Here is a 288,358-nt window from a genome sequence, read left to right as displayed (position 1 = left end):
GACTGAGTGCTCGTTGTCTGGAACACACTGAGTGATTGGTACCAGGAACACACTGAGTGCTCGGTGCCTGGAACACGCTGAGTGCTCGGTGCCTGGAACACGCTGAGTGCTCGGTGCCTGGAACACGCTGAGTGCTCGGTGCCTGGAACACGCTGAGTGCTCGGTGTCTGGAACACGCTGAGTGCTCGGTGTCTGGAAGTGACTGAGTGCTCGGTGTCTGGAACACACTGAGTGCTCGGTGTCTGGAACACACTGAGTGCTAGGTTCCAGGAATACACTGAGTGCTCGGTCTCTGGAACACACTGAGTGGTCGGCGTATGGAACAGACTGAGTGCTCGGTGCATGGAACAGACTGTGTGCTTGGTGTCTGGAACACACTGAGTGGTCGGTACCAAGAAAACACTGATGCTCTGTGTCTGGAACTCACTGAGTGCTCTGTGTCTGGAACTCACTGAGTGCTCGGTGTCTGGAAGAGACTGAGTTCTCGGTGTCGGAAACACACTGAGTTCTCAGTTCCAGGAACACACTGAGTTCTCGGTGTCTGGACCACACTGCGTGGTCGGTGCGCGAAACACACTGAGTTCTCGGTTCCTGGAACACACTGATTGCTCGGTGCCTGAAACGCACTGAGTGCTCGGTGTCTGGAACACACTGAGTGCTCGGTGTCTGGAACACACTGACTGCTTGGTGTTTGGAAGAGACTGAGTTCTCGGTGTCTGAAACACACTGAGTTCTCAGTTCCAGGAACACACTGAGTTCTCGGTGTCTGGACGACACTGTGTGGTCGGTGCGCGAAACACACTGAGTTCTCGGTTCCCGGAACGCACTGATTGCTCAGTGCCTGAAACGGACTGAGTGTTTGGTCTCTGGAACACACTGAGCGGTCGGTGTATGGAACAGACTGAGTGCTCGGTGCATGGAACAGACTGAGTGCTCGGTGTCTGGAACACACTGAGTGGTTGGTACCAGGAACACACTGATGCTCGGTGTCTGGAACACACTGAGTGATCGGTGCCTGAAACACGCTGAGTGTTCGGTTTCCAGAACACGCTGAGTGCTCGGTGTCTTGAACAGACTGAGTGCTCGGCATCTGGAACGCGCTGTGTGTTCGGTGTCGGGAACACGCTCAGTGCTTGATGTCTGGAGCACGCTGAGTGTTCGGTGTCTGGAACACACTGAGTGCTCGGTACCGGGATCACACTGAGTGGTCGTTGCCTGGAGCACAATGTGTGCTCGGTGTCTGGAACACACTGAGTGGTTGGTGTATGGAACAGACTGAGTGCTCGGTATCTGGAACACGCTGAGTGCTCAGTGTCAGGAGCACGCTGAGTGCTCGGTGTCTGGAACACGCTGAGTGCTCTGTGTCTGGAACACGCTGAGTGCTCGGTGTCTGGAAGTGACTGAGTTCTCAGTGTCTGGAACACACTGAGTGTTCGGTGTCTGGAACACACTGAGTGCTAAGTTCCAGGAATACACTGAGTGCTCGGTGTCTGGAACTCACTGAGTGCTCGGTGTTTGGAAGAGACTGAGTTCTCGGTGTCTGGAACACGCTGAGTGCTCTGTGTCTGGAACACGCTGAGTGCTCGGTGTCTGGAAGTGACTGAGTTCTCGGTGTCTGGAACACACTGAGTGTTCGGTGTCTGGAACACACTGAGTGCTAGGTTCCAGGAATACACTGAGTGCTCGGTGTCTGGAACTCACTGAGTGCTCGGTGTTTGGAAGAGACTGAGTTCTCGGTGTCTGAAACACACGGAGTTCTCAGTTCCAGGAACACACTGAGTTCTCGGAGTCTGGACCACACTGCGTGGTCGGTGCGCGAAACACACTGAGTTCTCGGCTCCCAGAACACACTGATTGCTCGGTGCCTGAAACGCACTGAGTGTTCGGTTTCCAGAACACGCTGAGTGCTCGGTGTCTCGAACAGACTGAGTGCTCGGCGTATGGAATACGCTGAGTGCTCGGTGTCGGGAACACACTGAGTGGTCGGTACCGAGAACACACTGAGTGGTCGGTACTGAGAACAGTCTGAGTGGTCGGTACCGAGAACACACTGAGTGCTCGGTGTCTGGCACACACTGAGTGCTCAGTGTCTGGAACACACTGCGTGGTCGGTGCGCGAAACATACTGAGTTCTCGGTTTCGGGAACACACTGAGTGCTCGGTGCCTGGAACAGACTGTGTGCTCAGTGTCTGGAACAGACTGAGTGCTCGGTGTCTGGAACACACTGAGTGGTTGATGTATGGAACAGACTGAGTGCTTGGTGCATGGAACAGACTGAGTGCTCGGTGTCTGGAACACACTGAGTGGTCGCTACCAAGAACACACTGATGCTCGGTGTCTGGAACACACTGAGTGATCGGTGCCTGAAACACGCTGAGTGTTCGGTTTCCAGAACGCACTGATTGCTCGTTGTCTGGAATATGCTGAGTGCTTGATGTCTCGAACAGACTGAGTGCTCGGTGTCTGGAACGCGCTGAGTGCTCGGTGTCTGGAATACGCTGAGTGTTCGGTGTCTGGAACGCTCTGAGTGCTACGTGTCTGGAACCCGCTGAGTGCTCGGGGTTTGGAACGTGATGAGTGCTCGGTGTCTGAAACGCACTGAGTGCTCCGTGTTTGGAACGCGCTCAGTGCTCGGTATCTGGAACGCGCTCAGTGCTCGGTGTCTGGAACACACTGAGTGCTCGGTGTCTGGAACACACTGCGTGGTCGGTGCGCGAAACACACTGAGTTCTCGGTTCCCGGAACACACTGATTGCTCGATGCCTTAAACGCACTGAGTGCTCGGTGTCTGGAAAACACTGAGTGCTCGGTGTCTGGAACACACTGAGTGCTCGGTGTCTGGAAAACGCTTAGTGCTCGGTGTCTGGAAGTGACTGAGTTCTCGGTGTCTGGAACACACTGAGTGCTCGCTGTCTGGAACACACTGAGTGCTAGGTTCCAGGAATACACTGAGTGCTCGGTGTCTGGAACTCACTGAGTGCTCGGTGTCTGGAACTCACTGAGTGCTCGGTGTCTGGAACACACGGAGTGTTCGGTTTCCAGAACACACTGAGTGCTCGGCGTCTGGAATACGCTGAGTGCTCGGTGTCGGGAACACACTGAGTGGTCGGTACCGAGAACACACTGAGTGGTCGGTACTGAGAACAGTCTGAGTGGTCGGTACCGAGAACACACTGAGTGCTCGGTGTCTGGAACACACTGAGTGCTCAGTGTCTGGAACACACTGCGTGGTCGGTGCGCGAAACACACTGAGTTCTCGGTTTCGGGAACACACTGAGTGCTCGGTGCCTGGAACAGACTGTGTGCTCAGTGTCTGGAACAGACTGAGTGCTCGGTGTCTGGAACACACTGAGTGGTCAGTACCAGGAACACACTGATGCTCGGTGCCTGGAACACACTGAGTGATCGGTGCCTCAAACACGCTGAGTGTTCAGTTTGCAGAACATGCTGAGTGCTCGGTGTCCCGAACAGACTGAGTGCTCGGCGTCTGGAACGCGCTGAGTGCTCGGTGTTGGGAACACGCTCAGTGCTCGGTGTCTGGAACACACTGCGTGGTTGGTGTGCGAAACATACTGAGTTCTCAGTTCCGGGAATGCACTGATTGCTCGGTGTTTGGAACGCGCTGAGTGCTCGTTATCTGGGTCGCGCTGAGTGCTCGGTGTCTGTAAGGCGCTGAGTGTTCGGTGTCTAGAATGCGCTGAGTGCTCGGTGTCTGGAACTGACAGAGTGCTCGGTGTCTGAAATGTGGTGAGTGCTCGGTGTCTGGAATGCGCTGAGTGCGCAGTGTCTGGAAGCGCTGCGTGCTCGGGGTCTGGAATACGATGAGTGCTCGGTGTCTGGAACGCGCTCAGTGCTCGGTGTCTGGAACACGCTCAGCGCTTGGTGTCTGGAACACACTGAGTGGTCGGTACCGAGAACAGTCTGAGTGGTCGGTACCGAGAACACACTGAGTGCTCGGTGTCTGGAACACACTGGGTGTTCAGTGTCTGGAACACACTGCGTGGTCGGTGCGCGAAACACACTGAGTTCTCGGTTTCCAGAACACACTGAGTGCTTGGTGTCTGGAACAGACTGTGTGCTCGGTGTCTGGAACAGACTGTGTGCTCAGTGTCTGAAACACACTGAGTGCTCGGTGTCTGAAACACACTGAGTGCTCGGTGTCGGGAACACGCTCAGTGCTCGGTGTCGGGAACACGCTCAGTGCTCAGTGTCGGGAACGCGCTCAGTGCTCGGTGTCGGGATCACGCTGAGTGCTAGGTGTCTGGAGCACACTGAGTGCTAGGTGTCTGGAGCATGCTGAGTGGTCGGTACCAGGAACATACTGATGCTCAGTGTCTGGAACACACCAAGTGCTCTGTGTCTGGAACTCACCGAGTGCTCGGTGTCTGGAACACACTGTGTGCTCGGTGTCTGGAACACACTGTGTGCTCTGTGCCTGGAATGCACTGAGTGCTTGGTGTCTAGAACACACTGAGTGCTCGGTGTCTAGAACACACTGAGTGCTCGGTGTCTAGAACACACTGAGTGCTCGGTGCCAGTAACATGCTGAGTGGTCGTTGTCTGGAACACACTGAGTGCTCGGTGTCTGGAACTCACTGAGTTATTGGTGTCTGGAACTCGCTGAGTGCTCGGTGTCTGGAACTCGCTGAGTGCTCGGTGTCTGGAACACGCTGAGTGCTCGGTGTCTGGAAGAGACTGAGTGCTCGGTGTCTGGAACTCACTGAGTGCTCGGTGCCTGGAACAGAATGAGTGTCTGGTGTCTGGAACAGAATGAGTGCTCGATGTCTGGAACAGAATGAGTGTCTGGTGTCTGGAACAGAATGAGTGCTCGGTGTCTGGAACATACTGATTGGTCGGTGTCTGGAACACACTGAGTGATTGGTTTCTGGAGCACGCTGAGTGATTGGTGTCTGGAGCACACTGAGTGCTCAGTATCGGGAACAGAATAAGTGGTCGGTGTCTGGAACACACTGAGTGGTCGGTGTCTGGAACACACTGAGTGGTCGTTACCGGGAAGACACTGAGTGCTCGGTGTCTGAAACTCACTGAGTGCCTGGTGTCTGGAACAGACTGAGTGCTCGGTGTCCGGAACACACTGAGTTCTCGGTGCCAGTAACATGCTGAGTGGTCGTTGTCTGGAACACACTGAGTGCTCGGTGTCTGGAACTCACTGAGTTATCGGTGTCTGGAACTCGCTGAGTGCTCGGTGTCTGGAACTCGCTGAGTGCTCGGTGTCTGGAACTCGCTGAGTGCTCGGTGTCTGGAACTCGCTGAGTGCTCGGTGTCTGGAACACGCTGAGTGCTCGGTGTCTGGAACTCGCTGAGTGCTCGGTGTCTGGAACTCACTGAGTGCTCGGTGTCTGGAACTCACTGAGTGCTCGGTGTCTGGAACACACTGAGTGCTCGGTGTCTGGAAGAGACTGAGTTCTCAGTGTCTGAAACACACTGTCAAACGTTGGAAGAAACATTCAACAGGTACATGAGCAGGCAGGGAATTAAGGGAGATGATGTGCAGGAAAATGGGATTTGTTAACACAGACATCATGGGACAAAGGGCCTGTCCCAGTGTGTACTGCATTCTAAACAATACATATGGGGCAGTGTTAAAGGAGAACAGATAGATAGAGTGTGCCTTCATTTCATTTGATATGTGTAACATCAATAGTTAATTGTGTAAAATAAAATCTCAGAATCAGGTTTAGATTCATTGGCAAATGTATGTGGTGAAATTAGTTTTGTAGCAGCAGTACATTGCAATACATAAAAAAATCTATAAATTACAATAAGTATATTATATAAAAAATTGAATATGTAGTGCAAAACAGAGGGAAAAATAGTGAGGTTGTGTTCATTATCCATTCAGAAATCTGATGATGCAGCAGAAGAAGCTGGTCCTAAATTTGAATGTGTATCTTCGATCTCTTGTGCCACCTCCTTGATGAAATGTAAAGGGGGTATGTCGGAGGTGATGGGGGTCATTAATAGTGGATGCTGCCTTTTTGAGGCAGTGCCTGTTGAAGATTTGGGGTGGCTCGTGCCCATGATGGAGCTGGCTGAGTTTCCGATGCTATGCAGTGGCCCTTCCATAACAAACAGTTTGAATGCTCTTGTTTCACATCTATGGAAATTTGTGAGTGTCTTTGGTAACATACTAAACCTCCTCAAACTTCTATGAAATATAGTCACTGCCATACCTTCTTTGTAATTCATCAATATGTTGGGCCAAGATAGATCTTCAGAGGTGTTGACACTGGTCACCCGTTTCACTGCTGATCACTCAATGAGAACTGATGTGTGTTCCCCTGAATTCCCCTTTCTGAAATCCACAATCAATTCTGTGTTCTTACTGATATTGAGTGCAAGGTTGTTGCAACCAGCTGATCTATCTCACTCCTGGTCATTCTGAAATTCTGCCAACAATGGTTCAAAGTTCAAAGTTAATTTATTATCAAAGTATATGTGATCACAGAAAATACAAGAAACACAATAGAATCAATGAAAGGTCACGCTCAGCAGGGGGACAACAACCATTGTACAAAAAATTTTTTAAAAATTGCAAATATTAAAAGAAAGGGAGAAAAGGAAATAATATTAATGAATAAACAAGTAATAAATATTGAGAACATGAGATGAAGAGTCCTTTAAAGTGAATCCAATTCAGTGGGAACATTTCAGTGATGGGGCAAGTGATTATCTCTTGTTCAAGAGTTTGACGATTAAGTGGTAATAAATTGATTAAATTGAACCTATTGAACATAATAACTGTTCCTGGACCTGGTGTTGTGAGTCCTCAGGTTCCTCTACCTTCTTCCTGATGGCAGCAACGAGAAAGAGAACATGGTCCGGATGGGGGGGGGGGGGTGCGGGCCTTGATGATGGATGCTGCTTTCCTGTGACAGTGTTCTCTGTAGATGTGCTCAATGGCGGAGAGGGCTTTGTCCGTGATGCACTGGGCACTAGGCTGTATCTAAATTTTAGATGACATACTGAATCTTCGCAAACTTCTAAGAAAGTAGAGGCACTGTCATGCTTTCTTATGTACTGGACCCAGGACAGATTCTCTGAAATGATAACCTGAGGAATTTGAAGTTGCTGACATTCTTCACCTCTGATCCCACAATGAGACTGGTTCATGGATCTCCAGTTTCCTCCTCTTGAAGTCAATAATCGGTTCCTTGGTCTTGCGTGAGAAGTTGTTGTGGCACCACTCAGCCAGATTTTCAGTCTCTATCCTATATGATATTTCATCACCACCTTTGATTCAGCCAATGACAGTGGTGTTGTCGGAAAACTTGAATATGGCATTGGAGCTGTGCTTAGCCTCACAGTCATAAGCATAATGTGAGCAGAGCAGCAGGTGGGTCAGTGGAGCCGGGTGGGGTAAGCACATGGCCTTGTAGTGCTGTGGGAGATTGTGGAGGAGATGTTATTGCTAATCAGAACTGACTGGGGTCTGTAGTTGAGGAAATTGAGGATTCAGTTTCACAAGGAGCTATTATGGCCTCTGACTTGAAGCTTATTGATTTGTTTTGAGGGATGATAGCTTTGGTCAATGAAGAGCATCCTAATGTATGCACCTTTGCTACCCAGGTGATCCAGAATTGAATGACGAGCTATTGAAGTGGCATCTGCTGTGGATCTGATGTGCCGGTAAGCAAAATGGAGTAATTTCTCAGAGGTTCAGCACCAACCTCTCAAAGTGCTTCATCAAAATGGATGTAAGTGATACTGGATGATCGTCGTTGAGGCTGTTGTGCCATGGCAGATTTATAGACTGCCACCCTGTTGTGAGTGTCGAGCGAGTAGGGCAGTGGGATAAGCATACCTTCTTGACATACTCTGCTGCTGATTGTCAGTGAGCAGGAGACATTATTTGAGCCACTAAAGATAGCAGAATCAAAGGTTATGGGGATAAGCAGGAACTGGATACTGATAGTGGATGATCAGCCATGATCACAGTGAATGGCGGTGCTGGCTTGAAGGGCCGAATGGCCTACTCCTGCCCCTATTGTCTATTGTCTATTATTTCTGATCTGCACAAAATGTGGTCTCCCAGTGAGGAATTCAAGGATCCAGTTGCAGAGGGATCCAGTTGGAGCTTGTTGGTTAGAACTGAGGATAGGATAGTGTTGAATTCAATTCTGTAGTCAATAAACATCAGCCTGATGTAGGTATTGCTATTGTTGTGACGAAAGAGGGTTACAAAAGTACACATAGACTAAGATGTTAACTGTCCTGTGCTAGCACCAGTGGGATCAACAGTTGATCTGCCACCTGTCTTCAGGAGAGAGAGACAAGTAAGACAATGGAGCAACATTTGGAAATGTTAATGAAGAGACGAGAGAGTTTAACGGAAGGAGACACCGGTCTGAGTATTGTCAAGACTGGCTCCTTTTGAACCCTGAACTGTTTGAAGTGTGATGGACAGGCGATACCCCAGCAGGGGGATAAAAAGGGGCAGGTTCGCTAAGACAACACACACGACACCACGAGGTAACGAGACCCTGGAAGCGGTGCGCCCCCACAAGTCAGTGGGAGTTTTGGAGGTCTAGTCGCGGGACCAGCCATAGACGCACAGGGTGGAAAGATACAGTCGGCGGGAACCTGGTGTGTGTCCACCCTTGCCTGGGTGCCGGGTTCACCGCTGAAGAACGATCGTGTCTGGAACGGAGGAGTCACAGTCGGTGACCTCAGAAGACATTACAAAGGGCTCGCCCGAAAGCTAACTGCGAGGAATATCGAAGGTCTGTTTGGAATCCGATTTGCATATTCATTTGTTCTCTCTCTCTCTCCAACGGCACGACGGTGGTTACTGCGAACTGAACTAAACTGAACTCTGTCACTTGTGATTGATCATTTTACCCCTAGACTACGATAGAGCTTGATTGACCCTATTATCCTAGTTCTGTGTACATGTGTGTTTATTCATTGCTAACCTGTTGCATTTATATCCTTACTATTAGAGTACTGTGTTGCTTATTTCTTTAATAAAACTTTCTTAGTTCCAGTAATCCAGACTCCGACTGAGTGATCCATTTCTGCTGGTTTGGCAACCCAGTTACGGGGTACGTAACATTGTCCAGGTGATCCAAGGCGAGTGGAGAGCCAGTGAGATTGTATCTGCTGGAGACCTATTGTGGTGATGGGCAAATTGCACTGGGCCTAGGTCCTTGCTGAGGCAGGAGTGGATTGTAGCCATGACCAATTTCTCAAAGCACTTCATCACAGTGATAACATTTGGCATGGATAGAAGATGGTGTGTCTCCTAGAAAAAAGATTAAGACATTGATAAAGACACATTTAGATTAGTGTGTATAATTGAAAACTTCAAAGTATGTACACAGTATACAACTCCGAAATTAGTCTTCCCAACAGACACGAAACAGTTAAGAACTATGGAACCAACCTATTCAAAGAAAAAACATCAAATGTCAAACTCCCCATCAGAACACAAAAAAGCATATTTCAGTACAGTTTAGCTCAGTGTTCATTATCTGCAGGCTGCCCAATTCAAAAATCGCCCAATAGTTTTAACAAAAAAACAGCAACAGTAACTACGTTTGTAGAATTAGAAATAGAACACATCATAAAAACTGAATTAGAGTCCAAATCTACTATCTGCGTTGATTAACACTTGCTCCACCACCATCCACTGACATCATCATCGAGAGAGAGAGAGCACTCATACGTAAGCACCTTTCCTTGGGAGCAGTGAGCCAAAGACCACTACACGCAGACATCTTCTCCAGCGGCAGTGAGCAAGAGCTTAGTAGATGGCGCTGAATACTCACTCACCTTGATGATTTCAATCTTCCTCCGCACAATCAGCAAGAGCTGGAGTTGATCATGTCCCCAGGCTTCCTGGCCTCCTTGCCACAGGCTTTGGTCGCAGCCTCGTGGAAACCTCTCGGAGACAGCAAAGCGCCAGAACGCCCGAAATCACACCGTCAGAATAAAGATTGCAGGCTCTAACAGTAGTAGAGCCACATATGAAATAAAAAGAAACTGTAAAATGAGTGAAAGGAATTGCTCATGACCTGTCTTGAGGAAGTTGCTTTTGGTAGCTTTGTTCACTGGTGTCATCTTCCATTATTTCAGGAAGGATGTGACTGTGGTGGAAACAGTTAAGAGAATGTTTGATGTTCCAGTGTGACAGCTGCAATCATCGGTATTAGCTGGAATGGTGTGTATAGAGTCACATGACATGGGAAAAGGCCTTTCAGCCCTCCTGGTCTGTGCTAACCAAGTTACCTGTGCAAGCTAGTCCTATATGCTTCTGTTTGGCTCATATCCTTCTTAACTTTTCCTACCTCCATACTTGTCCAACTGGCTTTTAAACATTGTTCCTGCATTCGTCTCAACCACTTTGTCTGGAAGCTCATTCCATATACAAACCAGCCTCTGTGTAAAAAAAAGTTGCCACTTTTACATCTTTTCCCTCTCACCTTAAACCTATGTCCTCTTGTTCTAGATTCTCCAAACCTGGGAAAAGGACTGAGTACATTCAGCCTATCTACACCCTTCCTAACTTTATACACCTCTATAAGTTCACCTTTCAGTCTCCTACACTCCAGGGAAGAAACTCCTAAGTTAAAGTGAGGTTACTCTCACTTTAACTCAGTCTCTCAAGCCATGGCAAAACTTTTTTGAATCCTTCTGTCACTCTCTTTTCATACATTTAGGATTTTACCTATATCCCCACTTCCATACATGGATGATTCCTCTGGTCCCTGAGGGAAAATATGTTTTCCTTGCTTCCAATACTGTATACTTAAGATAGAACAGGACAGCAGAAGAACAGGCCTCTCAACCCACAATATTGGGTTGCCTTATAAAGAAAGGTTGTATGGGCTAGGCTTGTGCCTGCTAAATTTGAGCATGAGACCAAAAGATCATATGACATAGGAGCAAAATTAGGCCATTCAGACCATCGAATCTTCTCCACTCTTCTATCACGGCTGATTTATCATCCTTCTCAACCCCATTTTTTTGCCTTCTCGCTGTAACCTTTGATTCACTTACCAATCAAGAAACTATCAACCTCTGCTTTGATACACCCAATGACTTGCCAATGAATTCCAAAGATTCACAACCCCCTTGGCTAAAGAAATTTCTTCTCATCTCTGTTCTGAAGGGATATCCTTGTATCAGATGCTGTATCCTCTGTACCTAAATTCTCCCACTATATTCAACACTGTCACCATGTCCACTCTGTCTAGACCTTTCAATATTCAATAGGTTTCAGTGAGATTCCCCCTCAGTCTTCATCCACTTTGGAGAATTAACTGATGATTTGACTGAAACAAGGTCCTGAGGAGTTCTGAGGTGGATATGAAAGGGAAGTTTTCACTATGGAAGGATCTTGAAGGGGAGGAGTGGATCACTGTTTAAAATTAAAGGATGGCACTTTTAACACAGAGATTAGCCTTTTTTCAGAAGCTTGAGGAAATCTTCAAAAGTCAGGGAAGGAAAGATTTAAATATGTGTAAGGCAGAGATAGATGGATTCTTAGAACCATAGAACCATAGAAAGTACAGCACAGAAACAGGCCTTTTGGCCCTTCTTGGCTGTGCTGAACCATTTTCTGCCTAGTCCCACTGACCTGCACACAGACCATATCCCTCCATTCACCCCCCCATCCATGTATCTGTCCAATTTATTCTTAAATGTTAAAAAAGAACCCGCATTTACCACCTCGTCTGGCAGCTCATTCCACACTCCCACCACTCTCTGTGTGAAGAAGCCTCCCCCCCCCCCCAATGTTCCCTTTAAACTTTTCCCCCCTCACCCTTAACCCATGTCCTCTGGTTTTTTTCTCCACTTGCCTCAATGGAAAAAGCCTGCTTACATTCACTCTATCTATACCCATCATAATTTTATATACCTCTGTCACATCTCCCCTCATTCTTCTACGGTCCAGGGAATAAAGTCCTAACCTATTCAACCTTTCTCTGTAACTGAGTTTCTCAAGTCCCGGCAACAACCTTGTAAACCTTCTCTGCACTCTTTCAACCTTATTTATATCCTTCCTGTAATTTGGTGACCAAAACTGAACACAATACTCCAGATTCGGCCTCACCAATGCCTTATACAACCTCATCATAACATTCCAGCTCTTATACTCAATACTTTGATTAATAAAGGCCAATGTACCAAAAGCTCTCTTTACGACCCTATCTACTTGTGACGTCACTTTTAGGGAATCTTGTATCTGTATTCCCAGATCCCTCTGTTCCACTGCACTCCTCAGTGCCTTACCATTAACCCTGTATGTTCTACCTTGGTTTGTCCTTCCAACGTGCAATACCTCACACTTGTCTGCATTAAACTCCATCTGCCATTTTTCAGCCCATTTTTCCAGCTGGTCCAAGTCCCTCTGCAGGCTCTGAAAACCTTCCTCACTGTCTACTACACCTCCAATCTTTGTATCATCAGCAAATTTGCTGATCCAATTTACCACATTACCATCCAGATCATTGATATAGATGACACATAACAATGGACCCAGCACTGATCCCTGTGGCACACCACTAGTCACAGGCTTCCACTCGGAGAAGCAATTCTCTACTACCACTCTTTGGCTTCTTCCATTGAGCCAATGTCTGATCCAATTTACCACCTCTCCATGTATACCTAGCGACTGAATTTTCCTAACTGACCTCCCATGCGGGACCTTGTCAAAGGCCTTACTGAAGTCCATGTAGACAATATCCACTGCCTTCCCTTCATCCACTTTCCTGGTAACCTCCTCGAAAAACTCCAATAGATTGGTCAAACATGACCTGCCACGCACAAAGCCATGTTGACTCTCCCTAATAAGCCCCTGTCTATCCAAATGCTTGTAGATTCTGTCTCTTAGTACTCCCTCCAATAACTTACCTACTACCGATGTTAAACTTACTGGCCTATAATTTCCCGGATTACTTTTCAATCCTTTTTTAAACAACGGAACAACATGAGCCACTCTCCAATCCTCCGGCACCTCACCTGTAGACAGCGACGTTTTAAATATATCTGCCAGGGCCCCTGCAATTTCAACACCAGTCTCCTTCAAGGTCCGAGGGAACACCCTGATGAACTTGAGTGACAAGTTACACTGAACAACAAAGTATATTGCTTCCTGAATATGTTTTTGAGTATTTCTTATGGATCTGGGGCTGCTGATCATGAAAATCACCACGAAATTTCCACCAGTTTTTGAAATTGCCAATATTCATTATTTCAATTCATAATTCAAGTCAGAATAACTGATACCAAGATTAAGGAAGATATTTTTGTTGGTCATCAATGACAGGCAAATCAGTGGGACCAGAGAAAATTGCATGGTTTGAATTGAATTGACTTTATTACTTACATGCTTCACATATATGAGGAGTAAAAATCTTTACGTTACGTCTCCGTCTAAATGTGCAATGTGCAATTTATAGTCATTTGTATTAAATAGTATGTATAACAGGACAATCAACATAACATAGAAATACAATTGTATTATACAATCGCATGAAGTAATCATTCTGATGGCCTGGTGGAAGATGCTGTCCCAGAACCTGTTGGCCCTGGCTTTTATGCTGCCGGATGGTAGCAGCTGGAGTAGATTGTACTTGGGGTGACTCGGGTCCCCAATGATCCTTCGGGCCCTTTTTATATATCCTCCTCTATAAATGTCCTGAATCATGGGAAGTTCACAACTACAGATGCGCTGGGCTGTCCGCACCACTCTCTGCAGAGTCCTGTGATTGAGGGAAGTACAGTTCCCATACCAGGCAGTGATGCAGCCAGTCAGGATGCTCTCAATTGTGGCCCTGTAGAAAGTCCTTAGGATTTGGGGACTCATGCTAAACTCCTTCAACTATCTGAGGTGACAGAGGGCGCTGTTGTGCTTTTTTATGTACAGACCACACGAGGTCCTTGGTGATGTGGATGCCGAGGAACCTAAAGCTGTTCACCCTCTCAAACCCAGATCCACTGAGGTCAATAGGGGTTATCCTATCTCCATCCCTCCTGTAATCCACAACCAGCTCCTTTGTTTTTGCGACAGTGAGGGAGAGGTTGTTTTCTTGATACCACTGTGTCAGCGTGATGGCCTCTTCTCTGTAGGCTGCCTTGTTATTATTTGAGATAAGGCCAATCAATGTAGAATTGTCAGCAAATTTATTTAGCAGATTGGAGCTGTGGGTGGCAACACAATCATGAGTATACAGTGAGTAAAGGAGGGGACTTAGGACACAGCCTTGAGGGGCTCCTGTACTGAGAGTCAGAGGGATGGAGGTGAGGGAGCCCACTCTTACCACCTGCCGGCGATCTGACAGGAAGTCCAGGATCCAGCTGCACAAGGCAGGTTGATGGCCAAGGTCTCTGAGTTTCTTGTCAAGCCTGGAGGGAATTATGGTGTTGAATGCTGAACTGTAATCCAAGAACAGAATTCTCACATGAGCACCCTTCTTCTCTAGGTGTGTAAGGATGGTGTGTAGAGCTGTGGCTATTGTGTCATCTGTTGATCGGTTATGTCGGTAGGCGAATTGTAGGGGGTCCAGTGTGGGTGGTACAATGCTGCAGATGTAATCCTTGACCAGAGTCTCAAAGCATTTGCTTATTATTGAGGTGAGTGTGACAGGATACCAGTCGTTCAGGCATGTTACCTTGGTCCTTTTAGGTACAAGGACGATGGTGGATGTTTTGAAGCAGGCATTCAAGGATCTTGGCAACTACAGAGCATCAAACTATATTTCAAGCACACAAAACCATGAAGTGCAATATGTCACTAAAGATTCATTTTCTGCATTCCTATGTAGATTACTTCTCTGCAAATCTTGCCACTGTCAGTGACAAGCATGGTGAACGGTTTCACCAGGACATAGAGAAACGGTATTAGGGCAACTGGAATCCATCAGTGCTGGCTGATTATTGTTGGACACTTAAACGAGAAGCCTCAGCCACTGAGTATGAATGAAAATCATCAACACAACATTTTAGCTCAGTTGAACTATTGCACAACGTCATCACCGTTATGTGATTAAATCCATTATATTAAATAAAAGTTAATTTCTTATTTCTCCAAATTCTTACGTGATACAAATCATCTGAAATTATATTTGTGTTCAGCTTCAAGTGAATACCATCATAAACAAAAAAAAGTTCTGAGAAAGCAATACTTTTGAAAAAATACGTTGTCCATTGTTGTCAGAAGTAGGTATGCATCTGGAGTTTGAGGTAACTGTCAGAGAACTCACATTCATATTAAATGGTGGGGAAAGAATGAACAAGAGTGAAAGGTGAAAGGCAAAAAGGTAAACCTGTTCCTAATTTATAGATTTCTATGCCAGCACGTGTTGATGCCAAGAGATGGAAGAGTATCACAGAGGTAATAATTTATTAATTCATTTAGAGATACAGAGTAGAACAGGCCCTTCCAGCTCACCGAGCTGCACCACCCAGCAACCCACCTCCAGCTGAACTCTGTCTTTTTGTGTGTTTCCCCCAAGCTGTCAGTTTATGGTTTTGTATTGCCATGTGCTCCTGCTCTACTCTGGCCCCTGTGTCACTGAGTACTCTGTCTCTCATCTGCTTCTCATTATTACCAGTACTGCTGCCACCTGTGTCTCTTTGTGCTCCACCTATCATCTGCCTCTTTGTTTATTGCTCAGTGTATTTCAGTCCTGTGTTTTCATCTATTTTTGCCAGATTGCGCCAGTGAATTTTCCTGAACCTTTCTAGCATTTGTGTCTGAACTCTGTCTGTCTGAATATCAACTCTGCCTGTTTCCCGATTCTGGTTTTTGGATTTCTCTGGCTGTTTTGATCTCTGCCTGAACTTTGATGCTGACTTTGTTTGCACCTCGGGATTTGTTACTCAATTATATCACAGTGTGTACAGTACTAGGTCTGCGATTGGATCCTGACACCTATTTAACCTGAGCCGAATCACAGGACAATTTACGATGACCAATTAACCTACTAACCGTATGTCTTTGGATTGTTGGAGGAAATTGGAGCACCCGGAAGAAACCCATGTGCACACAGCAAGGAAACTTGCTTACAGAGGATGCTCAAATTCAAATCAAACCAAGTTTAATTGTCATTCAAACCATACATGGATACAGCCGAATGAGACACCATTCTTCTGGGACCAAGGTGCCAAACTAACGAGAAAGGAAAAAAAAAACATAGTCACGTAAGAAAACACATTTTTAGTCCAAGTCCCTGAGTTACAAGTCCCACAAATTGATGGTTCCCAGTAGTCCAGCCTGTAAATCCACCAAGCCAACATTGGAGGGCAGCACTGATGGGAGCGATCACCCCAAACCAAGCCCAGATGTACGCTGCAATACAAGCTAAGGATTGAGGCCTAGTTCTTGCCACAACCGAGGTGACATGGCTGCCTCACTGCTGTCTTCCCAACAAACAAAGGAAGCAGGCCTGCAGCAATCAATGTCCAACAGGGTCTTGCCATCATAAAAGAAACATCCAAGACAGTCACTCACAATTCCACTGCACACTGCCTTCGCGCCAACTCAAAGGCACCAACTCCAGTGCCCTCGAGTAGCAGGCAGCAGCATGGCCTGCACCCAGGTCAGCTCTACCTGTGACCTGATGCCCCAACATGAATCCCGATGGCCCGACATGAATCCCCAGGCCTGACAACACGACTGGAATCCTTGGGCCCAACGGCCCATCTTGACATCCCTAGCCTGACAGCCGGAGTCGACTCTCGACCCAATGGGCCGACTTGCCTTCTCTGAACCACTGGTTAGCTCTACACCACAGCCAGCTACTCCAAACAATGAGCAGTTCACTGATGTGGTAGACCTGATGTACACGTAGTTATTGGAGTCAAGAATAGTTTTACAAAGGAAGAAGCACCCTTTGGGTAGCCCCCAAGAGGCTGCTGTGTGTATACGTGCTGCCATCTTGCTGGAAGGATGAACTCCAAACTCCGACATCCGAGCTGTCACAGCGCCACACTAACCGCTGGCTGCCGTGGCGCCCCATTGTATTCTTTTGAAATATTGAAGTGAGTGTGGAAGAAAAGTATGTTTTTTGGGGAATATCACATTGGGATAAAAGGATCTGTGATTATTAACCTTGCATTTGTGAAATTTGCCTTAACCCTGGGGATTTCTCAGCCAAATGGGAGAATGTTTCAAGAAACACTGTCCTGTTAATGTTATGCAAAACTTAGTCGGAGGATGTGGACATGACAACGTATTTCAGAGATTTGAGATGCAAGAGAGACTGCAGATGCTGGAAATATATAGACACGCACACACACACACGTACACGGACAGACACACACACACACACACACACACACACACACACACACAATGCTGGTTTGAGGCCAAGTTTGCAGATGATACAAAGATAGAGTGACAAGGATACACATAGATTAAGATGTTAGCTGTCCTGTGTGATCAGCAGTTGGTCTGCCACCTGTCTTCAGGAGAGAGAGAGATAAGGAAAACAATGGAGCAGCATTTGGAGATGTGTAATGAAGGGATGGGAGAGAGAGTAACAGAAGGAGGGAGCTGTCAAGAGCGGCTTCCCCTTTGAACCCTGAACTGTTTGAAGTGATGGACAGGCGATACCCCAGCAGGGGGATAAAAAGGGACAGGTTCGCTAAGGCAGGACACACACGACACCCGAGGTAACGAGACCCTGGAAGCAGTGCGTCTCTCACAAGTCGGTGGGAAGCTTTTGCACGGCTGATCGCGGGATCAAGCCTTAGACACTCAGGGTGGAAAGGCACGATCAGCGGGAACCTGGTGTGTGTCCACCCTTGCCTGGGTGCCAGGTTCAGCACAGGGAAACGATCGTATCTGGGAACGAAGGGGTCACGGTCGGTGACCTCAGATGACATCACGAAGGACTCGCCCGACAGCTGACTGCGAATTTCTGTGTGTGGAAGCCGTTTGAATATTCATTCGTTTTTGCTCTCTCTCTCCTTCCCCCACACTGTCCATCTCCCACGGCAGCGATTACTGCGAACTGAACTGAACTTTGCGTCACCCTGAAACTGGTCATTTGCCCCTAGACAACGATAGAGCTTGATTGATCCTGTTATCTGAATTCTGTGTACATGTATGTTTATCATTGCTGAACTGTTGCATTCATTATCCTTTTGATTAGAGTACTGTGTTGCTTGTTTCTTTAATAAAACTTTCTTAGTTCTAGTAATCCAGACTCCAACTGAGTGATCCATTTCTGCTGGTTTGGCAACCCAGTTACGGGGTACGTAACAATAGTTAGAGGGGTAAGTATTGTAGTGGAAGTGGGTATGATATGAAAGGATGGGAGGTGATAGGTGGAAGAGGCAACAGGCTGGAGAAGACAGAATCTGCTGGGAGAGGACAGTAGATATTGGACTGTAGGGAAGGAGATGGGGAACCAGAGAGAGAGGAAGGTGTGGGTGATGCACAGGGTGGTTGGGATCTGTGGTTTGCGCTTGTCAGAAGGTGACCTCGTTATGTCGCCTTTCATTAAGTATTCATGATAAATTATTCATGCATATAACTGGCAAATTGTGTTTCAGTGTAGATCTGTAATACATGTTCTGTGCACTGACCAGAAGATGCCAGATGCAATACTTAGATTGCAATGTATTACTCTGAAACCCAGGGAACTCAGATATGAACCAAGAGAGTGCAAGAATTGATGTCTAAGGTAGCCAATGGCATAGATAGAGGGTGGTGATGTTGCCAAATTAAATTTTTAATTAAATCTTGAATATTTTAGTTTTAAACAATAAAAACTGGGAAAGATTCACCTGGAAAATCAGATTTTTTTAAACTTTGAACAATATATATCATAATGAATGCAAAATGTATTTCATTTGTGTTGTTTTGTGACTATCATGCTGTATTTTTTATTCATTTTTTGGGAGATACAGATATCACTGACAAACTATTGTCTGCTTTGAATTGCCCCGAAATGAAACCGAAGTTCTGGAATTCCTCAGCAGGTCAGGCAATGTGTGTGGTGAGTGAAAGACCAAGTTCTTCTAAAGCAAAATGCTGCTAAGAACAGATCATATTTAAGTTTGTGGCTAATGATCTATTCTGGCTATCTTTTGCAAACATCTTCAAGCAGGATTGTACAGGATAAACACACTTTAGTTCACTTGAGAGTGACATTGTTGGATAATAAATGTTCTGTTAATAGCTCAGTCACTTACTCTTGACAAACTGACGACAGAAGCTTTGTGACTGGTTAACAAATTTACCCATGCCATCCTTTGTGACTTTTAACAAATTTATCCATGCCATCCTTTGTGACTGTTAACAAATTTATCCATGCCATCCTTTGGCCTTATCAGTTACACACTTACAGATACTAATTGCTTCTAAGTCAATGCTCCTGAGATAGTACACACTGGGTGTACTAAACCTTTAGTTTTGCTAAAAGAGCACTGGTGAGAGAGAGGTACAAGAAGTTCCAGTTCCAGTTAAATACAACAAAACTGGAGGTGGAGGGACACACCCAGTGTGGAGAAGCTCAGGAGCATTGACAGAGAAGCAATCGGTATCTGTAAGTCTGTGACTGTTAAAGCCGAAGGATAGTCCGGATCACAGAAACCAGGCACTACCAACCCAAATCAATTTTGTACCCAGTTACTGTTATCCAGTATTTGTACCCAGTTAACCTTTAGACACTGCAAGCTCTTTTCAATTTTGTACCCGATTAACATTTCCAACACTAAGATTAAACTGAATAACTGAATAACCTAGGATGTATCCATCTACTCTAGGTGACGTGTTAACAATCAGTTGACAGCTTTCCTTGTACTACTTCATAAATTTTGGTTAATTTCAAACAGTTTCCGTCAGGATTTCCACCAAATGTTTATGCTACCAGATGCACACTCAACTTATTGTGGTGACATGGTTCCAATCAAACCTACCTTCAAGTTTATCAGGGTTTATGAGGAATGGAATGTCACTGGAGCCTCAGTTTATAATCATTACCTGAGCATGAGATGTGTAAGCAATCAGGGATATACAAGGTAAAAGCAGATACTAATCCAAAATTCTGGAAAGGCTTAACAGGTCACACAGCTCACAAACAAGAGACAATCCGCAGATGCTGGAAATCCGAGCAACACACACAAAATCCTGGAGGAACTCAGCAGGCCAGGCAGCATCTGTGGAAAAAAGTACAAACGACGTTTCGGGCCAAAAACCTTCGGCCAGGACTGTCATACGGCTCTGTTGAAAAGAGAAACATAGTTAAAGTTTGTGGTCAAGGACCACTTATCATTTCTCTGGTGGGACAGGATAAGAACCATCAAATGCTCATCATATGTTAACCATTTCATTCTCGGGATCATTCTCATGAATCTCCTCTGGGCCCTCTCCAATGGCAATACACCCTTTCTTAGATAAGGGTCCTAAAACTGCTCACACTACTCCAAGTGTAGTCTGATCACTGCCTTATAAACCCTCAGCATCCACACTTTTATATTCCAGTCCTCACAAAATGAATGCTAACATTGCATTTCCCTTTCTTACCACTGATTTAACCTGCAAGTTAACCTTCAGGGAATCCTGGAGTCCTGCCCAAGGAATCTCAAGTCTATTAGACCATAAGATATAGGAGCATAATTAGGCCATTTGGCCCATCGAGTCTGCTCCACCATTTCAATATGACTGATCCACTTTTCCTCTCAGTCCCAATCTCCTGCCTTCCCTGCAATGCCCCTGCACTGTATCCCTTCATGCCCTGACCAATCAATAATATTTCAACCCTTGCCTTAAATATACATTAAGACTTGGCCTCCATAGCGACCTGTTGCAATTAATTCCATTTTTTTTTGTAATTTATTTTTTATTGAATTTCATCATCAAACAAACATTTCCATAAGATGTATTTCAGATACTGTACATATATATCATATTTGTCACAAATCTCCACATAATATTTATCTGAGGTATATACTTATAGAAAGGAGAGGAAAGAAAGAACAATCGAAAGAAGAGATCTATGTACAGAGGAGGGAGTGATTTTTTTTTACAACATATTCATTGACTTGTGAGAATAAAATCAGGCCTATAAGATGTTATATAGTTAAACCATTTTTTCCACTATGAATAAAATTGTTCCAACTTATGATTAACAGGTGCTGTTATCTTCTCCATTTTGTAAATGTCCATTGTAATTTCCATCCATACACTTAAAGTTGGGCTCTCCTGTGATAACCATTTCCTGGTAAGGGTCTTTTTACCAGCCACCAGCAATATATTCATTAAATATTTATCTCTTTTCAACCATTCTTGAGATATATACCCAAAATATATGGTCTCACTTTCTAAGGGTATTTCACATTTAAAGGTGTCTTGTAGGGCATTGTGTATCCCACTCCAATAGTCTTTGATAATGGGGCAAACCCAGAAAATATGATAATGGTTTGCATTTTGATTTCCACAAATTCTCCAGCAAACAGGGAGGTTACTATCATAATGGGATTTCTGAGAGGGTGTAATAAAATATCTTATCAAATTTTTCCACCCGAACTCCCTCCATTTCTGTGAACTGGTACACTTCCATTGATATCTCATTATTGTCCAGCCTTCCTCAGATATTATTATCCCTCCTTCCTTCTCCCATTATGTTTTAATGTATGAAATTGAATGTGTTTTAGGATTTGACAAACCCTTATACAGGCTTGAAATGATTCTACTACCGTTGTCTGAATTATATCATAGGGACTGATTAGGACCAGTCAACATGGATTTGTGCGTGGAAGGTCATGTTTGACAAATCTTATTGAATTTTTTGATGAGGTTACTAGGAAAGTTGACGAGGGTAAAGCGGTGGATGTTGTCTATATGGACTTCAGTAAGGCCTTTGACAAGGTCCCACACGGATGGTTGGTTAAGAAGGTTCAATCATTAGGTATTAATATTGAAGTAGTAAAATGATTGAGTAATATGATTGAGTTCAGTTTCAAATTTGAAAAGGAGAAGCTGGTATCAGGTATATCGATATTTCAGTGAAACAGGGGAAATTACAGTGGTATGAGAGAGGAACTAGCCCAAGTCAGTTGGAAAAGTAAACTAGATGGAGGGACGGCAGAGCAGAATTGGATGAAATTCCTACAAGAAATAAGGAAAATGCAGGAAAAATATATTCCAAGAAAAAAGAAAATCATGAATGGAAAAATGGCACAAATGTGGCTAACCAGAGAGGTTAAGGCAAAAATGAAAGCAAAAGAAACGGCGTACAAGGAAGCAAAAATTAGTGGGAAAAATGAGGACTGGAAGACCTTTAAAAACTTACAGAAAGAAACTAAGAAAGTCATTAGGAAAGAAAAGATGAATTATGAAAGTAAGTTGGCGATTAACATAAAAATGGATACTAAGAGTTTTTTTAAATATATGAAGAGTAAAAGAGTGACAAGGGTAGATATGGGACCGATTGAAAATGATGCTGGAGTAATTATAATGGATAACAAAGAGATGGTGGAGGAACTGAATGAGTATTTTGCATCAGTCTTCACAGTGGAAGACATGAGCAATATACCTGATAGCCAGAGGTATCAGGGAATAAAATTAGGTACAGTCAAGATAACTAGAGAGAAAGTGCTTGGGAAGCTAAGTGGACTTAGAATAGATAAGACTCCCGGCCCAGATGAGGTGCACCCAAGCGTTCTGAAGGAGGTGGCTTTGGAGATTGTGGAAGCATTGGAAATGATCTTCCAGGAATCAATAGACTCTGGCATGGTTCCGGAGGACTGGAAGGTCGCAAATGTAGTTCCGCTATTTAAGAAAGGAAGGAGGCAGCAAAAAGAAAATTACAGACCTATTAGTCTGACATCGGTGGTTGGAAAGATATTGGAGTCAATCCTCAAGGACGAGGTTATGAAATACCTCGAGGTGCATGACAAGATAGGCCGAAGCCAGCATGATTTCATGAAGGGAAGATCCTGCCTTACCAATTTATTGGAATTTTTTGAGGTAATCTCGAATAAGATTGACAAGGGAGAGGCTGTGGATGTTGTGTATTTGGATTTTCAAAAGGCCTTTGATAAGGTGCTGCATTTGAGGCTGCTTAATAAGATGAGAGCCCATGGAATTATAGGAAAGATATTGAAATGGGTGGAGCATTGGCTGATAGGCAGAAAGCAAAGAGTGGGAATAAAGGGATCCTATTCTGATTGGTTGCCGGTTACTCGTGGTGTTCCGCAGGGGTTGGTGTTGGGGCCGCTTCTTTTTACGATGTATATCGATGATTTGGATTATGGAATAAATGGTTTTGTGGCCAAGTTTGCAGATGACACCAAGATAGGTGGAGGAGCAGGAAATGTTGAAGAAACGGAAAGGTTGCAGAGAGACTTAGTCAGTTTAGGAGAGTGGGCAAAGAAATGGCAAATGAGATACAACATTGACAAATGTACAGTTGTACATTTCGGAAGAAGAAATAATCCGGCAGATTATTATTTAGATGGGGAGAAAATTCAAAAATCGGAAGTGCAAAGGGACTTGGGGGTCCTCGTGCAGGATACCCTAAAGGTTAACCACCAAGTTGGATTGGCGGTAAGGAAGGCGAATGCTATGTTGGCATTCATTTCAAGAAGAATAGTGTATAAGAGTAAGGAGGTGTTGATGAGGCTCTATGGGGTACTGGTGAGACCTCATTTGGAATACTGTGTGCAGTTTTGGGCCCCCTATCTTAGAAAGGATATACTGATGTTGGAGAGAGTTCAGAGAAGATTTACGAGGATGATTCCTGGAATGCAGGGGCTAACATATGAGGAGCATCTGTCGGCTCTTGGATTGTATTCATTAGAGTATAGAAGAATGAGAGGGGATCTCATAGAAATGTTTCGAATGTTGAAAGGGTTGGACAGAGTAGATGTGGAAAGGTTGTTTCCCTTGGTGGGTGAGTCCAGGACAAGAGGCCATAGTCTTAGAATTAGAGGGTACCCAGTTAAAACAGAGACGAGGAGAAATTTTTTTAGCCAGAGGGTCATGGATTTGTGGAATTCGTTGCCACATATGGCTGTGGAGGCCCGATCATCGAAAGTGTTTAAGGAGGAGATTGACAGGTGTCTAATTAGTCAGGGTATCAAGGGATATGGGGAAAAAGCCGGAAATTGGAACTAGATGGGTGAATAGTTTAGCTCATGGGGGAGCTGCAGAGCAGACTCGATGGGCCGAATGGCCTACTTCTGCTCCTTTGACTTGTGAAAATGGATTCAGCAGTGGCTGGATGGGAGATGCCAGAGAGTGGTGCTGGATAACTGTTTGTCAGATTGGAGGCCGGTGACCAGTGGTGTGCCTCAGGGATCTGTACTGGGTCCAATGTTGTTTGTCATATACATTAATGACCTGGATGATGGGGAGGTAAATTGGATTAGTAAGTATGCAGATGATACTAAGAGAGGTGGCATTGTGGATAATGAAGTAGGTTTTCAAAGCTTGCAGAGAGATTTAGGCCAGTTAGAAGAGTGGGCTGAAAGATGGCAGATGGAGTTTAATGCTGATAAGTGTGAGGTGCTACATTTTGGTAGGACTAATCAAAATAGGACATACATGGTAAATGGTAGGGCACTGAAGAATTCAGTAGAACAGAGGGATCTAGGAATAATGGTGCATAGTTCCCTGAAGGTGGAATCTCATGTGGATAGGGTGGTGAAGAATGCTTTTGGTATGCTGGCCTTTATAAATCATACAATTGCGTATAGGAGTTGGAATGTAATGTTGAAATTGTACAAGGCATTGGTGAGGCCAAATATGGAGTATTGTATACAGTTTTGGTCACCGAATTATAGGAAAGATATCAACAAAATAGAGAGAGTACAGAGAAGATTTACTGGAATGTTATCTGGGTTTCATCACCTGAGTTACAGAGAAAGGTTGAACAAGTTGGGTCTTTATTCTCTGGAATGTAGAAGGTTGAGGGGGGACTTGATAGAGGTATTTAAAATTATGAGGGGGATAGATAGAGTTGACGTGGATAGGCTTTTTCCATTGAGAATGGGGGAGATTCAAACAGGAGGACATGAGTTGAGAGTTAAAGGGCAAAAGTTTAGGGGTAACATGAGAGGGAACTTCTTTACTCAGAGAGTGGTAGCTGTGTGGAACAAGCTTCCAGCAGAAGTGGTTGAGGCAGGTTCGACGTTGTCGTTTAAAGTTAAATTGGACAGCTATATGGACAGGAAAGCAATGGAGGGTTATGGGCTGAGTGCAGGTCGGTGGGACGAGGGCTGACATGGATGACGCGTGCGTAATAACCTCGCGTGCGTTCAAGCTCAACAGTGGCCGTGACAGGGAATGAGGAAAGGTGCAGCTGGCTCATATCGCCAAATCATATCGTTTCCTCATGGCCCGGTAGCACATGCTCTGCGGCCCGGTACCGGTCCGCGGCCCCGTGGTTGGGGACCGCTGTATTAACATACTGTCGCATCTGTAAATACCAGTATAAGTCTTGTTTTTCTAATAAGTGTTTCTCTTTCAGCATTTCAAAACTGAACAGTGTTCCTTCTTTCATTATATTGCAAATACCTGTTATTCCTTTAGCTGTCCAGTCCTTAAATATAGCTTCCAGTTTATTTGGCGTAAAATCCGAGTCACATGCACACCATTTAAGAATTGCAATGTCTCTCTCTAGTTTATATTCTTTTATAATAGTTTTCCATATTTTAAGAGTCCATTTCACCCACGGGTTATCAATGATATTTATATAACTTTACAGGTTGTTATCAGCCAAAATTGCCTGTATGGAGATGGAAAGTATCCTCTCCTCAATGTTTTTCCATTGAACGCCATATGATGGGTTGCACCAGCAAATCACAGCTCTCAACTGTGCTGCAAAATAATAATCCCCAGGGAAGGTAGGCCCCATCCCCCCTCCTTTTCCTTGGTTAATTGCAAAGTTTTGAGACAAACCCTAGGCTTTTTACCTTGCCATATATATCTTGATAGCATCTTGTTCCATTCATTGAATTGATTTTGGTTAATCTCTATTGCTAGGGTCTGAAAGAGATATAGTAGTCTGGGCAGTATATTCATTTTAATAGATTCAATCCTTGAACTGAGACAAAGAAAAGGAATTAGGTTCCATCTTGTTATACCTTCCTTAATTTTTTTAATATATAGGCTGACAATTGCATTCTGATAATTTTGCCAAATGTTTTGGCATAATGATGCCCAAATATTTGACGGACTCCGTTTGCAATGCCCGAGGATATTAGATTATGAGAACACTCAGTCCTCTTTTATTGTCATTTAGAAATGCATACATGCATTAAGAAATGATACAATGTTTCTCCGGAGTGATAGCACAGAAAACAGGACAAACCAAAGACTAACACTGACAGAACCACATAATTGTAACATATAGTTACAGCAGTGCAAAGCAAAACCATAATTTGATGAAGAACAGATCATGGGCACAGTAAAAAAAAAAGTCTCAAAGTCCCGAGTCGATCGACTCCCGAGTCCCCGATAGCAGGCAGCAAAAGGGTGAAACTCCCTGCCATAAATCTCCAGGCACCGTCAACTTGCCGATGCCTTGGAAGCAGCCGACCACAGCCAACACTGAGTCCATCCGTCCGAAAACTTCGAGCTTCCGACCAGCCTCTCCGATACAGCCTCCCAAGCGCTATCCTCTGCCGAGCGCCTTCGACCTAGCACCGGCCGCTAAAACACGCAAAGCGGAGGATTTCGGGGCCTTCTGCTCCGGAGATTCCGGTTACCACACAGTAGCAGCGGCAGCAAAGTGGGCATTTCAGAAGTTTTTCAGATGTTCCTCCGTATTCTCACGTCTGTCTCCATCAAATCAGAATTGTGCACGGTCCCCTACTTGACAGATAACAGACATCACCACCGAAGTGGCCGCACACGCTGCCGTCGCACCGCCATCTTCTTCTCCTCCTCCCTCCTCCCAGTTGATATCTGCTTTCAATTTCTCTTGGTGGGCTATAGTTATATAAAAGTAGTTGGGTTTTATCTGTGTTGATCTTGTATCCTGATAAATGGCCATATTGTTCAAAGGATTGCATCAATTTAGGTAAAGAGTATGTTGATTGCCCTAGATGGATCAAAATGTCACCCGCGTAACAGGCCGATTTATGCTCTGTCCCTTTAATAGTAATTCCCCTGATATCTTCATTTTGTCTGATGTATTGAGCTAATGGTTCCAGATATAATGCGAAGAGTAGTGGTGACTATGCACAGCCCTGTCTCGTGCCCCTTTCTAGGGTAAAACTATTAGATAAATATCCATTGATTTAAATCCTGGCAGTAGGATTGTCGTATAGTGCCTGTACAGTTTTAATAATTGTGTCATGTAGACCAAATCTGTGTAAAACTATGTAAAGAAAATTCCAATTAACCGAATCAAATGCCTTTTCAGTGTCCACACTTATCACTATTGCTTCAATTTCATTTTTAAAAATACGATCCATAATGTGAAGTGTCCTTCGTATATTGTCTTGTGTTTGGTGTTGTTGTATAAAACCTGTCTGATTATTATGTATCAGTGTGGGTAGAAACTCTTCTAATCGTTTGGCCATGATGGAGGTAAATATTCTATAATCCACATTAAGAACAGATATTGATCTAAATGACCCACATTCCATTTTATCCTTGCCTTCTTTCGGTATAGCTGAGATTATCACCTCCTTCCAGCTGGGTGGCATTTGTGCCTTTCTCATGGCCCAGTTCAGTGTGGGGAGTAAAACAGAGATTAACTCACTTCTAAACTCTTTATACCACTCTGCTGTATACCCATCTGATCCTGGTGACTTGCTTAATATAAGCCGACTAATTGCAGTTTTTAGTTCAGCTTCAGTTATGTCAGCAGTCATCGTTCTATTTTGTTCTTAAAGTGGGTAACTCTAAAGAATTCAGGAAGGTGTCAATTTGGGTTATGCTTCCCCCTGAAACTTTGGAATATAGAGTTTTGAAAAACATTTCAAAAGCTTCTCATATTTCACTTAGCTTATTTTTTTTATCACTTTTGTTCTTGGATTCCTAATTCTATGAATTGTATTTTCTGCTATCTCTTTTCTTTAGTTTCCATCCCAGTATTTAATAGACTTAGATCCACTTTCATCGTGTCTCTGTTTCAGAAACATTAAATTTTTTCTAATTTCTTGTGTAGCCAAACTATTAATTTCATTCTTAATTTTTTAAATTTCCTCTAGTGTATCCTGTGCCAAACTCAATTTTTTTCTAGTTCCTTCAGCTTATTTTGTAATCCCTCTAATGTTTTATTCCTTATTTTTTTCTTATATGAAGATATCGCTATAATTTTCCCTCTTAAGACAGCCTTCAGAGTATCCCATAGAATGGGAGGTGAAACCTCTCTATTATCATTGAATTCTAAGTAAAGACCAATTTCTTTTTTAATTTGTTCCTTAAAATAGGGATCATTGAGTAGACTTGAATTTAGTTTCCAAATAGTATTCTTTGGTTGTAGGTCAAAATCAACAGATAAATATATAGGTGCATGGTCACTTGCATCTATTGTCCCAATTCCACAGATGATTATTTTGTCTTTATCTTTTCCAAATGTTATGAAATAGTCTATTCTTGTATATACAGAATGGGGGGCAGAATAATGAGTGTAATCCCTTCTGTCGGGGAAAAGGTCCCTCCATATATCAATTAGACCAACATCCTCAAAAAAGTGTCCTGACGAAGGGTCTCAGCCTGAAACGTCGACTGCACCTCTTCCTAGAGATGCTGCCTGGCCTGCTGCGTTCACCAGCAACCTTTATGTGTGTTCCTCAAAAAGAGTGTTAACTTTCTTATGGAAGGACTTTGTTTCGTAAGTTTTTGAATTGGAAGGGTCTAACTTTGGTTGTAATTGTAAATTTAAGTCTCCCCCACATATCAAGAGACCTTCTGTTTCCATTACCATAATATTGGTAATTTTCTGGAAGAAACTAATATCACTTCCTGGGGGTGCATATAAATTCAATAAAGTAACTAGATTTCCATCTATATTCCCCCTTACTAGAATATATCTGCCCTCCTTATCTCCCATTTCAAATACTTTTTCAAAATTTAGCTTGCTTGAGATGAGAATAGCAACTCCTCTTTTATGTTCTGATTTATATGAGAAGAACAAATTAGCAAAGCCCATTCTCTTTAATTTTCCATGCTTATTATCATTTAAGTGAGTTTCCTGTAAATATACTATATAGGCTTGTTCTTTTTTCATTTTCGATAGAATTTTACTGCACTTGACTGGATTCAACAGCCCATTGATGTTAAAAGAAATGAATTTTACTTTATCCTTAGCCATGCGTATTTATCTGTAAGCATATCATTGAAATTTGCAGAATATAACTTAATCGATCTACTCCCTGAACAAATAAGAGCCAAAAAGCGCGAACAATTAAAAAAAAAAGGTAACGAAAGTGTGATTCCAAGGCTGGGGTCTCTAGATGACCCTGGATTGAGCTAGAAGAAAATTCTAGCCGTAGAGGATAGCCCCTCCTATCTGTGGGTTGAGGGCCCCCGCTGCAGTACCTATAAAAGTAAGTAAAAAAAAACTATGTCCATTACACAGAAATGATTTCCCTATGTATTTCTCCCATGTATATATTCTCATTTAGGTGGGGAAAAATGAATGAATGAATGAATTTTTAAAAATTGAGTAATATAAAATCCACATTATAATAGGTATTTCTCGAGTTAGGTATATCACCGCCTATTTTTGCTTCCGTTTAGCTTATCAACACTTTTAAAGTTAGCCAAACCTTATGGCTCTTCTGGAGGAGGTGAGGGCTGTCTTCAGAGAACTCACAGTCTCTTCCTAATATCCTTCTCTCGTCCTCCTCCTGTCCCCTGCTTTCACGGTTCTCTTACTATTTCCCAAGAAGATCGGGACAACTGCTCAACTAGAGTTTCCCTTGGTTTGACCATGTTAATAGGCAGTCCTCTGTTCTTCATGTCTGCAGTCGCCTCTTCTACCGTCTGATATAGTCGTATCCCTTCTTGGTAAAATACCCTCAGTTTAGCAGGGTACGGGGTTTGGAATTTAATCTTTTCTTGCTTTAATATTCGTTTTGCTTCAAAATATTCCTTCCGTTTCTGTAGGACCGCAGGGGGGTTAACTTACTGTTCTAAAACACCCTCTTCTTACACCAGGCCCTTTGTAGAATCTCCGCCTTGCTCTTGAATCGAAGGAATCTAAGTATTATTGAGCGCGGCTTACTTGCTCTGTCTCCGGGAGGCCACGGGACGAGCGAACGATGCGTCCTCTCAATTTCAATCTCCATAGTTGGGGGAATCTCCAGCGTGTCCCGCAGCAATTTTTTTACAAACTTCATCATCGACAACACCTCCGCTCCTTCGGGAACATTATAAATCCTGATATTTTTCCGTCGCGATCTTCCCTCCTGGTCAAGCAATTTACTTTCCTTGTCATTTAATATTTTTATCGTCTTACTTAGTATCTGTTCCACATTTTGCACGCAATCTTCCACTTCTCAATTCAAGTCTCTGCCACCGCTATTTTCTGACTGACGTTGGCGAGCTCTGGCTTTATATCATTGAGTTTTATATCCTTTTGGACTTCCCTCATCTCTTCCAAAATCCTTATCATATTTGTCGCTTCGCCTGCACGAAGCCCCGTGTCAGCTTCGCCACCACGCGCACATGTAGGGGAGCTGCTTGTTGTACCTCTCTCTTCCATAGGCTCTGCAGAGATGCTTTTTTAAATCTCCATTCTTGCCCCCCCTTATCAATTCAGATATTTTCAAAAGATCTTATATGGATTAACAGAGCAAAATACGTGTTTTTCCAGAGGAGCTATTGATTTAAGCTGCCATTCTGAATGATGACGTCACCGGAACCATGAATTCCATTCTGAAAGGACATCCCTCTGTTTTGAGGCTGTGTCCTCTAGTCTTAGACTTCCCCTACCATAGGAAACTTCCTCTCCACATCCACTCTGTCAAAGGTCCTCACCATTGAATAGGTTTCAATTGGGTCCCCCCTCATTCTTCTGAATTCCAGTGAATACAGGCCCAGAGCCATCAAACGCTCTTCATAGGACAAGCGGTTTCGTCCTGGAATCATTTTTGTGAACCTTCTTTGAATCTTCAGTTTCAGCACATCTTTTCTGAGATGAGAGGCCCAAAACTCCTCACAACACTCCAAGTGAGGCCTCACCCATGCTCTATAAAGTCTCAACATTACATCCTTGCTTTTATGTTCTAGTTGAAATTAATGCTAACATTGCATTTGCTTCCCTCACCACAGACTCAACCTGCAAGTTAACCTTGAGGGAATTCTGCACAAGGACTCCCAAATCCCTTTGCATGTCAGATTTTTGTATTTTCTCTCCATTTTGAAAATACTTTCATTTCTTCTTCCAAAGTGCATGACCATACATTTCCTGACACCGTATTCCATCTGCCACTTCTTTGCCCATTCTCCTAATCTGTCTAAGTCCTTCTGTAGCCTCTCTATTTCCTCAGAACTATCTGCCCCTCCATCTACCTTTGTATCATCTGCAAACTTTACAACAAAACCATCAATTCCATCATCCAAATCATTGACATATAAAGTAAAAAGAATTGGTCCCAACGCAGTGGAACAGCACTAGTCACCAGCAACCAATCAGAAAAAGCTCCCTTTATTCCCAGTCTTTGCCTCCTGCCCATCAGCCACTGCTTTGTCCATGCTAGAATCTTTCCTGTGATACCATGGGATCATAGCTTGTTAAACAGCCTCATGTGTGGCATTGTCAAAGGCCTTCTGAAAATCCAATCACACAACCTCAACTGATTCTCCTTTGTCCTTCCGGCTTGTTATTTAGAACATTGAACACAGGACACTGAAATCTGCAGCACATTACAGGCCCTTCGGCCCACAATGTTGTGCCAACCATGTAACCTACTCTAGAAACTGCCTAGAATTTCCCTACCGCATAGCCCTCTATTTTTCTAAGCTCCATGTACCTATCTAAGAGACTCTTAAAAGACCCTAATTGTATCCACTCTGTCAGGTCACCTCTCATCCTCTGTTGTTCCAAGGAGAAAGGGCCAAGTTCACTCAACCTATTCCCATAAGCCACACTCCCCAATCCAGGCAACATCCTTGCAAATCTCCTTTGAATTCCCTCTATGGCATCCACATCCCTCCTGTAGTGAGGTGACCATCACTGAACACAGTACTTCAAGCGGGTTCTAACTAAGGTCTTATTATTACTGTAATATTACTCCACAGCTCTTGAACTCAATCCCAAGGTTGATGAATGCCAATACACCATACACCTTCTTCTCAACACAGCCAACCTGTGCAGCAGCTTTGACACGGACCACAAGATCTTTTCGATTCTCCACACTGCCAAGAGTCTTACCACTAATATTATATTCTGTCTTCAAATTTGACCTAAGAAAATGAACCACTTCACTTATCTGGGTTGTACCCCATCTGCCACTTCTGAGCCCAGTTCTGCATCCTATCAATGTCCCATTATAACCTCTGACAACCCTTCAGACTATCCACAACAGCCCCAACTTTTATGTCATAAGCAAACTTAGTAACCCACCCTTCTATTTCCTCATCCAGGTCATTCATAAAAATCACAAAGTGGAGGGATCCCAGAACAGATCCCTGCGGAACATCACTGGTCACCGATCTCCTTGCAGAATACGAACAATCTACAACCACCCTTTCCCTTCTGTGGGCCAGTCAATTCTGGATCCACAGAACAAGATCTCCTTGGATCCCATGCCTCCTTATTTTCTGAATAAGCCTTGCATGGGGAACTTTATCAAATACCTTACTGAAATCTATATAGACTACATCCACTGCTCTACCGTCATCAATATGTTTTGTTACATCTTCAAAGAATTCAATCAGACTTCTAAGACATGATCTGCCCTTGACAAAGCCATGCTGACTATCCTTAATCAGATTATGTCTCTCCAAATGCTCATAAATCCTGCCTCTCAGAATCTTCTCCAACAACTTGCCCATCACTGAAGTCAGACTCACTGGTCTATAATTTCCTGGATTATCTCTACTCCCTTTCTTGAATAAGGGAACAACATCCGCAACCCTCCAACCCTCTGGTACTTCTCCCGTCCCTATTGATGATGCAAAGATCATCACAAGAGGCTCAGCAATCTCCTCCCTCACCTCCACAGTAGCCTGAGGTATATCTTGTCCAGACCCAGTGACTTATCTAACTTAATGCTTTTCAAAAGCTCCAATAGATCTTCTTCCTTAATATATATATGCTCAAGTGTTTCAGTCAGCTGTAAGTCATCCCCACAATTGCCGAGGTCCTTTTCACTGTTGAATACTGAAGCAAAATATTCATTAAGTAACTCTGCTACCTCCTTTGGCTCCATGCACATGGCCCTATTCTCACACGGCTCATTGTCTTGCTCTTCACATACATGTAGAATGCTTTGAGGTTTTCCTTAATCTACATGCCAAGGCCTTCTCATGGTCCCTTCTAGCTCTCCTAATTTCATTCTTAAACTCCTAGCTTTGGTAACCTTGTAATTTTCTAGAACTGTAACGGTACCTAGATTCTTCAACATTTTGTAAGCTTTTCTTTTCTTCTTAACGAGATTTTCCATATCCCTTGTACACCATGGTTCTTTTACCCTAACATCCTTTCCCTGCCTCAATGGAATATACCTATGCAGAACGCCATGCAAATGTTTCCTGAACATTTGTCACATTACTGCCATGCATTTCCCTGAGAACACCTACTCCCAATTTATGCTCCCAAGTTTCTGCCTGATAGCATCATATTTTCCCCTACCCCAATTAAATGTTTTCCCAAATTGTCTGCTCCTATCCCTCTCCTGCGCTATGATTAAGGAGATAGAGTTGTGATCACTACCTCCAAAATCCTCTCCCACTCAGAGATCTGACACCTGACCAAGTTCGTTTCCAAATACCAGATCAAGTACAGCCTCTCCTCTCATTGGCTTATTTACATATTGGGTTAGGAAACCTTCCGGAACACACCTAACAAACTCTACCCCATCTAAACCGCTTGCTCGAAGGTGATCCCAGTCAATTTTAGGGAAGTTAAAATCATCCTTCACAACAACCCTATCATTATTGCACCATTCCAGAATCTGCCTCCCTATGTGCTCCTCAATATCTCTGTTACTATTGGGGGGGGCGGGGTTCTATAAAAACACTCAGTAGCGTTATTGCCCCTTTCCTGTTTCTGACTTCCACCTACTCTGACTCAGCAGACAAACCCTCCATGACTTCCTCCTTTTCTGTAGCCGTGATTCTATCCCTTCTTCGCAATGCCATGCTCCCACCTTCATTTATGTTCCTCCCTGTTCTTCTTGAAACATCGAAAGCCTGGCACACTCAGCAGCCATTCCTGCCCCTGACACATCCAAGTCTCTGTAATGGCCAGAACCTCATAATTCCACGTATTGATCCATGCTCTAAGTACATCTGCCTTGTCTATGATACTCCTTGCATTGAAATAGGCACATCTCAAACCATCTGGCTGAGTGCATCTTTGCTCTATAGTTCCTCACTATAATCTTTGCTCTATAATTCCTCACAAACTCCCTACCAGCCTCCTCTACTTGTGCACCAACCGCTCCATCCTCTACCTCTTCACTTTGGTTCCTACCCCCCTGCAAATCTAGTTTAAACTCTTCCCATAGCATTAGCAAACCTCCCTCCCAGGATATAGGTTCCAGTTCAGGTAAAACCCGTCCCACTTGTACAGGTCACCCCCTCCCTAGAAAAGGTTCTCATGATCCAAGAACTTGAAACCCTGTCCCCTGTACCATCTCCTCAGCCACTTGTTCATCTGTGCTGTCTTCTTGTTTTGACCTTCTCTAGCTTGTTGCACCAAGAGTAATCCAGAGATTACCACCTTGGAGGTCCTGCTCTTCAACCTCCTTCCTAACTCCCCAAACTTACTGCGCAGGACTTCTACCCCTCTCCTGCCTATGTCATTAGTACCAATATGTACCATGACCTCTGGCTGCTCACCTTCCCCTTCAAGAATATTCTGCAATTACTCAGAGACATCTTGGATCCTAGTGCCCAGAAGGCAACACATTATCCTGGCATCTCTTTTGCTGCCGCAGAATCTCCTATCTGTTCCCCCTTACTATTGAGTCCCCAATGACTATTGCTCCACCTGACTTTACCCTACCCTTCTGAGGCTCAGAGCTGACCACAGTGCTATTGGTCTGGCTGCCTTGCCTAGATAGACCATCCCCTTCAGCAGTATCCAAAAGGGTATACCTGTTGCTGAGGGGAATGGCCACAGGGGACCCTGCATTGTCTTCCTTCTCACTTTACCTCTCTTGGCTTTCACCCACCTACTCCCCAAATTCTGCAATCTGGGTGTAACCACCTGCTCAAAAGTCATATCTATCAATTGCTCTGCCTCCCAGATGACCTTTAGTTCATCCAGCTCCAGCTCCAGCCCCATAATGAGGTCTTTCATGAGCTGGAGTTGGCTGCATTTCCTGCAGGTGTAGTCATCAGGGAGACTATCAGGCTCCATGAATTCCCACATCCTGCAGGAGGAGCATTCTACTGCCATTCCTTGTTAGTACATCTGCCATCCTGCCTGCACTTTATTATGGGCAACCAAGACCAAATCAGCAATAATGGAAGGAAGAGCTTACCTTTCTTACCTGTTTTTTTAGCCTCAGCCTCTTCTCATTGAAGCCCCTTGAGTCAAATCCTCTAAGTTCCCACTCTGAATATGGCTGCTCCACTTGACCCTATCTTTCTTTTATGGTTTAAAAAATAAGATAAAACCCATGCAAGGAGAAAAAACTCACCTCATCTGGTGGTGCTCCAAATACCTCAAAGAATTCTTCAAAGAAATCCAACAGATTTTTCAGGCAAGATTTTACCTTGTGGAAACCAGGTTGACTATGGCCTATTTTGTCAACAGCCCTGAGATCTCATCCTTAGTAATTGACTCCAACATTTTTCCCAGCCATTGAGGTCTAACTGGCCTATAGTTTCCTTCCTTCTGCCCCCTCCCTTCTTGAAGAGTGGAGTGACTTTTTCAATTTTCCAGTCTTTCGGAACCATTCCAAAATCTAGTGATTCTTGAAAGATCATTACTAATGCCTCCACAATCTCTTCTCTTATGGGGTGTACACCATCTTGTCCAGATGACTTATCTACTTCAGACCTTTCAGTTTCCCAAGAATCTTCTCTCTAGTTATGGTAACTTCACACACATCATGACCCCCTGACACCTGGAACTTCTCCATATTGCTAGTGTTACCCACAGTGAAGACTGACATAAAATACCGAATCAGTTTGTCCGCCATTTCCTTGTCCCCCATTACTACCTCTTCAGCATTGTTTTCAGCAGTCTGGTATCCACTCTCACCTCTCTTTTAGACCATGGGACCATGCGATATAGAAGCAGAATTAGACGATTTGGCCCGTCGAGTCTGCTCTGCCCTTTCATCATGGCTGATCCAATTTTTCTCTCAGCCCCAGCAACCATATAACAATTACAGCACAGAAACAGGCCATCTCGACCCTTCTAGTTCGTGCCAAACTCTTACTCTCACCTAGTCCCACCGACCTGCACTCAGCCCATAATCCTCCATTCCTTTCCTGTCCATGTATCTATCCAATTTAACTTTAAATGACAACATCGAACCTGCCTCAACCACTTCTGCTGGAAGCTCGTTCCACACAGCTACCACTCTCTGAGTAAAGAAGTTCCCCCTCGTGTTACCCCTAAACTTTTGCCCTTTAACTCTCAAATCATGTCCTCTAGTTTGAATCTCCCCCATTCTCAATGGAAAAAGCCTATCCGCGTCAACTCTATCTATCCCCCTCATAATTTTAAACACCTCTATCAAGTTCCCCCTCAACCTTCTATGCTCCAAAGAATAAAGACCTAACTTGTTCAACCTTTCTCTGTAACTTAGGAGATGAAACCCAGGCAACATTTTAGTAAGTCTCCTCTGTACTCTCTCAATTTTATTGACTTCTTTCCTATAATTCGGTGACCAGAACTGTATACAATACTCCAAATTTGGCCTTACCGATGCCTTATACAATTTCAACATTACATCCCAACTCCTATACTCAATGCTCTGATTTATAAAGGCCAGCACACCAAAAGCTTTCTTCACCATCCTATGCACATGAGATTCCATCTTCAGGGAACTATGCACCATTATTGCTAGATCCCTCTGTTCTACAGCATTCTTCAATGCCCTACCATTTACCATGTATGTCCTATTTTGATTAGTCCTACCAAAATGTTGCACCTCACATTTATCAGCATTAAACTCCATCTGCCATCTTTCAGCCCACTCTTCTAACTGGTCTAAGTCTCTCTGCCAGCTCTGAAAACCTACTTCAAAAGACAAAAACAGAAACACAACTCCACCTATATCAGTATCATCTGCATACTTACTAATCCAATTTGCGACCCCATCATCCAGATCATTAATATTTATGACAGACAACATTGGACACAGTACAGATCCCTGAGGCACGCCACTAGACACTATCCTCCAATCTGACACACAGTTATCCACCACTACTTTTTGGCGTCTCCCATCCAGCCACTGCTGAATCCAATCTCCTGCCTTCCCCATGTATCCGTTTATGCCCTGACCAATCAAGAATCTATCAACCTCTGCCCTAAATATACTTAAAGACTTGGCCTCCACAGCTGCCTGTGGCAAAGAATCCCACAGATTCACTACTCTCTGGCTAAAGATATTCCTCTTCATCTCTGTTCTAATAGGCCACCCCTCTACTCTGAGGTTGTGCCCTTTGGTTTTAGACTTTCCCACCATAGGAAACATCCCCTCCACATCCACTCTATCAAGGCCTTTCACCATTTGATAGGTTTCAATGAGGTCACCCCTCATTCTTCTGAATTCAAGTGAGTACAGGCCCAGGGCCATCAAATGCTCATTATATGACATGCCTTTCAATCCTGGAATCATTTTTACAAAATTTTACTCTTTGTGTACCTGAAGAAACCTTTGAATATCCTCTTTAACATTATTCCTTCTTTACCTTCTTAATGACTTATAGTTGCTTTCTGTTGGTTTTTAAAAGCTTCCCAATCCTCTAACTTCCCACTATTTTTTGCTCTATTATATGTCCTCTCTTTGGATTCCTGTTGACTTTGACTTCTCTTGTGAGCCACGGTTGTGTCATTTTGCCTATAGAATACTTCTTCTTCTTTAGGATTTATATAAACTGCACCTTCCGAATTGCTTCCAGATATTCCAGCCATTGCTGCTGTGCCATCAACCCTGCCAGTGTTCTTTTCCAATCAATTCTAGCCAGCTCCTCTCTCATGCCTCTGTAATTCCTTTTACTCCATTGTAATACCGATACATCTGACTTTAGCTTCTCCTTCTCAAGTTTCAGGGTGAATTTGATAATATTATGATACCTTCTCCAAAGGGTTCTTTACCCTTTAGCTCTCAAATCAATTCTGGTTCATTGAACGACACCCAATTCAGAATAGCTGATCCTCCTAGTGAGCCCAACCATGAGCTGCTCTAAACAGCCTTTCTAGAAACTCCTCCTCTTGGAATCCTGCATATTGAAATCCCCCATGACTATTGTAACATTGCCCTTTTTGCATGCATTTTCTATCACCCATTGTAACTTGTAGACCACATCCTTACTACTGTTTGAGGGTCTGTATGTAACTCCCATCAGGATCCTTTTACCCTTGCAGTTCCTCAGCTCTATACAACACCTTCTGACCCTCTGTCACCTCTTTCTAATGATTTAGTTTCATTTTTACCAACAGACCCACGCCTTTCTTCTGCCTTCCTGCTTGTACTTTTGATATAATGTCAGCTATAATCTTCTTCCAACCATGAATCAGTAATGCCTACAAATCTTACTTGCCAGTCTGCAACTGTGCTGCAAATTCATCAGCCTTATTCCATTTACTGTACACATTCAAATATAACACCTGTTATAAGTCCTGTTTTCACTCTTTTTGATTTTGTTTGCCTTTTACGTTGCAACTTATCCTGTTGGCTGCAATTTTGTTCTATCATCAGTCTCTCCTTGCTGGGAGTCTCACTGCACATTTTCTCTGTTTGTAACCAATTACCTCATCTTCGGTACTGTCGCTCTGGTTCCCATCCCCCTGCCAAACTAGTTTAAGCTCACCGGAACAACCTGCCTGCAAAGATATTGGATTCCTTCTGGTTCAGGTGTAACCTGTTCCTTTTGTACAGGTCGTACCTGCCCCAGAAGAGATCCCAATGATCCATAAATCTGTACCCTTGCCCCCACACCAGTTCCTCAACCATGCATTCACCTGCCAAATCATCCTATTCTTACCCTCACTGGCTCGTGGCACAGGCAGCGATCCAGAGGTTACTGGAGGTCCTGTTTTTCAGCTTTCTACCTAGCTCTCTAAAATCTCTCTTCAGGACCTCCTCACCTTGTCTATCTGTGTCATTGGTGCCAATATGTACCAAGACTTCTGGCTGCTCACCCTTACCCCTGAGAATGCCATGGATACAATCTGAGACATCCCTGACCCTGGCAGCAGGAAGGCAACATACCATGCAGGTGTCTCTATCGCACCTACAAAACCTTGTCTGTGTTCTTCTGACTAAGGAATCTCCTCTCGACACTGCAGTTCTCTTCACCTCTCTGCTCTTCTGGGCCATGGCACCTGTTGCATTTCTGATTTTTGAATTTTTTTCCTCATTTAAAAAAAATCTACATCTTTGTTTCTTCTACCAAATTGCATGACCATACAATTCCCTGCATTATACTCCATCTGCCACTTCTTTGCCCATTCTCCTAATTTGTTTCTGTCTTTCTGCAGACTCCCTGCTTCCTGAACATTGTCTGTCCCTCCCCCTATCTTTGTATGGTTATAAACTTGGCCACAAAGCCATTTTTTTCATCATTAAAGTCATTGATATATAACATTAGAAGAAGCGGTTCCAATACCAACCCTGTGGAACATCGTTAGTCACCAACAGCCAACCTGAAAAGGTCGACTTTATTCCCACTCTTTGCATCCTGCCAGTCAGCCAATCTTCTATCCATGCTAGTATCTTACCTGTAATACTGTGGGCTCTTACCTTGTTTAGCAGTCTCATATGTGATACCTTATCAAAAACCTTCTAAAAAGCCAAGTTATTCAGCCAACACCTCAAAGCCCCAGGCAGCCATAAACATTTGGATTCAGGAGGGTCAGAAGTGAAAGGGGAAATTGAGAAATACTTAATGCCTCAGTTACTTCCATTATACAGAAGGAACCTTTCTGTATTATTAAATATTCATAGAACTCTAGGCTATTTCAACATTTTTAGTCACAAGTTGTAATTTCGACCTTAATCAGTGCCTGCCACCTCGTATTGCAGAAACATGTTTTGGAATCATTCTAGGTTCTTAATCTGAGGAGAGGTTGATGTTGAATGCTTCAGGCAGTGTAAGTGTGTATCTGGGACTGACGGCAGATAGCTCGGACCAGCTTATTGCTATCCATTGGCTCTCTCAGCTTCACAATTCCTCAGAGAATTTCTGCCTGCGTCAATTTCATATCGAGGAATAGTTCTACAAAGACCACAATCGGCTGAGAGGATTGTCTTACCTCATCCTGTTGTTTTGGATTTATTGCAACTTTATGACAGCTACATTAGAAATATTGAAGAAATGAAGTATCAGAAATATCTGAGTGTGTTACAGCTCTCTCTGGGAGTGACTCCATCAAACAGGAGCTCAGTGCTGCCTCACAGAAGGGCCTTGTGGTAAGTGTCTCACTAATTACCATGTTGTACAGAAATCTCTGAATGCACAGTACAGTATAATGTCGGTATTCGATGCAGTAATAATCATTAAAATATTATTTTGATCTTGGGATTTGAGGTGTTCAGTATTCTGAGGTGAAGGACCAGTTTTAATATGGTAATATTTATCCATTATATTTCTGTTGTGATTGATTGCTTGTCTGTATTTAAAATGGTGAATTTTTTGAAATTTTTATTGTTTGGCCTTTTATTTTCTGTCAGTCCAAATCTTCACTTGGCCTGTAGTCTGAATGATCTCATCTAAATCACTTCCTGCTGGAATTCAAAGGGATTTTTTTTAGTACACATTCAACACCAGCTTCTCAGTAAATGCAACATTTTAATCTAACCTCTGTTTACTTGTGCAACATGCAAGCTGCACCAGCTGATTATAATTCTCGTACCTCTAATTCTCCCTATTTTAAAAGTAGAATATTCCTCTATAATCATGAGGTGTCAGTTATTAAGTGTTTATTAAAACTAATTTCCAATTTAAAAGTACAATTCAGCTCGCACCTTGAGAAAAGATACCCCGGAGTCAGTCAGGACCTTGAGGAACACACAGAATGCCGGAGGAACTCAGCAGGCGAGGCAGTATCTAGGGAAAAGAGTATAGTCGACGTTTCGGGCTCAGACCCTCATCAGGACGGGAAAAAACGATGAGAAGTCAAAGTAAGAAAGATGGAGATGAGGGTTGAAGTAAAGAACTGGGAGGTTAATTGGTGAAGGAGATACAGGGCTGAAGAAGGGGGAATCCGATAGGGGAAGACAGAAGGCTAGGGATGAAAGAAAAGGGGGAGCAGCAACAGAGGGAGGCGATAGGTAGATAAGGAGATTAGGTGAGAGAGGGAAATGGGAATGGTGAATGGTTGGGAGGGCATTACTGGAAGTTCAAGAAATCGATGTTTGTGCCATCAGGTTGGAGGCTACCCAGATGGAATATAAGGTGTTGCTCCTCCAACCTGAATGTAGCCTCATCGAGACAGTAGAGGAGGCAATGGATGGACATGTCAGAATGGGAATGAGAAGTGAAATCAAAATGGGTGTCCACTGGGAGATCCCGCTTTTTTTGGCAGACGGATCGTAGGTGCTTGGCAAAGTGGTCTTCCAATCTACTTCGGGTCTCACCAAGATACAGGAGGCCACACCAGAAGCACTGGCCACAGTAAATGACCCCAACAGACTCAGAGGTGAAGTGTTGCCTCACCTGGAAGGACTGTTTGGGGCCCTGAAAGGTAGTGAGGGAGGAGGTATAGGAGCAGGTGTAGCACTTGTTACGCTTGCAAAGATAAATGCCAGGAGGGAGATCAATTAGGAGGGATGAATGGATGAGGATGTCGCACAGAGAGTGATTGGAAAGCAGAAACATAGAAACATAGAAAATAGGTGCAGGAGTAGGCCATTCGGCCCTTCGAGCCTGCACCACCATTTATTATGATCATGGCTGATCATCCAACTCAGAACACCGCCCCAGCCTTCCCTCCATACCCCCTGACCCCCGTAGCCACAAGGGCCATATCTAACTCCCTCTTAAATATAGCCAATGAACTGGCCTCAACTGTTTCCTGTGGCAGAGAATTCCACAGATTCACCACTCTCTGTGTGAAGAAGTTTTTCCTAATCTCGGTCCTAAAAGGCTTCCCCTCTATCCTCAAACTGTGACCCCTCGTTCTGGACTTCCCCAACATCGGGAACAATCTTCCTGCATCTAGCCTGTCCAATCCCTTTAGGATCTTATACGTTTCAATCAGATCCCCCTTCAATCTTCTAAATTCCAACGAGTACAAGCCCAGTTCATCCAGTCTTTCTTCATATGAAAGTCCTGCCATCCCAGGAATCAATCTGGTGAACCTTCTCTGTACTCCCTCTATGACAAGGATGTCTTTCCTCAGATTAGGGGACCAAAACGGCACACAATACTCCAGGTGTGGTCTCACCAAGGCTTTGTACAACTGCAGTAGTACCTCCCTGCTCCTGTACTCAAATCCTCTCGCTATAAATGCCAGCATACCATTCGCCTTTTTCACCGCCTGCTGTACCTGCATGCCCACTTTCAGTGACTGGTGTATAATGACACCCAGGTCTCGTTGCACCTCCCCTTTTCCTAATCGGCCACCATTCAGATAATAATCTGTTTTCCTATTTTTGCCACCAAAGTGGATAACTTCACATTTATCCACATTAAATTGCATCTGCCATGAATTTGCCCACTCATCCAACCTATCCAAGTCACTCTGCATCCTCCTAGCATCCTCCTCACAGCTAACACTGCCACCCAGCTTCGTGTCATCCGCAAACTTGGAGATGCTGCATTTAATTCCCTCATCCAAGTCATTAATATATATTGTAAACAACTGGGGTCCCAGTACTGAGCCTTGCGGTACCCCACTAGTCACTGCCTGCCATTCTGAAAAGGTCCCGTTTATTCCCACTCTTTGTTTCCTGTCTGCTAACCAACTCTCCACCCACACCAATACCTTACCCCCAATACCGTGTGCTTTAAGTTTGCACACTAATCTCCTGTGTGGGACCTTGTCAAAAGCCTTTTGAAAATCCAAATATACCACATCCACTGGTTCTCTCCTATCCACTCTACTAGTTACATCCTCAAAAAATTCTATGAGATTCGTCAGACATGATTTTCCTTTCACAAATCCATGCTGACTTTGTCCGATCATTTCACCGCTTTCCAAATGTGCTGTTATCACATCCTTGATAACTGACTCCAGCAGTTTCCCCACCACCGACGTTAGGCTAACCAGTCTATAATTCCCCGGTTTCTCTCTCCCTCCTTTTTTAAAAAGTGGAGTTACATTAGCCACCCTCCAATCCTCAGGAACTAGTCCAGAATCTAACGAGTTTTGAAAAATTATCACTAATGCATCCACTATTTCTTGGGCTACTTCCTTAAGTACTCTGGGATGCAGACCATCTGGCCCTGGGGATTTATCTGCCTTCAATCCCTTCAATTTACCTAACACCACTTCCCTACTAACATGTATTTTGCTCAGTTCCTCCATCTCACTGGACCCTCTGTCCCCTACTATTTCTGGAAGATTATTTATGTCCTCCTTAGTGAAGACAGAACCAAAGTAATTATTCAATTGGTCTGCCATGTCCTTGCTCCCCATAATCAATTCACCTGTTTCTGTCTGCAGGGGACCTACATTTGTCTTTACCAGTCTTTTCCTTTCTACATATAAAAAGCTTTTACAGTCCGTTTTTATGTTGCCTGCCAGTTTTCTCTCATAATCTTTTTTCCCCTTCCTAATTAAGCCCTTTGTCCTCCTCTGCTGAACTCTGAATTTCTCCCAGTCCTCAGGTGAGCCACTTTCTCTGGCTAATTTGTATGCTTCTTCTTTGGAATTGATACTATCCCTAATTTCTCTTGTCAGCCACGGGTGCACTACCTTCCTTGATTTATTCTTTTGCTAAACTGGGATGAACATTTGTTGCAGTTCATCCATGCAACCTTTAAATGCTTGCCATTGCATATCCACCGTCAATCCTTTAAGTGTCATTTGTCAGTCTATCTTAGCTAATTCACGTCTCATACCTTCAAAGTTACCCCTCTTTAAGTTCAGAACCTTTGTTTCTGAATTAACTATGTCACTCTCCATCTTAATGAAGAATTCCACCATATTATGGTCACTCTTACCCAAGGGGCCTCTCACGACAAGATTGCTAATTAACCCTTCCTCATTGCTCAAAACCCAGTCCAGAATAGCCTGCTCTCTAGTCGGTTCCTCGACATGTTGGTTCAAAAAACCATCCCGCATACATTCCAAGAAATCCTCTTCCTCAGCACCTTTACCAATTTGGTTCACCCAATCTATATGTAGATTGAAGTCACCCATTATAACTGCTGTTCCTTTATTGCACACATTTCTAATTTCCTGTTTAATACCACCTCCGACCTCACTACTACTCTTAGGTGGTCTGTACACAACTCCCACCATGGAGGGAGCATAGAAAGCATGGAGCATAGGAGCTCGGTCTGGTGGACGGAGTATTGGTGCTCGGAACCTTAAGGAACTGAATCTAAGGGAGATGAGAGCCAATCATCATTTTTTACTGACTAATTAACACCCCACCTTTGTCACAACTCAGTTCTATAATGAGTTATTATGTATGGAGACAGCTCTCTCAGTTCCTGAATCTGATCCATTGCAATATTCTGAGCTTGGCTTTGTTTCTCTACAGGTTAGTTCCAGCCTATACTCCATCACTTGGCACAGTGGACACTCATAAACAAGGGAAACCCAAACTCTCATTGATATGTTTCAAGAGCCAAAGCCCTGGCTATGGGGAATTGCCATTCAGTGTGAGTGCATTTTTATTCTGATTAAGGTAGTTCAAAATAATGATTGTCTCAGAATACAAGTAGTTAGTCAATGAATTTTAATCTGGTTTATTCAGAGGTGTCCAAGGAAGCTAATGTCCACAAAAACTGGTTTTCAAAGACCAAGTTCAGGATGTCGCCTGTATTTCCTGGCTCCACACACAGATTGCCCGACAATCCCTATGGACCCTGCTCTTTCTTCTGTACTCAATAAACTTATGAAACATCTTTTGATTCACCTTAAGGCTTTCTGCCAGTGATATTTGTTATTCTTTCTTTGACTTCCTAATTTCATTTCCAAGTATCTCCCTACATTTCTTAAATTCTTGACAGGCCTTTCCTTTTTTCTTTTTAAACAACCCTTGATATCCATCAACATCCATGGTTTCCTGTATTTGTTTCCCTTGGCTTTTAAAAGAACATGATGGTCCTGAACTATTTCTTCTTTGAATGCTTTCCCCAGTGAGGATGTAAACTTCACACAAGTAGATGCTTCCATCTTTGCCAGGTTCTGTCTTCATGAAATTAACCTTACCCCAATTTAAGCCCTTTACTTCTCATCCATCCTTGTCTTCTTTCATAACCTATTTGAAATATTCAGTTATGGTTACTCTATCCGGAGTGATCATTTCATTCCCAAGACAAGATCCAGTCCTGTTCTTTCCCATGATGGTCTCCATTCAGTGGCCACTTTATTAGAGTACCTCCTGTACTGAATAGAGTGGTCACTGTATGTTTGTCGTCTTCTGCTGCCGTAGACCATCTACTTCAAAGGTCGACATGTGCATTCGGAGATGTTCTTCTGCACAATACTGTTGTAAGAAGAACATAAGAACATGAAGCAGAATTTGGCTGATCAGCTTCTCACAGCTGCTCCAACATTCAAGAAGACCATGGCTAAATTTTTTCTGCACTAACCCAATGTCCCTTGATTCTATTCATATCCAACAATCTGTCAAAGGTAGTGACTAACCCCCCACTGTCTTCTTCGGTAGAGAATGCAAAGTGTGGTATTCACAAATGGATTCAGTTCTCAGTGAAGACCTGTTGAGCTTCATACTGATGTTAAGTATCTTCCTTGCTTTTTCTCCATCGATAAAAGCATCTTGTCCTTTTGGTCCAACCTTCTAACTGTCCAGTTCTGTGCACACACACTTTAGGGTCTCTTAATTTCAGCTCCTCCTCTAAAATGGAGACCAGGTGCAGGGCAGCTGAATGAGCACATATGAATCCAGCCTGAAGAGCTCTACCTCCACTGCCTGCCACAGACTGTTGATCCTGCATAAATGGATGCAAATCACTCTTGACCAAGCAGTGGCCTGAGAAAGTGAAAAAGAGGACAGCAGAGGGCAGTGTAGCAGTGATGAATGAAATCATGTTGCTGACATGAAAGTTTGTTTAGTTCCTTGCTGGAAAAGTGTCATTATCACTCTCTTCGCTAAATCCTCCAAGGTCACTGGCAGGGTACTAATGCAAGCATTCTTCCCCGGGAAATCATCCACAGAACTGAGGCCCTCTCTACGTCCTATTGCCTTAAATGTTCATCTTACATGCCCAACACTTAACTACTGAAACAGAAACTTCTACTCTCATCACAGCTCAAGATTACCAAGCAATCAGAGGAAGTATGCAAGGATTCTCAAAGAAGTATTGTGTTCAATTCTGGTCACCAGGACTGACCAGAAAGGAAGGATTATAGGAAGGATATAGAAGCTTTAGAGAGGGTGCAGAGAAGATTTACCAGGACGTTTTCTGGATTAGGGAGAATGTATTATGAGGATATGTTGAGTGAAATAGGGGTTTTCTCTTTACAGTGAAGAAGGATGTATAAGATGATGAGATATCAGTAGAGTGATTAGACAGAGACTTTCCCCAGGGCAGAAATGGCTAATGTTAATGTTTTCTAAATTCAAAACATTAAACTAATTCAAAGGAAGACACGGGAATCTGAAATGTGGGTCTAATATCGTGCTTACTTGAAGCAATGTGTGCACCTATCACATGGTAGTGTGATAACATATGCGATTCACACATTTAAACATATAACCCATAATCAATTATTTAAGTGAACAAGAATGCTTAATCAAACTAGATATATACAGTTGCAGTCAGAAGTTTACATACACCTTAGCCAAATACATTTAAACTCAGTTTTTCACAATTCCTGACATTTAATGCTAGAAAACATCTCCTGTCTTAGGTCAGTTAGGATCACTTCTTTATTTTAAGAATGTGAAATGTCAGAATAATAAGACCATAAGACAAAGGAGCAGAAGTCAGCCATTCGGCCCATCGAGTCTGCTCCGACATTTTATCATGAGCTGATCCATTCTCCCATTTAGTCCCACTCCCTCGCCTTCTCACCATAACCTTTGATGGCCTGGCTACTCAGATACCTATCAATCTCTGCCTTAAATACACCCAATGACTTGGCCTCCACTGCTGCCCGTGGCAACAAACTCCATAGATTCACCACCCTCTGACTAAAAAAAATTTCTTCGCATTTCTGTTCTGAATGGGCGCCTTTCAATCCTTAAGTCATGCCCTCTTGTACTGGACTCCCCCATCAAGGGAAACAACTTTGCCACATCCACTCTGTCCATGCCTTTCAACATTCGAAATGTTTCTATGAGGTCTCCCCTCATTCTTCTAAACTCCAAGGATAGTAGGGAGAATGAATTATTTCAGCTTTTATTTCTTTCATCACTTTCCCAGTGGGTCAGAAGTTTGCATACACCTTGTTAGTATTTGGTAGCATTGCCTTTAAATTGTTTAACTTGGGTCAAACGTTTTGGGTGGCCTTCCACAAGCTTCTCATAATAAGTTGCTGGAACTGGTATAACTGAGTCAGGTCAGAAAATGATGTCAAGTCTGGTTCATCCTTGGGAGCAATTTCCAACCATGTTCATCTGTACAAACAATAGTACGCAAGTAGCAACACCGTGGGACCACGCAGCCGTCATACCGCTCAGGAAAGAGACGCATTTTGTCTCCTAGAGATGAATGTCCTTTGGCGCGAAAAGTGCAAATCAATCCCAGAACAACAGCAAAGGACCTTGTGAAGATGCTGGAGGAAACAGGTAGACAAGTATCTATATCCACAGTAAAACGAGTCCTATATCGACATAACCTGAAAGGCTGCTCAGCAGGGAAGAAGTCACTGCTCCAAAACCGCCATAAAAAAGCCAGACTACAGCTTGCAAATGCACATGGGGACAAAGATTTTACTTTTTGGAGAAATTTCCTCTGGTCTGATGAAACAAAAATTGAACTGTTTGGCCATAATGACCATCGTTATGTTTGGAGGAAAAAGAGTGAGGCTTGCAAACCGAAGAACACCATCCCCAACGTGAAGCATGGGGGTGGCAGCATCATGTTGTGGGGGTGCTTTGTTGCAGGAGGGACTGGTGCTCTTCACAAAATAGATGGCATCATGAGGAAGGAAAATTATGTGGATATATTGAAGACATCAGCCAGGAAGTTAAAGCTCGGTCGCAAATGGGTCTTCCAAATGGACAATGACCCCAAGCATACCTCCAAAGTTGTGGCAGCATTGCTTAAGGACAACAAAGTCAAGGTATTGGAGTGGCCATCACAAGGCCCTGACCTCAATCCAACATAGAATGAGTGGGCAGAACTGAAAAAGTGTGTGTGAGCAAGGAGGCCTACAAACCTGACTCAGTTCCACCAGTTCTGTCTGGAGAAATGGAACAAAATTCCAGCAACTTACTGTGAGAAGCTTGTCGAAGACTATCCAAAATGTTTGACCCAAGTTAAATAACTTAAAGGCAATGCTACCAAATACTAACAAAGTGTATGTAAACTTCTGACCCACTGGGAAAGTGATGAAAGAAATAAAAGCTGAAATAAATAATTCTCTCTACTATTATTCTGACATTTCACATTCTTAAAATAAAGTAGTGATCCTAACTGACCTAAGAAGGGGAATGTTTTCCAGGATTAAATGTCAGGAATTGTGAAAAACTGAGTTTAAATGTATTTGGCTAAGGTGTATTTAAACTTCTGACTTCAACTGTATATAAGCCTAAAGATTTAATCACAGTTTTCTTACCCTTGTGGAACAACATCTTCTCTGATGAGAGAGGTCACTCTGCTTGGCAGGTGAGACTTGCGGCTGTGAAACAATCTCATGTTCTGAGGCCTTCTCCGTGGTGGTTGACTCTGAGACAGCAGGAAGTGGTCTTGATAGCTCTGGACACCTTTCTCTCCTTCCTTTATCTTTTAATTTGTGCATCTTGATCATGGGAGGGTACATATTGTTCACTGGAGTATTTACTTGTTAAGCCTTCTATCGCTCCCTTTACAATCTGATCTCTCCTCTTGGTTTCTTCGTCCACAATATCCTCTGACAAATCCTCTGTTTTTGTATTTCCATTGACTCCTTTATTTTGGCCTTCTATTCATCCAGCTGGGCTCTGATCTTTGCATCTACTTTTCCAAGCAGCTTTGTGTCTCCCACTTGAAGTTCATGCAATAACGTTAATGCACACAGAGTAGATTCTGGTTCTTTATACTCACAAAAGCTGAATGCTTCCATCTTTCCTGGAGCTCCTTGAAACCTCTTCCAGCTTAAAACCAAGTCATATTTCACAAGTAACTCCCTGATTAGCAAATCAGAAGCTTTCTCAGATATGTTGCCTACAGAAACAGTTGCAGTCAGACTACTGCTTTCGCCACTTTCATGCTTCCTCTGAGCAGCATGGTCCTTCCTTGGGTTAATATGTTTTCCAAACAGAGGCACAGATGTTGGCACCAACATCTGTTTGTCCTCTGTTGGGTAATAGTTCATGATGTTCAGCATGGAGACAGCTGTGATATCATCCAGTTTTTTTTTAAATTTGCTTTCATTTTATTTTATTGTAGGGAATGGATGCAAATGGTGGATGGATCTCCAAACAAACTGCAGTTGTCTCAGCCAATCCCATCTCCACTAGTTTGGTCCTCCTGTTTTCACCACATACAAGTTTAATATTGGCTTGTTGGTTGTTATATTTCACTGTTATAAACGTCATTCCTACAAGAGTTATTTTTCTCCAGTATAAGATCCGTAGGCTTCAGTTTAGTGTCTTAGAAATGCCATTCAAACTCATTTTGTGGAATGGCTGAAACAGCTGAACCAGTATCCAATTCAATTTTAATTAATTTGCCATTCACTTCTAGTATAATCCATATTGCTTGTCTCTTCAGCGCACATAAAATGCTTGAGGAACTCAGCAGGCCAGGCAGCATCTATGGAAAAGAGTCCTGCCAAGGGGTCTTGGCCCGAAACGTTGTCTGTGCTCTCTTCCGTAGATGCTGCAAAATCCTCCAGCATTTTCCTTTGTTTTTGCTTGTCTATTGTTAGTTTTCACACTGTAAATCTCAAAACTACACAGTCCTGTGTTACTTTCATCACTATCAAGTTTTTCATCAACAGCAGATTTGTGCTTGTTTTAGAACCGCAGCTTGACTTTTGATTTTTTAACTTTTTCTCTTCCCTAAGCAGTCCATTTATTTTTGTCTGTCTGACATGCTCTTGGTATGTGTCCTACTTTGTTGCATTTTTTGCAAATTTCACCTTTAAACCTGCATTGATCTGGTTTATATGAGCCGCTGCCACAACAGTAACAATTTATTTGGCCAGGCCTGTCTTTGTTTAGACTTTACAATTTTGTTCACGCTCACTTTCATTCCTGACTGCAACTCAATTGTTTCTCTGTCTGTGGTTTCCATTAAAACAGCAAGTTTAACTGTTCTCTTAAATGTAAATTGTGCTTCAGATGGGAGCAATTTCTGAATGTTTATCATAAGATTCCACAAACTAAATGATCTCTCAGTGCATCATTAAGCTCATTACTGAACTGACAATGCTCAGACAGTCTCTTTAATTCAGTTTTTTTGATTCCACTTTTGAAACAGTGTTCTGCAATCAACAATAGTTTTAGTTCCAAATGTCCCCGCATTACTTTGACAATATTAGTAAAGTTCATTTCTGCTGATTTGATTGGAGCAGTCAAACTTTGAAACAACCTGTATGCTTTTAAACCCAATGCACCTCGGAAAATTGGTACTTGTTTCTCATTGGATATTTCATTTGTTTCAAAATACTGCTCAATTTGTCCTGTACATAAAATCCAGTTATCTGTTGTGTAATCAAACGTGTCCATCTTTCCAATGTAGCCAGCCATTTCTGCTCTTTTTTATGATTTTTATCACCTGGTACTCACTGTTTATGAACCCTGAATTCTTCTGTTTACTGCCTTTTTAACTCAACAGTCTGTGCATGTGTAGTGCTGTTTTATTTTTAGCCTGCCATTCCTCACTGCTTTTTTTTTAGTTCGAATGACTTGCTGTGGTTCAACAGGTCAATAGCCATCTTGGGTTTGTTTTAAAATACCCCTTCACCAATGCTATATTTTGTAACTTCAAAATAATTCAAAGGAAGACACAGGAGTCCAAAACGTGGGTCTAACATCATGTTTACTTTAAGCGAGATATGCACGATGACGTATGCAATTAATGTGTTTATACAAGCAACTAATAATTAATTATTTAAACAAACAAGAATACCTAATCAAACAATTGATATACAAGATTACTCAAATATTTCTGAAATATTAAACACACAACAGCTAATACAAAGGGGCATCATTTTAAGGTGATTTGAGGAAAGTATAGTGAGGATGTCTGTGGTAGGTTTTACACGCAGAGACTGGTAAATCCATGGAATGCACTGTCAGGAGTAGTGGGAGAGGCAGATTCATCAGGTACATTTAGATAGTATGGGCACATGGATGAAATGGAGGCCTATGTGGGAGGGAAGGGTTAGATTGATCCTGGAACAGGTTAAAAGGTCAGAACAACACTGAGGGCTGTAAGGTCTGTATTGTACTGTTCTCTGTTCTAATAGGTCCAACCAGCCCATGTTGCAGTTTATGCCCTATATGAGCAGTGTTCTAATCCCATTTCCCCACTTTGCCTCATGATCAATCCTCCTTTCATTCACCACCAATCTAGCCTCTTTATCGGTGCTCTTTTCAGTCTCATTCAATCCTCTGATTAAGTCAATCATTCTGGCTGTACATTCCACAATCTGAAGGTTCTGTCAAGATTGTTCCTCTCATTGTCTATCAATTCATGCTTTAACTTCTGAATTAATAGCTCTACTTTTAAATTTGTGTTTGCATGAACCTGTGTACTGAGTAATCTGAGGTTTCCTTCTCTCTGGATGTAGTGGTGATACAATTAGCAAGTTAATTTTATTGCAGGTAAGGTGGAGCATTACAAAAATAAGTAATTCAATTAATCTGGAATAAAAAGCCAATGATGTTACTGGATAAACTCATATGGTTCAATTCAAAGAAATCTGCCATCCTTACTCTTTTTGGATTCTTTTTGTTCAAAATATGACCCCAGACTCAATGTGTTTAGTTTTTAAAAGGGGACAGGTAGAATGCACAATACATTATAATCTTGCCAATAACGTGCACTTTCCGTGAACATATTTTATTGTGTAAACTGGTGCATTCTGCTAGAAGGAACATGGAGATCACATCGTCCTTTGAGAATTAAAGTCAAAGTTGAGTGGAGGAAGAAAGGGATCTCAAGGGACAAGTTCTCAGACTCACAAGCAGCAACACAGGTAGTGCCCTGGAAATAGTGAGCGGCCTATACTTGTCACTCTCTTACCCACAACGTCCATGCTCAGCTGGAGCAGATCTTCCAATGAGAACTTCATCCATGAAGCCAGCTCTGAGCTGCTTCAGTCCTGAAAAACCGGTTCTTCCAGTCATAAGTAGCATCAGGAGGCTGAGCATAAAGAAACTCTGCCACACTAAAGCTTTGACAGCTTGATTAAACCACAGCTGCAACACTTCAGACTTGTTAATGTTTCATTGGGAATACCGTTCAAAAAAGTATTATTTTTTTGGGTAAGACCCATTAAAAACTAATAAAAAGAAAAGTATTATCAAAACAGCAAAAGCCTGGAAGCTCTGAGATGAAAGAAATCTGGGTGGCTGCGTGACTCATTATGCATGTGCAACGAATCATGAGGACAGCAAATACGGAATATAAAAATGCAAACATGAGGAAATCTGCGGTTGCTGGAATTTCAAGCAACGCACATAAAAGTTGCTGGTGAACGCAGCAGGCCAGGCAGCATCTGTAGGAAGAGGTGCAGTCGACGTTTCAGGCTGAGACCCTTCGTCAGGACTAACTGAAGGAAGAGTGAGTAAGGGATTTGAAAGTTGGAGGGGGAGGGGGAGATCCAAAATGATAGGAAAAGACAGGAGGGGGAGGGATGAAGCCAAGAGCTGGACAGGTGATAGGCAAAGGGATATGAGAGGATCATGGGACAGGAGGCCCAGAGAGAAAGAAAAGGGGGAGGAGGCAAAGCCCAGAGGATAGGCAAGGGGTATAGTGAGAGGGACAGAGGGAGGAAAAGGAGAGAGGGAGAAAGAATGTGTGTATATAAATAAATAACGGATGGGGAATGAGGGGGAGGTGGGGCATTAGCAGAAGTTTGAGAAGTCAATGTTCATGCCATCAGGTTGGAGGCTATCCAGATGGAATATAAGGTGTTATTCCTCCAGCCTGAGTGTGGCTTCATCTTTACAGTAGAAGAGGCCGTGGATAGACATATCAGAATGGGGACGAGACATGGAATTCCGCTAATGCCCCACCTCCCCCTCATACCCCATCTGTTATTTATTTTTATACACAAATTCTTTCTCTCGCTCTCCTTTTTCTCCCTCTGTCCGTCTGAATATACCCCTTGCCCATCCTCTGGGTTCCCCCCACCCTGTCTTTCTTCCCAGACCTCCTGTCCCATGATCCTCTCGTATCCCTTTTGCCAATCACCTGTCCAGCTCTTGGCTCCATCCCTCCCCCTCCTGTCTTCTCCTATCATTTTGGATCTCCCCCTCCCCCTCCAACTTTCAAATCTCTTACTCACTCTTCCTTCAGTTAGTCCTGACGAAGGGTCTCGGCCTGAAACGTCGACTGCACCTCTTCCTAGAGATGCTGCCTGGCCCGCTGCATTCACCAGCAACTTTGATGTGTGTTGCTTGAATTTCCAGCATCTGCAGAATTCCTGTTGTTTGTGGAATTAAAATGTGTGGCCACTGGGAGATCCTGCTTTCTCTGGTGGACAGAGCGTAGATGTTCAGCGAAACGATCTCCCAGTCTGCGTCAGGTCTCGCCAATATATAGAAGGCCACGTCGGGAGCACCGGACTCAGTATATCAACCCAGCCGACTCACAGGTGAAGTGTTGCCTCACTTGGAAGGACTGTCTGGGGCCCTGAATGGTAGTGAGGGAGGAAGTGTAAGGGCATGTGTAGCACTTGTTCTGCTGACACATAATGCGGAATATTATTGTTTGATGTCATGGGATAGAATGCAAAAGTCGTTTAGCTCTGCTTCAGTTATATATGACATGGTGAGACTTATTGGTTACCCTACTTAATATACTGGGAAACAGCTCAGAGGAGGCTGACTGAATTATACTGTAGCCGGATGTGCTGATGTTATAAAAGTATGTGAATGAGCAAGTTGTGAAGAGAATATGGTGAGACTGCAAACGATTGAAGGTAGATTCTGTGAATGGGCAAGAAGTTGGCACATGCTGTATAATGTGGGAAAATGGAAGGTAGGAAGAGAATGATCAAACAAATTATTGCATAAAATGAGTGAGACTGCAAAATGTATACTACAGAGGAATGTGGAGCCCCTGGGACATAAATGCAAAATGTTAGCATGTAGGTACAGCAAGTAACTCTGGACAAGACTAAGTAGCTGATATATGCCATGAGAAACTGGAGTAGCTGGAGTTTACATCATCAAATTTATAAAGTGATGTATCCTGCTGTTTGTTGTTGCCATCTTATGATTTTCCTCCAGTTCTGTTAGGTCTTGATGCATCAGGCAATCTCTATTCAAATGACCATCCTTGTGAATCAGCTTTGACAGTGAATGTTAGAAACATGTACAGCTCTGACGAGGTCCCTTTGACCAGGGGGCAGTCGTTAAGAACTTCCGTCTTCAACTCTCTACATGTCCATTGACCTTGAGGTTACACCCACACATTCTCAATTTTAAGCATGTTTTACGTTGTTCTGCAAGTTCAGCATAGCACAATAACGTCTTTCATAACTTCTCCATCTTCTATCAAAATTTTCATTTCTTTCACTAAAATCATGACTATCCAGGATACTGAGGACTTTGTTCCATATCTTTATTTGCCCCTAATCTCCTTCATCCCTACCCTTCAAAACTCAGATAAACCACTTATTCCCTTGGCATTCCACTTTCCCCAATCTTTCTATAACTGTAAAACTTGCTGGCTTCCAATACCCAGGTCTGGCATCACAACCTGTTCTCTTATTTTATTCTTTTTCTTCACTTGAACTGATTCGTGTTCTACAATGAGCTAACAGTCGCTTTGTAGAGAAGTATAAAGTTCAGTTGAAGTTGACTTTGACCTTCAGTCTATACCATGATTGGAAATGAGTGACAGAACAATCTGCATCTGACCTTCTCCTTTGTTTTTACATCCTAAATCTCTGTTTCCTGATGATCAAAGATCCAGGGCACACTAAAGCACTCACCTTTGGATTCCCCAAGACTTCCTGATTGTTGAGATATTAATGAGATCGGGAAATGCGTTCTGGGCCTTTCGGTCAATAGACAATAGACAATAGGTGCAGGAGTAGGCCATTCGGCCCTTCGAGCCAGCACCGCCATTCATTGTGATCATGGCTGATCATCCACAATCAGTACCCCATTCCTGCCTTCTCCCCATATCCCTTGACTCCGCTATCATTAAGAGCTCTATCTAACTCTTTCTTGAAAGCATTCAGAGAATTAGCCTCCATTGCCTTTTGAAGCAGAGTCCCTGGTCTTTGAGCTGATTTATCTGTTGAGCAGAGACCAGTGTTTGGCTGATTAGGCAGCAATGTCACAGTAATTTCAGTAACATGTGAAACACTTATCCCAGCACCTGGGCTGTGAAACGTCATAAAACAGACACTCCAAAGTCATGTCTATTCTTCTCGACTACATATACATAGAAGCAAACATACATGCATGCACAGAGACACATACAGTGTCAAAGTGAAAACAGGTCTCTACAAAGTGTTTGAAATTAATTGCAAATATAAAACACAAAATAATTGATTGTCTCAGTATTCACCCCCTTCAAGTCAGTACTTAGTAGATGCACCTTTGGCAGCAATTACAGCCTTGAGTCTAAGTGGATAGGTCTCTATCAGCTTTGCACATCTGGAGACTGCAAATTTTCCCCATTTTTCTTTATAAAACTGCTCAAGCTCTGTCAGATTGCATGGGATCATGCGTGAACAGCCCTTTTCAAGTCCAGCCACAAATTCTCAATTGGATTGGGGTCTGGACTCTGACTTGGCCACTCCAGGACATTAACTTTGTTGTTTTTAAGCCATTCCTGTGTAGCTTTAGCTTAATGCTTGGGGTCATTCTCTTGCTGGAAAACAGATCTTCTCCCAAATCACAATTCTCTTGCAGATTACATCATGTTTTCCTCTAGGATTTCCCTGTATTTTGCTGCATTCATTTTACCCTCTACCTTCACAAGCCTTCCAGGGCCTGCTACAGTGAAGCAGCCCCACAGCGTGAAGCAACCTTCACCATGTTTCACAGTAGGGACAGTGTGTTTTTGACCATGTGTGATGTTGGGCTTATGCCAAACATAGCGTTTAGTCTGATGGCCAGAAAGCTCAATTTTGGTTTCATCAGACCATAGAATCTTCCAGCTGACTTCAGGCAGATTTACAGCTGTGTCATATTCTTTCCATTTCTTGATGATTAACTTAACTCTAAGGGATATTCATTGACTTGGAAATTTTCTTGTCCCATCTCCTGAATTGTGCTTTTCAATAAACTTTTAGTGGAATTAGTTTTTGCCGGGATACTGACTTACCAGCAGTTGGACAGGTGTACTTTTACAACAATCAATAGAAACACCTTGACTGTACATAGTGATCTCCATTTAACTAATCATGTGACTTCTAAAACCAATTGGCTGCACCAATGGTGGTCTGGTGTATCATAGTAAAGGGGGGTGAATACTTATGCAATCAATTATTTTGCAGTTCATGTTTGTAATTAATTGAGATCACTTTGGCAGAGATCTGTTTTCACTTTGACACGAAAGAGTCTTTTTCTGTTAATCAGTGTCAAAAAAGCCAAATTAAATCCTCTGTGCTTCAATGTTGTAAAACAATAAACAATGAAAACTTCCCAAGTGGGGGTGAATAGTGTTTATAGGCACTGTATTTACAAAGGTACACACATACAGACATGCTTAATCACCAGAAGAATGTACACACCTGAACAGTGACAGTTAGAACTGGGTACAGACTCACTGACTACTTGCATGCTCATGCATATACAAATATTACCACCCCATCACCTAAATTAACATAGAACATAGAAATCTACAGCACATTACAGGCCCTTTGACCCAAAATGTTGTGCCGACCCTGTAACTTACTTGAGAAGCTGCCGAGAATTTCCCTAGCGCAGAGCCCTCTGCTTTTTTTTACGCTCTGTGTACCAGATGTGTTTCTCTTTGGACCTCCACTTCTCCTTTAAACTCTTTACTCAGGATCATTTTCTGTCTTTTTATGGATTAAAATCATTTTCAGACAAAATCATCCATTTCTAGCAAATATGTGGCATAATAATAATTATTGAGTAATATATCCTAGTCTGAGATTCCTTGGCAACAGTGATTTGGGTTTATGATAAAGATTGTCGCAGTAACCTGCAAAGCTATAAATAGTTACTTGATGTCAGTGACTCCCCAGCCTCCTGGGAACCCCTGCAAACTCAACTATAACTGATCCACTGCAGGCTCTCTCTGTTGTTTCTCTCTGTCAGTATCTCAGGAAGGTCGTAACAATGGAACTCATTGATGCTTCCTGATAGAAGACAATTGGAGAGTTTCCTCGTCAATGAACAGCCACTGAACAAATGGAACCGTAATTCTGTCTTACTGGACAATATATCAGTAAAACTTAAAATATTAGGAGGACAAACAGGAAGCATTAAAATGTTCTTAGGTAAAACCTCAAAATGTTCTGTAAACCAGAAATGGGAAAGATAAGGAAGGTGAATGTGGGTCTTTTTAGAGACCATAAGAAGTAGGAGCTTGAGAAGGCCATTTGGCCCCTTTGTACCTGCCCCAAGATTCAGTCTGATCTTTTATCCAGTTTCACATCCCTGCACTAGCCCGAAATCCCTTGAACATTGTTTTATTGGCTGTACACATGACACAACAATAAACTGCATTTGATTCCCTTAACATCTTAAAATCTATCAGTCTCTGCCTTGACAATGCTCAACAACCATCTGGAATAGGGAATTCCACCATTCATTGCCCTCCAGGAAAGAAAATTCTTCTCATGCCTGTCCTGAATGGCTGAACTATTATTTTGAGAATGTGTCCACTAGTTCTAGACAAGACTGTTCGTTCAATTATGAAGAACTTTGGGTTGTTTAAATTAATACACGTTGTTCTCCAGACTCACATATTTGATGGTTGCATGGATAAAGTCAATTAGCCATGAGTGAATTCTTCCTAAACAGAAAAAAGAGGGATGATGGAATTAAATTTATATTATATTTTGAAATGAATTCTGACTTTAGTTTAATGGTAGACTTCTTATTGGGTGTTATTACTTGCTTATCTGTAAATGTTGAATTCTCTGTAGCTAGTTCCAAAAATCAATGCTCATTTAGAATCAGAATCAGGTTTACTATCACTGTCATGTGTTGTGAACCGCAGCAGCAGTTCAATACAATACACGATATAGAAGAAAAAAAGTATAAATAAATAAATCAATTACAATATATAGATATTGAACAATAAAAAATTGTGCAAAAACAGAAATAATATATATTAAAAAAGTGAAGTAGTGTTCATGGTTTCAAAGTCCATTTAGGAATCGGATGGCAGAGGGGAAGAAGCTGTTCCTGAATTGCTGAGTATGGGCCTTCAGGCTTCTGTACCTCCTACCTGATGGTAACAGTGAGAAAAGGGCATGCCCTGGGTACGTGAGGTCCTTAATAATGGATGCTGCCTTTCTGAGACACTGCTCCCTGAAGATGTCCTGGGTACTTTGTAGTTTTGTACCCAAGATGGAGCCTACTAAATTTATGACCCTCTGTAGCTTCTTTCAGTCCTGTGCAGTAACCCCTCCATACCAGATAGTGATGCAGCCTGTCAGAATGGTCTCCATGGTACACCTATAGAAGTTTTTCAGTGTATTTGTTGACATGCCAAATCTCTTCAAACTTCTTATGAAGTAGGAGTCTTGCCTTCTTTATAACTGCATCAAAGTGTTGAGACCAAGTTAGGTCCTCAAAGATCTTGACACCCAGTAACTTGAAACTGCTCGTTCTCTCCACTTCTGATCGCTCTGAGGATTGGTATGTGTTCCTTCATCTTACCCTTCCTGAAGACCACAATCAGCTCTTTCATCTTACTGACGTTGAGTGCCAGGTTGTTGCTGCGGCACCAATCCACTAGTTGGCATATCTCGCTCCTGTATGCCCTCTCGTCACCACCTGAGATTCCACCAACAATGGTTGTATCATTAGCAAATTTATAGATGGTATTTGAGCTATGCCTAGCCACACAGACATGTGTATATAGAGAGTAGAGCAGTGGGCTAAGCACACACCCCTGAGGTGCGCCAGTGTTGATCATCAGCGAGGAGGAGATATTAACACCAATCCGTACAGATTGTGGTCTTCCAGTTAGGAAGTCGAGGATCCAGTTGCAGAGGGAGGTACAGAGGCCCAGGTTCTGTAACTTATCAATCAGGATTGTTGGAATGATAGTATTAAATGCTGAGCTATAGACAATGAACAGCATCCTGACATAGGTGTTTGTATTGTCCAGGTGGTCTAAGACCATGTGAAGAGCCATTGAGGTTGCGTCTGCCATTGACCTATTGTGGCGATAGGTAAACAGCAATGGGTCCAGGTCCTTGCTGAGGCAGGAGTTCAGTCTAGTCATGACCGATCTTTCAAAGCATTTCATCGCTGTAGACTTGAGTGCTACCAAGTTATAGTCATTAAGGCAGTTCACATTATTCTTTTAGGCACTGGTATAATTGTTACCTTTTTGAAGCAAGTGGGATCTTCCATCCTCAGCAGTGAGAGGTTGAAAATGTCCTTGAATACTCCCACCAATTGGTTGGCACAGGTATTCAGAGCCTTACCAGGTACCCCATCGGGACCTTCCACCTTGTGAGGGTTCACTCTTTTTAAAGACAGCCTAACATCGGCCTCTGAGACAGAGATCACAAGGTCATCAGGTGCAGCAGGGATCTTCACAGCTGTAGTTGTGTTCTCCCTTTCAAAGCGGGCATAGAAGGTGTTGAGTTTATCTGGTAGTGAAGCTTCGCTGTCATTCATGCTATTGTGTTTCACTTTGTAGGAAGTAATGTCTTGCAGATCCTGCCAGAGTTGCTGTGCATCCGATGTCACCTCCAACCTCCTTCAAAATTGTCTCTTTGCCCTTGAAATAGCCCTCCACAAATCATACCTGGTTTTCTGGTACAGGCCTGGGTCGCCAGACTTGAATGCCACAGTTCTAGCCTTCAGCAGATGACTATCTCCTGGTTCATCCATGGCTTTTGGTTTGGGAATGTACAGTAAGTCTTTGTAGGCACACACTCATCCACACAGGTTTTAATGAAGTCGGTAACAACTCATCCAGGTTCGAAGATGAATCCCTGAATACAGTCCAGTCCACTGATTCAAAGCAGTCCTGTAGGCGCTTCTGTGCTTCCTTTGTCCATACCGTCTTGATCCTTACTACAGATGCTGCAGTCTTCAGTCTCTGCCTATACTCAGGGAGTAGAAGTACAGACTTTCTGAAGTGAGGGTGTGAATAGTACGATAGGCAATCTTGATGGTGGTTTAACAGTGGTCCAGTGTGTTGTTTCCTCTGGTATTGCAAGTGATCTGTTGATGGTAATTGTTTAGTGATTTACACATTTAACATCTTCAATGAGATGTTTTCAGTGTTTCAACAAAACATAAGTTGCTGATGATGGCTGGTTAATGGATCCCTCTGTGATAGGGAAAGCAGCAAACCGCAGTAAGTTGTATCTGAAACACTTGTGGTTTCAGAATTTCCTGCCACATTTCCTACACTAACTCAGATTGGGTGTATTAAGTGCAAGCCTCTTGGCCTTAGCTCATGCAGGTTTGTATTTTTATGTTTCACTGTCTTCATCCTGGATTTTAAGGATGGCAGCTGGATCACATCAGCTGGAACTGGTTGGCAGTGTGACAACACTGCAGATGAAGGGTACGGGAGTTTGGCAAACTGTAACAGTATGTGGGGATACAGTGCAGGGTTCGGTAAACTGCAACAGTATAGAAACATAGAAACACAGAACCATAGAAAACCTGCAGCACAATACAGGCCCGTCGGCCCACAAAGCTGTGCCGAACACGTCCTTTCCTTAGAACTACCTAGGCTTTACCCATAACCCTCTATTTTTCTAAGCTCCATGTAGCCATCCAGGAGTCTCTTAAAAGACCCTATTGTTTCCGCCTCCACCACTGCAGCCGGCAGCCCATTCCACGCACTCACCACTCTCTGTGTAAAAAAACTTACCCCTAACATCTCCTCTGTACCTACTACAAGCACCTTAAAACTATGCCCTCTCATACATATTACTCCTAGGTGAGGGACCATATTACTCCTATCCCGGCCTGCCTTCACTGGCTGCCAGTACGGTTCAGAATTGATTTTAAGATTCTCCTGTTTGTTTATAAAGCCCTAAATGGGCTGGCTCCCCCTTATATCACAGACCTTCTAACCCCTTCCAGGTCCCTCAGGTCGGCTGACTTGGAGCTCCTGTCTGTCCCGCGATCTAAACTTAAGCTCAAGGGTGACTGTGCTTTTGCGATTGTAGCTCCTAGACTGTGGAACAGCATTCCCCTCCCTATCAGATCTGCCCCATCCATCGACTCTTTTAAATCCAGGCTCAAATCTTAAAAGCCTCTGACTATCCACATGATCAATGCCTCTCATTATCCTGAACATCTCTATCAGGTCACCTCTCATCCTCCGTCGCTCCAAGGAGAAAAGGCCAAGTTCACTCAACCTATTCCCATAAGGCATGCTCCCCAATCCAGGCAACATCCTTGTAAATCTCCTCTGCACTCTTTCTATGGTTTCCACGTCCTTCCTGCAGTGAGGTGACCAGAATTGAGCACAGTACTCCAAGTGTGGTCTGACCAAGGTCCTATATAGCTGCAACATTACCTCTTGGCTCTTAAACTCAGTCCCACGATTGATGAAGGCCAATGCACCATATGCCTTCTTAACCACAGAGTCAACCTGCATAGCAGCTTTGAGTGTCCTATTGACTCGGACCTCAAGATCCCTCTGATCCTCCATGCTGCCAAGAGTCTAAACATTAATGCTATATTCTGCCATCATATTTGACCGACCAAAATGAACTACCTCACACTTATCTGGGTTAAACTCCATCTGCCACTTCTCAGCCCAGTTTTGCATCCTATCAATGTCCTGCTGTAACCTCTGACAGCCCTCCACACTATCCACAACACCCCCAACCATTGTGTCATCAGCAAATTTACTAACCCATCCCTCCACTTCCTCATCCAGGTCATTTATAAAAATCACAAAGAGTAGGGGTTCCAGAACAGATCCCTGAGGCACACCACTGGTTGCCAGCCTCCATGCAGAATATGGCCCATCTACAACGACTCTGCCTTCTGTAGGCAAGCCAGTTCTGCATCCACAAAGCAATGTCCCCTTGGATCCCATGCCTCCTTACTTTCTCAATAAGCCTTGCATGGGGTACCTTATCAAATGCCTTGCTAAAATCCATATACACTACACCTACGGCTCTACCCTCATCAATGTGTTCAGTCACATCCTCAAAAAATTCAATCAGGCTCATAAGGCACGACCTACCTTTGACAAAGCCATGCTGACTGTTCTTAATTATATTATGCCTCTCCAAATGTTCATAAATCCTGCCTCTCAGGATCTTCTCCATCAACTTACCAACCACTGAAATAAGACTCACTGGCCTATAATTTCTTGGGCTATCCCTACTCCCTTTCTTGAATAAGGGAACAACATCCACAACCCTCCAATCCTCTGGAACCTCTCCTGTCCTCATTGATGATGCAAAGATCAATGCCAGAGGCACAGCAATCTACTCCCTCGCTTCCCACAGTAGCCTGGGGTACATTCCGTCCGGTCCCAGTGATTCACCCAACTTGATGCTTTCCAAAAGCTCCAGCACATCCTCTTTCTTAATATCTACATGCTCAAGCTTTTCAGTCCACTGCAAGTCATCACTACAATCACCAAGATCCTTTTCTGTAGTGAATACTGAAGCAAAGTATTCATTAAGTACCTCTGTTATTTCCTCCTGTTCCATACACACTTTTCCACTGTCACACTTGATTAGTCCTATTCTCACATGTCTTATCCTCCTGCTCTTCACATACTTGTAGAATGCCTTCTCATGGCCCCTTCTGGCTCTCCTAATTTCATTCTTAAGCTCCTTCCTGCTAGCCTTATAATCTTCTAGATTCCTATCACTACCTAGGTTTTTGAACCTTTTGTAAGCTCTCCTTTCCTTCTTGACAAGATTTACAACAGCCTTTGTACACCACAGATCTTGTACCCTACCATCCTTTCCATGTCTCATTGGAATGTACCTACTCAGAACCCCACGCAAATATCTCCTGAACATTTGCCACATTTCTTCCGTACGTTTCCCCGAGAACATCTGTTTCCAATTTATGCCTCCAAGTTCTTGCCTGATAGCCTATTTCCCTTTACTCCAATTAAACATTTCCCTAACTTGTCTGTTCCTATCCCTCTCAATGCTATGGTAAAGGAGATAGAATCGTGATCACATGTGGGGATGTTGGGATACAGTGCGGGGTTCGGTAAAGTGTAACAGTATGTTGGGATACAGTGCAGGGTTCGGTAAACTGTAACAGTATGTGGGGATACAGTGTGGGGTTTGGTAAATTGTAACTTTGGGAGGCTTTGTAAACCATTATCTGATTCCTCTCTAAGGTACTTCCAGGTGGCAATGTTAGACAAGCCAGCCACATGGTCCATATGCCTGACACCAGATACCAAAGACAGACCCTCTATTCTGAGCTCTTTTGTCAGAGTTTATTAGGTGGACAGTAGAAAAGAACCAGGGAGTGCATCTTGAGAAAAATAATTCCTCCACACTGACTCCTGGAATATCCAGCCCGTGATAGCTCAAAGGGGAGGAGAATTCATTATCTGCAAAGGGAGGCCACCACAATGTGTATCATTGCCTCCCTCCAACTCTCTCTGCTTTTCACAGGGATCACCCTCTCCACGATTCACTTGTCCATTCACCTCTCCCCACTAATCTCCCTTCTGGTACTAATCCCTGCAAGCAGCTAAAGTGCTACACTTGCCTATTCATCTCCTTTCAGGGCCCCAACAGTCCTTCCAGGTGAGGTAACTCTTCACCTGTAAAGCTGCTGGGATCATTTATTGTACCTGGTGCTCTCAATGTGGTGAGATCCATCGTAAATTGGGGTCTGCTTTGTCAAGCACCTCTGCCCCACCTGCCAAAAGTGGACCTTCCCAGTGACTAAAAGTTTTAATTTTCATTCTCATTTGCATGTCAGTCCATGGCCTCCTCTTGTGCCCCGATAAAGCCACCTTTAGGGTGGAGGAACAACACCTTATATTCCATTTCGGTAGCCTCCAACCTGATGGCATGAACATTGATTTCTCAAGTTTCTAGTAATGCCTCTCCCACCCTTCACCATTTCCCATCCCCTTGTCCCTCTCTCATGTTATCTCCTTTCCTGCCCATCACCTCCCTCTGATGCTCCTCCCCATCCTTTTTTCTTTCTTCCAATACCTTCTGTCTCTTTCGCCAATCAACTTCCCAGCTCTTTGCTTCATCCCTCCCCCTCCGAGTTTCACCAATCGCCTGGTGTCTCTCTCCCTCCTCCCATGTTTCAAATCTACTCCTCAGCTTTTTTTTTTCCAGTCCTGCCGAACTGTTTTGGCCCAAAATGTTGACTGTACTTTTTTCCATGGATGCTGCCTGGACTGCTGAGTTCCTCCAGCATTTTGTGTGTTGCTCGGATTTCCAGCACCTGCAGATTTTCTCTTGCTTGTGATGGTGTTGGTGGCATCTGATCCACTGGTCTTTGTCGATCAGGACACGGAGCATAGGAACTGGGTGCTATGTTGCATTTGTACAAGTGGTTGGTGAGGCCACATGGTGTCGGGTTTTGAATTCCCTATTATAGAAAAAACATTATTAAGCTGGAGAGAGTGTGGGGAAGATTGATGAGGATGTGGTCAGGAATAAAGAGCCTGAGTTATAGGGAAAAGCTACTCTGCAACTGCCACAGTAGAATGATGTACACACAGTACGAGATGTTACGCTGCACTCATACCAGTAACTGCATGTGTTGTGTAGGGTGTAGGGTTTAGGCTGCCTCACTACAGGACTGATGTGGTAGTAACACAGTGTACAGATGAGATTCGCCAGGGTGGTGACAGGAGTGGAGAGCTTGCTTCTGAGGAGAGATTCCATAGGCTGAGTTTGTCCTCACTGTTATGTCAGAGGTGGAGGCGTGACCTGACAGAGCTTTATCAAATAAACAACAGAAAGGCAGAATCTTTACCTCCGGGTGGGGTGGGGGATCTAGAAGCAGACCTAGAACCGGGGGATCTAGAACCAGAGTGACCAGAGATTTAAGGTGAAAGGAGAGAAGTTTAAAGGTCTGAGAGGTACGTTTTTCAAATGGACGTCGCTGTTTATTTGGAACGTGCTTCCAGACCAGGAGGTAGAGGCAGGTACAGTATCACCGTAATGTTTACAGAACACAGAACAGTGTAATATCCTCAAGCCGCGATGGTCCTTCGGCCCACAATATTGTGCCAAACGCACTGAAGCGCTAGTTAAACACCGAATTAAACTAACCCTTTCTGCCTACACATTGTCCATAACCTTCTGCTCCTCGGCTTTTTCTTTATCCAGTTCTGTTGGTTGAAGGGTTTCGGTCCGAAATATCGATTGTGCTTTTTTCCTTGAATGCGGAGTTCCTCCAGCATTTTGTGTGTGGATAAAGGTATTAACATAACTTTGGTGAAGTGAACTGATCCACGTTGTGTACAGCACATAAAACTGAGATCTAGCTGACATATTTGTTGTCAATCCCAGGTTCAGCGAATCAAATCACAAAGATACCCTGATCGAACAGCGTCTGTGGACGCTGAAGAACGGTGCGCACCCTGCATCGGGACTGAGAGCATAGAGGGGGAGGGGCGAGGCAGAGGCTGGGAGGTGATAGGTGGAGCTAGATGATGGGCAGATGGAGCTAGTGTCGGATGCGAGTTGGATGTTGAAGCGAGGCTGTCAATCAGAAGGGGCGCGGCATGGTTGTGTCAGTCAGCCGTGGTTGCCAGGTGACGGATTTGTTCAGGGGCGTGCTGCTATTGGTTGCTGTTCGAAGGCCTAGGCCCTGTTGTTTTGTGCCGGTGAAGTGGGGCTGGAACTGACGGGAGGAGGTCGCAGTGAGTGGGAAAACGTGTGCCGGCTGTTCGTCGCGTGTCGGGATGTTCTCTTTTGGTCTCTGAGGAGTTGCAGGACCGGGTCAGCGTCTGTGCTTCAACTTCAGCAGAGCAAGAAAACAAGATGTCCGCCCGAGCGGCCGGAGCAGCGGGCAAGGTCCGGGCCCGAGTCGGGGAGTTGGGGCCAAAGTAGCGGGCAAGGTCCTGAGTCGGGCCGGGGAGTGAGGGCTGGTGCCCCCGGCGAGGTCCGAGGTCGGAGAAAAGCCGAGATAGCAGTCACGGCTCCATCCCTCCTTTCGGTCTGGCGGAGGAGTGAACCGGGGCTGTGGGGTGTGAGTTGGACTGGGGGTTGGGGTGGCTTGAAATTATCTCTAATTCCACCAGCTACGCGGTTGCTGTAGTGGAGATACCACTGTAGTTGCAAACTTTAACTCCTAAGCCTGCGTCACTTAGTTGGATCTCCCTGGTGTTTGCCAGCTTAGCTTGGTGATTAAACGAGTGGGCAGTGTAGAGAGGTGAGATACAGTTTTAGTGCGATGATGCAACTTTATGGTATGCCCTCGAAACCGAAGGAAGGGCGCGATGAATGATTCTGCTGCGTATGTGTCTCCTCACCATGAAAATAATCAGATTTGATAGTTGACTTCTCAACCGGCGGCAGAAAACTAAGGTGAAGTGAGTTACAGGTATCTGGCTCTGGGGTTGAGTATAATCGCCGGCTTGAATGTATTGAGTTGTTTGAATTTGTCGAATTAAGGTACAAATGTTATTAAACCTTCAGATTTTGCATGGAACGGCTATTTTAGAGACGGCAGTATTTCCAACCGAAAGTGTGGCAACAATTTAGTTCAAGTCCGAGGTGTAGACTGAGGGCTTGATTTTAAATTGGTGTCTCCCGGGGTGAGAGACGTTACTGGGTCAGTTGTATCCCTGCCGTGGCTTTCTGTTTCAAAGACCACGAGGGAGAACAACAGTCATTCTTGAGCAAGGAAGTCTAATATATTATACTTTGAACTCGAGACCTTTGAATACATACCAGTTTTCAGCAGCTGGCAACTTATTAAATCTTAATGTAACAAAATGAGGCGAAAATTTCTGACCCAGAAACCATGAAAAAAGGTATCGATTATTTAAAATCAGGTTACAAGTGTTCTTATGAGAAAGTTAGCTTCCTTTACCTATTTTTGAGCTGATACTGTGCAGAAATACGAGTGTAAAGTGAGGCAGAACCAGTAAGGAAGAAGACTGGCTTCAGTTTTTCGATCAACTTTGGGACACATTGTGCAATTGTCTTAACGTGAGGGTAGGAATTTCCAGGAACAAATTGAGACAGATCACTGGTGATTTCTTTGTGCTCCTGAATATGTTGCATGAATACTATTCTGCTGGTCTGCGAGTTCCTGTCGGTGGGGATTCAGGTGTAATTTTCAACAGAGCCTATCCCAACTTCGGGAATGATGATGGGAAGAACAACAATGTGTTTTGGTGTTTCAGCAGTTTGTAAGGCAAAAATGTCCCATTTGCTTCATTGTGCTGTTTCTCTCCCCCTACCCACTTATTTTTAGATTAGTTACTTAGTTTAAAGAAGCGAAGCCTTAAACAGCCAGAGTTTACTTAATCAAAGCATTAATGAGTCATTCTCTTCAATGATAAACTGTATGACTAACTGTTTCAGAATTAATGTTGACACTGCAATACAATAATACAACCGAGTAATTTTCTCTGCTTTGTTCCTGCTGATGGTGATCTGAGCCAGAGTCAACATAATCGTTTGCTTGTGTAACTGGGGAGGGAACATTTTGATTTTTAGGTTCCTCAATGTGGAGATGCAAACAGCAACTTCTGGCTTTTGTGTTAGATTGTCAGCATTTGTTGGACCTGATGCATTTTGGTGCGGCCTGACTGAGGTTGGACTGAGAACTTTCAATAAGTGTAGCTGTGCCCACGCTCTAAAACTGTGGGCTGAACATTCTTTTGTGTAAGCAGTGGATACTGTAGTACTGTGCTGTTACAAACTAGTTAGAATTGTTGTAACACTTGGAGTAATTTCCTGGAATTGTTGAGAATGCAGTGCACTTAAGTAGCAATTTATGTGCTGCCATTTAGGAAAATAATCCTGTATCCAGCCAAGGGTGGGTGTGTAAATGAGATAACAGTGCTGATTGGGGAATAGATGAGAGATGGTGTTCCACAGTGCAGGGCTTGCAGGGTGGGGTTCACCAAAGGTCAGCGAGAGAAGTAGATTACTTGGGAGGAGATTGGAGACAGAGAAAGAAAAACAGTGATGTAAATGTAGGAACAGCTTTAGGACTGTTGGTGTTAATCATGAACACTGAAAAAGATTGGTGCCTCAATGACTTGTAAATGTCTGCAAGTTAAGCTGCTGAGTTTGGTTTTGTTCTCATCTGTTCTGATCACACTCTTGAATGAAGTGCAATTTGCCTTTAAAAACAGGGGACCTTTAACTGGGAAACATGGCTGAGTCAGTTGTTTGATACAGTTGTAATCAACACTGAAGTTGTATTTGTGACTTATTAAATTTATTTGTTTGAGCCAATATTCTATATACAATAGTTGCTAAATTTTAGGAGTATCAAATATACATAATTGTCACTGGTACTGTGTCAGAAGTGTGCTGTATATGAAAGCATTTATGGAATTTTGATTATTCAAAGAAAATTTATTGTCAATGTACATATACAACCCTGAGATTTATTTTCTTGTGGCCATACACAAATACAGGAAACACAATAGGAGCAATGAAAGACTGCACCCAACAGGATGGCAAACAACCAATGTGCGAAAAAAAACCCACAAATACTAAGAGGAAAAAAGAAATAATGATAAATGACTAAGCAATTAATATCAAACATGAGATGAAGGGTCCTTAAAAGTGGGATGAGTGCAGTGATGGGCGTGTGAAGTTTCAGAGCCTGGTGGTTGAAGGGTAATAACTTTTCTTGAACCTTGTGGTCTGAGTCCTGAGTCTGCTGTACCTCCTTCCTGATGGCAGTAAGAAGAGCGTGTGGCATGGGTGGTGGGGAACTTGATGAAAGGTGCTGCTTTCCTGCTACAGTGCTCTGCATAGATGTGCTTAGTGTTGGGGAGGGCTTTACCAGTGATGGACTGGGCTGTATCCACTAACTTTTGTAGGCTTTTCTGTACAAAGGCATTAATGTTTCCATAGCAGGCTGTGATGAAATCTGTCAATATGCTGTCCACAACACATCTATAGTTTTGTCATAGATGTAGATGTTGTGCAGGATCTTTGGAATCTTCAAAGGAAGTAGAGGTGTTGCTGTTTGAGGCAAAACCAATACTCTGAAATGTTAAGACCTAGTAATTTAAAGTAGATGATCCCTTCCACCTCTGATTCCTCCAGTAAGGACTGGCTCATAGACCTCCAATTTCCTCATCCTGAAGTCAGTAATTAGCTCCTTAGTTTTGCTGCCTTTGGTTGTTGTGGCACCACTCAACCAGATTTTCAGTATCCTTCCTGTATGCTGATTCATCATCACTTTTGATTTGAGCTATGACAGTGGTGTTGTCCACACACTTGAGTATGGCTTTGGAGCTCTGCTTAACGACACCATCAGGAGTAGGGCAGGGGACTAAGCACACAGTAGGAAATCGTGGAGAAGCTGTTGTCTACCTAAACTGACTGGGGTCTGCAAGTAAGGAAATAGAGAGGCCAAATGCACAGAGGTGTTGAAGCCAAAGTCTTGAAGCTTATTGATTGGTTTTAAAGAGATGATATTGAATGCTGAGCAGTAGTGAATGAAGAGCATCCTTGCTGTCCAGATGTTCCATGGTTGAGTGAAGAGCCAATGAAATGGCATCTGCTGTTGACCTGTTGTGACAGTAGGCAAATTGGAGCAGACCCAAGTCACTTTGCAGGCAGGAGTTGATATGTTTCATCAACTTGTCAAAGCACTCCATCACAGTGGGTGCAAGTGCTACCAGACGATAGTCACTGAGACAGGTTACCATGTTCTTATTACGCACTGCTATAAATGAAGTTTGTTTGAAGCAGGTCGGTACCTCAGACTGAAGCTCTTGCCAGTTGATCTGCTCAGTTGCCCTCTCTGGGCCAGATGCTTTCTGTGGGTTCACCCTCCAGAAGGATCATCTCACATTGGTCTCAGACTGATAGCACAGGTTTGTCAGGGGCTGTGGGAGTTTGTGAAGGTGCCACCATGTTTTGATGGTGAGAGTGATCATAAAAGGCATTGAGCTCATCTTGGAGCAAAACCTTGTCACCATGTCACTTGATTTCACTTTGCAGGGGATGATGGCATTCAAGTCCTGCCACAGCTGTTGAGCGTCCTTCTATGTTTCAAGTTTGGCCCAGAATTAAGTTTGCTTTCCAGGGGTCATACCTAGACCTCTTGTACCTTACTGGTCGCCACTGATCTGGCCCTCAACAGATTGCAAGTCTGATGGTTCATCCAGGGCTTCTGGTTGAGGGATGATTTTTTTGGGGACACACTCATCTGTGACTGTTTTTGTAAAGTCCGTGACGACCATGGTGTATTTGTTCAGGTCAACTGAGTTCCTGACTTAAAGCAATCCCATAGCTGTTCCTCTGCCTCCCGCGACCACTTCTTTGATGTCCTTATTTCTGGAGCCTTGCTCTTTAGCCTCTGCCTGTATGCAGATAGGAGGACAGCTAAGTGATCAAAGTTCCCAAGGTGCAGTCTAGGCATACCTAATCGTAGTGTAACAGTGGTCGAGTGTGTTGGGACTCCTGATGCTGCAGATGATACGTTGATGATAATTATGCAGAGTTTTCAACCAAACTTGTTTGAAGTCCTGACAATGATTTGAAAAGTGTTGGATTCGGCTGTTTCTTGAATGCTACGATTAGCAAACAATGTTTTGAGTGTTTAACATCTACTTTTGGCGGTATATAAATGCAGGATCACGGAGGAGAACTCTGCTGGGGGTTGAATTTTAAGTTAGGAGTTGATTAGTGAAATATTGGATAAATTTCTTTGTAGAGTAACTTTTATGGTAAATTATAAACTAAAATATAATATAAATATAAATATAGAATGTAAAGTGCTGACATTCTGTTTTGCTTCAGTGTTTGGCTGTGAAAAGTACTAAGATTCAATTTAGATTTACTGTTGCCTTTTTTCATCTCAAGGTCAAGAAACATCTCGCAGTTTGTGGGCAGTGGGAAGTTACTAAATATCAGATATTATCTGTTGTGTATTTACATTCTAATTTGCTTCAGTTGAAAGACTTGTTCCATTTCAGAATTTAATTTCTATCTTGGTTCTTTTTGGAACGATAAACTTCAGGCTTAGAATAAATGTTGAAGGGGGGTTTACAAGCATTTTGCATTGACATTCGTACCTTTTCAACTATATAAAACATGAAATATTCATTTGGAAGGTAGAACATTTTTATTTGAGGGAAAAAATCAGGTACAAATTGCTTGGGCTTGTGGGTATCTTCTGTAGGAATATTTGAATAAATTTAAAATGCATTGCTTGGTTGAGTTGAGGATCTGGCTGAATCTTTAAAATATGAAGGTCAGTCTTGGCTTTTATTATGTATCCTGAAGTAGGCTTTATTAATATCAATACAACTGAGGCATATGAAAAATACATGCAATATCAAAAACTACTAAAAGTACTTTAACATTCACCATGCCTGCCATCAACCCTCAAACGGTGCTCTTCATTGTTTGAGAATGGATTTCCTGGAGGGATTGGACTCGCTGCTACTGTGAGTCAATGATAAGTGGTTGTGAAGAACTCCAAATCTGCAGTTAACTTCAAAAGTTCTGGAGATTATGATCAATCCTACAGAGTCCCAGGTATGTCAGTGCCGAACTAGAGATCTATCGGTTTTCATGGAATCTGTGAGGGAATCTGAGAGCCAGGGAGAAAAAAAAATCCAAGGAGCTTTTGAGATGTGCTATCATATTTGTTCAGTTGTGTCGTTCACCAAATTACATAAAACTGAAGAACACAATGTCTGTTGTCCTGTCAGATTGATCTGTAAAGATTATGAAGAGTTTGGGTCCATGATGAGTTAGCAGATCTTTGCTTAAAAAAAGTCAGCTATTTCCAAGACACGAACTAGTACAGGAGACAGCTCTGGTTTAAAACTCCAAATCATCCCCAAGTTTCTCAACTATCATTTGCTGATAGCTAAAAATGTATAGTTATATTTATCTAATAACCTCTGCTGAATGTGCATTGATTTGGAATCAATCACAAGATGCTATAAACTGGAGCCAAAACAAATTGCTGGAGGAGTTCAAATTCTGTCGTGTCTGTGGAGGAAAAGATAAACTGTTTTTTTGGTCCTGATGTAGAGTCTCAACTTGCATTGTTAACAATTTATTTAACTGAGTACCTGCAGCGATTTATTCTTTTCTAGAGTTTGATTTGACTGATTCAGAAATTGAATAGAAAGTTGTCTGTCTTCTAAATGGAAAGAATCTGTGGTAAATAGCCAAACCAAAGCCATGCCATTGAATAAACAGTAAAACATTAATGTAGAGAACAATATATAGTTGAGAAACTGGAGGATGATTTTGAGGTTTAAGCTGGAGCTGTTTCCTACATTAGTTCTCAGCCTGGAAATTGCTGGAATGGGTGTTTGGAAGCCTTACACATGCATTCTCCTTTTTCAAACCCAGGTTATTAACTCGAGTAATCTATTGGTAGGGTCTGTTTTGGCATATGGACAAAAATAATTGGGTCAGTTGTTCGTTTGTAGCATAGCTTGGATGCATTTTTATGTATGCATCGCATAGCATGATCTTGTATGTCATTCATCTAAATTCCAGTCCTAATGTTCCTGAAATGTTCTCTCTGCTTGGGTTTCATATTTTATTTACAGGTGAAGGGTGAAATAACTAGCTTTTTTTATAACGTTGTGAAATCTGTGGGGCTACTGAGGGCTGCAGTTGAATAACTACTTGGTCATTCAATGGCTGAATTTCTGACTCATTGATCGACAGATGAGGATTTCAGTGGAGGCAAGTGAAATGTACCTGTTTGCTCTGTTATTTGATTTGATGTACAATTATGTGACAAAAGGACTGAGGCTAAGAATTTGTCTTTGTAATTTTAAAATTTGCTTTATTTTTTTGTTCTACTGTGGATGTCTGCAAGAAAAAAAATCTCAAGGTAACATATACAGTACGTACTTTATGAATAAACTTCTTGGGCTTCTAGCAGGGTACAGTTATCGATTATAATCGACATTTGATGACAGACTCTGCCATTTTCTTCTGGGATGATGCCTGGGTATGACTTGCCGGTAGTATTTATACCCCTCATAGTCCGCCCCTCCTGATTGGTTAGTCCTTATCCAATCAAGTTTCAGTTCTCCCACCTTGTTTAAAACTGAATTCTAGTTCTTACTTGGAGTGAGACCTTAGTTCTTGTGAAAATTCTTTTCCTCTAGTTTTATTTCAATGACTTTCTTTACCAGGCAGTCCCAAAAGTCATAGGCTTGGCACAGTAGTTTTGTGCCATTGAAGTCAACGCTAAGGCCATTGCAAATGCAGTGTTCTGTTAACACCGATTTCTCTGGGTAACCCTCTGCTGTTTGATGTGGGTTTTACCATGCACCTTGTCTGGCCGATATATGCTGTTCCATGTTCACAGGGAGTCTTGTAAATGCCAGCCAACCTGAGCCCCAGGTCATCTTTGATCTGCATAAGTGTGTCTTAGCTTCCTTACAAGTTTGTGGATGATATTAATCCGGTATTTCTTCAGGATCCTGGCAATCCTGACAGACACCATGGAAATATAGGGAAGACGGGTGGTAGCAACGGGCTCCTCCAAGTTCAGTTTCATGGTTTTTCCATCGCTTTTTTTAAGGGCCTGATTTCCTTCACCCTGTAGCCATTCTGTAGGAACGTCATGGATAATCATCTTATTTCCTTCGGGAGACTCTCTGGGTCTGAAATAGTTTTTGCCTAGTAAATCAAAGTAGATTTTAACAAGGATGAAGGTCTCACTCTGAGGAAGAACTGGAATTCGATTGTAAACAAGGTAGGACTAACCAGTCAGGAGGTATGGCCTCTGGGGGTATGAACATCACCGGACTAGGTATACCCAGGCATCATTCCTGAAGAAGATGGTAGAATCTGTCATTGAAACTTCAGTTATAATTGATACCTGTACCTGGCTGGAAGCCTGATAAGAATTTATTCATCATGTATGCTGGGAAAGCACTAGAACCTTTTCATAAACATACTTTGATAATAAGTTTACTTTGAACTTGAAGATCTCCACTTACATCACAAATACTTGCATCTATGAACTTTGTATTCAGAAGAGCTAGAATTTTGGAGTGGTGGTAGTGTTTAGGATTACAGTGAAGCCTTGCCAAATGATGAGCTTCCTCACTCACTTTAGCTTCTGATTGAAGGTTTTATTTGAGCAGCAGGATTATATCTCACTTTGTGTAGGTGTGCATGTGATTTGAGATTAGTATCTTGCTGGCACCATTCCTAGTTGGCAGTGGCTTGAGTAGAATTTTATTTCAGCCCAAAATATAGTTTGAGGATTGTGGTTTGACAGATAACTTAAAATTAGTTCAAACTATTAATTTGAAACATGGGAAATTAATCTTGTTTAGCTCATGGTGCCTGATCTATCATTGAAAGTTCGAAGTAATTGTGTTATCAAAGAATGTATATGTTACCATATACTTCCTTGAAATTGTTTTTTTTGCAGGCATTTACAGGAAAAACAGAAACGCACAGTTTTTAAAAAAACTGACAAACGATCAATGTGCAAAAGAAGGCAAAAAGTACAATTTAAAAAAAAATTCGGAGCACGAGTTGTAAAGTATTGTTGAAATTGAGTTTGTACGTTGTAGAATCAGTTGAGTGGCGGTGATTGAAGTTATCCATGCTGCTTCAGGAGCCTGATGGTTGTAGGGAATAACTGTTCCTGAACCTCAGGCTTTTATACCTCACACCCAATAGTAGCAATGAGAAGAGATCATGGTGTGGATGTTGGGAGCTATGATGGTTGCTGCTTTCTTGTGGCAGAAATCCGTATAAGTGTGTTCAGTGATGGGGAGACTTTTACCTGTGGACTGGGTTGTGTCCACCACTTTCTGTAGTCTTTTTTGTTCTTGGGCATTGGTATTTACATGGCATGCTATGATGCAACCAATTAGGATGAGCTTCACTGTGTGTCTAAGGAAGTTTGCTGAAGTTTTTGGTGACATACCAAATCTCTGCAAGCATCTAAGCAAGTAAAGGATCTGTCGAGCTTCCTTTGTGATGATACTTGCATACTGGTCCCAGGATAGGTAATTGATTAAGTTCATGGTTCATTTCTACTTTGTCTTGTCTTTTTCCTGCACCTTCAGTTCTCTTATCCAGTAACTTATTGACCACCTAGGCATGGACAGAGTGGATGTGGCAAAGTTGTTTCCCATGATGGGGGAGTCTAGTACGAGAGGGCATGACTTCAGGATTGAAGGGCGCCCTTTCAGAACAGAAATGCGAAAAAATTTTTTTAGTCAGAGGGTGGTGAATCTATGGAATTTGTTGCCACGGGCCGCAGTGGAGGCCAAGTCATTGGGTGTATTTAAGGCAGAGATTGATAGGTATCTGAGTAGCCAGGGCATCAAAGGTTATGGTGAGAAGGCGGGGCAGTGGGACTAAATAGGATAAAATGGATAAAATGGATCAGCTCATGATAAAGTGGCGGAGCAGACTCGATGGGCCGAATGGCCTACTTCTCCTTTGTCTTATGGTCTTACGGTCTTATTTGTAAAGTCTGAGCTTTCACAGCCTCTGGGGTGGAGAGTTCTGAAGGATTATTATCCTTGAAAGAAATTTATCCTTATTTGGTTGTAAATGGTCTGCTCCTTAAATGGTGTTTGAACCCCACCCCCCACCCCAGCTATAGACACCTCAAGCCAGGGAAGCTTCTTTCCTGTAACCAGCCTGTCAAACTTTCAAAGGTATCTAATTCTTCTGAACTTCAGAAAGCATGGGTAGAATCTACTCAGTCTGCCCTCGTGCAGCAGATCCACTGTCTCTGGCATCAGTTCAGTGAATCTTGGCTGCACTCCCTCCATGGCAAATGTACGCTTTCAGGTAAAGATGTACGCAGTGTGGTTGTCTCTCAAGGCCCTATATGATTGCAGTATGACATCTTGAATCCTGCCATAATAAAAGCCAGCTAATTTGTAGATTCCCTTGTGCAGTCTGACCTCCTTAGCATACTGAACCGGAGTAGAGCAGCAAAAAGTGGGCCACTGTGTGTGTGCGCCAACCAGGATCCCAGTTCAAACTTATCCCTTCTACCTGCACATGTCCACCTCCCTCTACTTGCTGCCTGCTCATGTACACCTCCTAAAATGGTTACTGTTTAAGATGAACTAGTTATCTGCATTTGAATGTGAAGCTAAGTAGTCGGTGTTGAGCAGATTGTACACATTATGTATACATAACTTTGCAGAATGTCTGAATTGATGGTGATCAGACACTGACATTCTCGATTGTTAACTCTTTGCCTTGGCTAAATTAACACTTGGTTGTTTTTGAATGAATTTCCCTCGGGATTAATAAAGTATATCTATCTATCTATCTATCTATCTAAATAGTCGCAGCAGAAACTTAAATTGTTAAAATCACATTGACTGGATTATGCTTATATAATGTGAGTAGTCATAGAATTGTACAGTAGAGAAACAGGCCCTTTGGCCCATCCTGTCTATGCTAACCATCATATTTGTACTAATCCCACTTTCCTGTATTAATTCCATAAATATCTTAAAGATGTTTCAAAGATAGCTTTGAAAAGTTTCTGGCTATCTACCCATCATGCCTCTCTGAATTTTATCTACCTCTGTCATTTCATCCCTCAGCCTCCTTTGCTGCAGGGAAAACTAATATTTGATGTTAAAGTTGGTGGGTGATTTTCAGCTTCAGTTGATGACGTGATTCTTGGAGAATGCTGTTACTTTCCAATTTGTGTACTGTTTGATTATTTACTCTGGCACGCCGTCAACGTGAGGATCTTGTACAGATGTGTAAAGTCCACATTTTCACTTCAAACTAATTTGTCATAAAACTGTTTCAGACCTGCTGACAAAGGTGCTACTGCAGTTTGTATTTGCGTAGGATCAATAGGAAAATAAAATAATTTTTTTAAAACTTGAATTTACTAGAGCTGCTCATCTTTTTTATCACCATTAATTTATGAACTTTAACATAAATCATGGCCTGTACTCTCTTTCTGCTGTTTCTCATGATGCCCATGGAGTGCTTAAACAAATTGTGTATGAAAAATGTGTCTGGATTTCCTTTAGTAACTGCATTAATTTTGCATATGTATTGTTAGAAGGCAACGCAAGCTTCAATTGGCCCACCAAGGTTTGCACAGAACAGACAATCTATTTAAAACACAAAAATATATGCTTGTGAACCTTTCTAGTTTACGATTGCCTGAGGTGAGTACAGTATTATATTGCGACCGTTAATACTGTTTAAAACAATAGTAAAAAGTTTATTTGACTGCTGGTAAAAGAGTAGTGCTGCAAGACATTTTCTCCCTAATGTAACGGATTTGACAAGGAACTTGGTCATACAACTTTGCCAGTACTTTGAATGCCAATAGAATGCACCCGAGTCTGGCTGACTGGCATTGTGCTTGAGAACTGGAGATAGAGCAAATGGGCAGCTTCTTTTGTGTGATCATAACAATGGTATATTACCATATTGTTTAAAACTTTAAAATGGCGTGATTCGCAGTAGCGCCTAAAATGCTGTTAGTGTTGAAATGAAAAGCACCTTTAGAGCTAGTAAAAGTGTCACTGGGAGATGTATTCTGTAAAATTGCCCTGTTGGGAAGTGGTCATTAATTGTTGACGTGGGAAGGGAGAAGGCTGTGGTGTATGACATAGTCCTTCAGTGCACTGCCTCTGAAACTACATCAGCGATTATAGAAGCAAGTCAATCAAAGCAAGTTCTATTCATCAGATACATTCAGATAAATTAAAAGAAAATAGAGCCTGGATGTTATCTGTCTTGGAGTATTTAAGTCTTCGTAAACTGTTATAGGAAGTTTACTCCTGGCAGTGTTGGGGAACTTATTTGTGATTGACTTGTTAGTTATTTGTCTTATTTTGTACTTGCCGCCTGTTACGCCATTGGTGTTGAGGGCGACAATGAAGATCTTCCGTCTGTCTGTCCTTGGTCATCCACAGATATAGAAGGATTCTTCATTGCTGTTTCTGTAACAGTTTTGTTTAACCGTTCAGAGCTGCTAGCCCTGAGCTGGAACCCGGAACCGAAACCCCGAACCTGGATAACTTGGTCGGATCTCTACCCTTTGACCTGTTTGGCATGGGCGATCCTACCAAGAGCCGAAGCATAAAGTTCTGACTCTAGCCAATGTTGCTCTCTGAGTTATTGTGGTATGCAAGTCTCCAAACCGTGACAAGGTTATGGTCTTCTTGGAGGTATTATTTGTGACTTTGCTCATTATTGGCATAGGTAAATTGAATATTTGTATTCTGGACTTGTATCCTCCAAGAATGGTGAGATGCACAATAAGTTCCTTCTCCACTGCAGTATCTCCAAGATCAACACTGCAAGTAGTTTATACCCTCTGATTGCCAATTAAATGTAATTTGGTTGTGAATAAATTGTAGTTTAGTGGCATGACTGTTTGCTGGTGAGAGCTAGAGTTAGATTGCCCAATCTCACAAACCTCTGCAATAAACAAAGGAAACATTTTATTGTGTAGTGCTGGGAACGCAAAGTGGGCTTGTTGACATTCAAATAATGAAAGACTGGTTGTAATGTGTGCATGTTTAATCATGAATAAAAATGGCCAGAAGCTGTCTTACTGAACTAATTGCTACCTTATGATAACTAATGAAGTAGCGAGAGATTGTGTTATGGTTGTCTACAAATGATTATAGTTCATTGCTCAGAATTGGTGCCCTCCAATGGTATATATCCAACAAAATGCCTTTTACTCTTGGGTGAAACAGCTGACATCTCAAAGTTCTTTGACTTCCGAAATCGCACTGAAATTCAACTTTTGCAGGAGCATATTGTTGGGAAATGAATTAGTTAAGTTCAGTGACATTACTGATGTCAAATGAAAATGAATTGGCTTTAACTTGCAAAACCCTGTTTTGGCCTGAACCAGCATGTGAATAAGATGCTACGAAATTACCATTTAGATAATAGTTTCTTTGGACTGATAAAGCATTAGAATTTGGATTTGAAAACTTGAATTAATTCGTAACACAATCCTTGTTAACTTTTTAATGGTGCTTTAAAATGGAAGTGTTCATATTTACATCTGTAGCTCCTACACTTTATTAAATTGATCAAACATAGAATGAGCATCTCCTAATTCTACTTGTCACTTTTAGTGAGCAAATTGGATAACAAGTGTAGTTAGCTATTTAAAAATGAGAACTCATTAATGCTGAAATTGCTAACATTTCCTGTTTGGTAAATACTAGCCTGTCATGTAGGTTTTATTTGGGCTACAGGTAATGGGCGCTGTTTCCGTCAGCTTGTGCTCTATTGATTGAATCAGAATCAGATTTATTATCACTGGCATGTGACATGAAATTTGCTATCTTAGCAGCAGCAGCAGTTCAATGCAATATGTAATCTAGAAAAAATAAATAAAATAAAAATAACAAACAAGTAAATCAATTAGCGTACATGTATTAAATAGATTAAAAAACATGCAAAAAAACAGAAATACTGTATATTAAAATGAGGTAGTATCCAAGGGTTCAATGTCCAGTTAGAAACTGAATGATGGCAGAGGGGAAGAAGCTGTTCCTGAATCGCAGACTGTGTGCCTTCAGGCTTCTGTACCTCCTACCTGATGGTAACAGTGAGAAAAGGACATGCCCGGGGTGCTGGAGGTCCTTAATAATGGATGCTACCTTCCTGAGACACCACTCCCTGAAGGTGTCGTGGGTACTTTGTAGGCCAGTACCCAAGATGGAGCTGACGAGATTTACAACCCTCTGCAGCTTCTTTCGGTCCTGTGCAGTAGCCCCCCACCCCACCCCTCCATACCAGACAGTAATGCAGCCTGTCAGAATGCTCTCCACAGTACATCTGCAGAAGTTCTTGAGTGTATTTGTTTTCATGCCAAATCTCTTCAAACTCCAAATGAAGTATAGCCGCTGTCTTGCCTTCTTTATGACTACATCAATACGTTGGGGCCAGGTTAGATCCTCAGAGATCTTGATACCCAGGAACTTGAAACTGCTCACTCCCTCCACGAGGATTGGTATATTTTTCTTTGTCTTACCCTTCCTGAAGTCCACAATCAGCTCTTTTGTCTTACTGACGTTGAGTGCCAGGTTGTTGCTGTGGCACCACTCCACTAGTTGGCATATCTCACTCCTGTACGCCCTCTCGTCACCACCTGAGATTCTACCAACAATGATTGTATCGTCAGCAAATGGTATTTGGGCTATGCCTATCCACATAGTCATGTGTATACAGAGAGTTGAGCAGGGGGCTAAGTACACAACCCCTGAGGTGCGCTGGTGTTGATCGTCAGTGAGGAGGATATGTTATCACCAATCCGCACAGACTGTGGTCTTCCACTGAGGAAGTCAAAAGACCAATTGCAGAGGGAGATGCAGAGGCCAAGGTTCTGCAACTTCTCAGTCGGGATTGTGGGAATGATGGTATTAAATGCTGAGCTATAGTCGATGAACAGCATCCTGACTTGGGTGTTTGTGTTGTCCATGTGGTCTAAAGCTGTGTGGGGAGCCACCGAGATTTCGATTAAGTTAATTGCATGAATCTTGAGCTTCAGTAAGCACTGTATTTCATCCATGATGTACTTAGCTTATTTATTATTGAATATATGCTCCACCCACAACCAGGAACTCAAATGCCAAATAGAAGTAATTAAGCACCAAAAAAGTCACGGTTATATTTCTGGACTTGCTACAGAACTGGCATTTGTTCCTCACTCTCACCTGCATTTCAACATAACACTCAAGTTAATAACAATCTAAAAGTTGAAGAAATCTACATCTCTGAAGGCTAATACACAATAATTAGTACCAAGAAGTAAATAATATTTTGGTATACTTATGGAATTTGAATGGTCTTGTGAGCTGTGTAGTTCAATGGATTTATAAATGCTCTCTTAATCCTGAGGTGACATCCATGCTAAAATGTTTTCACACTAATTCTTAGATTAATTTACAATTACAAGTACTGTTGTGGCTTAACCATCCATTTTATATATCTGTTACTCTGTTTACTGAATACTTGTTTGTTTTATGGGACTTTGTCTCCTATGACTAATGCGTATGAGTCAGTTACAGGTGCTGGCTGATCTGCCGAGTTCCTCTCGCATTTTGTGTGCATCTTTAGGATATTTACAATGCTGTCCACCATGAATCCTGATGTAAGGTGTTGATTTTTGCCTTTCTGTTTCCTGTTATTAATTCCCCATTCTTGACATCTAGTGGCCATGAACTTGGCTATCTTCATCTTTTTTTATATAGCTGTATTTGCCCTTGCTGTTTGTTTTGATGTTACTTGTTAGTTTCCTCTACATCAAGTTTTTAATTTCTGATTGCCGTTTTGTGAAGGATTCCCAATCCTCTGATCTACTATTAGATCTTGCAGTTCTCTTTCATCTAGTTTAAGATTTATTATTTTCCCTGACAACCTTATTAGCCATGGATGGTCGATCTTTCTTATGGAATCCCCCTTTCTAACTGGGGCAAGTTTTAGATAAGTTTTGTGAACTGACTGAGTGTTTACCACTGTTAATTCACTGAACGAAACCTGGGTCTATTTACCTGTTCCACTTTGGACAACACCCCCCTGCATCTAGACTTTGACTATATCCATTGGGAATCGTAACCACAGAATCTTTTATTGCACATGACCATATCTAGGACTGCCTGCTTCCAGTTTGGCTCTATAACATTCACCACTGGGAAACAATCCCTAACACACTTCTATCTATCAACATTACTTTGATTAGTCAATATGCAGTTTAAAATCACCCAAACTGCTTAGTCCTTTTGTGTTCCTTTAATATTTATCCATTACAGCTTTGTCCTCAATGTATTTTGACTTCTGCTATAGTATTTTATTGGTAACATTTGTTAGCTGATTTCTCATGATACAGAAACGTTAGGAACACTTGGAAGTAACGTTTCCAAGTTATAGCCTTATGTTTCCTTTTTCCTTTAAGGGCAGATGCTGGTGTTTGTCTGACCTTTTTTTTTTATATAGACAATGTAATCCAAAAATAAAATTACCAGCATGAACTATGACAATAGTTTATATAAAAAAAGAATTATTTCAGATTCTGAGACTGGCTGATCATCGTGTTAACTTGTACAAAACAGCTTGTGCATCTGATGACTTTACGGGTGACTGGTGTTATGTTTCTTTATTGGAGTCTAGTGATCTTTTTTTTCTCATTTGCCCTATGCTTAAACTTTGAATCTGGGAAATTGTTCATTTCTGGCTAGAAGAGTACTCTGTACTCAGAAATCAATGGATTAGGCTGTGAAGCTCTTGGGATTTCAAACAGTGAATAGCTTTACAAGCTATTCAAAGAATATGACACCCCATTTCCATAATATTTTTATCACATAGAACCACATTGATCAGAAACCATTTGTTTGTTCCATGTTGGGAAGTGTGGGCAATGGTGCTTGAATATTACTTCATGTTAGGGCAATGTTCTACACTATCCTGAAGATCATGGTTGACAATTTCCCCTACCGTTGCCCCCTCCCCAAAACAGATGTTGCTCAGCTGCTGAGTTCCTTCTGTAGCTTGTTGGTTTGCTTCAGATTTCAGGATTGCTGAAGAATCTCAACCTGAAATAAATGTCAATTGATCATTTCCCACCATAGATTCTGCCTGACCTGAGTAACTGAAGCGTTTTGTGTGTTGCTGCATGACATAGATGGTTTTGCTGCTGGCTGAGAGGAGTTGGTGAAGGTGTATTATTGCAGCTGATTTATCAAAAATAAGTGCAGCTTGAATATGAAAAGACAGTAAAAATAACAGTGAAATTTTACTGATCTTATTTTGACTTTTGAGGAAGTGATGCAAATGCAGAGGGTCTTACTGTCTTTACTACAATGACACTGTCAGCCAAAATGCTTCTTGGTGCCTGTGTATTGTTTTAATACAACAGTTACAACAATTGCACAAGTGCAACCTATTCTTGGTGTTCAAAGAGTTAACCTCACCAAGGTTGAATAGCGCTAACTTTGGGCTCATGTGACGAGCTACTTTTGACAACAAAATAATTTGACACATTGATCCAGGAAAATATATTGAAACATGGTTCTGTAATTTTTCAGTTGTTTTTTGTTTATCCTGTAAAGGGATCTGTTCTTGTGAGTCAGATTTTCAGTTCTGTTGGATCCACACTGCTATTTTCTATAGTAATTAATTCACAAGAGTTGCTTTTGGAACCTTGTTGATGAGCCTTTCTTCATTGCTGAGATTGCAAATACCTGTTCAGTCTTCAGTCCTCTAATAAAATTGTTGCATGTTCATGTTCGACATTGTCTTAATTCATGTCAAAAAAAACCTTCAATTAATTCATTGTGCCATCTTCAGTGGGATCCAACCATCAAACACATCTTTACCTCACCCCTACTCTCCGCTTTCTGTAAGGGTCACTCCCTTCATAATTCCCTTGTCTGATTATTCCTTCCAGCGTTTATCCCTGCAAGCAACAGAAATGCTACATGTGTTCATTCACCTTCCCTCTTGCCCCCATTCAGGGCCCCAAAATAGACCTCCCAGGTGAGACAACACTTAACCTGCAAATCTTGTGGGGTCATCTATTGTCTCTGGTGATCTATTGTGACCTCTTATATGTTGGTGAGACCCGATGTAAATTGGGGTTCCTCTTTATCTCACACCTCTGCTCCATCTGTGAAAAGCAGAATTTCCCGGTGACCAACCATTTAAATTCCAATCCCCATTACTGTTCTGACATGGCCTCCTTTATTGTCACAGTGAGGCCACCCTCAGGATGGAGGAGCAACCTGATGGCACGAACATCGATTTCTCCTTCTGGTAATTTTTTTTATTTCCCTCCCCACTTCTCCCTTGTATTCCCCACTCTCGCCTCCTGCTTCTCTTCCTTACCTGCCTATCACCTCCCCTTCGTATGCCTCCTCCTTCCCTTTGTCCCATAGACCACTCTCCTCAGATCCCTTCTTTACCAGTCCTTTACTTTTCCCACCCACTTGGCTTCACCTAACACCTAATAATCTTCCTTCCCCTCCACCTATATTATTTTAGCATCTGCTTCCCCCCCCCCTTCCTTTCCAGTCACTATGAAGACTCACAGCCCAAAACATTCATTCTATAGATGTTGCCTGACCTGCTGAGATCCTCCAGCATTTTGTGTGTGTTGTTCTGGATTTCCAGTATTTGCAAAATCTCTAAGATTTATATTTGTTTCTTTTTCTGTGAAGGCTCTTATGCTACTCACGAAGAAAATTAGCTGCTGGAAACCTGCTTCATGATATAAGCAATCTTACAGGTGCGAATGGCACTTGTCTATTTCTAATGCATTGCCATGAATGTCCTTGAATGTCATGAATGTCCTTGTTTAATGCTCTTCTTCCAGGGCTAACTTCGCATCTACTATCTGACTTCATATTGCAGACAGTCGTGTCACCTGTGTCCTGGTATGGAGCTTTACCCTTATTTTGTTCCTTCACAAATCAAACTTTTTTGGAAAATTTTCCCTTATAGATTAACACTTTTCTTGATTTGCTAAGTTCTTCTGTTTAAAATTAGGAGATGTGCAGTAAGAGATGGTGCTGAGAGCAGCTTTGCAAGCTATTTCCCTTCATTGGTGTAGCTTTCCACTTTTAACAGCAGCACTGTGTGACTGTGCTGCAAAGGACCAGAATGTACTTGGTGTAAATTGCTGCAGACCCATTCTGAGGCTACATTTTGTCCTATATCTTTATTGATCATGGAGGCTTATTTTGGATTCAGTCATCAAGAGAAAGTTTGTAGGAGTTGCTGAATCAGAAAAATTATTGCTTTGAATTGTGGGTGACCTCACTTTGCATTCAACAAGCAAAGGTTTTGTACAGTGTACATTTTGGCAAAAAGACTTTTCGAAAATTGCACAGTCAGCGGATCCTGGATTATTTTGTTGGCTTAATCCTCTGTCTAACTATTTTACATTCCTGTTGCACTTGCTGGTTAGTGACCATCCTACATAATGAAATGCTTGTTTAAGTTACCAATTTCATCACTCTCTGATTAACGTTCTAATGATTGTTTTCTCTTCAAACATAAAAGAAGCAGTGAAAAGCACTTGATCCTGTTTCAGAGCATTAATTCCTGTTTTGTGGAATGTGCACACTGTTCTTGTGACGAATGAATATGATATGAACTTGAACAAGAATAATCTGTTATTGTTTGATACAACAGGTCAAGTGGACAAGGTGGATTTGGATTTGCGCAATTCTTTTGATAAAGTTTCATGTAGGATGTTGCTGAGAAAGTTTAGTGCACATGGAGTTGGCTACAATATGCAGTACCAGCATGGATTGATAATTCACTAATGTAGAAAATAAAGAACAGGAATTAATGGAAATGTCTCAGCTTAATTTTGATTCAGAGCAAGAAGGCTGCGACTGAATGGTTGATTTTCAGAGCCAAGGCAGTTTTTACCATTCGGGGTAAAAGAGAGGCAAGACTGCGCAGGCGCATGACATAAGCCAGTAGAGTGCGAAAGGTTTAAAAAGAAGACTGCCATATCCAGTGGGCAGCAGAATGAGAGGCAACAGAATGATAGGGCTTTGGCTCAACGGGATTAGGTGATAACGGGACGAGGCAAGGTAGGTTTACCAGTGTTATTTGTGAAAAGGAGGAAGTATGTGTGTGAGGCCAGTTTTCTGTGCTCGGTGTCAGATGTGGGAGGTCCTGGAGTATTCCAGCCTCCCGGACAGCCATATCTGCACCAGGTGTGTTGAGCTGCAGCTCCTAAGGGACCGATTTAGGGAACTGGAGATGCAGCTCGACGACCCTCACCTGATCAGGGAGAGCGAGGAGGTGATAGAAAAGAGTTATAGGCAGGTGGTCACACCGGGGCCGCAGGAGACAGACAAGTGGTTCACAGTCAGGAGGGGGAAGGGGAAGAGTCAGGTACCAGAGAGTACTGCTGTGGCTGTACCCCTTGACAATAAGTACTCCTGTTTGAGTACTGTTGGGGAGGGGGGGAACAGCCTACCTGGGGGAAGCAACAGTGGCCGTGCCTCTGGCACAGAGTCTGGCTCTGTGGCTCAGAAGGGTAGGGAAAGGAAGAGGAAGGCAGTAGTGATAGGGGACTTTATAGGTAGGGAGTCAGACAGGCGATTCTGTGGACGCAGGAAAGAAACTCGGATGGTAGTTTGCCTCCCAGGTGCCAGGGTCCGGGATGTTTCAGATCGCGTCCACAATATCCTGCAGTGGGAGGGAGAACAGCCAGAGGTCGTGGTACTTATCGGTTCCAATGACATAGGTAGGAAAAGGGAAGAGGTCCTGAAAACAGACTACAGGGAGTTAGGAAGGAAGTTGAGAAGCAGGACCACAAAGGTAGTAATCTCGGGATTACTGCCTGTGCCACACAACAGTGAGAACAGGAATAGAATGACGTGGAGGATAAATGCGTGGCTGAGGGATTGGAGCATAGAAACATAGAAAATAGGTGCAGGAGTAGGCCATTCGACCCTTCAAGCCTGCACCGCCATTCAGTATGATCATGGCTGATCATCCAACTCAGAACCCTGTACCAGCCTTCCCTCCATACCCCCGATCCCTTTAGCCACAAGGGCCATATCTAACTCCCTCTTAAATATAGCCAATGAACTGACCTCAACTGTTTCCTGTGGCAGAGAATTCCACAGATTCACCACACTCTGTGTGAAGAAGTTTGGGGCAGGGATTCAGATTTCTGGATCATTGGGACCTCTTTTGGGGCAGGTGTGTCCTGTACAAAAAGGACTGGTTGCATTTGAATCTGAGGGGGACCAATATCCTGGTGGGGATGTTTGCTAAGGCGACTGGGGAGAGTTTAAACTGGAATTGTTTGGGGGTGGGAACCAAACTGAAGAGACTAGGGAAGAAGAGGTTGGCTCACAAATAAAGAAAGCTTGCAGACAGTGCGAGGGGAAGGATAGGCAGGTGATAGAGAAGGGACGCACTCAGACCGAAGGTTTGAGATGCGTCTATTTTAACACAAGGAGTGTTGTGAACAAAGTGGATGAGCTTAGAGCGTGGATCAGTTCTTGCAGATATGATGTGGTGGCCATTACAGAGACTTGGATGACTCAGGGACAGGAATGGTTACTTCAAGTGCTGGGTTTTAGATGTTTCAGAAAGGACAGGGAGGGAGGCAAAAGAGGTGGCGTCGTGGCACTGTTGATCAGAGATAGTGTCATGGCTGCAGAAAAGGTGGATGCCATGGAGGAATTGTCTATGGAGTCTGTGGGTGGAGGTCAGGAACAGGAAGGGGTCAATAACTTGGTGTTTTTTATAGGCCGCCCAATAGTAACAGGGATTTCGAAGAGCAGATAGGGAAACAGATCCTGGAAAGGTGTAAATAATAAGAGTTGTCGTGATGGGAGATTTTAATTTCCCGAATAGATTGGCATCTCCCTAGAGCAAGGGGTTTAGATGGGGTGGAGTTTGTTCGGTGTGTTCAGGAAGGTTTCTTGACACAATATGTAGATAAACCTACAAGAGGAGAGGCTGTACTTGATTTGGTATTGGGAAATGAACCTGGTCAGGTGTCAGATCTCTCAGTGGGAGAGCATTTTGGAGATACTGATCATAATTCTATCTCCTTTACAATAGCATTAGAGAGAGATAGGAACAGACAAGTTAGAAAAGTGTTTAATTGGAGTAAGGGGAATTATGAGGCTATCAGGCAAGAAATTGGAAGCTTAAATTGGGAACACATGTTCTCCGGGAAGTTATGGTAGGGTACAGGAACCGTGGTGTACAATGGCTGTAATAAATCTAGTCAAGAAGAAAAGCTTACAAAAGGTTCAGAGAACTAGGTAATGTTAGAGATCTAGAAGATTATAAGGCTAATAGGAAGGAGCTTAAGAAGGAAATTAGGAGAGCCAGAAGGGGCCATGAGTAGGCCTTGGTGGGCAGGATTAAGGAAAATCCCAAGGCATTCTACAAGTATGTGAAGAGCAAGAGGATAAGACGTGAAAGAATAGTGAGAAAGTATGTATGGAACAGGAGGAAATAGCAGAGGTACTTAATGAATACTAATATTCACTATGGAAAAGGATCTTGGTGATTATAGTGATGACTTGCAGCAGACTGAAAAGTTTGAGCATGTAGATATTAAGAAAGAGGATGTGCTGGAGCTCTTGGAAAGCATTAAGTCGCCGGGACCCGATGAGATGTACCCCAAGCTATTGTGGGAGGCGAGGGAAGAGATTGCTGAGCCACTGACGATGATCTTTGCACCATCAATGGGGACGGGGGAGGTTCCGGAGGATTGGAGGGTTGCGGATGTTGTTCCTTAATTCAAGAAAGGGTGTAGAGATAGCCCAGGAAATTATAGACCAGTGAATCTTTCCTCAGTGGTTGGTAAGTTAATGGAGAAGATCTTGAGAGGCAGGATTTATGAACATTTGGAGAGGTATAATATGATTCAGAATAGTCAGCATGGCTTTGTCAAGGGCAGGTCATGCCTTACGAGCCTGATTGAATTTTTTGAGGATGTGACTAAACACATTGATGAAGGAAGAGCAGTAAATGTACTGTAGATGGATTTCAGCAAGGCATTTGATAAGGTACTTTCTCAATAAGCCTTGCATGGGGTAAGAAGGTATGGGATCCAAGGGGAGAATGCTTTGTGGATCCAGAACTGGCTTGCCCACGGAAGGCAAAGAGTGGTTGTAGATGGGTCATATTCTGCGTGGAGGTCGGTCACCAGTGGAGTGCCTCAGGGATCTGTTCTGGGACCCTTACTCTTAATGATTTTTATAAATGACCTGGATGGGGAAGTGGAGGGATTTAAGTTTGCTGATGACACAAAGATTGGAGGTGTTGTGGATAGTGTGGAGGGCTGTCAGAGGTTACAGCGGGACATTGATAGGATGCAAAACTGGGCTGAGAAGTGGCAGATGGAGTTCAACCCAGATAAGTGTGAAGTTGTTCATGTTGGTAGGTCAAATATGGCAGAATCTAGTATTAATCTCCCAAGATCCTTGTCTCTGTGATCCTTGACTCTTTGGTTAAGAAGGCGTACAGTGTAGTGGCCTTCATCAATCGTGGAATTGAATTTAGGAGCCGAGAGATAATGTTGCAGCTGTATAGGACCCTGGTCAGACCCCCTTGGAGTACTGTGCTCAGTACTGGTTACCTCACTACAGGAAGGACGTGGAAGCTGTAGAAAGGGTGCAGAGGAGATTTACAAGGATGTTGCCTGGATTGGGGAGCATGCCTTATGAGAATAGGTTGAGTGAACTTGGCCTTTTCTCCTTGGAGTGACGGAGGATGAGAGGTGACCTGATAGAGGTGTATAAGATGATGAGAGGCCTTGATCGTGTGGATAGTCAGAGGCTTTTTCCCAGGGCTGAAATGGTTGCCACAAGAGGACACAGGGTTAAGGTGCTGGGGAGTAGGTACAGAGGAGATGTCAGGGGTATGCTTTTTACTCAGAGTGGTGAGTGCATGGAATGGGCTGCTGACAACGGTGGTGGAGGCAGATACGATAGGGTCTTTTAAGAGACTTTTGGAGAGATACATGGAGCTTAGTAAAATGGAGAGCTGTAGGTAAGCCTAGTAATTACTAAGGTAGGGACATGTTCAGCACAACTTTGTGGGCTGAAAGGCCTGTATTGTGCTGTAGGTTTTCTCTGTTTCTATGTTAATTACTGTATAGTGGGCTTATCAGAGAACTTGGTACTAAGGCTCTAACTCTTACAAATGTGAGTTTTTTGAGAAGATAACAAAGTTGATGGAGGGCAGGACGGTGGATGTTGGATACATGGACTTCAGTAAAGCTTTTCACTGCGTCCATTGTGGTAGGCTGATCTAGAGGTTGGATTCAAAGTTGGTTTGGCTACAGAGGATGAGAAGGTAGTGGTAAAGGGGTGTTATTCTTGCTGGAGATCTGTGATCGATGCTGGGACCTGTGTTTGTGATTTAGATGGAAATGTATTCGGGCTGATGAAAAACTTTGCAGATGATACAAAAATTGGGTTGTGGAAAGTGAAGACATCTGTCAAAGGTGTCAGTGGAATACAGACCAGTTAGAAATGTGGACAGAGAAGTAGCAAAAGGACTCTAATCTGGACAAGTGAGGTGTTGCAGTTCTGGAGGTCAAATGCAGAGGAAAGAATGCAGGGAATGGGAGTTTTGATCTTAAGGTGCAAGTTTATAGCTCCCTGGAAGTCGTAGCACAAGTAAAGAATGTGTGCTGCATACCTGCCTTCATCGCTCAGGAGTTGAGTGTAAAAATCAAAGTCTCATTTGTATAAAACCTTCCGTTTGGTGACATTTGTAATGAGGGATACAGTTCCGGTAACACACACAAAAGTTGCTGGTGAACGCAGCAGGCCGGGCAGCATCTCTAGGGAGAGGTACAGTCGACGTTTTGGGCCGAGACCCTTCATCAGGACTAACTGAAAGAAGAGCTAACAAGAGAGTGATAGTTCCGGTCACTGTTTTATTGCGAGGACATGGAGGCTTAGCAGAGGGTGCTGGAGAGGTTCACCACGAGGTTGCTGGGTTGGACAGGATTAGCATTTGGAGAAAGTTGGGTTGATTTATCTGGAGTGCTTCGAGGTTGATCGAAGTATGTAAAATCAAGAGAGAATCTTTCTACCCAGTGTTGAAATGTCAAATAGAAGAGGGCATAGCTTTAAGGTGAGGAGAGAAAAGTTAAAGTTTTTAAGGCTTTTTATTACAGGGCATTAGATGCCTGAAGTGAGATTGTGGAAGCAGATATATGGCCTTTTTCTTGTTGTTTATACTATATTTATTCTTTCTACCCATGAATATCGGAAATTGCTCACTACCAGAAGATGTAGTTATGTTTTCAGAGAATGAATTATCTGCTATTTAGTGTCCCGTTCTCCCCCCCCCGTTTCCCTCTTCTCCCCCCCCCCCCCCCCGTTCTCCAACGAAATCCGATGACGATGTCCACTCCTTGAACGGTGAGATCTTTGACTATACAGTCCTATCCTGGACCCACAAACTCTATTGCAGGTGGGACATGTATATGTGGTCGTGATGGCAACCATGGCTGCATTTCTCCTGGCTCTTTTCTGTCTTCTGGTTGTTCTTTCCATCTCCAGAATGCGAACCCCATCCCTACACAGCTGCTGCCAAGTGGTACAATCAGCAGCAACCTCCTCCAGGTCCTCGGGTCTGATCTTGCACTTCCTTCAAGCATTCTTCATCTGATCCTTATAGCGCTTCTTCAGCCTTCCAGCTGAGCGTCGACTATGATGTAGCTGGCCACTTAACACTCTGTGGGGTAGCCGACATGGGGACATCCTTATCCCGTGCCCCAGCCACTGCAGCTGATGCTGGGTGATCATGGCCTCAATATTCCTGCGGTTGGTCTTTACAGGTATTTCAGTGTGAGGCACCTGCTCATGCCAGGTAATTCCCAGGATGCACTGGAGGCAGCTTATGTGGAAGGGCTCCAAGGATTTGATGTGACGGCTGTAGGTTATCCAAGCTTCACAGCTCTGAAGGAGGGTGGTGACACAGACTGCTTGGTATACGGCAGCCTTTGTGGAGGGACGAAGGCTCCTGTTCTGAAAGACTGTACACCGAAGTCTCCCAAAGGCAGCTGATCCCTGTTTAATGCGACCCTGGATGTCATTGTCAATGCCGCTATCCTCAGAGAGAATGCTCCCCAGAAATTTGAAAGATGGCACTACTGACAGCTTTTCATCACCAACAGTGAAGGCAGGTAGAGTGGGTGGGACACTGGTACTCCATTGGCAAACCACTTCTGTCTTGGTGGTATTGACAGTCAGCCCCACATCCTGCTGTGCACCCCCACTGCCACAGCAAGGACAGTCTGAAGATCCTCCAGAGTATGGGCCACAAGAGCATGGCTGACTGCATACTGCAGCTTCAGGACTCGCTCTCTACAGAGTTTGGTGGTTGCGTGGAGCCTCCTGATGTCAAAGAAGTTGCCATCTAATCTGACATCCACTGCCACACTGCTGCTGTCTTCAGTCTCATTGTGGAGAAGCTTGGTAACACGCACGAGGAAGATGTTAAAGAGCACTGGCACTAGTACACACCCCTGCCTCACCCCTGTGCGTGCAAGGAAGGGCTTGGACTCTTGTCCTCCTATGGTCACCCGAGCAGTCATCCCATCGTGGAACTGGCGGAGGATGTTAACAAGTTTATTGGTACAGCCAAACCTGAAGATGACATCCCGTAAGAGCTCTCTTTGCACAGTGTCAAATGCTTTGGAGACGTCGACAAAGGCCATAAGCAGGTCCTGATGTTGCTCCTGGCACTTTTCCAGAAGCTGCCGGCTGTGAAGATCATGTCGATCGTACTCCTGTTCTTCCTAAATCCACACTGCGATTCAGGCGGCATTGACTCGGTGATGTTGCTGATGAGTCTGTCCTGTTTTCCCCCTTCCCCCTCCTCCCCCCCTTCCCCCCCCAAGGGGGGGGGAAGAGTGGGGATGCACTCTTCCCAAGAGACAGAATCTTGGGCAAGGTTTGATCGGGTGTAGTTTATGGATTTGTTTTTAAGAGGACTGCAGTTCATGTTATGTGTTCCTGGTTTCTGGTTATTTTTTTATATCGTTATTTTGTGCAATTTTGATCGAGACTGACTGGCTGTATGGTCTGCAGTCAACGAACAACATGATAAATAGAACTAAACTGAACTAAACCGAACATTCCTAGACTGTTTTGAGTACTCTGCAGTTTGATGAACAAATAACAAATGGTTTTGAAGTTTGAGCGTTGGGTGGGTGATGTTTTCTTTGACTGGGTTCCACAGGTTAAATGACAGTTTTTCAATACCAACAGGTATAGAATAAAACCAAGAAAGTGCTGAATGTCTAAAATCTGTCTAACTCTTCATGGTGTTTCCCTGCAGAAATTTACAGGTGCCATGTTGTCTATTTTGTTTGGCATTGTTCATGGAATTCACCATTTGAATGCATATTTATTTGAACTTGCTCAATAGTCCTTGGCTTACAAGCTGGGTAATACAGAGGAAATTTAAAATTGTACAGTACATTTGGTGATCTTTTCATAATATTGGAAAAGAATATTTTGAACACCAGTATTGCTGACAGAAATCTGAAGCTGCTAAAGTCATGCTAGTGGAAACTGACAAGAAATGAAGAGTCAAATTGAGTGAAACTCTGGAGAGTAGTTTGTCTGGTTGTTCATAAATCATTCTTGATAGAGGAATGCAATTATGGCCAGAGAGAAATTCTGCTATCTGCCTGTTACTGATAGCATGCTGGAGGTACAGTGGAAACATTGTTTGATCACTTCTGTTTAAATACAACTGTAATGAATGTTCTGTACAGATCTGATTTTTCTTTCACTGCTTATGAATAATATATACTGTAATGAAATGTAACTAAGGTCAGAGAGAGAGAGAAAATCTGATGCAGATCCACAAATGGATGAAGAACTGCTGAAGGGCAGGATTTTTTTGTCATTTAGCTGACCTTTGACCAAACTCTGGTTCCAGCATTTGTTTGGCATCTCTCAGTACCTTTAGCTTACAGAAATCAACCACACTCAGACTTAAAATTATTAATTGATGAAACATCAGTTAATATTTCCAGCAGCAAGTTCCAAGCTCTATCAATACTTGTGTGTATTTATTTACTGGTGAAAAGCCTGAGTTTAACATTTTGACATTGAATCAACCAGGGTTTGATCACTTAGACCATATCTTTGTTCCATCAACTGAGTTTGTTATTGCATCGGAGAAATTCCCTTGTTTTACTACATTTTGCTAAAACCAAGTCTCTTCTTTTATCTCCCTTGACTCGGATGAAAGTCCATCTAAAATGTTAACTATTCCTCTTTCCACAGATGCTGCCTGACCAGCATTTTCAAATTGCTTTTTCTTTTAACTCAATGTGGCTCAGATGCCCTTATCCTCCTCGTTAAGCTTAACCTGCTGGGCCGTCCCAGTGCCCTATCAGTAGCAGTTTATTATATAGATTTAGAAGCTTAATTTACAGCTGTTCAAGCATTTCACATAATCCTATCACAGGTAATCACTTTGTTCTACATATCCCCCCGCGCCACCTCTCCTGCTGAAAACTCACCTGCATCTCTTCTCTACTTCTGAAGAGAAACAATAACTGTTTCACTTTCCATAGATGCAGCAAAACTCAGGTTTTCTAGCATTTTTTGTTTTTGTTTCTGATTTCTAGCATTGCAGTTTTAAATTTTTATGTGTTTTCTGCTTGCTATTCCTGTTTGCGAGTCAGTAAGTTCCCAATTTGCTGCCCACTTGTTCCAGTCAACATCCTGCATCCAAGTAGCAGCTTGGCAGTGAAACTAGAAGCAAGAACCTTGCTGGAGGAACTTGATGAGTCAGGCATTATCTGACAACAGGATTGCTGTTGACATTTCAGATTGAGACTCGATCAGGACAGGGCAGGAACCAGGAGCCATGCTCACTCATCAGATCCTGCTTCCCCCAACCTTGGAATGTGTTGGTGGTGAAGCTGACAAAGGCTTTTTGAACTGTGTTCAATGTTTTGATAGTCAGATAATAAACACAATATTGTATTAAATTTAAATTTAAAGTATTTTCATTAAAATGCTTTACTAAAATAATTTAAAATAAGTTGCTATTTTTCATGCAGTCAGTGACCCCATATATAGATTTCTGGTTCTTGTGCCAGGCAGTGTTTGGTGTTTGACATGTCTGTCCAGCATGTGAGCACTGTCAGTGCCTGACCTTTGACTCTGAGTAGACTTGAATGTTTGACAATTTCTGGCTGGAAGAGTGGGGAAATGCAGGGTAACAGATTGCAGAGAGTTGGTGGAATTGCTGGTCAGAAACAGACTCAGTGTATCTCAGTCAACTCAATCCTGAAGTTTTAAGAATTGAACCCTGGTTCTGAAAGGTCTTTATCCTCTGCTCTGTCAGGAGCAAGTTCTCTGAGGAGAAAGTTCCTATTGTCAAGTGATTCGTTTGCTTTAAGTTACCTGCCTGAAATTCACTAAAGCCAGTGTCACTTCAGTCTTTTTCTCTCTGCTGTACCAGTTGTTTCAATAGATCCTACTGGTAAGCACTTGTTGTTTAGCAGGCAGCATCGACAAAACTGACTCTGCTAATTGAATGGTTGGGTTGACATAGTGTCAAATGACCAGCAGCTGCTGATTGCCTGAGAGGTTATCGGCTATGAACTTAGTGTCTGTTCGTCAATGATATAGTTTTGTATGTAAGCTCATAATGGTTTCAGAAACCAAGAAACCTTCAAATTTGTTGCAGTGTACTCAAAAACTCTGTCATAGCACTTTTCTGCATTGACACTTTCCTGGACCACTTTTCTGCATTGACATGAACTGCTAAATTTAAGCTCCTCCTCCCCCTCCCCAGGGATGAAATTTATTTGTCCTGATTGCTGACCCCTGTTTTCAAACTGACAAGCAAGCTGGGGGAAATATCCCGGTATCTCCTCTGACTAGACCTTAAAGAAATTAGTACATTTCAAGTAATAGCGTAATGTTGAATGTTTCTTGGCTGTTGATGTCCTATGTAAAGCAGCTTCCTGTAGAAAAGGAAATGCTTTCAGGAAGTGATAAGCAAATCTGTTATTGTTGCAGTGATACTTTATTACACTAAACATCTTCAAAGTTTAAAAACTAAACTTGGAGTGGCTGGTTAGTTCTTTCCATGTTCCTAATGTAAATATTTTAAATTTGCCTAGCTGGGGTGATCCGCAATCTCTTCCCTTTCCAACCACAAACACTGAGTACTTTGTTATCAGGACATTCCTTCAGGCCTGCAGATAACTTTGCTAATTGGTTGTTTGGTATGACTTACTATGATGGCTTTAGAAAGGAATTTAAATGCTGTAGACAAATAGTTCTCCCTGCCAGAAACCTGCTGCAAATTGATTTCTTCATTTATCAATTATCATTTACTACAAATAATGAAAGTTGTCACTCTGAAGCTAGTGCTAGAAAAGAATGATTAAAGTTGATTAATCAAGGTGATTTCTTCATCAAGATACACAATGGATGTGGAGAAGATGTTTCCTCTTGGTTGGGAGAATCTAGAACTGGGGGAGGGGGTTACTGGTTTAAAAGTGGGGCTGGGTGTTTGAGAGGAGGGTCATTTCTGAGAACCTTGCAACATTTAAGTATGTGAATCAGAGGCATAGAAGGTTGCAGACTAAAAGGAGTTCTATGGCAGACATGAATGAAGTAATCTGAAGAGCCTGCTTCTGTACTGTGTGATTGTGAGCTGTTGGAACTCTCACTCAAGGGCAGTGGAAGCAGAGTCTGAATGTTTTATTAAAGATTTCTGATAAGCCAGGAGGTGAAAGGCTGGAATGCAGAGCTGAGCCTCCAGGCAGATATTTGAGTGGTGAATCCTGCTGATGGGAGCGAGGGACCGAATGGTCCTCCAAATGTCTTTGTTCATCTTGATGCTAATGGGAACGCAAGAGTCTGCAATCACCCTGCTTCTCAGGAATCAAATTTGGCTATAATGATCTTCCAAATAACTCTAGAAATATTGATTGAATGTTTAATAGGTAAATCAGTTTTTATGTGTCTTTCATAATGTAGGATTGTGCCAAACTGGATTTGCATTTTTGAAATACTGAATAGTTAAGAAGCTTTGCCACAGTTTCACTAGATGAAATAGATAGAATATGTCAGGCACTTTGTCCATAGTGAATTGTTATAAACAGTTTCAGATTGTCAGATGATTAATATTGCCTGAAAAAGTAAGGTAACTCCCTGTTGTTATTAGAGCTTTCAGCCCCTGTGTGAGCAGGCAGCTGAAGGATGGATGGCACAGAGGCAGCCGAGCTGTCTTGAAGGCCTGCACTGGAGTACCAGTCTTGATTTCCATTGTTTCAGAGTGACAACTTTGATTATTTGTAGTAAATGATAAATGAAGAAATCGATTTGCAGCTGGTTTCTGGCAGGGAGAACTATTTGTCCATGGCATTCAAATTCCTTTCTAAAGCCACCATAGTAACTCGTTCCAAACAACCAATTAGCAAACACTACATCTGGGATACACAATTAAGAGTTTTGCCTCTGTAGCTATGCTGGCTTCTCCATCTCCTCTAATTACCAAAAGGAAGTTAGCACAGCATCCTGTTGGGAGTGACAGAATGGTTGTGTCCACATTCTCACTTAGTGCATGGAGCATAAAGACAGTGATTTTAACTGTCATCACTTTATTCTGCAACTACTGTTTCTGTACCAGATGTCACATTAAATGCATGCTGTTATTTCTGCTTTTTATATTAACACTAAAAGTGTGGTGCAAAATAGTGTTGACAGAGTGTTGAAAAGACGGCGGAGCTTAGGAGGGTTAATGGTACCTAAAGGCTGCTCCTTTGCTAGCATCTTCGGAAACAGCTCTGTCTCCCTTCTGCTTGTTATGTCTCCCCTCACTGTGAAACGGAGACATCTCTTTCTCCCTGATTAGGGAGAGAAAGAGCCTGTGGTTTGTCAAATGCCGGATGGACAGTGTAGTTTGAGGAGTACTGCAAGTCTGTGCCTTTGCTGTTGCTTGAGTGCCCAGTTGTGGGTGCCGATGCTTTTTTTTTGCCAGTGGGGGAGGGGGATTGTTGCTTGCTGCCGCTTAAGCGCGGGAGGGAGGGGAGTTGGGGGGACTTGAGGGTTCTAACATTTAACTGTTGTTCATTCTTTGGGGATAGTTCCCTATCTGAGACTTTCAACATCTCAAATGGCGTGAAGCAAGGGTGTGTTCCAGCACCAGTGCTCTTAAACCCCCTTCACCCAAGTGCTGAAGCATGCTGTTAAGGACCTAGACCTGGGTATTTACGTAAGATACTACCTAGACGGATTGATGTTTGACCTGAGACGTCTTGCTGCAAAGACCAAAACGTTGAGGAGGCTCAGCACTGAAGCCCTGTTTGCTGATGACTGTGCCCTCATGGCCCTCCAGGAGAACCACCTGCAGACGATTGTCGACAAGTTCTCCGCAGCCTCAAAACTGTCGGCCTGACAATCAGCCTCGGTAAGACAGAAATTCTCCTACAACCTGCACCAAACAGTCACCCTCCTCAGCCATGCATCATCATCGACGGCACTGTCCTGAAGAATGTGGAGAGCTTCAGGTATCTCGGAAGCACCATCTCCAGTGACCGATCCCTTGACAAAGAGATCATAGCAAGGATCCGGAAAGCCAGCCAGGCACTCGGGAAACTCCGTGTCAAAGTTCTGGAGCACAAGGGCATTCAGCTTTCAAACAGGCTCAAGGTGTACAAGGCTGTGGTCCTCACCTCTCTCCTGTACATCTGCGAAACCTGGACCCTGTACTGCAGGCACATCAAACAGCTGGAGCAGTTTCACATGCGCTGTCTGCGGTCGATCATGAGGATTCGATGGCAGGACCGAATCACCAACCAGGAAGTCCTTAACAGAGCCAACAACACAAGCATTGAGGCAAGGATCCTCCAGGTCCAGCTACGCTGGACTGGCCATGTAATTGGCATGAGTGAAACAAGAATCCCCAGGCAGCTGCTCTATGGTGAGCTTGAGCATGGCAGTCACAATCAGGGCCGCCCCAGAAAAAGATTCAAAGACATCTGAAATCGTACATCAAATAGGCAGACCTCCAGCCTTGACAACTTGAGGAGTCCGCAGCTGACAGGGCTTCGTGACGCGCCCTGACCAGAAAAGCTGCGTCTGACTTTGAGGATGACTGAAATCAGCACCTTGCAGCATCACGAGACCAACACCACAAAGCTGTGTGTGCACCTGTTCTAACAACTGCCATTCCGTGTCCAACCTGCAACCGCGTGTGTGCTTCGGCCTTCGGCCTCCGAAGCCACGTGTATCCACAGCTGACTGCACAATGTTTAATCTTCCTCGGACTCTTGGGAGACAACCACCAATTCTTTGGGGGCGCTCCTCTGGGTGCTTGTGAAGAAAAAGCTCTTCAGGATGTATATTGTATACATTTCTGATATTAAATGTACCTTTGAAACCTTTGAAGTAGTGAAGAGCTGTTGAGTTTCATGTTCGGTATTTTAACTATTATTCGCCTCTGGAGCTTGTTGCTTCATATATAAAATATATTGAAGTTTGTGCATTTGGCTGAAAATGATGAGGGAGGAGCATTCTCAGTCCCTGACTGCTCTGACCTCGTGCTTCTACATCAATTGGATTGTCACTTTTCCCTCCACACTGGAGGACCTTGGAGTAATTTGTCATTGTTGCTCTGCAGTAACATTTGTGTATTAGGTTTACAGAAAAGCTGGGAAGTATTTAAATTTGAATACTTAAGGCAATTTTGTAAATGTTGCACTATGGTTGGGGTGTTAGTGAACCTTGTGGAATATGCTGGTTGAGGTAGTTCTGCGCGAGTAGTTTCTGTGAATTGATCAATTAAAGCAACACTCAAGTTCACTCATCAGTACTTAGCTGAAATTGTCCTCAAAAGTAGCTTTGAGCTGCTTGAGTCACTTTGAGTGGCATTAGTCCCTACAATTTCCATGCTTACTGTAGTACCTTTATTCTCTCATCTGATTGAGCGACATTTGGTTAACAATTTTCTATGCCTTGGCAAATCGTGCATCTCTCTGGATGCCCCTTAAATGTCAGGTACCTTACTGCTCCTCAGGCTGTGCAGCCAGCTCCAAACACTTTCTGCTTGGAGTCTAAGGATCCCCTCCAAATTTCCATCTTATGCTCTCCCGTTTTAGACAGGCTTGCTTTTAATCCCCAAGCCTTCATTCCTGCCTCATCCTCCACTAATGCCATAATTTGTTTACATTTATCATTTTGGCGAAGCTCATTTGAAACTCCTGTGACAAGGAGCAAGTATGTGACAGCACAAAGACAAGTGACAGGATGCTTATGGTTTTCGAGGTCTGTGCATGTGTGGACTGGTTCATTACCTCAGGATTAAACAATAGCATTAAAGATGCTGATTGCCACTTGGGTATTCAATGTGAATTTCAAATTAACTTACAGCATGATTTATGAAAAAGACATCGCAATGCCTTATCTCGTTATGCATTGAGAGTCAGAGTTGTACAGCATAGAAATGGGTCTTCAGCGCACTGTACAAGTGCAGACCATCACACAGTATTAACAATAGGCCAAGGACTGTTAAGATGGGGAACAGCTTCTCTCCCTCTTCCCCTGCAACCCCCAGGCTCCGAGACTACTGAACTGCCTGCCACCGTTCAGGTCTCATCATGTTGGAATCATTATACTGTTTACTTTTTGATTTTTAGTACGAATGCACCTTATTTATTTGTAGTAATTTTTTTTTTTACTTTGTGTTATATATGTGAGTTATATGTACTGCATTGTGCACCTTGATCCAGATAAACATTGTTTCATTTGGCGGTATACATGCGCAGGTTGAGTACCCCTAATCCATTATTCCAAAATCTGAAAAGCTCTGAATTCAGAATTTTTTTTCACAAACGGAAAATTGCACAAGGTACTGGGAAGGTTTCTGACCATCACGGTTAGTTCTGAGAAGTGATCTTATATATATAATGAATAAATAGAAAAACATTGCACAAGGCAAAAAATGAAGATCTGATCATTCTCACGGTGTTGGAGTGAATATATGCTTCACAGTGTACTGGTCATGAAACAAGCAAAGATATATGACAACAAACTGAACATTGAAGGTAACTGTAAATATCCAGCAGACAGTTTGCAGAAATTTAAAAGGCACATCACTAAATTTTTAAAGAGCCTGCTGATCACAAAAATCACAAGTTTACGATGCTGGTTGTTTTTATACCTTACATAATGGCATTAAATTTTTAAAGCATTGCTGATGAAAATCTAACACCAGAACAAGTCTTTAATACTGATTGTTTTTATACTTCATACATAACCCAAAACTAGGTGAAATGTGATTGCAGTATGCTGTAACCTTTGAATCAAAGCACAGATCGGGTGGAGACTGAAAGCCTGCCTTTTTGTTGTTCAACAGCTGATTGCAAGTGTCCAAATAAATTTATTATCAAAGTACATATAATATCACTATATACTACTGAGATTTACTTTCTTTCAGGCATCCACAGTGGAACAATAATAGAATCAATGAAAAACTATACACGAAGATTGACAAACAACCAATGTGCAAAAGACAAACCATGCAAATACAAAAAACACAATAATAATAAATACTGAGAACTTGTTCTAGAGCCCTTGAAAATGAGTCCATATATTGTGGAATCAGCTCAGTGTTGAGGTGTGTGAAGTTGTCCATTGTGGTTCAAGGGTAATAACAGATAGTTGAAAGATAATAATTGTTTCTGAACCTGGTGCTGTGGGACCCAAGGCTCCTGTACGTACTTCCCGATGGCAGCAGTGAGGAGAAAGCCTGGATGATGGGGGTCCGATGATGGATGCTAGTTTGCTGTAGCAGCGCTCCTTGTAGATGTTCTCATGGTTATGGGAGGGCTTTGCCTGTGATGGTCTGGGCTGTGTCCACTACCTTTCTGTATCTGTAATGGGGTTGTGCTGAGAAAAGAAAGGAGAAGTATTGTTTTAGGTCGTCTGCCATAGCGTGGCTTAGTGTCACATTCTTTGATTCATGTTTCTGTGAAGTCTTGGTGTGAATGAACTAAATAAATCTTGAATCTCATTGTTTAGGTTACAGACTTTCATATTTCAGGCCTACATATTTATGATAAAGATTGATCAGTATTTGGTGACCCAATATAGGGGTGTAATTTGAAGCACTCTGCTGCTATCCAGCCTTAATATTCAGATCAAAACAGAACAATGTCAAACCATTTGGTGACTTGACTGTAACTCCAACATAGTTTTTTTAAAAACTTGTTTTCAGTTACAATACTGCAGCAAGTACACACATTTCCAGTGCACCTTGGCAATCATACATGGGTTTGATTCCATCCATGTAATCTGCTGGTTGCCTGAATGTAACTCTTCTCATTCAATTAAAAGCTTATTCATATAGAAGTTTTTCCATTTGTGCCAGATCTGCTATAGTTAAAAATTAAAGATAACTTTTAAAGTTAAATGGTGTACCTCACTGCTGAGCATAAAAAAATTGGTTAGACCACACAGTATTGTGCAGTTCCAATTGCCACATTACCGGAAGGATGTGGTTGCAATAGAAATTCACCAGTACTTTGTCTGAAGTGGTGGGTTAGAGTGATCATGGTAGGTTTCATTTATTCTCAACAGAATATTGGAGGCCAAAGGGTAACCTTTTAGATGTGCAGCAGGAATAATCAGTTTTTCCCAGGGCAGGGGAAGGCTTGTGAAAGAAGGTATAGGTTTGAGCTGAGAAGGGAGAGATTGAGAGGAGATGTGTGGGGAAAGTTAACCACCACCTTCTGAGTAAAATCTGCAATAAGCTGCCTGAGGAAGTGGCAGATACATTTAAAAAGGTTAAAAAAACAAACTGCTGGACAAACTCAGTGGATCAAGCAGCATCTGCAGAAGCTGAAGGTGGTCAGTGCTTCAAGTCAAGACTGAACATCTGCAGAGAGGTGAAGGGAGAGGTTAGGTTGGAAGGTTCAGCAGGTTGGAAGGGAGTTGGTAGAGATAGAGACAGAGTTCGAAAGCTCAGAATCAGGTTTATTATCACGGGCACGTGACGTGAAATTTGTTAACTTAGTAGCAGCAGTTCAATGCAATCCATAATCTAGCGGAGAGGAAAAAAATAGTAAGTAAAATAAAGAATAATAAATAAACAAGTTAATTACTAATATAGATTTTTTAAAAAATGTGCAAAAATAGAAATATTGTATATTAAAAAAAGTGAGGTAGTATCCAAAGCTTCAATGTCAGTTTAGGAATCGGATGGCAGAGAGGAACAAGCCTTTCCTGAATCGCTGAGTGTGTGCCTTCAGGCTTCTGTACCTCCTACGTGATGGATCGAGTTCTTAGTATTCTCAAGAGGGAGGGTGAGCAACCAGATGTCGTGGTCCATGTAGGGACCAATGACGTGGATAGGAAGAAGGAGGAGGTCCTGCAAAGAGAGTTTAGGGAGTTAGGTGCAAAGTTGAAGGACAGGACCTCCAGGGTTGCAATCTCAGAATTGCTACCTGTGCCATCTGCTAGTGAGGCTAGAAGTAGGAAGATAATGCAGTGAAATACATGGCTAAGGAGTTGATGCAGGAAGGAGGGCTTCATGTTTCTGGACAATTGGGCCTTGTTCCAAAGAAGATGGGACCTGTTCTGACGGGATGGGTTGGACCTGAACTGGAGGGGTACTAACATCTTTGCGGGAAGGTTTGCTAGTGCTACTCCAGGGGTTTAAACTAGATTTGCAGGGGGAAGGGAACCATAAAGTTAGAGCAGAGAGTGAGGTGGAGGAGGATAAAGGTCATGCGAGAACTGCAAGTATAGTGCATAGAGTAAAGCCAGATCGAACATATAAAGAGGCTTTGAGGAAAGAGAAGCAGAATAAACGGTGTAAAGGTGGTAAGGTAGAAGGGCTATGGTGCGTGTACTTCAATGCAAGAAGCATCAGGAACAAAGGTGATGAACTGAGAGCTTGGATACATACATGGAATTATGATGTAGTGGCCATTAGAGAGACTTGGCTGGCACCAGGGCAGGAATGGATTCTCAATATTCCTGGATTTCAGTGCTTTAAAAGGGATTGCGGGGGGGAAGGGGGAGGAGAGATGGCATTACTGGTCAGGGGTACTATTACATCTACAGAAAGGGTGGGTAATGTAGCAGGATCCTATTTTGAATCAGTATGGGTAGAAGTAAAGAACAGGAAGGGAGCAGTTACTCTATTGGGAGTATTCTATAGGCCCCCTGGTAGCAGCAGAGATACCGAGGAGCAGATTGGGAAGCAGATTTTGGAAAGGTGCAAAAATAACAGGGTTGTTATCATGGGTGACTTTAACTTCCCTAATATTGATTGGCACCTGATTAGTTCCAATGGTTTAGACAGGGCAGAGTTTGTGAAGTGTGTCCAGGACGGAATCCTGTCACAGTATGTGGACAGGCCGACTGGGAGAATGCCATACTAGATCTAGTATTAGGTAACAAACCGGGTCAGGTCACAGATCTCGCAGTGGGTGAGCATCTGGGGGACAGTGCCACTGCTCCCTGGCCTTTAACTTTATCATGGAAAAGGATAGAATCAGAGAGGACAGGAAAATTTTTAATTGGGGAAGGGCAAATTATGAGGCTATAAGGCTTGAACTTGTGGGTGTGAATTAGGATGATGTTTTTGCAGGGAAATGTACTATGGACATGTGGTCGATGCTTAGGAATCTCTTGCAGGATGTTCGGGATAAATTTGTCCCTGTGAGAAAGATAAAGAATGGTAGGGTGAAGGAACCAACCATGGGTGACAAGTGAGGTGGAGAATCTAGTCAGGTGGAAGAAGGCAGCATACAGAAGGTTTAGGAAGCAAGGATCAGTTGGGTCTATTGAGGAATATAGGATAGCAAGAAAGGAGCTTAAGAAGGGGCTGAGGAGAACAAGAAGGGGCATAAGAAGACCTTGGCGAGTAGGGTAAAGGAAAACCCCAAGGCATTCTTCAGTTATGTGAAGAACAAAAAGATGACAGGAGTGAAGGTAGGACCGATTAGAGATAAAGGTGGGAAGATGTGCCTGGAGGCTGTGAAAGTGAGCGAGGTCCTCAATGAATACTTTTCTTTGGTATTCACCAATGAGAGGGAACTTGATGGTGAGGCAATATGAGTGAGGTTGATGTTCTGGAGCATGTTGATATTAAGGGAGAGGAGGTGTTGGAGTTGTTAAAATACATTAAGATGGATAAATCTCCGGGGCCTGACGGAATATTCCCCAGGCTGTTCCACGAGGTGAGGGAAGAGATTACTGAGCCTCTGGCTGGGATCTTTATGTCCTCATTGTCCACGGGAATGGTACCGGAGGATTGGAGGGAGGCGAATGTTGTCCCCTTGTTCAAAAAAGGTAGTAGAGATAGTCCGGGTAATTATAGACCAGTGAGTCTTACGTCTGTGATGGGAAAGCTGTTGGAAAAGATCCTTAGAGATAGTATCTTTGGGCATTTGGAGAATCATGGTCTGATCAGGAACAGTCAGCTTGGCTTTGTGAAGGGCAGATCATGTCTAACAAGCCTGATAGAGTTCTTTGAGGAGGTGACCAGGCATATAGATGAGGGTAGTGCAGTGGATGTGATCTACATGGATTTTAGTAAGGCATTTGACAAGGTTCCACATGGTAGACTTATTCAGAAAGTCAGAAGGCATGGGATCCAGGGAAGTCTGGCCAGGTGGATTCAGAATTGGCTTGCCTGCAGAAAGCAGAGGGTCGTGGTGGAGGCAGTACATTTGGATTGGAGCGTTGTGACTAGTGGTGTCCCACAAGGATCAGTTCTGGGACCTCTACTTTCCGTGATTTTTATTAATAACCTGGATGTTGGGGTAGAAAGGTGGGTTGGCAAGTTTATAGACAACACAAAGGTTGGTGGTGTTGTGGATAGTGTAGAGGATTGTCAAAGATTGCAGAGAGACATTGATAGGATGCAGAAGTGGGCTGAAAAGTGGCAGATGGAGTTCAACCCGGAGAAGTGTGAAGTGATACACTTTGGAAGGACAAACTCCAAGGCAGAGTACAAAGTGAATGGCAGGATACTTGGTAGTGTGGAGGAGCAGAGGGATCTGGGGGTACATGTCCACAGATCCTGAAAGTTGCCTCACAGGTAGATAGGGTAGTTAAGAAAGCTTATGGGATGTTAGCTTTCATAAGTTGAGGGATAGAGTTTAAGAGTCACGAGGTAATGATGCAGCTCCATAAAACACTGGTTAGGCCACACTTGGAGCACTGTGTCCAGTTCTGGTCGCCTCACCATAAGAAGGATGTGGAAGCATTGGAAAGGGTACAGAGGAGATTTATGCGGATGCTGCCTGGTTTAGAGAGTATGCATTATGATCAGAGGTTAAGAGAGCTAGGGCTTTACTCTTTGGAGAGAAGGAGGATGAGAGGAGATGTGATAGAGATATACAGGATATTAAGAGGAATAGATAGAGTGAATAGCCAGCGCCTCTTCCCCAGGGCACCACTGCTCAATACAAGAGGACATGGCTTTAAGGTAAGGGGTGGGAAGTTCAAGGGGGATATTAGAGGAAGGTTTTTTACTCAGAGAGTGGTTGGTGCATGGAATGCACTACCTGAGTCAGTGGTGGAGGCATATACACTAGTGAAATTTAAGAGACTACTAGACAGGTATTAAGGTGACGGGGGGGGAGGGGCGGTGGTTATATGGGAAGCGGGGTTTAAGGGTCGACACAGCATTGTGGGCCGAAGGGTGCTGTACTATTCTGTGTTCTACGTAACAGAGAGAAAAGGCCATGCCCTAGGTGCTGGAGGTCCTTAATAATGGACGCTGCCTTTCTGACACACCGCTCCCTAAAGATGACCCAGGTACTTTGTAGGCTGGTACCCAAGATGAAGCTGACTGGATTTACAACCCACTGCAGCTTCTTTCGGTCCTGTGCAGCAGCCCCTGGCCCCCACCCCTCCATGGCAGATACCGATGCAGCCTGTCAGAATGCTCTCCATGGTACATCTATAGAAGTTTTTGAGTGCATTTGTTGACATGCCAAGTCTCTTCAAGCTCCCAATAAAGTATAGCTATTGTCTTTCCTTTATGACTACATTGATATGTTGGGACCAGGTTAGATCCTCAGAGATCTTGACACCCAGGAACTTGAAGCTGCTCAATTTCTCCACTTCTGATCCGTTTGAGGATTGGTGTGTGTTCCTTCTTCTTACCCTTCCTGAAGTCCACAATCAGCTCTTTCGTCTTACTGATGTTGAGTGCCAGGTTTTTGCTGCGGCACCATTCCACTAGTTGGCATATCTCACTCCTGTACGCCTTCTCGTCACCACCTGAAAATCTATCAACAATGGTCGTATTATCAGCAAATTTGTAGAAGGTATTTGAGCTATGCCTAGCCACACAGTCATGTGTATACAGAGAGTAGAGCAGTGGGCTTAGCACACACCCCTGAGGTGCGCCAGTGTTGATTGTCAGCGAAGAGGATATGTTATCACCAATCCGCACAGACTGTGGTTTTCTGGTTAGGAAGTGGCGGATCCAATTGCAGAGGGAGGTGCAGAGGCTCAGGTTCTGCAACTTCTTATTGTGGGAATGATGGTATTAAATTCTGATCTATAGTTGATGAACAGTATCCTGACGTAGGTGTTTGTGTTGTCCAGGTGGTCAAAAGCTGTGTGGAGAGCCATGGAGATTGCATCTGCCATTGACCTATTGTGGCGATAAGCAATTTGCAATTGGTCCAGGTCTTTGCTGAGGCAGGAGTTCAGTCTGGTTATAACCAACCTCTCAGGTATTTCATCACTGTAGATGTGAGTGCTACCAGGTGATAGTCATTGAGGTAGCCCACAGTATTCTTCTTAGGCACTGGTATAATTGTTGCCTTTTTGAAGCAAGTGGGAACTTCTGCCCATAGCAGTGAGAGGTTGAAAATGTCTTGAATACTCCCACTAGTTGGTTGGCACAGGTTTTTAGAGCCTTACCAGGTACTTCATTGGGACCTTCTGTCTTGCGAGGGTTCACTCTCTTTAAAAACAGTCTAACATCGGCTTTTAAGACAGAGATCACAGGGTCATCAGGTGCAGCAGGGATCTTCACAGCTGTAGTTGTGTTCTTCCTTTCAAAGCGGGCATAGAAGGTGTTGAGTTCATCTGGTAGTGAAGCATTGCTGCCATTCATACCATTGGGTTTCGCTTTGAAGGAAGCAATATCTTGCAGACCCTGCCAGAGTTGCCGTGCATCTGATATCGCCTCCAACCTCCTTCGAAGTTTTCTCTTTGCCCTTGAAATAGCTCTCTGGTTTTCTGGTACAGGCCTGGGTTGCCCGACTTGAATGCCATAGATCTAGCCTTCAGCAGACGATGTACCTCCTGGTTCATCCATGGGTATTGGTTTGGGAATGTGGGCTACCTCAATGTACAGTAAGTCTTTGTAGGCACACACTCATCGACATAGGTTTTAATGAAGTCGGTAACAACTGCAGCATACTCATCCAGATTCGAAGATGAATCCCTGAATACAGTCCAGTATACTGATTCAAAGCAGTCCTGTGGGTGCTCCAGTGCCTCTGTTGTCCAAACCTTCTTAGTCCTCACCACTGGTGCTGCAGTCTTCAGTCTCTGCCTACACTCAGAGTAGAAGTACAGCTAGGTGATCAGACTTCCCGAAGTGAGGACGTGGAATAGCACAGTAGGCGTTCTTGTTGGTGGTGTTGCAATGGTCCAGTGTGTTTCCTCTGGTGTTGCAAGTGATCTGTTGATGGTAAATGCTTCGTGATTTTTTTTCAGTCCAGCCTCGTTAAAATCTCCCAAAATGAAGGCGTTAGGGTGTGCTGTTTTGTGCATATTGATTCCTTTGCTCAGATCATCTGAAGCCTGCTTGACATTGGCCTGAGGTGGAATGTAAACTGCTACCAGAGTGACCCCAGAGAACTACCATGGTAGGTAAAAAGGATGACACTTTACTGCTACACACACAAAATGCCGGTGGAATGCAGCAGGCCAGGCAGCATCAATGGGAAGTACAGTCGACGTTTCGGGCTGAGACCCTTTGTCAGGATTAACTGAAAGAAGAGATAGTAAGAGATTTGAGAGGGGGAGGGGGAGACCCGAAATGATAGGAGAAGACAGGAGGGAGATAGATGAAGCTAAGAACTGGACAGTTGATTGGCAAAAGGGATACAAGGCTGGAGAAGGGAGAGGATCATGGGATGGGAGGCCTAGGGAGAAAGAAAGGGGGAGGGGAGCACCAGAGGAAGCAGGATCTCCCAGTGGCCACACATTTTAATTCCACGTCCCATTCCCATTCTGGTATGTCTATCCACGGCCTCCTCTACTGTCAAGATGAAGCCACACTCAGGTTGGAGGAACAACACCTTATATTCCGTCTGGGTGGCCTCTAACCTGATGGCATGAACATTGACTGCTCAAACTTCCGTTAATGTCCCTCCTCCCCTTCTTACCCCATCCCTTATTTATTTATGTATTTATTATTTTTTCCTTTTTTCTCTCTCTTTTCTCTCTGTCCCCCTCACAATAACACCTTGCTTGCTCTCCATCTTGCTCTGGTGCTCCCCTCCCCCATTTTTTTCTCCTTAGGCCTCCTATCCTTGGAAGTAGTTGTGCTTTTTAGCTGTAACAGGCTGAAATGGGAATATTTAATCGTATCCATTGAAAGTACTGCTGCTACTTGAGTCGCCCTGGAAGCTGATCGTCAAAGGGTTTTTTTTTTGCGTGTCGCACCAGACAGTCAGCCATTCTTGTCTGGCGCGTGGTGTCAGGATTAGTCTCCTTCCAGATTTACTGGGTCACGATATGAACATTCCTGACTTGACCCTTGTGGCCCTTGTGGACAAGGCTCGACGCTCAGCCCGGCACGGAATGAAATGGAATCTGTTAAGGGAAATCTGAAACCAGATACAAGAGACATGCAAATAAGGGAGAGGGATGGTGAGGCAACAGCTAGGGTAAGCGTACTTGAGGTACTTGAGTAAGCATCAAGAGAGATCTGGGCCTAATACAGTCAGGTGTTAGTCATGTGCATAGGCAATATACTTGGCATGGATGAGGTGGGCCAGAAGATCCATTTCTACATTGTACAAATCAATGATTTTAAATAAGTTATCAACAGAGTTATTGAATGAAAATTGCCGCCATTGGCATGGAATGAAATCATCTCTCTTTCTGTTTACTAAGGGAACTTCTAGTATGAGATGACCTCAGTTTTCAGTTAATTTTAATGGAGATGACAAAGCTGTGTAAATTAAAAGTTGTCCAGTTCTGATGAAGGGTCTCTCCTGAAACGTCAACTGTTTATTTCCCTCCATGGATGCTGTCTGACCTGCTGAGTTCCTCCAGCATTTTGTGTGTGTTACTCAAATTAGAAATAAATTCTGTATCCTTAAAATTTCAGGTTGTTTAGGAGAGAGCATTTTACAATATTCGATGAGTAAGTCAAGTTGGTAGTAGTTGACAGTAATTTAATGTTACACAAATAATAGCATGGGCTAACTTAATATTTTTTTCATCATCTATAGTTTTTGTACTAATATTCTAATGGTATAATGCCTAGAAAAGGTAATAGCTCTCCGAGCTTGTTGTATCACTCTAATACATTGAAATGACAAGCTAGTAAAGCCATTAATACTTTGTATATGGTTCAGTTTATGATTAATGAATTAGCCATTGAACTTCCATAACAAAAAAATCAAAAATGCTATAAAAATTCAGCAGGTCAGGCAGCATCTTCAGAAAGAAGTTAAATGTTCATTTAACGTCAAGATGCTGTTGCATTGTTATAGCTGGTCCCATTAGGATAGCCAGGCGGTAGTGTTATCATTGCTGTTTTTGGTATAGTCTGTGTCCAGGTAATGAATGGGTTTCATTTTACAGACATCCATAAATGATTTTGTTAGTTGCTTGGACTGTGGTTGCTATCCCTCCAGAGTATTATAATGAATGTCATTAAAAGTGCAAGATTGATCAGAAAGAATTATCTCTATAAGTGGATAAAAAAGCTAGTCTGCCATTCTTAGGAAATAAAAAATGTACATACATTTAACTTTTAAATTTAAGTATGTTGGGAGCTCATTCATAAGCATGTCCATTAGTTTGCAACCTGGGGCTCTGCCTGCAGTGGCCTGCCAATGTAGGATTGACTGAGCTGTCCAGCTTGTGTTTTGGAGTTCTTGTACAAAATCAAATTGTATACTGTCAATGTTTGTGGTACCCACTGTAGAATGTGCATTAATCATTTCAGATCTGTTTAGAGTTTATTCATTCTTCTATGAACATGTCCTGTTCCTACCCCGTGTTTGTATTTACACCTGCATTTCAATGATGTGCCATTAAGGTATTTGCTACTGTATAATTCTCCATCAGTGTCAAAAGAATTGGATTTGATGGATCTGTGTGAATGATTGAGTTACAGAGCTAAGGGGGACCTGGAGATGAAAAGAGATCAGTGATTTATCACATGTGCATTGAAACATTTAGTGAAATGCACCGTTTGTGTCAACTCAAATCAGAGGCTTGTGCTGAGCAGCCCACAGATGCCACCATAATAACAGCACCACTATAGCACGCCCGCAACTTACGAACCATGATCATGTGTCTTTGGAATGTGGAAGAAAACTGGAGCATCCAGAGCATCTACACGGTCATGAGGAGGACGTGCAAACTCCTTACTGACAGAAGCAGGAATTGAACCCTGATCTTACAGCTGGCACTGTCAGAGCATTATGCTAACTGCTTCACCACCATGCTGGCCCACCTCTTGCCAAATGGCAGGTAGTTGTGTTATATTGAGTATCGGTATTAAGATGTACACTTGGGGCTATGCGGAGTAGCATAGCCCAAAAAAAGTCGGGTTTTGCCTTCATGCTTTCATTTATTCTGTGTCCTTTAGTTGTTGCCTTTTTTAAACTCCATCCTGTTTTCTTTGTGCTTTATCATGGTTTATCAAACTTTATCAGTGAGGAGTTGTTGAAGCAGACATTACATACCCATGCAGTTTGTAGTGGTGAGACAATTAAATTGACTACTGGAAAGTTCTAGTGTGATATATGTTGCAGTCTTGTGTACTGTCCATGTTTAACGATATCTGCACTGCATCATGTCCCTTTGTCATCCTCCACTGTCATGTCTGAGTCGATTTAATGTGGGTTGAGGGAGGATCAGCGACTGGGATTCACCTAAAAATTAAAATGTGTGAGTCACTTGGTATTTGGAGAGCAAGTGTTGGGAGTGGCTATAATAACAAAGGGTCTTGAAAGAGTTAGGAAACAGGGTTTGGTGCAAAGCTGCATTAAAATGGCAGGAGTTAATTTGCTTTCCATGTGTGCCATGAAAGGGGGCGAGTCATGGAGAGGAACTGTGACCAGATCAGCCTGTGGCAAGGAAAGCAGAGAAACACAAATATGAAATTCAAGTATCGAACTGCAGACTAACTTCTGTTCTTGGTTATTTGAAAAATTTAACCAAGGCTATCTACAGGTAGTATTTCAAGGTAGCACATTTTTCTAATTTAAATGTAATAGATAAACTATTAATACCAAGCTGCACCTGTTTTTTTATTCTTTCCTAAATTTGGGATGACTTTGGAGATGTTGAAAGTGCACAGCAGAGGTCTCCTCAATTATGGTTGTGGGAGGAAAAAGATGTGAAAAACTGAATTTTGAATAAAAAATCCAAAACACATTGGATTAATTGTGATTGCGGCAGCAAACTGTTACTTTAACCCAGAGAGTTCCACTGCAGTTACAAGTTCTCACCCTACTAAAAGGAAATACCTACAAAATTTGTTGAAGGTCAGGGAATGAAACATCAGTAAAGATATTACAGAGTATTTAAGGTTTATGCATTGAAGCATGCAGCCTCAAAGTTGGTGCTCATTTGAACTTGCCAACAAATGAAATCTCTTTGGGAGTAGATGGAAATTGAGATGCATTTATTAAATTGCGACTGAAATCAACACAGCCCAAAAACTACAATCCTCCAAATTGGAAGGCAGTGTAATGTTACACTGCAGTGGGATTTCTAAAGCACCTGATGTATGTTCTTTTGCATGCCATTCTGACTGCATCAATCTCCACAAGCAAACACATTGAATACCATGGTTCACACCCAGTGCAGGCTTTGCATTCCATTCAATTCTTGTTCCATTTGTTCAATACAAGTTAAACAAGTTTGTGAGTTCTGTCTGATTAATCATATTTAACTGAGAAACATCTTAATTTTAAGTGTATGCTGCCCTTTCCTTTTCTTTTCTGTCACTTTTCCCCTTTCACCTCAGAAGCCAGTAATCTGGAATGAGATATTAAAGGTTTCATCAGTGGTTATTGGGTGGAGCTAATCTCGGAGCAATGGTATTGCAGCGAAACTGGTTGCTCAATTCTTGCTGCACCCATTGAGTTTCCTCTCAGTCATGTGACCCTTGTAGCAGGTATGTGTGAAGTTAGATACACTAATGTGTCTTGAGTTGACCAAGATAAGAATTATCTTGATGGGCATGTTGGTGTAACTTGCATTTTGTATGAGGCCAGTAAATGGAACTTTAGGATACACAAGGTAAAGGAAGTGTGTTCCATTTCATTGTTAAATGTATTCAGGTGTCTTCCATAGAGTAGCTTTATTGGAATGTGTTTGATTACAAAATCTGCTTTTCCAGCTGTAAGTTATTGAGTGCATGTGTTTTGAGTCATGAGTTTTTTTTGTAGTGAAGAACAATAAAGGGAAATGTTGCTCTTTTTTAGGTATTTACTAAATGAATTTTGGATAGAGGTTTGTCCATGTCCAAGAGAAACCTCAAGTAGCATGAAAAGCTTGTGTAATTTTAAAAATTCACAAAGTACAGTACGAGTGACTTGCTGTACTTTGATTTGTATTCAAATTGCACGTCTGTAAATTGTTTTTTGCTGTCAGTAATCAATAAAGAATTTAATTTAGAATGAGATTCTTGAAGCCAGGTGGAGGGTTACTTTGAGTACGTGGGAATATAGATATGATTTTCCATCAGATCAACTATGATCTCAGTAAATGGTGAAGCAAATATGAGGGACCAAGCAGCCTGCATCTGCTCCTAATCTGTTTTTCTGCCACCCTAAAGGAACATTAGAGCAATAGTACAACCCTTATATTGTGACTTATCATGTTTGTGTGGGGTTCCTCAATGTGCTTGCCTTCCTACATCCTAAAAATATGCTGTTTGCATCGATTGACATTGGTAAATTGTCTCTTGTTCAGCTAATTGGCAAAACACTCAAAGGGGGCTTGATAGACATAACTTGAAGACCTTGTGATAAACAATAGGTAATGGTGCTGATGGATTGTTCTGTTGAGGACTGGTATATACATACAGGTCATGAACCAAATGTCATCCCTCTTTTCCTCATAAAGAAATTAAGCTTTAAGATCCATCTCTCACTGCTCTCCATCTGTAACTTCTTCGGCTCTTCAACTTTTTGACCACATTTTGACTCAGACTCGCTATCACAGCCATATATCCTTTCTTGGAGCATGTCTCCGCTGCCAACTTACTCCAGTTGGCTTTAGGATTCGTTTTCGAGCCTCTCAATTTGGACCTTCTGAGGATCCCAGGTACTCACATTTTATTGACTCTGCCTCCCATCGCTTCTCCCGTCAAGCTCTAAAGGCGACCCTCTCCGCCATGAGGAGGTACTTGGTGTCCCTATCCCAGACCCTTCCACACCTTCGGGACACTTTCTTCGCCGTCTGTAATGGTCCTACCCGTTATTTCATCCTCCGTCGGATTCACGCCTGCAATCGCCGTTTTTTTGACTTTGTCATATTAGGTAAGGATTGCAAGATCTTACACCTGCAGACCCCAGAGCCTGCTGGCCCTGACGCTAGCAGGCATGAACTGCAGATTGCGGCACCTGCCATTGATCCCGCTGGCTCAAACACTCCAGGGCATATTCAAACCCGGACTCCAGCAACGACCATGGACACCTTCAAAGCGATTGTGCAACCACCAACTGCGACTCCAGCCTTGAACTCCAGGCCGGGTCTTTATGTGCTGCTATTGTGACTCCCGTCTCCCCTTCCCCCACCACCACTCTGCAACCCCGTCTCCCTCAGATCCCACCATCAGCTCCTGGGCCCTCAGAGGCTCCTTCCTCTCACCCCAACCCTCCCCTCTCCACTGACACTACCAGCCTCCCTCCCCCTCCCCCCTCTGATCCCACTTCTCATCCGTGCCAGGTCTTTACCATCCCCTCCGACCTTCAACTCTCTGAGGCAGAGCACTGTGTCCTCAGTAGGGTCCTCACCTTTGTCCCCCTTGGCCCACACCTCAGCGAGTTCCACGTTCGCCATGAGGAACTCTTCTTCCGCAGGCTCTGTTTTCGAGCATATTTCGGCAAGGGCTCTCCCACCCCCACCGATGACCCCTTCTCCCGTCTTCAACCCTCCTCCTCTTCATGGACACCCTGCTCTGGTCTTCTGCGTGCTCTGGATCTCTTTATTGCTAACTGCCAACGGGACATCAACCGTCTCGACTTCACCGCATCTTGTTCCCATTCCAACCTCACTCCTTCCGAACGCTCTGCTCTCCACTCCCTCTGCACTAATCCTAACCTCACTATAAAACCCGCTGATAAGGGTGAGCTCTTGTAATCTGGTGCACTGACCTCTACCTTGCCAAGGCACAGCGACAACTCGCGGATACCTCCTCTTATTTACCCCTCAATCGTGACCCCACTAAGGAGCACCAGACCATTGTCTCCCACATCATCACCGACTATCCGCTCAGGGGATCTCCCATCCACTGCTACCAACTTTATAGTTCCCACACCCCGGACTTCCAGTTTCTACCTTCTACCCAAGATCCACAAACCTACCTGTCCAGGTAGTTCCATTGTCTCAGCTTGCTCTTACCCCACCAAACTCATTTCTGCATACCTCAACACTGTTTTATCCCCCCTTGTTCAATCCCTTCCTACCTATGTTGGTGACACTTCTCACACTCTGAAAATTTTCGATGATTTTAAGTTCCTTGGCCCCCCACTGCTTTATTTTCACCATGGATGTCCAGTCCATATATACTTCCATTCCCCATCAGGAAGGTCTCAAAGCTCTCCAGTTCTTTTTGGATTCCAGACCTAACCAGCTCCCCTCTACCACCACTCTGCTCCGTCTAGTGGAATTAGTCCTTACTCTTAATAATTTCTCCTTTGGCTCCTCCCACTTCCTCCAAACTACAGGCGTAGCCATAGGCACCCGTATGGGTCCTAGCTATGCCTGCCTTTTTGTTGGCTTTGTGGAACCATCTATGTTCCAAACCTATTCTGGTATCTGTCCCCCACTTTTCCTTCGCTACATCGATGACCGCATTGGCGCTGCTTCCTGCATGCATGCTGAGCTCGTTGACTTCATTAACTTTGACTCCAACTTTCACCCTGCCCTCAAGCTTACCTGGTCCATTTCCGACCCCTCCCTCCCCTTTCTGGATCTTTCTGTCTCTGGAGACAGCTTATCGACTGATGTCTACTGTAAGCCTACTGCCTCTCACAGCTATCTGGACTATTCCTCTTCTCACCCTGTCTCTTGCAAAAATGCCATCCCTTCCTTGCAATTCCTCTGTCTCCGCCACATCTGCTCTCAGGATGAGGCCTTTCATTCCAGGATGAAGGAGGTGTCCTCCTTTTTTAAAGAAAGGGGCTTCCCTTCCTCCACTATCAACTCTGCTCTCAAGCGCACCTCCCCCATTTCACGCACATCTGCTCTCACTCCATCCTCCCGCCACCCCACTCGGAATAGGGTTCCCTTTGTCCTCACCTACCACCCCACCAGCCTCCGGGTCCAACATATAATTCTCCGTAACTTCCGCCACCTCCAATGGGATCCCACCACTAAGCACATCTTTCCCTCCCCCCTCTCTCTCTGCTTTCCACAGGGATCGCTCCCTATGTGACTCCCTTGTCCATTCATTCTCCCCCGTCCCATCCCTCCCCACTGATCTCCCTCCTGGCACTTATCCTTGTAAGCGGAACAAGTGCTACACATGCCCTTACACTTCCTCCCTCACCACCATTCAGGGCCCCAGACAATCCTTCCAGGTGAGGCGACACTGCACCTGTCAGTCAGCTGGGGTGATATACTGCGTCTGGTGCTCCCGATGAAGCCTTCTATATATTGGTGAGACCCAACGCAGACTGGGAGATCATTTCGCTGAACACCTACGCTCTGTCCACCAGAGAAGGCAGGATCTCCCAGTGTCCACACATTTTAATTCCATGTCCCATTCCCATTCTGACATGTCCATCCACGGCCTCCTCGACTGTAAAGATGAAGCCACGTGCAGGTTGGAGGAACAACACCTTATATTCCGTCTGGGTAGCCTCCAACCTGATGGCATGAACATTGACTTTTCAAACTTCCGCTAATGCCCCACCTCCCCCTCGTACCCCATCTGTTATTTATTTATATACATGCATTCTTTTTCTCTCTCTCCTTTTTCTCCCTCTGTCCCTCTCACTAAACCCCTTGCCCATCCTCTGGTTTTCCCCCCCTCCCCCTTTTCTTTCTCCCTAGGCCTCTTGTCCCATGATCCTCTCATATCCCTTTTGCCAATCAACTGTCCAGCTCTTGGCTCCATTCCTCCCCCTCCTGTCTTCTCCTATCATTTTGGATCTCCCCCTCCCCCTCCCACTTTCAGATCTCTTATAGCTTTTCTTTCAGTTAGTCCTGATGAAGGGTCACGGCCCGAAACGTCGACTGTGCCTCTTCTTAGAGATGCTGCCTGGCCTGCTGCGTTCACCAGCAACTTTTATGTGTGTTGCTTGAAATTCCAGCATCTGCAGATTTCCTCATGTAAGCTTTAAGATTCTAGTTTTAATTATTGCTTCACTGTTAAGAATCATCTAGTGAATGCTTTTTGATTTATGAAACTTTGGTCATCTTTATTTTTAGTTTCTCATTTGAAGCTGGTTCTCCTTTTTGAAAGATTTGGGTTAAATTTTACAGACCCATGATTATTCTTCATGGTCTTGTGATGCTCTGCTCTGACTGGACGGGAGCTGATGTGAAAGCAGTCCGGCAGAGATCATTTCAAATTCAACTTCTATTTACAAAGTTTGTGTGACATTTTATAGTTTGACTTGGCAGATTGAGAAGATAATTGTAGTACAGATAAGTGAATTTAATTGCAGGCCTATTGCTCTGATTGCTTTGTCATTGACATAAAGCATGTGAGAGTGTGTTGCTGCAGTCTTTGCCAAATGTGTCAAGGTATGCTCAGTCATGTCTAACCCTTGTAGCTCGTGATTTGAACTTCAGATCTTCGGTGCTGTTTTGGTGGTTAATTTATTGATGGGAAAATTGCAATTCCTTTTTCACCATTGCCTCCAAAACATACCAGTACTTTGGCAAAGTCAGTCGATGGTTACAATGGTAGAACTTTACCAGCTGAGTATTCAGATTGACTGATACTTCACAATGGATCACAGTGACTTCGGACATTCTGTTAAAGGTGGTGGAATACATTGAATGAGTATTTGTGTATTTTCTGCCAATAATAAATTCCTATGTTATTTTTAAGGTATGCAGGTACTGTCAATGAAATCTTTTATTGCATACTTTTCAACCCTCCCAGGGTGAAACAGAATCTTGCAGCTTCACTTTGTGCATTGAACGGAAACTTTTATGCTTCTGCCAATTCTGCTGACAAAATTTAGTCATTGATTTGCAATGGAGAAGGATTATAGAAGCTAGAGGGTTCAGGGCAGCGAATAGTGATACCCTGGAGCATATCAATGTTACAAAGGAGGGGACACCTTCAGAAATCAGAAATAAAAATAGATGTTTTTTTAAAAAAAAAGTAGCAGGATAACTGTTTTGCTGCCTGACTCAAGTGTCTCCAAATCTTCTGTTTTTATTATCAGTTAATATTTTAACTTTTGTCTTGCTCTTGTCTGTTACATCTTTAAGGAAGAACTACAAAACTTAGTTGATCCAGTTGTTGAGGAAAGTGCAAAAATGGGTCTATCTATCAGTTGCAAAAAGGCAATGTATGGTGATATCCAAAAAGAAGGAGAATCTTATCTGCAGGTTGAGAATAAATGGGGAAGACATAAAACAAGTACAGAACTTTTTGCTACTTAGGAAGCTGGGTGACATCAGATGGCAGGTGCGACATGGACATCAAAAGAAGAATAGGGATGGTGAAAGACACCTTTACTAGAATGAAGAGTATACTGACCAATACTAAACTAAGCATGACAACCTGCCTCAGAGTACTGAAATGTTACGTTTATCCAGTTATGTTATATGGCTCAGAATGTTGGACAATATCTAGTAACATGAGGAAATGAATTTGAAGCAGCAGAGATGTGGTTTTTGAGGAGGATGCAATGAATATCATGGACGAAACGAATATCTAACGAGGATGTCATGAACAGAGCAAGCACAAAAAGAGAAATAATGTATGAGATCATGAAAAGGCAACGTAACTTCATTGGACATGTGATTAGGAAAGAGGGGTTAGAATGCACGGTAATTATGGGAAAGATTGAAGGGAAGAAAGCAAGAGGAAGGCAAAGACAAATGATGATGGAGACAGCAGCCAGAGAACTGGAAATGAATACCAATGAATTGACCCATTTGACCCGAAACAGGAGTGTGTGGTCCATGGCAGTCAAAGCTCAAACAGGGCACGACACCTGATAATGATGATGACATCATTAAATAATACCAGAATTTCTCCCAAATGATAAATATAAATAAGGACAGACACAAACTGGCACCTGTGCTGGAAAGAATGGACTTTCATTCTGCACTTTGAATCACTTTTAATGTTTAAAGCAATTTCAGACTCTAGGTTAAGTAAAGCTTATAGGTATGTTTTCATTCAGCAGTGGTTTCTTTATGTTCATTTGAGCACTCAGCTAAGATCTTGTTCTTGATAAAAGCACTGAATGACTTCCCTAGACACACATTCTAATCAGCAACTTGCATTTGTGTGAAGCTTATAATAACAAGGGAGCGCTGTTTCTGTCTCTGCCAACACCAGCCATGCTTACAGTACTTTGCAGTGCACATCTGCCCTTGTGCCACTTCCTTTCATGTCATCCAAAGCCCCAGTTACTCCCATGTGAACCTGTAATTTTGTTGTACTATTTCCTGTTGAGTGTTCTGCCTTGACTGTTCACAATATGTTCTTGTGGGTGAATGCTGTGCAGAACACCAAGGTGCTCTTGACCTTCCAACCTGTTACTACAATTCATTTTTCCACTCCCACTTTAACTCTCCAGTTTTCACCTTCAACATGATGCTATTCCCCTCTGGATTTCCACCATGCACAGAAGGAGACGCTCGGTATCCACACCTTTCTCAGAGCCCAAAATGTTTCAGTAAGATTGTCCCTCATGTTTCTGAACTTCAAAGCTGTTTCTTTAAAAGCATTATATTTGTTTTTTGTAGATCTGAATTTGGCTGTGCATTTTAGATTTCATACTGATTTGGGATGTAGTGCAATTAAGTTTCTGTTGAATATTTCTATACTCTGTTAAATGTTCATGTCTGGGTGATATTTGACTATCAGTTGATACAAGTGCTGTTAAATAGGGTGCAAAAGTGAGTAAAAAAAATTGTAGTTCTAGACAAAAGAATGAAAATAGTGCAGCTTTGTATAACTGAGTTTATGAATCAGTACCTTTTGTATTTTAAAAAAGCTCAAACTGGGAGACACAAATCCTGGAGATGCTCAACAAGTGAGAAGCCTATGGAGAAGTAGTTATTGTGTCAGGTGTAAAAAGTGATTTTTTTTAAACAAATGAGTTTAAGTTTTTAGAGTGAGGAAGAAGTGGTAAGAAAAAAGGGAATGTCTGCCATAGATTGGGAATCAAGGTTTTCTGGCTGATGCATATGACGTTGTATGACCATGTCAAAGAAAATTCTGAAACCTGTAAGTAGTACTTAATTTGCAGAAAGTTGGGGGTGGGGGGATGAGTTGACCAAGGGAATGAATTACAACTGATAATTCACTCTCCAGCTATTCAGAAATCCCAATGGCTCAGCAGTGTTCTCTCTGGAGGTCCTGTGGGGATCCTGTAAGGAGAGATGTAGGCTGGGTTTATTCTCACTGAGACAGAGGGCTGAGCATGATGTCATAAATCTTCGTAAAATAACAGGCATAGATATGATGAACAAGTGTTGAACAAGTGGGCACAGGTTTAAGGTGAGAAGTATAAAGTTTAATCATAATTGTAAGCAAATCAAATTACATATGAATAGTTGATATCAGAAATTGGCCAATAGTTGGCACAGATTTGCTCAGTATATTTAAACTACAGGAAAAGTTCAGCATGAATGCTTCAAAGTTGTGCTTAATCTTTTGGGAAAGCATGCAGAAATGTTCATGGATGGCCACATGTTATTGCAACTTCTATCTATATTCTTGACTGTCCTGGTGCAGAACCAATCAACAGAAAGCTTAAACCTGTTTCATTATGCATTGAGCAACTTGATGGAGGAGGAGTTAGATAAATTTGAGCAAAATGTGTTTCTGAAGATAAGTGAGTGTGACTGGGCAGTGTGATTTAAAGCTTAAGTGGTTCATTACAAGATGACCTTGAACCAAGTAGTTCATGACCAGAAATGCCTGTTAGTTGCATCACAGAACTTGTGTGGAGTTATCGGGAGACAAAGTTCTCAGCAAACGAAGTCTGTGATAAGCCAATGAATGTGGATGTCAGTGGTATTGGATAATTGCTATACCTGCAGCATTTGTAGTCTTAATTCTCTCTAGCATGTCCATTCATCACTGGAGACCTTCAGGGTCAGTATAAACAAGATAAAAGTATAGAACATTGTCAATGGATTCTGATTGTCAAACCACAGGAAAGTTGTGATAGAATTACAGAGAGTTCAGAAGAGATTGGCTTGGATGTTATCTAGAGCAGAGTGCTTTACTTGTAAGGAGAGGTTGGGTTTATTCTTGTTGGCGTAGAGTGTACATCAGTCACTGAAAGCAAGTATGCAAGTACGGCAGGCAGTGAAGAAAGCTAATGGCATGCTTGCCTTCATAACAAGGGGAGTTGAGTATAAGAGCAAAGAGGTCCTTCTGCAGCTGTACAGGGCCCTGGTGATACCACACCTGGAGTACTGTGTGCAGATTTGATCTCCAAATTTGAGGAAGGACATTCTTGCTATTGAGGGAGTGCAGCGTAGGTTCACAATGTTAATTCCCGGGATGGCGGGACTGTCATATGTCGAAAGATTGGAGCGACTGGGCTTGTATACTCCGGAATTTAGAAGGCTGAGAGGGGATCTTATTGAAACATATAAGATTATTAAGCGATTGGACACACTGGAGGCAGGAAGCATGTTTCCGCTGATGGGTGAGTCCAGAACCAGAGGCCACAGTTTAAGAATTAAGGGCAGGCCATTTAGAACGGAGTTGAGGAAAAACTTTTTCACCCAGAGAGTGGTAGATATATGGAATGCTCTGCCCCAGAAGGCTGTGGAGGCCAAGTCTCTGGATGCTTTCAAAAAAGAGATGGATAGAGCTCTTAAAGATAGTGGAATCAAAGGTTATGGGGATAAGGCAGGAACTAGATACTGATAGTGGATGATCAGCCATGATCACAGTGAGTGGCGGTGCTGGCTCGAAGGGCCGAATGGCCTACTTCTGCACCTATTGTCTTTTATCTAGGATGGTAGGGGGAAGTCTTGAGTTAGAGGGCAGAGCTTTAAGATGAGAGGGGAGAAATTAAAAAGATACTTTTCCACAGAGAATGGTGGAACAAGCTGCCAGATAAAATTGCAGTGTAATTAGATGGAGAAATCAACCTAATATGGACAAATGGAATTAGCATATCATAAAGCAGCATCAACTTGGCTTGGATGAGTTGGGTCAAGGGTCCGTTTCTGTGTTGTGACATTTTAATTCTCTTCAGTCAAATCTCTTTAATCGGTGTTTGAGCAACTGAATGGCTGCAGTATAAAACTCACAAGAATCAACTTTTCTGCATTTAACTTGGGATAAAAGTGCATCAGAGTTTGATTTGGTCATGTAACCCTTCTACCCTACTCTGCCAGGTAGCGTGATCATGGCTATTCTGCTCCAGCCCTTATCTTTTCAGGGCTAGTTGCTCATACCACATGATTCCCTGATGTTTCTGTAGGTAGATGTTGATGGATGCTGCAGATAAAAGCAAAAATAAAACAAGTGTAAATTGAAGGACCTGTGAAAACAAGCTTCAGCAGAATTTGAGATTACACAAACCGTTGCTTGTGGCAAGTAAACACGAGATCTCAAAAGTGACTGGGGCCTGTTGGGACTTTTAGCGGAGCTTGAGTTCATTTGGTAATCAGACACTTGACAAGGGCCAATAGAACAAAGTTAGGTTTAAGTGAAGCAGCCACCATTGGAGTGGGACTTTGTTGGAGTGGGAAGCTTAAGGCTTTGGTTCAAGAGGCTTCGGCAAGAAGAGGTGGAGGCTAATCACAAACAAGAGAAAATCTGTAGATGCTGGAAATCCAAGCACACACAGAAAATGCTGGAGGAACTCAGCAGGCCAGACAGCATCTATGGAAAACTGTACAATCAATATTTCAGGCTGAGACCCTTCATCAAGACTGCAGGAAAAAAAACCTTTTTTCCCCCTCCAAACCTGAAGAAGGGTCTCAGCCAGAAATGTCAACTGTACTCTTCCACAAATGTCTGGCTTGTTGAGTTCCTCCAGCATTTTGTGTCAGGTGGAGATGAGGTTTCTTTGTTGTTGCAAAGTTAGAGGAGTGGGAATGGCAGTCAAGACAATGGAATGCTCCTCTTGTGGGATGTGAGGAGACAGAACTTCAGACATCCCTGATGACAACACCTCCAAGAAATACATCCAGCTGCAGCTTCTTAGAGACTGTGTCAAGGAACTGGATGAACTCCGATCATTTTGGTGGCAGCAGAGTTGCTGATAGAAAATACAGAGAAGTAGTTGTGCTGAAGGAGCAGGACACACATAAGATGTTGGAGAACTGGAGGATATCTAATGCTGTTCTATTGTGCCAGAAAGGCTCTAAGAATAGGCTGTTGAACTTGATGTCAGGAACTGGTAAATTGTTGCAAGTTATTCTCGGAGACAGACTATATAAGTAATTGGATAGAAATGGCCTGATTACCAATAGTTAGTTAACACAGGTTTTGTCAGAATCAGTTCAAGATCACTGACATACTGTATGCCATGAAATGTACTGTTTTGTGGCAGCAGTTTACTGCAATACATATTTAAAAATATGATTTACAATAAGAAATGTATAAACAAACAAGTGGAGCAATATAGGGAGATGGTACTCATAGACATTCTGGAAATCTAACCGTGAAGGAGAAATATGTGCTTTCGAGTACCTGTCCCACCTTCCTGGTGGTAGTAATGGGAAGAGGGCATGTCCTAGGTGGCAGGTGTCCTTAATGATGATTACTGCCTTTTAGAGGCATTGCCTTTTGAGTCCTGAAGAAGGGTCTCAGCCCAAAATATTGACTGTTTATTCATTTCCATTGTTGCTGCTTGAGCTGCTGATTTCTCCAGCATTTTGTGTGTTGTCTTTTGAAGATGGTGGGATGATGGTGTGGTAGATCTTTCTAACCAATTTTAGCATTTTGTGAGGAGGTCCTAAGGAAAATTTAAGAAGGAAAGGCAGTGAATGTTGTCTACGTAGACTGTGGCAAGACCTTTGGTGAAGTGGGAGGCTAGTCAAGAAAGTTTAGCCTCTTGGCATATGCATGAGGTAGTAAACTGGATTTGACATTGGCTTTGTGGGAGAAGACAGAATGATAGTGGATTAGCTGCCTCTCTGACTGGAGGCCTGTGACCCGGACCAGTGCTGTGCTGCAGGGATTGGTGCTGGGTCTGTTGTTTGCCGTCTATATCAACAATCTGAATGATAATGTGGTAAACTGGATCAGCAAATTTGTAGGTTACACCAACATTGAGGGATTAGTAGACAGAAACAAAGGCTATCGAAGCTTGCAGTGGTGTCTGGACTGACTGGAGAAATGGGCTGAAAAGTGGCAGATGGAATTTTCATGCAGACAAATGTGAGCTGTTGCACTTTGGGAGGACAAACCAGGGTAGGACTTAGTGAATGGTGGGGCACTGAGGAGTGTGGAACAACAGAGGAATCTTGAGAATAAAAATTCCTAATTCTTTGACATTGGTATCACCAGTCGATGGGATGTAAGGAGAGCTTTTGGCATATTGGCCTTAATAAATAGAAGTATTGTGTACAGGAGTTGGGATGTTATGTTGAAGTTGCGTAAGATGTTGGTGAGGCCATTTGGAATATCGTCTGCGGTTCTGGTCATCTACCTGCAGGAAAGATTAGATTAGATTACGAGGACACTCAGTCCTCGTTTATTGTCATTTAGAAATGCATGCATTAAAAAATGATACAATGTTCCTCTAGAATGATATCACAAGAAAAACACAGGACAAACCAAGACTAAAACTGACAAAACCACATAATTATAACATATAGTTACAACAGTGCAAAGCAATACCATAACTTGATAAAGAGCAGACCATGGAAAGATATCAATAGCATTGAAAATTGCAGCAAAAGGTTGAATATGGGTGGACTTTATTCCTTGAGCAGAGGAGAATGAGAGGATATTTTAAAGTTCAAATTATATATATTGTTAAAAAACTTGTATGTCACAACATACAGCTCTGGCATTCATTTTCTTGCACGCAATCATACTAGAGACACAATAGAATTGTTGAAAGACTGCATCCAACGGGATTGTCAAACAACCACAGTGGAAAAATAACAGCAAACTGTGCCAATAGAAAAAGAAAGAGGAAAATAATAATAATAAATAAGCAATAAATATTGAGAACACGAGATGAAGAGTTGAGTCCTTAAAAGTGAGTCCATTGGTTGTGGAAACAGTTCAGTAATGGGGCAAGTGAAGTTATTCTCTCTGGTTTAAGAGGCTGATGGTTGAGGGGTAATAACAGTTCCTGAACCTGATGTTATGAGTCCTGAGGCTCCTGTGCCACCTTCCTGATGGCAACATTGAGAAGAGAGCATGACCTGGGTGGTGGGCTCCCTGATGATGGATGCTGCTTTCCTGCGGCAGCGTTTCATGTAGATGTGCATTACCCATGATGGACTGAGCTGTATCCGCACAACACACACAAAATATGCTGGAGGAACTCAGCAGTTTTGTTTTAAAGTGGAGTTTTACTTTCTGTTGTAAGGTAAACTCGTTGTGCCGGCAGATTCACCAATTGGTGCCAGTTTTGTTTGGTATCTTTGACTTACCTTTACAGTCTAGTATTGGAGAGAGAAGACCTTACTGAAGTATGGGAACCTGAAGGATCAAGTGAAGTTGGTGTCATTCGGCGGTTTCATAAAGGATCGACCTTATTGAATCTTCATTCAGAAATAGTGACCTGCATCTGAGATAACCCCTGTAAATTCAGGAAGGGTTTTTGCAGTGTTCATTAGCCAGGAAAATGTCAGTTCCTCTAAGCTGTTTTATTTCTTTCGTCGTGAATCCTTTGGACAGAATCAGCAGTAACGTCACGTCTTCGAAGAAATCCGTTTCCAGAGGAGTCTCTCCTTATTGACTGTGTAAATCACTTGGACTTTCGAATTTACCATTTTAAGAACTGTTCCAGAGTTGCCGTATAGCAGTTAACTTCCAGTTAAGTTGGTCGTTTGAATACTTTTTGCTATTATTGAGCAGAGTTTAATAAATGTTTGTTTATTTTTTTAAACCTGACTCAATTCTGTATTCATTGTTGCTGGTCACATGACAGATGCACTTAGGAATTAGAAGTTTCTGACCCTCTGCACTTCTGATTCTGCCCCCCTATTCATGGACTTGTTCATGGACCTCTGTTTTCCTCCTCCTGAAGTCAATAATCAGCTCCTTGGTCTTGCTGACATTGAGTGAGAGGTTGTTGTTGTGGCACCACTCAGCTAGGTTTTCAGTCTGGCCTACATGCTGATTTGTCACTACCTTTGTTACAGTCAATGACAGTAGTGTCATCAACAAACTGAAATATGACATTGGAGCTGTGCTTAGCCACACAGTCATAATTATAAAACGAGTAGAGCAGGGAACTAAGCACACAGCCTTGTGCACCTGTGCTGATGGAGATTGTGGAGGAGATGTTGCAAATCTGAACTGAATCTGGTCAGCAAGTGAGGAAATCGAGAAACCAGTTGCATAAGGAGGTATTGCTAATTTGAAGCTTATTGATTAGTATTGAGAAGATAGTATTGAATGCTGAGCTGTAGTTAATGAAGAGCATCCTGATGTCTGCATCTTTGCTGTCTAGATGTTGCAGGGTTGAGTGAAGAGCCAATGAAATGTGTTTGCTATTGACCTGTTGTGATGCTGGGCAAATTGGAGTGGATCCACGTCACTTCTCAGGCTGGAATTTATGTTTCATCACTGGCTCTCAAAGCACTTCATCACTGTGGATGATGGATAGGTGCTGCTGGATGATGGTCATTGAGGCAGGTTACAATATTCCTCCTAGAGGTGTGCATGAATATGAGGGCTATAAGTAGGATAAATATAAGCAGGGTTTTTCCATTGAAGTTGGGTGAGACTAGAGCTAGAGGTCACAAGATGAGGATGAAAAGTAAAATATTTACCTCCAAGAGGTCCACAACCTTGTTGTAAGGTTTGGAGGCTTGAGTGCTTCAATGACCCAGAGAGCTATGTTGGCTGGAGTCAGGGCCTCGTGCATTTGCTCTTGATAGGGTCATCCACACCAAACAAGTCAAATGGTCGAGGCCAGATTAAGGGTGGTCCACTGATCCTCCATGTTCGGGGGTTCAGCTCAGGGCAACCCTGACTTTTTTTTTCAAAAAAGGTACAGAAACAGCAATGAAGAATCCTGCTTTATCTGTGTTTGTCTCTATGGACAGACAAAGATGGAGGACCTTCATTGCTGCTCTAAATGCCGGTGGAGTAAAGGGCAGTAAATAAAATATTTGAGCAGAACCTGAGGGGGATCTTCACTCAGAGGGTGGTGAGAATGTGGAATGAGATGCCAGTGTTTGGGGGTTTAATTACAACATTTAAGAGAAGCTTAGTAAGAGCATGGAATGGTGGGCTATGATCCAGGTGTGGGTCAGTGGGACTCGGCAGAATTTTTGGCATTGTCTAGATGGGCCGAGGGCTCTGTTTCTGTGCTGTAGTGCCCTATTGACTCCAACTCTAAGTTATTTTCACCAATCCATAAACTATTATGTTCTGACCAACCAGTGATGAGACTCTTGTCCCACATCAGTATTGGATCATGTTGCTAGGGTGGTTAAGAATGAGTATGGTATTGTTAACCACCTTTAGTTGGGATATTGAGTTCAAGAGCTGCAAGCTAATGTTGTGGAAGCTTTAGAGAGGGTGCATGTTGGCGTGTGGCCAAGTGGTTAAGGCATTCGTCTAGTGATTTGAAGGTCGCTAGTTCGAACCTTGGCTGAGGCAGCGTGTGTGTCCTTGAGCAAGGCACTTAACCGCACATTGCTCTGCGATGACACCGGTGCCAAGCTGTATGGGTCCTAATGCCCTTCCCTTGGATAACATCGGCGGCGTGGAGAGAGGAGATTTGCAGCATGGGCAACTGGTCTTCCATACAACCTTGCCCAGGCCTGCGCCCTGGAAACCTTCCAAGGCGCAAATCCATGGTCTCATGAGACTAACAGATGCCTAAGAGAAGGTGCAGAATGGATTTCCCAGGATGCTGCCTGGATTTGAAAAATTCTTGTGGAGATAAGTTGAGCAAGCTAGAGCTGTTCTCTTTGGAGAGGAGGAAGATGAGAGGTGACTTGATTGAGGTGTACAAGATGACAAGAGCCAGATGGACAATCAGAGACTTTTTTCCCCAAGGTGGAAATGGCTGATGGAAAGGGGTGTAACTTTCAGCTGTTTGGAGGAAAGTATACGCAACATATCCCTTCTGTGATATGTAAGGCCAGTAATGTTGTGGGGATGGAACTGGACTCTGTGACTGTGGTGTCTGAAAAGAGGATGCTGTCCAAGTTGCATGCCATCTTGGACAATGTCTCCCATCCACTACATAATGTACTGGTTGGGCACAGGTGTACATTCAGCCAGAGACTCATTCCACCGAGATGCAACACAGAGCGTCATACGAAGTCATTCCTGCCTGTGGCCATCAAACTTTACAACTCCTCCCTTGGAGGGTCAGACACCCTGAGCCAATAGGCTGGTCCTGGACTTATTTCCTGGCATAATTTACATATTACTATGTAACTATTTATGGTTTTATTACTATTTAATTATTTCTGGTGCAACTGTAATGAAAACCAATTTCCCCCGGGATCAATAAAGTTTGACTATGACTATATGGGGCCTAAAACTGTTGACTGTACTTGAAGAGTGGCTTGACCAGTGACTATTGAAGCCTCAGCCTTATCTCCTTGCTTTTACATTCTATTCCCCTTGAAATAACTGCCAACTGCCTTCTTTACAACAGACTCAACCTGTAAATTAAGCTTTTGGGAGTCTCGCACGAGGACTCCCAAGACCCTGTACACTTCCGTTAGAGCCTTCTTCCCGTTTAGATAATAGTCCACACGATTGTTCCTTTTACCAAAATGCATTATTGTACATTTTCCAACATCATATTCCATCTATCACTTATTGGCCCATTCTTCCAATTTGTTGAAGTCCTCTCCACCTGCCTTCATATCATCTGCGAACTTTACCACAAAGCCATCAATTCCATCATGCAGATCACTGACAAGCAATGTGAAAAGTAGCAGTCCCAGTACTGACCCCTGAGGAACACCACCAGTCACTGGCAGCCCACCAGGAATGCCCCCTTTATTCCCACTTCTACCTCCTGCCAGACAGCCATTTCTCTATCCACGCCAGTATATATCCTGTAACAGCATGGGTTTTTATCTTGTTAAGCAGCCTCTTGTAGCACCTTATCAAATGCCTTCTGAAAATCAGTAAATGATATTCATTGTCTCTCCTATGTCCACCCTGCTTATTACTTCCTTGAAGTACTTTTAACAGGTTTGTCAGGCAAGATTTCTCTTTACAGGAATCATGCTGACTTTGAATATTTTATCATTGGTCTCCAAGTATCCCAAAACTACATCGAAACATAGAAAACCTACAGCACAATACAGGCCCTTCGGCCCACGAAGCGGTGCCGAACATGTCCTTACCTTAGAACTACCTAGGCTTACCTATAGCCTCTGTTTTTCTAAGCTCCATGTATCCATCCAGGAGTCTCTTAAAAGACTCTATCGTTTCTGCCTCCACCACCGCCGCCGGCAGCCCATTCCATGCACTCACCACTCTTTGCGTTTTTTAAAAAAAAAGCAGCAGCAGCAGCAGCAACAACAACAGCAACTTACCCCGGACATCTCCTACTTCCAAGCACTTTAAAACTGTGCCCTCTCATGTTAGCCATTTCAGCCCTGGGAAAAGGCCTCTGACTATTCACGCGATCAATGCCTCTCAACATCTTATACACCTCTATCAGGTCACCTCTCATCTCCTGTCGCTCCAAGGAGAAAAGGCTGAGTTCACTCAACCTATTCTCATATGGTATGCTCCCCAATCCAGGAAACATCCTTGTAAATCTTCTCTGCACCCTTCCTATGGATTCCACGTCCTTCCTGTAGTGAGGCGACCAGAACTGAGGACAGTACTCCAAGTGGGGTCTGACCAGGGTCCTATATAGCTGCAACGTTACCTCTCAGCTCTTAAACTTAATCCCACGATTGATGAAGGCCAATGCATCGTATGCCTTCTTAGCCACAGGGTCAACCTGCATAGCAGCTTTGAGTGTCCTTTGGACTCAGACCCCAAGGTCCCTATAATCCTCCACACTGCCATGAGTCTAAACATGCTATATTCTGCCATCATATTTGACCCACCAAAATGAACCACCTCACACTTATCTGGGTTAAACTCCATCTTCCACTTCTCAGCCCAGTTTTGCATTCTATCAATGTCCCGCTGTAAACTCTGACAGCCCTCCACATTATCCACAACAACCCCAACCTTTGCGTCATCAGCAAAGTTACTAACCCATCCCTCCACTTCCTCATCCAGGTCATTTATAAAAATCACAGAGTAGGGGCCCCAGAACAGATCCCTGAGGCACACCACTGGTCACCAGCTTCCATGCAGAATATGATCCGTCTGCAACCGCTCTTTGCCTTCTGTGGGGCAAGCCAGTTCTAGGTCCATAAAGCAATGTCCCTTTGGATCCCATGCCTCCTTACTTTCTCAATAGGCCTTGCATGGGGTACCTTATCAAATGCCTTGCTAAAATCCATATACATTACATTACGGCTCTACCTTCATCAATGTGTTCAGTCACATCCTTAAAAAATTCAATCAGGCTCGTAAGGCACGACCTGCCTTTGACAAAGCCATGCTGACTATTCCTAATCATATTATGTCTCTCCAAATGTTCATAAATCCTGCCTCTCAGGATCTCCTCCATCAACTTACCAACCACTGAAGTAAGACTCACTGGCCTGTAATTTCCTGGGCGATCCCTACTCTCTTTCTTGAATAAGAGAACAACATCTACAACCCTCCAATCCTCCGAAACCTCTCCTGTCCTCATTGATGATGCAAAGATCATCGCCAGAGGCTCAGTAGTCTCCTCCCTCGCTTCCCACAGTAGCCTGGGGGTACATCCCATCCAGTCCTGGTGCCAACTTGATGCTTTCCAAAAGCTCCAGTGCATCCTCTTCCTTAATATTTGCATTCTCAAGTTTTTCAGTCCACTGCAAGTCATCCCTACAATTGCTAAGATCCTTTTCCGTAGTGAATACTGAAGCAAGACAGTCATTATGTACCTCTGCCATCTCTTCCGGTTCCGTGCATACATTTCTACTGTCACCTTTGATTGGTCCTATTCTTTCACATCTTATCCTCTTGCTCTTCACATACTTGTTGACTGCCTTGGGGTTTTCCTTAATCCTGCCCACCAAGGCCTTCTCATGGCCCCTTCTGGCTCTCCTAATTTTCTTCTTAAACTCCTTCCTGCTAGCCTTACAATCTTCTAGATTCATATCATTACCTAGTTTTTTGAACCTTTCGTAAGCTCTTCTTTTCTTCTTGACAAGATTTACACAGCCTGTGTACACCACAGACCTTGTACCCTACCTTCCTTTCTATGTCTCATTGGAACGTACCTACTCAGAACCCCATGCAAATATCCCCTGAACGTTTGCCACATTTTGTCTGTACGTTTCCCTGAGAATATCTGTTTGCAGTTTATGCTTTCAAGTTCCTGCCTGATAGTCTTGTATTTCCCCTTACTCCTATTAAACGTTTCCCCAACTTGTCTGTTCCTATACCCCTCCAATGCTGTGGTAAAGGAGAGGGAACTGTGATCACTATCTCCAAAATGCTCTCCCATTGAGAAACCTCTAACACCTGACCAGGTTCATTTCCCAATACCAGATCAAGTACAGCCTCTCCTCTTGTAGGCTTATCTACATATTGTGTCAAGAAACCTTGCTGAACACACCTAACAAACTCTACCGCATCTAAATCCCTCACTCTAGAGAGATGCCAATTAATATTTGGGAAATTAAAATCTCCTATCACAACAACCCTGTTATTATTACTCCTTTCCAGAATCTGTCTCCCTATCTGCTCCTCTATGTCCCTGTTACTATTGGGTGGTTTATATATATAAAAAAAACACTCAGTTGAGTTATTGATCCCTTCCTATTCCTAACTTCCATGCACAGAGACTCTGTAGACAACCCTTCCATGACTTCCTCCTTTCCCTGATCAACAGTGCCTCGCCCCCGCCTCTTTTGCCTCCCTCCCTGTCCTTTCTGAAGCATCTAAAGCCTGGCACTTGAAGTAGCCATTTTGCCTCTGCACCATCCAAGTCTCTGTAATGCCCACAACATCATAGCTCCAAATGCTGATCCACACTCTTAAGCTCATCCACTTTATTCATCACACTCCTTGCATTAAAATAGACTCATCTCATACCATCGGTCTAAGTGCGTCCCTTCCTATCACCTGCCTATCCTCCCTTTTCTCCATCACTTTAGTTCGGTTCCCAGTCCCCAGCAATTCTAGTTTAAACTCTCCCCAGTAGCTTTTGCAAACCGTCCCGGCAGGATATTGGTCCTCTTCAGATTCAAGTGCAGCCTGTACAGGTCACACTGCCCCAGAAGAGGTCCCAATGATCCAGAAATCCGAATCTCTACCCCCTGCTCCAATCCCTCAGCCACGCATTTACTCTCCACCTCATTCTATTCCTCTACTCACTGTCATGTGGCACAGACAGTAATCTTGAGTTTGCTACCTTTGTAGTCCTGCTTCTCAACTTCCTTCAGGACCTCCTTCCTTTTCCTACCTATGTCGTTAGTACCACTATGGACCACGACTTCTGTCTGTTCTCCTTTCCACTTGAAGATATCGTGGACGCGATCAGAAACATCCAGCACCCTGGCACCTAGGAGGCAAATAACATCCAGCTGACCCTGGAGGACATAATGGTCAGTTTTGACGCGGGATTCCTGTTCATGAGTTCCCATTAAGGGCACCTTGGTCCTCCCATAGTCAAGGTTTGATAAGGGCCTTCTTGAGCACGTATCCACATACTTTCTCTGTAAGGGGAGCTAATACGAACAAACAGATGGAGTGGCAATGGGATTACCCTTGTTCCCTGCTATTGCTAATTTCTACATGGAGGTCTTTGTGGGAAGTGTGCTGAGCTAATCACCCTAATGCTTCAGATATATCGTTATACCTTTGTAGTGTGGCCTCATAGACTTCAGGCACTCTAATGGTTCCATGATCATCTGAACAGCATACATCCAAACATTCAATTTACAATGGAGAAGAAGAATGGTTGCTTCCTGTGCCTGGATATTCGAATATGATGGAAATCAGATGGTAACCTCGGGCATGGCATCCATTGGAAATCCACTCACACAGATTTGTACCTCAATAATAAGTCACCATCATGCCTCCTTGCTGGAGCAGTTCTTTCTACTTTGGTTAACGATGCGAAAACTATTTCAGACCCTGATAGTCTCCCCAAGGAGATAAGGTGATTGTGCCTGATTTTCCTACAGATTGGCTACTAGGCGAAGGAAATCAGTCTGCCCTTAAAGAGGCAGATAGAAAAACCAGGAAACCCAACGACAAGGGGGAACCCATTGCTATGACCTGTCTTCCCTATTTTTCCATGGTTTCTCAAAGGATCACCAGGATCCTGAAGAAATACCGGATGAATATCATTTAGAACCCCATAAGGAAGCTCAAATCCCAGTTTCTGCAGGTCAAAGGTGACCTAGGACTCAGGGTCGCTGGTGGTTACAGGATTCCCTGTGAATGCAGAGCAGCATGTATTGGTTAGACAGGGTGCACGGTGGAAGCCTGCATCAAGGAAGCATAGGAGGCGTATCCGACTGGGTTACCTTGAGAAATCGTACAAAACTACTGTGCAGCACTAAGGCTTTTGGGAATGCCTGGTGAAGGAAGTAATTGAAATAATTTTAACACAGATGAAGGTCTCGTAAGTTACAACTGGAATTTGATTGTAAGCAAGGTGGGATAGTGGAAACCTGATTGGTTGAGGACTACAGGGGTATATATACCACCGGACTAAATGTGCCTTGGCATCATCCCTGATGGAAGCCCAAGAAGAGTTTATTCGTGATAGACTGTTTATTGCTCAAAATATTAAATCCTGAGTCCGGTCTTTACTGGGAGTGGTTCTCCCATAACATGGTCTATCTGGAATCTAATGCGAGGTTTTTTGGAGGACATGACTTTTTGCTGTGTTGGCTTGCTTTCCTTAGTGATATCTTGAGATGTTGGTAATTACTTTAAAATCCTGTTTATGCAGTGTGCTGCTCCATCTGTCCCTTGATGTCCAAGGATGCAGACTGGCAGTGTTGATCAGGGATGTTTATAAAATTTAAATCTGTGTACTAATCTGTCTGACTCCACTAATTTGTGATGAAGTTTGTCTTCGATCAAACGAGTCAGTCAGAAATGTAACAACTGAAGCCGCTCTGTAAGCTTTTCAATGCTGGGTGGGGGGTTGGTATTACAATTAGCGCAAACCCTGTATTGTTGCAAATAAATCCTTGTGCTGAGATGTAATTTAAATAATTACCGATTTGCCTACTAGAGCAACAAATACATGGCAGGCTTTTCACTCAACCCTGGAACATCTGGTCAGCAAAGATGCGAACATCAGTATACTCCTTTTTGACTGTGGCTTAACATTCAATACGATTATCTCTTTAAACCGAATCAATAAGCTTCAGTACCTTGGCCTCAGTACTTCCGGAGCAATTGGATCCTCGATTTCCTCACTTGCAGATCCCAGTCAGTTCAGATTAGCAACAACTGCCACAATTTCCATTAGCACAGGTACATCATAAGACTGTGTGCTTCGCCCCCTGCTCTACTCGTTTTACACTTAAGACTGCAGTTATGTACAGTTCCAATGCAGTATCTAAGTTTGCTGGTGACACCACTGTCGTAGGCCGAATAAAAGGTGATGACATATCAGCATGTAGGAGGGAGATTGAAAATCTGGCTGAGTGGTGCCAAAACAACCATCTCTCATTCAATGTCAACAAAGCCGAGGAGCTGATTATTGACTTCAGGAAAAGGAAACCAGAAGTTCATGAGCCAGTCCTCATCAGAGGATCAGAGGTGGAGAGGGTCAGCAACTTGAAATTCCTTGGTGTTAGTATTCCAGAGGACCTGTCTTGGGCATGTCAGTGCAATTATGAAGAAATTACAGCTGTACCTCTCCTTCCTTTGGAGATGGTGAAGATTTGGCATGAAATCTAAAACTTCGACAAACTTTGAGAATGTATAGTGGAGAGTGCATTGGTTGTCGTAGCTTGGTTTAGAAACACCAATGCTCTTGAACAGCAAATCCTACAAAATGTAGTTGAGATGGCACAGTCCATTACGGGTAGCACCCTCCCTGCCATTGAGCACACTTATACAAAATACTGTTGGAGGAAAGCAGCATCCATCATCAGGGACCCCTCTACCCAGGTCATATTCTCTTCTTTCTGCTGCTATCAGGAAGAAGGTACAGAAGCCTCAGATCCACCAGGTTTGGGAACAGTTTTTACCCCTCAATCTTGAGGCTCTTCAGCCAAACTGGATAATTTCACTCAACATCACTTGTCCCATCACTGAACTGTTCTCACCACCAATGGACTCACTTTCAAGGACTCTTCATCTCATGTTCTTGATATTTATTGCTTAGTTATTTATTATTCTTCTTCCTTTCTTTTTGTATTTGCACAATTGTCTTTTGCACACTGAATGCCCTAGTTGATGCAGTCCTTCATTGATACTGTTATGGTTATTATCCTATGGATTTACTGAGTGTGCCCATAAGAATTATATAGGTCGGTGGGACTAGGTGAGAGTAAGCCTTCGGCACGGACTAGAAGGACTGACATGGCCTGTTTCCGTGCTGTAATTGTTATATGGTTATAAGAAAGGAATCTGTAGGCCGTATATGGTGACATGTATGCACTTTGATAATAGATTTAGTTTGAACTTGTTTACTTGAATTGCACTGTGATTGTCAACCTGCACCCCACATGCACGACTTGCTTCAAGGAAAATAGAGGTGCAATAAATCTCTGCAGGGAGAATCTTTTCAGGACGGAACGCAGAGCACTACTTCCCAGATAACTTGTGACTTTCGCCTGGTTGGGCTATTGAGGAGACAGATGTGGAATTGTAGCTTATATTTGCTCTGTCATTTTTGCTAAAAATATATATAAAAAAAGTGTCCCAGGGTGAATAACATTGATTGTATTTCTAATGGATGCACAATGAATGATCAGCATTGAAAATTATCTTTCATAAAGACTTTTAAACATCAATTATTCTGGTGTGTCTGTGTGTCTGCTCAGAAAGCTGAAAGTACTCATTGCATTCCTTGTTGGTTGTGAGCTGTGCTGCTGACAGTGTTGTCTCGCTTGGGCATGACTCCACAAGGACTGATTTCTTGGCAAGCTGGTCATTATTTGTGTATGATCTGATCAAACAGTCTCTGTCTAAGGCTCATTCTGGTTTTATGACAGTGATGTTGCTACAGACAAGTTGCTGTATAATCATTACGAAGGATCGTTGGCATTTCACTTCCAAGGCGCAGTAACTACTGTCCCAGTTAGCTCAGTGCAAAACAGTAATTAAATCTACGTCTGCTGTCAGTGGGTAGACTAGGGGTTATGGTATGTTGGGAAAAGTACACAGATAACACTGGGAATATTTTGTGTTGTTGGCTGAAGATTGACAGAAGTTGTGTATGGTTACAGGAGATGAGAATTAAGAACCAAATCTGTCAAAGTTTTGCTGATTTCTGATCACTGTTCCTGTAGCTTTCACAGGCTGTCACAAACTTGAGAAAAACTAAAATAAAATCTGAATATTAAGCAAACCAAGTAGTCTTTAGGTACTTTACAAAGGTTGTTCGTTCCCCTGAGTGCACTATTACAGCTTTGGGTTTATTTGTAAAGTGTTGCTGAAATTTTCATTGTTAAAACTAAAACAAGAAATTGGGAACAAGAAAATGGCAGAGAAGACGTGAAGCTATGTTTCACCTGACTACTTGGATTCAAAAACAAAACCAGAAATAGTGGATGACTGTGAGTCAAGAGTAAATGAAAAAGCATAAAAGAAATATAAAAACTAATGGAAGCTGAAGGTAATAAATCTCCCACACTACCTGCGATGAATGCAGTTTTTAAGGTGCTGTCTATAGAATTAAATTGGAGCCAGTAAGACTAATTGATTCATCCCTACGCGAAAGGCTGGTCCCTAGAGAGCTTGGATCCTTCAGATCAAAGGCAAGTTGACCCAAAATCAACTTGTTAGTAGATATTGCAAGGCATCACTGATGTTCATAGTTGGAGTTAAACAGCATGGAAGCAGGCTGTTTGGTCCAGCTCATTGCGGATGAACGAGCTAGTCCCATTTATTTTATTATTTTTTACTTGATTAGTAGTACGACATGGAGTGGGCCCTTCCGGCCTTTCACGCAACACCGTCCCAGCATCCCCAATTAACCCTAACCTAATCATGGTATAATTTAAATGACCAATTAACCTACCCACTATGCCTTTGGACTGAGGGAGGAAATCACACATTCTGTCAGGAGGACATACAGGGTCCTTACAGAACGTTGCCAAAATTGAGCTCTAACCTCCAAAACGCTCGAGCTATAATAGCATCAGAAAAACCGCTCCACTACCATAGCGCCTAACATACCGCTAAACTTTTACTGCCCATGCATCTGTTCAAATGTCTTCTTGATGGTGTAATTATATCTGTCTGGCAGCTTATTTCATATACCTACCACCTTCTGTGGGAGGAGATAATTATTTCCACTTTCACTTAGATTAGGAGAATGGACCAGAGAGTGGCAAATGAAATACAATGTTGGAAAATGCATGGTCTTGCACTTTGGTAGTAAAAATAAATGTGCAGACTAGTTGCTAAATGGGGAGAAATTCCAAACATCTGAGATGCAAAGTGTCTTGGGAGTCCTTGTACAGAAAACCCTAAAGGTTAACTTGCAGGTAGAGTTGGTGGTGAGGAAGACACATGCAATGTTAGCATTCATTTCAAGAGGTCTGGAACATGAGAGCGGGGATGTGATGCTGAGGCTTTGTAATGCACTGGTGAGGCCTCACCGTCAGTATTGTGAATGGTTTTGAACTCATTTAGGAAAAGATGTGTTTGCATTGGAGAGGATTCAGAGGAGTTTCACAAGGATGATTCTGGGAATGAAAGGGTTATCATATGAGTAATGTTTGATAGCTCTGGGTCTGTACTCAGTGGAATTTAGAAGGATGGGGGGGGCGGAATCTCATTGAAATATTTCGAATGTTGAAAGACCTAGACAGAGTAGATATGGAAAGGATTCCATGGTGATGGAATCTGGAACAAGAGGACACAGGAACAAGAGGGGCATCCATTTAGAATAGAGATGGTGAGAAATCTCTGTAGCCAGATGGTGGTGAATTTTTGAAATTTGTACCACAGCCAGCTGCAGAGGCCAGGTCGTTGGGTGTACTTAAGGCAGAGTTTAATAGGTTCTTGACTGGACAGAACATCAAAGGTTATGGGGAGAAGACTGAGGAGTGGGGCTGAAGATGGGGGGCAAAAAAAGGATCAGCCATAATTGAATGGTAGAGCAGACTTGGTGAGCCAGATGGCCTAATTATGCTCCTACGGCTTATGGTTAATCTGTGCCCTTTAGGTTTTTGATTCTCCTGCCTTGGATAAAGCAAATTCCTGTCTCGTGCCATGAAAATTAACCCTGCCTTAATTTAGTACTTTAACTTGTGGACTAGTCCTCTCTCTTTCCAAACTATGTTAAAACTGATATAATTGTGATCATGGGTCCTAAAAGTGCTCTGCCACTGACTCTTCAGTCACTTGCAAGACTTCTGTGGTTTAGTGTGGATCTTACTGATGCTTAAGTTGTATATTTTCATGTTGATATCTCGCAGGTATTACTTGTTGAATTAGAAAGCAGATGTACTTGGTTAATATTTGAACAGTTTTTAAATTCTGCCTCCATTGTTTACATTGACCCCACCAGCTGAATCTGGCTCACATAATACATGTTATGCTGGTTTGTGGCCATGGTTGACCCTTGTGTGAGCATTACTTCCATATCATACAGAGGCCAATTTTGAAATCCACTTAGGTCCATACAGAAATGGACTGTTTCAATTCCTCCGCAGTAGAGAGTGTAAATGAAATTGAACATTGTGTGCAGTAAGCTTTTTTTTTCCAGTCAAGATGGCGCCGGTATCTGGCAATTTATTAAAAAAACATGCTTCTTCAACTCCAGACCGCTCCTGGAACCGACAAGCGAGGCCTGTTCCAAGGCTCACCACGTTCCCGGAGACCCGTGGCCTGCTACTGTGCCGGAGTGCTTGGAGACGCGGCCCATTCTGACCAGAACCTCTCCCGAGCAGACGACCACACAAAAGTGACGTCGGAGACCTCAAGGTGCCCTAGACACTTCCCCGGAACGACCACCATAAAGCCTCATTGGTGGCCAACCACAGCTGCTGCAAGTGAGGCCTCTGCTGCCGCCGACCTCGGAGATCAAGCCCGAGGCTCGGCTGGAGCAGAGGCCTCTGCAACCGTGATTCAGCTCACGGACTTGTTTCAGCCAGGAGCCTGGCCATCCGGGATTAAGTGTCAGCTTCAGGGCCCGACCCAATCGACAGCTGGGGCCCCTGGCAGCTGGAAGTGGCAGCAGAGCCTCCCCCGTCACTCAGCCTGACCCGGAGCACCCGATGATGCAACCCGCTGATCGATCCCCGTGGGACGCGTCCACCAACCTCAAAGAGCTGCCAACAACACTGCATCAATAAAAACCTGGAAAGATGCACTATTTACCGAGGAAATGTGGGGAAAAGAGCTAGGCTGCTGGTCAGATTGAAGCTGAGGGGCTTCAGCGGCCCTATGCCCACCATCCTACTAGCTCATTTGCAAGCCATAGAGAACAAGGTGGATGATCTTAAATGGAGACTCACCTACTGCAGGGAGATACGGAACAGCTGTGTATTCTGTTTCACTGAGACCTGGCTCTCTCCTGCCACCCCCGACTGTGCCATTCGACCGGAGAGATTTTCGATCCATCAGATGGACCGCACGGCGTCATCGGGCAAGATGAGGGGAGGTGGTGTCTGCCTACTGATCAACACTGCATGGTGCTTGGACACAGTGGCACTGACAAGCTCCTGCAGCCCGGACCTGGAACACCTGTGCCTTCCTGTGCCGTCCCTACTATCTGCCACGGGAATTCACCTCGGTCATACTGACAGCGGACGTGGAGTGTGCTCTGAACATACTGTATGCCAACATCAGTGAACTTGAGACCAGGTATCCGGAGGCTTTGCTCATTACAGCGGGGGACTTTAACTAGGCCAACCTCAGAAAGGCGCTGCCAAAGTTGTACCAACATGCCTCCTGCCCCACTAGAGGCCCGAATATACTTGACCACTACTACACAGCAGTCAAGGATGCCTACAGTTCCGCCCCACGACCTCACTTCGGTAAATTGGACCTTCAGGCCGTACTCCTCCTCCCGGCTTACAAACAGAAACTGAAGCAGGAGGTCACGGTGTCAAAAGTAGTGTCGCGTTGGACGGTGGAAATGGGGGAGATCCTCCGTGACTGTTTGAATCGGTGGACTGGTTAGTATTCAAGGACTCGGCAGCTAACCTCGATGAGTATGCCTCAGCTGTCACGGACTTTATCTGGAAATGCACAGAGGACTGTGTGTCTCGCAAGATAATCCGAATTTCCTAACCAGAAACCTTGGATGAATTATGAGGTCAAGTCCCTTTTGAAGGCTAGAGCTGTGGCTTTTAGGTCCGGGGATACCAGTCGCTACACGGAATCCAGGCGTGAACTCCAGAAAGCCATTAAGGGCACCAAGGGGCAATATTGAGCCAAGTTGGAAGCCCAGGCTAACTAGAGGGATGCCAGTAGACTATGGCAGGGTCTAAATGAGATCACTGGGCACAAAGAAAAGGCTGGGAATATCAATAGCTGTAGGGCTTCTCTTCCTGATGAACTTAACGTATTCTACGCAAGATTCAAACAGAAAAGGAGCGTCCCGCTCCCTCCAGATGAACCGGACCTGGTGGCATCAAGATTCATCGTCACCGAGGAGGACGTTAGAAGGACCTTCCTGAAGATAAATCCAAGGAAGGTGATGGGCCCAGATGGCGTCCCAGGACGAGTTCTACGGGCCTGTGCAAGTGAGCTAGCTGGAGTGTTTGCTGACATCTTCAACTGCTCCTTGCTTCAGTTTAAGATCCCCTCGTGTTTTAAGAAGGCAACGATAATCCCATTGCCGAAGAAGAGCAAGGTAGCATGCCTGAATGACTATCGACCTGTGGCTCTGTCATCAATTGCTATGAAGTGCTCTGAGCGATTGGTTATGGCACAGATCAACCACAGTCTACCGGTCAACCTCGACGCTTTGCAATTCGCCTACCGGAGCAACAGGTCAACGGCAGATGCCATCTCCGGTAGGCCCTACATTCCTCCTTAGAGCACCTGGAGAATAAAGACGCATACGTAAGGCTCCTTTTAATTGACTACAGCTCTGCCTTTAATACCATCATTCCAAATAAACTGATTCCTAAGCTCCGGAACCTGGGCCTTGGCACTCAGATCTGCAGCTGGATTTTCAACTTCCTCACAGACAGAACCCAGGCTATAAAAATAGGAGACAAACTCTCCTCTACAATCACTCTGAGCACCGGTGCCCACAAGGCTGTGTACTCAGCCCCCTGCTGTACTCACTGTACACCCATGATTGTGTAGCCAAGTTCCCATCAAACTCAACATATAAGTTTGCTGATGACACCAGAATTGTAAGCCGTATCTCGGGTAATGATGAGTTTGAGTACAGAGAGGAAATTAAGAACCTGCTGGCATGGTGCGAAGACAATAACCTATCCTTCAACATCAGCAAGACGAAGGAATTGGTTGTTGACTTCAAGAGGGGTAGTGGAGCGCACGACCCCATTTACATCGGTGGTGCGCTAGTGGAACAGGTCAAAAGCTTTAAGTTCTTCGGGGTCAATATCACAAATGACCTGACTTGGTCCAACCGAGCAGAGTCCACTGCCAAGATGGCCTACCAGCGCCTTTACTTCCTGAGAAAACTAAAGAAATTTGGCCTGTTCCCTAAAACCCTCACTAATTTTTATAGTTGCACCACAGAAAGCATTCTTCTAGGGTACATCACAACCTGGTATGGAAGTTGTCCTGTCCAAGACCAGAAGATCGTGAACACGGCCCAGCACAGCACACAAACCAATCTTCCGTCCTTGGACTCACTTTACACCGCACGCTGTTGGAGCAGTGCTGCCAGGATAATCAAGGACACGACCCACCCAGCCAACACACTTTTCGTCCCTCTTCCCTCCGGGAGAAGGCTCAGGAGCCTGAAGACTCATATGGCCAGATTTGGGAACAGCTTCTTTTCAATTGTGATAAGACTGCTGAACGGATCCTAACCTGGATCTAGGCCGTACCCTCCAAATATCCGGACCTGCCTCTCGGTTTTTTTGCACTACCTCACTTTCCCTTTTCTATTTTCTATTTATGATTTATAATTTAAATTTTCACTATTTACTATCGATTTGTACTCCAGGGACTGCGAAGCGCAGAATCAAATACCGCTGTGATGATTGTACGCTGTAGTGTCATTTGTTTGGCAACAATAAAGTAAAGTATCTAAGTATGTAAGCATTCTAATGCCTGACTTGAAGGAAGAAAGATATTCTTGAAGCAGCCAGTTAAGGTTTGGGCCTTGGGCAGTTTTGTAATATCACACAGGGACTGAAATGATTAACATCTAAAATCCAATAGCATGTGGGAAAACAGTCTTCACTTTTTCTCATACAAAGGTACAGCCTGTTCTGACTATTTTCACCATTTGGTGAACTTGGTTTCTCCTGTACCAATGTCTGTGTTCCAGCTACCTAAATTACATCAGTAACTTCACATGAGCACTTGCATTCTTAGTTCTGCAAGCACATCTATACGTTGACTATCATAACATGTAGTTCACGTCAGTGTTTCTTTGAAGCCTTGTGTTTGGGATTGATTGAAGATCACTTTTAGACCATAAAATGTAGGAGCAAAATTAATCCATTCAACCCCATGCAGTCTGCTCCACCATTCAATCATGACTGATTATTTTTATTTTTGGCATTTCTTATAAAATTGTTTCCTGACCTGATTCATTGAGATTAAGCCATTTTTAACAAAACACATAAAATTGACAGTTAAGAGCAAAATACTTTAAGTAATGCATGGAGACTTTTTAATTAGTATGATTGGTTTGCCATGTGCTTTGAGTATTTCTAAATCATACGATCACTGTTAGAAACTGCTGCACTTTAATGATTCGTGTCCAGGATTATTATTGTGTTGTGGATTATCTGCAAAATCATAAGGTTCAGGAGAAAATAACAAACTGATTTCCTTTGTCTAGTCCAATACGTAGAGCCACATGGCAAAGTCTCCCTCCTCATTTCCATGCCTTATTTCTGCTCATGTTTCATCTGTGCTGAATATGATTTTATATTTGAAGAAGGGAAGGAGAGATTTTGCATCTATGCAGCATCTTTACTATCTTTAAGAAAACACTTGACATCCAGACACTCAGGTACTTTTAAGACTTTTGTGTATGGATGCAATTGTATTCCAAGGCCTGTAAAAGGTTGATAAGATCTTGCAAGACTCCCATTGAATTGTGTACATTGAGGGAGAGAAGCTAAGAGAAACTAAGAGAAATGGCCAGTGCATGAAAAGCAAGAAATTTTACTGAAGGGAAATGCATCATATTTTGAGATGGAAGCTGTCGATCCATTCTGAGGGCTGTGGGTGAAATGATGGGGAGTTGAATATTTGGGGAGATCTGTTTATCAGAATTTTGGAGAGTTTTGAGGGAAAGGAGAAAATGTAAGTTTCATCTCCTTTTATATTTTGGTATTTTGTAAAGTTTGCGCAGTGACAGACGTCCCACCCTACAAAAACTCATTTCAGGGAGGTTGCACCCCCGCCCCCCACAACCCCGTATCTCCCCCCCCCCGTCGACCTCCAAGAGTGTATGTAATACTTTGTTTAGTGATTTTGTCTAATCTGTAAACCAAGTTGGGTATATGCAGCAAATGTGACATTAAAATATGTACTTGTATTATCATGTTTATTCTATTGCAACTTTAAGCAAGTCTACAGGGAGTTTGGCCTCATCACGTAGGACATTAATAGAGTAGCTCCTTGGCAGCTAGCCAGCTAGTTTAAATCAGGGGTCCCCAACCTTTTTTGCACCGCGCACCGGTTTAATATTGACAATATTCTTGCGGACCGACCGACCTGAGGGGGTGGGGGGGGCAGTAGTGGGTGTTAAACTCCATTGGAATATAGGTGATAAGTCAACTATAAGTCACTTGCAAGTGGCTGATACACTCAATTTCATTTCTAAAAGGGTTTATCTAACGGATTTAATATTAAACACACAGCGCATATTTTCCTCGCATGAATGTAGTGATAAGTCAATTATAACAGTGGTCCCAAACCTCCGGGCTGCGAAGCATGCAGCGGTAGTCAGGACGCACCCAGCACATCTTTAAGAAAAAAGCCGAAATAAGCAAGCTAATTGATTAGGTGCTGCCCGGCATGTAACTGTCGGCCCAGATCAGAGGCGACGCAATCTGCAATCACCTCTGATCTGGGCCGATATTTACGTGCCGGGTGGCACCTAATTAATTAGCTTGTTTATTTCGGCTTTTTTCTTAAAGATGTGCTAGGTGCGTTCTGGCTGTATTCTTCGCGGCCCGGAGGGTGGGGACCACTGAATTATAAGTCACTTATAAGTCAATAGCATCATAACATTTTAAGTAACGTTTGGATATTAAACACATAGCGCATATTTTCCTCGTATGAACATATAAAATCATTGCAACACACCAATATCGCTGCATCAGTGGGAGCCCAGGGCTTGTTTTCCTGCAACAACACGGTCCTATCAAGGGGTGATGGGAGACAGCGATACTCGAAGGGGGTTCCTTATGTCCAGTCTATTCCGCAATTTAGTTTTCGTTGCATTCATTGAAGAAAACTCCACTTCGCAGCGATATATGATGTTGGAAATGGAAGCAACGTTTTCAGTGCTTTCGTGGCTTTCTCAGGATATTCAGAATTGACTTTGATCCGGAATGCTGGCAGAGATATTATGTCAAACATACTTTTCAGCCTGTTGTCATTTTCAAGCTCGAGGAGTTGATCATCTTCCTGCGCTGACATGGATGATTCACCGGGGACATTCACAAATGGGTCACGGACCTATTCCTTTGTATGCCTTGGGTCACTGATGACCTTGCGTGCATTAAAATTCAACAGTGCGTGACAGGGAATGAGGAAAGGTGCAAATGACTCATATCGTTTCATATCGCCAAATCACATTGTTGGGGACCACTCTTAGCACGAAGCAAGACCAATCAGGATTCTCGCTCTCCCTCTCCCTCTCCTGCTCAAAAAAATCTATTTCCGGGCTATTGTATATAAATTCCGGGCGTCAGGGAGCCACTATCGATATGCGGGACACTCCCCGATCTTCCAGGAGAGGTGGGATATCTGCAGTGAAGATGTCCATCAAGCAAAGTCGGACGCTTGAAATGAGTGCAAGAGTTGTATAGCTCACAATTGTTCTATTTTAAGTCATCTATCCTTGGTAATTTTATGCAGTGGACTTGTCCAGCAATTCTGTCTCCATATTTGTGTGTCATTTCATAAAGTAGCATTTTTTTGCAAGCCAGAATCCAATTTCAAGGATGGAATTTTGATTGCACATAGAGCTAGATTATATATATTTTCTACTTCTGAATGTATGGAAGCTGTCGAAATTTACCGAACCTTCGCTGTTCTCTTTTATTCTAGAACACAGTCATGGAAGAGACAGTGATATGGGAACAACAGACAGTTACACTTCACAGGGTAAGTCATTGGCTCCACCTGATTGTCTTGGTTATTAAGGATTCCTGTTAAAGAGATCCAGAGTGCGGTGGTGGGAAAGCACAAAAGGAATTGTTTTATTTTTAAACTTCACCCTACAAAGAGCTTGTGCCTGTCTATTTCCATTACTGCTTCACCAACTTCAGATTCAGCTCTTGCCTTTGCTTGTCTATTGTGGGAAAACCCAATCCATACAGTGGACTAGAACATTTAGTGTTTCTGGCTGACCTCCAGCAGTCTCCCCTGCATAAACTTAGTCATTCAAAGCACCACTTTCAAAATCCAAGCTTGCATTGGCCCAATACAGGTTTCCTCTGCTATCCGAATGTAGAGCGTTCCTATGAAACCATTCATAAGCCGAAATGGCATAAAGCGAAGAAGCAATTACCATTAATTTATATGAGAAAATTTTTTGAGCATTCCTAGGCCCAAAAAATAACCTACCAAATCATACCAAATAGCACATAAAACCTAAAATAACACTAACATATAGTAAAAGCTGGAATGATATGATAAATACACAGCCCATATAAAGTAGAAATAATATATGTACAGTGTAGTTTCACTTAACAGAATCGGGAAGTTTGAGCCAAAATCGATTTGTCAGAAAAAATTGGTATGTACAGGCATGTGCACATCATGCATTTGCACATACACGCACGTCACGCATGCACACGTACACACATTTGCACGTCACACATGTGCACACACCTGCCCGCGCAAGGCTTCATGGTCATGGTATTCTTTCTTGGGGTAAACACAAGTTTAAAGCAAGCGTCTTTTTTTCGTAAAAGCGAAAATCCTCTTTCGGTTAACGAAAACAGGTACTAATGTAGGTCTTTCGTAAAAGCGAAATGTCGTAAAGAGAACGTTCGGAAAGTGGGGGACACCTGTATTCATTGCACTCACCACTATGCGATCTCAGAATTCACAAGACCCCATTGGAACAAAGTCATCCTCAGTCTTGTTTGCTGAGGTAGAACAGAAAAGTGTGGGTGTCGATGTATGTTTAGAATTGCACATCAAGGTGAATTGTTATAGAGGTAAGCAAATGAAGCTTTGATTGAATGACGGACAGGTCTGTCATTGTTGAGAATACACCATAAACCAACAAACACTCCAGAATAAAAATGCCGCTTTGTCCTTTTGCACTAGTAAGCATAATGGGGGATTTCAGTAATTGGAATATGTGCAGAGGGCATGGAATATCTGTACTGCATTCAGAAGAATTTTTATTACCTATTACATCGCAAACCAAAGGAGATGAGGGCCATTTCTCATTCACGTTTTATGGTATGAAGCTAGACAGATGACAGGGGAGTTGTTTGACAAGTATTTGTAGTAGGGATTGCAATTCATTTCGATTTAGCCTAGTTATGGTAAAGGACAAAGATAAAATTAGAGTACATATTCTAAATTGGAATATGGCTAGTTTTACTTGGCAGTGATGGCTAGTACAGCAGGGGTCGGAGCACAGAAGGATTTTCAAGTGGTTCAGAGATACGGTTGCATAAAAGACAAGGATGTGACTGCCAAAGTTTAAGCCTTCAGACTTGCATGCTTAGAAGTAGGTTAAGGAACAAAAGAAAACTTTATGTCCAAATTTGCAGACGATACAAAGTGTGGGCAGGTAGTGTTGAAGAAACAGGGAATCTGCAAAAGGACTTGGACAGATGAGGAGAATCAACCAAAAAGTGGCAGATTGAATGCAGTTCAGGGAAGTGAAGTGCATGGTCATGGACTTTGTTAGAATGAGTAAAGGTGTAGACTATTATATAACCTGAGAACAAATTCAGAAATTGGAGTTGCAAAGTGTCTGGGGAATCATTGTGGAGGATTCCCTGAAGGTTAACTTGCAGGTTGAATCAGTAGGGAAGGCAAATGTAAGGTTGGCATTCATTTCAAGAGGGTTTGAATATAAGAGCAATGATGTATTGCTGATTCTTCGTAAGGAATTGTTCAGGCCACGTTTGGAGTATTGTGGGCATTTCTAAGTTAGGATGTGGTAGCATTGGAAAGAGTTCAGAGAAAGTTCATGAGGAAGATCCCAGGAGTGAAAGTGTTAATTTATAAAGAACATTTGATGACTTTGGGCCTGTACTCAATCACTGGAGTTTAGAAAAATGAAGGTGAGGGACAGAATCTCAAGTTATATTGCAATTTTACAAAATTCTAGTTGGGCAGCATCCGGAGTAATGCTTTCAATTCTGATCACCCTTTCAGAGAAAGGATGTAAGGTAGGCAAATGCAGAGGGTGCAGAAGAGGTTTACCAGGATATTGCCTAGATTAGAGTGCATGTGCTCCATGGAGAGGTTGGACAAACTTGTTTTCTTTCCCCCTCTGGAGTGAGGGCACATCTGATAGTTTACAAGTAGGACCATAAGACAAAGGAGCAGAAGTCGGCTATTTGGCTCATCGAGTCTGCTCCGCCATTTTGTCATCTGATCCATTCTCCCATTTAGTCTCACTCCCCTGCCTTCTCACCATAACCTTTGATGCCCTGGCTACTCAGATACCTATCAATGTCTGCCTTAAATACACCAAATGACTTGGCCTCCACTGTTGCCTGTGGCAACAAATTCCATAGATTCACCACCCTTTGACTAAAAAAATTTCTTCACATTTCTGTTCTGAATGGGCACCCTTCAATCCTTAAGTCATGCTCTCTCGTACTAGACTCCCCCATCATGGGAAACAACTTTGCCACATCCACTCTGTCCATGCCTTTCAACATTCGAAATGTTTCTATGAGGTCTCCCCTCATTCTTCTAAGGAATACAGTCCAAGAGCGTACAAACGTTCCTCATATGTTAACCCTCTCATTCCCGGAATCATTCTAGTGAATCTTCTCTGTACCCTCTCCAACGTCAGCACATCCTTTCTTAAATAAGGAGACCAAAACTGCCCACGGTACTCCAAGTGAGGTCTCACCAGCGCCTTATAGAGCCTCAACATCACATCCCTGCTCCTATACTCTATTCCTCTAGAAATGAATGTCAACATTGCATTCACCTTCTTCACCACCAACTCAACCTGGAGGTTAACCTTAAGGGTATCCTGTACGAGGACTCCCAAGTCCTGTTGCATCTCAGAACTTTGAATTCTTTCTCCATCTAAATAATAGTCTGCCCGTTTATTTCTTCTGCCAAAGTGCATAACCATACACTTTCCAATATTTTATTTCATTTGCCACTTCTTTGCCCATTCTTCCAATCTATCCAAGTCTCTCTGCAGACTCTCTGTTTCCTCAGCACTACCGGGCCCTCCACCTATCTTCGTATCGTCAGCAAACTTAGCCACAAAGCCATCTATTCCATAATCCAAATCGTTGATGTACAATGTAAAAAGAAGTGGCCCCAACGTGGACCCCTGTGGAACACCACTGGTGACCGGCAGCCAACCAGAATAGGATCCCTTTATTCCCACTCTCTGTTTCCTGCCAATCAGCCAGCGCTGTATCCACGTATGTAACTTACCCGTAATTTCATGGGCTCTTATCTTGTTAAGTAGCCTCATGTGGCACCTTGTCAAAGGCCTTCTGGAAATCCAAATATACAACGTCCACTGCATCTCCCTTGCCTAGCCTACTTGTAATTTCCTCAAAATTTCCCAGCTTATTTCCCAGGGTTGAAATGTCTTATACCAGGGAGCATAAATTTAAGGTGAGAGATTATTTATATATTATATGTTTACACAGTGCTTCGAGTGTACGTCCTGGAGTGGTGGTGGAGGCAAATACCATAGAGATGTTCAAGGTGTTCTTATGTACACATATGCGCAGGAAATATAAGGATATGAATATTGTGTAGGCAAAAGGTATTAGTTTAGTGGTCATTTGATTACTAATTTAGTTTGGTCCAAACTAAAAGGCCTCTTTCTGTTCAATGTTATGTCATTTCTCAAGAGGCTGATTAATTACAGCAGTTTGAGTGGAAGCTTGTGTTTACTAACATGAATTCTTTGAAATAGTAATGCATAAGGTCGATGTAACCACGACATTTTATGCAGATTTTATTAAGGTTTATGACTAGGTCTAAAATAGGTTAATCAAAAAGGTCAGAGCTCATGGAAGAGCTGCAAATTGGATCCATAACTGACTCAACGAGAAGCAAAGAGTGGTAGACAGGAAGCAAGCCACAGGGTGTACAACAAAGTGGATGATTTGGCCACTTGGGGAATAAAAGGAGGTTCTGATACAAGGTTGCAAATATACTATCAGTAGCAGTTTATTGATTTTTGAATGAATATCCATTCACCCTTGGAAAAATTAATAGGCCAGCTTGATAAATGGGTTAAGGCATATGGGATATTTTAATTATCTGAGGCATAGAATAGACAAGCAGATTGGTTATGTTGGGACTATTTTGAACACTAACTGGACCTTGGCCTTGAGTGTTTGTATATGGTTCTGGGCACCACATTGGAGGAAAGGTGTGATTGCACGTGTGAAAGAGCGGAGCTGGAGGCCAAATTGAAGTGTATAAAATTACTAGCAATCTTGAGAGAGTAAAGGAAGATAGAATATTCCTCATGGTAAAAGATGTGGAGCCCACTGGTGGAGGTAGAAATCTGCAGGGTTATGGATGAAGAACTGGTCTTTGTTCTGAGTGGTTTAAATGATGGGTAAAATGGCAGGCTCTGTAAATGTTCAAATGGTTCAATTTTAATATGAAAGAATGTATTCTGTATACAACCTGAAATTCTTACTCTTCAGAGACATCATGAAACAAGAAACCCCAAAGAATGAACGATAGTAATATCAGAACCATGAAAGCCCCCCCCCAGTTCCCATGCACAAGTAGCAGGAAAAGCATTGATCCTCCCCCTCTCCCCACTTACACCAGCTGAAGCAACACCTCCCCACCATGCAAGCAATAGCAAAAGCCCCTCATTCTCTGGTTTGCTGAATTCCATTGTATATGCATCATTGGGCTTCTTCCTTGTTAGACTGGCAGAAGTTAAAGCAGATGTGATTTGTTGTGGCTTCAATTATGTACCCGGTGTAAGAAATTTCAGCTCAGAATGTGCAACAATTTCTACCCTTCGAGTTTGGATTTCCAGTTTAAGATGGTACTGGTGAAGGCCAGCAACGACTTGCTGACAGCAAAAACAACTATGAACTATTTTATTAATCACAGTTATTGTCAAATGATCATTGCAATCAATAGCCTGTAACTTCCCTTTTGGAGATTGGCTTTTGAACTGCCTGTGTGACCTGCCAGAGTGGTTGGGGTCAGAGGTGAGGGACAGGCTGGTTTTCAGTTCGCTGCTTGTGAGGTGTATTCGTCTCTGAGCTGAACTGAGGCTGTGGCCTGTAACTAACAGCTCCTCGACTGGCTGTCTGGCTTCATGGCTGTGGACTCATTTTCATTATCTTTAGTTCTGAGTGTCATTTGCTTATTTTCATTGTTTGCGTTACTTGTTTTTATGCAGAGTAGGTGTTTGATGTTTTTTTAAAATGGGTTTAATTGGGTGTCTTTGTTTTGTGGCTGCCTGTAAGGAGATGAATCTCAATGTTATATATAGTGTCTGCACATAATAAATGTACTTTGAATTTTGAACTTTGGCCATATTTAAATCAATTAACAGATTTATTTTTGCTAACAACACACAAGATGCTGCAGGATCTCAGCAGGCCAGGCAGCATATATGGGGAGGAAAAAAAGTGCAGGCAACGTCTTGGCCGAAACTTCGACTGTATTTTTTTCCATAAGTGCTGTCTGGTCTGCTGAGTTCCTCCAGCATTTTGTGTGTGTTATTTGGATTTCCAGCATCTGCACATTTTCTCTTGTTTGGGATTTGTTGTTGTGTTTTTTTACACCTGATAAAGTAGCTTCCATTTTCCTTGGGAAGCCCTTGTGCAATGTTATACTAACTTTACTCTACTATGCTATACTGAAAAGGTTGTTCCCTGTGCGACTCCCTGATTTTCTCTTTTATCTCCAGAAGTCCACCACTGATGGTACTTCACCCTGCAGCTACTACATATGCAACACTTGTCCTTTTGCTCTCACCCTCCTATCATTGTCCTTCCAAATACAATAGTGATTTACCTGTACTGCTTCCAATTCACCAAATTGTGGTCTCTTTTGCACTGGAAAAATTGTACTGTACATACAGGTTATACAGACAATATGTGCTCAGTTCTCAAAGGCACCCCCTGCCTTTACAATCACCTACTTGAATTCTCCATTCCATTCTGACCTCAATTAGGTTGCTGCATTCCTTCAATTAGACCGTTAGTAAACTCAAGAAACATTAACATCTGGGTGAATAAATCCCTTGGCAATTGATAGTGAAGTTAGCATTTCAGTAAGTGTTACTCTCCTAGTATATGGCTAAAGTTTTATTTTTATTCACAACGGTTGTAGATTGTGAAGTGATTGTGCAAATTGGTGGAAAACATGAGATTATCCATTTATAACAAAAGAATAAAAAAGCAAATGATTAATCTGACTGCTACAAGACATAGAACATAAAGGGACTTGGAGCCTCGTACTCAGAAGTTCCTTGCATATTCATCAATTAATTGGGAAGGATAATGAAATGTTGGACCATTTGAAAAGGAGTATGGAATACGAGTAGGGGGAAAAAACTGCAGATATTGGAAATTAGAACAAAAACAGAAAATACTCGGTTAGACCACATGCATTTAGAGCAAGGGTTCCCAACTTTTTTTGTGCCATGGACCCCTACCATTAACTGAGGGGTCCAGGGTCCACAGGTTGGGAACACTTGAGTAAGAGAAACAGTTAATGTTTCAGATCAAAAACCCTTTGTCGGAACTGTGAAGGTGACCCAAGAAGCTGGTTCAAACCATCATATGACGCTCAATGGAAAAACATTGAGGAGAGGATACTTTCTATCCCCATACGGGCAATTCTGGCTGATAGCAACCTACAAAGTTACATAAATACTATTGATAACCCTTGGGTGAAATGGACTCTTAAAATATGGAAAACTATTATAAAAGAATATAAACTAGAGAGAGATTGTAATTCTTAGATGGTGTGCATGTGACTCGGATTTTACGCCAAATAAACTGGATACTAGATTTAAGCTAAAGGAATAACAGCTATTTGCAGTATAATGAAAGAAGGAACACTGTTCAGTTTTGAAATGCTCAAAGAGAAACACTTGTTAGAAAAACAAGACTTTTACCGGTATTTACAGATGTGACAGTATGTTAAAAGGATGGTTAAAAATGTAACCAAGGCAAGTACATGTCTGATAGAGCTATTTAGAAAAGCATATAATTCTGACAAAGGTAGCAGAATAATTTCAAGCGTTTATAAGGGTTTGTCAAATCTTAAAACGCTTTTGACTTCATACATTAAAACAAAATGGGAGAAGGAAGGAGGGATAATAATATCTGAGGAAGACTGGACAATAATATGGAGGTATCAATGGAAGTGTACCAGTACACAGAAATAGAGGGAGTTTGGGTGGAAAAACTTGATAAGATATTTTATTACACCCTCTCAGAAATCCCATTATGATAGTAACCCCCCCCCCCCCCCCCCCGTTTGCTGGAGAAATTGTGGAAATCAAAATGCAAGCCATTATCATATTTTCTGGGAATGCCCCATTATCGAAGATTATTGGAGTGGGACACATAATGCCCTACAAGACATCTTTAAGTGTGAAATGCCCTTAGAGAGTAAGACCATATATTTTGGGTATATATCTCAAGAATGGTTGAAAAGAGATAAATATTTAAAGAATCTATTGCTGGTGGCTGGTAAAAAGACCCTTACCAGGAAATGGTTATCATAAATTTAAATGTATGGATGGAAATTACAATGGACATTTACAAAATGTCCATTGCTGATGATTAACAGCATCAGTTAATCATAAGTTGGAACAATTTTATTCATACTGGAAAAATGGTTTAACTACATAACACCTCATGGGCCTGATTTTATTCTCACAAGTCAATGAATATGTTGTAAAAAAAAATCACTCCCTACTCTGTACATAGTTTTCTTCTTTCGATTGTTCTTTCTTTCCTCTCCTTTCTATAAGTCTATACCTCAGATAAGTATTACGTGGAGATTTGTGACAAATATGATATATATGTACAGTATGTGAAATTCATCTTCTAGAAATGTTTGATGATGAAATTCAATAAAAAAAAATTACAAACAGAAAGAAGCTCAGCTGCTGAGGATGCTGGGGAGGGTTTGGATGTCTCCAACCGGCAGACCATAGGGGTAAGCTGCAAATAAGGTTACCTTGTCAGTGAGTTAATGGGAGCAGTTAGAGATTGAGAACACAAGAGACTGCAGATGCTGGAACCTGGAACAAAAACCAATCTGCTGGAGGAATCCTGGTTCGAGCAGCATCTGCGGGAGGAAAGGAATAGTTGATATTTTTGGGCTGAAGTCCAGCACTGTGCACAATTACTGCACTTTGGGTGTTCCAATATGACAAAAGGGTGGAGCTGGTTATGCCCATTCTCACTTGCATTGAAACTTGAGAAGCAATCTTAGTGAAAAATGAAAGGTTCTGATAGGGATTGACAAGGTGGATGTTTTCCTCTTGGGCAGCAATTTAAATCTAGGGATACAAGTGGCCACTCATTTGAGAGGATATATTTCTTCACCCAGAAGGTTGAGTCAGAATTTTTGTTTTTTCACCCTGAGAGTGGGATTACAAGGCGAGAATAGGCAAATGATGACACGGCAGGTTCCAAATCCAGCTAGTTGACTGCAGTTGTATCTTATGATCTTGTGTTACCTTCACAACTTTGACCTGCATCTAACATCCTTTCCCTTTGCGTCTCCCCTCTTGCAATTTAACATACCTGTTTTTATCCAGTCTGAAATGTCAAATCTGACTCAAAATGTCAAATGTTTCTTTGCACACTGCAGCTGCTTGCTGCTTCCAGCATTGTGTTATAGTTGTAGCAGAGAGTCAGACCACCAAGAACAATTAAATTATATGTTGGTTAGCTGATGTGTTAACACTTTGAGTTTTTATCAGTTGCAGTGAGTGATATTTCTTTACGTTTCAGGCTCCTGGGTTTGGATTTGGGATTGCAATATCAGGAGGAAAGGATAACCCCCACTTTCAGAGTGGCGAAACCTCCATTGTCATTTCGGATGTGTTGAAAGGAGGCCCTGCTGAAGGATTGCTGCAGTAAGTGCACAAAAATAACCTTTGATGACATGTAATGAATGTGTTGAAGTATTCAGTTTTGTGTTAAGAATGAGAGGGTTCAATGGTTCAATTTAACATCAGAGAATGGATAAAGTATACAACCTGAAATTCTTACTCTTCACAGACATCCACAGAGGGAAAATTCCCCAAAAAGTGTATAATAGAAAAACATTGGAATCCCCAAAGCCTCCTTCCACCTCTGCTCGATACTTAAGCAGCAGCAAAGCATCAACCCTTCCTCCTTCTCCTGCCCCCATGCCCAACAGACAGTAACCACCCACCCACTCTTCAAGCACCCAAAGAGACATGATCCACAGTCCATCGGAAGCCACTGGTCATCCCAGCAGTTTGACATCCTACTGGCTCTTTCTCATTAACAAGGGAGAGAAAAGTATCACACATGGAGAGGGAAGGCCAACAGCTCGCTGTTTTGATGTTAGTCTGCAACATGGATTCATTTCAATTTCTACCAACTCGAGAATCAGCAGCAATATCTCTCACTGTGAGAGTCTCTCTCGGGTGCTCTGTCTCGTCCCCCTCTCTCTGACTGTCCATCTTCCCCCCTCCCCTTCGCTGCCTCTCCCTCATCTCGCGCTTCCCCTCACTCACCCTCTGTCTGTCGCTGGCCCCCTATCTCGCTCTCTCGCTGCCCTCCTTCTCCCCCCCCCGCCCCCCCCCCCCGTCATTTTCAGAAGGCATTTGATATGGTGCCACCCATGAGGCTGCTTAACAAGATAAAATCCTATGGTGTTTCAGGAAAGATACTGGCATGGATAGAGGAATGGGTGACAGGCAGGAGGCATCGAACAGGAATAAAAGGGACCTTTTCTGGTTGGTCACCGGTGACTAATGGTGTTCCTCGGGTCAGTATTGGGACTGCTACATTTCACAATGTTTGTCAATGTTTTGGATAATGGAATTGATGGCTTTGTGGCAAAGTTTGCAGATGATAGGAAGGTCAGTGGAGGGGTGGGTAGTGCTGAGGAAGCAATGCGATTGCAGCAGGACAGACACATTGGAAGAATGCGCAATGAAGTGGCAGATAGAATGCTTTGTTGGGAAGTGTATGATGCATTTTGATAGAAGGAACAAAAGTACGCACTATTATCTAAATGGGGAGAAGGTTCTCACAGAGGTGCAGAGGAATGGGAGTCCTTGTGCAAGACTCTCAGGAGGTTAATTTACAGTTTGAGTCTGTGGTAAAGAAGGCAAATGCAGTTTTGGCATTTATTTTCAAGAGGAATAAAATATGAAAACAGGGAGATAATACTGAAGCTTTTTAAGACAAGTCAGACCACTCTTGGAATATTGTCACACATAAAAGTTGCTGGTGAACGCAGCAGGCCAGGCAGCATCTCTAGGAAGAGGTGCAGTCGACGTTTCAGGCCGAGACCCTTTGTCATTCCAGGAATGAAGGGGTTAACATATGAGGAGCATTTGGCAGCTTTGGGCCTGTACTCACTGAAGTTTGGAAGAATGTCGTGGGGATGTCATTGAAACCTACTGAATGTTGAAAGGACAAGGTAGGGTAGATGTGGAGAGGGTGTTTCTTATGGTGGGTGTATCCAGAACTAGAAGGCACAGCCTCAAAATTGAGGGGCAACATTTTAGAATAGAGGTACGGAGGAATTTTTTCAGCTAGAGAGTAGTAGATCTGTGGAATGCTTTGCCACAGACTGCGGTGGAGGCTAACTCGTGGGTATATCTAAGGTGGAAGTTGATCATTCCCTGATGTGTCAGGGCATCAAAGGATACAGTGAGAGGGCAGGTGTATGGGGTTGCATGGGATCTGGGATCTGGAATCAGCCGTGATGGAACAGCAGAGCAGACTCGATGGGCTAGTTCTGTTTCTATGTGTTATAGCTTATGAGAGGAAATCTGTCATCTTCTAGTCTGTTTTAAAGATTATTCTGGATCGCCAGCTGGTTAACTCTTTAACTGCCCACTGAGGCAACCCATCTGGCTACTCAGTTGCACTGTTCCATTCAAGAATGCATTTTATGTTGCCTTCAAAAGAGCTGTTAAGGATGGGCAATGTTGCCCAGATCCCAACGCTGAAAATAGAAAACTGAAATCTAAGGTGAAAATCAAAGATTAGGTTATTTGTCACATGGTTTGAAACATACAATGAAATGGTTTGCCTGAGCAGTCAGCACAGTTCCAAATGTGTTGGGGGCAGTCTGCGAGTGTTGCCACGCTTCCAGCAGCAACATAGAACACCCACAACTTACTAACCCTAACATGTACATTTTTGGAATGTGGGAGGAAACTGGACTACCTGGAATAACCCTCTGAGTTTTGAGGAGAGCATGCAAACACCTTACCATTGGTGGTAAGAATTGAACCCAGGTTACCGGCGCTGTAGAGGTGATGCTCACTGCTATGCTACTGTGCTGCTGGGTTCTGTGCCAGAGTTGGTGCCCTGGCATGCATTTGCTGTTCTTACCAACCCCTCCCTCGCAGAGCATCAATAGTTCCCTTAGTCCTCAGCTTTTACCTCATCCATCTCCACATCCAATATACCCTCAACAACACACAAAATGCTAGAGAAACTCAGTAGTTCGAGCAACATCTATGGAAATAACTAAGCAATTGACATTTCAGGCAGAGACCCTTCCTCAGTGGTGGAAAGGAAGGTGGTGGGGTGGGGGAGAAGGATGCTGGAATAAGAGTTGGGGGTGGGGGAAAGGAGGACAAACTAAAAGGTGGTGGGGGAGTATGAAGTAAAAAGCTGGGAGGTGGCAGATGGAAAACGCAAAGGGCTGGAGATGAAGGAACCTGATAGGAGAGAAGAGTGGAACATAGGAGTGGGGGGGTGGGGGGAGAGCTACCAGGGAGGAGGTGACAGCCTCTGTTGTTTCTGCTAACTCAAACATGATCTGAGCACCAATCCCATCTTCCCTTCTCCCCAGTGCTTTCTGATTTCCATTGGGACCTGCTGCTCTTCCTAACTGGCCTGCTCCCATTGTGGCCTCCTCTACAATTGTGAAACAAAGCACTGACGAGATGACCATTTTGTGACACAGCTGCACTCTGTCGGCAATGACCATCTCGAGCTTCTGGTCAAATGTCACTTCAGCTCTCCTTCAGACTCGCACTCTATCTGTCCTCACCTTCCCCTTTGCTACGGAGGGGCCAAACTCAAATTGGAAGAAAGACTTCCCATGTTTCACTTGGGTACCTTACTATGAACATATTGTTTCCCAGTAACCCAACCCCTCCTCTCATGTCTCACTTTTTCACCTGGTTTTCCCAGTCACTCGCCCCACCCAGCTTGTTTCAGCTTCCCAACATATTCTACATCTATCCCACTCCATACTATTATGTACTGGCAACCATTCCTCTTCCCCCTTGGTCAGTTCTTGACCTGCATCAGGCCTACACTGCTTGATCTTGCAGCTCATTGTTTGTCTGCACTACATTTTCTCTAAGTGTTTCACTATCATTGTTTTATCTCTCTGGAACAGTTCACTGTCCCCTCAGAATTCAAGGTGGCCACCATTATCCCGGTGCCCTAGAGGATGACAGTCACCTGCCTCAACAACTACTGTCCTGTGGAACTGACCTCAACAACGATGAAGTGTTTCAAGTGGCTGATTATGGATCACATTAATCCCATCTTCCTGCTACATTAGACCCTTTCCAGTTTACTTATCACTCAACACTCAAACTGGTCCATTGATGATGTCATTGCCCACTTGGAAAATGGTGCCTCATATGCCATGGTGCTGTTTATCAAGTTCAGCTTGGCAATCATCCCTCAGAATCTGCTAGATAAACTGTCCTCATTGGGTCTCCACACCTCTCTTCAGCTGGTTCCTGGACTTCTTGACAGAAAGGCCACAGTCAGTCCATGTTAGCACCAACATCTCTCACTCCATCACGCTGAGCACTGGTGCTTCCCAGGGCTGTGTGCTCAGCCCTCTGCAGTTCATGCTGCTGGCACATGACTAAATTACTAGATTCAAATCAAGTTTACTGATAACACAACAGTGGCTGGCTTCATCAACAATGATGAAGAGTCAACATACAGAGAGGACATTGAGCAGCTGATAGAATGGTGAGAGCACAGCTTGAAATTCAACATGGACAAGACCAAGGATGTGATGGTAGACGTTAGGAAGTGCAGGCTGACCACTCCTCACTGCACATATACAGCTCCTCTGTGGAGAGAGTTAGGAGTATCAAGTTGATGAGAGTGCACATAAGACCATGAGATATCAGAAGGAATGTGTTGTCATTGGAGATAGTCCACAGGAGGTTCACGAGGTTGATTCTGGGAATTAAGGGGTTAACATGTGAGAGTTTGGCTGCTTTGGACCTATACTCACTGGAATTTAGAAGAATGTTGGGGGAACTCATTGAAATGTACCGAATGTTGAAAGGATAAGATAAGATGGATGTGGAGAGGACGTTTCCTGTGGTGACGGTGTCCAGAACTAGAGGGGACAGCCACAAAATTGAGGGGCTACTGTTTTGACCGGAGGTAAGGAGGAATTTTTTTTTTTAGCCAAAGAGTAGTGAATCTGTGGAATGTTCTACCACAGACACCTGTGGAACCCAGTCCGTCGGTATATTTAAGGTGGAAGTTGAAAGTTTATGGCAAGAAGGCAGGTGTATGAGGTTGAGTGGGATCAGGGATTAGCAATGATAGAATGGCAGAGCAGACTTGATGGGCTGAATGGCCTAATTCTGCTCCTACGGTCTTGTATAGGAGCAGAATTAGGCAATTTGCTTAGAACAATTGAGAATCTATCAACTTCTGCCTTAAATATACATAGAAGGCCTCCACAGCTGCCTGTGGCAAGGAATTCCACAGATTCACCCTTCTCTGGCTAAATAAATTCTTTATCTGTTATAAAAGGACACCCCCTTTCTTCTGAGGCTGTGTCCTCCGGTCTTAGACTCTCTTACCATAGGAAACATCTTCTCCAGATCCACTCTATCAAGGCCTTTCACCATTCAATGGGTTTCAATGTGGTCATCTCTCAACCTTCTGAATTCTAATGAATACAGGCCCAGAGCCATCAAATGCTCTTCACATGATAAGCCATTCAATCCTGGAATCATTCTTGTGAACCTCCTTTGAATCCTCTCTGGTTTCAGCAAGTCCTTTCTAAGATAAGGGGCCCAAAACTGTTCACAGTGTTCTAAGTGAGCCCTCACCAGTCTTTCATAAAGTCTCAACGTTACAGCCTTGCTTTTCTATTCTAGTCCTCTTGAAATGAATGCTAACATTGCATTTGCTTTCCTCACCAGACTCAACTTGCAAATTAACCTTCGAGAATCCTGTGCAAAGACTCCTAAATCCTTTTGCATCTGTTTTTTTGTATTTTTTGTCTGTTCAGAAAATAGTCAATCCTTTCATTTCTTCTACCAAAGTGCATTACTGTACACTTCACAACACTGTATTCCATCTGCTATTTCTTTGCCCATTCTCCTAATCTAAGTTCTTCTGTAGCACCTCTATTTTCTCAAAACTACCTGCCCCTCCACCTATCTTCACATCATCTGCAAATATTGCAACAAAGACATCAATTCCATCCTCCAAATCGTAGATATATAACATAAAGAAAATAAATCCCAACACAGACCCGCGTGGAACACCGCTAGTCATCGGCAGCCAGTCAGGAAAGGCTCCCTTTATTCCCAATCTTTGTTTCCTGCCAATCAGCCACTACTTCATCCATGCTAGAATCTTTCCTGCAATACCATGGGCTCAGAGCTTGTTAAGCAGTCTCATGTGGCACCTTGTCAAAATCTGAAAATCCAAATACACCATATCAACCGATTCTCCTTTGTCTATCCTGCTTGTTACTACTTCAAAGAATTTCAACAGGACTAACAGGCAAGATTTTCTCTTGAGGAAACCATGCTGACAATGCCTTACTTTATCATGCGCTTCCAAGACCGCATTCTTAATAATCGACTCCAACATCTTTCCAACTCCTGAGGTCAATGGAGTGACATTTGCAATTTTCCAGTCGTCTGGAACCATGCCAGAATCCAGTGATTCTCGAAAGATTAATACTAATGCCTCCACAATCTCTTCAGCCACATCTTTCAGAACCCTGGGGTGTACACCACCTGGTCCAGGTGACTTATCTACCTTCAGACCTTTTAAGTTTCGCAAGAACCTTCTCTCTAATTGTGGTAACTTCAACACATGCTCTCTGACACCTGGAACTTTTCCATTCTACTAGTGTCTGCCATAGTGAAGGCTGATGCAAAATACTGAATCAGTTTGTCCATTATTTCCTTGTTCCCCATTACTACCTGTCCATCATCGTTTTCCAACAGTCTGATGTCCACTCTCACCTCTCTTTTAAACTTTACATCTCACCTGGTCACTCAACACCACTATTTTGGACAGCACCTCCACTTCCTGAGGAGATTGAGGCGAGTGAGGCTTGCTATGGGAAATGCAAGGCATCTGACCACAAGACCCTACAAAGGATTGGGAGGACTCCAGAGAGGATTATCAGGGTCCCTCTTCCACTCATCAGAGACATTTATGAGGAGTGCTGCATACACAGCCCGTAGCAATATCAATGATCCCTTCCATCCGTTCAACAATCTCTTTGATCCCCCCCACCACCATCAGGCAGGAGGTACTGTAGCATTAGGGCAAGAATGGTAGGGTGGGAAACAGGCTGTAATACTACTGAATTCCCAGCCACCACCCAGATTTCATCAATTTCATCACATACGAAGCACCAGTAGTGTTATGCTGTTTACTTTTTAACTTGTGTCAGAAATGCACCTTATTATTTCTTAATTCATTTGTGATAATATTACTTTGTTACATGTAAGTTCTATGTACTGTTGTGCACCTTGGTCAGGAGGTATATTGTTTGTTTGACGGTATACATGTGTACGGTTAAATTGAATAACTGAACTTGAACTTATCGCCTTCTACCTCAATGCATCCTTCAATGATTTGATCTGGAGGAACAGTTTGCAAGACAGGTTCTCACTGTATTTTGGTATATCTGACAATAATAAACCAATTCCATTTGACTCCCGAGTTCTTACTGCATTCTGTTTTTGTGCTAGATTCGAGCATCTGCTGTCTCTTTTGTATGCATTACAATGACTAATCATTTTGTTCCTGTTTGAAGTGTCTCAGCCTGAAATTTCAATTGTCCATTTTCCTGCATAGATGTCGCCGAACCTGCAGAGTTTCTCCACCATTTCGCGTGTGTTCATCATTTTTACCCATTTTCTCCCTCACAGCATGTTTAATTTAAAGGAAGGAGGCAATATGAATTTGAATTTAGAAGTTTGTTAGGCTATGCTCTTCAAATTTACTGTATATAGGAAGAGGATATTTCTCTTCTCTGGTTGTCAATTATTACCAAACATTGGATTTTACAGCAGACCGTTTACAGGTTTCCCCCGCCATCTGAAGGTAGAGCGTTCCTATGAAATGGTTCGTAAGCTGAAATGTCGTAAAGTGAAGAAGCATTTACCATTTATTTATATGGGAAAAATTTGTGAGCGTTCGCAGACCCAAAAAATAACCTACCAAATTATGCCAAATAACACACAAAACCTAAAATAACAGTAACATATAGTAAAAGCAGGAATGATATGATAAATACACAGCCTATATAAAGTAGAAATACTTCTACAATCATTGCCGCACTGTTCTCTGTAGCGAAAATCTCATGTAGTCGGCAGTCGCCTCTGATCTGGGCCGACATTTACGTGCCGAGCGGCACCTAATTAATTAGCTTGTTTATTTCGGCTTTTTTCTTAAAGATGTGTTGGGTGCGTCCTGGCTACTGCTGCATTCTCCGCAGTAATATATCGGTCCACGGCCCGGAGGTTGGGGTGGTGGGACACTGGGGTGTCATCTCAGCATTGTCTGTTTCCATCAGGGCAGCCAAGTCATCATCTTCTGCCTGCCTTGATGTCGAAGGGTGAGGTTTGTCGTCTGCTGTGGCTGATCTGGAAGGCTTGAAAAATGACAGTATGCTTGACTGCTTAGCCTCGCGCATTTTTCTATCATACCGTTCTTTGTAAGCACTCAAACCATCCTGCAAATATGCCCTAAAGCTACGTACCCTTTCGGAATTAAAGTTGTACTTTTCTGCAATCATTATTGTCGATTGCAGCGAAAATCTCATGCAGTTGCTTCACGTTCAGTTCCTGGACGACTTCACTTTTGGTCCGTTAGCTACTGCATTCTGTTTCAATTGTTATCCTTTCCTCTTCCAATTGCATCAGTTCTTCATCTATCAGTTCTTGGTCATGGGATGCCAAAACCTCTTCAACATCATCTTCGTCAACTTCCACAAGCCAAACTCACTTTGTCCTTACTTCGTTCACCATGATCAAAACGCTTAATTATGTCTAGTTTTACGCTAATTGTAACACCCTTACGAGCTCTTTCAGACTTTTCCGATACCTTAGAACTCATTTTGCTAATGGCTGCTCACAGGCATGTGTTTAAGCAATGCCGGCTAGAATGCAGTTCTGGGGGAGGAGCTTGGCTGCTCGGGGCACGCACTGTCTTTTATCGCGCGCTGCCTTTTTTCGTAACAGTGAAAACACCTGTTAGCGAAAACAGGGAACTAATGTAGGTCTTTCGTAACAGCGAGGTTTCGTAAAGCGAACGTTCAAAAAGCGGGGGACACCTGTACTAATTTTTAAAGCTGATGTTTAGGTAGGAGATTAGAGTCTTGTTTCTGCAGTGACGCTTAATGTCTTCACTCATAGTCATAGTCATACTTTATTGATCCCGGGGCAAATTGGTTTTCGTTACAGTTGCACCAGAAATAATTAAATAGTAATAAAACCATAAATAGTTACATAGTAATATGCAAAATTATGCCAGGAAATAAGTCCAGGACCAGCCTATTGGCTCAGGGTGTCTGACCCTCCAAGGGAGGAGTTGTAAAGTTTGATGGCCACAGGCAGGAATGACTTCCTATGACGCTCTGGCTGAATGTACTCCTGTGCTCAACCAGTGCATTATGTAGTGGATGAGAGATATTGTTCAAGATGACATGCAACTTGGACAGCATCCTCTTTTCAGACACCACCGTCAGAGAGTCCAGTTCCATCCCCACAACATCACTGGCCTTACGAATGAGTTTGTTGATTCTGTTGGTGTCTGCTACCCTCAGCCTGCTGGCCCCAGCACACAACAGCAAACATGATTGCACTGGCCACCACAGGCTCGTAGAACATCCTCAGCATCATCCGACAGATGTTAAAGGACCTCACTCTCCTCAGGAAATAGAGACGGCTCTGTCCTTTCTTGTAGACAGCCTCAGTGTTCTTTGACCAGTCCAGTTTATTGTCAATTCGTATCCCCAGGTGTTTGTAATCCTCCACCATGTCCACATTGACCCCCTGGATGGAAACGGGTTGCCAGTACCTTAGCTCTCCTCAGATCTACCACCAACTCTTTGGTCTTTTTCACATTAAGCTGCAGATAATTCTGCTCACGCCATGTGACAAAGTAGCCCTGTACTCAGCCTCATCTCCCTTGCTGATGCATCCAACTATAGCAGAGTCATCAGAAAACTCCTGAAGATGACAAGACTCTGTGTAGTAGTTGAAGTCCGAGGTGTAAATGGTGAAGAGAAAGGGAGACAAGACAGTCCCCTGTGGAGCCCCAGTGCTGCTGATCACTCTGTCGGACACACAGCATTGCAAGCACACGTACTGTGGTCTGCCAGTCAGGTAATCAAGAATCCATGACACCAGGAAAGCATCCACCTGCATCGCTGTCAGCTTCTCCCCCAGCAGAGCAGGGCGGATGGTGTTGAACGCACTGGAGAAGTCAAAAACATGACCCTCACAGTGCTCGCTGGCTTGTCCAGGTGGGCGTAGACACGGTTCAGCAGGTAGACGATGGCATCCTCAACTCCTAGTCGGGGCTGGTAGGCGAACTGGAGGGGATCTAAGTGTGGCCTGACCGTAGACCGGAGCAGCTCCAGAACAAATCTCTCCAGGGTCTCTCCTATTCTCATAAGGCATGCTCTCCAATGCAGGCAACATCCTTGTAAATCTCCTCTGCACCCTTCCTATGGTTTCCACGTCCTTCCTGTAGTGAGGTGACCAGAATTGAGCACAGTACTCCAAGTGGGGTCTGACCAGGTTCAATATAGCTGCAACATTACCTCTCAGCTCTTAAACTCAATCCCACAATTGATGAAGGCCAATGCACTGTATGCCTTCTTAGCCACAGCGTCAACCTGCGCAGCAGCTTTGTGTGTCCTGTGGACTCGGACCCCAAGATCCGTCTGATCCTCCACACTTCCAAGAGTCTTACCATTGATACTATATTCTGCCATCATATTTGACCTACCAAAATGAACCACCTCATGCTTATCTGGGTTGAACTCCATCTGCCACTTCTTAGCCTAGTTTTGCATCCTATCAATGTCCTGTTGTAACCTCTGACAGTCCTCCACACTATCCACAGCACCCCCGACCTTTGTGTCATCAGCAAATTTACTAACCCATCCCTCTACTTTCTCACCCAGGCCATTTATAAAAATCTCAAAGAGTAGGGGTCCCAGAACAGATCCCTGAGGCACACCACTGGTCACCGACCTCCATGCAGAATATGACCTGTCTACAACCACTCTGCCTTCTGTGGGCAAGCCAGTTCTGGACCAACAAAGCAATGTCCCCTTGGATCCCATGCCTCCTTACTTTCTCAATAAACCTTGCATAGGGTGCCTTATCAAATGCCTTGCTAAAATCCATATACAGGTTTCTCCCGCCATCCGAAGGTAGAGTGTTCCCATGAAACGGTTCGTAAGCCGGAATGTCGTAAAGCGAAGAAGCAATTACCATTTATTTATATGGGAAAATTTTGTGAGCGTTTGCAGACCCAAAAATAACCTACCAAATCATGCCAAATAACACATAAAACCTAAAATAACAGTAACATAGAGTAAAAGCAGGAATGATATAAATACGCAGCCTATATAAAGTAGAAATACTTTTCCACAATTATTGCCTGCACTGTCCTCCTTAGCGAAAATCTCAAGCAAGCGCTCTCGGCAGAAAATTTCACGCATGAGCTGTTGGCAAAAACACTCTCTCCAGTAACCTTTAAGCTATGAAGCTGCCAAATCATACCAAATAACACGTAAAAATACACAACCAATATAAAGTAGAAATAATGTATGTACAGTGTAGTATCACTTACCGGAATTGGGACAGCGTCGAGCACACTGATGATGGAGTGTTTGGCTGAGTTGTCACAGGCCGCCGACCGATACATTGCCGCGAAGCATGCAGTGGTATAGCAGTAGCCAGGAGGCACACAGTACATCTTTAAGAAAAGAGTCAAAATAAGCAATTAATTAGGTGACACCCGGCACGTAATTGTCAGCTCAAATCAGAGACGATTGCCGATTGCGTCGCCTCTGATCTGGGCCGACTTTTATGTGTCGGGCGGCACCTAATTAATTAGCGAGTTTATTTCAGCTTTTTTCTTAAAGATGTGCTGTGTGCCTCCTGGCTATCGCTGCATTCTCCATGAATCGGTATCTGTCCGCGGCCTGGGGGTTGGGGTGGTGAGACACTGGGGTGTCATCTCATCGTTGTCTGTTTCCATTAGGGCAGGCAGCTCATCTTCTCCTCTGACTGCCGGCTTCGATGTCGAAGGTTGAGGTTCATCGTCTGCTGTGGCTGATGTGGAAGGCTTGCATGACTGCTGAGCCTTGTGCATTTTTCTATCATACAGTTCTTTGTAAGCACTCAACCATCCTGCAAATATCCCCTAAACCGACCTACCCTTTCAAAACTAAGTCGTACATTATCATTGCAGTGAAAATCTCATGCAGTTGCTTCACGTTCAGTTCGCTACTGCATTCGGTTTCGATTGTTATCCTTTCCTCTTCCAATTGCATCAGCTGTTTATCTATCAGTTCTTGGTCATGGGATGCCAAAACCTCTTCAACATCATTTTCGTCAACTTCCACAAGCCAAACTCACTTTGTCCTTACTTCGTTCACCATGATCAAAACACTTAACTATGTCTAGTTTTACGCTAAGTGTAACACCCTTATGAGCTCTTTTAGGCTTTTCCGATACCTTAGAACTCATCTTGCTAACGGCTGCTCACAGGCTCGTGTTAAAGCAATGCCGGCGAGAATGCTGTTACGAATCTGGGAGAGAGCGGCTGCTCGGGGTGCATGCTGCCTTTTTTTCGTAACAGTGAAAACACCTTCTGTTAGCAAAAAGAGGTAACTAATGTAGGTCTTTCGTAACAGTGAGGTTTCGTAAAGCGAACGTTCGAAAAGCTGGGGACACCTGTACACTACATCTACGACTCTATCTTCATCAATGTGTTTAGTCACATCCTCAAAAAATTCAATCAGGCTCATAAGGCACGACCTGCCTTTGACAAAGCCATGTTGACTATTTCGAATCATATTATGCCCGTCCAAATGTTCATAAATCCTGCCTCTCAGGATCTTCTCCATCAACTTAACAACCACCGAAGTAAGACTCACTGACCTATAATTTCCTGGGCTATCCCTACTCCCTTTGTTGAATAAGGGAACAACATAGGCAACCCTCCAATCCTCTGGAACCTCTCCCTTCCTCATTGATGGTGCAAAGATCATTGCCAGAGGCTCAGCAATCTCCTCCCTCGCTTCCCACAGTAGCCTGGGGTACATCTCGTCCGGTCCTGGTGACCTATCCAACTTGCTGTTTTCCAAAAGCTCCAGCACATCCCTTTCTTAATATCTACATTCTCAAGCTTTTCAGTCCACTGCAAGTCATCCCTACAATCGCCAAGATCCTTTTCCGTAGTGAATACTGAAGCAAAGTATTCATTAAGTACCTCTGCTATTTCTTCCGGTTCCATACCCACTTTTCCATTATCACACTTGATTGGTCGTATTCTGTGTTGTCTTATCCTCTTGCTCTTCACATACTTGTAGAATGCCTTGGGGTTTTCCTTAATCCTGTCCGCCAAGGCCTTCTCATGACCCCTTCTGGCTCTCCTAATTTCAATCTTAAGCTCCTTCCTGCTAGCCTTACAATCTTCTAGATTCATATCATTACTTAGTTTTTTGAACCTTTCGTAAGCTCTTCTTCTTGACAAGATTTACAACAGCCTTTGTACACCATGAGTCTTGTACCCTACCATCCTTTCCATGTCTCATTGGAACATACCTACTCAGAACCCCACGCAAATATCCTCTGAACATTTGCCACATTTCTTTCGTACGTTTCTCTGCGAACATCTGTTTGCAGTTTATGCTTCCAAGTTCCTGCCTGATAGCCTCCTATTTCCCCTTACTCCAATTAAACATTTCCCTAACTTGTCTGTTCCTATTCCTCTCAAAGCTATGGTAAAGGAGATAGCATTGTGATCACTATCTCCAAAATGCTCTCCCACTGAGAGACCTGACACCTGACCAGGTTCATTTCCCAATACCAGATCAAGTACAGCCTCACCTCTTGTAGGCTTATCTACATATTGCGTCAAGAAACCTTCCTGAACACACCTAACAAACTCCACCCCATCTAAATTCATCACTCTAGGGAGATGCCAATCAATATTTGGGAAATTAAAGTCTCCCACCACAACAACCCTGTTATTATTACTCCTTTCCAGAATCTGTCTCCCTATCTGCTCCTCTACGTCCCTGTTACTATTGGGTGGTCTATTAAAAAAACACCCAGTAGAGTTATTGACCCCTTCCTGTTCCTAACTTCCACCCACAGAGACTCCGTAGACAACCCCTCCATGACTTCCTCCTTTTCTGCAGCTGTAACACTACCTCTGATGAACAGTGCCTCGCCCCCACCTCTTTTGCCTCCCTCCCTATCCTTGCTGAATCATCTAAAGCCTGGCACTTGTAGTTGCCATTCCTGCCCCTGCACCATCCAAGTCTCTGTAATGGCCACAACATCATAGCTCCAAGTGCTGATCCATGCTCTAAGCTCATCCGCTTTATTCATGATACTCCTCGCATTAAAATAGACACATTCCCTTCTCTATCTCCTGCCTATCCTCCCTTTCGCACTATCTCCAAGCTCTATTTGTGAGCCAACTTCCCTTTCTTCTGTCACTTCAGTTCGGTTCCCACCCCCCAACAATTCTAGTTTAAACTCTTCCCAATAGCCTTAGCAAACCTCCCTGCCAGGATATTGGTCCCCCTCGGATTCAAGTGCAACCCGTCCTTTTTGTACAGGTCACACCTGCCCTAGAAGAGGTCCCAGTGATCCAGAAATCTGAATCCCTGCCCCCTGCTCCAATCCCTCAGCCACGTATTTATCCTCCACCTCATTCTATTCCTATACTCACTGTCACGTGGCAGAGGCAGTAACCCGAGATTACCACTTTTGAGGTCGTGCTTCTCAACTCCTTTCTTAACTTCCTGTAGTCTTTTTTCAGGACCTTTTCCCTTTTCCTACCTTTTCGTTGGTACTGATATGTTCTCCTTCCCACTTCAAGTTATTGTGGTTTCTGGAAGGATCATAGGATCCTGAAGAAATGCCGGTTTAATACCATCCACAGACCTATAAGGAAACTCAAATCACAACTTACGCTGGTCAAAGATGGAAACCTGCATCAAGGAAGCAAAAGAGATGTATCCGTTTGGGTTACCTGGAGAAATCAGTGGCAGCTTAACATTGCATTTGCGATGGCCATTGGTTTGACTTCAGCACAAAACTACTGTGAAGCGCCTATAGCTTTTGTGAATGCCTGATGAAGGAAGCAATTGAAATAAAACTCAAAGAATTTTAAAAAAGAGTTTGAATAAAGATAAAGGTCTCACTTAAGTAATAACTTAATTTGACTGTAAGCAAGGTGGGATTGCAGAAACCTGATTTGTTGAGGACTAGCCAATCAGACAGGACAGGTGACAGTAATATCTACCACAGGTCCAGACGTGCCTTGGCATCATCCCTAAAGAAGATGGCAGAGTTTGTCATTGAGACATTGGGTAATATTGATATCTGTGCCTGGCTGCAAGCCTGAGAAGAGTTTATTCATAATCTCTTTTACCTGCATAATGTCTATATCCTTCCATTTCTCTCATATTCATGTGCCTATGAGTGGCATCTAGATGTCCTTAATTTATCTGCATCTACCATAACGTCAGCCAGCACATTCCAGGCACCCACCACTCTGTTTAACAAAAAAGGTTTGCCCCTCAAATCTCCTCTGAAATAGCCCCCTCTCATCTTAGATGTACACCCTCTGGTATTAGACATTTCAACCCTGGGAAAAGGATTCAGTGGTCCCCAACCACCGGGCCGCAAAGCATGTGCTACCGAGCCCCGAGGAAACGATATGATTTGGCGATATGAGTCAGCTGCACATTTCCTCATTTCCTGTTACGCCCACTGTTGAACTTGAATGCACGCAAGGTCATTATGCACGCGTCATCCACGTCAGTGTGGGAAGAAGATCAACTCCTCAAGCTTGCAAATGACGGCGGGCTGAAAAGTATGTTTGACATAACATCTCTGCCGGCATTCTGGATCAAAGTCAAGGCTAAATATCCTGAGATAGCCACGAAAGCACCGAAAACGTTGCTTCCATTTCCAACATATCTCTGCGAAGCGGAGTTTTCTGCAATGAATGCAACGAAAACTAAATTGCGGAATAGACTGGACTGAGTATTGCTGTCTCCCATCACCCCTCGATGGGACAGTCTTGTTGCAGGGAAACAAGCCCAGGGCTCCCACTGATTCAGCAATATGTTCATACGAGGAAAATATGCGCTGTGTGTTTAATATTAAATTCATTAGATTAATCCTTTTAGAAATGAAATTGAGTGTATTAGCCACTTATAAGTGACTTATAGTTGACTTACTCCCTATATTCCGGCCATGATTAACACTCCACCCCCCCTGTATTAGCCAGGACATCCCATATATTGGGCCAAATTGGTTTGTCCCATATGGAACTGCCCTTGTCCCATATTTCCCCCGCTAAGGTAGAGTGTTCCCATGAAACCTTCCGTGTCGAAATGGCATAAAGCGAAGAAGCAATTACCATTAATTTATATGGGACAAATTGTTGAGTGTTCCCAGACCCAAAAAATAACCTACCAAATAACACATAAAACGTAAAATAACACTAGCATATAGTAAAAGCAGGAATGATATAAATACACAGCCTATATAAAGTAGAAATTATGTATGTACAGTGTAATTTCACTGAACAGAATCGCCAAAACCGATTTGTAGAAAAAAAATCGGCACGTACATGCATGCGCACACAAGTGCCCGTGCAAGACTTCATGGTCATAGTAGTCTGTCTCGGGGTAAACACAGTGAGAAAATTGGTCGGCCGGCCCGTAGAAATATTGTCAATATTAAACCGGTCCGCGGTGCAGAAAACGTTGTGGACCTCTGGTCTATCTTGTAATCTTATAAACCTCAACAGATTTTCCCTCAGCCTCTGCCACTCCAGAAAAAAACAACCCAAGTCTGTCCATGCTCTTGTTATAGCACTTGCCCTTTACTCCAGACAACATCCTGGTAAACATCTTCTGCACCATCTCCAAAGTCTTGACATCCTTCTTGTAATGAAGTGACCAGAACTGTATGGCAATACTCCAAATGTGGCCTAACCAGAGTTTTATGAAACTGTAGCATGCTGACTTTTGAACACAATGCCTTGACTAAGAAAGGCAACCATACCGTATGCTTTCTCAATCACTCTATGTAGCTACTTTCAGGGAGCTATGAACTTGGACTCCAAGATCCCTCTGCTCATCAACACTGTTAAGGGTCTTTCCCTTAACAATGTACTGTCCATTTATATTTGACCTCCCAAGTTGCAACATTTCACATTCCTGAATACTTTTGGGTGTAGCTTATAGACTTTAGACTGATGATGGTGAAAATCACCATGAAATGTCCCCATCATGCACCTTTTTTTGAAATCATTGTATTTGTTATTGCAATTCATAATTCATATCAGAGGAAGATTGAGGAAGGCATTTTTGTTGGTCCACAAATCAAACAGGTCATCAATGACAAGCAATGCAAAGAACTTCTCGTGGTGCCATAGAAATTGAAAATTTTCTTGGCAATTACAGAGCACCAATCTACATGTAGCTGGTTGACGACATGCTTCAGGCACGCAAAACCATGAAGTACAACATGACTCTGAAGATTAATTTTCTGCATTCCTATTTAGACTTCTTCCCTGCAAATCTTGGTGCCATCAGTGAAAGGATTCACTAGGACATTGCGGTCATGGAGAAATGGCATCAGGGCGACTGGAATCCATCATTGCTGACTGACGAAGGGTCTCGGCCTGAAACGTCGACTGTACCTCTTCCTAGAGATGCTGCCTGGCCTGCTGCGTTCACCAGCAACTTTGATGTGTGAATGCTGACTGGTTATTGCTTGGCCACTTGAGCAAGAAGCCTTAAACACTGAGTACAAATGAAACTCATCAACAAAACATTTTAGCTCAGTTGAGATATTGCAAAGCATAAAGCACCATTGTGCAATTAAACGCATTATATTCAATAAGAGTTAATTTCTTATTTCTCCAAATTCCTACGTGATACAAGTAGCCTGAAATTATATTTGTGTACAGCTTCAAGCGAATACAATCATAAACAAAAAAAAAATTGAGGAAGCCACACTATTGAAAAAAATTGTTATCCAGTGTTACCTATGTTTTTATCCAGGTCATTTATATACCATACAAACAGCAGAGGTTTTCTTCCCCCCCCCCCCCCCCCCCAGGATGGATCCCTATGGAACACCACTAATCACAGAACTCCAGCTAGATCAAGTCCCATTGCCCACTACCAAATTCTGAATTCAAATGGCCAATTCACCATGGATCCCATGCATCTTAATCTTTTGGATGAGCCTTCATGAGAGACATTGTCGAAACCTCATGAAAATGCACATGGACAACATATGCAGCTTTACCTTAATTAATCAGCCTCATCACCTTGTCAGAAAACTCAAGTTAGTAAGACACAACTTGCCCCACACAAAGCCATGCTGGCTCTCCCTAATTTGCCATGGTTTTCCAAATGTATAAATCCATAATTCAAAATCTATAAATAGAACAATGATGCTGAAGAGGTGGAATTAATTTGTCATTAATAAATCGGTTGTCAGCACAGTGAGAGTCACCATTTTCATCAGCTTTTTTTCTTTGTTTCCCAGTGAGAATGATCGAGTTGCCATGGTTAATGGAGTTTCAATGGATAACGTGGAACATGCATTTGCTGTCCAGCAGTTGAGGAAAAGTGGAAAGAATGCAAAGATTGTAAGTGGAGTCTGGCATTTGTAAGTTTCTAAGTGAGCATGGTGCATTTGTCAGGATATGGATCAAGAATTGTGTATTTTATTTGTTTTGTTAAAATATGAGAAATTATAGAGGAACTGTAGTATGTTCAGTGAACATTTGCCTCTCAGTAGTGTGGAGATTTGCAATCTATGCACAATCCAGTATTTAGTCAACCTTGTCATTCATATTCATGTTTCCTTGTGATATATATGGTTAATTATCAAATTGAATCCATGCCAGCTTTGACTAATCTCACTAACCTACTCCCTGTGAAACTTATTTAGGTTTTTCCCCTGATTCTCCTGCCACTCACCAACACTGGTGTTGGCTACTGCAGCCAACCAACTCACCAGCCAGCATATCATTAGGCCATGGAAGGAAATGGGACACACTACATTGTCAGAGTGTGTGAGCTCCACACAGACATCATCAAAATCCAGGTTGCTGCAGCTATGAGGCAGATCCAAAGGGCATTGAATTGCAATTCTGTTAAACAGTCGATCTTGGCACAGAGTATTGAAAGTTCCTTATTTAAAGGGAAATGTAACACGCTGTAAGGTTTCACTGCTAATGTAATGGCTTCTCTGTAATGTTTCTCTATTAAGGTAATGGTTTCTCTGTAACAGTAGTGTTTAGGTGATGACTAGAGATAACGGGGCATGTTAGCCAATGAGCAGGATGTTGTTCTTTCTTGTGTGGCTGGGAGCTGGGAACTCGCAGTCTTTTGCCAGGGAAAGACGAGGAGAGAAGACATGAATGGAGAGAGTTGGTAGGCTGCCGGACGGAATGGACTTGGAGCGAGGGTCCGAAGGTTAGCAACAATCGGAGGAGGTCGATGGTGGACGAACAGCCTTATCAGTGAACTCTGTTACGCATTAGACTGTTTCATGAGAATGGGCCCTTTTCCTTTTTTTGTTTTCTTTATTAACCATATAGTCAAATTAAGAATTATAAAGTTCAATTGTTTACTCGCATATTGCGTACTGTTTGTTATTTCATGGTACTGATTTGTAACGGGACACATCACGCAGCATCCACCCAAACGAGATTTCTTAAGTTTGGCCAGGCTGGGGGGCTGTCATCCCCTACATTAAGTCGCTCTCCGAAGTGAGAGTTACAATTGTAGGGGCTCATCCAGGATTGATTCTGTTGGATGCTATGTGATTTCCCTGAGCATTGAACCAGTGGGGTAGATATTCGTACTCCAGATGAATTGGTCATTCACCTGTTAAGTATTGTTAAAGTTGCGATTGTGGGCGGAGGTTTGACAAAATAACTGGCGCAGCTGTCGTTTTAATGCAGATCTGTGCTGATGAAGCAGTAGCTGGGGGTGGACATTTCAAAGACAGGGTTTGATCATTTCTGAGGAGTGAGTGGAAGGAGTGGTTGGATTTGGAATGTCTAATTAGTCCACGTCCGCCGGGGAAGGGTGAGAGTTCTGAGTTAGTATCTGCCCTTACCTCTCTGGTGAATAAATGGAAAAATTAGGTTCAAAGTCCCAGCTATGGTAGGCTCCGCCTATTCCCTGGAATAACGCCCACCCCTAAAGGAGAGGAGGAGTACGAGACGTGGGCGGAACAGACCTCTCAGTTGTTAGATGAGTGGCAGTGCTCTGATGACATAAGGTGACAGAGATTGCTTGAAAGTTTGAATGGGCAGGCCGCTGAAGTCGTGAGAGCCATCGGATTAAAGTATCCCGTAGTGACAGCTGTCAATTACATGCAAGCACTGGACAATACTTTTGGCCTGACAGGAAGCCCAGTTGAGCCAAGGTGGGGTTTTAAAATATGCATCAGGAGAAGAGGGAGAAGCTTTCTGCTTATATTTTTCGGCTAGAGAAGCAGCTAAATTGCTCGCAGCGCAGAGGGGTCATTCAGGCGGCTGAGGTGGATCAGTTAAGAATGGACCAGATGGCCAGTGGCACCCAGTCCCATGACCTGATTGCTTGAGGTCTTTGACAGTCTTGTAAGACGTGCCCCCCATCTCCATCTTTTGTTGAGCTGATTAGAGAGGTATGGGAAGAGGAGATCGCATTGGAAGCGTGGGAGGACTCCGTCAGCAGGGTACAGTCCTCGGTAGTAGTCCCCTGCGGTGAAGTGACCACAGATAGCCTACCTTGGGGAGCGGTAGAGGAGATTGTGGCAGAGTTGAGAACGGAAATACGTCGGCTGTTACTGGCGGGTGTGACCCCCCCCCCATATAATGGAGCTGATGGGGGGTGGGGGGGCGGATCCTCCAAGGGGGCGGATAATGCGGAGGGCTGCTGGCAGCAGGTGTCACATCAGAGGGAGAGTGTGCCCCAGGGTACCTAAGCTGAGAGAGTTTTTGGGAAAACTGAGAGGAGACCCAGTGAGGGAAGGACCTGGTGTCTCTGGGGAAACACTTTCTCAGCAATGTACCAAGGAACCCCCAAAAGCGAAAGGCCCAATTCCTGAAGGCTTAGTGGGAACATGCTCTAGTGTGTCGCTACAGATGGAGAGTATTTATGCTAAAGCCATACTGAACACCGGGTCGCAGGTCACATTCTGTTCGTTTTACAACCGGTATCTGAAGCATTTACCCTTGACTCCGTTCAGGGTACTGGAGATCTGGGGGCTTAGTGCAAGTAATGACGGTTATTTGTTAGTGAAGTTGGAGCTCTCGGAGGCTGATGTGGGAGTGTCTGAGGTCCTAGACACATAGTGTTGGTTTGTCTGGATCCTGTTGAGAAGGGTGGCGTTTCAATTCTGGTGGGGACCAACACCCCTCTTGTGAGGAGGCTCATGGGGGAAGCTGCAAGGAGAAGGCTAGCAAGAGCTTTCTGGGAACATTGTCCGTGCACCCAGGGTTTCAAGCTGCCTTTGAGGAAGTGCGAGGCTGCATTAGGCCGGATACTGAATTTAGATGAGAGACTGTGTGGTTCACCTAGTCGAAGCCAATGGTAGTACATCCCGGGGAAGTAGTGAGAGTGATGGGGACACCCAAATTTCCCGGAGTGCCTTAGTGGACGCTTCGGAAGACCATGAGGGGGAGTCGGAATTTCCTGTTGGGATACTGTTGAGGCCTGCCTGAGAGTAGTGCAAAGTGGTTCAGTGTGCTGGACTTGAGTGGATATTACCAGATCCCTATGAGTGAGGCTGACAAAGAGAAAACGGCATTTTTATGTCCCCTGGCCTTTTTCCAGTTTGAAAGGCTACCCCAGGGCATCTCAGGAGCTCCTGCAATCTTCCAGCAGGTCATGGAGAAGATGGTGGTGGATATGAACTTGCTTGAGGAATTGGTACATCTGGATGACCTCAGTATTTGGATCCACCTTGGAAGAACATGAAGCGAGGCTGCTGAAGGTGCTGGGACGCCTGAAAGTTGAAGGGTTAAAACTTTCTCTGGACAAATGCCAGTTCTGCAAGTCGCCTGTTGGTTGTGTTGGGCACATAGTCTCATGGTATGGAGTAGCTACAGATCCAGCCAAGATAGAGGCGGTTACCAGTTGGTCAAGACTGTGAGCACTCTGCGCTTGTTCCTTAAGTTCTGTGGTTACTATTGGAGGTTTGTGAAAGGCTACGCAAAAGTGAGTCACTAGTTGAATCGGCTTCTGTGTAGTTACCCTCCCTTAGGGAAGAAAGGGAGAGGGAGAAAAAGACAGGAGGTGGAGAGTATCTTAGCTTGTCAGAGTTCTTTGGACTGAGATGGGATGCAAAATGTGAGGAGGCCTTTCAGTTGCTGAAGGAGCTGCTGACCCAGGCGCCGGTGCTGGCTTTTGCGGACCTCCGATTGCCATATGTACTGCACATGAATGCCAGCTGAGAGGGTTTAGGAAACGTCCTGTATCAGGATCAGGGCACTGGGTTGAGGCCCGTTGCGTTTGTCAGCTGGAGTCAGTCACTCTCTGAGAAAAACTATCCCATGCACAAGTTGGAATTTCAGCCGTTGAAATGGGCAGTGGTGGATAAGCTGAGTGACTGTCTCTATGGGGCCAAGTTTGAGGTGAGGATGGACAACAACCCCCCCAACTTGTATCCTGACCTCAGCAAAATTGGATGTTGCGGGCCATCAGTGGTTGGCGGCATTGTCTGCCTATGATTTCAGCCTTAAGTACCGGCCAGGAAGCAGGAACATTGATGCTGATACTTTGTCCCGATGGGTGTATGAGGGACTGGTCAGGGACGAGGAGTGGGAGAGCGTTCCTGCCCCAGGGGTGAAGGCCGTGTGTCAGTTTGCCATCACTGTGAAGGCGGAGGGAAAGAAGGGGCAGGATCGAGCGGTGGATCAATTGGGAGCTTCTGATGACGCCATTCCCCAAGTTTACTGTAACCTGACTGCTCCGAGGACAAATCAGCTGCTGGAGTTGAGTTCTGGAGAAGTGGCAGCTGCTCAGTGAAATGATCCGGACATTGGTACCATTTGGGCAACGTTCGAAAAGAGAGACATGGCAGAGAAGATGAAACATGAGTTGGTGCCTCCATTACTGCCTCAGTTGGAGTTGAAGAACCACTTCTTATACTGTGTCATGTCACCTCTATACTAACCTCGGCATTGCTAGCTGGTTCTGCCTGAGAAGTATTGGAGGATTGCGTTGAAGTCACTTCATGATGATTCTGGACATTTGGGGGTGGAAAAGACCTATGGATTGCTGAGAGATTGGTTTTACTGGCCCCGGATGAAATCGGAGGTCGAAGAATACTGCAAGTCATGCATTCGCTGCATACAGCAGAAGACACTGCTTCCGCGGCAGCACCCTTGTCCCACTTGCAGAGTGCAGGGCCTCTGGACCTGGTGTGTATGGATTTCCTGTTGATAGAACCCGATGCCAGCAACATGGCGAATGTCTTGGACCACTATACCAGATATGCTCAGGCTTTTCCTAGAACCATAGAACACTACAGCACAGAAAACAGGCCATTTGGCCCTTCTAGTCTGTGCCGAAACTTTCTGCCTCCCTCCCTTAAAGCGTAGAGTGATATTTTTCCAGTCTTCTGGAATCATGCCAGAATCTAGTGATTCTTGAAATATCATTACCAATGCCTTACAATCTCTTCAGCTACCTCTTACAGAACTTTGGGGTGTAGTTCATCTGGTCGAGGTGACTTACATATTTCAGACCTTTCAGTTTCCCAACTACACTCACTTCTGTCCCTGACTCTCTCAAATTTCTGTCATACTGTTAGTGTCTTCCGCCAGATTATTCTGTTCATCCACCATTTCTTTGTTCTCCCATTGCTACCTCTCCAGTGTAATTTTTCAGTAGATCGATATCCATTCTCAGATTAAACCTTACCCTTGAACCAAGACTCTACCACCATCCTCCGGCAGCATCGAACAAGAAGGAGAGCGATCGATTGAACACGGATACCTTCCTTTGGGAGCAGTGAGCATGAACAAGAGGGGGACCAGTCACACACAGGCACCGGGGGAACAAGAGGATTGAAATCCTCCATGATTATTATAACATTGCTCTGTTTATATACCATTTCTATCTCCCATTTTAATTTGTACTGCACATCCTGGCTACTGTACAGAAGTCTGTATATAACTCCCATCAGGGTCTTCTTCCCCTTACAGTTTCTTAGTTGTACCCACAAGAATTCTACATCTTTCAATTCTATGTCACCCCTTTCTTAGGATTTGACTTCATTTGATTTCACCCTACCTCATCTGCCTGTCTTTCGATACAATGTGTATCCTTAGATGTTAAGCTGCCAACCATGATCATCTTTCAGCCATGACTCACTGAAGTCGACACGTCATACTTGCCAATCTCTAACTGCATTACAAGATCAGCGTATATACTACATGCACTCAGATATAACATCCTCAGTTTTGTATACATTGCCTTTTTTGATTTTTCTCCCTTGATACTCTTCAACTATTCCCATTGATTGCAATTTTACCCTATCATCTGCCTGTCTGTCCTCACATTCTCACTATACATTGCAATGACTGTATACCATCTGCCAGCTCCTATAGTTTCTATCCCCAGAGTGACAGGGCTGGGGAGGGGGCAGTTGGTATACAAGTAGAGGCAGTGTATAGTAAGACTATAAGGAAGGACAGGCAGATGAAAGGAAATAAAAGATAGAAAACAAGTCACAACTGTTCTGGAGAACCAATTCTGGTCATTTTGATGGTGTACAATAAAAAACCATCCATTTCTAGAATTCTAGATTCAAGAATCACCATAGTTTCTGAAGTGCATACCTGAATACAATGAATGGCAATTTACAAGAGCATGCTTTGGAGCCTCAAATTTTATAAACCATAGTCTCAGTTACAGCATTTCTTGTAGATTGTCACATTACTGTTAAGCATTGGTTTACAAGACAATGCTGTCTTTTTAATTTTTAACATCCTGGAAATATCAATTTGATAGCACAATAATCTAAGCCCTAAAGTTAGTGAACATGGTTATACAATGTCTATGGTGATTACAGACCTAGAACACATATGAAATTATTCTGCATGGAAATAGCATCACATTTCGTCCCATTTTAACCAAATTAAAAGAGGTACCCCAGGACACAAATAGATTATGTATTATAACAGTATAAAATGGTCTGCAATAATGACTGACAGTCATTAACAATTATTTTGTTACAAGTGTACTTGTATCATTTAATACTACACTGAACTTTCTGTGCAAGCTTATTGGCAAACTGATGCACACATATAACAATTTCTTTAAAATCACAAGATGTTGAAATGCATGATAGCCTTTATGTGAAATAGAGTGGCACAGATCTACAAATAAGTCAATCAAGTTGCATTTTCACTACATTATTGTTTGATTTACATGTTATTTCTATGGAATGAAATATTAAATAGGGAATAAAAGAGTTATTTTTGTATGTTTTAAAACTTAATTCTTCACATGGCACAGACACAATTTCGTAAAATAATGGCTTGTTGTACTGGTTTCCTTAAAATTTGTTTGTTTTCCTAATAATACTTACAGCTTACTAAGTATTCCAGTTAGGATTTTAATTTGTTTTTGGAAATGATGTGGCACACCATCCTGCGTGGACTATAGTTTTTTCGGATGATTATCATCTTTTGCTGACACATTTCTATTTGATCTTTTGCTCAATGTGCTTGCTAATTCCTACCAAGGACCAGAGGGCATCTACGGTGGCAGAAGTGTTGTGGGAGAAGTATTTCATCTAATATGGCCTTCCCAGGTGGATACATAGTGATCAGGGTCAGGATTTCAAGAGCAGACTCATCCATGAGTTACTTGGTGTGCTTGGAGTTGAGAAGTCGAGGACCACGCCCTATCACTCGCAGGGTATCTGGTTCATAGTTACAACTATACATGAAATGAAGCTACTGCGTACTTGGCATATTATTTGATGTTTGGGTGCGAGGTGAGGTTGCCCATTGACCTTTGTTTTGGGACTGACGAGGGTGACTTACCCCTGAAGACTTATCTGAAGTATGTGTCTGATATGAGAAGAAAGCTGAAAAGGGCTTATGAATTAGCTGGGGTCACGGCTGCCAAGCAGAATGGAGGAAATAAGAGGAAGTACGATCAAAAGGTGAGATTCTCCTGACTCCTGCTGGGAGACCGAGTCCTCAACGAATTTAGGGCTACCTGGAAAGCATAAGTTGGCTACACCCTATGTGGTGGAGAGTTAGATGCCAAACCTACCAGTTTTCCGGGTGAAACCAGAGGATGGGAATGGGCCTGTCAAGATTCTCCATTGGAACCACCTGTGCCCCTGGGGCAAGAGGTGCAGATAGACCCAGATTCCGACTTGGAGCCTGCTCCTAGTAAGAGGACTCTGCAGAAACGCAGGGCGGCTGTAGGGCCCACAGCAGGCGAGGTTAGGCCGGCTCCCACCCCTGAGAGAGATACTGATTCGGAGGATGAGGAGCTGAATGTGTGGTATATGCCGCCTTTTGCTAACTCCCCATTGATTGAGGAAGAGACTCCTGGCCCTTCTCCCGCTAAGTCAGGTGAAGTGGGGTTGGCTATCTTTGGGCAGCCTGGGTTGCAGTGGGACTCTGTAGGGGAAGAAGTGGGGCTTGACCACGGAACAGAGGGGTCTGAGTTGCAGGTGGGCACGAGTGATAGGTCGGGGAAGGCCTCGCCAGGTAGAACGGAAGTATCCCCAGTCGTGTCTGAACCTGAAGAGTTAGGCGAGTGGGTGCGGAGGTCTCAGAGAATTAGGAGACCACCGGATAGGCTGGCCTACGTAGCACCAGGGGAGCAGAGTGTGACCCCTACCGTTTTGGGGAGCCTTGTGCACCTGGATTGGACTTTGTGTTTTGCAGGAAGATTTGGCAAATTATTTCAATGTCATGAGGGCATAACTAAATTTGGTGGGGGGAGAGTGTAACACGCTGTAAGGTTTCACTGCTAATGTAATGGCTTCTCTGTAATGTTCCACTGATGAGGTAATGGTTTCTCTGTAGCAGCAATGTTTGGGTTATGACTGAAGATAATGGGGCATGCTAGCCACTGAGCGGGATGTTGTTCTTTCTTGTGTGTCTGGGAGCTGGGAATTCGCAGTCTTTTGCTGGGGAGAGATGAGGAGAGAAGACGCGAATGGAGAGAGTTGGTAGACCGCCGGATGGAATGGACTTGGAGCGAGGGTGCAAAGGTCAGCAATGATCGGAGTAGGTTGATGGTGGACAAATGGCTTATCAGTGAGCTCCAACCTTGGGCACTAGAGGGTTTCATGAGAATGGGCCCCTTTTCTTTTTTTTGTTTTCTTTACCAACCATATAGTCAAATTAAAAATTATGAAGTTCAATCATTTAATCGCATATTGCGTACTGTTTGTTATTGTGTGGTACTGATTTGTAACAGGGACACATCGCGCAGCATCCACCCAAACGAGATTTCTTAAGTTTGGCTGGGCTGGGGGGGCTATCATCCCCTATATTAAGCCGCTAGCCGAAGCGAGAGTACAGAAATAAGTGTCAAGATTGCACATCACCTGTAAATATGGGCTACAGAACTGTGCCTCTCAGTTAACATGTTCGGCATGGTACTTCATGAGTTAATGTAGATGTTGATGCATTTTGGTCCACAGCTGTTGTGTTTAAACAATGTGATAATGTGTCATTTTGTTGTAATGTGCTCTCATTCATGATGGTATCCACTGCATTTTATTGTTATTTCATTGAATGCATTTCCTCACTGTATATCATCATAATGTTGACCACTTATTGTGGCATTTATTTTCTTTTTGATTTAATTTTTTCTGTAACTTAGCAAATCTTGAGATTACACATTAAGTTTTTCACAAACCTGTGGTGGCTGCCAGCTGAAAGAACTGCCTTTAGAAACTGCTTCCCAATCCAGCTCCGGTGTATGTGAATTTTTAGTAGGAATAATTTGCTCATTTGTAGTACAATGATCACAGGCCCAATGACAGAATTTGCATGGAATAAACTAAAAGATATGGAACAAAAATGTGTCATTTCATCCAAGAAGTTCTTGGATCTATCTTTTTGACTTAATCCCTGCTTGTGATAGTGAATTTCACTTTTTCATCCCTCTAGTTAGAGGAAGTTCTTCTAAATTTAATGGATTTGGTGATTCTGCTCTTTAGTCAAGGGGCTGAGTATAATAATTGGGGGTTGTGTTGTGGTTGCAAACACGGTAGTGGGGCTACTCTTGGAGGTTTGTGTTCAGTTTTGGTTGCACTGCTATTGGAAAAATGTTACTAAACAGGAAGGAATACACCAAAGTTTTAAAGGATGAAAAATATTGACAATTATTGAGGTTTTAGCTAAGATAGAAAAAGAGGTGCATAGCAGGTATAGGCAGATAGGAACAAATTAGATACTTGTGTAAAAGAAATGCAAGGGAACATTTAAGGAGGAAAGCAGGAGGGCTAAAAGAAGTCATGAGGTTGCCCCAGCAGACAACGTGAAAGAGAATCCTCAGGGATTCTGCAGATCTGTTAAGAGCTAAAGGATAACAAGGGTCCCCTGGAAGACCAGAATGGTCATTTCTGTGTGGAGCCAAAAGTGATGGGGGAAGTTTAAAACTGAATTTTTTGCATCTGTAACTGGGAGACTGACACAGTTTATAGAAGGGAGGCAAGGCAACAACAAAGTCTATACAAATTTTAGAGCGGCGGGGTGTGGTGTTTGCTGTCTTGAGGTAAATTAGGGTTGTGGATAAATCCCCAGGGTCTGACGAGGTTTTCCCCCAGACCCTGCGGGAGGCAAGTGCAGAAATTGCAGAGGCCCTAGCAGAGATATTTCAATCATCCTCATTGACAGGTGAAATACTGGAGGATAGGTAATGTTCTGCTTTTTTAGAGATGCTTTAAAAATAAACCAGGAAATTATAGGCCGGTGAGCCTGATGTCAGTACTGGGAAAGTTATTGGAAGTTGTTCTAAGGGACTGGATATATGAGTATTTGGAGAGACAGGGGCTGACTGGGAATAGTCAACATGGATTTGTGTGTGGTAGGTTGTGTCGAACAAAATTTATAGAGTTTTTTGAGGAAGTTGCAAGAAAGTTAATGAAGTCAGGGTAGTGAATATTGTTTATGTGGACTTCAGCAAGGCATTTGATAAGATCTTACATGGGAGATTAGTCAAGGCAGTTCAGTTGCCTGGCATTCAAGATGAGGTAGTAAATTGGATTAGACATTGACCTTGAGGGAGAAACCAGAGAGTGGTATAGTAGATGGTTGCCTCTCCGACTGGAGTCCTGTGACCAGTGAGAAACTGCAGGGATTGGTGCTGGATCTGTTGTTGTTTGTCATCTGTATCAACGATCTGGATGATAGTTTGGTAAACTGGATCAGCAAATTTGCGGATGACACCAAGCTTGGGGTGTCGTGAACAATGAGGAAGACTATCAAAACTTGCAGCAGGATCTGGACCAGCTGGAAAAATGGGCTGAAAATGGCAGATGGAATTTAATGCAGACTAGTGTGAGGTGTTAAACTTTGGTAGGATCAGCTAGTGTAGGTCTCACACAGTGAGCGGTCAAGCATGAGAAAAAGAGATCTACAAATACAGGTTCATAGTTCATTGAAAATTGTGGCACAGGTGGAGAGGGTCATAAAGAAAGCTTTTGGTACATTGGCCTTTATTGGTCAAAGTATTGAGTACAGGAGTTGGTGTGTTAAACTGAATTGTATAAGTTGTTGGTGAGGCCTGGTTTAGAGTATTGTGTGCAGTTTTAGTCACCTACCTACAGGAAAGATGTAAATAAGGTTGAAAGAGTACAGAGAAAATTTACAAGGATGTTGCCAGAACTGGAGGCCCTGAGTTCAGGACAGATTGAATAGGTTCGAATTTTATTCCTTGAAATGTAGAAGATTGAGGGGAAATTTGATAGAGGTAAACAAGATTGAGGGATATAGATAAGATAAAGGCAAAGCAGGCTTGTTGCACTGAGGTCGGGTGGGTCTACAACTAGAAGTCGTGGGTTAAGAGTGAAAGGTGAAATGTTTAAGGGGACCATGAGAGGAAACTTACTCATACAATGGTGAGAGTGTAGAACGAGCTGTCAGCACAAGTGGTGCATGCAAGCTCGATTTCAACATTTGAGAATTTTGGAGAGGTACATGGATATCAAGGGTATGGAGGGCTAAGGTCCGGATGCAGGTCGATGTGGCTTGGCAGCTTAAATGGTTCGACATGCACCAGATGAGCTGAAGAGCCTGTTTCTCTGCTGTACTTTTCTATGCCATTGGGACTTGGAGCTGAGTCCTGGTAGAGGTTGGACTTTATTTCTTGAAGTGTAGGAGACTGAGAGGTGATCTTACAGAGATGTATAAAATCATGAGAGATACAGATTTGATGAATGCAGCATTGAGGAAATATTTAATAGGAACGGCATTTTTTTTACACAAAGATTTTATGTATGTGGAATGAGCTACTAAGAGAAAGTGGTTGAGGCAGATGCAATAACAACTTTTAAAAGACAGTTGATGGAGTTACATGGATGGAAAAGGCTTTGAAGGTAATGGGCCAAATAAGACACTGGGTTGGGGCATCTTGATCTTGATCAGCATAGACCACTTGGGACGAAGGGCCTTTTTCCATGCTATATGTCTCTGACTGTGTAATTAGAAACATTCCATTTGACTCAACCGCCCAAGTCTATTTAAGGTTGCCTTATATAGAAACCCTTGCATTTCTGATCTCATCCTTGTAGTTCAAACTTCAAAGTAACTTTATTATCAAAGTACATTTATGTTACCATATAGAATCCTGAGATTCATTTTTCTTGTGGGAGTTAACAATAAACCCAATGGCCATAATACAATCAATTACAGACCACACCAACATGGGGGGACAACCAATGTGCAAAAGACAGCCAAACTGTGCAAATACAAAAAGAAAGAAAGAAAGAAGCAATAAGTATTGAGAACATGAGATGAAGAGTTCACAAAAGTGAGGTTGTGGGAACAGTTCAATATGATGAGGCTAGTGAAGCTGAATTGAAGTTATCCCCTCTGGTTCAAGAGTCTGATGGTTGAAGGGTGATAACTGTTCCTGAATCTGGTGGGGTGAGTTATAAGGCTGCTGCACCACCTTCCTGATGGCAGCAGTGAGAAGACAGCATGCCCTGGGTGGGGGTTCCCTGATGATAGATGCTGCTTTCCTGTGACAGTGCTCTATGCTGATGTGCTCAATGGAGGGAAGGGCTTCCCCATGACGGACTGGGCTGTATACGTTACTTTTTGCAGGAATTTCCTTTCAAGAGTATTAGCGTTTCTGTAACAGGGTGTGATGCAGTCAGTCACGATACATCTATAGTTGGTTCTTTATGTGCCGTGTCGTATAATGTTGGCGATCGTGTCTTGACTATGATTGTTCTTTGCTGTGGAAGTGGCTTGCCATTGCCTTCTTCTGGGCAGTGTTTTTACAAGGTGGCGAGCTCAGCTATTAACAATACTTGTCTGCTTGGCGTCTGTGGTCATCTTGATCAACATTGTCTGCCTGGCTTCTGATATGCATCAGCTGCTCATATGACCATCCACCACCTGCTCCATGGTTTCAGGTGACACTGATCGGGAAGGGGGGGAGGGGTGGTGAGGCTAAGCAGGTGCGACACTTTGCCCAAGGGTGATCTACAGGCTTGTGTAGGGAAGGAGAGCCTTACACCTCCTGTGGTAGAGGAGCATCTCCACCCTACCACCTATCTATAGATGCTTGTCAAAGTTATAGATGTCGTGCCAAACCTTTGCAAGGTCTAAAGGAAATAGAAGCATTGCTGTGCTTTCTTTGTAATTACACTTATGTGCTGGACCCAGGACAGGTCTTATGAAATGATAACATCAAGGAATTCAAAGTTGCTGATTCTCCATCTCTGATCTCCTGATAAGGACCTTCATGTTCCTTCAGTTTCCTCCTCCTGGAGTAAAAATCATCTCCTTGGTCTTGCTGACATTGTGTGAGAGGTTGTTGTTGTGGCACCATTCAGCCAGATTTTCAATCTCCCTCCTCACCACCTTTGATTAAGCCTACGACAATGGTGTTGTCAGTAAACTTGCTTTTTTTCCCTCAATTGTCTTGCTGGCTTTACCACAAATTTTAGTGGTGATGAGCGTTACTTTTCAAGATCCCTTCGTTACTGCTCTATCTCCCATCAGACTGGTGCCCTTCATCTATCTGATGCTCTTTTCATGTGTCATCCCACTGTTCTTTTTGCCCTGTGTTGTCCGCACAAGAGCATATCCTGTAGATGCTGGAAATCCAAACAACACACACAAAATGCTGGAGGAACTCAGCAGGCCAGGCAGCTTCTATGGAAAAGGCCTGTCTGGCCTGATGAGTTCCTCCAGCATTTTGTGTGTGTTGTTGATGATCTGGCTTGCAAAGGTGCAACATCAGCTTTACCCTTGTGTTTGACCACAGTTCTGACACAGGATGCCTGAAAATTGACCAAATGCATAGCGAAGCCACACCAGGAATGTCATGAATATTCCCTCCGCTCCCCTGTACTCTGCATCCCAGGGGAAAAAAACTCATTTCAATTCAAATACGGTGCTAGCCTGGTTCTTTTGAGATGAGAATTTTCATAAAGTTAATCAAGAACTTGATAAAACACTTGACAGGCAATGAAATAGTTCGAAGTGATCACTATTACAACAAAGCAAGACTGTAGTGGAGATTGAGAGGGACATGTTGATGAGGACAAGAGTGAGCTTTCTGCTCTTTGAAAAATGAATTGTCATCTCCTGTACCTACAAGAGAAGGCAGATGGGCTTTGGTTTAATGCTATGAATGAAATTTGTATTTTTGACAATGCTGCACTGTATGAATACACCAGAGTGAAAGCTTGGGTTGTGTGCTCTGTCTCTGGAGTGGGGTTTAACACAATTTACTGACCTGGAACAAAGGCTATTGGAATTTCAAAAGAAGTCAATTTTAAAAAAGTAAATTAATGATGAAGCTCTGACAACTTGTTTTTGTTTAATTCCTCCAGACAATCAGGAGAAAAAGGAAAATTCAAATGCCAGTGACAAGAGCAGAGCCAGATCGACAACCCATCTCGGAACCTGAAGACGATAGTTATGAAGAAGAGGTTTATGATCGTAAAAGTGGACGAAGTGGGCTGAGTCCTTATGGCGGGAGGAGAAGTGAGAGGATTGTTGGGAGGCATGATGATAGAGAGAGAAGCTTGTCACCAAGATCGGAGCGAAGATCAGTTTCATCAAACCTCCCTCCAAAACCTATAAAAGTGACATTGGTAAAGTCAAGGAAGAGTGAAGGTGTGTTCATTGGGAAAATTACAACTGCACCGCTCTCCTCATATTGACATCAAGCAGCTTGAAGGATCTTATGTAGGATTCAGTCAGCACACAGGCGTGTGTAGATAATTCTGACGTTGGTAACTGTTTCAGTTCTTAACAGACTGGAACATGAGCTTGAATCTATTTGTAAAACATTTGAAGTGTTGGGCCATTATATAGATAAAATTACATCTGATATTTGGTGGGCGTACCACACTGTTTCTGCTTGTATATTTTGTTCCACATTGCTGTCTCCAGGATCTGTTAGTTCATTTAGTAAACTGACATGGTAAATTTTTCTTCATTTTCTGATACGTGGAGCAGACCTTGATGGACCTATGAGCCATGCTGCCCTGGCAACCTCCAACAAACCTGATTAACCTTAATGTAATCACAGAATAATTTACAATGACCATTTAATATACCTGGTCCACCTTTGGACTGTGGGATGGAACAGAGGATATGGAGAAAGCCCACACATTCCGTGCGGAGGACATAGAAACCCCTTACAGAGCATGCCAAAATTAAATTCCAAACTCTGGAACACCTGAGCTGTAATAACATCACGTTAACCATCATGCCTAGTTTTACAGATTGTATTCCATATTAGCAATTTATTTGTCTACCAAAATCTATTGCATTTAAATTGAAACAGTTGGTTTAAAACTGTATTCAAAACAGTAGCTGTCTGAATCCTCTGGTCTTTCCAGTGGAGTGTGAGTTGCAGTTGATGACCTACAGTTCCAGTATTGTCATTGCTGGAGACACATATGATGTCATTGTTCCTCAGATGAAATGTTGATGTTTTTATTTTCCAAATTCAAGGTTATTAAACTGACTTTTAATACCACAGTTTCTATGGCGAAAATTGAACTTGGTCCTCAACTGTTAGTCCAGCACCCTGGGATGTCAGTTGGATAATTTAGTTGGGAGTCAGGGTGCCCTATGGGTCAGATGTTTGTGCTTAACTTCTCATCTGGAACAAACTCATTGTTGAAGTTTAAGGTCTGTTTGTAATTTGCCTTGGATGCAGAGGATGCCTATAACCTCACAGCAGCCTGCGAATTCATCCTCATTCCTTCCACCTATTTTAATGCACTTTTGTATATACAGGCTTGAACTGGGGTGGACCTATGTTCTACAGTTATTTCCTCAACAAGTTTACAGCACTCTACCAGCACCTAATCACCCACTTAGAAAACAAGCAGCAGGAATCAATGTGGAAGCAGTCTTCTGAAAAGTTAGCTTAATTGGAACAGATGCTAGAAATTTGTGGTAATAAGTTCTTGCTTAAATTGGATTTTGGTGCTGTTTGATTTTTTTTTCCCTCCGAAGGAGTTAAAATTTTCCCCCTTTTAAACTGTGCACGTTCTATGGAATGACATGAATAACACCATTGTTTTTAGAGTTAATATCAATGATTTTCTTTCCCCTCTCAGAATATGGTCTCCGATTGGCAAGTCACATTTTTGTGAAAGAGATCTCTTCGGAAGGGCTGGCAGCCAAGGACGGTAACATCCATGAAGGAGATGTAGTGTTGAAGGTCGGTTACTCAGTTTCCATCTTAAAAGCTTGAACTTGTCTCTCAAGGTTTTCTCTCTCATCACTTTCTCTGTTCCATTTTGAACAAACCTACTATGAATTGCCATGGTGGAGTGGTTCTGTAAAGAATGATTAATACTGTTTATCCACACACAGTCAATCTATCCCTTTGAGCACAATTGTATCTTTTAAAATTCATTGTGGAATGCAGACATTGCAGGCTGAGCCAACATTTAATTGCCCATCCCTAATTGCTCTGGACAAAGTGGTGTTGAGGTGCAGCCTTGCACTACTGCAGTCCTTGAGGTCTGGATACACCCACAGTGCTACACAACATGATGTCCAGGGTGCCTTTGGTGTTAAAGCAGGACTTGCTCTCCACAGCAGTATCTTCTAACAATGGTTATGTGAACAGTTTGATCTGCCGTCGGCAGATTGGTGAAGACCAGATGAGGTATTGTTTCAGTCTTGAACTTCTGCACACCCAGTGCAGCAGCTTTGTCCTTCACAATCTGGCTGGTTTGGTAAATGATGTAGTGTCAAACCACTCTTGGTGATAGGTGGTAATCATTGGAGATGAAGTTCCAATATCCTTACAGCTGGCCCAGAAATGAGGTTGGATCGCTCTGGGCATTAAAAGGAGAAGTTGGGGCCTGAGCAGAGAGTTCCAATGCTCATTCAACTGATCTGGGTGCAAGGTTGGATCACTTAGTGTGCCAAGCTGATCTGAAGAGCTTAAGGGTGGCTTCGGGCTGGGCAACAAAATCTGGGCCCAAAGAGATTCGCTGGGTGGCAAAATATGGGCCTGGAGTGAGTCACTGGGTGGCATAGTCTCGGCCCAGAGCCTTTCACAGCAGCAATGCCTGTGTCCTAGTGAGAGGTATGACACGTGTTGAGAAAATTTAAACAGATGGGAGGTGGGAGCTGATTTCGCTCACTCTCCACAATGTTCACTCTGTTCTTTGGAACGCCAGAGCCTTTCGTTGTTCCATTGTTTGATCAATTTAAACACCGGCCCAAATAGACTGTAAAGACAGGATGTCAGGATCTGGGGTATAATCCGATTTATCTCATTCTCCGTGATGGTCATTTCCATGCTGCGGAGGCCATGCAGACTGCCCGGCTGCTGTGCTCTGTCACTGCTAATATGATGAACTGATAAACGTGACTTTGGGCCTGCTCCGGAGTTCGGATCTGAGGTCTCAATTTTGGTTTGGAAGGCTAAAAACAAAATACTCTGTAGATGCTAGGGTCGAAGCAACACACACAACACACTGGAGGAACTCAGCAGGTCGGGCAGCATCCGTGGAAACGAACAGTCAATGTTTTGGGCCACCCACTTCAACTCTGCTTCTCATTCCCATTCGGATATATCCATACTTGGCCTCCTCTACTGCCATAATGAAGCCAAACTCAGGTCGGAGGAGCAACACTTCATATACCGTCTGGGTAGTCTCCAGCCCCTTGGTATAAACATAGACTTCTCCGACTTCCGGTAATTCCTTCCCCCACCCTTCCCACATCCCAGTTTCACTCTGCTCCCTCCCCCAGCTGCCTATCACCTCCCTCATGGTTCTGCCTCCTTCTACTACCCATTGTGCTTTCCCCTATTCCTCCTTCACCTTTCTTGCCTACCCCTCTCTGCTTTCCCTCTCCCACCCCTTTATCTTTCCCCTTACTGGTTTTTCAACTGAACCTACCAGCCTTCTCCTTCCCACCCTCCCCCCGCCTTCTTTATACGGCCTCTGCCCCCTCCCTCTTCAGTCCTGATGAAGGGTCTCAGTCCGAAACGTTGACTGATTGTTTCCACGGATGCTGCCCGACCTGCTGAGTTCCTCCAGCGTGTTGTGTGTGTTGGGTTGGAAGCCTGTTGTTCATTGTTGGTGTGATTTTAATTTTTTTCTGTTGTGCATTGAGTGTTGGTCTCTTTGTTATTTTTTTTAAATTGGGTTCTTTCAGGTTTCTTGCTTTGTGGCTACCTGTGAGCAAGCAAATCTCAAGGTTGTATAACTTGTACATTTCTTAATAATAAATTTACTTGAATCCTGAAAGACTCTACACAGAACAAGTTCTGCGCCCTTGCTACTCTGCCTCAGTTGATGGAGGATGGTACATCAGGAGACTGCTTCCTTGGCCATATCTGATCAGATGTCATGTGGTTTCCTGGAGTCTGGACTCAGTGTTGAGGCCTCATATGGTTGATGCTTCTAGATAAGTAGATCTATTGGTTCTTCAAGTCTGCCTCATCGTTTGACATGATGAAGGCTGATCTATATAGGCATCCTTTGCCCGTTCCCATAATCCTCAATATTTGATCTTTCAAATATCTGTCTGCACCTTAAACGTTTCTAGTAATATGGCCTACACCACCCTCTGGGGCAGAGAATCTCTACCCTGAGAGTGATTTCTGCACACTGCTATCTTACATCATCAACCCTTTAGTTTGTAGCTATGTCCTTTTCTTTCTACTCTCCAGCTGGTGAAAATATTGCGACATCTACATTGCTAAGCCCCTTCAGGACTTTGTATGTTTGCATCAATTTACCTCTTATTCTTCCAACCTCTGAGGAATACAGGCCCAAAATGTGTAGCTTCTTGTTAGGGCAGTGCTGTTATGCCATATAAGTCTCCTTTGGACTGCATCCAAGGTTACAGTAACAACTGCATTGCCACCTCTGGTGGCTCTAACCTGCTGATGGGCAGGAGGCATCCAGTGATTGTGATGGATGAGATCTGTGTCTAACTTCTGCATTGGACTTTGTTCACTGATCCAACTCAGGTCTGAATTCCAGAGAATGCACATGACTATTCTATTTTAAGGAATGAAGAAATGCTGCTGATGTCTATCATCAATTCAATAGATGCAATCGTGCATGTTTACAACAGAACCAGGTTATTGTATGCAAAAATGTCTGCTACCACAATCTCAAAGTTGAAAGTAAATTTATTATCAAAGTACATATATGTCATATATTTTTCATAATTATGGATTCATTTTCTTGTGAGCATTCACAATCAGTGTAACATAATACAATGTGCAAAAGACAACAAACTGTGTAAACAAAAAGAAAATAAATAATAAATGAATAAGCAATAAATATCAAGAACATGCAATGAGGAATCTTTGAAAGTGAATCCATGGGTTTTGGGAACAATTCAGTGAGGGGGCAAGTGAAGTTATTCCCTTTGGTTCAGGAACCTGGTGGTTGAGGAGTAATAACTGTTCCTCACCTGGTGGTGTCACTCCTGTACCACCTCCCTATGGCAGCAGCAGGAAGACAGCACAGCCTGGATGGTGGGGGTCCTTGATGCTTTTCTGCGACGGTGCTCCATGTAGATGTTCTCAATGATGGGCAGGGCTTTACCCGAGATGGTCTGGGTCGTATCTGCTACTTTTTGCAGGCTTTTCTGTACAAGAGCATTGGTGTTTCTATACTAGGCTGTGATGCAACCAGTCAATATTCTCTGCACCACACATCTATGGAAGTTTAGATGGTATGCTGAATCTTTGCTAACTTATAAGAAAATAGAGGTGCTGCCATGCTTTTTTTGTAAAGGCATTAACATGCTGGGCCCAAGACCGATCCTCTGAAATGATAGCACTGAGGAATTTAAAGCTGCTGACCCTCTCCATCTCTGATCCCCGATAAGAACTGGCTCATGGTTCTCCAATTTCCTCGTCCTGAAGTCAATAATCAGCTGCTTGGTTTACTGACATCAAGTAAGAAGTTGTTGTGACACCACCAAACCAGATTTTCAATCTCCCTCTGATCTCCAATCAGCACCTTTGATTCAGCTAACAACAGTGGTGCTGTCAACAAATGTAAATATGGTATTGGATCTGTGCTTAGCTTCACAGTCATAAATATAAAGTGAGTAGAGCAGGGAGCTGAGCACAGAGCCTCGTGGTGCACATGTACTGATGGAAATTGTGGAGGAGCTGTTGCCAATTCAAACTGACGGGTCTGCAAGTGAGGAAATCGAGGTTCCAGTTGCATAAGGAGGTATTGAAGCCAAGGGCTTGAAGCTTATTGATTAGTTTTGAGGAGATGATGGAATTGAATGCTGAGCTGTAGTCCAATGAAGAGCATCCTGATGTATGCACCTTCGCTATTGAAATGTTCCAGGGTTGAGTGAGGAGCCAATGAAATGGTATCTGCTATTGATCTGTTGTGACAGTCGGCAAAGTGGAGGGGATCCGAGTTGCTTCTCAGGCAGGAGTTGACCTCTCAAAGCACTTTATCACAGTGGATACAAGTGCTACTGAATAATGGCCATTGAGGTAGGTTACCATGTTCTAAGGCACTGGTATAAAATAAGCCTACTTGATTCAGACTGCTGAAGTGAGAGGTTAAAGATATTGGTGAGCTCTGCAGCCAGTTGATCAGCACAGGTCTTTAGTACTCAGTCAGGTACCCTGTCTGGGCCAGATGCTTTGAATGGGTTCACCCTCATAAAGGATGCTCTCACGTTAGCCTCAGAGATTGAGATTGAAATCACAGGGTTATTAGGGGCTGTGGAGTATCGTGAAGATGCCTCAATGTTATGATGGTCAAAGCGTGCATAGAAAATATTGAGTTCATCTGGGAGTGAAACCTTGTTGTCATCTATGTTGCTTGGTTTCACTTAGCATTCAAGCCCTGCCACAACTCTTGAGAATCATCACTGATTCAAGTTTGGTCCAGAATTGCCAGTTAACACACGAGATGACCTCTTGTATTTTACTTGGTCATCAGACCTGAATGCCACTGATGTGGCCCTCAGTAGATTGCTGATCTTATAGCTCAACTATTGCTTCTGGCTGGGGCAGTTTCTGAATGATTCTGTGGGGACACATTTGTCTATAAATGTTTTTATAAAATCAACTGTGGTGTATTCATTCAGATCCTTTGAGTCCTGGAACACTGCCCAGTCTACCCACTTAAGCAATCCTATAGTCACGCTTCTGCCTGTATGCAGGTAGGAGAATAGCCAAATGCTCAGATTGCAGGCATGGAACAGTAGACGTTCTTAATCATAGTGCAGCAGTGGTCAAGTGTGTCCCTGGTGTAGCAGGTGATATGTTGAGAGTAACTGGGCAGAGGTTTCTACAAACAAGCCTGATTGAAATCCCTGACAATGATTTGGAAGGTGTTAGGGAAGTTATTTCTTGTTTAGTGATCACTGTACTCAATACCTCGAGTGCCTGCTTTTGGTGGTATGTAAACCACAGGAAGGATCATGGAAGAGAACTCTCTTGTTAAGTAGAATGGTAGGTACTTAATCATTAGATGTTCCAGGTTGGGAGAACAAGAGTGTGACAAGACTGCTGATCTGAGCATCACACAGAGTTTATCGTGAAACACAGACCCCACCTTTTACCCTCTCTGAGTCAGCAGTCTGGTCCATCCTGTATATTGAGAAGCCCTAGGGTCTTATTGACGTATCCAACATGTCCAGAGTAAGCCATGTCTCCATGATACAGAGAACCCAGCAAACTCTCATTTCCCTCTGATATGGCAATCTTGCCCTTAGGTCATCAATCTTGTTCTCCAGCAACTGTGCATTTGCTTTCAAGATGCTGGGTAGAGGAAGTTTTTTTTTTAAATTTTATTTTTATTTGGATGAGGAATTCACAAGTATCATGTACTTTTTCCACACTTATAACCTTTTCCAGTTTTTTTTATATGTATAAAACTATAATTATTTATACATTCTTAAGTACACATTGAGATGATATAAAAGGAAATTAGACACTTAAATAGATAATTATGTACAGTGGTAATTCTAATCTATTAGGCTAAGTAATGGTATTAATTGTTAAGAAACATAGTAACAATAGTTTCCATAAATCTCTTCTGGACCATTTCTTCTGGTCCAAAATGTTGTATGTAAGCCTATGTAACAACCATTGTAGGTGTTTATATCCTAACTTGTTCATGCTTGCTCCTGCCCCCAGACATAATTATCCAATCCCTATGTACTTATTTACTTAATTTTATCATTTTTTATCCCTTTCCCAAATCTTTTCCTATACGTATTAATTCTCTATTTTCCAAAAGAAAACGAAAACAGTAAACATTTAGACTAGGGGTGCTTACATTAGCAATATTACTGTGTTGATGAGAAGAGCAGTATAAATCATTAGGAGAGTCATCTAAAGTCTGCTCGCATTGGGGTTATATATTCAATCCATTTATTCCAGATTTGATAAAATTTTTCTTTTTGAATTCTCAGGGAGTAAGTCAACTTTTCCATTTTAAATATTTCCAAGATAATTTCGTACCAATCTTCTAATGTAGGTGGTATTGGATTTAGCCATTTTCCAGTGATTGATTTCTTACTTGCCGCTAAGAGGGCCTGCAGCAACTTTATATCTTCCTTCTGTTCAAGAAACAATACATGCCCCAAATAGAGCGTCTCAAAGTTCAGAGGTATCTGGGACCTAAGTATCTTAACTAATGTTCTATGAATACTTTCCCAATATATACTTAATTTAGGGCAATCCCAGAAAATATGAAAATGATTTGCCTCCTTGGAGCCGCACCTTCTCCAACACATCACGTTTGTATCTCTATATTTTTCCTGATATGGGGTCTTGAAGTATCTTATAATATTTTTCCAACAGTGTTCTCTCCAAGTCAAAGAATTAGTCGAGGACCATTGAAAGCTGCAGATTTTCCCCCATGCCTCCTCTGAAAGTACCAACCCCGCTTCTTTCTCCCACTTCTCTTTAATATACAATGTGTTTACATTTTTAGCATGGGAGAGTGCATTATATAATTGAGAAACTGATTTACTAGGTATTGAACTGCAAGCCGAATTCAGGATCTTGAAAAATTCTAATTCTACTGTTGATAGGTCTGTATATCTACAACTTTGGTTAACATAGTTTCGTACTTGAAGGTACCTAAAAAAGTCATTGTGTTCTAGGCCATGTTTGTCCTGCAGGATTTGGAATCTTTGTAATACTCTTTTATCTATAAATGAGAGGTAGGTTGTAAAACCTTTCTTTATCCATAATTTAAATCTTTTATCTCCTCTGTTGGGAAGGAATTCGGTATCATATGCACACCATCTGAAGAGTTTTAACATGTTATTAATTCCACACGAATTAATCACCTTCTGCCATACTTTTAATGTAAGATTTATCCAGCTGTTTTTAAATTTTTCCAATTGGGCCATCAATCCTTTGTCAGCTGTTGAGGCCTGTAGAGGAAAACTGTCAACTAATCCAAATTCTATTTCCTTCCATCTAGCCTTATATTCCCTATTACACCAATATAATAGAGGGGTTATCTGTGAGGCATAAAAATAATTTCTCAAGCAAGGTAGAACCATACCTCCTCCTCCCTTCCCTAACTGTAAGGTGTTATATCGAATTCTAGGTTTCTTTCCTTGCCAAATGAAGCGGGAAATCCATTTGTCCCATTCCCTGAATTGATTATCATCCACCTCCACAGGTAAAGTACGGAAAAGATGCAGTAACCGAGGAAGAATATTCATTTTTATAGTATTTATCCTTGAATTTAAACTTAAAAAGGGGATAAGATTCCATCTATGCATATCTGCTTTTATCTCTGAGATTAATGGCCCATAATTTACCTGTGACAGCATTGAAAGATCCTTCGGCAGGGTTATTCCTAAATATTTTAATGATTTAGCTTCCCACTTAAGATCGTATGTATCCTGCAATTTTTTGGATGGTGTATAATTTAGGGACATAACCTGTGTTTTCTTTACCTGATAACCTGATAACCTGATATTTTCCCAAAGTCATCCAACAGTGTAAACAATCCTATAAATGATTTTTCTGGTTCACTCAGATAGACCAAAACATCATCTGCGACTAACGCCACTTTCTGTTCCTGCCACCTTGATACCTTTTACGATTTCGCTCTGTCTTATTAGTTGGGCAAGCGGTTCAATATATAGCGCAAAAAGGAGAGGAGAAATTGGGCATCCCTGTCTAGTGCCTCTCTCTAAGATGAAAGAGTTAGAGAGGTCCCCATTTATCTTAATTCGGGCTGTAGGGCTGTCATATAGAGTCTGAATTACTTTAATAAACTTTTCTTGAAAGCCGAATCTTCCTAACACTCTGCATAGGAATGCCCAACTAACCGAATCAAAAGCTTTCTCAGCATCTAATCCTACTACCATTGTCTCTGTCTCGTTCTTATTAACCTGTTCTAATATGTGTAGAGTTCTCCTTATGTTGTCCTGTGTTTGTCTTTGTTGAATAAATCCAGTCTGGTCTAAATGGATTAGGCCAGGTAAAAGCTTTTCCAACCTGCGCGCTAATATAGATGTAAATAGTTAGTAATCTAAATTAAGAACACTAATTGGCCGATAATTGCCACATTCTAGTTTATCTTTACCCTCTTCAGGAATAACTGAAATAATTGCTTCTCTCCAGGAAGGTGGAGTTTCTCCTCTCTGCAAGATCCAATTAAAGGTGTTAAGTAGTAATGGGGCTAACTGTGTCTTCAGGGACTTGTACCACTCTGAGGTAAACCCATCAGAACCCGGGGACTTTCCAGCCTTTAACCTAGAGATGGCCATGTTCAGTTCTTTGGCAGTTACTGGTTCTAATAAACTTTCATTTTGAAAATCTATAAGTTTAGGTAGATGTAAAGAATTCAATAAACTGTCTATATAGGGCTCACTGGGGGCCCGGGGTTGGGAGTACCGCTCTCGATAATATGTTTCAAAACTCTTGAATTTTCCCTGTTGTATTCTCCACAAGCTTTGTCTTTGGATTCTTTATTTTATGAATTGTATTGTCTGCTTGTTGTTTTTGTAATTTATATGCTAATAATCTAGCTGATTTACCTCCTACTTCATAATTCTTTTGTCTCAGGTAAAGAAAATTTCTTTGAGTTTCCAGTGTATAAATATCGTCAATTTCACTTTGCAATTTCCTAATTTCCTGTTTTAGATTTGAATTACTTTTGTTGCTATCTACAACTTGAAGTTGTTTTAATTTTCCTTGAAGGTCTGCTAATTTTTGTGCATTGATTTTTTTCATGTGAGTGGTAATGGAAATAATTTTCCCTCTCAGTACAGCTTTCAATGTATCCCATAAGATCACTGGTGATGTTTCTCCCGTGTCATTAAGGTCTAGATATTCTTTGATTTCTCCCCTTAATCTCTCCATTACTTTCGGGTTATTGAGTATATGTGAGTTTAGCCGCCATAGTGTTTTCCTCATTTTCCTTTCCAGTATTAGAGACATAGAGACTGGGCTATGATCCGACAGATCAATTGTTGCAATATTACTGTTTTTTATCCTGAGTCTATCTGTATTAAAGATAAAGAAATAGTCTATCCTTGAATAGGCTGAATGAGGGAAAGAGTAATGTGTATAATCTTTACTAGTGGGGTGTAATTCCCTCCACACATCTATAATTCCCAACTCCTCCATCAATAAATTCATTTTCCGAGTCAGAGGTTTATTCTGAGTAACTATTCTTGAAGAATCTAATATAGTATTTAATCTAATATTAAAATCCCCTCCACAAATTACTACCCCTTGAGAACTGACCGTTAGGTCAAAAATATGACCATTCACAACCTGGAGGAGCATAAACATTCAGCAGTGTTATTTCTGTACCTTCTATTCTTCCTGTAATTTTTACAAACCGTCCATCTTTGTCTTTAGTCTCTGAAATATGTTCATAATTAAGAGTACTTGATACTAAAGTAGCTACCCCTCTTTTGTGATTCAATTTATATGATGAATAAAATACATGCTTAAAGCCCATTCTTTTTAATTTTCCATGTTCAGATTGGCTCATATGTGTTTCCTGGAGGAAAGCTATTTGTGCCCTCTCTTTTTTCAATTTAGACATAATCTTATTTCTTTTAATTGGATTCAAAACCCCATTAACATTATAGGAAATTATTTTTACCAATTCAGTTTGCATTTTTCTCTAGTAGAAAAAAACTCTCCTTTTCTTACCAAACAGTAAGCAATCCCTTCTCAACAGTAAACCAAGACATATAACCACACCCTAGACATTTTTGAACGTATAACATTTGAACATTTTTTCCGACTTCCCACAGTGAGGCCTGAGCACCGACCCGCCTCAGTTCAGAGGGATAACCTCTATCTTCACCCTGTGTTAGAGGGCCCTCAGCAGTTTGAATAATCATAGAGAATTTTCTCCTATTTATGTCTCGACCATATTGCTATCATTCAAGTTATTCCGTCTAGTTTATTTTCAGATACCAGCTTTCATTTTACCTTTAAGTCCGAATTGCTCTTTTCAGTCATTTCTCTTAATTAATCTGTGTTCGCTGTACATTCGCGTCTGAATATTTGCAGCTTTTCCTTGTAGCTTGACACTCTGGTTCGTGTGGAGCGTCCTCGCCCCACTAACTGCCACGACTTCTGCCGAATCCTCTCCAGTATCGACTCTGGTTGGGTGATAACTTTAATAGGTAGTCCCCGGTCCGCTAGGTCCAACGTTGCCTCCTCCACCGTAGCATAAGTTTTTGTCCCTTCGTCGTAAAAGACTCTCAGCCGAGCTGGATACAGGGTCTGGAATCTGATGTTGTTTTCCTTCAGGACTCTCCGTGTTTCCGTATATTCCTTCTGTCTGGCAAGAATCCCCGGTGCGTAGTCGTGGTCTAAACTGATTTTACAGTTGTTCCACATGAAACCTTTCTTTTGCCATGCCTGTTTAAGCACCTCTTCCTTCGTTCTGTAACTGAGAAATCTGACCAGAATCGATCTGGGCTGGGCGCCTGCCGGAGGCTGTGGTGCCAACGCGCGGTGAGCCCTTTCTATCTGTAGGTCTTTTGCGGCCAGTATATCAAGGTTCTCTCTAAGCAGCTTCTCCACGAAGGGAATCATCAACCCGGGTTTACCTTCGGTTCCTTCGGGAACTCCGTAGATCCTCACATTTTCCCTTCTTGAGCGGCTTTCTTGATCTATTAGTTTCCACTGGAGCTGGTCTTGTAGCTTCAGCATTTCTGCTATCACTTCCTCTGCGTTTTGTAGCTTCTCTTCAATTCCAACAATCCTCGCTTCGGCTTCATCTATCCGCGAGTTAGTTTTTACTATTTCTCCTTTAATATCTTCCAGCTGTTTGCTGTTATCTTGTCGGAACTCGCAAATCCCTCCGAGAATCAAAGACAGAGTCACCGATTCCCTCTCATTCTCTCCGTCCTGGCTTGCCATGGGGGAGCTAGGCCCGTTGCCTTGCTGCGTCTCTTTGTGTTTATCAGCCTTCGGAGTGGACTTTTTAATCTTGTTCTTAGACATCATCCTTGCCCCTTTTATTAACATGGTTATGCAATATTAAGTATTTGTCTAAATTCGATTTTGGGGCAGTTTACCTTCTTTTTTGTCGAGAGACCCTTTCCTTATGCCGCCATTCCCTTGATGACCTGGAAGTCGGGTAGAGGAAGTTTATTGCCCCTTTATTTCAGCCTGGCTTGGAGTCCTCCTCTCCAGCCTCTTTTTCAGCTGAGGCGATATACCTTCATCCACTCAAAGCATGCCTGAGAGTTAAGTCTGATGAGTCCTGCAGAAGATTGTGAAATCACTAGTTCACTAAGATGGTTAAAATGTACTTAAAGGGAAATTACAGACTTCAGATTTCACTGAGAGTTTAGAGGTTTTGTAAGCTGCCCACAATATGTTGTCATGGTTCACCAACAGCATCTTGCCAATCTTGTGTGAAAGATGCCCAAATGAATAAGGTCTTGATTTCACACTGTCTGGTGACTCTGCATTGGATGGGAATTTTGTCTGTTGTTTTTGGTGTAACATAAAAATGTCTTGGTTTGTTCTTAAAATTAATTCAACAAAATTTTAAAATTCTAACTCCGTCCAAAAAGCTGCTGTGGGCCGAGTTTGTTGCATTATTGTGATTACAGTTTTGTGCTGGTGTCGATAAAGGAGAATGCTCTACTCCTTCAGTAGAATGCTTTCTATACAAATTCAGGAACTAAGTTGTAAAGACATTATTTTAACAGTGTGTCATAGAGCATGCTATTGTCTTCCTGTAACTGCTGCTTTTAGATAAGGTCCGTGCTATTTATGGTTAGTCTCCAAACTCTGAATTACCATGATTCCTTTGTTCCATTACAGATCAATGGCACTGTTACAGAAAACATGTCACTGGGAGATGCAAAGAAACTAATCGAAAGATCAAAGGGCAAGCTTAAAATGGTGGTACAGAGAGATGAGAGAGCCACGCTCTTAAATGTGCCTGATTTGGACGACAGTATTCCTTCAGCAAATGCTTCTGAAAGAGATGGTCAGTATATGAACGGATGATCTTTTAGGGACCAGACTGGTATTCCTTTTGCTCCTGGCTTTGGAATGCAAGTGACACAGTGAGCAGTAATATAATGTGTTTCTCAGATTGATACAGAACAGGCAATGCATAATCTGCTGTAGACCTTGGTCAGTTTAAGTGATAAACCAGCCTTGGATGGACACACCCACTGTCAAATAGGTTCACTGAGGGAGCTGAGTAATTCCTAGGTGCACATGTGATACTGACCCATCCAGTGCTGGCTGCAGACTAGTTGTATGTCAGTGGAGGTTCATTTGTTTGCATGTGGAGTTTTGCTTAAAGGAACAGCACAAGAGCATGTGAATCTTGTTTTTAGATATTTCAGAAATCCATTCGCTGGTGTCCGAACATTCTAACCCTTCAAATGAGAGGCCACAACTGCGCAGCCGTTCTCGCTCACCTGATAAACGGTCAGACTGGTCTGACCAATCGCACCATTCTCCACAGCCAATCAGCAATGGAAGGTAGACCATGAACTTTACCGGGGTGGGTGGGGGGGGAGCATTAGAGGGCTTGTGTTATCAAAATTTGTACTGAACTCAGAGTCTTTAGTAGCCTTGGTAGATTGCATTATTTTTGGATAATCAGGTCGTGTAACTTCTTGTACAATGGGGATGTCAATCATTTGGGTTGATCTTTAATTAACTAACAGGACAACTTTCAGTCATACAAAATTCAGTGCAGAAGTTGCTGAAGCCCTTTGTGCTTGTGCAATCTGGTCTGGAAACGGCCACTATAATCCTTTGCATCACAGCACTGAACTGGCATTGCCCTCATCATTGTTTGGCTAGCGCAGATAGGCAACAGAACATCTCAGCTTTTTCTCTTGGATTTGGGATCAGCTGGCTGGCACTTAAGATATTTGTGCTGGGAAACTTTGGCAATGGCTTAAGGTCAAGATTGTTTCATGTCATTTCCAGCACACAGGTGTAAGGGGAACAAAATGATTGTCCAGAACTGATGTAGCACAAAAAATACAATAAGATAAAGAACACAATAATAATAAAAAGAACTATATAAATACACAAGATAGGTTTTATACATTTAATTTATGATCATAAAGTGACTCGAGGTTCAAAAGTGTCTGTACATAAGGTGACAGGAAATGATAAAGTAGTGGTAGTTGAGGGTGTGGAGGGTTGGTTAGTGATTGAAGGTGTAGATCAGCCTAACTGCTAGGGGAAAGTAACTGTTTTTGAGTCTGGTGGTCCTGGTGTGGATGTTACACAGCCTTCCTGGTGGATGTGGGACAAACATACCATGAGCAGGGTTGGTGGGATCCTTCATTACGTTACTGGCCTTTCTCTGGCATCTTGCTGTATATATGTCTTTGTTGGGTAGATTGGTGCCAGTGATGCTGAGCAGTTTTGACTACCCATTGTAGAGCTTTCCTATTCACTGCATTGTAGCTACTGTATCATGCAGTGATGCAGAGGTCCACATGTGCCTAAAGTCCACAGTGCACAAAAGGTAACCACCTTAAGATTGTTATACCTTGGAGCAAAATGCAGAAGGGCAATATAATTTTTTTGTGTATTTTGAGTAGACAAGTATTTTTCTTTGTAGTAAGTTTGGATTAGTAGAGAGCCAGTGGATAAGGATCAGCTGGATGTAATTTCTCAGCCTCCTCCAGAGACGGTGGGAAGTTTGGTTTCCATTTTTCCTTCATCTCACACTTCAGTTCCTTAAATTCAATTCTACTGGAAAATGTGTTGATTTTCAGTTTGTAAAATTCAGCAGCTAACATGGTGGTTTTCCTCTTTGACTCTCCATTAATATGTTGTGCTCCACAGGACTGACATGTTGCCTAGAGAGCACTTGTTGCATTTCGAGTCCTGTAGATTTTTCACTTCTTGATGCATGAATGCATGCTTCTAACTGCATAGAAAAGGTTAAGTTTTAAATCTTGTGCCTCAGTTTCCTGCCTTTGTTCAGGACAGGGTCTGTTAGGCTGTAAGTTCTGTACTTAGAGCTTGGGAAACGCTCTATTTTTGGCTCAGTTACAGTGTGACACCAGTGTACAAAGATTAGCTGACTATGGTTTGAAAGGAGGTTGAAGAATGTAGATCTACTTGTTTCAGGACTGTAAGTTGGTGAATACCATTTTCTATTCGTTCTGCATCAAGGAAAGATACAAGTGTGAAAACTAAACAGTGGAGAAACTGTGTCGAGCAGCAGGGTAAAGAAACCGCTGACTGACTGAGACCCTGCATCAGGGCTTGGTCTTAATTTGAAACCTCAGATGCTGTTTCTCCAGCTGTTTTTAGCTCCAGATTCCAGCAGCAGCATTCTCTTTTGTCCAAGATAGAAATGTCTTGTGGATGTGTACACCTACTGGTATTCCTCTGCTTAATATTTAAGAGTTCAGAAGTAGGACATGGATATGCTCAACATCTAACAATAACCAGGCTAAAATAACCCAATGGTGTCAAATTATGTAAGCCTGCAGAGAAATGTGATTGAGCTGCTGCTGCTTATTGAGTTGTTTCCTGGGTATTTGTTATTTGTGTAAATTTTCAACAAGTATGTCTCTCTCATGTTGCAACTGACAATTTATTTCTGAATCCATTTTGCTGCTATTGCCGTTCCATTTGAGCAGCTATGGTTTATGGTTGATATAGCCAGATTTGTGTGTATTGAGTCTCCCTTTCCAAAGTTCTATTATAGTTTTAAGGCTGCAGAGATGTCTGAATTTACTTGTTTGAGTGTGGATGACTGTTTAAATATTATTTTCTGTAATTTCCCATCAAAACTAATTGGATCAGGCAGCTGAAAATGCATCATTATAAGCTCCGTTTTCATACGGTGGAGTGTATCTGCTAATAGCGCCTGCTTCCTGTCCCTTGACTACACACAATTTGCTGCATCCACCTTCCTGCCTGGTGATCAGATTCCGAAACTGTTTGATTCTCTAGGTCATTGTCACAAAACTCCCTATGCCTATCTCATTTACAGAAACTATTTCTTTAAGATGAAAATTAAAGTAGCAGTTTGCTTTTAGAAATTAAAATCCAATTTACTTTTTCAAAGTTGGAAATCTGTGTGAAGTTCCTCTTAATTCGACCTGTGGACATTGTGTTTTCTGAGTAAGCAGCCCCGCCTTATGGTAGGACAGATCACTGCGACTGCTTGAGAAAAGGGCTTTCTCAATGTAGTTCTGATGTTTCACCGCATTGTTAGTTTGGTGAGTAGTTCTTATTGGATTTGCTACACTACAAAATCCCTTTTCAGAAGCAACTGATTCAAAGCACCAAGTATTTTTGGCAAGTAATTTCCTGGCACACTGCATTGATGAAGCTAAATTGATCTTGTATCTTGGCAAATGACAATGCAGGAAATTTTTTTAAACCTTGGTAGAGGTTTTTAAACCTCGGAAGAGACTTCAATAGAGTGGACAGCCAGAGTCTTTTTGTCCAGGATGGAGGTGGCTAACATATTTTAATGTGATTGGATGTGCACACAAAGAACAGTGGGTATATGGAATGTGTTGCCAGGGATGGCGGTAGATGGGACATTTAAGAGATATCTCAGGTAGGGACATCGGGTGATTGAAAAATGGAGGGCTATGTGGGTGGGAAGGATTAGATTGATTTAGAGTAGGTTTAAAGGTCGGCACAACATTTTCGGCCGAAGGGCCTGTACTGTGACGTACTATTATATGTTCTTACCTCAAAAGTCCTGTATAATAGGAACTATTTTGTGTAGCTGGAAGTCAAAGACCTGCAGTTACTACAAACTATGAGTTGGAGAATCCTTCTGACCACTGCTTCCTGATGATTTTTTGGTCCATTAGCCACATTCTGTCTGTATCTTTTTCTGCTTTGCCTTTTGCAGTATCTGTCTAAATGCCGTGATTGGACAGCTTTAATGTATCTTAATGTAACTTGCTGCCACCTCTGGCAGCAAGTTCGACATATCAATCACTCCCTTAGATTTCCTTTAAAACTTTGTTTGATACCCTACCGTGGTGAGGGTGATTGACCATCCGTGCCTCTCACAATCTCTCATATAATTCTGATCACCCCTCAGCCTCCTTCACCCCAGGGTAAACAAGCCTAGCCTATCAATTTCCCCCCAGAACTGAAGTAATCTAAGCAGCATCTGGTGAAATTCCTCAGCACTACTTTGTCTGATCCTTTTGAACATAGGTCACCTGTCACATTGCTGTCAATTAGAGCAGTGGCTATACTTGAAGTGTTGCACTGTGAGATACTTCTATGTGTGCCTAATTTATTCTATATGCCTTTGCTGAGAGTAGGTTGACTGTTAATGTTATGAGGCTTGGAAGTTCAGTTTGTAATAATTCACAGGGTTCACCCTATGACTGTAGTCCACTGACCTGCTGAACACAAACACGAGGAAATCTGTAGGTGCTGGAAATTCAAGCAACACACACACACAAAATGCTGGTGAACACAGCCGGCCAGGCAGCATCTATAGGAAGAGGTACAGTTGACATTTCGGGCCAAGACCCTTCGTCAGGACTGAAAGCATGTGGTTTGTGATTGCAGGGTTTTGCTGCTGAATGAAGCAAAATGGCAAATTCTGTATTTATTTTCTTAGTCAAAAGCCCCATGAAGATGATATGAGCAGAGGACCCAAACCAGGAGCAGTTTCAACACCAGTGAAAAGCACAGAGGAGATTTTTGCAGTTAAAGCTGTTGAAGAGCCGGTCACTGCAGTGGAAGAGAGGACAGAGAAACAAGCTCCTCCATTGCCAGGTCTGCTCATAATTATGATTGCTTTGAAAGCAGGTGATAATTTTTTGAGTGTTCGGTTGGGATGGATTCCATTAGCGTTCAGTAGGTATAACTAATTGCAAATGAGTGAACCAAAGGGCCTGGACTGTTTATCTCTGATCTAACCTGTTAATTCTGGTATCTGTCACTAAGTCAAATGCTGTTATAAAGTGACATTGGGTTTATATTGAGAGATACACTGCATGTTTCTAAATTTGCAGAACTTTTTAGTTGCTCACCTTTAATGTTGTTTAAAGCACACAGTGAGAGACTGTTATTTATGCTGAAAGAATGGTTTTCCATATGGCATTAACTTGACCTGTGTCTGCAGAGCCAAAGCCAGTGTATGCTCAACCTGGCCAGCCTGATGTGGATTTGCCCGTCAGTCCATCTGCACCAATTCCAAACTCGACGCATGACGATGGAATGTTGAGGTAATTCAGCTCAGGCACATTGCCTTTGGTTGGTTTGTGCAGGCTTGGTGTAAGTTTTCTGTCCTGTGCATTGATTTGCAGCATGCTACTCCATTGGCTGTGAGAGGGATCCTGTATGTGTATAGAATGGAGCTTTAGATCATGTTCTGTGGGGCTTTCAAATTTCAAAAACGAGTAAATAGTACAGTGTTAACTGAATAAACATTTGAAGTGAAAATGTGGGGTTTATGCTTATCTCAATGAAAACCAATTTTGCAGTGAGGGACCAAGACGAATTTCCATGCAGGAGTTAATTGTGTCCATTGTCTGCTGGATGCATTTTTGTAGTAAGTTGCATTAGTTTTTTTTAATGGAAGGCTTCTCTGATGTGAGAGAGATGGAAATAGAGATGGTCTACAACAGTTGTGTGAGGCGTTAACTCTAATACAGAGCAAAAGGGTGTTTCATCTTTATCTGTGCCTTAGAAAATTCACAGAAAATGGAATGTGAATGTAGAAAGAACTTTTGGAAGAGAAGCTCTGAGCTTGTAACTGAAATTCAAATGTGTGTTTGATTTCTTTGCCTGTTATTTGGACAGGTCTTGTCACCAGCACAGTGAGCTGTTTACTGTTTACCTCTGCTGCAACCTTAGGTGCATTTTGAATTATATTTTATTAATTTTGTATAAGATTTTGGGCGGGGACTTCCGGGTCATCAAGGGAATGGCGGCGTAAGGAAAAGGTCTCTCGACAAAAAAGAAGGTAAACTGCCCCATAATCAAATTTAGACAAATACTTAATATTGCATAACTATATTAATAAAAGGGGCAAGGATGATGTCTAAGAACAAGATTAAAAAGTCTGCTCCGAAGGCTGATAAACATAAAGAGACGCAGCAAGGCGACGGGCCTAGCTCCCCCACGGCAAGCCAGGACGGAGATAATGAGGGGGAATCAGTGACTCTGTCCTTGATTCTCGGAGAGATTTGCGAGTTCCGACAAGATAACAGCAAACAGCTGGAAGATATTAAAGGAGAAATAGTAAAAACTAACTCGCGGATAGATGAAGCCGAAGCGAGGATTGTTGGAATTGAAGAGAAGCTACAAAACGCAGAGGAGGTGATAGCAGAAAGACCAGCTCCAGTGGAAACTAATAGATCAAGAAGGCCGCTCGAGAAGGGAAAATGTGAGGATTTACGGAGTTCCCGAAGGAACTGAAGGTAAACCCGGATTGATGATTCCCTTCATGGAGAAGCTACTTAGAGAGAACCTTGATATACTGGCCGCAAAAGACCTACAGATAGAAAGAGCTCACCGTGCGTTGGCACCACAGCCTCCAGCAGGCACCCAGCCCAGATCGATTCTGGTCAGATTTCTCAGTTACAGAACGAAGGAAGAGGTGCTTAAAAGGGCATGGTAAAAGAAAGGTTTCATGTGGAACAACTGTAAAATCAGTTTAGACCACGACTACGCACCGGGGATTCTTGCCAGACGGAAGGAATATACGGAAACACGGAGAGTCCTGAAGGAAAACAACATCAGATTCCAGACCCTGTATCCAGCTCGGCTGAGAGTCTTTTACGACGAAGGGACAAAAACTTATGCTACGGTGGAGGAGGCAACGTTGGACCTGGCGGACCGGGGACTACCTATTAAAGTTATCACCCAACCGGAGTCGCTACTGGAGAGGATTCGGCAGAAGTCGTGGCAGTTAGTGCGGCGAGGAGGCTCCACACGAACAAGAGTGTCAAACTACAAGGAAAAGCTGCAAATATTCAGACGCAGAGAACACAGATTAATTAAGAGAAATGACTGAAAAGAGTAAATCGGACTTAAAGGTAAAATGAAAACTGGTAACTGAAAATAAACTAGACGGAATAACTTGAATGATAGCAATATGGTCGAGACATAAATAGGAGAAAATTCTCTATGATTATTCAAACTGCTGAGGGCCCTCTAACACAGGGTGAAGATAGAGGTTATCCCTCTGAACTGAGGCGGGTCGGTGCTCAGGCCTCAATGTGGGAAGTCGGGAAAAATTTTCAAATGTTGCACGTTCAAAAATGTCTAGGGTGTGGTTATATGTCTTGGTTTACTGTTGAGAAGGGATTGCTTACTGTTTGGTTAGAAAAGGAGAGTTTTTTTTTCTACTAGAGAAAAATGCAAACTGAATTGGTAAAAATAATTTCCTATAATGTTAATGGGGTTTTGAATCCAATTAAAAGAAATAAGATTATGTCTAAATTGAAAAAAGAGAGGGCACAAATAGCTTTCCTCCAGGAAACACATATGAGCCAATCTGAACATGGAAAATTAAAAAGAATGGGCTTTAAGCATGTATTTTATACATCATATAAATTGAGTCACAAAAGAGGGGTAGCTACTTTAATATCAAGTACTCTTAATTATGAACATATTTCAGAAACTAGAGACAAAGAAGGACGGTTCGTAAAAATCACAGGAAGAATAGAAGGTACAGAAATAACATTGCTGAATGTTTATGCTCCTCCAGGTTGTGAATGGTCATTTTATAGACACATTTTTGACCTAATGGTCAGTTCTCAAGGGGTAGTAATTTGTGGAGGGGATTTTAATATTAGATTAAATCCTATATTAGATTCTTCAAGAATAGTTACTCAGAATAAACCTCTGACTCGGAAAGTGAATTCATTGATGGAGGAGTTGGGAATTATAGATGTCTGGAGGGAAATACACCCTACTAGTAAAGATTATACATATTACTCTTTCCCTCATTCAGCCTATTCAAGGATAGACTATTTCTTTATCTTTAATACAGATAGACTCAGGATAAAAAACTGTAATATTGCAACAATTGATCTGTCAGATCATAGCCCAGTCTCTATGTCTCTAATCCTGGAAAGGAAAATGAAGAAAACACTATGGAGGCTAAACTCACATATACTCAATAACCCGAAAGTAATGGAGAGATTAAGGGGAGAAATCAAAGAATATCTAGACCTTAATGACACAGGAGAAACATCACCAGTGATCTTATGGGATACATTGAAAGCTGTACTGAGAGGGAAAATTATTTCCATTACCACTCACATGAAAAAAATCAATGCACAAAAATTAGCAGACCTTCAAGGAAAATTAAAACAACTTCAAGTTGTAGATAGCAACAAAAGTAATTCAAATCGAAAACAGGAAATTAGGAAATTGCAAAGTGAAATTGACGATATTTATACGTTGGAAACTCAAAGAAATTTTCTTTACCTGAGACAAAAGAATTATGAAGTAGGAGGTAAATCAGCTAGATTATTAGCATATAAATTACGAAAACAACAAGCAGACAATACAATTCATGAAATAAAGAATCCAAAGACAAAGCTTGTGGAGAGTACAATAGGGAAAATTCAAGAGAGTTTTGAAACATATTATCGAGAGCTGTACTCCCAACCCCGGGCCCCCAATGAGCCCTATATAGACAGTGTATTGAATTTTTTAGATCTACCTAAACTTACAGATTTACAAAATGAAAGTTTATTAGAACCAGTAACTGTCAAAGAACTGAACGTGGCCATCTCTAGGTTAAAGGCTGGAAAGTCCCCGGGTTCTGATGGGTTTACCTCAGAGTGATACAAGTCCCTGAAGTCACAGTTAGCCCCATTACTACTTAACACCTTTAATTGGATCTTGCAGAGAGGAGAAACTCCACCTTCCTGGAGAGAAGCGATTATTTCAGTTATTCCTAAAGAGGGTAAAGATAAACTAGAATGTGGCAATTATCGGCCAATTAGTATTCTTAACTTAGATTACAAACTATTTACATCTATATTAGCGCGCAGGTTGGAAAAGCTTTTACCTGGCCTAATCCATTTAGACCAGACTGGATTTATTCAACAAAGACAAACACAGGACAACATAAGGAGAGCTCTGCACATATTAGAACAGGTTAATAAGAACGAGACAGAGACAATGGTAGTAGGATTGGACGCTGAGAAAGCTTTTGATTCGGTTAGTTGGGCATTCCTATACAGAGAGTTAGGAAGATTCGGCTTTCAAGAAAAGTTTATTAAAGTAATTCAGACTCTATATGACAGCCCTACAGCCCGAATTAAGATAAATGGGGACCTCTCTGACTCCTTCATCTTAGAGAGAGGCACTAGACAGGGATGCCCAATTTCTCCTCTCCTTTTTGCGCTATATATTGAACCGCTTGCCCAACTAATAAGACAGAGCGAAATCGTAAAAGGTATCAAGGTGGCAGGGATTGAACAGAAAGTGGCGTTATTCGCAGATGATGTTTTGGTCTATCTGAGTGAACCAGGAAAATCATTTATAGGATTGTTTACACTGTTGGATGACTTTGGGAAAATATCAGGTTGTAAAATAAATGTAAAGAAAACGCAGGTTATGTCCCTAAATTATACACCATCCAAAAAATTGCAGGATACATATGATCTTAAGTGGGAAGCTAAATCATTAAAATATTTAGGAATAACCCTGCCGAAGGATCTTTCAACACTGTCACAGGTAAATTATGGGCCATTAATCTCAGAGATAAAAGCAGATATGCATAGATGGAATCTTATCCCCTTTTTAAGTTTAAATTCAAGGATGAATACTATAAAAATGAATATTCTTCCTCGGTTATTGTATCTTTTCTGTACTTTACCGGTGGAGGTGGATGATAATCAATTCAGGGAATGGGACAAATAGATTTCCCGCTTCACTTGGCAAGGAAAGAAACCTAGAATTCGATATAACACCTTACAGTTAGGGAAGGAAGGAGGAGGTATGGTTCTTCCTTGCCTGAGAAATTATTTTTATGCCTCACAGATAACCCCTCTGTTATATTGGTGTAATAGGGAATATAAGGGTAGATGGAAGGAAATAGAATTTGGATTAGTTGACAGTTTTCCTCTTCAGGCCTCAATAGCTGACAAAGGATTGATGGCCCAGTTGGAAAAATTTAAAAACGCTTGGATAAATCTTACATTAAAAGTATGGCAGAAGGTTGTTAATTCATGTGGAATTAATAACATGTTAAAACTCTTTAGATGGTGTGCATATGATACCGAATTCCTTCCCAGCAGAGGAGATAAAAGATTTGAGCTATGGATAAAGAAAGGTCTTACAACCTATCTCTCATTTATAGATAAAAGAGTATTACAAAGTTTCCAAATCCTGCAGGACAAACATGGCCTAGAACATAATGACTTTTTTAGGTACCTTCAAATACGAAACTATATTAACCAGAGTTGTAGATATACAGACCTATCAACAGTAGAATTAGAATTTTTCAAGATTCTGAATTCGGCTTGCAGTTCAATACCTAGTAAATCAGTTTCTCGATTATATAATGCACTCTCCCATGCTAAAAATGTAAACACATTGTATATTAAAGAGAAGTGAGAGAAAGAAGCGGGGTTGGTACTTTCAGAGGAGGCTTAGGAGAAAATCAGCAGCTTTCAATGGTCCTCGACTAATTCTTTGACTTGGAGAGAACGTTGTTGGAAAAACATTATAAGATACTTCAAGACCCCATATCAGGAAAAATATAAAGATACAAATGTGATGTGTTGGAGAAGGTGCGGCTCCAAGGAGGCAAATTATTTTCATAGTTTTTGGGATTGCCCTAAATTAAGTCTATTTTGGGAAGGAATTCATAGAACATTAGTTAAGGTACTTAGGTCCCAGATACCTCTGAACTTTGAGACGCTCTATTTGGGGCATGTATTGTTTCTTGAACAGAAGGAAGATATAAAGTTGCTGCAGGCCCTCTTAGCGGCAAGTAAGAAATCAATCACTGGAAAATGGCTAAATCCAATACCACCTACATTAGAAGATTGGTACGAAATTATCTTGGAAATATTCAAAATGGAAAAGTTGACTTACTCCCTGAGAACTCAAAAAGAAAAATTTTATCAAATCTGGAATAAATGGATTGAATATATAACCCCAATGCGAGCAGACTTTAGATGACTCTCCTAATGATTTATACTGCTCTTCTCATCAACACAGTAATATTGCTAACGTAAGCACCCCTAGTCTAAATGTTTGTTTTTTTTTTGTTTTCTTTTGGAAAATAGAGAATTAACACAAGTAAAGGGAAAGATTTTCCTTTTATATCATCTCAATGTGTACTTAAGAATCTATAAATAATTGTAGTTTTATACATATAAAAAAATGGAAAAGGTTATATGTGTGAAAAAAGTACATGATATTTGTGAATTCCATATCTAAATAAAAATAAAATTAAAAAAAAAGATTTTGGTTTATTTGCAGTGCGATAATTGTTGTGTGGTGCACTGTGGTCTTGAACGGTGTTTTGATTGACACACACAAAATGCTGGAGGAACTTGGCAGGCCAGGCAGCATCTATGGAAAAGAGTATAGTCGACGTTTCGGGCGGAAACCCTTCGGCAGGACTGAAGGTTGTTTCCATTGGTTGTATAAATGTATAGTCAGATGTCAATAAACTCAAAAACATTGGACCATTGTTTGAGATTGACCTGAGTTCATTGGGTGAGGATACCTTGCACATACAATGACAGGTTTTTGAATATTGCATTCTCCAGGTGAACTTGGAGAAGAACATCTAGTTATGTGAGGAAATTGATGGTTAACTAATTTACTGGTGAAAGGCCACACAGGTCATTGCTTTTTCTGTAAACAAATGTGCATGTTTTACGGGTGGAGAGTGAGTATGGTCTGTCTCACTTTGTCATCTTTTTCAGGCCGAGTATGAAGCTTGTTAAATTTAAGAAGGGTGAAAGTGTTGGACTCCGGCTGGCTGGTGGGAATGATGTGGGAATATTTGTTGCTGGAGTGCTGGAAGATAGTCCTGCAGCCAAAGAAGGTCTCGAGGAAGGAGATCAGATCCTCAGGGTGAGGCAAAATATTGTCAACAAATTTGTTTGATTGACTGTTTAATTAAGAACCAACTTGAGCTAATTCCGCCACTTGAAGAACACAGTAATTCCTGAGCGTAAATTTTGATTGAATAGCTTGAGTATTTTGTGACATATCTTGTCAAAAGCCAGCAGCAACACCCTTCAGTGAAGTAAGGGAAAATGATAAAAATTGTAGTTTAAACTTGTAATTCTTAATCAGATGCATTATTTTCAATTCCAGTAAGATGGTGGCACGTTCGATTGCAGTGGTTTCTATGGGGTCAACAAAGGGTGCTACTTTACTTTTTAAACATACTTTTTATGTTCATAAAGATCCTGCTAGATATTAACAACTGCAAGTCTACGCCATCAGCAGGTTGCTCGTTGGCAGAGAAACTGAAGGAGCTGGACTTTGTACAGATTGTGCTGTTGATTACATCAGAGAGGACTCGGAGGAGTCAGTGTGCGAAGGAGGCATGCAGTCTAATAATGAGTGACTGCCTTAGTTTCTTATCTTGTGTTCGCAAGACCCTTTTGGACATTGTTAATGTGGAATGCTGCAAATCCGATTCACTGATTTACTGGCAGACTGCGGGGGAGCTGCGTGGCCTCAATCATAGCGAGGACTGGGCCCCAAGCTGTGCTGACACCTGTTTACAGCTGTCTAGAGAGAGGCATCAAAACTGGTGCACTCCACCAGGGGGTGGTTTGGTGCAATGTCCAGGCTGGAGTCCGTGCTGTCCCTTCAGTATTTGTCGGCAGAAGCCAGGCTGTATTGTGGTCGACTGCAAATTTCTGTGGCACTCATGGTCTCAGGGCCTCGTGCCACAGTGTTGCTTGTTTACAGCTGCCAGGAGAGAGGCATTGGAGCCGGTGCACTCCAGGGTGGTGGGGTGGGGGTGAAGTGTCATGGCTAGAGTCAGTACTGCCCCCAGTGTTTGCTTGGCAGATGAGCTGTGTTGTGGTCAACTGCAGATTTCTGCGGCATTCATGACTTGGGGTCTGGATTTTGTTGCGTGGCTTTACTTTACTGATATCTTGCATGTGCTTGTTATCTTGTATGTGCTATATGTGCCTTGTGCTGTGTATGACTATTGGTATTATGTTTTGCACCTTGGCCCTGGAGTAACACTTTTTCATTTGCTTTATTCATGGTAGTTCATGTATGATTGAATGACAATCAAACTTGAATGAATTGAATCTGTTACTCGGAATAGCAACAGAAGATCTAATTCTAGATGGAATTCTGAAATTCTGTTGAAGGGAGCTGATACATCCAAGCCTTGCAAAATGGAATGCCAAAATCTGTTGGGAGTTGCGACTAATCTTTTTGTGTAACTAACGTCTTTCCCCACAGGTAAATAACGTGGACTTTGCAAATATCATTCGTGAGGAAGCAGTTCTATTTCTGCTCGACCTTCCAAAAGGCGAGGAGGTCACAATTCTGGCACAGCAGAAGAAAGATGGTGAGTTACTTGACTTTAGCTACAATCTGAAATACTAAAATGGTTCATTATGCAGGGATGTAGCCAGTTGTTGAAAGGGTCATGCAGATATCTAGGAATAAAAGAATAATAGATGGTGAAAAAATGAAATAAAAATGGAAAATGCTGGAAGTACTCAGAAAATTTGTCAATATCTGTGGAGAGAGAAAAACAGTCATTACATATTTTTGACAGAAAACTATTAATCGGACAGACTTTTTCTGTTTCTGTCTCCAGATTATTTTCAGCATTTTCTATTTTTATTCCTGCTGATGATAATTAGAAACTATAATTTTGATCAACATGCTGGAGGCATGAAGTACCTAAGTGAACTATAGTTCCTATTACTACTGATAGTGGTCTACTCCCTGCCTTGTAATATGACACTTTCCATCATATTCATTCGAAAATAATTCCTGTTCTAGTCTATCGGCGTATCGTGGAATCAGATGTAGGCGATTCTTTCTATATCCGGACTCACTTTGACTACGAAAAGGAGTCTCCTTATGGCTTGAGCTTTAACCGAGGTGAAGTGTTCCGGGTGGTGGATACACTCTATAATGGAAAGCTGGGCTCCTGGCTTGCCATTCGAATCGGCAAAAATCATAAGGAGGTGGAGAGAGGCATCATTCCAAACAAAAACAGGTACACGATGAGAACTGTCACTTCTTTAAAATTGTGTGATGTGTTCTGTAGGATTTGGGAAATTGTCGCTCAAACCTACATGGTTTGAACACTTCTGGTAAAATATTTAAATGGGAACCTCTGCTCAAATTAAAGCTTTTGAGAGAAGACATTCGAGCACCACACTTTGCACCTGATTCTCATGAAACCTTTGCAGAATATTAGAAAATTGCTTCTATCTGTGAGGAGTTTGCACGTTCTTCCAGTGACTGCGTGGATTTCTCTCAGGTGTTATTGTTTTCTTCCCCGTTCTAAAGACATACAGGTTAGTAGGTTAATTGATCACTCAGTTATAATTGATAGTGCGGCTCATTTGGCCTGAAGAGCCTGTTACTATGTTGTATCACCAAATAAAATAAATAAAGAATACCTGAAGGAAAAAAAACAATACAGCACAGCTTAGTCTCTTGATTTGTTCACCAGTTGTGTTGTATTCTGTCTTTGTTGTCTCAATCAGAGCTGAACAGTTGTCCAGTGTGCAGTACACACTTCCCAAAACTGCTGGTGGTGATCGGGCCGATTTCTGGCGTTTCCGTGGCCTCCGGAGCTCAAAGAGAAATCTGAGGAAAAGCAGGGAGGACCTTTCTGCTCAGCCAGTCCACACCAAGTTTCCAGCTTATGAAAGGGTCGTGCTTCGTGAAGGTATGAATAAAAATGGGCACTCCCTCTTCCCTGCCCCTCACTTGCTCTCAGTGGTAACATTCTGACATCAAGTGTTCTGCAGGATCATCTGTGTAACTGGGTCAGGTCAATCTGTAATAAATAGAAATAATATCTAAATTTTTCTCTTCAGAGTGGAGTAAGAATTCCTCTAAAACATGGTGGAATACAAATGTTTGGCAGTATTTGCACTGTGGCATAGCTGTTATTGGATTAAGTGTCCAGCAGAGGTGTGAATGGTGTAATCTGTTCAGGCACATCTTTGTTAACTTCATTTTGGAAAATTGGTTGCCTTTCATCTTTACTTGCAGTAGGCTTCTTGACTACATCAAGAGTTGAAGTTTTGTGTTCAATTAACCTTGTGCTTAGTTTTTTGAGTGGAAATCAAAAACAAAAAATTCAATACATCATGCTCAGCTTTGGGAGGAGGAGCTAGTTTAAATTTCGATAGTGACAGGGCCGGGATGCTGCCACCATCATCCAGCCTGTGTGCATTGAATTAGACCCAGTGAGAGATAGGTCAAAGGTTCAGAGCGATAATCACACATGTTATATACACACTGCTGACTGAATTATTGAAATGAATATACCCAAAGGCATCCCTAGACTGGAATTGTTGAAATGAGTATGCCTAAAGGCCTCCCTAGTCTGGAATTGATTAAATGAAAAGACCCAAATTCCTCCAAGTCTGGAATTGATTAAATGAACAGACCCAAAAGCGTTCCGTCTGGAATTGATTAAATGAATATACCCGAGTTCCTCCCTAGTCTGGAACTGATTGAATGAATAGAGCCAAAGGCCTCCTGAGCCTGGAATTGATTAAATGAGTAGAGTCAAAGGCCTCCCGTCTGGAATTGATTAAATGAATATACCCGAGTTCCTCCCTAGTCTGGAACTGATTGAATGAATAGAGCCAAAGGCCTCCTGAGCCTGGAATTGATTAAATGAGTAGAGTCAAAGGCCTCCTGTCTGGAATTGATTAAATGAGTAGAGTCAAAGGCCTCCCGTCTGGAATTGATTAAATGAGTAGACCCAAAGGCCTCCCGTCTGGAATTGATTAAATGAGTAGACCCAAAGGCCTCCTGTCTGGAATTGATTAAATGAGTAGACCCAAAGGCCTCCCGAGCCTGGTATTGATTAAATGAATAGACCCAAAGGCCTCCCGAGCCTGGAATTGATTAAATGAATCGATCCAAAGGTCTCCCGTCTGGAATTGATTAAATGAATAGACCCAAAGGCCTCCTGTCTGGAATTGATTAAATGAATATACCTGAATTCCTCCCGAGCCTGGAATTGATTAAATGAATAGACCTGAATTCCTCCCGAGCCTGGAATTGATTAAATGAGTAGACTCAAAGGCCTCCCCACTCTGCAGTTGATAGACCCAAAGGCCTCCCGAGCCTGGAATTGATTAAATGAATAGACCTGAATTCCTCCCGAGCCTGGAATTGATTAAATGAGTAGACTCAAAGGCCTCCCCACTCTGCAGTTGATAGACCCAAAGGCCTCCTGAGCCTGGAGTTGATTAAATGAATCAATCCAAAGGCCTCCCTAGTCTGGAATTGGGCCAAAATAAGCACTGAATGATCTTTTATCGGCACACCTTTGGTTTAATTTTGATCAATTGGCCTGATCTTTCTGAAGATTTCTTATCTGTTAAATTACGTATTGATTAGCCCTATATCCCCTCATACTTTGCACACAGGATTTGGTCCTTGGTCCTAACTTGCCAAAACTGATCTGAAAAGTTATTGAAGTAAAGTGTAGGTTTTTTCAAAAAGTTGTTTTGACAGTGTACTATTATTAACTGCTTGCGTTGTCTTTTTTAAAGCTGGGTTCCTGAGGCCAGTGGTAATTTTCGGACCCCTTGCTGATATTGCTCGAGAGAAGCTTGCTAGAGAGGAGCCAGATTTGTATGAAATTGCAAGTAAGAATTTATTTTATTTTCTTCAGCAATATTTCTGGGTCATGATGCATGTGGGAAGATGTCTCAGAAGGTACAATTGCTGTCATCACAGTGGAGCATAACTGATGCCATGGCATGATCTGCATTCAGTTGTCTGCCTGTGTCAGCAGCAGAGTCACTTGTATAGCACAGCCCATGTTTGTGGCAACCTTTCTGTCCATCAGTACTAATCCCCTTTATCTGAACAATTCCGTCTCTTTCTATGCGTGTTGAAGTGTCTTTCTGGTATGTATCTCCTAAACCTAGTGATTATATCTGATTCCACATCTGAAGTCCTGACGAAGGGTCTCGGCCTGAAACATCGACTGCACCTCTTCCTACAGATGCTGCCTGGCCTGCTGCGTTCACCAGCAACTTTGATGTGTGTTGGTTGATATCTGATTCCACAGCAAATTCTTGACCTGCTGCGTTCACCAGCAACTTCGATGTGTGTTGCTTGTTTTTTTACAAATAACTTGACTTCCACATTTCCTTTATTCCACTGTCTTGTCACCTTAAACTTGCATCCGCTTGCTTTTGATAACACTCTAATGAGGAAAAAACATTCCATCAACGGTATCTCTGCCTCACTTCTCCCCTTGTTCTGAAGAAAACAGCCCAGCCTATCCAGTTTCTCTCCATAACTACAGTCCTCTGATCCAGGCAATCTCGTAATGAATCTTCTCAGTACTCTCTCTGGTGCAGCTACATCCTTACTTTAGTGTGGTGACCAGAACTGCACACAAACTCGTTAACCATTGTTTTGTAAAGTTGCAGTGTATTGTTCTAACTTGTATTCTGTGAAGACAAGCTTGCCATATACTGCCATCACCATCCTGTCCACTTGTTTTGCCATTTTGACCCCTAGATTTCTCTGTTCATCAACGTTTCTTAGTGCCCTACAATTTACTTTTTTTGACTTCTCAAAATACACCTTGCACTTGTCAAGCTTAAATTCTACCTATCATTACTCCATCCAATTTTCCATTTGATCTATATCCTGCTATACCCGTAAGACATAGAAGTACAATTTGGCCATTTGGCCCATAGAAACCATAGAAAAACTACAGCACAGAAGCAGGCCTTTTGGCCCTTCTTGGCTGTGCAGAACCATTTTCTGCCTAGTCCCACTGACCTGCACACGGACCATATCCCTCCATACACCTCCCATCCATGTATCTGTCCAATTTATTCTTAAATGTTAAAAAAGAACCTGCATTTACCACCTCATCAGGCAGCTCATTCCATACTCCCACCACTCTCTGTGTGAAGAAGCCCCCCCCAATGTCCCCTTTAAACTTTTCCCCCCTCACCCTTAACCTATGTCCTCTGGTTTTTTTCTCCCCTTGCCTCAGTGGAAAAAGCCTGGTTGCATTCACTCTATCTGTACCCATCATAATTTTATATACCGCTATCAAATCTCCCCTCATTCTTCTACGCTCCAGGGAATAAAGTCCGAGCCTATTCAACCTTTCTCTGTAACTGAGTTTCTCAAGTCCCAGCAACATCCTTGTAAACCTTCTCTGCACTCTTTCAACCTTATTTATATCCTTCCTGTAATTTGGTGACCAGAACTGAACACAATACTCCAGATTCGGCCTCACCAATGCCTTATACAACCTCATCATAACATTCCAGCTCTTATACTCAATACTTTGATTAATAAAGGCCAATGTACCAAAAGCTCTCTTTACGACCCTATCTACCTGTGAGGCCACTTTTAGGGAATTTTGTATCTGTATTCCCAGATCCCTCTGTTCCACTGCACTCCTCAGTGCCTTACCATTAACCCTGTATGTTCTACCTTGGTTTGTCCTTCCAATGTGCAATATCTCACACTTGTCTGTATTAAACTCCATCTGCCATTTTTCATCCCGTTTTTCCAGCTGGTCCAAGTCCCTCTGCAGGCTCTGAAAACCTTCCTCACTGTCTACTACACCTCAAATCTTTGTATCGTCAGCAAATTTGCTGATCCAATTTACCACATTATCATCCAGATCATTGATATAGATGACAAATAACAATAGACCCAGCACTGATCCCTGTGGCACACCACTAGTCACAGGCCTCCACTCGGAGAAGCAATTCTTTACTACCACTCTTTGGCTTCTTCCATTGAGCCAATGTCTAATCCAACTTACCACCTCTCCATGTATACCTAGCGACTGAATTTTCCTTACTAACCTCCCATGTGGGACCTTGTCAAAGGCCTTACTGAAGTCCATGTAGACAATATCCACTGCCTTCCCTTCATCCACTTTCCTGGTATCCGCCTCGAAAAACTCCAATAGATTGGTCAAACATGACCTACCACGCACAAAGCCAGGTTGACTGTCCCTAATAAGTCCCTGTCTATCCAAATGCTTGTAGATTCTGTCTCTTAGTACTCCCTCCAATAACTTACCTACTACCGACGTTAAACTTACTGGCCTATAATTTCCCGGATTACTTTTTGATCCTTTTTTAAACAACGGAACAACATGAGCCACTCTCTAATCCTCCGTCACCTCACCTGTAGACAGCAACATTTTAAATATTTCTGCCAGGGCCCCTGCAATTTCAACACTAGTCTCCTTCAAGGTCCGAGGGAACACCCTGTCAGGTCCCGGGGATTTATCCACTTTAATTTTCCTCAAGACAGCAAGCACCTCCTCCTTTTCAATCTGTACAGTTTCCATGATCTCACTACTTGTTTCCCTTAATTCCATAGACTTCATGCCAGTTTACTTAGTAAATGCAGACGCAAAAAACCTATTTAAGATCTCCCCCATTTCCTTTGGTTCCGCCCATAGCCGACCACTCTGATCTTCAAGAGGACCAATTTTATCCCTTATAATCCTTTTGCTCTTAATATTCTTGTAAAAGCTCTTTGGATTATCCTTCACTTTGACTGCCAAGGCAACCTCATGTCTTCTTTTAGCCCTCCTGATTTCTTTCTTAAGTATTTTCTTGCACTTCTTATACTCAAGCACCTTATTTACTCCCTGTTTCTTATACATGTCATACAACTCCCTCTTCTTCTTTATCAGAGTTGCAATATCCCTTGAGAACCAAGGTTCCTTATTCCTATTCACTTTGCCTTTAATCCTGACAGGAACATACAAACTCTGCACTCTCAAAATTTCTCCTTTGAAGGCTTCCCACCTACCGATCACATCTTTGCCAGAGAACAACCTGTCCCAATCCACGCTTTTTAGATCCTTTCTCATTTCTTCAAATTTGGCCGCCTTCCAGTTCAGAACCTCAACCCGAGGACCAGATCTGTCCTTGTCCTTGATCAAGTTGAAACTAATGGTGTTATGAATGCTGGAACCAAAGTGCTCCCCTACACAGACTTCCGTCACTTGTCCTAACTTGTTTCCTAACAGGAGATCCAATATTGCATCCCCTCTAGTTGGTCCCTCTATATATTGATTTAGAAAACTTTCCTTTGGCCCATTGAATCTGTTCATGATGATAGCCTTGCGAAGCCTTCCTCTCTGTTCATACTACCAACATTCATACATTCCACAAACTTAAGAACATAAGAAATAGGAGCAGGAGTAGGCCATCCAGTCCATCAAGCCTGCCCCGCCATTCAATAAGATCATGGCTGATCTGTCTGTAAACTCAGCACCATCTACCTGCCTTTTCCCCATAACCCTTAATTTCCCTACTCCGCAAAAATCTATCTCGTATCTTAGTTATATTTAGTGAAGGAGCCTCAACTGCTTCCCTGTGCAGAGAATTCCACAGATTCACCACTCTCTGGGGAAAAACAGTTTCTCCTCATCTTTGTCCTAAATCTTCTCCCCTGAATCTTGAGGCAATGTCCGCTAGTTGTTGTCTCACCTACCAATGGAAACAACTTTCCTACTTCTATCTTATCTATCCCTTTCAAAACTTTGTATGTTTCTATAAGATTCCTTCTCATTCTTCTGAATTCCAGAGAGTATAGTCCCAGGCGACTCAATCTTTCCTCATAGGTTAACCCCTTCATCTCCAATTTATTAGTTGTTCCTTCCACATTCAACAAACAGTAAAGGTCCTTGTACGGATCCTTCTGATATACAACTAGTCACAGATGTCTTGCCAGAAAAATCTCCTCTACCACTATTGTACCCTCTGCCTTCCATCTCCAAGCTACTGGGAAATCCTTCTGGGAAAGAAAAATCCTTCATGATCTGAAAAATTTTTACTCCTCATGTATGTGAAGGATGTAAGAAATAAAGTCAATTCAGTTCAATTTAATATACTTTTAAAATCAGGACAGTTACTACCCTCCATTTAGGTGAAACTGGACAACACAATATTCCGCACATTCATTTTCAAGTGGTTGGTTGGTTGTTCGTCCATCGTTGACGTCGATGAGGACCTCGACACCATTATGATGGTGTCGAGACTAGCGCGTGATTTGGATTTAAGTGAGGGAGAGTTGCGCAGTGTCAGCCTCACTCTCTCTTCCCAATTCCCATCTGGATCCAGTGGCAAGACAGAGTCTAGACGGCTGGAGATGGGACTAGGCGCAGTGGATGACCAGGACGTCTTCTGTGTCTTGTCCTGCTCTACACGTTCCACGACGCTTGCAGATACCGCCTTCTTGACCGTTGGACCTTGCATAGGTCTCGTCCGCTCAATCCGCCGGAGTCTGTCTTCACATGCTGGGATAGACAACTCCCTATCACACCGAGGGTTTGAGACCAGTCGGCTACCCTCACCTGATTTAGCCGGCTTGTCAAAGCCGTTGCCCGGGGTGTGGCCGCTGTCGCATGCAAACAGCTACAGGGAGCCACAGGTGAGAGCTGAGTGCCAGGTGGGGACCAAAGGTGGGCTAACCGCCCTGAAAAGGACGCAACATGTTCCCCCACCAGAGGTGCTACCCCTCCCTGACACCCCATACACCCCATGTTCAAGTGGACTGAGCACCTAAATCGTAAACGAGAAAATCTGCAGATGCTGGAAATCCGAGCAACACACACAAAATGCTGCCTGGCCTGCTGAGTTCCTCCAGCATTTTGTGTGTGTTGCTCTGAGCTCAGAAATGCTTATAAAACGAGAACATGCTGGAAGCACTCAACAGGTCAGGTAGTATCTATGGAGTTAACATTTCAAACCAAAGACCCTTAGAACACTTTGAATCTTAGCCTGGAAATTCTTGGTGTTTTATCTTTGTGTTCCTTATGTGCACTTTTTATACCAAAATCAGCCCTCAATTTGTATTACGAGTTTGAAATAGGGTTGTTTTGGGAATCATTTGTGTAGAGCAGTGCCTAGGAAGAGGGTGGATGGATGGGAAAGCTACATTGAGGTTAGGATTAGAATCACATTTATTATCACTGACATGTCATGAAATGTGTTTTGTGGCGGCATTACAGTGCAAGACATAAAATTGCTGTAAGTTACAGTATAAAAGATAAATCATGCAAAAGTGGAATAGCAAGGTACTTTTGATGGACCATTCAGAAATCTGATGGCAGAGGGGAAGAAGCAGTTCTTAAAGTATAAGGAATATAGAATGTGGAGTAGAAATGATTTCATCTTAAAGCTGTCTCAGGGTCAATGAAGATGTGTGGACAAGGCACAGGTATAGTGGTGCAAGAAAAGTTGTGAATTTTCTGTATGACCTAAAATGTGATCAGATCTTCATCTAAGTCCTAAAACTAGATAAAGAGAACCCATTATACTTGTTCATTTATTTATTTATTGAGCAAAATGATCCAAATTACAAGCATTTGTTGGAAAAAGTATGTGAACCTTTGCTTTTGGTAACTGGTGTGACACCCTTGTACAGCAATAACTTCAACCAAACATTTTTGGTAACTGTTGATCAGTCCAGCACATTGGCCCGGAGGAATTTTAGACCATTCCTCCTTACAACATTGCTTCAACTCTGGGATGTTGGTGATCTTCCTTGAATGAACTTCTGGCTTCAGGTCCTTACACAGCATTTCTATAGGATTAGGTCAGCTCTTTGACATGGTCATTCCAAGACACAAATTTTCTTGTTTTTTAAGCCATTCTGTTGTTGAATTGTTCTTGTCTTTCAGATCATTGTCTTGTTGCATTATCCAACTTCTATTAAGCTTCAGGTGACAGACTGCTACCCTGATATTCTCCTGTAAAATGTCCTGATACAATTTCAGAATTCATTGTTCCCTCAACGATTGCAAGCTGTCCAGGCCACAAGGCAGCCAGGCAGCTCCAAACCATGCTTCACAGTTAGGATAACATTTTGGTGTTGGTGTGCAGTCCCCTTTTTCCTCCAAACATAGCAATGTGCATTTCTGCCAAAAAGTTCAACTTTTGTCTCATCTGTCCTCAGAGCATTGTTCCAGAAGTGTTGTACAACATCCAAATAGTCTTTCACAAACTTGAGACTTGCAGCAATTTTTTTTTTTTTGGAGAGCAGTGTCCTTCCACGAACACCATTCTTGTTCAGTATTTTTCTTACAGTGGACACATGAATGGAGACGTTAGCAAATTCTAGAGATTTCTGCAGATCTTTTGCTGTCTGTTACCTTTGGGTTCTTTTTCAACTCTTTCAGCATTGCGTGTTGTGATCTTGCTGTGAACTTCGCAGGATGCCCACTCCGAGGGAGAGCAGCAACAATACTAAATTTTCTCCCCTTGTAGACAGTTTCTTTTGCTGTGGACTGGTGAACACTCAGGTCTTCAGAAATGCTTTTATAGCCTTTTCCAGCTTCATGCATCTCTGCAACTCTTACTTCTAAGGTCCTCTGTAAGTTATTTTGATCACGGCATGGTGCACATAAACAGATCTTTCTTGAGAAGAGCAGGCTTTGTTAGTAACCTGACTTGATGTGTCTTTTTTTATAGGGCAGGGCACCTCTGCAGCTCACACCTCCAATCTCATCTCATTGATTGGAACACTTAACTCCCAACAACTTTTCTAGAAGGCATTACCCCAGAGGTTCACATACTTTTTCCAACAAATACATATAATATTGGATCACTTTTCTCAATAAATAATGAACAAGTATAATGTTTTTGTGCTATCTTTTTAAAAATTGGGTTCTCTTTATCTAATTTTAGAATTTGCATGAAGATCTGATCACATTGTCGGTCATATTTTTGCAGAAATAGAGAAAGTTCGATAGGATTCCCAAACATTTTAGCACCACTGTATAGGGGACTGAATGAACTCTGGCTGGGAAGTGCAGGGGTAGGCATGATGGAGACAGCTGTGAACAACCAGAGGTAGGTTGTGATTGGTTCGTGTGAGGTGGCTCAGGTAGGGTTGCAATCTGGGGGAGCAGTGACCTGGCTGGGGTGGGTGGATGTGGGTAATAGAGGAGCCATGACCAACCAGTCCCCCTGCAGAATTTGTCCTTGCACTGATAAATTTTGAACTTAGTTATTTTTTGATGATGCTCATTTCATTGACCAAACAATATTCAAAGAGCAAAGAAATAGTGAATTACTTATTGGACAGTCCATTTTTTCTCCGATTTTATTCCGAATTGGGAGTGTGCATCATTGGAACTCCTTGGCAATTGAGACAAAATTCAATCTTTGTTTTAAATGGCTACCTCCTTAAATGTTTTCTTCTATCTTAGAGAGTGAGCCGAGAGATGCTGGCACTGATCAACGCAGTTCTGGGATTATTCGATTACACACAATCAAGCAAGTTATTGATAGGGTAAGATTCTTTCTGTCAGTACTGTTAGAGCAATGTGTAAAAGTTGATTACATATTTACAGCTGCCTTTCTGCCATTTTAGGATAAGCATGCCGTGCTAGACATTACTCCAAATGCAGTGGATCGGTTGAATTATGCACAGTGGTACCCAATTGTAATTTTTCTAAACCCCGATTCCAAGCAAGGAGTTAAAACAATGCGACAAAGACTCTACCCTGAATCTCGAAAAAGTGCTCGGAAGTTGTTTGAGCGTGCCATGAAACTGCGTAAGAACAATCATCATCTGTTCACGTGTGAGTATCACATTACCGATGCTGACTGGAATGACTCTTCTGTAAAACTGAGCATGTGTTTAGTGCAAATTACACTAAGGATACCTTTAGGTGGTTAGTACTGTCAAAGACCTGACATGAGTGGTTTGCAAGTTGAGAGGTTCTTGCTCACAAAGCATAAAGATAAGTTAGAATTTCAACAGCAGAAATTTGGGTCAGCTCTGGTTCACAGAGAGTGCAGAATGGGAAGCTACCTGGAGGTATCGGGAGATGTGGATAGGGGTTTCTCTACAACACTTGTTAATGAAGTGAGAGATGAGTGAAGGTAATGAAGTACTTTATGAAACTTGTGGTTAAATAGAATACGACCATTATATGTGCATCAGGAAACTGCCAGGAATAAGTTGATGTATGTGGGCAAAACGTAACAGCCTTTCTTGGATAACTGAATGTAATTTCTACCCATCTAAGTGGAATGTGGTTGATTGTTGTGACATTGGAAAGTCTTCAAGAGAAGAGGTGATGAGGTAGAGTTGGATTTGCTCAGTAGGCAGGTAGAGAGGAACACATGCTTTTAAAGTTCAAAAGTTCAAAATAAATCTATTTTCAAAATACATACATGTCACCATATACAACCCTGAGATTCATTTTCTTGCAGGCATACTCAATAAACCCAATAACTGTAATAGAATCTATGAAATACGGCACCAGTAGAGCAGACAACAGTCTGCAAAAGACAACAAACTGGTGCAAATACAAAAGGAAGAAAAAAGAGAAGTAATAATAATACTAAACAATAAGCAAGAAATATCAGAACATGAAATGGAGAGTCCTTGAAAGTGAGTCCATAGGTTGTGGGAACAGTTCAGTGATGGAGTGAGTGAAGTTATTCTCTGGTTCAAGAGCCTGATGGTTGAGGGGTAATAATTGTTCCTGAACATCGTGGTGTGAGTCCTGAGGCTGCTGTACTTCCTTCCTGAAGGCAGCAGAGAGACGAGAGCATGTCCTGATTGATGGGGTCCCTGATGATGAGAAATGGGGTGAGGGGACAAACAGACAGGGTCCAGATCCTTGAAATAAATGTAACTAATTACAACGCACACAAAATTCTCGGCCAGCTCAGTAGGTTGGGCAGCATTTATGGAGAAGATAAAAATAGTCAACATTTTCGGGCAAGAACCTTCATTAGGACCTCTGATGAAGGGTCTTGGCCCAAAACATTGACTATTTTTTCATTTCCATAGCTGCTACCTGACTTACAGGCTCCAGCATTTTGTGTATTGGATTTCCAACATTAGCAGGATTTCTTGTGTTGATAATCAGAGAACAGAGGCTTGTGCTTTGGTGCATTGTCACTCCTTGTATGTCAAATGAAGCAGGTCGCTGCCTTTTCTTTCATTTTAGCCAAGGTCATTTGATCCCCTTCATAATTGGGCTTGTATTTGTGTTTTACAGTGATTTTGTAGGATTCTGTGTGAGGGAGGATCTCAGAGTGTATAGTTTGAACTTCTTTTTAAATAAAATATCAGTGGTCTGTTTTTCAACTTTTCAAAGTGCTGAGGGTGAAATTGTGCATTGCGTTGCTGTGTCTTTTTGTTTTTCAGAATTTGGTCATTTGGAAGGATCTGAAGGGCATAGTGAGTGCACGTTACAGCAGGAGAAAGTTCATTGTACATCCTAATGCCACGCCATCCAAGCTCTGGCTTCATTGTGTAGGAAGTGTCTGTGCAATGTAACTTTGAGCACAAAGGGCTGTTAGAGAAAAAAGAAACCAATTATGTTTTCTGACTTCTTTTCCAGCTAACATCAATTTAAATTCAATGAATGATGGCTGGTATGGAGCATTGAAAGAATCTGTCCAGCAGCAACAAAACCAATTGGTTTGGGTATCAGAAGGAAAGGTATGAAAGTTTAATTTCAGTCAAAATAGTGCACTGTGTTGTGTTTTCTATGGAACCCTGTGGAGTTGCTTTGTTAACAATTGACAGGACAGTTCGGGTAATGTGAACTGCCTTAATGTAGGGAAATTCACTTTGAATGTTGCTTGCAAAACATAATTGTCATCCATTGTTCTTTGAGAAACATGTATAGAAATGAGAGGGATCTTTTCTGTTTCACTGAATGAAATGTATGAATCTGGGATTCCAAAATATTCAAAGTAGAAGTAGCTGCAAAAATCCCTTTAATGTTTATGCCAGTTGGGCAATAAAAGTGAAGCTATTCCAGTCAAAATGCTGGTTTGAACATAAATCAGCCATTTAAGGAATTTAGTTAGCCACTTGAACAGTGTACTTCTCTTTTTCCTTATCCTAATACAGTTTATGATCTAGAAGTGTTGTAATGAAGGGGTTAAAGGTTAGCAACTAATTTGCTGAACTAATTAACTAATTTGCTAATTTGCTTAGTTTATTTATGTATCAGATTCATAAATCCTGAAATGTTTTATTTAACCGATGAATGAAGTTTGAGTAATTGCATGATGTGTGCTCAGATTTGGCTGATTTCTTATAGGCTGATGGTACAGCAGAAGATGACCTCGACTTGCACGATGATCGTTTGTCATACCTTTCGGCCCCAGGCAGTGAGTACTCCATGTATAGCACAGACAGTAGGCACACTTCAGATTATGATGATACAGACACAGAAGGTGGTGCCTACACAGACCAAGAACTGGATGAGACCCTCAATGATGATATTGGGCCCACAGAATCTGCCATAACTAGATCCTCGGAGCCAGTCAGGGAAGACTCATCTATGATGCATCCGGAATCCATGCCACAAGCATTCTCATCTTTTCCAGGACAAGTGCAGAATGTAGATCCTTCTGTCTATAAACCTCCATCCAACCAACCGGTGAGTTCAGCCTGAGACCAGAGCAGCAGGATTTGCATTTTATGGTATTAAACTGAAATATCTAATTACCCCAGTTAAGGAACAGAGTTTGAAACCAGTCTTGAGAAGTCTGAAACTGTTCCTAAGAATTCTAAAACCTAATTTAAGCAGCAGCTTGATTCTAGAAAATAAACCCCAGGTGGCCAAATTGGACACCAAGCCAAGCGAGGGCATCATTACCTCGGTCAGAGAAAAAGGAAGGAGTATTTGGACTAAGAATGCTGAAGTATATGGTTGCAAACTGAGCTTGCATTTAGCTGGGTGTCTGGTATGTATGTTCAAGCTGGTTGATGATTGTTGGATTAGAGAAAAGGTACAGAGATTTGCTTCTTGTGATAAATATTAGAAACTGATTGTGAAGAGATTTTTGAGGAATTTTCCAGAAAAGTTTATGAAGGCAAGGCAGTGAATATTGTCTATATGGACCTTAGCAAAGCCTTTAACAAGGTCCTGCATAAGAGGTTGGCCAAAAGGTTTCAGTCAATTGGAATAGACGTTGGCTTTGTGGGAGAAATCAGGGAGTGGTAGTAAATACAAGGAAATCTGCAGATGCTGGAAATTCAAACAACACACACAAAGTGCTGGTGGAACGCAGCAGGCCAGGCAGCATCTATAGGAAGAAGTACAGTCGACATTTTGGGCTGAGACCCTTCATCAGGACTAACTGAAAGAAGAGATAGTAAGAGATTTGAAAGTGGGAGGGGGAGGGGAAGATCCGAAATGATAGGAGAAGACAGGAGGGGGAGGGATGGAGCTAAGAGCTGGAAAGTTGATTGGCAAAAAAGGATACAAGGCTGGAGAAGGAAGAGGATCATGGGACGGGAAGCCTAGGGAGAAAGAAAGGGGGAGGGGAGCTCAGAGGAAGATTGAGAGCAGGCAAGGAGTTATAGCAGGCTGAGGGTAGCAGACACCAACAGAATCAACAAACTCATTCGCAAAGCCAGTGATGTTGTGGGGATGGAACTGGACTCTCTGACGGTGGTGTCTGAAAAGAGGATGCTGTCCAAGTTGCATGCCATCTTGGACAATGTCTCCCATCCACTACATAATGTACTGGGTGGGCACAGGAGTACATTTAGCCAGAGACTCATTCCACCGAGATGCAACACAGAGCGTCATAGGAAGTCATTCCTGCCTGTGGCTATCAAACTTTACAACTCCTCCCTTGGAGGGTCAGACACCCTGAGCCAGTAGGCTGGTCCTGGACTTATTTCCATTGGCATAATTTACATATTATTTAATTATTTATGGTTTTATATTGCTATATTTATACTCTATTCTTGGTTGGTGCAACTGTAACGAAACCCAATTTCCCTCGGGATCAATAAAGTATGTCTATCTATCTATAGTGAGAGGGACAGAGGGAGAAAAAAGAGAGAGAAAAGGGGGGGGAATTATAAATAAATAAAGGGATGGGGTACAAAGGGGAGGTGGGGCATTAACAGAAGTTAGAGAAGTCAATGTTCACGCCATCAGGTTGGAGGCTACCCAGACGGAATGTAAGGTGTTGTTCCTCCAACCTAATTGTGGCTTCATCTTGACAGTCGAGGAGGCCGTGGATAGACATATCAGAATGGGAGTGGGACGTGGAATTAAAATGTGTGGCCACTGGGAGATCCTGCTTTCTCTGGTGGACAGAGCGTAGGTGTTCAGTGAAACGGTCTCCCAACCTGCGTCGGGTCTCGCTAATATATAGAAGGCCGCATCGGGAGCACCGGACACAATATATCACCCCAGCTGACTCACAGGTGAAGTGTCGCCTCACCTGCAAGGACTGTCTGGGACCCTGAAAGGTGGTAAGGGAGGAAGTGTAAGGGCATGTGTAGCACTTGTTCCGCTTACAAGGATAAGTGCCAGGAAGGAGATCGGTGGGAAGGGATGGGAGGGACGAATGGACAAGGGAGTCGCATAGGGAGCAATCCCTGTGGAAAACAGAGGTTGGGGGAGGGAAAGACGTGCTTAGTGGTGGAATCCCGTTGGAGGTGGCGGAAGTTACGGAGAATAATATGTTGGACCCGGAGGCTGGTGGGGTGGTAGGTGAGGACCAGGGGAACCCTATTCCTAGTGGAGTGGCGGGAGGATGGAGTGAGAGCAGATGTGCATGAAATGGGAGAGATGCGTTTGAGAGCAGAGTTGATGGTGGAGGAACGGAAGCCCCTTTCTTTAAAAAAGGAGGACATCTCCTTCGTTGCGGAACGAAAAGCCTCATCCTGAGAGCAGATGCGGCGGAGACGGAAGGATCTGTGGCTGCTGTTTAGTGGGATGCCGTAGGGATCAGTGCTGAGTCTGTTGTTGTTTGTTATCTGTATCACCAATCTGGATGATAATGTTTTAAACTGGATCAGCAGATTTGAAGATCACACCAAGACTGAGGGTGTAGCGGACAGTGAGGAAGAGTATCAAAGCTTTTAGTGTGGTGTTAGTGTGATCCAGCTGGAAAATGGGTTGAAGAATGGTAGATGAAATTTAATGCAGACAGATGTCTGGGAGGACATACCAGGACTTGCATGGTGAGCAGTGGAGCACCAAGGATTGCTGTAGAACAGTGAGATCTGGGATTAAACGTACATAATTCCTTCAACATGGTGTCACAGGTAGATAGGGTTATGAAGAAAGCTTTTGGCATGTTCGCCTTCATAAAGCAAAGTATTGCATACAGGAAATGGGATGTTATGTTGAAGTTATATAATACATTGGTGAGGCCTAATTTGGAATATTGTGTGCATCCTGGTCACCTACCTACAGGAATGATGTCAATAAGATTGAAAGAGTGCAGAAAAACATTAAAAGGATTTTGCCAGCACTTGAAGACCTGAGTTATAGAAAAAGGTTGAATAGGTTCGGGCTTTATCCCCTGGATTATAGAAAAGTGTGGGAAGATTTGACAGAGATGTGCAAAATTGAAGGGTGTAGATAGGGTAAATGAGAGCAGGCTTTTTCCACTGTTGTTGTCTGAGCTGGAACTAGAGGTCATGCATAACCCCTGGAACTGGGGGTTAGCATGAAATGTGATATATTTAAGGGGAACATGAGGGGGACCTTTCCTCAGTGTAGTGAGAGTGTGGAATGAGCTACCAGCAGAAGCAGTGGATTCACGTTGATTTCAACATTTAAAGGAATTTGGATAGGAGGGATATGGCGGACGGTGGTCTGGGTGCAGATCAATGGGGCTAGATGGATTAATAGTTTGGCACGGACTTGATGGGCTGAAGGGCCAGTTTCTGTCCTGAGTTGTTCCATGACTCTGGGTGAATGAAAATTAGTGGCTTTGTCGATAGTGAGGAAAAACGTAGATGAGATGGAAAATGACAGGCCATTGGCAAATGGTATTTAATCCCCACATGATGATACGTTGAGGGAAGTCATAATAGATAGGACACCTCGAGTAAATGTTAGAGCAGATGAATAGAGACCCAGGGGTCTGAGAATTTCAGCATGTGTGAAGAGGGTGTTCTAAGGCAGGGCACAGAGTGTAAGAGTTCGGGGTACAGCTTAGTAAAGGTAATCAAGTTTGTATCAGTAAACTGAGCACTGATTGGTTTCACTGTTTCATAACAGACCTAGTTATTGAGATTTTAAATGGGTAAATGCAAACTGATTTTAAAAAATCTGATGGCAAAAAACCCATTAGTGCTTATGGAGCAACACAATACTCCATGTGATTCCTGGCCTGCCATATGTTGATCATTTCAGTGAATCTGAAATCAAAGGCAGTGCAGACTAACGGCAGATTCCCTTCTCTGAAAGACATTAATGAACTGGAGTATATCTACAGTTTGAGCATTTTATAGTTACAATAACTGATACTAAATTTTAATTCCATTTTTTTGCCACATAAATTACCTGAATCTGAGTTCCCAGGCTGCTACAGTGGGATTTGAACTTGTTTAGTAACAGTGACTGTACTCACTCAGTAATGCACAGCTCTGTCAATGCCAACGAACGTTCTGACAGGCCTCAGATTGATCTTTTGCACTACCATCAGTATAAAATATAAAACTTTCCATCAGCCTTTAATATACTGTTTTTGAATTGAGACTGGCTTCCCAGTTTGTGCATGGTAGGTGCAGAGATGTGTGTAGCTGATTCATGAGCTTCCCTCCAGTCGTTGCAATTGTGTTAACAATCTGATTTTCAGGGAACTGATGATGTTATGCATGCACATCCATACATGCTGCTGCATTGTCTGTTTTCCACTTAAACGTAGGATCCAAACCTGACATTTGTGGCCCTAATAGTGAAGACAGGAACAGTGTGCACAAGTCAATGCAGCAATTGATACAACTTGAAGAACTTCAGTATCTGTTTGTATAAGCATGCATGCCGATATGCTGTCAGTGCGCATGTGCACCTGCGTGCTAAACCTTAAGCTTACTAGACTTGCCCAAAGCTTCAATTTCCTACAAAGTGTCTACTTCTGACCTCAATTACACCAGAGGAGGCATTTCATTTCATTTTTCTGCTATGTATTTTTAATAGTTTCCTCATCTTTGGTTGGAATGTAATTCTTTCCAGCGTTGGTTAACAATGAGAAGCTGCAGTTACAAAGATGTTATCAGGTGATATGAATATGTTTTTTAAAATTTCAGTTGCGGATTAATTTCTATTTTAGTTTTAAGGTTGTTTGATAAATCTGATTGCATTGTGTGAATTACTTAAGAACGATGCTGCAATTATTTTTCCCCCCTAAGGATGCACTCTGCAGATAACATGAATTAACAATCTCATTTTATCTTGGACGTTTCACAGACAGCAGATATTCTTCCTGCAGTACTCAATTCATCCCAGCAACTTGAATCTGTTCCTGTGGTGACCATGCCCTCTGCAGTCAATACCACAGTAGATCTTAACAATGTGAGACTTGAGGAGGTCGCCTCTCCTCCCCACAGCAGCCCTGAACCCCAGGTTGATCCCTACAGCAAACCTAGTCCAGAACCTTCTCGAGTCATTCGTTCTGTCAGTCCTCAGAGGCTAACAGTTCCAGAACCGACAGCAGCTCGAACTGCAGAGCCAACGAAGGTACCACTGCTGCAAACACCTTGCATGCCTACCGCACAGATCTGCTGCTTATTAATCTTCAACCATCCACTCTTGCTTTGCAGCTAATCACTCTGCTAAAGTTAGAGGCCAGACCAAGTGGTAAGCAAAGTAACAACCTTTTCTGATTGAGAAGAAGAGCTTGTGGTGCGTCTGCTCCTCAACAGATGATACTGACCTACTTAATTACTATACACTGGAGATTCTAATGAATGCTATACAGTATCAACTAGATTGGCAGTTTAAATTTATTATAATTTTCTCTTTCTAACAACAAAATACTATCTAAAATATTAAATTCTAAAACCTAACTGAAATTGATTTAACTAAGCGTAACATCAGCCTGTCAATATTTGAGTGTATTAAGAAAGTTAACAGGGTTTTAACACACATATAGTTGGTTTGGCCTATATCTTAAATGTTCTGCTTTTGCATCTTTCCTGCAATTTCTTATTTGCTTCACTTCCAAGTCTATCTCTGCTGGGCTGGCACCTGTACCAATTGTGGACTGCAAATGACATTGTGGTGGCATGGTTGTTGGGGATCCTGCTCTCATTAAAAGACATCCGCATTGGTTTTGGACAGTTCATTTCACTTAATCCTCACAGATCTAATTTTGAATGAGTGTTTGTTAGGTCTGTTAACTGACTGTCTTAAGTGGTAGCGTTGAATTTGAATTGTGCAGCTTCAACATCTGATATGAATTGGATTTAAGTATAATCTTTCTAATTCTTTGCTTCTGTATATATTGAAGCTTTAAGAATTGTGCTGTGGGGAAAAAGTTGTATTGTCCTGAAACAATTGCACTTATAATCCGATTTTATTCAGAGACGTAACTTTGGTTGGAAAAAAAATATTAAGATCATTGCATGAATACAACTCATTATAACTGTACAGCTGAGTCATTATTTGAAATTATATGTATAAAGTTTAAAATTGTGAGATTGGGGTAGTTGAAAGATTCTAAGATGAGGACAGCCTGCTACACACACTCACCGTAGTGGAAGATGAAGTGCTAGTCCAAGACTTGTGTTGCACCTGCATCTAAGTTGAGGCTAAGCATTTCCACTACTTTGACATTTCAAAAGTTCATGCTCTCCTGTGTAAACAGCCACTGTTTAGGCAGGAAAGTTTGTTGTGAAGATGTCAGCTTTCCCTTTACTTGTTAGTATATGTGTATTAAAGGAAGAAGTCGTACTAAGTTGAAGCTGACTGTGAAACTAAAAAGGCAGAGTTGCTAATCTTATGAGTTCCTATATGTAAGATATTAGACTAAATCTTTTGGTTGGGAAATACATACAATGTGCTGGAGGAACTTAACAGCTCAGGCAGCGCATTGTGTGTATTCTTTAGATTTGCTGCATCTGCAGTACCTCTTGTGTCTTTTGGTTGGAAAAACATTTTTTCTCTTGGGTTTTTGTAAGACTATGATAATAATTAGCTGTGGGCAGTCATAAACATTAAAATGTGAAGAGAAAAGCAGATGGTCTTGCAAGGTAAGTGACAATTTATTCTCCCCACAAGCAGGCTAGGCTTGACTCAATAATTAGTGATTAGACCAAAGCTTCGAGAGGACCAGATATAGAACATAGAACAGTGCAGGCTCTTCAGCGCACACTGTTGTGCTGACCCATTCACCTACTCTAGAGTAGCTTTGCCAGGAACTTGTTAACCCTCAATTTCCCAGTACTTTCCAGTCCAGATTTTCGATGCCATTCAGTGCTGTGGTTAGTTACTAACCAGTTGAAATTCATCAATAATTTGCTGCCTTGATAACTGAAACTTTGTCATTTGCCTTTATAATCATAGTCATAGAGCACTACCACAGAAACGGGCCCTTTGGCCCACCTAGTCCATGCTAAATTGATCTTCTGCCTAGTGCTATCTACCTGCACCCAGACCATATGCTTCCAAACCCTCACATCCACATACCTGTTCAAACTTTTCTTCAGTTTTGGAATTAAACCCACATGTACCACTTCAGCTAACAACTCATTCCACACTCACCCCATCTTCTGAGTGAAGAAGTTTCCTCTTGGATTCTTCTTAAATATTTCAACTTTCATTCTAAACCTGTGACCTGTTGTTCTAGTCTCAACCAACTAGAGGGGAAAAAAAGCCTGCATGCATTTATCCTACCTACACCACTAATAGTCTCTCTTCATGTTCCTGTGCTGCAAGGAATAAAGTGCCAGTCTGTTCAATATAGCTCAGGTCATCAAATCCTGGCAGCATTTTTCTCTTCTCTTTCAAGCTTATATTTTTCCTGTAGATAGGTGACCAGACTCCAAATTCGGACTCATCAATGTCTTGTACAACTTCAACATTAACATCCCAACCCCTGCACTCAATTCTTTGATTAATGAAGGCCATTGTGCCATAAACTCTCTTTACAACCCTAACTACCTGTGATGCCACTTTCAAATTATAGGTCTGTCTTACCAGGGTCCCTTTGTTCTACTGCACATTTCTGTACCTTTCTGTTCACTGTGCAAGTCCAACTCTGGTTTGTCCTCCCAAAGTGCAACACCTCATACTTGTCTGCATTAAATTCTGTCTGCCATTTTTCACTATGCAAGCTTTACCTTCCTCACTGCCCACTACGACAGCAATGTTGGTATTAACAAATTTTCTGATCCAGTGTTCCCACGTCAGATCATGTCAGCACTTTCCTTCCACTCTGAAATCCACATCAATCTCTCTTTCAATCCAGGAATTGCAAGAGGACATCTCAAAGCATGTCCATGATACCTGATAAATTTACCAACCATATTTAAAATGTGCATTTGAAGCCAATGTGGTTTCATCTGCAAAATAATCTGTAGGACGAAAGTTTATAAAGATAAACAAGGAAAACACAAATATTGAAATTGAGAATAGAAAAGGATGGAATCACATGGAAGGCCTCAGTGCAAGAAAATACTATTGATTTTGGATCTAGTGTTTAGACAGAGGATCTTGAGTTCAAGTTCAGTTTTGTGTTCTGCAAGTGTTGAAGGGCTGCTGTCTAATTGCAGCCACTTCTGTTTGGTTTCTGTGCTTACATGCCTGAACACTGTTTGATCCTCTTTGTCATGTAGATGTATCAGAAGGAGTTGTACAATGAAGAACTTCCAGGACACAATTTTGAAATCAAGCAGCCAGGAGGTAACCATTCTGCCCTGAGAGCTGATAAAGAAGTTCCACAGCAGTACAGAGGGTTTGAGGAGCAACCTTACAGGCATGAATCACAGCTTCCTTCAGGTTATGGTTCTGTTTTGCATTATGATGAAGACCCGCCTTGTTACAATGACAAGTGGCTACATTATAATGAAAAACACTCTCCATATCAGCCTCCTTACTTTGAGGACCACATTCCACATGAGTATGAGCCAAAACATCAAGAGCATTACCCAGATAGTGCCTACCAGCCTCGTCACGAGGAACCTCCGCCACCACCACCACCCTCCAGTCATGAGAACAGATTGCCACGTTATGATAAGCCACTTAAAAACTACAAGCCACCTCAGCCACAGCTTAGTGATCCTCGTCCTCGATATGAACATGTTCCGCAGGTTTTTCATGTACCAGGGCCCAGATCTTTGGATCCTCAGCAACAGTATTTTGACCCCCAAGTCCGGTCCTATGAGCAGGGCCCATCTCAAAGCTACAACTCCCTCCCTCGTCAATTTGAACTGGTCCATAACACAGACTCTTCTTTTCCTCCTCCACCACCTCCTCACTCAAAAGCTGCAGAATCCCTACATTCTGTCAGTAAACCACAGCCTCCGCCTCCGGCAAAGCCACAGGTGGAGGATGATGTGGACCCAGCAATGAAGCCACAGTCAGTTCTTACCCGGGTAAAACTCTTTGAAAGCAAGAAATCTACTTCAATGAAGAGCAAGGACCCAGCTGAAATAGCACCACTAAAGGTAAGTTTTAAAATTTGTCTTTTGCCGTAATGAGTCTTTATACTGCTTTTGGTGGGTACCATGGTATAGCAGTATAGCAGATGAAATTTAGACTCATGGGGTAAACTGGAATGTTTACACCAATTTCTATCTTTTGATTTTACTGCCAATATTTCTGTAAGGATTCAGTGTGAAGGGACTCATCCCTGGCCACTTTTATGGTATTCAGGCAGACTAAACCTAAAGACTTCAGGTGGTTACGTTTTGATTTTCTGACCACTTTTTCTGGGAAAGTTGTTGTAATTTATCTGTATTAGTTGTGAAAAATGCCCTAAATGCTACTTTTACTGACCTTTCTACATCACATGTATTTGTACAAAATGGGTTTCACTAATTGGTGAAATAATTTGTTTTTTTTTTGTCAGACCTGCTGCTTGATGGGTCTAGTTGTGGTGTTGGATTTCAGAGGAACATGTGCTTTGGCTGAGTGCAGTATTGAATGCTCCAGTATTCCATAAATACTAGAATGTAAAATAAAATCAGTAGAATTTAACATGAATAGAGCAGGTCTGAGTGCACCTGGCCAATTTAATACCAAACTTAATCACGAGCCTTTTAGTTGAATTATCTTAAAACAAATTTCTTTTCTTTAAAGCAGAAACTCATGTTTTGAGATTAGCAATATCTAGTTGGGAAAACATTTCTGTTCAACTATCTTTTAAACATTGTTCTTATACCTGCATCAGCTATCTCTCTGGCAGCTTATTCCACATAGATATCACTCTGTGTAAACAAAAAAGTGCCCTTCAAATTTCTATTATATGTCTCCCCTCTCACCTTAAACCTATGCTTTTTCGATCTTGATTTCCCAACCCAAATATATGTGCCCCTCGAGATTTTATACACCTCTGTAAAATCACTTCTCAATCTCCTACACCCGGAGGAATAATGTCCTAGCCTGTCAAATGTCTGCCTATAACTTAGTCTCTCAATATCCAGCTTCCTTGTAAATCTTTTCAGCAATGTTATTTACAACAGTTTCATGATCTCCAACCTTTAAACTCAATGCCCTGATGTGACACCTGTGTGCCAAAAGCAGTTTTCAGCGTCCTGCCTATGTGTTCTCTGAAAGTATGACTTTACTTTCAGAGAACGTGTATTTGTAGTCCAGATCCCTCTTCTGTAGCTTTCTCTAGGCCCACACTGTGAAAGCCCTATCTTGACTTGACTTTCCAAAATGCAACACCAACACCTATGCCATGGTTGATTGTGCAATATATGATGCTGCTGTTCTTTGCATTAGTTAATAATCAGTACCTCTGGAAGAGTTGTCGAGCTAAACTCATTCTCTTGATAAATATCTATAACCTGAAATACATATTAAGGCTGCGTGCTTCTTGACTTTTGAAGGTAGTAAGTTAAATGTTACATTAATGCCATTATTGAAAATGTCATTTCAGAGTTGCTCAACGTCATATAAACTTGTTTCATTTCAGTCTCCTGAAGTAGCTCGTAAGCCTGCGTTAGTTCCCGTCTCTACTTCCAAGCCAATCTTTCAGCCTACAACAGAGCAGGAAAAGCCTCCACATTTATACAGGTACAACCATCATATTCAACTTTTGTTTGAAGTTGCTTACAAGGACAGAAATTATCTGATTTTCTCAATGCTCCTCATCTTTTTAAAATGCCTCTTCTGGGATTCTCTGAAATGCTGGGACTTTTCTGTCCATGGCTTTTCAGTGACCATGTAACTAGTGCCCAGAACTTGAGGACCTGAAGATCCTGTATTTTCTTTGGTATTCAACAGAACATCACAATTTCAGAGGTTAAAGGAAAGTGGGAGGTCTCGGCTAAAATTGTAGCTTATTGCCACAACTCATGGTGGCTCCTTTTGTCTTGATATTTGAAGATGCCAGTGCAAAGAGCTGCAATGGGGTCTGTTGCTTACTGTGGCTCCTTGAATCAATAAAATGTTGAGTTTGTGTGCTTCCTGTATTAGTGCATACCCCTGTGGTCAAGTCCTCTTCCAATAAAGTCCTGTGTAACATTTGCTGCTTGTTGCTGCCATCTGGAAGGAGGTACAGGAACCTCAGGATTCACACCACTAGGTTCAGGAACATTTATTACCCTCAACCAACCATCAGGCTTTTGAACCAGGGATAACTTCACTCCACTCACCCCATCACTGAAATGTTCCCACAACCTATGGACTCACTTTTAAGGACTCTTCATCTCATGTTCTTGATATTTATAGCTTATTTATTTGTTATAAACTTCTATAGACGTGTGGTGGAGAGTATATCAACTGGCTGCATCACAGCCTGGTATGGAAACACCAATGCTCTTGAATGGAAAATCCTATAAAAAGTAGTGGATACAGCCATTTCATCAAAGGTAAAGCCCTCACCACCATTGAGCACAGCTACACGGCACACTGTCATAGAAAAGCAGCCCACCACCCAGGTCATGCTTTTTCTTCCCCCTCACTGCTGCCATCAGGAACGTGATACAGGAGCCTCAAAACTCACACCACCATGTTCAGGTCCAGTCATTATTACTCAACCATAAGGCTCTTGAACCAGAGGTGATAAATTGACTCATCCCATCACTGAAATAGCCCCACAACCTATGGACACACTTTCAAGAACTCTTTATCTCATGTTTTCAATACTTATTATTATTTATTTCTTTTAGTATTTGCAGAGTTTGTTGTCTTTTACACATTGGTTGTTTGTCATCCTGTTGGGTGCAGTCTTTCATTGCTTCTATTATGGTTCCAGCACTGACTGAGTATGCCCACAAGAAAACAAATCTTAGTGTTGTACTGTATATGCTGACATATATGTACTTGAATAGATTTACTTCAGACATTACCTTGTGAACCTTTATTGATCTGTGTACAAGGACATCAGGTCTCCTTGACTACAACACATTTTAGCTTCTTATTACATTCTGTAATAAATGAATATATCAGTGCCAGGCCAGGAGTTGGCTAACTGTGATTCAGATCAAATTCACTCTGGGTACTGTAGAGCAGAGTTTGTGGTAAAACAACTTAGGCTGAACACAATGTAAATACAGCTATTTTAATTTGAATAGGCCTATCTTGAATGTATTTGCTATTCACTAATTGACTTCACCTGCAGGAACCCTGAACCTCAAATGAAAATTCCAGAAGAAGCTCCACGAGCAGACAGCTACAGTGCAGATGAGGATGAGGAAGATTATCGGAAACAATTGTCTTATTTTGGCCGCAGAAACTTGGATCTGAAGCCTGTAACTCAGCCTCCTCCCAGCAGCTACCCAGAACCACCTCGATCATCAGAGTTTACACCTCAGCCAAACTATCCTGGATACCTGTCTAGGTAAGCAGAACGAGACTTTGAGGCTGAAATTATCAGAGGGTGCTATCAGATTTCCTCATTCTGGTCTTGACATCTACAGTTGCACTGACTGCAGATACGAACTAATTATGGACAAGTTCTTCAGTGCTGTTTCAGTGCCTTGATGAAGAGCAAGGTTTCTGAACTTTTTTATGCCATGGACCAATACTTAAGCAAGGGGTTTGTGGAGCCCATGTTGGGAACTCCATGATGTGGAGACATACATCAGGCATACCGCTTTCACTGAGATGATTGTTGGACTTCTGCATACACAATGAATGGCAGGAGGATGGAAATGAGAGCAGCCCCGGTGGTACAAGGCCAATCAGAGATCTTAGTAACTTTGACTCTGTTCTAGACCTGTTGTGGCAGTAAGCAAATTGCAGTGGGTCCAGGTTCTTGCTCAGGGGGAGGTAATTCAAGCCATGACCAACCTGTCAAAGCACTTAATTACAGTTGATGTGAGTGCTACTGGGTGATAGTTGTTGAGGCAGCTCCCCTTCGCCCTGCTCTTCTTGAGCACCAATATGATTAATGTCCTTTGAAAGCAGTGAAAGATTGACTGTCTTCTTAAATGCTCCTCCAGCCAAGTGGTCGGTGCAGGTTTTCAGTATCCTGTCATCTTGATTATAAGGAAAGCCTTATTCTGTGCTTGCCTTTATTTGTTGATAGATTGACTTCAAGTCATAATGGTATGATTCAGCTTTATAATACTCTGGTTAGGCCATATCAAGAGCATTGCATTTGATCCTGGTCACTCATTTATAGTCAGAATGTGCAGGCTTTGAAGTGAATGGAGAATAGGTTTACCAGGATGCTGCTTAGATTAGAGAGCATGTGCTATCAGCAGAGGCTGCACAAATACAATGAGAATCAGAATCAGGTTTATTATCACTGGAGTGTGTTGTGAAATTTGTTAACTTAGCAGTAGCAGTTCAATGCAGTGCATAATATAGAAGAAAAATATAATAATAAATAAATCAATTACAGTATATGTATGTTGAGTAGATTAAAAATTGTGCAAAAAACAGAAATACTGTATATTTTAAAAAGTGAGGTAGTGTCTACTTATGAATCGGATGGCAGAGGGGAAGAAGCTGTTCCTGAATCACTGAGTGTGTGTCTTCAGGCTTCTGTACCTCCTACATGCCGTGAGTCCTTAATAATGGACGCTGCCTTTCTGAGACACCGCTCCTTGAAGATGTCTTGGGTACTTTGTAGGCTAGTACCCAAGATGGAGCGGACTAAATTTCCAACCCTTTGTGCGGCTTCTTTCAGTCCTGTGCAGGAACCCCCCCCCAGACAGTGATGCAGCCTGTCAGAATGCTCTCCATGGTATATCTATAGAAGTTTTTGAGTGTATTTGTTGACATACCAAATCTCTTCAAATTGCAAATGAAGTAAAGTTGCTGTCTTGCCTTCTTTATAACTTTGTTGATATGTCGGGACGAGGTTAGATCCACAGAGATCTTGACACGCAGGAACTTGCTCGCTCTCTCCACTTCTGATCCCTATATGAGGATTGATATGTGTTCCTTCCTGAAGTTTCCAATCAGCTCTTTCGTCTTACTGACATTGAGTGCCAAATTGTTGCTGCGACACCACTCCACTAGTTGGCATATCTCACTCCTATACGCCCTCTCCTCTCCATCTGAGATTCTACTAACAGTGATTGTATCATCAGCAAATTTATAGATGGTATTTGAGCTATGCCTAGCCACACAGTCATGTGTATACAGAGAGTAGAGCAGTGGGCTAAGCACACACCCCTGAGGTGCACCAGTGTTGATCGTCAGCAAAGAGGAGATATTATCGCCAATCTGCACAGATTATGGTCTTCTGGTTAGGAAGTTGAGGATCCAATTGCGGAAAGAGTTACAGAGGCCCAGGTTCTGTAACTTCTCAATCAGAATTGTGGGAATAATGGTAGGAAGGAGGAGAAGATGGCGGCGCGACACAGCTCGCAGCGGCCACTCCAGTGGTGATGTCTGTTATCTGTCAAGTTGGGTGCCTTGCACAGTCCTGTTTTGATGGAGACAGACATGAGAGCATAGAGGAACATCTGGTGAAACTTCTGAGATGCGTACTTTGCTGCTGCTGCTACTGTGTGATCCAGAATCTCTGGAGGGGAAAGCCCCGAGTCCTCGGCTTTGCTTGTTGCTTGGCGGCCGGGGCGGGGTCGAAGCGCTGGGCAGAGGATGGTGCTCGGAGGGGCTGGTCGGAGGCTCGAAGTTTTGGGACAGACTCAGAGTCCGCTGGGGTCAGGTGCTTCCAATGGTGCTGCATCGGCAAGTTGGCGGCGCTTGGAGTTTCTTGGCAGGGAGAGTTTCTCCCTTCTACTGTCTGTGTGAGATGATGGGGCTATCGGGACTTGAGACTTTTTTTTACTGTGACCATGGTCTGCTCTTTATCAAATTACGTATTGCTTTGCACTGTTGTAACTACTTTATCATTATGTGGTTTTGTCAGTTTTAGTCCTGGTTTGTCCTGTGGTTCTGTGATATCGTTCTGGAGGAACATTGTATTATTTTTAATGCATGCATTTCTAAATGACGATAAACGAGGACTGAGTGTCCTCATAATCTAATAATCTAATTAAATACTGAGCTATAGTCACTAAACAGCATCCTGACATCAGTGTTTGTGTTGTCCAAGTGGCCTAAGGCCGTGTGGAGCCATTGAGATTGCGTCTGCCGTTGACCTATTGTGGTGATAGGCAAATTTCAATGGTTCCAGGTCCTTGCTGAGGCAGGAGTTCAGTCTAGTCATGACCAACCTCTCAAAGCATTTCATCACTGTAGATGTGAGTGCTACCGGGCGATAGTCATTAAGGCAGCTCACGTTATTCTTCTTAGGTACTGGTATGATTGTTGCCTTTTTGAAGCAAGCGGGAAGTTGAAAATGTTCTTGAATACTCTGGCAAGTTGGTTGGCACAAGTTTTCAAGGGCATGGAAGGCGTTGAATTCATTTTGTAGGGAAGCATCGCATGCCTATAAAAGTTAACAACCCCACCACCCTGGAAGTTTTAATGTTTTGTTGTTCTACAACATTGAATCACAGTGGATTTTAATTTGGCTTTTTGACACTGATCAACATATAAGACTCTTTCATATTAAAGTGAAAATAAATTTATACAAGTTGGTCTAAATTTATTAGTTATTAAACTCAAAATAATTGATTGCATAATTACTCACCCTGGTCAAGTCAGGATTTAGTAGATGCACCTTTGGCAGCAAATACAGCCTTGAGTCTGTGTGGATAGGGCTCTATTAGCTTTGCACATCTGGACACTGAAATTTTTCCCTATTCTTCTTACAAAACTGCTCAAGCTGTATATCAACTGGCCATCTCGTGGGTATTCTAGAAATTCCCTCTCCTGGAATCAACGCCAAGCTGATTTTCCCCAATGTACCTGCATATTGATATCCCTCATGACTATAGTAGCATTGCCCTGTTGGCATGCATTTTCTGTCTCCTGTTGTAATTTGTAGACTGCATCCTTATTACTGTGCTCATTCAAATATAACACATTCAGTCCTGTATTCACCCTTTTCGATTTTTTTCGGCCTTTTACATTACAACCCATCCTGTTGACTACAATTTTGCCCCATCAACAGTCTTTCCTCACTACACATTGCCTCTATTTGTAAACCAGCTACCTCATCTTCAGCACCATCATCCGCCTTTCCTACAATATTTCTTGCTTTGAAATATACGCAGGTCAGGACACTAGTTACACCATGCTCCACCCTTTGATTCCTAATTTTGAGGTCTGACTAAGATCTGCCTCCACAACCTGTCCACTCACTGTTCTGGCACTCCCACTGCAACTCTAGTTTAAATCCCACCATGCAGTATGAACAAACCTTCCTGCTATTAGTTGCCTTCCAGTTCAGGTGCAAACACAAGGAGATCTGCAGATGCTGGAAACCCAAGCAACACACACAAAAAATGCTGGTGAAAGCAGCAGGCCAGGCAGCATCTATAGGAACAGGTACAGTGGACGTTTTGGGCCTTCGTATAGGAAGTGGTACAGTCAACATACCTCTTCCTATAGATACTGCCTGGCCTGCTGTGTTCACCAGCATTTTTTGTGTGTGTTGCTTCTGTACGGGTCTCACCTTCCCTGGAAGAGAGCCCAATGATCCAAAAATCTTATGCTCTCCCTCCTATGCCAACTCCTTAGCCACATATTAAACTGTATAATCTTTCTAGTTTTGGCCTCACTAGCATGTGGCATGCATGTCAATCCTGAGATCACAGCACATCTACTGCCTTAATACCCAAATCCCTGAACTCCCTGTGCAGAGCCTTATCACTTGTCCTACCCATGTCATTGGTACCCACATGGATCACAACTTCTAGCTGTTCACTTAATAAGACCATTAAATGTGATAAGGCAGGAGAATGTGGTTGAGAAGAAAAATAAATTAGCCATAATCAAATGACAAAGCAGACTCGACTGGATGAATGGCCAAATTCTGCTTCTACGTCTGATGGTCTTAGTTGCTTCTCAGCAGCACCATAGGATTATGTTCGCTTCAAGGACCAACAGTGGTCAGAGATTGGTGCACCATCACCTCAATGGCATTTAGGATTAGGAAATAAGGTGTGAACTTTCCAATAGTCACCAAATCTCAAAAGGAGTAGATTTAAAATCAAAAACTTCTACCGTACCTGTCAAATGTCTGGATTTTCTGTGGGTGACAGTTTAGACTTGACGAACTACTCAACGGTAGGAATTGCACATCAAAGCATCCACATCTTCACGTAGGACCATAAGACAGGAGCAGAATTAGGCCATTTGGCACTGAGTCTGCAACACTATTTCGTCATGGCAAATCCATTTTCCTCTATACCATTCTCCCGCCTTCTCCTTGTAGCCTTTCACACCCTGACTAATCAGGAGCTTATCAATCTTCATCTTAAATGCACCCAGTGACCTGGCCTCCACAGATACCTGTGGCAATTAATTCCAGAGGTATACCACCCTCTGGCTAAAGAATTTCCTCTTAATCTCTGTTCTAAATGGACACCTCTCTATTTTAAGGCTGTGCCCTTTGGTCATAGACTCAGTCACCAAAGGAAACATTCTCTTCTCATCCACTATCTGGGCCTTTCAACATTCAATACATTTCAATGAGATTCCCCCCACCCAACCACCATTCTTCTAAATTCTAATGAGTACAAGCCCAGAGACTTCAATTGCTGTTCATATGATAAACCCTTTCATTCCCAGAACCATTCTCATGAACCACCTCTGAACCCTCTCCAATGTCAGCACATCTTTTCATTGGGGAGAGAGAACCACCAGGTTTGAGAAATCGATTGATTCCAGTCATGCCCCCCCAACTCCACCCCTCCTTTCTCCATTTCCCATCCTCAACCAACTTCCCAGCTCTTTACTTCATCCACCACCCCCCCCCACCCCAGGTTTCACCTATCACCTGGTGGTTCTCTCTTCCCTCCTCCCACCTTTTAAATCTACTCGTCAGCTTTACTTCTCCAGTCCTGCCGAAGGGTTTCGGCCTGAAGCGTCGACTGTACTTTTTTCCATAGATGCTGCCTAGCCTGTTGAGCTCTTCCAGTATTTTGTGTGTGTTACTCGGATTTCTAGCATCTACAGATTTTCTCTTGTTTGTGATTGGAATTCGTAGACCAGTACTCAAAGAGATCGCACCACAGCTCTACACGGAAGCTTGATCTTCAAAGTACATATATGTCACCATATACAACCCTGAGACTCGTTTTCCTGTGGGCATTCACAGTAAGTGCAAGAAATATAATAGAATCCGTGGAAGACTGCACCCAACAGGACGTACAACAGCCAATGTGCAAAAAAACAAACTGCAAATACAAAAAGAAAGAGAAGGAAAAAAAAAGCAATAAATATCAAAAACATGATATATAGAGTTCTTGAAGATGAGTCCATAGGTTGTGGTGACAATTCAGTGATGGAGTGAGTGAAGTTATTCCCTCTGGTTCAAGAGCCTGATGGATCAGGGGTAATAACTGTTCCTGAACCCGGTGGAGAGAGTCCTGAGGCTCCTGTACCTCCTTCCTGATGGCAGCAGTAAGAAGAGAGCATGGTTCTGGTGTGAGTTTTATTCCCAACAGAATGGATTTATCTCTGCGGCAATGAAAGGCACACCAATATTTAGTAGTTTAATGGCTTGTGTGGGCTCGGTAAGTGGTGGCCCTTGTACGAGATACAGGTATGAGATATTAAGTGCACTGAGGAGAAGGAGCTCTAATATACCAGTGATAGAACAAGAGTCATGGTCATACAGGAGGTAAACAGGTTCTCCCAGCCCACTGAATCCTTACCAACCATCAACACCCACTAGATTCTACTGCTCAGCTACGTGACTAGGGTAACTTACAGTGGCAAATAACCTCCAAATTCCATGTCATCAGGGGAAAAAAACTGGAGGAAACTCAGAGAAGATTGGACAACCTTGTGTTGTTTTCTCTGTAGTAGCAGATACTGAAGGGAGAGCTGAGAGAGGTTTATAAGATTATGAGAGGCACAGAGTAGATAGACAGTATATTTCCCCTCAGGCTAAAATGTCTAATACCAGAGGACATGCATTTAGGGTGATAAGGATGTGAGAAGCAAGTTTCCTTTACACAGAGTGGTGGGTGCTTCCAGTGCAGTGCCTCGGGTGCGGGTAGAGGCAAATACATTCGGGACTTCTAAGAGACGTTCAGTTAGCCACATGAATGTGAGAAAGATGGACACTGTGTAGGCATAATGGATTAATTTAGTCGGTCATTTGATCACTAATTGGTTTGTGGATAAAGGGCCTGTTGCTATGCTATTCCTTTGTATGTTTTGTATTCTAATGTACAAACACCAGTGTTAGCACTGGAGATTGGGACTGAATGTGGGTCCTGCAGCACTGAGGCAGAGTTCCCCTGGCTGTGCCAGCATGTCACTCTGAATTCAGCACATCATCAGCAACAATGAATATAGAATTGAGTCAGATTTTATAAACAAACATAAACGTTTATTAAACTCTGCTCAACAATAGCAAAAAGTATTCAAATGACTAACTTAACCGGAAGTTAACTGCTATACGGCAACTCTGGAACAGTTCTTAAAGTGATAAATTCGAACACAGTCTTAAAGTGGTAAATTCGAAAGTCCAAGTGATTTACACAGTCAGTAAGGAGAGACTTCTCTGGAAAGGGATTTCTTCGAAGACATGATGTTACTGCTGATCTCATCTAAAGAATTCACGACGAAGGAAATAAAACGGCTTAAAGGAACTGACCTTTTCCTGGCAGGCAATTGGCGAAACTGCCGGCACAACTATTTTACATTACAATAGAAAGTAAAACTCCACTTTAAAATGAAACTGCATCATGAGACGAATACGCAGCGTAATGGAGTAACTGACGAACTAAACTGCGTGACAACGAGAGTTTCCCCTTTTATATACCTGTAGGGAACATGTCATCACGTGACCTCACACTGGCAGGAAAATTACGACCCCACCTTCACAAGACCATTACATCATGCTCACAAGATACTCAATTACATCATGGTCATAAGACAGTCACAAGATACCCATGAGGTATGTAACAGTATGATGTCACTGAGCACCCCCATCAGTTGCATTCTCCAATGATTGTGCTGTAGTGCATTTTCCCTCAGCAACCTTGTTGTGCTGGTGACGACGGAGTGACTGTAAACTTGAGTCCTACATTAAACTGTTAATTAAATGAAAGCGTCTTTAAAAACAGCCTATTTGGACGTGAATTAGCAGGTTGATCAGGAGAGAATTACAATTGCAACGATCCAGAGGTGATAAGAGAGCTTAAAGTTAAGGAACACTTGGGGAACAGTGATCACAATATGATTGAGTTCACTTTGAAATTTGAGAGGGAGAAACTGATTTCCAATATGTTGCTATTTCAGTGGAATAAGGGAAATTGCAATGGCATGAGAGGGGAACTGGTCAAAGTTGACTGGAAAGAGACACTAGCATGAAGGACAGCAGAGCAGCAATGGCTGGAGTTTTTGTGAAAGATGAGGGAAGCGCAAGACAGATATATTCCAAATAAGAAGAAATTTTCGAATGGAAGGAGGACATTACAGTGGCTGACAAGTGAAGTCAGAGCCAAAATAAAAGCAAGAGAGAGCATACAAGGAAGCCAGAGCTAGTGGGAGGGTAGAGGATTAGGGAACTTTTAAAAACTTGCAGAAAGAAACTAAGAAAGTCATTAGGAAGGAAAAGATGAATTATGAAAGGAAGCTGGCTACTAATATCAAAGAAGATACTAAAAGCTTTTTTAAGTATATAAAGGGTAAAAGAGAGTTGAGGGTAGATATAGGACCAATAGAAAATGACGTTGGAGATATTGTAATGAGAGGCACAGAGATGGCAGAGAAACGGAATGAGTATTTTGCATCAATCTTCACAGTGGGAGACATCTGCAGTATACCAGATATTCAAGAGTGTTGGGGAACTGAAGGATGTACAGTGAAAATTACGACTGAGAAGGTGCTCAGGAAACATAATGGTCTGAGGGTGGATAAATCTCCTGGACCTGATGGAATGCACCCTTGAGTTCTGAAGGAAGTAGCTGGAGAGATTGCGGAGGCATTAACAATGATCTTTCAAGAATCGATAGATTCTGGCATTGTACCGGATGACTGGAAAATTGCAAATGTTACTCCACTATTTAAGAAGGGTGGGTGGCAGCAGAAAGGAAACTACAGACCTGTTAGCCTGAGATAAGTGGTTGGGAAGCTGATGGAATTGATTGTTAGAGATGAGATTACGGAGTACCTAGAGGCACATGCCAAGATAGGCCAAAGCCAGCATGGTTTCCTGAAAGGAACATCCTGCCTGACTAACCTACTGCAATTTTTTGAGGAAATTACCAGCAGGGTAGACAAAAGAGATGCAGTGGATGTGGTGTACTTGGATTTTCAGAAAGCCTTTGACAAGGTGCCGCACATGAGGCTGCTGAGTAAAATAAGAGCCCATGGAATTACAGGGGAGTTACTAGCATGGGTAGAGCATTGGCTGATCGACAGAAAACAGAGAATGGGAATAAAGGGATCCTATTCTTCCCAATGGAGTTCCACAGGGGTCGGTGTTGGGACTGCTGCTTTTTACGATGTATGTCAATGATGTGGACTATGGGATTAATGGATTTGTAGCTAAATTTGCTGATGATACAAAGATAGGTGGAGGAGCAGGTAGTCTTGAGGAAACAGAGAGCCTGCAGAGAGACTTAGATAGTTTAGGGGAATGGGCAAAGAAGTGGCAAATGAAATACAATGTTGGAAAGTGTATGGTCATGCACTTTGGTGAAGGAAATAAACAGGCAGACTATTATTTAGATGGGGAGAGAATTCAAAATGCAGAGATGCAAAGGGACTTGGGAGTCCTTGTGTAGGATACCCTAAAGGTTCACCTCCAGGCTGAGTTGGTGGTGAAGAAGGCGAATGCAATATTGGCATTCATTTCTAGAGGTATAGAATATAAGAGCAGGGATGTGATGTTGAGGCTCTATAAGGCACTCGTGAGACCTCCTGCGTATTGTCTGCAGTTTTGAGCTTCTTGTTTTAGAAAGGATATACTGACGTTGGAGAGGGTTCAGAGAAGATTCACAAGAATGATTCCAGGAATGAAAGGAATGTATGAGGAACATCTGGCAGCTCTTGGGCTGTATTCCCTGGAGTTCAAGAGAATGAGGGGGGGATCTCATAGAAACATTCCGAATTTTAAAAGGCCTGAACAGGTTAGATATGGAAAAGTTATTTCCCATCATAGGGGAGTCCAGGACAAGAGGGCACGACTTCAGGATTGAAGGACGTCCATTTAGAACAGAGATGCGGAAAAATTACTTTAGTCAGGGTGGTAAATCCGTGGAATTTGTTGCCATGAGCGGCTGTGGAGGCCAAGTCATTGGGTGCATTTAAGGTAAAGATAGATAGGTTCTTGATTAGCCAGGGTATCAAAGGGTATGGGGTGAAAGCAGGGGAGTGGGGATGACGGGAAGAATTGGATCAGCCCATGATTGAATAGTGGAGCAGACTCGATGGGCTGAATGGCCTGCTTCTGCTTCTATATCCTATGTTCTTATGGTCTTTCACTCATGGCTGTCTGACCCAGATTCACCAGTGAAAGATTGGTAATTTCATTATTTGAACTGTAATGTTGACTTTGAATTATCAAAATACTGCAGTAAATGTTGGTTTTAATGTTGCTGCCAAAACAGTGAATGTCCTGTTTATTCTTCTTCCCTCTTTATTCGAACTTTTGCACGCTGTTTTTGGCTTGTATACAAGTGAAAGCTTGAAGGGAGGTTGTGAGATTCACCAGTAATATTGGTTGCTTGTTTTGTGTGAATTAAACTTTTGCTTGGTCCTGTTTGAAGGGTAAAGGACAAAGGAATTGTGAAGTTTCTTTATCCTGTGTGTTCATATTACCAATTCAGTCTGATTCAGCTCATTTTTGTTTTTGCCAAAAGACACTTCATTGCCAATAGCCATTCGAAAAACATTTTTCTAAATGGCCCAAGCAACGATGCTTTAAATGTGCTGAGATGTCTCAAGTCCAGTTGTGTAATGTAACGGGCATGATCATGCATTATGCTGGGAAATTTAAAATTATTGCATTACCTTTAATCAGTGCTAATGCTGTTACACCTGAGTGCATTTTATGTTGAATCATGATTGCTTTTGTTGGGTTCGGGGTGATGTTCAGTTGCACATTGGATGAACTACACCACTTTGCTGACATGTACCCACCATTTTATTTCTGAAGTAGATTTAGACGTGTGTATATTTCTAAGAGATGTATTGTTATTTATAGGAGTACACCAGCAGACTTTGATCATGTGGTCAAACCTAGCAGCACTGGCCTTCAGTCACGTTATGGACCTCCTCAGCAGAGTTTGAACTCTTCAGTGCATCCCAAGGTTTCTCCATCTGAAGGTAGGAATTGCAGCTGTGGCTCTCCACATTTTTGAATGTGTTGTGTTGGTGCTTCAAGAAGTAGCTGTTTATATAATATTGAATGCTTTTGTATTTGCTGCCTGTGAAACAACACAAATCTGCAGAATTAATTTGACAAATGAAATTACATACCCACCATGAATACCTCAGTTCTTGTGTTGATTCAATAGAGCTTATGTTAAAATACATAGACAAGAACAAACTTGTAAGCTAATTTACTGGGACCTTTGGGTGTCCCAAATCACTTCACAGCCAGTGAAAATCATTCCACTGTAGCAAGGACCCACAAGCACGAACGAGCTTCTTCGCTTGTTCCTCAAAAATAACATGAGTGAGCTTGGATTTCCCCACATGTTCATGCAAACTATACTTGATCATCCCCTGCCTTTTGAAATATATACAAATGCTATCCCTTAAGAGTTTTTGTCAGTAATTTACCTCCATTGATGTTAGGTTCAGTGACTTGCAGTTACTTGGCTTGTTCCTGTTGCCCTTCAATAAAGGAATAAATTGAGCTGTTCTGCAGTTGTGTGGAACTTCGCCTGTGGTTAACAAAGATGCAGAAATGTCTTCAGTAGGAAGTTGGCGGGTCGAACAGCATGTGTGTGTCATTGTGGGGGGGATGGATATGCAGGGGTGGACAGTAGGGATAAAAAATTGTCAACAGTAGATGCTGCTTGATCCATCAAGTTCCTGCAGCAGTTTATTTGTTGCTCCAGATGCCAGTATCTGCCTCTCCTGTCTGAAAAAATCTCATCAGGGTCTCCTTCCCATAGCCACTTGGGATAGACCCCATCTGGTCGTGGAGGGATTTATCAACCCTTGTGTGTCCCATGACATCCAATTCCTTCACTTCTTCATACTGGCCTGCTGCATTTTATCTAAATAAACCTCCCTAAAGTTACAATCTTCCATATCTTCAGAAAAGAAGAAACAGTCAATATTTCAGGCTGAGACCTGAGGACACGTCAACTGTTTATTCATTTCCATAGATGCTGCCTGACCTGCTAAATTCCTCCAGCTTTTTGTGTGCATTGCTTTGGATTTCCAGCATCTGCAGAATCTCTTGTGTTTACCTTCCATATCTTTCTCCTTTGTGAGTACAGATGAGATGTATTCATTTGGAATCTTATCCACATTGGCTGGCTTCACATGTGAATTACCCTTGCTACCCTCTTGCTTCTGATAGGCAAACCTTGGTATTGGAATTCTCCTTAATCTTCCTTGCCAAGGGTATTTCGTGGCAATATGAAATGGCAACACACACAAAATACTGGAGGAACTCAGAAGGTCAGGCAGCGTCTATGGAAATAATAAAGAGTCGACATTTCAGCTCAAAACCCCTCATCAGGACTGGGTATTCCATGTCCCTTTTTCCCTTTCTAATTTCTTTCAACTCTCTCCTACCCAATATATTCCTCCAGAAACACTCTCAGTTCCAGTTGTTGATAGCTGACTTTTACTTTACTCGTGATTGCTTGAGCAAAATCTTTTCAATTAAAAGTGTGATTAAAACTAATTATACTTTTCACTGCTTGTCAGTCGTGTGACCAATAGAAAGGAGAAATTGGGACAAGACTGCTCATAGTTGTGGTCGGCTTCTCTCAGCACAGTGCCAAGGTGGTGTGATGGTTTGATAATTGAAATATAGGGGGGCTTCATCTGTGAGTGCTAGCAGCACTGAAATGGTCTTCCTGTGCATTATCATTTTCATTTTTCTTCACAAGCTTAGTAGATAACTAAGCCTTTTTTTTTTTACCTTGCTCTTTGCAGTGAGCTCAATGTCACAGGATTTACCCAGTGTCCTACAAGTGAAGCCAGAAATACCTCAAAGCAAACCCCAGGCTTTGAGGCCTACTGCTCGAGAGGAAACGGTTCATTCGAATTATTATCTTCAGAAAAACTTCCCTGTTTCAGAAAGAGCGCCTATAAATGGAATGGAGCAACCCCAGAAACAAGCTGCCACACCGTACAACCGTTTTGCCCCAAAGCCATACACAAGTACTGCACGCCCCTTTGAGCGCAAATTCGAGAGTCCAAAGTTTGATCACAACCTCCTGCCAAGTGAACCTCAGCTCCAGCCCAAGCCTGAGACGTTGGTGAAGGCACACAGCTCTCCTCAACCTCCAGACATTGACAGTGGCACTGACACATTCCCCAGACCGTCCGATCACCGAGCCAAGTATCAGGCTGTTCCTAAAGCTGTTCCTGTGAGGTAAGTGGCTTTGTTCATGTGAAAGATTGAGTGCTCTTGAGTGTTTGAAATCGGGCACATCAAGAGTTTTGCTTTAATTATCATATCAACAGACATCCCACCCTGCAAAAACTCATTTCAGGGAGGTAGCACCATCAATTTGCGGGAGACTCCCGGAACTTCCGGGAGAGATGGGATGTCTGCAGTAGAGTGGCTCCTTAGCAGCTAGCCAGCTAGTTTAAATAACGTTAGCTATGCTAATGAACGAACGACACCTGTTAAGCTCACCTCAACATGTCTTTTATAGTCTTAACCCACCATGGGCAATGGAAAAGTCACTGTTGCAAACAGTGCAGCGAGCTACACTGTCATTATTTTTGACTCCTATTAGGCTGGAGTACACTTTAGGGTAGTCTGGGGTGACGCACATTTTATATGTTTTTTTTGGAACACTCTCCCATGGCGCGGCTCTCTTGCTCTCGCTCTCTCTCTCAGGATCTCTCTTGCTCTCAAAAAAATTGATTTCCGGGATATTGTATATAATTTGCGGGCATCAGGGAGACTCCCAGAACTTCTGGGAGAGGTGGGATGTCTGTATCAAAGTCTTGGGCCATTAGGTGGACTCAACTGTGGAAATACTTGACTAAAGCCACATTACTAGAAAAGGACTAGAGTATTTCAAGAAATAATTAGCAGTTTTCTGCTGGTTACATGCATGGAAATGTGGATCAGGCTGAAATTTCAGTCTTGCATATCAAATAAAGAATGTGTGGAGTGAGTTGGGAGTTGATCTTCCATGCGAGCTGGAGGACATCGTGGGCGTGTAACGTCTAAACAGGAACAAATAATAAGGATGTGGCCAATTTTTACAAGATTGAGAGTTGACTTGGTAAAATTGCAGATGAAGCAATCTGGCTGAAAATAAATTGGTTACAAAGCACTGAATCAGAATCAAGTTTAATATGAAATTTCATTGTGTTGCAATGCATTGTACATTGCAATGTATATTAATGAGGAACTATAAATTACTGTAAGGAATACAGTATACTTAAAACAAAGTTAAGTAATGTAAAAAGAGCAAAAGAGTAGAAAAAATATATTGAGATAGTGTACGTGGGTTCATAGTCCATTCAGAATCTGATAGTGGAGGTGAAGAAGCTGTTCCTAAAAATTTGAGTGAGTGTCTTCAGACCATGTAGCTAAGAAGAAGGAAATGTGCGGGGAGATGGGTGTCTTAAAATGATGGATACCACCCTTTGGTGGTATCATTTTTCGAAGATGTCTTCGATGCTGGGGAGACGAGTGTCATGATGAAGATGGCTGAGTTTGCAACTTCCTGAAGATTTTTCCAGACCTGTGCAGTAGCCCTCCAATACCAGATGGTAATGCAACTAGTCCCACAGTCCACCTGTAGAAGTTTGCATGTCTTTAGCATCATACCATGTCTCTTCAAGCTCCTGATGAAATATAGTTGCTGTCTTGCCTTTTTTGTAATTACATCAATATGTTGGGCCCAGGATAAATCTTTAAAGATGTTAACACCCAGAAATGTGTAACTGCTCACCCTTTCCACTTCTGATCCCCCTGAGGCCTGGTGTGTGTTCCCTTAACTTCCCATTCCTGAAGTCCACAATCACTTACCGATTTTAGTCTTACAATTGAGTACAATTGAGTACAAGGTTGTTGTTGCAACACCACTTAACCAACTCTTGTACACTTCCTTGTCAATATCTGTCAACAATATTTGTGTCATGACAAACTTCAATAGGTACATTTAATGTCAGATAAATGTATACAATATACATTCTGAAATTCTTTTACTTAGATGAGATGTTATTTCCAATTTGTACTGACTGGTCTCCCAATGAGGAAATCAAAGATCCTGTTGCAGAGGGAGGTACAGAGGCCCAGATATTGGATCTTATTGATTAGATGGTGTTGAACACTGAGCAGTAATAAACAGCAGCCTGATGTAGATATAACTGTTGTCCAAGTGATCAAAGGCCAAGTGGAGAACTAGTGAGATTGCATCCACTGGAGACCTATTGTGGCAATAGGCAAATTGCAGCGGGTCCAAGTCCTTGTTTACATAGGAGTTGATTTTAGTCATAACCAACCTCTCAAAGTGCTTCATAGTAGATGTGTGTGCAGCTTGGCGATAACGATTGAGGCAGCTCACCCTGTTCTTCTTGGACACTGGTATAATCGTCGCCCTTTTGAAACCGGTGGGAACCTTTGATTGCAGCAGTGAAAGATTGAATAGTATTGATTGAAATATTCAAAGTGAAACAGTATTGGCACATAAAATCAAAGAATGTTCATTAATACTTGAAGACAAAGAACATAATGAGCAAAAGAATGGGACCAATTGATAACCAACCAAGTAACCTACATGTGGAGCCAGGGGATGTGGGTCAAGTTCTTAAAATTTTGCAGTTCTTTTGAAGAGACGGTTGATGTAAGTGTTGTAATCCAAATGCAATATTGTATGGAATAAGCATAGCAAAATCGAGAAGTAGAGCAAATCTGCAGAGAGATAGCAGGCAACTGCAAGAAACATAAAGCTGTGGTGGTAGGGGATTTTAGTTTTCCATATATTGATTGGGAATCCCATACTGTTAGGGGTCTAGATGGTTTAGAGTTTGTAAAATGTGTTCAGGAAAGTTTTCTAAATCAATATATAGAGGGACCAACTAGAGGGGATGCAATATTGAATCTCCTGTTAGGAAACGAGTTAGAACAAGTGACGGAAGTCTGTGTAGGGGAGCACTTTGGTTCCAGCGATCATAACACCATTAGTTTCAACTTGATCATGGACAAGGATAGATCTGGTCCTAGGGTTGAGGTTCTGAACTGGAAGAAGGCCAAATTTGAAGAAATGAGAAAGGTTCTAAAAAGCGTGGATTGGGACAGGTTGTTCTCTGGCAAGGATGTGATCGGTAGGTGGGAAGCCTTCAAAGGAGAAATTTTGAGAGTGCAGAGTTTGTATGTTCCTGTCAGGTTTAAAGGCAAAGTGAATAGGAATAAGGAACCTTGGTTCTCAAGGGATATTGCAACTCTGATAAAGAAGAAGAGGGAGTTGTATGACATGTATAGGAAACAGGGAGTAAATAAGGTGCTTGAGGAGTATAAGAAGTGCAAGAAATCAGGAGGGCTAAAAGAAGACATGAGGTTGCCTTGGCAGTCAAAGTGAAGGATAATCCAAAGAACTTTTACAGGAATATTAAGAGCAAAAGGATTGTAAGGGATAAAATTGGTCCCCTTGAAGATCAGAGTGGTCGGCTATGTGCGGAACCAAAGGAAATGGGGGAGATCTTAAATAGGTTTTTTGCGTCTGTATTTACTAAGGAAACTGGCATGAAGTCTATGGAATTAAGGGAAACAAGTAGTGAGATCATGGCAACTGTACAGATTGAAAAGGAGGAGGTGCTTGCTGTCTTGAGGAAAATTAAAGTGGATAAATCCCCGGGACCTGACAGGGTGTTCCCTTGGACCTTGAAGGAGACTAGTGTTGAAATTGCGGGGGCCCTGGCAGAAATATTTAAAATGTCGCTGTCTACAGGTGAGGTGCCGGAGGATTGGAGAGTGGCTCATGTTGTTCCATTGTTTAAAAAAGGATCGAAAAGTAATCCGGGAAATTATAGGCCGGTAAGTTTAATGTCAGTAGTAGGTAAATTATTGGAGGGAGTACTAAGAGAGAGAATCTACAAGCATTTGAATAGATAGGGACTTATTAGGGAGAGTCAACATGGCTTTGTGCGTGGTAGGTCATGTTTGACCAATCTATTGGAGTTTTTCGAGGAGGCTACTGGGAAAGTGGATGAAGGGAAGGCAGTGGATATTGTCTGCATGGACTTCAGTAAGGCCTTTGACAAGGTCCCGCATGGGAGGTTAGTTAGGAAAATTCAGTCGCTAGGTATACATGGAGAGGTGGTAAATTGGATTAGACATTGGCTCGATGGAAGAAGCCAAAGAGTGGTAGTAGAGAATTGCCTCTCCGAGTGGAGGCCTGTGACTAGTGGTGTGCCACAGGGATCAGTGCTGGGTCCATTGTTATTTGTCATCTATATCAATGATCTGGATGATAATGTGGTAAATTGGATCAGCAAATTTGCTGATGATACTAAGATTGGAGGTGTAGTAGACAGTGAGGAAGGTTTTCAGAGCCTGCAGAGGGACTTGGACCAGCTGGAAAAATGGGCTGAAAAATGGCAGATGGAGTTTAATACAGACAAGTGTGAGGTATTGCACGTTGGAAGGACAAACCAAGGTAAAACATACAGGGTTAATGGTAAGGCACTGAGGAGTGCAGTGGAACAGAGGGATCTGGGAATACAGATACAAAATTCCCTAAAAGTGGCCTCACAAGTAGATAGGGTCGTAAAGAGAGCTTTTGGTACATTGGCCTTTATTAATCAAAGTATTGAGTATAAGAGCTGGAATGTTATGATGAGGTTGTATAAGGCATTGGTGAGGCCGAATCTGGAGTATTGTGTTCAGTTTTGGTCACCAAATTACAGGAAGGATATAAATAAGGTTGAAGGAGTGCAGAGAAGGTTTACAAGGATGTTGCCAGGACTTGAGAAACTCAGTTACAGAGAAAGGTTGAATAGGTTAGGACTTTATTCCCTGGAGCGTAGAAGAATGAGGGGAGATTTGATAGCGGTATATAAAATTATGATGGGTATAGATAGAGTGAATGTAAGCAGGCTTTTTCCACTGAGGCAAGGGGAGAAAAAAACCAGAGGGCATGGGTTAAGGGTGAGGGGGGAAAAGTTTAAAGGGAACATTAGGGGGGGGCTTCTTCACACAGAGAGCGGTGGGCATATGGAATGAGCTGCCAGATGAGGTGGTAAATGCGGGCTCTTTTTTAACATTTAAGAATAAATTGGACAGATACATGGATGGGAGGTGTATGGAGGGATATGGTCCGTGTGCAGGTCAGTGGGACTAGGCAGAAAATGATTCCGCACAGCCAAGGAGGGCCAAAAGGCCTTTTTCTGTGCTGTAGTTTTTCTATGGTTTCATTATCCTTGGCAGTGATTAACTCAGCAGGTCGCAGCAACATATATGCAGGTTAATAAATCAGAAGGAAATTGCAGTACCAGTCCTCCCTGGCTTCAGAAGTGACTGTGGGAGGGCACTGATTTTGTTTGGTTGGTTGAAGTGATAGGAAGGAATAAGTTTAAGTTTGTGCAAAATACTTGAATCTGTTCAAACAGGTTGTATTCTGTTATGAAGTCAGATTAATCAAGGATGTTTAATGTGGTTTAAGACAACATTGTGTCACAACAACAATTAGAATTGTCCAAGATAGCAAGTAGAATTTTTCAGTGCTATGTGTTTGTGGTCCAGTCATGGGACAGATCGTGTCCCCCATGTCTAAATGCCTCTTGGATATTGCTTAGCTTTTCCTTCAACCATCTACCTTGGCAGCACGCTTGAGGGTCTACCACTTTGTTTATATTTCATAAAACATAATTCTCTGTCCATGCTAATGTATTGTCTTCAACTCTATGCATCCTTATCTCTTACCTTTCCCCTTGCAGGTTCACTAACATGCTGTTCAAGAAAGCTATCATAGATGCATCCTATGAAGTTTTCCTCAGGACTGCCTCGACCAACTCGATTTGTCCAATCAATGTGCAAGTTGAAATTCCCCATGACAACTGTATTTCCACTTTTAACATTTAAGTTAGTTCATTCTTTATTGCCTGCGCTGCTGCAGTGGCCTACAGTCAACTCCCAGTGATTTTTTTTCCCTCTTAAATATTTCTAATCTTTACTCAGATGGACTCAGCATTCTGCTCCTTAGATCTTCCATTACCTCTCTCTATCACCTGGATCTCATCTTTACTTAAGAGCGCTACCCCACTTATCTTATTTTCCTGCCAATCCTTCCATATTACCTGAAACTCTTGGTTACTATCTCCACCTTTCTGTGATGGCCACTAAATCGTGCCCCTTTGTACTGATTTGTGTCACAAGTTCACTGACCTTATTTCATATACTCTGGGCATTCACGTAAAGTGTCCTTATGCTGTCCTTTTAGAATCGTGTGATCTTTGTCCTTTGTGTGTGACTTTACTGCATTCTGACTTTCCTCTTTTCTAACCTTTGCTGTGGTCTCAGCTTTGGTCCCCTGTGTTTCTGCCTGGATTCCCATCCTCTGTCATCTTAGTTTAAACCCTTCCCAGCAGCACTAGCAAACAAACCCCCTAGAATGTTGATCCCAGTCCTGTCCAGGTGTTTGTCAACTATCTGGTTTGCACAAGTCCCAACTCCCCTTGAACCAGTTCCAGTACCCCAGAAAAGTGAAACCCTTGTTCCTGCATCACTGCTGAAGCCAGGCAGCCTTCTTAACTCTGCTGCTGTTTCTCCTCTGACTAGCACATGGCACGGGTAGCAATCCTGACATTATTACCTTTGAGGTCCTTCTTTTCAATTTATCTCCTCGCTCCCTGAATTCACCTTGCGGACCTCCTCCCGCTTCTTTCCTATTTCACTTGTATCATGACAGTGTTCAGTGTTCACCTTTCAGAATGTCTTGCAGCTGCACTAAGAGGGGCCTGACATGGCACTGGGGCGTCCCTAACCCAACACTGCTTTGCCACTCTTTTTCCTGCCCTCCTGTGCAGCAGAACCACTGCTGCCTTTTCCTGAGCATCTCTTCAGCAGTTTGATCAGGGCACGACTGTGCAAGTGCATGGATGTCAGCCAGTGAGAACAGCTTAAAAGCGAGAAGAGTTTAAAAGGAGACAGCTTCATAGAGCGGGTGGAAGAGTAGAGGGAGGCAGAGTAGGAAGGCTTTGGCTCAACAGGGCTTCAGTGATAGCGGGTTGAGGCCAGATATGTTGCCTGTGTGGAATACAGGCAGGAAGAATGTGTGTGAGGCCAGTGTTCTGTGATCGGTGTCTGATGTAGGAAGTGCGAGAGACTCCCAGCCTCCTGGACAGCCACATCTGCGCCAGGTGTGTTGAGCTGCAGCTCCCTAGAAACCGCGTTATGGAACTGGAGATGCAGCTCAATGACCTTCATCTGGTCAAGGAGAGTGAGGAGGTAATAGAGAGGAGCTATAGGTAGGTAGTCACACTGGGGCCTCGCGTAACAGTCTGAAGAGGGAAGGGCAGGAATCAGATGCTAGAGAGCACCCAGTAGCTGTCCCCCTTAACAATAAGTACTCCTGCTTAAGTATTGTTGGGGGTGGGGGGGAACAGCCTGCCTGGGGGAAGCAACAGTGGCTGCGCCTCTGGCACAGAGTCTGACCCTGTGGCTCAGAAGGGTAGGGAAAGGAAGAAGATGGCAGCAGCGATCGGGGACTCCATAGTTAGGGGGTCAGACAGACAATTCTGTGGATGCAGGAAAGAAGCACAGATGGTAGTTTGCCTCCCAGGTGCCAGGGTCCGCGATGGTTCTGATCACATCCACGGTAGCTTGAAGTGGGAAGGTGAACAGCCAGAGGTTGTGGTACATATAGGTACCAACGACGTAGGCAGGAAAAAGGGAGAGGTCCTGAAAGCAGACTACAGGGAGTTAGGAAGGAAGTTGAGAAGCAGGACCACAAAGGTAGTAATCTCGGGATTACTGCCTGTGCCATGTGACAGTGAGAACAGGAATAGAGTGAGGTGGAGGATAAATGTGTGGCTGAGGGATTGGAGCAGAGGGCAGGGATTCAGATTTCTGGATCATTGGGACCTATTTTGGGGCAGGAGTGGTCTGTACAAAAAGGACGGGTTGCACTTGAATCCCAGGGGGACCAATATCCTGGTGGGGAGGTTTGCTAGGACTATTGGGGAGAATTTAAACTAGGATTGCTGGGGGGTGGGAACCAAACTGAAGAGACGGAGGAAGAGGCAGTTGGCTCACAAATAGAGAAAGCTTGGAGACAGTGGGAGAGGGAGGATAGGCAGGTGATAAAGAAGGGACGTGCTCAGACTGCTGATTTGAGATGTGTCTATTTTAATGGGAGGGGTATTATGAACAAAGCGGATGAGCTTAGATCATGGATCAGTACTTGGAGCTATGATGTTGTGGCCATTACAGAGACTTGGATGGCTCAGGGGCAGGAATGGCTACTTCAAGTGTCAGACTTTACATGGGAGGGAGGCAAATGAGGTGGGGACGTGGCACGGTTGATCAGAGAGAGTGTCATGGCTGCAGAAAAGGAGGAAGACATGGAGGGATTGTCTACGGAGTCTCTGTGGGTGGAGGTTAGGAACAAGGAGGGGTCAATAACTCTACTGACAAATTCTGGAAAGGTGTAATAAAAAAAGGTTGTCGTAGTGGGAGATTTAAATTTCCCAAATATTGATTGGTATGTACCTAGAGCGAGGGGTTTAGATGGGGTGGAGTTTGGGTGTGTTCAGGAAGGTTTCTTAACACAATATGTAGATAAGCCTACAAGAGGAGAGGCTGTACTTTTTCTGGTATTGGGAAATGAACCTGGTCAGGTGTCAGATCTCTCAGTGAGAGAGCATTTTGGAGATAGTGATTACAATTCTATCTCCTTTACCATAGCAATGGAGAGGGATAGGAGCAGCCAAGTTAGAAAACCGTTTAATTGGAGTAAGGGGAAATTTGAGACCATCAGGCAGGAACTTGGAAGCATAAACTGGGAACAGATGTTCTCAGGGAAATGTACGGAAGAAATGTGCCAAATGTTCAGGGGATATTTGCGTGGAGTTCTGCATAGGTACATTCCAATGAGACAGAGAAAGGATGGTAGGGTACAGGAATCGTGATGTACAAATGTAAATGTAGTCAAGAAGAAAAGAGCTTATGAAAGGTTCAAAAAACTAGGTAATGATAGAGATCTAGAAAATTAAAAGGCTAGCAGGAAGGAACTTAAAATAGAAATTAGGAGAGCCAGAAGGGGCCATAAGAAGGCCTTGGCGGACAGGATTAAGGAAAACCCCAAGGCATTCAACAAGTATGTGAAGAGCAAGAGGATAAGACGTGAGAGAATAGGACCAATCAAGTGTGACAGTGGAAAAGTGTGTATGGAACCGGGGGAGATAGCAGAGGTACTTAATGAGTATTTTGCTTCAGTATTCACTACGGAAGAGGATCTTGCCGATTGTAGGGATGATTTACAGCGGACTGAAAAGCTTAAGCATGTAGATATTAAGAAAGAGGATGTGTTGGAGCTTTTGGAAAACATCAAGTTGGATAAGTCACCAGGACCGGACAAAATACACCCCAGGCTATTGTGGGAGGCGAGGTTGGGGGTGTTGTGGATAGTGTGGAGAGCTGTCAGAGTTTATAGCAGGACATTGATAGGATACAAAACTGGGCTGAAAAGTGGCAGATGGAGTTCAACCCAGATAAGTGTGAGGTGGTTCATTTTGGTAGGTCAAATATGATGGCAGAATATAGTATTAATGGTAAGACTCTTGGCAGTGTGGAGGATCAGAGAGATCTTGGGGTCCGAGTCCATAGGACACTTAAAGCTGCTGCGCAGGTTGACTGTGGTTAAGAAAGCATACGGTGCTTTGGCCTTCATCAACCATGGGATTGAGTTTAAGAGCCGAGAGGTAATGTTACAGCTATACAGGACCCTGGTCAGACCCCACTTGGAGTACTGTGCTCCGTTCTGGCCCCCTCACTACAGGAAGGATGTGGAAACTATAGAAAGGGTACAGAGGAGATTTACAAGGATGTTGCCTGGATTGGGGAGCATGCCTTATGAGAAAAGATTGAATGAACTCGGCCTTTTCTCCTTGGAGCAACAGAGGATGAGAGGTGACCTGATAGAGGTGTATAAGATAATGAGAGGCATTGATCATGTGAATAGTCAGAGGCTTTTTCCCAGGGCTGAAATGGCTAGCATGAGAAGGCACAGTTTTAAGGTGCTTGGAAGTAGGTACAGAGGAGATGTCAGGGTTAAGTTTTTTGCGTAGAGAGTGGTGAGTGCGTGGAATGGGCTGCCGGTGATGGTGGTGGAGGCAGATACGATAAGGTCTTGTATGGATACATGGAGCTTAGAAAAATAGAGGGCTATGGATAAGCCTCGGTAGTTCTAAGGTAAGGACGTATTCAGCACAGCTTTGTGGACCGAAGGGCTGTATTGTGTTGAGGGTTTTCTATGTTCTTTGTTTTCTATCTCCCCCCCCCCCCCCCCATAGTATCCACTGGTGTATCTGCTTTAGAGGGGATGGCCGCAGGAGTGTCCTGCACTCCCTTCCAGCTACTACTCTGCCTGTTAGCCACCCATTCCCCATTCCCCATTCCCTATCTTTCCCTCAGCCCTTAAACTGAAGCGTGACCAATTCACTGAATGTGTCATCCACATCGCGGGAGCTCTTAAGTGAATCCATGCACAGCTCCAGTGGTTGGCCAGGAGCTGCAGCTGGGCACACTGCTGCATACATCGTCATCAGGGACTTGAGCAGCCTTCCTGAGTTTCCACTTTGCACAGGAGGGGCTTGACTAAAAATCAGAACCTACCCTCACCTTACCTTTGAGTTTCAGCTCAATTATTTTACAGAGAATTGATTGTGTCTCAGTAAAATAAAACAATGTGTCTTCTCTATACTTGACTGTCGTTGACAATCTGAGGGCTGTGAATATTGAGCTGATTGATCTGAACTCTCTCAGTCCCAGTGCACTGGAAGATGACGAGGATGATGATGGACACACGGTGGTGGCAACAGCTCGTGGAATCTTCGACAACAATGGCGGTGTGCTGAGTTCTGTTGAGACTGGTGTGAGCATCATCATTCCAAAGGGAGCCATCGCGGAGGGAGTGGAGCAGGAAATCTACTTTAAGGTCTGCAGAGATAACAGCATCCTCCCTCCTCTGGACAAGGAGAAAGGTTTGGACACACTCCCCTCTCTGAGATGTTTAATTAATCTTTCACACCTTGTGTTGAACAATTTGAAGTGACTCAGCAGTTTCTGAAAGCTTGCTTTCTTATCGCTATCCTCAGGGGATTTGACAAAGAATTTAATTAAATATAAAGTCATTTGTTAAACTCCTTTAGGAAATTAGAGGCTGTTATTCCAGTGTCAAAAGATGTTTCTGTACGTATGCAACAGCACAGACTCCACTGCAGCTTTCCATGTCGTTGGATGGATGCTGATCTTCTTCTCGAAAAAGGGGATGTTTTGGAGCACTTCTTCAGTACTGCACACACCTGTATTACATCTGGACCATAGTTTTTACTGTAGCCAGTTCTTTCAGCAGAGCTGTTGACTTATATTGCTGGAGACTTGATTGCAAAGTGTTAGGCAACTCAGGAGCTGAAATAGAACATTACTGGTCTCTTCAGCTGAACATGACTGTAATATCATCTCCCTCTCCCCTCTGATGTCTCTGTGTGTAACCTCACTGTATTGGGCTGTTGGCTCTGCTCCAGTTCAGCTGGTGATCTGCTTCAAAGATGTATGGCGGGTGGGTACACTCATGGAGGTGGACACAGAATGGACAGACTGGAGCTGTTTGATGGTAGGGGAGGGGAGAGTGGACCATGGGAAAAGGGGAAGGAGGGGCACGGGGGGGTGATAGACAGGTGAGGAGAAGAGGTAAGAGGCCAAAGTGGGGAATTGAAGAAGAGGGAAGGGGAGGGGCAAAAAATTACCAGAAGTTGGTGAAATCAATATTCATGCCATCAGATCAGAGGCTATCTGGACAGAATTTGAGGCATTACTCCTCCAACCCAAGAACCTGATGGATGAACAGCGATTTTTTGCAAACTTCCAGTAATCTATTTTCCTCGCCCTCTTACCACTTCTCCTCACCTGCCTATTGCCTCCCCCTGGTGCCCCTCCCCCTTCTATTTCTCCCACGGCCTACTCTCCTCTGTTATCAGATTCCGTCTTCTCTAGCCCTTTACATTTTCCACCAATCACCTCCTAACTTAGTTCATTCCTCAACCCCCACCACCTGGCTTCACCTATCCTCATCTCCCTTCCCCCACCATCTTATACTTGTGGCATCTTTCCCAATGAAGGATCTTAGCCTGAAATGTTGCCTGTTTATTCATTTTCATACAAGCCTAACCTGCTGAGTTTGTCTTTTGTGCTCTGTTTAGGTGAAACACTCCTGAGCCCGCTGGTAATGTGTGGACCCCATGGCTTGAAGTTCCTGAAGCCTGTGGAGCTACGGCTGCCTCATTGTGCATCTATGACTCCAGATGGTTGGTCTTTTGCTCTAAAATCCTCTGACTCCTCGTCGGGTATGCTGCCCTTGCTTTTTCTCCTCCCAATGCTTGTTTTTTTTCTCTCTCCCTCTCTCCCCGTCTTCCCCGCCCCATTTCCTCTTTCTCCCCCTGTCTCTCCCTTTTTTTTAATCCATTGACTCTTGTCTCGTTTCATTTGAAGTTTATTTATGTCATATTACTTAATTCCATCCACTGCAGAGGAAGCATATTCCACAGATAAGTATTGATCGCCTGGTATTATTTATTATAGAAGCTGTTGTGGTCATTAAGCAGAATGAGCCGAAGCCCTCATCGAGAAAGATGGCAGATGGTCACATTGAAATGTGCAATGTCTTTGAGGGGGTTAAAAGATATGGAATGCATTCCTTTTTCTTAGACATAGGATTTAGGAGCAGGGTGATGATGCTGAAACTATGAACATCTCTCATTGGGTAGTAACTCAAGTGTTGTGCACCTGTCTAGTTAGCACATGACAGGAACAGTGTGCTTCTACTGGAGGCTGCAATGGTTTGAGGATGTTACTAGGGCTGTAAATTTGTACTATGGACAAAAGATAAGCTTGGTGGTTTCCTTTGAGATGGGGCAGTCTAAGGGAAGATTTAATTGAGTGTATAAAACTGAGTGATCGAAACAGTAAATAAGAAGGATCTATTTTTCTTTGGTGAGTTGAAAAAAACAGCAACTTTAAAGTTAATATGTCTGCATGAGAGGGAAAGTGGGAAATCTACTTCACCCAGGGGTGGTAGTAGTTTGGAAGTCACTATGAAACACTTGAACTGTGTTGTGTTGTTGAGGCCCTGAGACCTACAAAGCTACAGATCCAGTGGTGGAGGGTGGGGTTAGGCCACTGGCAGATGCCATGGCTGCATTTTTTGTCAGAAATGTTTCATTGTCACCCCTCAGCCCCAGCTTTCCTGTTTATGATTTTTTTTTCAAGTAAGTTGTTTCTTAAATAGTAATGTGCCTGAACACTGAGTTTACAGTTTCACTTTGTGGATGGTTAAGTTTTACTTCTGCTGTCAAGTCACAAGGAAAGGTCTTTAATGTGAAATGTAGACAAGCTGAGAAACTCTTGGAATTGAGAAATGAGCTCAGTACTGACTAAAATTTATTAAGATGTAGTCAGGGTATTGAAGGGGGAAGCGGTGTTTGGAGCCTCTAATGAAGAAGTATTTTATTGCGCATTGCAGCTCATAAAGCTGTATGTTTCTTTTTTCCAGGTGACCCTAAGAGCTGGCAGAACAAATCAATCCCAGGAGACCCTAATTATCATGTGGGAACAAACTGTGTTTCAGTACTGATTGATCACTTTTAAGTGTGCAAGAGGGTGACCAGCAGTAACATCGACATTCTTAGCAGTGGATGGAGCACAGGTTTAAGCAATAGCTTCTTTTCACGCAGTCATGTACGGTTGTGTGATAGCCTAAAACTTACATTCTAAGTGCAGTGATTGGGACTGCAGGTAAGCTTGCAATGAAACAGCAAGTGTGCACTGTAACGTTTCCCCAGTTCCTGTGTTAACCAGCAGATATGCCTTGGCATTTATAGCTATCATTTACAATACTAAAAAGATTTTTCTATAACTTTGCAGCCTTTACATGTTTATATGGATAACCATATTTCAGTTTAAATGTAGAAGTTACATTTCTATGACCTTTAGTTATGAAGAGCTACTTGACTTTGAATGACCTGGCTGGCAGGTACATTCTAGTGAGGTGGCAGCCTGCTGTGCTGTGGGATTGGTAGATGTCAATGAGGTCTGTGGCTGTACATAAACCCCAATATCACCTTGCAGCTTTGTTTGTAAATTAACATTTTTTATGTCTTATTTTGTATAAAACAAACTGAAAACACTTTCTAAAGAAGATCTTTATATTCTGCTGTTGAGGGGCCTTTTGAGCAGTTGTAAAATTTTGCAGCAATAAAATCAATACTAAAGTTTAAAACAAAATCACTCAAGTTTTTGCAACTTTGCATTAATGCTGCTGTATTCTTTAGAATGACTTGTCTGTGTAAAGGCATGGGTCCTTTATAATTTAAGGCAATGTTTGAGAATGTAGGCGTGCAGTGAGTGAGATCTATCAAGTGTATCTCTGGATGAAGTGACAGATTACTGTACTGTGTGTCCCAAAGTGTATTTTTGTACTAATAGACAATATATTCTGGCACAGCAGTACGTGGCTAGCTGGCGATTCTAACACAGCATCTGTTAATCACTTCACATTGACATGTGACTGACTTATTTCCTGAAGTTACTCAAACTACACCTTTCTAAATATACCACTATTATTGAATAAAAACATTTTTAAGATACTAAGTCGTTGTCCTTTGTTTGTCTGCTCCATTCACGTGTTTCTTCCTGAAGACACAGACTGTCCCTCGAGTGCATTCCCATGTGAAGAGGCAGTGTATTGCACTGTCCAGTTGAAGAGAGCTGGACCCAGTAAATTGCCCATGAGTGAACCCAGGGAGAGTGTAACAACAGGAAAGGCGTAGTCGCTCAGTGCAGCTTCAGTTTTGCAGCCGGTGGGAGCTCCTTACACCAAAATCTGATTTAGTTCCTAGTTTGTCCTGGATTAGGCGTATCACTTACTAGGCTCATGGAGTTCTTCCTGTGACACAGATTAGGTCATGTTCCTGTGGAGTTTATTCCTTATAATGCTCATTTAGCAGCAACATCCAGTAACACCAGCAAGGAGGCAGCAGTTTAAACAACACACAGTAGAGATGTAATGAACTTGTGGAGCATTACACCACTGCCCCGGAGGCATTCCGTGTTGTCTTTGTGATTCCCAAACCCTGCTCTCCTGGCAATCCCTGCATTCACATAAGTAACGTCAGATAATGTCCTCTTCTCCCACACAGGATGTTGAGGCTGAAATTCAGCCCCAACACAAAATGGGATGTTCCTCCCATTGTCCCTGGTCGCACTTCTGAACAAAATCTGCTATGGCATGATGAATGCTACAACGTGGAACACATTGCCTGGTGATTCTCTCTTTTTGTCAGCACACCCCATCTTCACTTTGTTTTCGGTAACAGGGATAATGTCCAGCTTAGAAGCAGCTCCCAGCCTGGGGGTTTATCAAAGATCACAGGCTTGGAGCATTTTAATAGATAATGGATTGCAAAAACATTATGTGTGTGGGTTTGTGGTTTGTGTGTTGTCTGGCAGGTTCCTTGAACATCCTTGACTCTCTGATAAAAGTTGTCTCTGCCGTCGTGACGTTTAGGTACATTTCACTGAGCCAGTGTCAGCAAGAAAGTAAGGAACCACTTCTGTCAATTGGTGGAGATAATTCAAATGTATGTTAATAAGCAAAGAGCTCATTGACACCGTGTTAGAGCCACTCTTCTCATGCACAGTGCAGAAATAAACAGTTGAAGATGTAGCACATCCATGCCAGTGTGGCCGGAAGTTGTGCTGAAGTAGGCGCAGTTTGGGGACTGATAGTTTGCCCTGGATACGCACAGGAGACACTGATCGGGTTGTGATTTGCCTCGACCTTCCTGGTTCTGAGATGCCTGATGAGGCCATTATGGGACTTGAGGTAGCAGGTGGTGTGCACTGAATGCACCAACTCTGCTCTTAAAGCATTTTGAATGGTAGAACAAGAACACCACAACAATGTTAACCTCCTCTTTAAGGTATCATGGCCCAGGGATCCCCAAGTCAGTGGAAATGTTGTATTTTTTCCCCAGAGATACAGAACACGTCTGATTATCTCTTCCCATGACAGGGTCCGGAATGGTGTCTGTTTTGGGATCTGGCATCTGAATGCCAAAGTCCTACTGAATGTTGAAAGGACTATATAAACCTTGGTTCTCAAGGGATATTGCAACTCTGATAAAGAAGAAGAGGGAGTTGTATGAAATGTTTAGGAAACGGGGTAAATCAGGGAGTATAAGAAGTGCAAGAATATACTTAAGAAAGAAATCAGGAGGGCAAAAAGAAGACATGAGGTTGCCTTGGCAGTCAAAGTGAAGGATAATCCAAAGAGCTTTTACAAGTATATTAAGAGCAAAAGGATTGTAAGGGATAAAATTGGTCCTCTTGAAGATCAGAGTGGTCGGCTTTGTGCGGAACCAAAGGAAATGGGGGCGATCTTAAATAGGTTTTTTGCGTCTGTATTTACTAAGGAAACTGGCATGAAATCTATGGAACTGAGGGAATCAAATAGTGAGACCATGGAAACTACAGATTGAAAAGGAGGAGGTGCTTGCTGTCTTGAGGAAAATTAAAGTGGATAAATCCCCGGAACCTGACAGAGTGTTCCCTTGGACCTTGAAGGAGAATAGTGTTGAAATTGCTGGGGCCCTGGCAGAAATATTTAAAATGTCGCTGTCTACGGGTGAAGTGCCAGAGGATTGGAGAGTGGCTCATGTTGTTCCATTGTTTAAAAAAGGATCGAAAAGTAATCTGGGAAATTATAGGCCGGTGAGTTTAACATCAGTAGTAGGTAAGTTATTGAAGGGAGTACTAAGAGACAGAATCTACAAGCATTTGGATAGACAGGGGCTTAGGGAGAGTCAACATGGCTTTGTGCGTGGTAGGTCATGTTTGACCAATCTGTTGGAGTTTTTCGAGGAGGTTACCAAGAAAGTGGATGAAGGGAAGGCAATGGATATTGTCTATATGGACTTAAGTAAGGCCTTTGACAAGGTCCCGCATGGGAGGTTAGTTAGGAAAATTCAGTCACTAGGTATACATGGAGAGGTGGTAAATTGGATTGGACATTGGCACGATGGAAGAAGCCAGAGAGTGGTGGTAGAAAATTGCTTCCCTGAGTGGAGGCCTGTGACTAGTGGTGTGCCACAGGGATCAGTGCTGGGTCCATTGTTATTTGTCATCTATATCAATGATCTGTATGATAATGTGGTAAATTGGATCAGCAAGTTTGCTGAAGATACAAAGATTGGAGGTGTAGTGGACAGTGAGGAAGGTTTTCAGAGCCTGCAGAGGGACTTGGACCAACTGGAAAAATGGGCTGAAAAATGGCAGATGGAGTTTAATACAGACAAGTGTGAGGTATTGCACGTTGGAAGGACAAACCAAGGTAGAACATACAGGGTTAATGGTAAGGCACTGAGGAGTGCAGTGGAACAGAGGGATCTGGGAATACAGATACAAAATTCCCTAAAAGTGTCCTCACAGGTAGATAGGGTCGTAAAGAGAGCTTTTGGTACATTGGCCTTTATTAATCGTAGTATTGAGTATAAGAGCTGGAATGTTATGATGAGGTTGTATAAGGCATTGCTGAAGCCGAATCTGGAGTATTGTGTTCAGTTTTGGTCACCAAATTACAGGAAGGATATAAATAAGGTTGAAAGAGTGCAGAGAAGGTTTACAAGGATGTTGCCGGGACTTGAGAAACTCAGTTACAGAGAAAGGTTGAATAGGTTAGGACTTTATTCCCTGGAGCGTAGAAGAATGAGGGGAGATTTGATAGAGGTATATAAAATTATGATGGGTATAGATGATGGGCAGAAAATGGTTCGGCACAGCCAAGAAGGACCAAAGGGCCTGTTTCTGTGCTGTAGTTTCTGTGGTTCTATATAGGGTGGATGTGGAGAGGATGTTTTCTCTGATGGGTGTATCCAGAACTCGATGGCACAACCTCAAAATTGAAGAGCGACCTGTTAGGTCAGAGGTAATGAGGATTTTCTTCTTAGCCGGAGCATATTGAATCTGTGGAATGCTCTGCCACAGACTGCACTGGAGACCAAGTCAGTGGGTATATTTAAGGTGGAAATTGAAAGTTTCCTGATCGATCAGGGCATCAAAGGATATGGCAAGAAGGCAGGAAAATGGGGTGAAGTGGGATCTGGGATCAACCATGAAGCAATGGCAGAACAGACTTGATGGGCTGAGTGGCCTAATTCTGCTCCTATGTCTTATGGTCTTGTGGCTCCTCCTATCTAAGCCAGTGATTGTGAACTAATGAAGCAAACTTGAAGCTTTCTGTAATTCCAAGAAGAAGCCTGCCCTCTGGAGAACTCAGCTTGGAAACTCTGTCCACAGCAGTAACACCTAGATGATAGAATCCTTACTTGCTGGGAAACAGTTGAACGTTGTAACTTCATGAAACCATAAGACATAGGAGCAGAATTAAGCCATTTGACCCATTGAATGGCCCTCCACCATTCCATCATGACTAATTTATTATCCCACTTTCCCACCTTCTCCTGTAACCTTTGACGCTCTGACTAATCAAGAAAGTATGAACCTGTGCCTTAAAAATGCCCAATAACAGCCATCTGTGGCAATGAATTCCACAGATTCAACACCCTCTGGCTAAAGACACTGAGCCTGCACTGAACTGATATTGAGCAGATAACCGTGAACCCCTGCAGGTCTTGAAGTCTGGTTGTATACACATGTACAACTTAGGGTTTCCTTTCCCTATCCACATTCAGGTTGTCATGATGCACATCACAACTCGGAAAAGCTTTGTAAATACAATTACTGCAACTGGGAAATGCAGCAATATTAATATTGTAGATAGTTCATTAGATATTAAAGTGATGCAGATAAACAGCTTCCGTTCTTTCAGACTTGCTGCTTCTGGAGTGTTCACCATTTTATTATTTTTAGAAATTTAGAAATGCTTGGAAATAGTTTGGTGTCACATGATCAGTACTTTCTTCACAGATACAGGTGGTGTCCAATTGGGGTTTGTGGGAAAATAATTAACCATCAACTAGATCGTATGGTCGGTATGCAGATGTTGGGAACCTGAAATGAATTACTGGAAATACTCGTTAGGCAAGGTAGTATCTTTGGAGAGACAAATATTTCAGCTCCATCACCTTTATCAGAACTAAGTTAGAAATGAAACACGATTTAGATAGCGAAGAATTGGGAGGGATGGAGATAAATGATTGTCTCTGATGGGATGGATGCCCAGAACCCCATTGACAGCAGTGATGAGAGTACTGGTTAATGGAGTATTCATCACATTTTTGACAACTTATTTCTGTTTTTAATTTAGATTGCCAGTAGCTGTACTGTTTTGTTGAATTCGCAATCACTTCTCTCCTAGGAGGCCAAAACTCTCCTCTGCTCTTTGGCCGGATGTTTGTCGCCCTTTTTACCCTCAGTGGTTTCTTTCTCCTCTAGCCTTTAATTCCAGAGCTTTCTTCCGCAGCCGCATCACTTTACGGATAGCTGCATTATTTCAACCCATCTTATCCTTATTCCATTTGTTACTTAAAATTATTTTTCACCGAGGGACCAGTTACAACACAGAAGAAGTGGGCGGTATGCCATCAGGGAAGGAGGTACAAGAGCCTGGAGGCGCACACACTCGATGATTTAGGAACATCTTTCCCTCTACCATCAGATTTCTGAATGGACATTGAACCCATCAACACACCTCACTACTTATTTTTCTCTTTTTGCACTGCTTACTTAGCTTATATACATGTATATATATTTATTGTAAATAAATCGAGAGTGAATGAAATCGGATCATGGTTGGGAAGGGAAGGGGAGTGAAGCCCCGGCCCTCGCCACGCCCATGTCACACTTGACTTCAGCCCCTTGTCCCAGGAGTGAGCTGCCGGACGTCCGTCTTCTGTCTCCCGCTGAGGCGATGCCTGGCTGCTGCTTTTCTCTTCAATTAGGCCCTGCCGTATCCTGACGCCAGGGACGCCCAGATGGCATTCAGATGCCTGAACATGGCTACCCTGGTGCTCACCATGTCAGCCACTCGAGCCTGGTGGAGACCCCGGGGCTGCACCCAGTGTCCACCGGGGGGGGGGCGGGTGGGAATCAATAATGTGGGGGAGCCCCAACTCGGGAGACCAGTCCGCCTCTGGGTTAACTACCCAACAGCAGAGGAAGAATTACCACCCATCACCTGAGGGGACGCCCCCTCACCTCTGGGGTAACATCCAAGCTGCTTTGGAAGCCCCCATCTGTGGGATAACTAAGCCTGGGAAGGCTCCTGCCCCTGTGGGGCAGGGGAGTGTCTATAGAAGTGGTGGTTTACTAGTGGATTCAGGTGCAGGTGAGGCTTCTTCACAATGGTAAAGCCTCTGAGCAGACAAGCCCCACAATAATCCCCAGAGTGTTGCCCTTTATCTGAGAGAATGGGGAAGGGGGGAGGAGCAAGAAAAGATCAGTCACGGATTCATCAACCTCCTTCTGGATTCTCAGTTCTGGCACTGGTGAGACAGATCTGTGTGTGAGTAACCCAGATATGAAGGAGCTGAGGGGAGTACAGTGTGGAAAAAAATGTGAAGCTAAATACTAGACTAGAAGAAGTACAGGTGGATCAGGCAATTTGGATGAACTTTATTCCAGGAGGAATACAGCTACCTTACTAAAATTATATTAAATACATCTTACTACAATCAAATTAGCCCTTGTGGAGATTGCAGCTGGGTACTGTGTACTATTTTTATCTTATCTAATATTTCCATTCCAGGACTGTAGCGAAGATTCACCTGGGATGATGGGTCTGTTGCATGGTGAGAGGTTAACTAGGTTAAGATACTATACAGAATCAGAATTGGATGCATTACATCTGACATATGTCCCACCAGCCCTGACCCCCAACTCTTTCCCCTGCTCTGCCTTCATGATCTGTTCATCACTCACACATTCCTCCCAACCGTTTCCGTCCTCACTTCCTCAACTTCAGCCCCTAGTTACTTCTACTTATCAGCTCTCAGCTTGTAACATAATTTGCACTCTCCCCCTCCCCTGACTATCACCACCTCCCCTCAGTAGGGTTCATCTATCACCTGCAAACCTCCGCCCCTTCCTTCCACCTTTTTATACTGGTTATCTCCCTTCTTTCTTTCAACCCATGATGCAGCATCCCAACCAGAATCACGAAATGTCCATTTCCCCCCATAGATGCTGCCTGGATTAGCTGAGTTCTTCCAGCATTGTGCGTTGTTCACAGAGGATACAGATTTCATGACTTTTTTTATTGCCGCTCAATGCTGAAAACCTGCAGTAATAAAACAAAAGCAGCAGGAACCAGTGGGTTGGACTGCAGCTGTGGAGGGAGGAACAGTTAACCAAGTTCACAGTTCCTCTCTCCAGTCATTCTACCTGAGCTGTTGAGTGTGTCCAGCAGATTTTGTTTTCATTGCAGGGAGTACAGGAACACCATCTGAAAGCAGGATCAGCCATGCCTGGGATTGTGTGCTGACATTGGTCGGTGAACATGAGTTTGTGTGTTATGGGAAAATGTAATAGCTGTAGTCCCTGAACCTGGCTCTGCTCATGTTGGCAAAGCTAGTTATTGGGTGGCAGTGATAAATTGTGTACTTTCTGTTCCTTTGTTCAGCCTGCATCAAGGCAGGAAGTCCACATCACCCTCTCTGATCATGTCTGAGGCTAGCAGGTTGCTCTAATTCCCTCTCCTCCAGTCTGTCCCTCTCTTCAATCATCCTTGAATTGACTTTATTTCTTACATCCTTCACACATATGAAGAGTAAACATCTTGACGTTACGTCTCCATCTAAATGTGCAATCATAGTTATTTATAATAATTTACAAAAAATAGAATAGTCAATATAATATAGAAATACACTCAAATCAGTGAGAGTTAATCAGTCTGATGGAGCGTGTTGGTTCTGGCTTTTATGCTGCGGTACCATTTGCCAGGTAGTAGCAGCTGGAACAGTTTGTGGTTGGGGTGACTCGGGTCCCCAATGGTCCTACAGGCCTCTCCTTGTATATGTCCTAAATCATGGGTAGTTCACAACTACAGATGCACTGGGTTGTCCACACCACTCTCTGCAGAGTCCTGTGATTAAGGGAGGTACATTTCCCATTACCAGGCAGTGATGCAGCCAGTCAGGATGCTCTCAGTTGTGCCCCTGTAGAAAGTTCTCAGGATTTGGGAGCCCACACCAAACTTCCTCAACCATCTGAGGTGAAAGAGACACTGCTGTGCCTTTATCACCACACAGCTGGTGTGTACAGACCACACGAGGTCCTCGGTGATGTGGATGCCGAGGAACTTAAAGCTGTTTACCCTCTCAACCCCAGATCCATTGATGTCAATAGGGGTTAGCCCGTCTCCATTCCTCCTGTAATCCACAACCAACTCCCTTGTTTTTGCGACATTGAGGGAGAGGTTGTTTTCTTGACACCACTGTGTCAGGATGATGACTTCTTCCCTGTGGGCCACCTCATTATTGTTTGAGATTCGGCCGCTCAATGAAGTGTCATCGGCAAATGTAATTAGCAGATTGGAGATATGGGTGGCGACACAGTCACGGGTATACAGGGAGTACAGGAGGGGACTCAGTGTGCAGCCCTGAGGGGCTCCTGTATTGAGAGTCAGAGGATTTGAGGTGAGGGAGCCCACTCTTACCACCTGCTGTTGATCTGACAGGAAGCCCAGGATCCAACTACACAAGGCTTGTCAAGCCTGGAGGGAATTGCAGTGTTGAATGCTGAACTGTAATCCAAGAACAGCATTATTACTCCAGGATAATGAAATTCTGCAACCCTTATTGACATCACAATCCCCCAACTCTCGGTGTCCCCATAATCTTTTTTATTCAACTTTTCCTTCTCTTCCCCCCTTCCCACTGCACCAGCCTCTTTGCTGCATTCTGCTGCTTGGTGGCAGGGAGTTGTCCTGACATGGCTGAGCTCAGTCCCTCTTCACCCAGTTGTGGGATCCCTCCCGGTCTTTGTTTGGAGGCTGGTGTTCATTCTCACAGTAATGAGTTCCTTAAACCACGCCACATCTCAGTCTCACTTCCCATCGGAAGGATGTGTGCTTTGGCAGATAACCTGCATCAGGAAACTGGACTAAAATCACATTCCTCCAGCACTTTGTTCTTTCTTAAGGGTTGGTTCTGGTGACTGATGTTCTACGTAAGCTTGCTGTATATTCAGAGTGTATTGTGTGTAGAATGGGAACCCTTTCACTGATGATCTTGCCAACGTTTGTCTCCTCTCTGCATCCCCCCCCCCAAACTCAGTCCTCCTTCCACACTTCTACCTGTGTTTCACTGCGCGTGTGCACACACACACACCCACACACACACACACACTCACACCCACACACACCCCCACACACACACACACCCACACACCCACACACACACACCCACACACACCCACACACCCACACACACACACACACACACCCACACCCACACACACACACCCACACCCACACACACACCCCCCCACACACACACACACACACACACACACACTCACACCCACACACACACACACACACACACCCACACACACACACACACACACACCCACACACCCACACACACACACACCCACACACACACACACACCCACACCCACACACACACACACACACCCACACCCACACACACACACACACACCCCCACACACACACACACCCACACACACCCACCCTCACACACACACACACACCCACACACCCCCACACACACACACACACACACACACACACACACACCCACACACACACCCCCCCACACACACACACACCCTCTTCCCCTGTAAGGAAAAGTTACATCAGATTGCCTGCAGTCCACAGCCACCTTGTTGTCTCACTTCTCACTCACCCGCCAGGTGTCAAAGTCTGTGGGTCATCAAGCATCTGTAAAGCCTGAAAACTCAGTACAAGCAATTCCCAAAGATTGCCTGAGAACTTCAAAGGAGTGTTTGACAGCTCCTGGTCTGCACAGTTACAGGAAACAGTTGTGAACCCTTTGAAATTATCTGGTATTATGCATTAATTACTCATAAAATGTGGTCTGATCTTCATCTAAGCCACAATAATAGATAAAACACGATCCATCTAAACTAATAACACAAACAATTGTACTTCTCGTCAATACTACACCATTTAAATAATCACAGTGTAGGTTCAAAAAAGTATGTGAACCTGTGGGGTAATGCCTTCTACAAAATCTATTTGGACTCAAGTGTTCCAATCAATGAGATGAGATTGGACACATGGGTTGTAAAAAGACACACAGTCAGGCCAGTTACTGACAGAACCTGCTCTCCCCAAGAAAGATCTGTATGTGCACCATGCCTTGATCAAAACAAATTTCAGAGGACCTTAGAAGAAGAATTGTAGAGATGCATGAAGCTGGAAAAGGCTACAAAAACATTTCTAAAGACATGAATTTCATCAGTCCACAGTAAGAGGAATTGTCTTCAAGTGGAGGAAATTAAGTCCTGCAAAAATCACACCAAGATCACAACGTGCAATGCTGAAGGAGGTGAAAAAGAACCCAAGGGTAACAGCAAAAGACCTGCAGAAATCTCTAGAACTTGCTAAGGCCTTCGTTCATGCGTCGACTATACAAAAAACTCCAAGCGGATGGTGTTCATGGAAGGACACCACGCAGAAAACCACTACTCTCCAAAAAACATTGCTGCACGTCTCAAGTGTGCAAAAGACCACTTGGATGTTCCACAACGCTTCCGGGACAATGTTCTGTGGACAGATGAGACAAAAGTTGAGCTTTCTGGCAGAATTTCACATTGCAAGCCTGGACAGCTCGCAGTCATTGAGGGAACAAAGGTAAAGGTTTGTACAGGCTGGAAATTTCTAAGCATTCTCCCATGGTCCAGTATGATTTGAATCCGTACTACCTCATTCATTCGAAGATCTAAAATGAATTAAGATCTGTACTAATTGCTCTGTCAAGGGGGAGGTATAGGTGTCTGAAGGCACACATTCAACAATTCAGGAATAGTTCTGCCATCAGATTTCTGAATGGACATTGAACACTACCTCACTGCATTTTTTCTCTTTTTGAACTACTTATTTAATTTAACTTTTAAACTACATACTTACAATAATTCTGTTTTTATTATGTATTGCAATGTGCTGCTGCTGCATAACAACAAATTTCCAACATATACCAGTAATATCAAACGTGATTCTGACAATCTGCAGTCAATTTTGCAAATTTTGAAACCCCAGATGACACTTCTGATATGGAAGCTTTAGGTTGCAGCCGTTTCTCAGACTCTGACGTAACATACTCATAAATCTTTAGAGACCTTTCCTGAGAGCCCTAATAAGACCCAGTAAGTGAGTATTTAAAAGAAACTGTTCTCTTCCTCAGGGGAAGGTGATTGGGAGCAGTTTCTGTGGTCTGGGTCTCTTTCGGTCCATGTTCTCCGTGCTCGGGCAACAATCAAACCCATCTTGTCCCATGTCATTGCTAATTAGATGGTACTCTATCCTTGCTAACTTTGCACTTTCCTGCCTTTGGGTGCTCCTGTCTAGGTTAATTGGTGTGGTTTTCTGGAAAAGATCCGTCTCCCTCGTGGTAAGCTGGGCCACAGCAGCTGTGTGGTGAGAGTAGCTGTCAGTGTTAATGGTGGCTGTGCAGACAGTAGAATGCTCACTGTTGTCTGGTTGTTGCAACTGCTGGGGAAAGTAAAGAGGTTCTGGGTCCCTCTGCTTTGATTGCAAAATACCTGGTCATGACAGTGCTGTCCACAGGCAAATGGGACTAGCTTACATGGGTTCTTGGTAGGCATGAATTGATGGGCCCAAGGCCCTGTTTCCAATTTGCATGATTGCTGCTCTGATGGGAAGTTGCTGGGGGTAAGGTGAGGACATGGTTGTTGGACTGTTGGGAGATCGCAGGTGAGTTGATCCATTCTCCTTTATGCAGCCAATGGCATAGTTAGATGGATAGTTATAAGTTCACTGCATAGATGGCCTCCTGACCTCACACCACTTAGGATTACTTAACATCAACTAATAATTAAATTAAACTCCAGTTACTGTGGAGGAGGAGTAGGAGAAGGAGTCCGGGGTCACCTGCAGGTAATGGAAGGCAGACTCTTCCACTATTGCAGCTCTGGAGCATTTGAACTGTCCAATCAACATCAGTGTCCTGAGTAGAGATTAGGGAGAACCTCTTCTCTAACCTTATCAACACTTCGGCCGGGTTCCCAGCTGGAGACAAACTGGATCTTGGGCAACACCAAGGTGCTGCCTGGATGAAAGGGCATGTTTAATCAAGAAAGTTTGAGTGAGCTAGGGCTTTTCTCTTTGGAGCCACGGAGGATGAGAGATGATTTCATGGAGGTGTGCAAGATTATGAGACTTAGAGTGGACAGCCAGTGCTTTTTCCCCCAGGGTGTTAATGGCTAATAGGAGAGAGCATAATTTTAAGGTGATTGGAGGCAATTTTAAGGGAGATGTCAGAGGAAACTTTTAAACAGGTGGTGGGTGTGTGAAACACGCTGCCAGGGGTGGTGGTAGAGGCAGATACATTAGAGACATTTCAGAGACTCTTAGGTTGGCGTAGATGAACGCAAAATGAAGGGCTATGTTGGAAAAGGTGAAATTAATCTTAGAATTTAGAATTTATTCAAGTCTTACATCCATCCCACTACGCAAGGGAGTAAAAATCTTTGTGTTATGACTCCATTGCAACGTACAGGCATGTGAATTTACAAGTCTAATGGCTTGTAGAAAGAAGCTGTCCCATAGTCTGTTGGTCCTGGCTTTAATGCTGCTGTACCATTTGCCAGACAGAAGCAGCTGAAACAGTTTATGTTTGGGGTGACTGGTGTACCCAAAGATCTTCCAGGCCTTTTTTCTGCATCTGCTGCTATAATTGTCCTCAATGGACAGAAGTTCACATCCACAGATGTGCTGGGCTGTCCGTACCACTCTCTGCAGTGCCTGAACCAGGCAGTGATACAGCCGGTCAACATGCTCTCAGTGGTGCCCCTGTAGAAGGTCTGGAAGATTCGAGGGCTCATGTCAAACTCCTTTCGTCGCCTGAGGTGGGAGAGATGCTGTTGTGCCACAAAGCCGGTGTGTACAGTCCAGGTGAGATCTTTGGTGATGTGTATATCGAGGAACTTAAAACTACTCACCCTCTCAGCTGCAAATCCATTGATGTTGCCTCTGTTGATATTCAGGCTGCCTCTGTTCCTCCTGCAATCCACAATCAGCTCTTCTGTTTTTTGGGCATTGAGGGAGAGGTTGTTATCCTGGCACCACTGTGTCAGCGTGTCAACCTCTCCTCTGTAAGCTGTCTCATTACTGCTAAAAATAAGGCCGAACAAAGCTGTGTCATCTGCAAATCTAATCAGCAGATTGGAGCTGTGTGTAGCGGTACAGTCGTGGGTGTAAAGGGAGTAGAGGATGGGACTCAGAACACAACCCTGGGGGGGCACCTGTGTTGAGGGTCAGAGGGATGGAGGTGAGGGAGCCCATCCTTACCACCTTTTGGCGATTTGATAAAAAGTCTGGGATTAAATTCCAGGATAAGAAGTCTTAAAGTGGGTTAATGGGTTAGCATAATACTGTGGGCTGAAGGGAGGAACTATGTCAAAACTTCAGTGCTGGTTTGGGAGGGATGTAGTCACAGTACCTCATGACTGACAGAGAGGGGTTAGTGAGGGATATCTATGCTTTCCCCCAGGGTGGGGTGAGGGGGCAGCTGCAGTCTCGTTGCTCATTCCTGTGGCTGAGATATCTTAGGTGTGCTGCTACCGATGATGTTTTTCGTGCTGCTGAGTACAGTGTGTGTGCTCCTGAGCCTGGCTGCCTCCATCCTTTCCTGTCAGAATGGGCAGATGGTGACCTCCGTTCAGCAATGCTATCTGCTACGTCAGTCAGGCTGTGGCAACCTCGGACATGGCCTGGGTGTGGAAGCCAACACATGGAACCTTGGGCCTGCACTGGGTCGTCCCCAGGCCTGGAGTCGGTTTCCATGACGACCGGGGAGTGTGTTTGTGGTTTAGTGAGGGCAAGGGTAGTTTCTGGAGGAGGAGGGTCTCATGGGTGACAGCTCCCCAGTCGCTGGCTGAACTTTGGTCTCTCCGTAAAACAAGACCAGTGACACCAATAAAATTTGTTACAGTAAGGATGATGGAGATGAAAACTTCACCAGTTGGATCTGGCTGTGTGCTATGATTTTTCAGAATATGCTTGACCACGATAGGGTTTGTATTTGCTGTGAGATCCAGGAACAAGGGACAGGCTACAGCTCCTTGAGTGAGACACTGAAGCTCAAACCAGTGTGAGGGTGCAGTGGTGTACGCCTGGCGCTGAAAGTAAGGCACCAAGTGGTCACAGAGATCTTTGTCAAAGCCCAACAATCTGCTCACTTGCTTCTTTCAGTATTCTGAGATTATATGCCATTTGGCCCTGGGGAGTTATCCAATGTAATGCTTTTCAGAAAACCCAGCACTATCTCCTTCATCTCAAACTGTCCCAGCACATTAGCACGTTCTGCTCTGTTTTCAGTATCTTCTAAATCCTTCTTGACAAATGGCGTTCCAGAGTACTTATTTAGTACCTCAGCCACTTGATTCCTTTACCCTTGAATGGATCTACTTTCTTTTTAGTTATCCTCTTTCCCTTAGTACCAGTATAAACGGCCTTGGGACTCCCCTTGATTCTGCTCTACAAGCATGCTTCTTGGCCCCTTCTGGCCTTCCTGCTTTCCTGCTATCTCTAAATTCCACAAGGGCTCAGTCTGATTTTAGTTTCCTAAACCTTATATATGCTTCATTTTCCTTCCTGACAGAACTTAGGACCTCTTAGATCATCCTTACCTTACCATCTTTGTTGTTACTTCTTATTGGAACTTGCTGACTCTGAACTCTGATCTTTAAATGCCTGTCACGTGTTGGATGTGGACTTGTCCACCAGCAGCTGCTCCCAATCAATGTTCTTTCACTTCCATCTACCTTCCCAAAAGATCTAATTTTATTTTTTTTTCATAACTATCATGAAACAGATGAGATGTAGTCACTATTCCCAATATCAAGTCTGTCACTCATTTCCCAAAACTGGGTCCAGTATGTTTTCTCATTTTGCTGGACTCTCAACATACTGTTTAAAGAACCCCTCTTGGATCCACTGAGACTTCATCTTGTATTGACAAAGTTCCAATCCACACTGGGGAGGTTAAACTTCCTCACTGTGGTCGCCCTGTTGTTTCTGCATCTTTCCATAATCTATCAACAATTCTGTTCCTCCACCTCTTAGTGGCTATTGGCCTGAAGGCTCACACTCTGCGATTCAGGAACAGCTTCTTCCCCTCTGCATCTGATTTTAAGTGGACTTTGAACCCATGAACACTACCTCACTTTTTTAATATGCAGTATTGCTGTTTTTGCACATTTTAAATCTATTCAGTATATGTATACCCCAGGTGTGGTCACTCCAAGATCTTGTTTCACCTGTACATAACCCCAAGTGAGGCCTCACCTATACAAAACTCAATGTGTGGCCTCATCAACCTCTTGTCTCACCTGTACATAAGACAGAGGAACAGAATTAGGCCATTTGGCCCATTGAGTTAGCTCTGCCATTTAATTATGACTGATCATTTTTTCCCCTCCTCAGCCCTACTCCCCAGCCTTCTCCCCATAACCTCTGATGCCGTGTCCAATCAAGAACCTATCAAGCTCCTGAGCCTGGCTGCCTCCAGAAAGGTAATAAATTCCACAAATTCACCATCCACTGGCTAAAGAAATTTCATCACATCTCTGTTTTGAAAGGGCGCCCTCTATCCTGAGGCTGTGCCCTCTTGCCCTAGACTCTCCCACCATGGGGAACATCCTTTCCACATCTGCTTTCAACATTCCAAAGGTTTCAGTGGGACCAACCCCCCAACCCCCATCCTTCTATATTCCAATGAGTACAGACCTAAAGTTATCAAACAATCCTATATGATAACCCTTTCATTCCTGGAATCATCCTTGTGAACCTCCTCTGGACCCTCTCCAATGCCAGTACATGTCTTCTGAGATGAGGAGCTCAAAACTGTTCACAATACTCAAAGTGAGGCCTCACCAGTGCCTTATAAAGCCTCAGCATCACATCCCTGCTTTTGTATTCTAGACCTCTTGAAATGAATGCTAACAGTGCATTTGCCTTCCTCACCACTGACTCTACCTGCAAGTTAACCTTTAGGGTGTTCTGCACAAGGACCCCCAAGTCCCTTTGCATCTCAGATATTTAGATTTTCTCCATATTTAGAAAATAGTCTACACATTTATTTCTTATGCCAATACTCTAAATCTGTCCAAGTTCTTCTGCAGCCTAACCTATTTCCTCAACACCACTTGCCCCTCCAGTAAACTTGGCAACAAAGCCATATATTCCATCATCTAAATCATTTATATACAGCTTAAAAAGAAGAGGTGACCAACACCAGCCCCTGCGGAACACCACTAGTCACTGGCAGTCAACCGGAAAAGGATCCTTTTATTTCCACTCACTGCCTCCTACCAATCAGCCAACGCTCTAACCATGCCAGTAAATTTCCTGTAATACCATGGGCTCTTAAATTGGTAAGCAGCTTCATGTGTGGCACCTTGTCAAAGCCCTTCAGAAGGTCCAAATATACAACATCCACTGCATCCCCTTTAACTATCCTACATGTAATCTCCTGAAAGAATTCCAACAGGTTCATCAGGCAAGATTTTCCCCTAAGAAGACCATGGTGACTTTGTCCTATCTTGGACTGTGTCACCAAGTACTACATAACCTCGTTCTTAACAATTGACTCCAACATCTTCCCAACTACTGAGATCAGGCTAACTGGTCTACAATTTCCTTTCTGCAGCCTTCTTTCTTTCTTAAAGAGTGGAGTGACATTTGCAATTATCCAGTCTTCTGGCCCCATGCCAAAATCCAATGATTTTTGAAAGATCATTACTAATGCCTTCACAATCTCCATTGCTACCTCTTTCAGAATTTTAGCATGCAGTTCATCTGGTCCAGGTAACTTATGTACCCACAGGTCTTTCATCTTTTTTAGCACCTTCTCCTTTGTAATAGTAACTGCATTCATTTCCCTTCCCTCACACCCCTCAATATCTGGCACACTGCTAATGTCTTGAGACCACAAGACATATGAGCAGAATTCAGCCATTCAGCCACCGAGTTTTCTCCAGCATTCAATCAAGGCTGGTCCCAGATCCCACTCAACCCCATACACCTGCCTTCTCGCCATATCCTTAGATGCCCTGACCAATCAGGAAATGATCAATTTCTGCCTTAAACATACCCATGGACTTGGCCTCCTCCACAGTCTGTGGCAGAGCATTCCACAGATTTACTACTTTCTGGCTTAAAAGATTCTTCTGGTTCTGGAAACCCCCGCCAGAGGGAACGTCCTCGCCACATCCACCCTATCAAGTCCTTTCAACATTTGGTAGGTTTCAATGAGATCCCTTCGCATCCTTCTAAATTCCAGTGAGTACAGGCCCGAAGCTGCCAAACGCTCCTTCATTCCTGGAATCATCCTCATCAACCTCCTCTGGGCTCTCTCTCTCTCTCTCTCTCTCTCTCTCTCTCTGACAACACATCCTTTCTGTGATATGTGGCCCAAAACTATTGACAGTACTCCAACTGCAGCCTGACTAGCGTTTTATAAAGGTTCAGTATTATCTCCTTGTTTTTATACTCAACTCCCCTTGAAAAAAATGCCAACATTGCATTTAGCACTTTTACCACAGACTCAACCTGTAAATTAACCTTCTGGGAGTCTTGCATGAGGACTTCTAAGTTTCTCTGCACCTCTGATGTTTGAACCTTCTCCCCATTTAGATAACAGTCCGCACTAGTGTTCCTTTTACCAAAATGCGTTATCATACATTTCCCAACACTTATTCCATCTGCCACTTTTTTGCCCATTCTTCCAATTTGTCTGAGTCCTGCTGCAATCACATTGCTTTCTCAGCACTACCTACCCCTCCACCTATCTTCGTATCATCAGCAAACTTTGCCACAAAGCCATCAATTCCATTATCTAAGTCACTGACAATGTGACAAGTAACAATCCCAATACTGACCTCTGAGGAACACCACTAGTCACTGACAGCCAACCAGAAAAAGCCCCTTTTATTCCAACTTGCTGCCTCCTGCCTGTCAGCCATTTCGTTCCCATGTCAGTATCTTTCCTGTAACACCACAGGATTTTATTTTGTTAAGCAGCCTCATGTGTAGCACCTTATCAAATGCCTTCTGAAAATCCATGTAAATGACATCCATGGCCTCTCTTTTGTCAACCCTGCTTGTTACTTCTTTGAAGAACTCTAACAGATTTGTCAGGTAAGATTTCCCTTCACAGAAACCATGCTGATTTTGACTCATTTTTATTATTAGTCTCCAAGTACCTTGAAACCTCAAGTGATTCATGGTCCCAGAGGACTGAAAGATTGCAAATGTCCTTCCACT

At 42.9% G+C, this 288,358-nt stretch overlaps 1 protein-coding gene across 5 annotated transcripts; it reads left to right on the top strand.

Moving 5' to 3' along the window:
- The first annotated feature begins 66,628 nt into the window (after positions 1-66,628).
- On the top strand, positions 66,629-270,493 carry tjp1a (tight junction protein 1a). Of its 5 annotated transcripts, none has more exons than XM_072282091.1 (28): positions 66,629-66,876; positions 146,923-146,979; positions 156,015-156,139; positions 174,305-174,407; positions 188,813-189,098; positions 190,559-190,662; positions 202,741-202,909; positions 203,268-203,415; positions 207,515-207,672; positions 208,022-208,124; positions 214,806-214,956; positions 216,319-216,427; positions 216,871-217,090; positions 217,587-217,771; positions 219,621-219,716; positions 227,291-227,373; positions 227,455-227,665; positions 229,445-229,545; positions 230,156-230,497; positions 235,286-235,555; positions 238,654-239,484; positions 240,960-241,060; positions 242,610-242,828; positions 253,683-253,804; positions 255,599-256,040; positions 266,616-266,833; positions 268,052-268,195; positions 269,401-270,493. In XM_072282091.1, the coding sequence occupies exons 1-28, from the start codon at positions 66,844-66,846 to the stop codon at positions 269,493-269,495; spliced, it is 5,226 nt and encodes a 1,741-aa protein (XP_072138192.1). In that variant the 5' UTR covers positions 66,629-66,843; the 3' UTR covers positions 269,496-270,493. The 5 variants fall into 5 exon arrangements, with proteins under 5 accessions (XP_072138192.1, XP_072138193.1, XP_072138195.1 ...); XM_072282092.1 differs by having other exon boundaries at positions 66,630-66,876; positions 268,052-268,156; XM_072282096.1 differs by lacking the exon at positions 66,629-66,876 and adding an exon at positions 66,910-67,051.
- Positions 270,494-288,358: the final 17,865 nt, after the last annotated feature.

Source organism: Mobula birostris, chromosome 18 (assembly GCF_030028105.1).
Source record: "Mobula birostris isolate sMobBir1 chromosome 18, sMobBir1.hap1, whole genome shotgun sequence".
Classification (NCBI taxonomy): Eukaryota; Metazoa; Chordata; class Chondrichthyes; order Myliobatiformes; family Myliobatidae; genus Mobula; species Mobula birostris.
Note: the sequence above shows the minus strand (reverse complement) of the source record. Positions and strands in the feature narration are given on the sequence as shown.

Excerpts from the sequence above, each read along its gene's own strand:
- tjp1a (XM_072282091.1), top strand. The coding sequence starts at position 66,844 with ATGTCCGCCCGAGCGGCCGGAGCAGCGGGCAAG. Across the intron at positions 208,125-214,805 it reads CATGACGATGGAATGTTGAG|GCCGAGTATGAAGCTTGTTA; the intron begins GTAATTCAGCTC and ends CATCTTTTTCAG. Across the intron at positions 219,717-227,290 it reads AGATTTGTATGAAATTGCAA|AGAGTGAGCCGAGAGATGCT; the intron begins GTAAGAATTTAT and ends CTTCTATCTTAG.